The sequence below is a fragment of the Ursus arctos genome, unplaced genomic scaffold (genome assembly GCF_023065955.2).
Source record: "Ursus arctos isolate Adak ecotype North America unplaced genomic scaffold, UrsArc2.0 scaffold_22, whole genome shotgun sequence".
NCBI lineage: Eukaryota > Metazoa > Chordata > Mammalia > Carnivora > Ursidae > Ursus > Ursus arctos.
Genome location: NW_026622897.1, coordinates 45,998,951 through 46,287,308, shown reverse-complemented (window position 1 = coordinate 46,287,308; position 288,358 = coordinate 45,998,951). Strand labels below are relative to the sequence as shown.

General features: G+C 39.7%; 3 protein-coding genes and 1 long non-coding RNA gene across 8 annotated transcripts; 2 read left to right on the top strand and 2 right to left on the bottom strand.

The window, feature by feature from the left end:
• Nucleotides 1-62,194: 62,194 nt before the first annotated feature.
• Nucleotides 62,195-132,496, bottom strand: PRCP (prolylcarboxypeptidase). 3 transcript variants are annotated; one of them, XM_026518204.4, is made up of 10 exons: nt 132,461-132,496; nt 131,178-131,360; nt 95,248-95,388; nt 91,357-91,458; nt 85,922-86,103; nt 85,533-85,690; nt 84,791-84,963; nt 74,988-75,152; nt 74,047-74,234; nt 62,195-64,389 (listed from the first exon to the last, which is right to left on the bottom strand). In XM_026518204.4, the coding sequence occupies exons 2-10, from the start codon at nt 131,343-131,345 to the stop codon at nt 64,173-64,175; spliced, it is 1,494 nt and encodes a 497-aa protein (XP_026373989.1). In that variant the 5' UTR covers nt 131,346-131,360; nt 132,461-132,496; the 3' UTR covers nt 62,195-64,172. The 3 variants fall into 3 exon arrangements, with proteins under 3 accessions (XP_026373989.1, XP_048073299.1, XP_048073300.1); XM_048217342.2 differs by lacking the exon at nt 132,461-132,496 and adding an exon at nt 132,361-132,442; XM_048217343.2 differs by lacking the exon at nt 132,461-132,496 and adding an exon at nt 115,649-115,744 and having other exon boundaries at nt 131,178-131,229.
• Nucleotides 132,497-132,554: 58 nt separating this feature from the next.
• Nucleotides 132,555-150,967, top strand: DDIAS (DNA damage induced apoptosis suppressor). The gene is made up of 5 exons (XM_026518206.4): nt 132,555-132,651; nt 141,506-141,634; nt 145,994-146,155; nt 147,053-147,170; nt 148,263-150,967. Exons 2-5 carry the CDS (start codon nt 141,522-141,524, stop codon nt 150,669-150,671), a joined length of 2,802 nt encoding a protein of 933 aa, XP_026373991.2. The 5' UTR covers nt 132,555-132,651; nt 141,506-141,521; the 3' UTR covers nt 150,672-150,967.
• Nucleotides 150,968-169,940: 18,973 nt separating this feature from the next.
• RAB30 (RAB30, member RAS oncogene family) lies at nt 169,941-244,476 on the bottom strand. 2 transcript variants are annotated; one of them, XM_026518208.4, is made up of 6 exons: nt 244,248-244,476; nt 197,977-198,101; nt 185,313-185,413; nt 182,195-182,278; nt 176,137-176,320; nt 169,941-172,141 (listed from the first exon to the last, which is right to left on the bottom strand). In XM_026518208.4, exons 3-6 carry the CDS (start codon nt 185,403-185,405, stop codon nt 171,891-171,893), a joined length of 612 nt encoding a protein of 203 aa, XP_026373993.1. In that variant the 5' UTR covers nt 185,406-185,413; nt 197,977-198,101; nt 244,248-244,476; the 3' UTR covers nt 169,941-171,890. The 2 variants fall into 2 exon arrangements, with proteins under 2 accessions (XP_026373993.1, XP_026373992.1); XM_026518207.4 differs by lacking the exon at nt 197,977-198,101 and having other exon boundaries at nt 244,248-244,462.
• Nucleotides 244,477-244,641: 165 nt separating this feature from the next.
• On the top strand, nt 244,642-266,612 carry LOC113269381 (uncharacterized). Of its 2 annotated transcripts, none has more exons than XR_008960992.1 (2): nt 244,642-254,061; nt 266,369-266,612. It is a non-coding gene; the product is annotated as an uncharacterized LOC113269381 (long non-coding RNA). The 2 variants fall into 2 exon arrangements; XR_008960991.1 differs by lacking the exon at nt 266,369-266,612 and adding an exon at nt 259,646-259,795.
• The last annotated feature ends 21,746 nt before the right edge of the window (nt 266,613-288,358 follow it).

Here is a 288,358-nt window from a genome sequence, read left to right as displayed (position 1 = left end):
CAACCATGAGTGTAGAATAACAACATATTCAGACATATAATACCTTATAAAATTGTCTCTCAAGAAACTTCTCAGGGAACCACTGAATAACGTGCTTCATGAAAAAAAGAAGAAAAGAGTATTCAGAAAACAGGGGATCCATCATGAGATAGAATCAAATAGAATTCCCTGATTGATAACCAAGAGAAGTATCACAATAATAACCATAAAGCAGGTTGAATGATGACAATCTGTCCAAACTGAGACAGGAGAATGGAGAAGTCCAGGAGAAGGAGGGGATATCTCCAAGAAAAATAAATGGAAGTGATAGATATACTTAGGTATTTGACCATGATGGTGGGAGGTGGCAGATACCCTCACTGCTTTCATTTTTTTTATTAAAGATTTTATTTATTTATTTGACAGAGAGAGAGACAGCCAGTGAGAGAGGGAACATAGGCAGGGGGAGTGGGAGAGGAAGAAGCAGGCTCCCAGCGGAGATCCCAGGACTCCGGGATCACACCCTGAGCCAAAGGCAGACGCTTAACGACTGAGCCACCCAGGCGCCCCCCTCACTGCTTTCAATATCCCACACTTATTGACAGAGCCCACCTACTCCTGTGGAAACTGAATATGACATACAATTGCACCTCCCTTTTAACTACAGCATGGCTTGAGGTCCAATCTTGGCCAATAAGACATTAGGAGAAACTACTCTTGGAATTCTAGGAAAGCCCCCCTCTTACCTACATATCAAAAAGAGAGATAAACAGAGAGAAAGGCAAGAGAGAGGAAGAAATGTTCCCCTTCCTGCCTTTGTTCATATATAAGTGATACTTGGAGTTATGGCAGCCATCTTATAACCATGAGGGGGAAAGCCTAAAAACCAAAAATCAACATGCTGAGGTTGGCAGACCAGAAATGTGAAAAGCACCTGGATCCTCAATGACATTACAATGTCACTGAATTAACCAACCCTCAAACTCCCTAGCTACAGGCTTCTTTTTTTTATTTTAAGGTTTTATTTATTTATTTTTGCAAGAGAGAGAAAGAAAGAAAGAGAGCAAGCATGCGAGGTGGGGAGGGGCAGAGGGAGAGCAGACTCCCCAGTGAGTAGGGAGCCCGATGCAGGTCTTGATCCCAGGACCCTAGAATCATGACCTGGGCCGAAGGCAGACACTTAACTGACTGAGCCACCCAGGCACCACCCCCCCACTTTTTTTTTAAGATACAGACTTCTTTAAGAGTGAGATAATAGGGGGTGCCTGGATGGCTCAGTCACTTAAGCATCTGCCTTTGGTTCAGGTCATGATTAAATAAATAAATAAATAAAATGTTTTTTAAAAAGAGTGAGATAATAAACCTCTTTTGTTTAGGCTACTCTTAACCCGTCATAGAAAGTATTCTAGGGGCACCTGGGTGGCTCAGTTGTTAAGCATCTGCCTTCAGCTCAGGGCGTGATCCCAGACTCCTGGGATCGAGCCACGCATCAGGCTCCTTCACTGGGAGCCTGCTTCTTCCCCTCCCACTCCCCCTGCTTGTGTTCCCTCTCTCGCTGGCTGTCTCTCTCTCTCTCTGTCAAATAAATAAATAAAATCTTAAAAAAAAAAAAGCATTCTAAATTCTGTAAGAAGGTGTTACCCTTCTGTTAATGTGTTTAGGGAAGAAATAGCGAAATGTACATAGAAAACTAAGTCCCCCCTCCCCAAATAAGGCAGTCATTAACTTTGGGTAAAACAATAAACTGCACAAGAAATTTCAGTAAAATATAAATGAACTGTGAAGAATACTTACACAATAATAGAATAATCACTGAATATTAATTTAATCCAACTTCATGCTGGAACTACATGCGGAGGACTGGGAAAAGTCAGAGGGGCAGCACCCCACCGGTGGAAAAGGTGTAAGTGTTCTATAAGCAATAGTTTCAGGGAAGGCGGCCTTTTGAGGGGTAACACAAAAGATAAAAGGAAGAGAAGGCAGAGCTGGACAAGGAGAGCCTTCAGACTCCAATGCAGATCTGAGACCTCTGAAAAGAAAGGAAAGAGGAAGCCAAGTCCAGCAGGGAGGGCCTCAGACAGTTCGGTGGATCTAACAGAAGTCTCTGCAAGCCCACAGGAGATGTCTGCAGCTAAGACGACTCATTAAAGGAGCACTACTCTAGGCAGAAGTAGCTAGGCCTTTGCGTCACCACTTTGTGCGGCCATCATCTGAAGGGGTCATCTCAGTGAGAGTGTGATCTCAGCTTAGAAGAGGAGGAAGCCTGAGCAAGCTACCCCCGAACACTGTCTGCTCGCCATATAGGCATCAGCTAGGCAATGAGACCTTTCTTGAGGGGGGATCTGGGCAGTGCATCTCCATACGATTATTTCGAAATATGTAGGTAAAAGTAGAAAGAAGAAATAGTTTTTACATGTTTAAAGTGAGAGGGCACCTGGGTGGCTCAGTAGGTTAAGCATCCGCCTTCAGCTCAGGTCATGATTCTGGAGTCCCAGGATGGAGCCCCACATCGGGCTCCCTGCTCAGCAGAGAGCCTACTCCTCCCTCTGCCCTTCACCCTGCTCGTGCTCACTCTCTCTCTCTCTCTCTCAAATAAATATATAAAATCTTTAAAAAAAATGTTTAAAGTGAGAGTCAGAAGTAGAGATAATGCAGAAGAAAATCATAATACTTTTTTCCTTTATAAACCATGCACATATTCATTTTAATAACACATTAAAATCTAAATTTAAAAAGTAATTCTACAAGAGCTTTTTCATTTAGTTGTCAATTACTTTATTCCAAATAGAAATTATGATACTATAATGCTAATTTGTAACAATGTCAAGGATATTTCTCAAGTGCCTTATCTTAGCAACATACTCAGTATCCTGAATAGGAAATTATCAGTAATTTCGAGCTGAGATATCAAAAATATTTTATGTTGCGGATAAGATAACAGGATTTTTAGGAATAGGACTGTGGTTTAAAGCAGCCTGATTTTTTCCTTTTAAGTAATGATTTTCTTCACTTACCCAAGAAAGAAATTAAAGGTATATTATTGAGAAATATTTCAAAATATATCAACACACTGCAATGGAGTATTAAAAAATACTTTCTAGAACCAAATGCGGCTAAAATTAGAATTGGAAGTCCGTGCACCATTATTTCCCAAATTAAAATATTCAAGTATGTTATGCTTATAAAATTAACATCTGATGGGATGTTGAGTTAAAAATCTCTATTATTTCTAGGTCTTTACAATTGGGCTGATAATCATAGAAAACTAGGTAGGTAGATGATTGATAGAAAGAAAGAATGAAAGAAAAAAAGAAAGAAAGAAAAGAGAACGAGATCCTAATGTGAGCAAATTCCAGCATTGGTTCAGCTGTTGTTATCACTATGATCCCAGACTTATTTTTCTGCTCCATCTTCCTTAATGTGTTAGCTGTCATCCTTACATGGGTGCTGCATGGTTGCAAGACAGCTGATTCACTTTCAAACATCACACCGTTATTCCAAAAGGACAAAGGGCCTTTTCCTCGGGAGGCCTTATGATTTTATACATAAAGGGTCGCCCTTCCCAGAAAAATATCTCACTAGCCAAAACTAGATTACATGTTTACCCTTACACTACTCAATAACCAAGGAAAAGGATATTACCTCGCTTTGTTTAGACCAATTATAATCTACCCCTGGAGCTGCCTAGGCATCTACACTTACTGAGATGGAGGGATCTCCGCCCAACACCCAAACAGATCGCGTTCTGTTTGCAGGGAGGAAGGGGGAAGGACGGCTGATGGGTATATAGTGGATAAGATGCCTTGTTTGATCCCAATATCCAGAACTGTCTAACAGAACGGACATTTGCTTTTGTTCCCAACAAGCTATAATTGGGAGTTAGCATTTCTAATTTAGTATAAATACAGAATAAGAAAATTTACCTAATTATAGAATCTGACCTATAGCTGAAGCAATCTGTTATTGATCTGGATATAATCACTTCTGTGAATGTCTGCATATGATTTCATCCCTCAAACTCATATGAAGTATTTTTATTAGTTTTTTTAAAATTAACATAATGTATTATTGGTTTCAGAGGTAGAGGTCAGTGATTCATCAGTCTTATATAATACCCACTGCTTATTCTATCGCATGCCTTCTTAATGTCCATCACCCAGTTACCCCATCCCACCACCCTTTTTATTACTTTTTAAAGCTGTGTTTCTTGCTATAATCTATCATTCATTTTTTTAACTTTATTTCATTTACCTAAAATTGGTGACTTGTATTAATGGTCATGGGGTTTCTTTTTGGGATGATGAAAATGTTCTGGAATTAGATAGTGGTGATGGGTGCATAGCTTTGTTAATATACTAAAAACCACTGAATTGTACACTTTAAAAGGGTGTCTTTTTGTGGCATATGAATTATATCTTTAAAAAATTGGTGACATGCATGTGTGCTGAGTTCCCATTAAGAAGAAAATGGGGAAAATTACACAAGTCCCTGCATGTGGAATCCTCTTTTGTTCAGACTTCATTCAAATACCTGATAGCACGTACCCCTCTTACAGAATTAAACATTGGATCACTGTGGCACAATATCCATCAAGGCACGGCATAAGGCTGCTCTGAGCCCGCCGAAGTTTACACCAGAATGTGACAAGTGCGGAAATCAGAGACACTCAGGGTCTCAGCAAGCCTGGGTAACTTGAGCAGCCCTCAACCCAATATCCGGTATGCCAGACAGAAACGCTTAAAGACCTAGATCCTATTATACGAGGTTGAATTCATTCAATTAAACAGCTTAAGCAGCTCGGATCAGCCGCTGGAACCCTTCTCTGCGGAGTGCTAAAACAATGGCCTAAGGGGCAGCTGAAGTTTGTTTTCTCTTGTGTGAGGCCAGCTGGAGTTGCCTAGCACATGGCCAAGCTGGGGAGGGCCAACACAACATAATTGCATTAAACCTGCACGTTCTTTCCGGAAAGCATTTCCTGACAGCATCAGGGAGGAAATGAATTAAGGGGGAGATTTCAAGTCTTAGGATTCCACACCTATCTTTCAATCTGCCTCCCCCAACCCCTCAAAATGACTTTTACAAAAAGAGAACTTGAATTTAGATTCCCCTGCTTAAGGCTTGTTTTACTAAATTATGCTTGGTCTTTCCTCATCATTATTAAAGTGACTTTCATTGGGCATATCATTTGGGGTGGCTGAAAACATACTAGATAATTTTTCTATAGGGCAGAATCAGGGTATCACTAATTCCATTGCCCTTTCTGAAAATCCTATTCTGCTTTCAAATGTTAACCTTTTTCAAAACACCCTCCTAGGTCTCTGTTAGCACCAACTCCAGCTGCTCTAACTCCTTCCCTCCTGCTTTCCTGATACTTTACCTCCATCTCTTCAGTGACACTTCTTTCTTCATTCATCCATTCACTCAACGAGCATTTACTGAGCTTCCCCTGTACATCCGAAGCATACCAGGCACCTTCATTGTTCATTTAATCCTCACAATCATCCTTTCAGGTAGTTAATATCATCCCTGTTTTACTGAAGGCACCTAAAGCACAGAGCTTCGGCAGCTTGCCGATGGTCAAAGAGCTAGTATGGACAGCGTTTAGCTTCAAATCTAAATCCACTGTCCCCATGCCCAGTTTGCCGTAAATCAGCTATTTGTGTACTTGACTATCTCTGTCACTTAAGAAATATCTATTGGGGGGCGCCTGGGTGGCACAGCGGTTAAGCGTCTGCCTTCGGCTCAGGGCGCAATCCCGACGTTATGGGATCAAGCCCCACATCAGGCTCCTCCGCTATGAGCCTGCTTCCTCCTCTCCCACTCCCCCTGCTTGTGTTCCCTCTCTCGCTGGCTGTCTCTATTTCTGTCAAATAAATAAATAAAATCTTTAAAAAAAAAAAAAAGAAATATCTATTGGGGGCTACTATGTGCTAGGCACCATCATAAGCACCAGAACATACCTAAGTAAGTCCTGGTCCTCAGAAGACAGACATATTCCCAGTGATTTACCTGAGTCCGACTGTCATGTCAGTTTACTCATTCAGCAGACATTTGCCGAGCACCTGCAGCATCCTAGTGACACCATGCTATAGGCATGGAGAAATGCCATAGACATGCCTTCTGTTCTTAGGACAGTGTTTGAGTAGAGGCACAAGCAGGTTGTTACTGGAGCACAGAAGGGGAAGAAGGCTTCATAAAGAAGATGCCATTGAGTTGTGCCGTAAAGGATAAGGAGATTCGGTAACTATAATTCTTTAAGAAAGTGGGGGGATGGGCATCCTAAAAAGAGTCCTCATGGGACAGGACATGGAGATATAAAACTTCAGGGTAGCATCAGGGTTACTGTGGCAGTAGCATGAGGCTGGAATGTAGGGTGTGAGGCAGGGAGTAGAAGAGATAAGATCAGAAAGGGGGCCTCAAATGCTGGGCAGAGGAGCTTAGACTTGATCTAATGAAAACAGAGAGAACCACTGGAGATTTCTGAGCAGAGGAGCTTATTTATCTTTGTGTTCCATGGCATGTGGCACACTGCCTTGTCCATGGTAGCAGTTTTAGCATTTGTCACTTTCCTGGCACCAGAGAAGACTTTGGCCCCCAACCTGATGCCATGCTCTGTTTACAGGGGAAAAATAATGCCCATGCTCTTGCGTATAGCAGTTTTCTTGCCAGCCCCTCTGCCAAGTCATCCCAGGTCTCAGAGCAATCTTTCCCTTTTATCCAAAGCCAAATTGCTGCCTCCATGTTGTTGTCACTGCTACAGGCTCTGCTAATTTCTCCTTGGCGAACAGAAGCTGATCCAGTGGAAGAAGCTCTAGACTGGGAGATTTAAGAAACCAGTGTCCTGATCCCAGCTTTACAAGTACTTAGAGTGTACCTTGGCCTATCTCCCATCTCTAAAATGGATAGATGATCCCCACATCCCCTTCCAGACTTAAGAATATCTGATTTTAGGGGTGCCTGGGTTGCACAGTTTTTAAGCACCTGACTCTTGGTTTCGGCTCAGGTTATGATCTCAGAGTCGTGAGATTCAGCCCCACATCAGGCTCCGCACTCAGTACAGTATGCTTGAGATTCTCTCTCCCTATCCCTCTGCCTCCTCCTCTGCCCCTCCCGCACATGCTCTCCCTCTCTCTTTCTCTCTCTCTCAAATAAATAAATCTTTTTTTTTTTAGATTTTATTTACTTATTTGTCAGAGAGAGCACAAGTAGGAGAAATGGAAGGCAGAGGGAGAAGCAGGCTCCTCACTGAGCAAGGAGCCGGATGCAGGACTCGATTCCAGGACCCTGGGATCATAACCTGAGCCGAAGGCAGACACTTAACCAAGCCACCCAGGTGCCCCTAAATAAATAAATCTTAAAAAAAATTTTTTTTTAAAGAAAAACAATCTTTCATTTTAAATGCAGGGTCAACATGTCTTTAGCTGGGCCAGATGGTACCTACAAAGTTCTGCTTTACCATGTGGCAGAATAATTTTCTGTGGTTGTAATTTGTTTTATTCTCCCAGTACTTTGCCTTATATCTCCATCCTCCACCAACTCTTTGCCTATTCTAGAAAGGCTACTAGGATGTTTGCACCTATGCCTCAGGAGAGTTTTGTGTTGGTAAGCAAAAGCAGAAGTTGCTACAGAAAACCCTCTCTGCCAGTCTTTGAGAGTCTAAATGCACTGAAGGTACGAATCTATTTATCCCAAATAGGGTCCAGAGAGAAGGGAGCACTTTTCAGAAGAGAGAGGCAGGAATGGCAAGATTGAGAACTTCTTTCTTAGGATGACCATAACATTGATTTTCCAAGGGAGTACATTTTTGAGAATAAGAGTTAATATTACTTATTAATAGTTACACTGGAGCGTAATTGCCCCTTGAGTGGAAATCTTTTTATTACAGCTAACCTTGTAATAAAAATCATGATCCTCTGCCCAGATCCCCTCTGGGAGCTGAAGAACCCATCCCCTGGCTGCTGACTTTATTGCCTGCTGATGGCTGACAGCTGGAGCTCTCACCAAGCATTGCCCACAGCTAAGGGAAACTGCCTTGCCCAAGGTCATATCCTTCCCCAAGTGCACCAGAGACCAATGACTGGCTGATGCAGGGTTACAAATGCCAGAACCCACCCCCCCACCACCACCTTGCTTCAATTTGAATCAAGTGTGAAAGACCATCCTGGATCCAGGGCTTTCCACAACATCAGCTGAGGCTGATAGCAGGTCACCTTCTGCCCAATCTTGACTTCCTCTCTTCCCTAGGGATAGGGAAGAGAGTCCGCCTCAATCAACCTTCAGCACACGACTCCATTTCAAGGTCTGTTTCCAGGGATCCCCATCTGAGGAACTGAACTACCTCTGTGCTGTTAGTAAGATGTAAACCCCAAAATTAACTTCCTATTTGTATCTTAGTCAAATGGATCAATTAGCATTTATTTCTTGTTCCCATATTTAAATGCTGCCCTAGAAAATACATGCCTCTTCATTCTTTGCAATCAGAAAAATGCAAGTCCTCTCCTTCTCTGGTCTCTAGTGGAGGAGACAGGGTTGCTATGTGGTTCTCCAACAGTAAAGTGGAACAATACTTTTAGGGAGAGAGGAGACCTCGGTTTTAGTTCTGGCTTTGCCAATGAGTCATTACGATGTGGGAAAATTATTTCCTCTCTCTAGGTGAGTCCAAATTTACTTGTCTATAAAATATAAGTCTTATCAGAAAAGTTATAAAAAACTTAGAAATGAGGCTAAAAAGTGAGTCCCGCATACTTTCAATGTTACGCAGGCACAAAGACCACCCAGAGATTGTCTAGAGTAATGAATTTAATTTTTCTCACCATTTGCCAATAGGTGAAGATTCCAGATTTAATAAAATAACTTATTACCTGCTAGAGATTTGCCTAGTAGATATGCAAATAATTTCTATTCATGGAACCACAAAGATTTATAGCTCAGTTTTTATGTAATCCAGTAAACTCACCCTAATATTGCAATAGTATATACCTGGCTTTTTAAATGTTCTTTGAACCAATCATAACATCTTGATGGTTTCTTTGCTAAGAGTTAAATAGATTCTTTTACATGTCGTTCATTTATATTTGCCTGAGAGTCATGATTTTACCTTTTTAAAAATTATACTTCACCAGGCTTGATCTCCTCCATGATGCCAAAAGAAAGCCAATCCACATGGGGCTTCTGGGTGGCTCAGCGGGTTAAGCATCTGACTCTTGATCTCACCTCAGGTCTCAATCTCAGGGTTGTGGGATCAAGCCCTGTGTTTGGGCTCCATGCTGGGTTTGGAGCCTACATATAATAACAAATAAAAAGAATCCACACAGCCATTTGATAATTAGGGGATCTCAGGTTATCTACACAAAGGAATGCAAGACTCCTTTCTATAGAAATCATCTGGACAGTGTTACCCTTAGGAGAGTAGTCAGCAATACCAGAGTCACCAGAACCACCATCCCTTGACCATTGTGTTGCTGGGGTGGAGGCTGGGGGAAAGAGCAGCACAGCCAAGGCTTAGTGAGAGGGACTTTCCCAAGGTTTCCCAGGTCTGAAAGGTATGCAAGTTATGCATCATCAGAGCTAGGATTCAAACCCAGGCCTGTCTAGCACTCTAGAAAGCCCATAACTCCCACTCCTCATACTTTCATGCCGTGGCTCATCTGCCTATAATCCCAATGTGGGTTGCATATGCCTGGCACCTAGTAGGCAATCAATGTATATCCCATGAAATCAAAAACTTTTATCTATTCCTAGTGACTAGAACCTGGATATTTCCAAAGGACCAAATCTACTGATGAGCCTCACTTCAGAGCATTAGAAAAGACAGACACTCGGGAGCCAGACAGGCCTACATTCCATCTCCTCATTGCCATTTAGTGGCTAATTAGCAGTTTAACCTTGAACCAGAAATGAAATCCCTGTGAGCCTTTGTTTCCTCCCTTGCTACATGTAAATAATCCTCATAGGCTTCTTATGAGGAGTAAAGTAGAAAAAACAATGTGAAAGTTCTCAGCACAAGACCTAGCCCAAAGGTGCCCCCACCCACAATGGTCTTTTGGTCTTTCCTTCCCCTCTCAGAAGACCCTGGAAGGCTTTGAGGCCTCAGCTGCATTGCTGCCTCTACCAGCCCCCACTCCAGGCACACAGTGATCAAGGGATGGGAAAATCCCTCTGTTCAAACAGGTGTCACTGTTCTAAACCTACAGTCTCATTTCCTGATCGTGTCTTAATCTGCTCTTCGGTGGTGAAAGTTGATTTCTTGCACATTCTTATATCAGTGGGAATTTCTGCCCTTGGCTGACAGGCATTATGGGCTGGCTTTGACATACAGCCCTACAGGGCCTGAACAGCCCCTATTCTTTCCCAGTCCTGAAAGGGAGCTTTGTGCCAAGGATTCATTAAACTGCACTGCACAGCCCCTTCATAAATGGGGCTCAATAATGAACAGTCGATTTAACTGGAAAAGCTGCTGGAGCTGTTAAATTAAAGGGAAATAAAGTGCATTTTAGACTCAGTCTGCCAGAAGAAATGGTGACCTAAAAGGAAAATCTTCATTTTTATTGAATTGAAGTTTTTAAAAAGTGTAAAATGTCCAGGAAGCTTCCTTGTGACAGGCAATGAGACGTAAAAGCTCAGAAGGCAGGCTTGAGATAGTGGTGCTTTTTATTCACCATCACAGAGTGTGTCTCGAGCTCTTAAATAGTGCAAAGGAATGATCTCATTTTGAGAAGGAGATATGAGGAGACTGCAATATGTCACAAGAAGTGTTGTTTGTTTGTTTAAAATGTTTCAAGTATTTTAAGACCAGGATTTCTCCTTCAGTCTTGGAACATTCAAAGGACCAAGAACCATTCTTTTCAGTTTTTCTGCTCTGTTTCAGGGATAAGAAATTTCTCTGGGAGGAATCCAATTGTTTCTCCTCACACGACACCTCAGAGTTAGATATTTGATTTAAGTAGTGTGCTCTGACATCTGACTCAGTAGTCTCTCTTTTAAGTCTGCGATTTTCAGAAGTACATGTAAGTGCTCCAAAGAATTTTCTCTTCAACGTCTGTTTCTGAGTTATATAACTTCCTGGCATGGTGAGAGAGAACGTCTACTAACAGATGCTGGAATGCTGTAGTTTCCAGTAACTCTCAGGTGCAAGAAGCAATAGCCACTGTGCTTTGGCAAGCAGATTAACCATATGGTGATCTTAGCTTTTCTCCACTAAGCTGCTGTGAGCTGGGAATTCTTGTTAACATGCTTCCCTGTCCTTCGTGTTTTCAAATCTCAATATAGAATCTGCTCCTGGGTATGTTACAGGCTTCACTACCCTAGTCAAGGTCTTTTCTCATTTTCATCGTTAAGCATCGTTTGACTATCAAAAAACGACAGTCACTCATCACAGGGAATTTAAAAAGAAATCTGAAAGGCAATGTGAAATAAATAAAGGCCCACTTCCACCCTTATTGTTCAGGGTCACTGGAATCCAAACACAGATTTTCAGTTTGCAAAGCTGTATAGAAAAGGCAAAACTTCCTTTCTAAGAAGTTATATGCTCCCTTTCTGAAACCTACTTTTCCATTTGAATTCTAAGCCACCGATTTAATTTTTTAGGATTCTGCATTAGGCGATTCAAAGCCACCTTGAGAATATCCTGAAGTTGAAAAAAATAAATCTGTGCATGTATTCATTTTAAATAGTAACTATGGTGACCCAGTAAATAGTGTTGTTTTATTCTTCGTTCATCTACCATTAATGAGTCACGGTCAACCGATATAAATCATGGGCTCTCCACACCATGAAATTCTGGATTCATAATAAAACTGCTGCCTAGTTTAACAAATTCTAGGATGGACCTTGGCCACTGTGAGCCCTGATGTTGTTAGGGTCCACACCCGCATCAGAATAAACAAAGTTTCATTCACCTTCCATTAAAGATCTCCGGACTCCAAAATGGCTATGCCGTCCTGTGTGGATTGTGTGGCTTCATCATGTTTTGACATTTAGCAATGGAGTAAATATTCATTAGAAAATACATATCAGACCAGTCCAACTTTTACATGTGGCATCAGTCATTCAAACACACTCTCCCAGTCATGACTTAGTCCTACATAAGCAAACACTAAACTATTCAAAAGATTTTTAGCTTAAAGGTGGAGATAAGAGAATTTTCTGAATCTGCACAGATTTGACTACAGCCAGACTACAAGTTAAGGAGAATGTTACTATGTTACAGCTTATCTAAAGGAAAATGACTAGGAAAGCAATGGTGATCAAAACCAAAGCACAGGAGAAAGTATGCTCCTCTAGGATTCAGAACATTTATTAATTCTTCTATTCATTTTAATGAATAAAATCTAATGTGCTTTTTATTCTTACCAGTGCATAATTTTTCTGAGGAAAGGAAAAAGTTATCCTCAGTGCCTAAGAGAAAGTGTGATAGGTGGAGGTTTAATAACTATTTGACAAGGGAATAAAAGAAAGAGAAGGAGGGAAAGGAAGATAAGGAAAGAGAAAAAAGGGAATGTGAGACAAGGAAAGGAGGATGTTAGCCCAGGGAAAATTAGAAACAACATAATAGCTTTCTTCACATATTTAAAATACATCATTTGGGAAAAGGGTTAGATTTATTGTTTTTGAAACCAAATAATTTCACCGAAAGCTATACATAGAAAGCTAAGAGATTTCTGGGCCCTAACTATAAGGAATTGCTACCCCATTCGAATAAGTAAAACGCCGAAAAAATCTGAAAAATCAATAACTCTTTTTAGACCCATAAGAGAAGTAAGGTCACAGGGCAAATCCCCCAAATTGGAAGGACAGGCAAATACAAAGAATCACACTTACTGGAGCAGAAATGTCCATGGGATCAATGCTGGGGTAAGATAACCTGAACTGTAATTGCAAAATGGTGGGGGCTCAATGTAGAAAACCCTGAGCGATAAAAACTTCAGGGGGAGCCTGTCATCATGGGATTCCCCCCAAATTTTGTAAGTTTCAGTTCCTGGAGCTCAACCAGTTCTCACAGTAAATAAGGAAAAAAATCCTCTTGTGCTTCTAGCAGGGACAGGAGAAAAAGACCCACCTTGAAATATGCTAGAGCATTCTGTTCTGAACAAGTTCTGCCCTCAGGAAAAACTAACCAGAGCCTGACCTACCCGGAGAAAGGGAAATATCCAACTCCACCTGACATGAACTATCCTGTCCCCCTTGAGGGGAGGGGGGAAAAACCCTGAGAAGCACTTGTGAAGTTCATAGTCCACAAAAAGACTGAAACCTAATCATAGATCTATAAAATGCTTCCCCTCCCCCATACCTCACCACCTCATTACTAAAGTCCTATTTAGTTCCTCTTACCCAGTACATAATGTTCACCTATCAAGAAAAATTACAAGGCATACTAAAAAGCAAAAACATAGTTTGAAGTGACAGAGCAAGCATCAGAACCAGACTCATATATGGCAGGGATATTAGAATTATCAGACCAGGAATTTAACTATGATTAGTATGCTAACTAATGATCTCATGAATAAAGTAGATAGCACTCAAGAACAGATGGGTGATGTAAGCAGAGAAATGGAAATTCTAAGGACCACCCCCCACAAAAAAATGCTAGAGATTCAAAACACTGTAACAGAAATAAAGGATGCTTTTGATGGGCTTATTAACAGATGGGCAGGCCAAGGGAAGAGTCTCTAAGTTTGAGAATATCTCAATAGAAACAAACAAAACTAAGAGACAAAGAGAAAAAAGACTGGGGAAAAAACAGAACAGAATATCTAAGAGTTGTGGGACGATTACCAAAGGTATAACACAAGTATGGAAAATACCAGAAGGAGAAGAAAAAGGAACAGAAGAAATGTTTGAAATAATACCGACTGAAAAATTCTCCCAAATTAATGTTAGACGTCAAATCACAGGAAGATCAGGGAATAGCAAGCAGGATAAATGTCAAAACAAACAAACAAACCAAAAGCTCACTTGAGGATATCCTTTTCGAACTACAGAAAATCAAAGATAAAGAAAATATCCCACAAGAAGCCAGAGGGGAAAAAAACCTTACCTATATGGAAGCAAAGGTAAAAGTACATTCAACTTCTCACAAACCATGCAAGCAAGAAGATGGTAGAGGGAAATATTTAAAATGTTTAAGAAAAAAACACCAACCTAAAATTCCGTACCCTATAAACTTATCCTTCGAGTGAGGGAGAAATAAAGACTTCCCCATACAAACAAACATTGAGGGAATTTGTTGCTAGTAGATCTACCCTGAAAAAAATGTTAAAAGAAGTTCTTTAGGAAAAAGAAAATAATATAGGTCAGAATCTTGGATCTAGGGGCGCCTGGGTGGTGCAGCGGTTAAGCGTCTGCCTTCGGCTCAGGGCGTGATCCCGGTGTTCTGGGATCGAGCCCCACATCAGGCTCCTCCGCTATGAGCCTGCTTCTTCCTCTCCCGCTCCCCCTGCTTGTGTTCCCTCTCTCGCTGGCTGTCTCTATCTCTGTCGAATAAATAAATAAAATCTTAAAAAAAAAAAAGAATCTTGGATCTACATAAAGAGCAAAGGAGAAGGAATAAGTAAAGACTAAAAAAAAAACTTTCATTTTTGTTTTTAAATTTTTATTTTTCTTATTCTTAACTGGTGTAACAGACAACGGTTTGTTCAAAATAATAATAGCAATAATGTATTTGATTATGTATGCTATGTATATGTATGTGGATATATACATATATATATGCTTATGTATAAATGAAATGAATGACAGCAATGATACAAGGGATAGGAAGAAGAAGTTAGGATTAGTTTGTTTACTATAAGGTACTTGTGCTATGCATAAAGCAATATAGTATTATGAAAGTAGACTTAGATTAGTTGTAAATGTATCTTGCGAACTCTAGAGCAACCACTAAAAAAAGTAAAAAAAGAAGTATAACTGATGGGCTAAGAAAAGAAAGAAAATGGAATCATATAAAATACTCAGTTAAAAACCACAAAAAGGCAGAAAAAGAGCATACCACACACACACACACACACACACACACACACAAAGGAGCAAAGACTAGGGGCAACAAATAGTAAACAGCAATAAATATGGTAGATAATCCAACTCTACCAATAACCACTTTGAACAACAGTGGTCTAAATGCATCAATTTAAAGACAGAGGTTTTAGATTAAAAAATAAGACTCAACTATATTTTGTCTACAGGAAGCCCACTTTAAATATAAAGCACATATAGATTAAAAGTAAATGGATGGAGCCTTTTCAGATGGCACTGAAGGTGAAGAAGGAAGCCCCTGCCTCTCCCAAAGCTGAAGCCAAAGTTTTGAAGGCCAAGAAGGTGGTGCTGAAAAGCATCCACAGTCACACACACACACACACACACACACACACACACACACACACACAAAGGTCTTCACATCACCTACATTCTGATGGCCCAAGACATTGTGTCTCTAAAGTCAGCCCAGGGGCACCTGGGTAGCTCAGTCATTAAGCGTCTGCCTTCGGCTCAGGGCATGATCCCAGGGTTCTGGGATCGAGCTCCATGTTGGGCTCCGTGCTCTTCTGGGAGCCTGCTTCTTCCTCTCCCACTCCCCCTGCTTGTGTTCCCTCTCTCACTGGCTGTCTCTCTCTGTGTCAAATAAATAAATAAAATCTTTTAGAAAAAATAAAATAAAATAAAGGCAGCCCAAACATCCTCCGAAGAGAGGCCCTAGGAGAAACAAGTTCGATCACTGCCATCATCAAGTTCCCCCTGACTATCCAGTTAGCCATGGAGAAAATAGAAGACAACCACACACTTGTGTTGATTGTGGATGTCAAGGCCAACAAACACCAGATCAAACAGGCTGTGAAGACACTCTATGAGATTGACGTGGCCAAAGTCAACACTTTGATCAGGCCCAATGGAAAGAAGAAGGCATATGTTCAACTGGCTCCTTACTATGATGCTTTAGATGTTGCCAACAAAACTGGGTCATCTAAACTGGCTAAATCTAAATATACTGTTTTTCACTATAAAAAAAGTAAATAGAAAAAAATACACCATGGTTGCACTAATTTTTTTAAAAAGTGAAATTAGCTATATTAATTTTATACAGAGCAGACTGACAGGAAAATTATCAGAGATAAATAGGGACATTATATAATGATAAAGGGGTCAATGCTCCAAGAATGCATAACAGCCCTTAACACACATGCACCTAACAACAGAGTGTCAAAATATATGAGGCAAAAACTGATAGAAGTGCAAGAAATGGATAAATTTATTTTTAAGTTTGAGACTTCAATATCCCAGATCCAGCAGGCAGAAAATCAGTAAATACATAGTTAAACTCAACACCATCAATTGAATATAATGGACATCTATAGACTACTTCATCCAACAACAGCAGAATGTGCATTCTTCTCAAGTTCACACGAAGCATTTACCTAAATAGGTCACATTCTAGGCCATAAAACACACACCTTCAAAAATTTATAATAGAAATCATATAATGTCTTCTCTAGGACCACAATGGAATTAAACTAGAAATCAATAACAGAAAGAGAGCTGGAAAAGGTCCCTAAATCCCTGGAGATTAAACAATGCATTTCTAAATAACACATAGGCCAAAGAAGAAACCTCAAGAGAAATTAGAGAATATTTTGAACTGAAAATGAAAACATCTTTCAAAAGTTGTAGGATGCAGCAAAACCACTGCTACAAGGAAATTTATAGCATTGAATGCATTTATCAGAAAACAAGAAAGATCTAAAAAAATTTTTTTTACTTAAAGAATTTTTTTAAAAAGAAAACAAGGAAGATCTAAAAGCAATCACCTAAGCTTCCCTAGGAAACTAGGAAAAGAAGAAGAAATTAAATTCAAATTAAGCAGACTGCAGAGCAGAAAGAATGGGAATATCAGCAGGAAAAGCTGGAGAAATTCATCTACAACTTCACCATTACCAAGGGGCACCAGAGTGCAGGAGGTGTGCCAGGAGGAACGACAGCTCCCGTCGTGGTAGAGCTCCCCCATCTGATGGTGCTTCCTCTGGGCCAACCACTGAAGAGGTTGATTAAGCCAGCCTGAGCATAGGTGTAACATTGCTCCACATAGATCATCAAAAGACTCAAATTTCCAGTAAATTCCACAACAGTTTTAAAGTTGAGCTGCTATAGTAAATAATTGGGCATTCTTGATTCTTGAATATGGAATATGTGTACAGAGAAAGGAAATAACATTACACTTGCAGTACAGTATTGTACATGGAAAAGAAATGTTCTAAATAAAACTATATTTAAAATTGGCACCAAATAAAACAACCCACGATTCAACCACAAATTTTTACTATATTTAGATGTAGGTGTCTTTTGTTTTAAGGACACGAGACAAAAATATGAAGGTGTATTTCCCTGGGGCTTCAATGGTGTTAATTATGAGAGCAGACGTTTGAGGGTACAAGTACAAATGACCAAGTGACAGTGCTGTCTACACGATTTTTAATAAATGCATTTTTGTATGTGTTTGTGATATGTGAGGTCTCTGAAGGGTGGGACCCAGGCAAGGACCCATCTTTCCTAAATATTGTAGATATTATTACTATACCCACTTAACAACTGAGAAAACTGGACTTCAGTGTATCAGTCAGCATAAAATACTGTTTGAAATAGAAACATCTATAGATGGTTCAAGCAGAAATTTAACACATAAATTATGAGTCTGCAAAATGATAGGAAGGGGTAGGGTATGGAAATAGACGATTGCTTTCTCCATTTCAACAAAAAGGGGAAAACTAGAGACAGATGTAGTTGGGCTTTGTTTTGGGGAGAATAGGTATAGATGTGTAGATTTCATTCACAGAAGATGAAAAAGTCCCCAACCAATGGCTTCTTTTAGTCAATGAAACAAGGAGGCAGCTGTGAAGACAAGCAGAGTGAGGTAAGAGGTTTGAGGAGAGGGAAAAAGGTATGAAAAGCCGTTATGGAAAATGGCTAAAGAAGCACATTCCAGGAACCTAAAGCATTCCAGATTGCCAGACAGTGTTTCAGGTTCACCTGGGGTTGTTAATCATTAATTTATAGGAAATCTGTCTAATTACATGTTCTTTTATTTTCACAATCTTTGCCAAGTTCCTTCTCTGGTTTTTAGTTCCACATTCTAAAATAGTGACAATAAAAATGTTATCTAGTAATATCATTTTGTAGAACATAGGACTTGTTTCCACCCCGGATATACCACATATATAGTCCCAGCCCAAGGCCATAGCCCATCAGAAAATACTTCATTCTCCCAAAGTTCCTCTCCTTTCAGCACCTCTTGACATCCTTCTTCTAACCCAGACCCCCTTAGAGCTCCCAGCCCTGAGCTCTAACCAGAGCTATCCCTAGGCCATGAGACCCAGCCCCATGGCAGAGGCAAAGGTAAGTCTCTCCTGCAGCCCCACCCACAAAGGGGGTCCATCCCAAAGTTGGAGGAAGAGGAAGTTTGAAGAAAGGGCCTGAGTCAGTGTCACATGAAAGGTTCTACTGCACAGAGGAGGTATGGATGGAGAGAGCTTGCTTCTTGACGGGAAGTGGGATGAAAGAGGACAGAAGGAGGAAAGGGGGAGTAGAACACCAGAGGTTAAGGTAAAGGAATTACGGTCATTAAAAGCTTGGGAGGCCTGTTTGCCAGGATTCTGAGGTAAGAAGTGTCTTAGGCATTTCCCTTCTATTTAATCTGTGACCCTTACATCAGTGGTCCTCAAACCTGAGGACATAAAAAGACTCTTCAAAATACTTGGATAGGGGTAACGGTAACAAAATGAATGTCCATACCCTCAAATTTCATATGTACTCTTTCTTTTTTTTTTAAGATTTTATTTATTTATTTGACAGAGAAAGAGAGAGAGAGACAGAGAGCACAAGTAGGCAGAGAGGCAGGCTGAGGGAGAGGGAGAAGCAGGCTCCCGCAGGGCTCAATCCCAGGACTCCGGGATCATGACCCCAGCTGAAGGCAGACCCTTAACCCACTGAGCCACCCAGGTGCCCCTCATATGTACTCTTTCTTAAAATTATTGGAGAGGCTTATTTCCCATCCCTTCTCTCACAACTGTCTTTATTTTTAAAAGAGGAGGGAGAGTCACAGCCATTCCTTCCTCTCCCGTTCCTTTTTCCTTTTCCTTTCTTGCCTTACCTTTCTCTTCCTGAACAATATAGTCCTAAAGCATCCAGGAAAGGCAGAACAGAGTCAACATCTGTGCTGGCAGTGGGACAGCGTGTGTTGTAGAAGAACTGGAGTGGCCCACTATAAGGTGTCAGAGCCCAAGCAGCAAAGGGGTATCAACTTTTGTGTCGGCCTGACATGGGGAAGAGGGGGATCAATGGAAGAAAGCTCCCTGTTGAATGTCAGAGCCGGAGCACAGTGAGGAATGGGGTATGACACCTCAGAGCCCAAACAAGGGAAGGAGGCATCCATGTGGAGGAGAGGCCAAGTACAGAATATTGGAGAGGGTTGAGGAGGGCATTCATGTAGGACAAGGGGTCAAGACTGAGATGAGAAATTGGCTTTATATAGGGGGACTGATCAAAAATTAAATATATTAAGGATCAAGAGCCAGGATTCTTACTTTCAGAGAAGAGAGTTACAAATATTCAAAGGACAGGGAGACTAAAATAAGCCCTGTGGCATTCGATTAGAACTGGAGGCTTTGATGTGAACTTATGTTTTTTAATAAACGTAGATAAATGTAGAAATAAATATAGACATAAATGTGTGTTCCCTAGTCCCGTTTACTGGGAGGAACTGGGAGCAGTTATAGGCCAGTAGCAATAAGCATACTTTGCACTCAGATCTTGATTCCTTGGATAATTAGCTGATTCTAGTTCTGAGGAGGGAAAGTACAGGATGAGCCTGAAATATCTCTTTGTGCCAGGGAAAGGAAATGCTCCAAGAATGATGGAGATGTGTCAAAAGGACTCAGAAGCAAGCTTGAAGGGGTTCCCACTGACAAAATAGAAAACAATTTGAGCATCCAGATAAATAATGATCATAATGGATTATAAACCATTGAATAAAACTGAAAACCATGAGTCCAAACAGATATACTTAGATAAATGGATATATTAAAAGTTTGGTAAGAAATTGAATATTTACATAGCTTTAAAGTATCTCCCCACAAAATAGGTATTATATATAAAGTAGAAAAGAGTAATTTTACATAGTAAAAAAACCTGGAAGTTACCATATTAGCCAAATTATCAAAATAAACATTATCAGTAATGGTACAAATGGAAATCACACTCCACTGAGATAGAATACATCAAGAATACAGAATTATTTCTGAGACACTCCTGCTTAAAATACATAATCTAAATCTAACATGAGAAAATATCAGTCAAACCCAGGTTAGAGGTGCCACTGCCAAGGAGTATGACCATAAAAGCCCATTTTGGAGGGCACAGTGAGGGGAAAGAGAAAACTGACCTGTTATGGACAATTGTTTTCAGTACTGGGTTCCAGATAGAAAGTATTAGATTCTTCTGAGAAGGTTCCCTGAAGAAGCAGTGATATTGTTACGTGGAACAAAGCACTTTTGTTCTGGATGAGACTTGGACACAGCTGGAATTTTCCCTCCCTGCAAGTCTATCCACAGGACCTTTGGCTGAAGGAACGAGACTTCTGACTTGCACTCTAATTGGATTTCTCTGGACTTAGTGACCTCCACATGAAAGTGAGGATCTAGGCCAAGAACTGGGAAGAGAACGAGAGAGATGTAAGGTTCTAAACCCATTTTCCTGCACACATGTTCCTGCCCTCCACCTGAAAAATTATTGCTATGGGCTAGACCCCAAGGTATAAGGCTCTAAAGTCTTGGCAACAAAGGATAGGGATCTAGATTCCTGGGCTAGGTGGGAGCCCAACACAGTCCAAAACAAATAGTCCCTACCCATTTCTAAACCTCTACCATAAGTCTCTTTATTATCTATTATTTATCCCCAAATACTCCTCCATGGCTTCCTTAGGCTGGTCCCTTCCACCTTTGTACAGATACACTGCCTGGGAGGACAGGGAATGGAATCAACTTACCTGCATGTTGGTAGTGCTTTGAGTGGAAAAAAGGAAGCAGGACAGATCAGGGCAGAACCACCAGGTTCATAGGGCCCTTGGATTTGAAATGTTCCTGAAAAGAGAAAGAGAACAGAGATGCAGTCTGGGGGTACTGGAGGTAAGTTTGCGCAGATGGAGGAGGATTGATATACATATACGTGGTTGGCTATTTCCACCCTCCCAAAGTCCTGGGGAACAGGTCTGAAAAGGGATAGCTACTGGATCACGGGGGTCTCTTTTCTGACCAAACATTCACATAGAACTAGGAAGCAGCTGGAGATGGAGGTAGGAGGGGTAGGCCTGGACATGGGTGAGGCAAACAAGGTCCTCAGGGCACAAAATCGAAAGAGTTACTCATCTCAAGTCATGCAAGTACCCCTGAGAGTGAGAGAGTGAGTGCCTCTTTACATTTGTTGACACCATAATATTAACCATCACCAGCCACCGCTTGTCAACTTGGCACCCATACACATCTTCTTATACCATACTTAATCTCCGAATTAAGACAACAAGAAGCAGTTTTCTTTCAGCTGGCAAGACCAGCAATATACCTTCACTATCCTGCCTCAGGGGTATATCAACTCTCCAGCCCTGTATCATAATTCAGTTTGCAGGGACTCTGATCATCTTTCTCTTCCACAATACATCACACTGGGTCCATTATATTGAGATGACATTATGCTGATTGGACCTACTGAGCAAAGGAGTGACTACTTATTGGTCAGATATTTGTGTGTCAGAGAGTGGGAAATTAATCCAACAAAAATTCACTGAGGCTTCTACCTCAGTAGAAATTTCTAGAGGTCCAATGGTGTGGAAGATGTAGAGCTATTACTTCTAAGATTAAGGATAAAGTGCTGCATCTGATCACTCCTACAACAGAAATACAGGCTCGATGACTAGTGAGTCTTTTTTGATTTTGGAGTCAACCTATTTTTAATTTGGGTGTGCTACTCCAACCTGTTTACCAAGTAACCCAAAAAGCTACTAAATTTTTTGGTATGTATGGTAACTCTAAGGCTAATAGTTTGAGGAATTGCCAGACTGTTTTCCAAAGCAGCTAAACTCTTTAACATTCCCCCCAGATGTATATCAGAGCCCGAATTCTCCTACATCCTCACCAAAAATACTTATTTTCTGTCTTTTGGATTATGGCCATTCTGTGAGTGTGAAGTGGTGTCTCATTATAGTCTTGATTTGTATTTCTTTAATGGCTAATGATGTTTAGCATTGTTATATGATTATTGGCCATTTGTATATGTTCTTTGGAAAAATGTCTACTTAAATCCTTTGCTCATTAAAAAAAAATATAAAGCATTCCCATATACTCCCCCTCTCCCCAGCCTCCTCCAAAGTAGTACATTTGTTGCAATTGATGAATCTACATTTATACCTCATTATCACAAGTCCATGTATCAACTTGGCTAGGTTATAGTACCCGGTTGCTTGGTGAAAGTCTAAATGTTGCTCTGAAGGCATTTTAAGATGTGTTCAACATTTAAATCAGTAGACTTTGAGTAAAGCAGCTTACCCTCTATAATGTATGTGGGCCTCACCCAATCAACTGAAGTTCTTAAGAGAACACACTAAAGTCATTTACAAGGAAAGAACTCTGCCTCCAGATTGCCCCTGAACTCAAGACTGCAGCATTGACTCCCGCTGAAATTTTCAGTTTGCTGCTCATCCCAGCAGACTTCAGACTTGTGAGCCCTCAAAACTGTGTGAACCAATTTCTTAAAATACACACACACACAGAAACACAGAAACACCTACTCATTCTGTTTCCCTGGAGAACCCTGACTAATATAAGGGGTGAAGGCTAAGGCACGTGGGGTTTCTTTTTGAAGTAATAAAAAGGTTCAAAATTGATATGGCGCTATTCACTGAATATACTAAAAATCTTTGAATCACACATCTTAAATGGTTGAATTCTATGGTATGTGAATTATGTCTCAATAAATGTTAAAAATATCTCTAGTGCAAAATAAAAATATTTTAAGCATATTAATTAAAAATGTAAAGGTTGGGTCTTGATTCCATCAAACATTAACCAGTAATGGATATTTAACACACAATTAGAAATTTTAACCCTTACAAGGTGTTTCATGATATTAACAAATCTTTAGTTTTATTCTGCATTATGTTGACACTGTAGTCCTCTGGTTTTAATGCTGAATATGTATTGTTTCCTGCCTGCTTGCTCTGGATGCCGTGTGCCAAGCTTTAACAAGATCTTACTTTATTTGTAGATAGATGCTTGCTTTAAATTAGTAGATTCTGAAATTGCTTTTCTTTCATGTCTAAAATAAAAGTATTGCATGTAAAAAAAAATGTAAAGGTGTTGGGATGCCTGGGTGGCTCAGTTGGTTGGGCATCTGCCTTCGGCTCAGGTCATGATCCCAGAGTCCTGGGATCCCATACGGCTCTTTGCTCAGCTGGGAGCCTGCTTCTCCCTCTACCTGCTGTTCCCTTCTATCTGCTGCTCTTGCTGCTTATGCTCTCTCTCTCTGACAAATAAATAAATGAAATCTTTTTAAAAATGTAAAGGTGACATTGAGGGAGAAATAGCTATGAGTTGAAGGTAGTTAGCTTGATGAACCGTAATTAGAGGTAGAAATTTTTCTCTTTTTTTAAAGATTTTATTTATTTATTTGACAGACAGTCTTCCCACTGAGCAGGGAACCTCACACGGGGCTCGATCCCAGGACCCTGGGATCATGACCTGAGCCAAAGGCAGAGCCACCCAGGTGCCCCTAGAGGTAGAAATTTTTCAACCATTATCTCTAAATATTTCTTCTGTCTGATTTCCTTCTTTCTTTTCCTTGTTGGACTCTAATTACAAATGTGCTAGACTTATTTTTTATTGCCCCATATCTCCAGATGCTCTGTCTTATTTGTTTATTTCCTCTGTTTTCTTTGTATTTCACTGTAGATATCTATTGATGTATGTTCAAGTTCAAGGATTTTATACTCTGGTGATTCTGATGTACTATGAGCTAAATGTTTTTAAAAATCATTAAAAGGGGGGTGACTGAGTGGCTCAATCAGTCGAGAGGCCAACTCTTGGTTTCAGCTCAGGTTGTTCATGATTTCATGATCCTGGGTTAGAGCCCCGCGTTGTGCCCCATGATTAGTGGGGAGACTGCTCAAGGATTCTCTCCCTCTCCCTTTGTCCCTGCCCACTGCTTGTGCACTCTCTCTTAAATAAATAAATAAATCTTTTTAAAAAAAGCATTAAAATGATTAAAGGAATGGCAGTCAAGGAGCCAGTACTACACATTAAGGTCACATCACCAATAGGTTTCATAGTCAGGAAACCATTTCTGCTACCCAAAGTTCAGAAAACTAGGAAACCAATGCAGCTGCCACAAAGCTGTTGGCTGAGCAATAGAATGTGGAATCTGACCACTGTAAGAACTCTCACCCTCTGAAGTCCATACATTAGCTGCCACCACCCAATAAGAATGGCCTTGACCTTCCTTCCAGCTTCCAAATCTAACACAAATGTACGTCATTGGAAGAGCCTAAATTACATTCAGAATTCTAGTAACAAGTGAGTCAGTGAAATGAAGTTTTTACCTTTCCAAAGTCTGCAATGTAAGGAGAGGTTTAGAACATAGAAGAGGTAGAAACAACTGCTAAATGCCAGTAGACAATATCTAGTACATTTCACACCTTTGCTGACATAATGTTGATACACAATTTTCTACCATATTTAAATTTCAATAAAAAAATAGAACTATAATATAACATAATACAATATAGCTACCCCTCATATAAATGAAAATGCACTTACTCTCTATCCAAAAAAAGGGCTTACACCTAAAGCCCCATCACTCTCAGTATTCATCTATTAGTGATGTTCTTTTCTCTTCCACCTCAGCCACAATCCCATCTTGATAATCTAATGAACCAAATTATAAAATTAAGCACCACCAATATACCTTATATAAAATAGTAAGGGAAATGAAGAGTAGAATAAAGGAAATCGGCTAATAAATACAAGTATATTCATGACAAAGCAATATGCATAATGACAATTTTCATTTCTCTTAAGTTGGTCACAAGGCAACAGTTGGTATTTATAATGACCTTCTTCCACTACCAGTTCCATGATCCTTTTGCCTCAGTTAGCACCTCACCAAGTCAGTGTTATTTGGTAAAGTAACCCAAAACTTCATTTGTAAAAGGTCTGAGCCATTCATGGTTATCTCATGTTGGCTTGCTGTGATCTTCCACTTACCTTTCCTACTCGGTTCTTAATACTAGGAAACATTTCTCCCCATTGGATCCTTTTTACATCAGTCAGGGCCCCATTATGAAAAAATAAATCACCCTAGGAAATTTAAGCATAGGAATTTAATATAAGGAGTTGCTTATACTGATGTTGGAAGACTGAATGAAATAGCCAAAAGGGACATGTGAGGGAAGCCAAATATTAGTAACCTAAGGAAGCAGCAGGCCATCCTTGGGACTGAAGAAACCAAAGGGAAGAAACAGGATTACCAGAATTTAGGGATGTGGAGGAGTGGCCTTCACATAGCTGGTGCTCAAACTGAGGGGACATGGTACAGCTGGTACTAGGAGTGCCATAAGGAGTGGTCCCCTGATGCTGGAGGACACTAACGGGAGCTGAAAGCAGGAAAGAAGTCCTATACCCTCTCTTCTCTCTTTCCAATTTCCCACCAGTGTCTCCCATTGACACCACCTAACTTGAGAAAGCCAGCTAGCAAGGAAATCTAGGAAAAGTATTTTTGCAGAGTCCCAGCCCCAACATCTCAGAACAGAATATAGAATAGTGGGCTTAGGTCTATAAGACAAGAGATAAGTAAAAGAGATGCATGCTATATCCCTCAGCCTACTCAGTATCCAGTCACACCCCTTTACCCATAACTAAACTTCCACACAACAACAGTAACAACTTCATGCTACGTCCTAACGAGATGCAACTAACATTTATACAAAGGAAGTCACTGTCACCCAAAAAGAGGAGACAGAGCCCAACACCCACCATATCCATCTCTGGAGGAGGTTAACTTTTGCTTTAGTTGGTCAAATTCCACCTGCGTATTTTGTAACCTAAATGTCGATTTGTAAGGTTAATCCCAATGAACAATTCCCATGTAAAATAATAGAGAAAAAGAGTGAGGAAAATAGTTAATATATACTAAAATACACATAAAAGCAAGGGGTAGAATAATATCTGCTATAGTTCTCATTTCTATAAATGATCTCAATGCCATAGTTGAGTTTTACACTTCTTATTCCACTGACTTGTTCCTCTTTCCTTCAGCTATCGTCTCAATTGATCAAGGTTCACAAGCTTGTGAAATGACCCAAATCTTCATTTTTAAAGGGTCTGAAGCTTTAGCAGTCCTACCTTTATTGGGTCACTATAGTGCACCTAGAGAATACCCTGGTTTCCAGACAGTTCTCTTCGCCCCATTGTGCAGCAGCAATCCAATTTTCTCTTGGAAATTAGAATCAATCACCTCAGCCACTGCAGTCACACCCTTCTTTCTATGTTAGATCAATGACATGAGGAGCCCACCATTGCCAGGTGACAGTCTCAACTGCCAAATCAATGGAACTATTGCATGTCTCCTAACCAAAACATTCTTTCTTTATGCATTAAGCCCTCTAAAATCAGCAGTGACCAAATACATAAAGATGGAAAGAAAAAATGTTGCAGTTTTTTGGGTAGTAAAAGGAACAATTCCCACTTAACTCCTTAATTTCTAGCCCTGTGTATTCTAGCTATAAGGTAAGTAGAATTATACACTGGTTGCTAGATAAGCATATGTTCCACATTGTAGAATAGCATCCAACCTCCAGAAGTATTGTTTCCCAGCTAATGTAACTGGAGCATTCTACTAGCCTGCAAAGCCAGCTGTTTCTGAATAGTAGGCAACATGATTGCACAACAAAAACAGTGAATACTATGAGCTATAGCCCATAGCTTCACCCCCTCTGCTGTCAATAATTATTTCCTTGAATAAAAGTAATGAAATGTGAGATTCTGTGATCACAAATAAGGCATTCTGCAAGTCCATAGGTGATAGAGTTGGCAGAAGCATTTGGGAAGAAAAGCTAATCTATACCCAGAACGACTATTCTAGTGAGAAAATTTGTTCTGTCAGTAATTGAAAGGAGATTGAAATCAACTTGCTACCAGGTGGCTGGTTGGTACTGCCAGTGTATAGCACTCATCTTTGCTGTTGGCAAGCTGGGCTTCCAGATTTGATCACGGGGGAGGTGGGTCCCATGCACAACCTTGAGCAAGCATCAGAATGGCTAGGAAAAAAGACAGACTGACTTCTACAAAGCTGGGCTTTTTTGTTCCTACAGTACATTTCCACGAAAACATGTGGAAGCATACATAGATCCAGCTAGAAGTCTCTTCCTTCGTCAAATGGTCACAGAAAATTCCCCATGAGGTCATGGAATGGGCTTAGGGAAAGTTGGCAAAGCAACAGTAGATACGTGAACGTCTGAATCATACAACTTACTTGTGCCATCAAGTCCTATTCTACATCTAAGTCACTTTTAATTGATGGAATGCTTTTCCCAGTTTGCCTAGGGCATTCTCAGTTTTAGCACTGAAAATCCCAAATTTTAGTAACCTTCTCAGTCCGGGTAAACTGGGAAAGTTAGTCACCTTGGTTGCTGCACACACTCAACATCATGGCTTGGATTAAGTGATACCCAGTTTATAATGTGCATTTCCAGCAGTATATTCTCTTAGAATCCCGTGATCAGGAATTACGTTTCTACCCACCAAGGCCTGATAGCAATTCAGAAGTTTTCCCAAAAGGAAAAGAGTAATTTTCCAGAGAAAGTGTAGCTTTGTTCCAAAATCCTAAGAGCCTACAATGTGAGTTCCTTCAGGAGCATGCCATAGCATCTATAGTACCCAAATATGTCACATTGAATTTAAACATCATTAGCTTGGTTAGACCATAAAACTCAGCATAGTTACTTGCCTGCAGCCTAATTTTGCTCCAGAATCTTCTCTTTCTTTGGGCTCCACTGAAAACCAAGAGCTTCATTTGGAAATACCTCTTGGTAAATAGGTCCAAGCAGCACAATTAAATGCAGTATATGTCCCTTTCAAAATCCAAAGGAACACCAAATTGTTTCTATTTCTTCATGACACAGTGTGTAATGTAGCAACTTGTCTTTCATTTTGGAATGATAGATACAGATATAGAGATATATCCAGATAAATAGCTTTACAGGTGGCAAGGCTGTGTGGATTTGCCTGCAAAAAAAGACCATATCTGAAACAACAGCTACAATGTAGTCATCACCTAATTAAATTTGTGATAATCCATTGTTACTATCTAAAATCCATCCATCTTCTACACAGGCCAAACAGGAAGTTAAATGGGGATATGAGGCAAATCACCACCTCTATATCTTTCAAGGTATTGATGATGACACTAAACTCTGAATTTCCCCTATGAGACTATTTATTGTCATCAGTTCCATGGCTTTCATATGGCCTTTCCTACCATAATGACCTTCATTCCACAATTCAGAAAGGCAATGTGGAAATTCCATCAGTTGTTGAGTAGAAATTTTCCAAGACTGTATCCAGAAACCAAGGGAAAAAAAACACTCAATGAGTTCTTTTTTTTTTTCTTTTTTTTAATTTTAATAATATTTATTTTGTTATATTAGTCACCATGTAGTACATCCCCAGTTCTTGATGCAATGTTCCATGATTCATTACTTGCATATAACACCCAGTGCACCATGCAATATGTGCCCTCCTTAATACCCATCACCGGCCTATGAGTTCTTAAACCCACACTTTTTTAAAGTAGTCTCTATGCCCAGCATGGAGCCCAATGTGGGGCTTGAACTCACAACCCCAAGATCAAGACCTGAGCTGAGATCACCCAGGCACCCCAGCCCACACTTTAAATATCTGTATGTTATTTTTAATTATATTTTATAAATGTCCCTGGGGTTAATACATAGATAGATAGATGATAGATAGATGATAGATAGATAGATAGATAGATAGATAGATAATAGAAAGATATCCCTGAAGTTTGAATACTACCCTACAAAACTGTATGTGGTAGACCTGTCTCACGTGAAGATGATTGAGTTTGTGAATTTAAAGCTCAGAGAAAAGGTCAGGGTCAGAGGTAAAAATTCAGAAGCCATAAATATATAAATGTTATGTAAAGAAAGCCATGGTACTAGATGAGATCATCTGGGAAGGTAGGATACATAGAAAAGAAAGCAGGGAGGAAGATCGAGTCTGGTAGCACTCCAACATTTAGAAATCAGAATGAAAAGAAAAAGCCAGCAAAGGAAACTGATCATGAGTTGTCAATGAAGTAGGAGGAAATGAGAAGGTGCTATCACGAAGACCAAATCTTATTACATTCTATTGGGAGGTGATGAAAAAAAAGTGATAGCTGAAGTCAGGATTTTCTGTTTTGTGGGGTTTTTTGGCAATATGGTAGCAATTGTTATTTGGTAAACAAGATAAGCTTCATTACAATGACAGAGAATTAGGATAGACTACAAGATAAGAAAATGGGGAAAGTGAATGAAGCCAACATTTTCAAGGAATTTCATAGTAAAAAGAAGAAAAATGGGAAAAGAAAAAAAGAGTTGTTGCCTGATGGCTAAAGATAGATATTAATTATCACATTCAAAAGTTATTCTTTCATTGATAAAAACTAAGAACTTTTAACATGAATGATATTGAAATTTATCAAATAACTTTATTTTAATATACTAATTTTCTGGAGCACTTTTAGGTTTATAGAAAAACTACTAGAAAGTATAGGAAGCTCTGAAATATGGCTTCTCTCTTCCCCTGCACAGTTTCTCCGATTTTTAACATTTTGCATTTGTGTGGTACATTTGTTACAACTGATGGACCAAATTTATACAAAAGTTCAAAGTTTACATTAGGGCTCACTCTGTGTTATACAGTTCTGTGGGTTTGGACAAATGTGTAAAGTCCTACCTTCTGCCATCAGAATATCATACAGAATAGTTTCATCCTGGCTTTTTTGCCTTGAGAATTCCTTTATATATAAACTTGAGAATTCCTTTATCCACAATATAACTAACTGAGATTTTGATTGGGATTACATTGAATCTATAAATCAAGTTGGGAAGAACTGACATCTTAATAATAATAAGGCTTGCTATCTATGAACATGGAATATTTTTCCATTTATTTAGAACTTTTTTGATTTCTTTTATCACAGATTTACAGTTTTCCTCATATAGACATTTTACTTGCTAAACTTATAAACATAAACCTAATATTTCTATTTTTTTGGTGTTAATGTAAAGGCCATTACTTTTTTAATCTCAAATTCCAATTGTGCATTGCTGGCATGTAAGAAAGTGATTGACTTTTGTATGTTAACCTTTGTTATATTAACCTGTAATCACTTATTAGTTCCAGGAGTATTATTGTGGATTCTTTAGGGTTTTCTAAATAGACAATCTTATCATCTCAAAGAAAGATAGTTTTATTTCTTCCTTCTCAGCCTGTCTATTTTTTATTTCCTTTTCTTGTTTTATTGCATTAGCTAGGGACTTCCAGTACAATGTGGAATAAAAGTGGTGAGAGGAGACATTCTTGTCTTTTTCCCAAACTTGAAGTTTCCTCTATGTGTAGTTTGCTGAGCATTTTGTTGTTGTTGTTTTTTAAAGATTTTATTTATTTATTTGACAGAGAGAGAGACAGCCAGCAAGAGAGGGAACGCAAGCAGGGGGAGTGGGAGAGGGATCGCGCCCTGGGCCAAAGGCAGACGCTTAACGACTGAGCCACCCAGGCACCCCATGAGAGTTTTTATTATTATGCATGAGTGTTGGATTTTTTTGGAAATTTTTATTTCTGCATCTATGATATGATCATGCTTTTTCTTTAGCCTGTTGATGTGATGAATCATATTAATTGTTTTTGAATGTCAAACCAGCCTTGCACACCTAGAATAAATCCCATTTGGCCATGGTGTATAATTCTTTTTAAATGATGTCTTAACTTTTATCAAGATGATTTACAGGGGATAATACATTTATTTTATACTATTATTATAATATATTATATTATTACCTTTCCTAACTTTGGATGTGCTTAATACTTCTACAATTAAACTATATTTTGTGTGATGCATTCATCATTTAATATGGTCATAAATTAAACCTAGTTCTTTTATTAAAGACATTTCCATGCAGTGGCAGCCGTATGGAGACATCACAGTGTTTCATATTGAAAAAGAACATTGCCTTTGAAATCAGATCATCCTTGATCTGAATCCTAACTCCACAACTTAATGGCTATCTGAACTTCAACTACTTATTTAATTTCCCTAAGATGTTAATTCCTACCACGCAAGGATTAAATAAGATATAGGTCTCATGGCACATGGTGAGCACTCAATTAGATGCAAGTTTTTATTGATGTTAATATTTTAAGATGATAAAAATACATTTTTTATTCTTTTTTAAAAAATACTTTTTTATACTACTTTTGCCAGATTTTGGTATTAAAGTTTAACAGATAAGAATTTCAGCAGCAACAACAACAACAAAAAAATGAACAAAAAACAAAAACACATAAACCCTGTGTTTCTTTATTTTCTCTAAATAATTTTAACTTCAACACCAAGCTTCCCTCCATCTTTACAGACAGAAAATTTAACCTCAGTCGTCCCCAGGGATACCTTTTTGCCAGGTATTGCAAGATTCTGAGGTCTGAAAGAGCATTAAAATTTTAGGATAAATTCTCCAGTCAGCAGTCATAGCTCATTCTCATTGAGACAAAGTCTCTCAAAATCTGCAGGTCCATTCAGACCAGAGTCTCTGTTCTTTCCAGAAGTCAGAAAAATGGTTAGAAAAATGGACTCAGGAGATAGACTTCTCAGGTTCAAACCCTTCTCTATTCCTTTCAAGCTGAGCCTCAGTTTCCTCATCTATAAAATGAGGAGAATGATAATACTTAACCAATGAGTTTATGTGAGAAATAAATTCGAGTATGTAGCATTTTCAAAAGTACCTGACACATAGTGTGTAAGTGTTAGCTATTATTATTTTTAAATTAATTATAGCCTTGGAAGCTTGGGCAAGGCTAGGAACTCCACTAAAGTTTTAAGTCTATCCCCTGTCAGGAGTGGCAGGGAGAGAATGCCAAGGAGCAGAGAGCCATTGTTCAAGGGACCCACAAATCTTTATCGCTTTCTCAGTCTCCTGGAACCTCTCTTCTTTGCCTTGCTGCTTCTCAAAGGGTTTTCTGCCTCCCTCTACCTCTCACGGCACATAACAAGATCTCTTCAGAAAGCTTTTTGGACTTTTGGAAAACAAGAGCCAGGAAACGAGGATGTGAAAATCCCCTACTCTCTATCTTACCACGTATCTTGAAGCAAGAAACACAAAGATTGGCTACCTGCTTAAAAGGGGAAGAAAATGGGGGGGGGGATAAGACAACTAATATCTCAAATATCTATCCTGACCTAAGAATAAAGTTAGCTTCATAAATGACTCAGAAAAATTTCCCTCTTTTCCCCCCTTCCTTTTCTTTTTTTTTTTAATGATTTTTTATTATATTACGTTAGTCACCATACAGTACATCCCCGGTTTCCAATGTAAAGTTCGATGATTCATTAGTTGCATATAACACCCAGTGCACCATGCAATACGTGCCCTCCTTACTACCCATCACCGGTCTATCCCATTCCCCCACCCCCCTCCCCTCTGAGGCCCTCAGTTTGTTGCTCATAGTCCATAGTCTCTCATGTTTCATTCCCCCTTCTGATTACCCCCCTTTCTTTATCCCTTTCTTCCCCTACCGATCATCCTAGTTCTTATATTCCATAGATGAGAGAAATCATATGATAATTGTCTTTCTCTGCTTAGCATTATCTCCTCCAGTGCCGTCCATGTTGCAGCAAATGTTGAGAACTCGTTCTTTCTGATAGCTGAGTAATATTCCATTGTATATATGGACCACAACTTCTTAATCCAGTCATCTGTTGAAGGGCATCTCGGCTCCTTCCATGATTTAGCTATTGCGGACAATGCTGCTATGAACATTGGGGTGCATATGGTCCTTCTCTTCACTACGTCTGTATCTTTGGGGTAAACACCCAGTAGTGCAATGGCTGGGTCATAGGGTAGCTCAATTTTTAACTTTTTAAGGGACCTCCACACTGTTTTCCAGAGTGGCTGTACCAACTTGCATTCCCACCAACAATGTAGGAGGGATCCCCTTTCTCCACATCCTTTCCAACAATTGTTGTTTCTTGCCTTGTCTATTTTTGCCATTCTAAATGGCGTAAGGTGGTATCTCAGTGTGGTTTTGATTTGAATTTCCCTGATGGCTAATGATTTTGAACATTTTTTCATGTGTCTGTTAGCCATTTGTATGTCTTCATTGGAAAAGTGTCTGTTCATATCTTCTGCCCATTTTTTGATTTGTTTATTTGTTTCTCGTGTATTGAGTTTGAAAAGTTCTTTGTAGATCTTGGATACCAGTCCTTTATCTGTAGTGTCATTTGCAAATATATTCTCCCATTCCGTGGGCTGCCTCTTAGTTTTTTTGACTGTTTCCTTGGCTGTGCAGAAGCTTTTTATCTTGATGAAGTCCCATAAGTTCATTTTATCTTTTGTTTCTCTTGCCTTTGGAGATGTGTCATGGAAAAGGTTGCTTTGGCCAATGTCATAGAGGTTGCTGCCTATGTTCTCCTCTAGAATTTTGATGGATTCTTGTCTCACATCGAGGTCTTTCATCCATTTGGAGTTTATTTTTGTGTATGGTGTGAGAGAGTGGTCAAGTTTCATTCTTTTGCATGTAGCTGTCCAATTTTCCCAGCACCATTTATTGAAGAGACTGTCTTTTTTCCACTGGATGTTTCTTCCTGCTTTATCAAAGATTAGTTGCCCAAAGAGCCGAGGGTCCATTTCTGGGTTCTTTATTTTGTTCCATTGGTCTATGTGTCTGTTTTTGTGCCAGTACCATGCTGTCTTTGTGATCACAGCTTTGTAGTACAGCTCAAAATCCGGCATTGTGATGTCCCAGCTTTGTTTTTCCTTTTCAACAGTTCCTTGGAGATTCGGGGCCTTTTCTGTTTCCATACAAATTTAAGGACTATTTGTTCCAGTTCTTTGAAAAATGTCCTCGGTATTTTGATGGGGATAACATTGAAAGTGTAGATTGCTCTGGGTAACATGGACATTTTAACTATGTTAATTCTTCCGATCAATGAGCATGGAATATTTTTCCATCTTTTTATGTCTTCCGCAATGTCTTTCAAGGACTAGAAATCCTTGCAACAGCAATCAGACAACAAAAAGGGATCAAAGGTATCCAAATCGGCAAACAAGAAGTCAAAATGTCTCTCTTCGCAGATGACATGATACTCTATATGGAAAACCCAAAAGAATCCACTCCCAAACTATTAGAAGTTATAGAGCAATTCAGTAATGTGGCGGGATACAAAATCAATGCTCAGAAATCAGTTGCATTTCTATACACGAACAATGAGACTGAAGAAAGAGAAATCAGGAAATCCATCCCATTTACAATAGCACCAAAAACCATACGTTACCTTGGAATTAACTTAACCAGAGATGTAAAGGATCTATATTCTAGAAACTATAAATCACCCCCTTCCTTTTCTTAACACTGGAAAAGTAACCATCAAAAGAAATTGGCTATATCATGGATTTCACATGCTCTGGAAGCAGTTCATGTGTAAAAACTGTTGATCCAGGAAGTCTGGTGCAGAAATGATACCATTATCTCTTTATCAATTACTAAGGAATATAAGGAAAGGAAGAGGAAAGAAGAATGGAATTAACATTTAATGAGCAATGAATAGTGCTTCTTATCCTACTAGGCCTTTGCTATACAATTCACATCTTTATATATGACAATAATAGTAGCAGGGTAGATTTGTTACCCCCTTTATAGAATGAGAAAACAAGGTCATCAAGATTACACAATTAATACATGGTAAAGCTAATATTTAAATCTGATTCTGATTGACACCTAAATCAATCCTCTTTCTACTATATCTCCATTGCCTTACAACAAATTAATGACAAATATGTGAATCTTCCTCCCAAATTTCATCGTTTTAAACTGAGGTTTCTTTCAAGTCTAGCTCTTTGAAAAGCCCTAAGCTGAGGAAAGACCTACAGAAACATACATGTTTATGAACTTCAGAACAAATTTCACTACAGAATGTAAGTTTCCTAAAAGCTGCTCTTACACAGCTGCACCCCAATTAACCCCAGATGAAGATCTTCTCTATCACAAGGGGAAGATTTTGAAGGGTCAGTTGGGGAAGTGGAAGGCTTAGCTGAACATTTGGGTCTTGTAAGCCCCTTTAAACCTCACGTACATGCTGACTTGGTACTTTTTTCCAAAGCTGCTATATGTGATGAGTCCCCCAAATTATATCCCAGTAAGAAATTAAGCCTTGTTAATGGGAAAGGAGTATCACCCACTTTTATTTTCATGCAAATGGTCCCAGCAGAATGAAAAGGGGGACAGTGAAAGTGATGACACTGATCTAATTATCTGCAGGCCAGTATCACCAAGTTCTTGAAAGGAACCCACAGAATGGCCTGACACAGACACACAAAACACAGCCAGGAAACAATTGGGACCTTAGCAACAAGGCGAAAAATGGCTCCTCTGTGCATAAAGAGCTGTTTTATGAGCATTTCTTGTTACTTTCCATTAAGTCCCACTACCTCTTCCAAAGAAGGCTACAGTCTATTTTTAATCGATGCTCCATTGCCTGTAATCAGTGACATGTACCATTCCAACTTCTGCTTTCCGGCCTATTGTCCTCTCACACAGCTTCAAGCCCTGGTTTTATGGGAAATGTAACACATAAGAATAAGACTTCAGTGGATACAAAGCCTCAGCATCCAAACACAACCTATCCCTCGTATCATCCTATTAAGCACTAAGTGAAGCCAGGGTTAAAATAAGGAAAATGAAATCCAAGGAGATGAGGCCACTTGACAAAACATTCAAAGCTAGCAAGTAAAAAGAAAAGAGCCCCAAGTCTAAGACTCTTTTCACTGCACCATACCGCGGCTGTGTTAAGATATCAACAAAAGGAAGAATGAGAGGTAGACTCCAAAAAGCAACATTCAGTGCAATTCAGCAAACATTTTTCTGATTTATGCTTTAGTTTCCTCAATCCAGCCTGCTTTACCTGGGTTCCAAGGCCCTCCTGACCCCTACTGAGGAGCGTCTTCTCTAAAGGGAGCATCTTCTCACCATTACCTTCCAATCTGCGGCTAACTATAGTCCTATATCAAATCCTGGCTGCCATATCCCCTCCTTGTAATTATCTAAGTATTGTCACTACCTGGGACCAAATCCTGCCCTGCCTTGTTTCCAGATAAAAGCCTTTACCTCCTAATACCAGCTCAGATCAAATCAAGTTCATCAACATCCCTTAGGCTCTTGGCCATGCCCCTCAGGGATCAGATTTACAGAGAGTTTACTTCCCCTGGCCCTGCCTAAATCCAGCTCCATCCACTTCTCTAGGGTCTGCTGTTAAGGTCCCACACACTCTAGCAGAGGCAGTATCCCATATGCAATTACCATAGCCTTTGGAGTCAGGCATTCAGGCCTGGATTTGAATCCCATTGGTGAGCTAGGCAAATTATTTCAGCTCTATGAACTTCTATATTCTTATCTGTCTGTGGAGAATGATACATGTACTTTGTGAGGAATCAGCACACAGAGATAGTCTAGTAAAGGCTAGATGTGTCCAAAGTCATAATTCTCATTTATATTTAATCAAAATTCTTCCTACTTTTATTTAAGAATAACTTCACATTCAAATTAAATGGTGATCAATTGCCTTGCTACTTAAAAATAGCTAACAGTATTTACGAAGTAAATATTATTAAATGAATGATTAAATAATTGAATGAATCAAACCATTGGATATACATGGTATAAATGAATCAGTTCAGTTAACAAATATATATTAAATACTATCACGTCCCAGATACTATGCTGAGTTCTAGATGAAGAGCAGTGAGTAAGATAGACAGGATCTTTGCTCTCATAGAGCTTACAGTCTGACACTCTCTCCTTCCTTTGGATTTTGATACAAAATCTATGATAACATTCAACAAAAAGTATTGGAATTATTTGCTTTGGAAGCTGTTTCTTCCATTGGCTTGTGGACACCATGAAAGTAAGAGCTGGGTCTTTAAAATACCATATGATTTCATCCATATGTGGAATTTAAGAAACAGATGAACATAGGGGAAGGGAGAAAAAATAAAATAAGACGAAATCAGAGAGAGAAGCAAACCAGAAGAGACTCTTAACTGTAGGAAACAAACTGAGGGTTGCTGGAGGGGAGGGAAGAGGGGGATGGGGTAACTGGGTGATGGGCATCAAAGGCACGTGATGTAATGAGCACCTGCTGTTCTATGCAACTGATGAATCACTAAATTCTACCCCTGAAACTATTAATATACTATATATTAATTTCATTGAATTTAAATTATTTTTTTTTTTAAAAAGCTGGGTCTTCATTAGCTGCCCCAGGGCCTGGTAATGATTCATGACTTTATGTACTAGCCCAATTTCCCATTCCTAACAGAGATTTTGCTCTCTCTCTTCTGGACTTTCCTTGAGTGTGCACATTCCTGTTTCTCTTCCCTGACAAAAATTCAGGCAGGAGACTTCCCTAGAATTTATCCCCCAAGATCTGGTGGGAGTGGGGGTTTGGGCAGGGAAACACTAATGTGCCCAGTTGCAATTTATGGATCCAGAGGGTGACTTTTAATTGTATACATCTTAAAGGAAAATGCTGATGTTGTAACAGAAAAATGAGTCCAAGATAGTATGTCAACTGAATAGAGCGAAGGGGTCGATGAGAGTCAAACCGGGCACCGAGGAATAGGCCCATGGTGATACCCAAATTAATTCTGGAGACCAGGATTTCCGGCTGCTCCCTTGCTGCTCCTGCCATGCACTGGAGTCAGTGGCCCTGGTTAGTTGAAGGAACAGAACTATGTGTACACTGTCAACCTGTGGAGCGCCAAACCCACTCCAGGACCAAACAAAATTTGGACCAAGACTAAGTTAACTTCAGAGTGGTCACTCATTTCCTTGCCAGGAATATCAGCTCTGCCTTCAGGGGCTAGGGCCTGACTAAAAAAACGAATTTGATCAGCAATTGGACACTTGTACAAACAAGATATGCCGGAGTTTCTTCACCTGCTTTCTGGTGCCACAGATGGGGGAGGACAGTTAACACACACTAACAATAATATGCTCTTACTTATTATGGAGAATGGGAAGCCTACATGCAATTTTCTTGCAGTGGTCATCATAAGCCTCTGAGAGCATGTGGTTTTCAACTATTTCCCAGAGAAACATTTTGGAGTACATGATGCCCAGTAAGTAATTTCATAAGGCAGATAGTAGCAGAGCTGCTGGGGTTGGAGTGAGGAACAGAGGTCTGGAAGGCCTGCTCAGCCCCCTCCTTGTCCCTCGCAGTTGGTAGGAGTGGGGGGAAGGGAGCAGGAAGGGAGAGCAAGCTGGGGAAAGGATGAGGACGTTGTGGTTCATAAAGAGAAACCACAATGCTGCAGAGCATTGGGATTTCATATTCTTTCAGGGTATTATATGCCAAAACAATGGTGAATGAGAATGGTCAGGAATGAGTAACAACTGGCTGCCAGGATCCTTGTTAACCATGGTGATTATCTCCCAGCCAAAGTCAACAGGCAGCAGACTGATAAGAGACACATCAGTTCTTCTGTTCACAATTCATTTAGAGCTTTAAAAAAAAAAAACATGGAAGCCAATTTATTCAGTCAAGCTAGGCCTCTAGTCAGCAGGAAGGCATTTGTTCCTTATCCCTCATCTTCCCCGACTCTTCAAAACCAGAGAAGAAAAGGTACCAAACCAGATGGTCAGAAAGATCTGCATTCATGCTGGACCTTCTTTCAAAGGCTCTGGAAACAGAAGGATGCATAACTGTATCCACCTATGGCCAAACACCTTGAGGGTCCCCCTGTCCCACCACACCCGGCTCTGGGCAGCTGCTTCCCAGCTGCAGGGGTTGCAGCCCTCAGACTGCAGAAAGGGAAAGAAACTGTTGCCACTTACCACCTGTCAAAAATTCAGACTCCGCTTGTCCTGAACAGCAGTCAGACACAAAAAGGCAACCATCAGTCAGAGGATAAGAAGAACATGAGGCGGGCCAAGGGGCCTGTATCCCACTTGCAGGGAGAAGAAAGGAAGGTAACAATGTTTGCCACTGTCTTTCTGTCTAAATAGGAAGGTAAAGTCTTATGATGTGTGTCTCTCTAGGAATAAAAAGATCAGGCTGAAGGTCTCCATTCCACCTCTTCACTGTGTGCCTTCCATAAACTTACCTGAATGAAGACCTGTTTCCTCCATCTTGTAGAAGGAGGATAATATGAACACCTGCTTCCAGGTTTTTGTGGAGGTCAGCTAAGAAATGTGATAAAACTTGTGAAGTGTAAAGTACTGTATACGTGATTATCAAGAGTATCTTAAGACTCTCTGGAGATGATGTGTTTCTGAGTGTGTTTATCATCTTACCATCCCCTTGTTTCTGTTCTTCCCTGTGTATAACCATGTTTCCCAGTGGGACTGAAGGAATCAGCAACTTCAGCACTGCCTGGGACGACAGCCTGATTAGATCACCACAGCAGCTGTGAGGTAACACAAGGCTTTGATCATTGACAGGCTGGGGGTCCTGTGTTGCCTCTTACCAGTTATGTGACGTGTGACACACTATTATTCTCTAAGTTTTTGTGTAACGTAGGGCTAATAGCATATACTTTTGAGGTTAAGTTTAAGTGACATACCGCCTAAAGTGCCCAGCTTGGGGCACCTGGGAGGCTCAGTCAGTTAAGCAGCTGCCTTCTGCTCAGGTCACAATCGCAGGGTCCTGGGATCAGTATCGCACTGGGCTCCCCGCTCAGCCAGCAGCCTGATTCTCCCTCTCCCCTGGCCTCATGCTTTCTCTCTCTCTCAAATGAATAAATAAAATCTTTCTTTAAAAAAAAAAAAGAATTTTAAAAAATAAAATTAAAAAAAGTGCCCAGCTTATAGATCTTGCTTGTCCAGACCACTAAGACAAAACATCTGGAAACCGGTACTCCAGTTAATGGGGATGTAGATTTGACAAACTACCATTTCATGTTTTCTTTAATTGCTCCAGTCTTCCTTAAAAGTTGAAGGAGCAAGAGGATTTAAAAATTTCAATTAAATGGTATCTCTTTCTCTTCTGGTTTAAGTCTCTTTTGTGTATCCTGGTGTCTTTGGGGTAAATGCTGAGGCTTTCCGTTTTCTCCTCCTTCCTCTGATCCACCCCAGGAATGGCATTAGGGTGTGTGAGGAGGGGTGACTTGGGTTGGGGGCAGCTGGGGAGGAGGGCCCTCATATCTCTTCAGGAAGTTCCTTATGTCTGGCCCCTAGACTGGTGCACAGAGGTGTTACTGATCCTACCAGATCTCTGGGGGTATCATACCCCCAATCTCAGCACATCTGAGCCCCATCACCAACATGAGCAGAAACTTCCAAATAGCGTGTATTCAGGCTGGGGGCTGGGGGAACCAGCAGTGGTATCTTATGCCATCTAGCTAGACGACTTCTCAGCCACAGCTCCTGACTCTGCTTAGACTCAGTGTTAACCTGAATGCACAACTTCTACCAGAGGCTTGTGGCATCCCTGGACCCTGGTCCCAGGCCACTAGTTCCAAAGCTTTCAGTTCCCTCACACTTACCTGAAGACTTCTATGGTACATGCACACACACACACACACACACACACACACACACTCCCTACACACATACCTCAAGATCATACCCTGAAAAGGGGTCAGGGGGATGAGGACTCTGGTGTATATCTTCTCCTATCTCTTCCATGCTCTTTCTTCTTCCAACATTAACAATGCTAGGAGAGGTGGAATGTCTGCCCTGAAGGGCAAAACTATTTCCTGAAATTTTTGTTTCAATTTTACATGAATATATTCATGTCTCTGTGTGTGTTTGTGTGTGCTAGGTGATGATAAAAAATGTATTTATTACCATGAATTGTGGTCAAAAAGTCTGACAATCCCTGGCTAAAATTAAGTTCTTGTTAAGAAATTTAAGCTTTGCTTTTGATATATAAGAATAGCTTAAGATTGCTAGAAATCAAGCTTTTCTTTCAAAAATGCCTGACTCTCAAAACCATTGTCTGTCTAAGGATTCAGCAAAGAATTCAGGTCTGAAACTAAAAGCTGAATGATGGGCACTTGACTTTAGGTGGTATCTGGCCTTCCAATGAAAGATAACAACATTGAGTCATTGAGTAAGAAGCCACAAGACAATAAAATTTATATTAAAATTCATCGAATGGTCTAAAAAGTATGATCCTCGATATACCCTGCAGAAAAGCATGTACATCACTGGCAGCCCTGGCCCAAGGACATCACCAGGATTCCATGACTTGTTAATCCCTGATGTCTTGACAGACATCTCAGAATCAAAGGTGTTCTGAGTGACGTCTATCCTATCACAAATGGTCTATTAATAATCCAGTGATCATCTTCAGCCAAACTGAGTTATTCATTATTCCTAGAGCCAAATTTAGGGATAGGGCAGCCAGGCCATTTCCCAAGACCCCAATTTATAAAGAGAGTGAAGGCAAGTCTGGATTATATAATGTCAACACAAACAGTTTTAAACACATAGACAGCTGCCCAGTTTTGCCAGAAAAAAACATTCACTAATAGAGTCAGGAGCAAGCCTCTGAGCACCTTGTGCTGTATGGGAAGAGTGCCTTGGAGTCTGGGTTAATCCAGGTAAAACCACCTCTCTCAGAATTCTGTGCTCCTGATGGGGCCCTCACCTCTCTCTCCTCCCCTGGCTCAACACCCATAGCCTCATACTACCATCTGCCTTGAGACCATCAGAGTTAATCTCCTATGCCCTTTATACCTGCTAAAGTCAGACATCAAAAGGAGTCTGGACATCCTCATCCTCTGGGCTCTCATCTGCACTTGGTTCTCTATATCTTCTTTTCTGATGCCACTGACCTCAGGAGGTACCTAAGGAAGCCCTTCCACTGTATCCCCCTGGAAATCAAAGCCAGTTATCAGCAAAACCCTTGCATCCTCAATCTTGTACTTTGCCTTTGCTTTCTTGTTTTAACAGAAGCCTGACCCTTCTGGGAAGACATTGCTTCCCCAGCAACCCTCTCAAGTAGTTGGTTTTTTTTATCTCCAAATTCCCTGGACTATGGAGCTCAGGTGGAGAAAATGTTCTCCTTGCCCGTTATAATGCCTCTGCATCTCCATAAAACTCCTAGTTTTAAATCATGTCACCAGACCATACTGCCCACTACCCACTCTTGGTTGCATCATCTACTAACCTCTAAGTCATGCCTCCTCATTTCTTGGTGAGTATACTTCACTTTTATTCTTACTTAGTTATAATTCAATCATTTCAATAATTATAGATGTTCCCCCCCGATATTCTGGTTTCAGTGTTCCCTGACCTCATCTCCTCCAATGATATTATTCTACAGTTCAACCTCGCCACTCATTCCCGTAGTCTTACCCTACACCTTACTATTATCAATAATAGCATTTATCTAGTCTCAGTTTCAAACATGCCACCTTCTGATCACCACTGCCTCTTATCCTTCCAGTCATAGTATTCCATGTCCAAGAAATCTTTGACCACACAGTAACCTGCAATCTACAGATTTCACTCCTTTTCACTACCCCCCACTAGAGCACCCTTCTGTGGCTTCACTCCTCACTTTACCCAGCTCAGAGTCTATACTCTGTCATAATAATTGCTCCTTACGTGCACCTTCAACTCTCTTTCCCCTTTCTTGCTTCATTGTACTCCTCTTGAAAACTCCAATCTCAGTGAAAGCCACCTCTTCACTTCTCCCAGACTGCTTCTGACCAGCTGAACCTGGTTGGAGGTAAACACACAGCTGTGCTGACCAGTCTGCCTTTCTGTTCATGACTCCTAAACTGGGGCAGAACCTTGGAACTGCTCGGGAATCATCTCCCTGATCTAGGCACTCTCCGGCTTTCTTAAGGAAGTATCTCACATGTTTTCCTCTCTTTAAACCGCCACCCCTTCTTCCATCATTGTTTCCTCTCTCTCAGAGGAAGTAGAAACAGTCAATAGAACTTCCCAAAGCTGCATCAGCCCATTTGCCCTCATGCGTATGTCTGTGCCTACATTCTCCACCTTCTCTCCTGTTACTGTGAATAGTCTTTGCTCCTTCCTAGAGCCAATTCTGCTGGCTGTATTTTGAAAGCATCTAAAATCCAACCTCTTCTCCATACCCACATCATTACCTCTTTAGTCCAAGATACTAAACCTGGTTTATTGCAATAAACCTCCTAACCAATGTCCCTATTTCCTCCCTTGACTCCTAATTCTAATCTCCAAATTTTTACAAACATGTCAGATTGAGTCACTCCTCTGCTCAAAACTGTTTAGTGGTTCCCATCTCCTTCAGAATAAGAGCGAAGGAACTTCATAGAGTAAACCATTCTCTCTTCTCTGAATCCTGTATGTACCACTGTGATAACACTTCTCACACTGAATACTAATGAGTTTGTTTACCGGTCCATTGTTGCCCACTCTGTTAATTCCTTGAGGACCTGGGTTGGGGGCATTTTCTTTTTCTTTTTGATTTTTGGTATTCCCAGCTCCTAGCCCAATGCCTAATACCTAGAAGGAGATCCATAAATATTCACTTAATTTTAATTGCACATAACCACAGTGAGTCTGCCTAATCCTAATTTTCCTTGAAGGAAAGTCCCAGGTATATTGCCAACTAGACTATAAACTCCATGAGGATAAAGAGTGCATCTGCTTTTTTCACAGCACCTACCATGACACCTACTACATACTGGGTGCCAGGTAAATGGCTACTGAATGAGTGAATGATGAATAAGTAGTGAAATAAAGGTCCTACACCTCAGGCTGACTACCCCCTCCCCTCAAATGCCACTGTCATCTCCAGAACAGCTCCTTGTACTTTTCTGAGAGAAGGCTTAGAGTTGTTAACTTCTTTCAGCAGTGCCGAGTTGGCAAAGGGGAACTGCGAGCCTCATTTCCCGGGCTTAGCTGGCTGGGCTCCGAGCTCCATGGCTGGCCCTGGGGTAGGGGGAGAAAGGGAAGGGCAACTATAGATCACTGCTTCAGTGAAGTGAGCAACACTTGCTTCCGCAAAGAAAATATCTTCTCTATTTACCTTTACCTCAACTCAGAAGAGCTCCTGACCAGCCAGCTTTGTCTCCAGACTCTTTCTCCTCAATCTCAGGAAGCCAGGAGCCAGAGCCCACTCCCTCTGTTCTGGTGTGTGGTCTGAGTTTCAATTCTGTCTGGCAGACAGTATGGAGGACCCCAGGTCAGCGGGGTCATCAGAATGCTAAGAGGAAATCTGATTGATGAGCAAGTGTCAGCAGGAATGAATGGGAGCCTTAATTAATGACTTCTGCCCTGTTTCAAAGAAAGGTTCCCTTACACCCAGTTCTCTCTTTTCTCTGAAAAAAAAAATTGGGGTGGGTGAGGAACTGAGGAAGAAAAGGAGGAAAAAACACCCCTATAATCCAAAGTTTTCTAAACGACATAAAGGAGACTTCAAAGACAGACATGGTCAGTTTTTTATGTGCAAGACTGGTTCAGTGATTCTCTCCTCTCTTTGTTTCCATGGACAGCTAGGCTCCATTCCAAAGCTAAAAAATAAAAGGCCACATTGTTCTGAGGGGAGCTAGCTTTTACAAGAAATTTCCTCCTCACCACTGGGGCAAATTAACTGCCTCGGCCCTGAGTGCTCCGGGAGCATTTCTTCCAGAGCTGGCTCAGCAGGCCAGCCCCCCATTCCTGCCCTGCTCACTCTCACCAGAGGAGAAGCGTAATCTACCCAGTCCACTCAACAGACTTTGAAAACTGACTGGCCTGGTGAAAGATCACAAGTCGGAGTGGTAAGTGTGGTAACAGAGGCCTGACCATGTGCAACAGAGGCATCATTAGCTTACAGAAAGATTCTAAGAATGGGCGGTGTCTAAATTGAGGCTTAATTCAGGAACTTTAGTTTATAACTCAGCATTGAACATCTGCCACATGCCTAGTCAAGGAGCTGAATGATGGCACAGAATGTAAAGAGGAAAGTTTCAAATCACAGCTCAGCCAGTCACTTAAACTCTCTGCTCCTAGAATCTCACCTCTAACATGGATTTCATAATATCTGTTTCCAGGAGTTGTTGAGGAAGTAATGAAATGAGACAATATAGGCAAAATTCTTATATATAGTACGGGCTTGGCACATAAAAGTTAATCAATAAATGATAGTTTAGAAAGGGGAAGGGCAGTTAGTCCCTGTCGGGAGCCCTGTCAGTCTAGGGAAAACAACAAATATGAAAAACAAATAGTCCTATTGTGTGTCTAAGTCAGTTGTGGCTGCTGTAACAAATTAGCATAGACTGGTGGCTTATAAACAACAGAAATTTATTTCTCACAGCTCCGCAGGCTGGAAGTCCAAAGTCAGGGTGTCAGCACCGTCAGATTCTGGTGAGAGCCCTCTTCCGGGTTGCAGGCCGCCACCTCCTTGCTGTGTTCCCATTTACGAGGGTTTCACTCTCATGACCTAATTACCTCCCAAAGGCCCCACCCTCCTAATAGCATCACATTGGGGGTAGGATTTCATGAATTTGAGGGTAGAGGAATACAAGCATCCGGCCCATTGCATTCTGTGATATTACAAAGGCTACAAAAGGTGTGCACAAAATATAAGTATGAAGTAGAGTGTGTAACCCTCAAGGGAAAGTTTCCGCACAGATCTAACAAGGAGCCAAATTCGATCTGAGTGTTGAAAATGGAGTAACAATTCACCAAGTAAAGGAAGCTGGGAGGACCATCTGTGGGGGAGGACTAGTGAAAGGATATCAAGCAGCTACTACGGGCTGTATGAGTGGAGATTCCATAGCAGATGGGATATTGGAGATGACAGAAGCCACAGAACTGGTCAATGGATTGGACATGGGTTGAGGGCAATGAAAGAAGTCAAAGACGGCTGAGGGTGGGCTTGGTGGCAGGAAGATGGTGATGCTCCAGATTAATCTTACAAGAAACAAGGCAGAGCTGCTCACTCAGGGTAAAGAGGAAAGAGCAGATTGAGTAGATCCACAAATCCCAAACAATGGGGTAATTTAGATGCCTTTATGCTTCTGGAAGTGATGATCCAGAGGGAGGAAACCTGGCCAACTTTGCTCAACATCTTTAAATTGTAACAGACCCCACACTTCTGCAATTCCATCACCTGTATGAATTACTGTTGAAACCCTCATCTGAGAGCAACCCTGTCAACCAGGTGAGTACACCTGCTTTCGTTTAAAGAGATGAGACAGCTGGATTGTGTTTGAGTTAAAATTCAGGGATTCAGTTTGCTGAATTTTGCAAAAAACTCCTGAAACTAGAAAGTCAAAATCAGGTCTATGTAAAGTTAATCTACAAAAATTACTCTTTACAGATAGTTTTTTTTGACCACTTGTACATTTTTTTGCTAGAAAATACATGCACATGGTAAAGAAATTCTCAAGGTATGAAACATTACAATGGAAAGGAAATCTACCTGTCCGCCAGTGATTCCCATTTATCCCTTCCAGAGGTTAACTACCAATTTCCTGTGTATCTTTAAAAAGAATATATTACCTGGCAAAATATATTCTACACTAATAAAAGCTTGTTTGCATACTTTTTATTTATACAAATGTTATTATACTATACTCACAGTTCTGTACCTGTATTTTTCCACTTAGCAATTTATCTTAGATATTGTTCCATATCATTATAGATAGAGTTGTTCTTTCTTTTTCACCATCTTAGCATTACCAAAAAAAAATCTTTATCAAATATTCTGGTGTATTTTTATATAAATATTCTGGTACTTTGCAGTACCAGAATAAAGCCCAAGAAGCGGATTGTTCCTTATTTATAAATTGTATATCCTGATTGTTGAGATTTGTCTTAGTGAGTTATAGATGTTTTTTATACACTTATCATGTGTCAGGCACTGTTCTAAGCATGTTACATAAATGAATTCTTTTGGTTCTCATAATAACACCATAAGGTAAGTTCTATCATAGCATCCCAATTTTCTTCAATGAGGAACAGAAGCTCAGAGAGGCTTAATAGTTTGCCCAATGTCACACAACCACAAAGTGGTAGAGTTTATATTTGAACACAAGCATTCTGCCTCCAGAACCCAAGGTTAGCTGTTATGCAATACACCTTCTCAGCACTGTACCCCTCTTTTTCATCTTATGTCCTCCATGTACTGTATGGCATTGGATGAAGGAGGGCACACATGAATACTTGACCCAGTAGGGAGACCAAAAGTGGAGGAATAAGGCAACTCAGAACAACAACAACATAAAAAGTGCTGCCCCTCTGTGCTCTGTCAAAAAGGGATAGAAAGTAGCAAACTAGTTTAGAGGAGATCAACTTGTGGCCAATTCACAACTAGTGAGTCCTTAGGCCCAGGGTAATCTGCATGAGTCTTAGAGCCCCTTGAAGAACGCTAATAAGAAGAGCTTCATTCACCAAGGTATTTCATTAGGAGTCTGGAGGCAATTGGAACTGCTGTCTTTCAGAGACTGTGCTCCAGTAGGCTGTTCTTGCTCTGGGTTTTACCCCCTTCCCCACTCTCCCCAAACCACTACCACAAATGCATTTCATAAGAAAAAGAATTGAGAGCTTTTATATCCATAAGACATAGAATTTGAAGAAATCCTTGAATCCCAATCAAAAACAACCCTCCACTTGCTCATCAAGATGGGGAAACCAAGGCCCCAAAGAGGAAGTGACTCATAACAGCTCTTTCTATAGCAGCCAGACCTCAAACTTTGACTCTGGTTCCCACCTCAGCACTTTTTATACTGCTGGGGAAATATAATTAAAAACAAACTCTCTTCCCAACCCAGAAAACTTCTCCACAAATGTTGAAGAGAAAGAAAACAATTTTATTATTGAATAAGCATTAAACCAGAATATGATGCATATAGGGGCAATCAATCCACAAAGAGATTATAAAGACAGAAAAAATCTTACCCTCTTATATAGTTTTCTATGAGCGGAATTTTTTCCCTTAAAAATTCATAGGTTGACACCATAAACCCAGCACCTCAGAATATGACTGCATTTGGAGATAGAGCCTTCAAAGAGGACGTTAAGGGGCACCTGTGGCTCAGTCGGTAGGGTATGTGACTCTCAGTCTCAGGGTCGTGAGGTCAAGCCCCATTTTGGACATGGAGCCTACTTAAAAATAATAATAATAATAAACAAAATAAAAAAATAAAGAGGTAGCTAAAGGGAACACCCTAATCCAATCTGACTGATAGCCTTCTAAGAAGAGGAAATTTGGCACACAAAAAGCTACCAGGGATGTGCACACAGTGGAAAAGTCATGTAAGGACACAGTGAGAAGGCAGCCTTGTGCAAGCCAAGGAGATGCCTCAGAACAAACCAAACCTGCCGACACCTTCAGCCTCCAGAAATGTGAGAAACTCTATTTCTGTTCTTTAAGCCACCCAGTCATAGTATTTTGTTATAGCAGCCCTAGCAAACCAAGAGCCAAGCAGATGCAATCCATTTCATGCATGTTCTCAAGATAAACAAAAACTAGTCCTCAGGTAAGAGGACTTGACAGCACCATCTCCCACACACATAATTCATCTTAGATTCACCTGGTAACTGAGGTGGCCATCTATGTTGGCTAAATGGCTTTATAAAAAAATTAAAATATAATTTTCATATCCTTATGAAAAGAGGTAGTTTTACAATTTGGAGCTAGGCACCCACTGAAGTTAGGTTCCTACCTTTCCCATAGAACTGGGATGTAGGGGTGCTATCTTATTCCCTTGATGATTAGGTTTCAAAGGGAGGGTTCACAAGATCAATGGTGGTATCATTGCACGGCAATGTGAACCGTACTTAACGCCACTGAACCATTCACTTTAAAATGGTCAACATGATCAATTTTACATTATTTATATTTTACCACAAAAAAAAAAAAAAAAAGAAGTCCTTGAGAAAGACATTCCTGGGTTGTAAAACTGGCAGGATGCTTTTTAAAAGATCTATATACATCTGAAAGTGTCTGAGAAAGCTGAGAAAGAATTTATAAGTTTTCTAAAGAAAATGCTGTAAGAAAAAAAAGAAGGAAAGCCTTTCCTCTAACTCTCAACAGGGAGAATTAAGTCTCTTGTTTTTAATTTGTATTTGCCCTTAAAATCTGAATCTTATTCCCTAATTTCACACTTAAGGAAACTGAGACCCAGAATGATGAAAGAGCTTGCCCAAGGTCACCACTTGGTGAATGGCAAAGCTTGGCCTTGAATTCAGGTGTCCTGACACCCAGGCTAGTGCTCACTTTTGAGATCCCTCCAGAGACAATAAAGCCCCTATACCTGCGTCTGGAGAGGCAGCATCTTATCTTGCAGCTCACTGCCTGGCTACCACGCATCTTCAGTAGGCAATATCCTTTGGCAGCCTCTGTGTGGTTAGAGCCAACATGACGTCTCATCTCAGTTTGGGCCAAATACAAACTACCAAGAAGCCTCCTTAGGGTCCTCACTCCCTGCTGCAAGGGAAGGAGAATGAGACCGTGAATCGTACCTCTGCCCCAGCATCTAGGGAAGTTCTTCTGCTTCCCTCCCTAATCTGCCTTGACTTGGACAGGTGGTATAATTTCTGTACACCCCATCTGCGTCTAAGCCAAGAAAAGTCCTGCGAACATAGTACAGAGGAAACAAAGCTTGAAGGGGTCAGAGGAGACAATCCTGGTGCTTGGTTCAATGTGATTCCACCTCCAAGAGCCTGGATTATATTGTTACAAGTACTAACACTAACAGCGACTACATTTCAACAACACTTAACAGTTTCCAAAGTATGGTAAAACCATTATTATCGTCACAACAACTCCCTGAGTAAAAAAAGGAAGACTTTTATACATACTCACCCACCTACCTTCCTCTTCCCCTACCACACACACACACACACACACACACCCCACTTCACCTTCCAGTCAAAATACACACATACATGTTTCCCCTCACATCACACCCATTTTTTTTTAAACTTTCAAGACATTCAGGAGGTTGACCAAGATGGCAACAGAGGGGCTTTTGACCTCCCCTCCTCCCATGGACACACTGAATATACAGCTAGTCAGGGCAATTTCCTCTGAAAGAAATCCAGAAACCAGCCAAGCAACTCTTACACATCAGGCAGATGAAAAAATGCCCACATTGAAATGGGTAGGAAAGGCTGAGACACAGTCTCATTGTAGACTTTACCCTCAGGGCAGTGCCATGCATTTGGGAGGGAAATCCTAAGTCCTGGCTTCTCCCTCAAGTGCACAGAGTTTGGATCCCATTTTTAGTGCTCTAACTCTTAAGACTCCTGAGTGATGGGTCCCAAAAACAGCTGGCTCTGAAAGCCAACAGGGATGGCATTCACAAGTCCCACAGAACTATAGTAAACAAAGAAGCAGTTCTTAATGGGTGCACCATTACTCACTACAGCTATACCCCCTGGCATCAGGGCAGAAGGAGCAGGCAAAAATGCCCATTTTCCAGTCTTTCCCTGAAAGGAGTCCATCTATATACTTTTGAAAGCTGCTGCCTAAGGGTCAGGCTTCTAATTTACCACAGTGAACACCTTCCCCACTTTCTCCCTCTCGCCTGCTCCAAGTCACCAGTATCAACCTGGAAGGGGGTATACACATGTCTGTGCCCAGTTTTTGCAGCTACCACCCAAGAGATGGGTTCCCTTATCATCTGCCTTTGATAGCCGATAAGGCTTGCATTCACAAGTCTCACAGGAGTGTAGCAAACCAAGACAGAGTTCTCAGTGAGGGCAGGAGTATATGCCTGTGGCTACACACTTGGGCCAAGCACAGAGGAAGCAAGGAGAAACTTGCAGAGATGTATGTCTGCAATCTCACACAGTGTCTGCCACAGAACAGAACTCCATACATACTGAGTGAGTAATTAGGAATGCGTTTATGATGGCTAAACCATTTGGGACTTTTGAAGCAAGAGAGTGACTTAAGATCTGTGTTGGAAAGGATTACCCCGACTATAATGCGTAGAATCTCCTAAAGCAGTTTTTCTTAACCTTGGCACTTACTGATATTTGAACTGGTTAATTCTTTGCTGTGGGCTGTCCGGTACACTGCAAGATGTTTAACAACATCCCTAGCCTCTAGCTACTAAATACAGTAGAATTCAGTTATGAAAGCCAAAAACGTCTCTCCAGAAACTGGCAATGTTCTTTGGGAAGCAAAACTGCCCCTTGATGAGAACCACTTTCCTAAAGGGAAAAGAAGATGAAAGATCATTCTGGTGGCCATTCACCAGATAATGTTATAGGAGGAAGTGCACTCAACGTTGGTTAAAAACATCTACAAAGTCCTGGGCACTACAAATATTACCATATTTTAAAGAGGAATATGGGATAAGAGAGCCCTACCCGCACACCACCTGCCCCCAGAAATCCCTTCAAGATTACCTGAGGTCAAGCTCCCAAATGATTAAACCCTAGGACAGACACCACCATTTTCCCTGGCCCTTGAGTACAGTGAAGTCTAATTCCCACGCCATGTCAAAGAGGAGTATTTGACATTACTCCATGGATATTAATTTAAGTTATTCAGGGGAGGCCTCAAAATCACTTTTCAGTCACTTCCAAGGGGAGACAGAGCAGAATTTTCCTTGGCACAAGCTGGTCAAACTTCAGGACTCGGTTGTCTTCTTCCTTTGCCCAAGCCCTCATCCATCCTTGGGGACCCTCTCCAGGACCACACAACAGCTGGGCTAAGGGCTAAGACCTAAATGCTGGAGCTGGCCAGCATTTCTGGGGAGGTCCAGCTCAGAGGGCCCCGGCAGGTGACTCTGCGTTCACTCAGCAGCCTGGGGGCTCGGTTGACTCCTCTCTGCTCCCACCAACACCCGCTGGTTGCTGCTGGTATTAATAACCTGAGCAGCAGGAGACTTCGCACCAGAATCGGGGCTGTCTGGATAATTATCTAGTGGCCTAGGACCAGTCAGTAAATTACTCTGTGACCTGGGAATTCAGCAGGTTACCACCATCACTCAGGCCTGCTCACTTTATTGCTCTCCCCTCCTGCTGCCCTGGCATTTATTTGTCTAGTTTACATTCAGAGCATTGATTTCATGCCTTTTGTTTTCCATCTTGGAGGTAAGAAGTAGCGCCTTTGAGAAGACTAGTTCTCAGGTCAGTGTAGTGACATGGGGAGGGGGAATATTGGAGGCTTTGTTTTGTGCAGTCTTTTAGTATGTCCCCAGCACATCAGCACCTGCTCTCTGTAGCACTCCCAAGTGTTTTCCAATCTTTTTTGTCAGAGTTGTGACACATTCCACTAAGCTACCTGTTTATGTAATCTTGCTTATTGGGGAAAGGAAAGTCAGAGAAAGAGAATCTCTGTCACTCCCACCTCACACACTACATGTCAGCTATAACAAATGGGAATAGTACATTCAAGCTAGTGCTCCCCAGTGCAGTAGTCTTTCTCCTCAGAGCATTTGCTCCCTTTATCTAGAGCACTCTTTGCCCTCCCCTTCACCACACTCTCACTCATCTTTCAGGTCTTAAGTGTCACTCCCTCACCCAGAAAGCTTTTTCTCACCCATCCGTTACACTGTCCAGTAACTCATGCCCCTTTAGGAATACCATAGCCATCCTAAGGGTTTTGCATTATTATAGGACCTGTTTTCTTGTTTGTCCTGTCTTTCAGATTATGAGCTCTGTAAGAACAAGAACCAACCCACATCTCTGCAAGGCCCCCATTTAAAGTAGCCAACAAAAATTAATAAATAGACACAGGAAGGTATCTCCTAACTCTATCCTCCAGAAAAACTTGATTCCCAGCTTCAGTTCAGCGAAGATACTCACTTACATATCCAACACCATTCTCCAAAGATGGCTGTTACGAAGTTTCCCAGTGGGGAAACTATAGCTTTAGCTAAGGACTTTATTTTACCCGTTTCCTAGAATTATCTACTACACATCTCCCCTCTTTTTGATTTACCAATTTTTTTTTTATCAGAGAGAGAGTGACCACAAGCAGGGGAGTGGCAGGCAGAGGGAGAGGCAGACTCCCCGCTGAGCCAGGAGCCTTAGGTGGTACTCCATCCCAGGACCTTACGATCACCACCTGAGCCGAAAGCAGCGGCTTAACCGGCTGAGCCACCCAGGCGCCCCGTCAATTTACCAGTTTTTATAAATGTACCTGAAGATAATCCTGTATTTTTTTGTAACTCTCATTAAATGTTTACTTTCACTTTATAATCCATCTAAAAAACACAGATATTCCTGGATTAGCTCATTAAACTGCTTCATAACCTTTCTGAAGACATTTGTATGCAGTCAGCCTTGATTTCTTCTTACACTGAATGAATTCATGATCTCTTATGTGCCCTCTAGTCTGAAAGTTTTCTCATTCTAAAATTTGAAGTATATTTTGTACTTCTGCACCATAAAGGTGGCAACAATTCCCACTTTGCTGCAAAACCCTTTTGACAAACATAATATACATCAAGAAATTAATTAAAATAAATAATTTACCTACTTTTTTCACACAGGTACAGTGATAGATCATAATCTGGCTCCTATGTACTCCTCCAACCTGCCCCACTCCACTACTAATCACAAACTTCTTTCAGTTCTAGTTCAAACTACACAAATGCTTTTCTAGCCAAAGTACATTTACCTATGCTATCCCATCTGCTTGGAATGCCCTTTCTCCTCTGTATACCTAGAACATTCCTAAATCTGTTTTGAAACCCAGCTACAGTTAACTCCTCTGGGAAGTCTTTCTTGATTTGATGCATAGTCCAGCATAATGAGTAAGGCTTTAAACTATCAAGTCAGACAGATCTGGGGACTCTAATTTGGCTCACCACTTATCACAGTGGAAATGTGATTTAGCTGATCTAACCAAGCCTCAGCCTCCTCATCTGTGAAATGGGCATGACAGTTCCTACTTCACAGGGCTATAAGGACTGAATGAAGTAACTTAAGCATTTGGCTAAGCTCCTGGCAAATAAAAAGCACTGTATAAGAGTTAGCTATTATTATTGACCCTGAGTTAGAAATAATCAATTCTGATGCACATTTATCAACTGAATTTTACATGTCTGCCTCCCCTACAAGACTGTGACTTCCGTAAGGGTTAGACACCTGTTCATATATGTATTCTCAGAATTAGGCATCATGCCCAGCATATAGTAAGTAGCCAACAAATGATTTGTTGAGTTAAAATGAATTATACATTTAGAAGAGAATTCTTAAAGCAACAATTAAAAATAATACTTTAAATAAAGTAAGATAAAATTTTTTAAAAGTGTACAGTGTTATTTGACAATATGCTAGATTGACTCTGGCACTTCCATACTTATGTTCACATTTTCAGTATGGTTCTCACAGTGACTTTAAGCGGCAGGAATTATTATCCCGAGTTCACAAATTAAAGAAATAGACTTAGATGGATCTAATTTTGGCCCAAAGTCAACAGAGCAATTTGCAGAATCCAAACCTGTATCACTTTTCTCCCCTCTTACGCTTCCTTTTCCCCACCCATCTCCCTACCCCCACGCCGGCCCCAAAAAGGAACAGCTAAGCCACTCTTTAATTCAGGTGTAAGATGTTAAGCTACTACAAGTGATCCTTCACCCAGCACTCCATGAAAGCAGGCGCTAAAACCTGGGCCCTTCTCAGAGGTACCATTCCCGCTGATGACCACAGCCTCAGCTTTTCCACACACTGTGGAGAAAGTAGGCATATGTTGTATGTTTTGCCCTCAGCGTTCAAAGGAAAACACTTGTTTTCTGCCAGTCCTTTGGGTTCCTCTAGACTTTCCCTGTGCTTTTGTGCAGCTGAGAAGGTGAAGCGTAAGGGTATCAAAAGTGGCAAACAGTCCCTACCTCAGGAGACAGGCATTTACTAGAAGAAAGAACCGACCAATGGCTTCCCAGAGCATTGTTCAGCCACATTAGAGAAGGGATTAAGCAGATACATTCAGCTATTCTAACAGATTTTCTTTAAGCCTTGAATACGCCTCTCACACTCACTCAGATAATCACATTAGTTTTGTCATTAAAAGCTCCCTTTTATACAAAGTACCTAAACCGCTTAAACCACCCAGAGAGGTTGCATATATTATCAAACACCAAGACAAACAAAAGGGATTTTCTGTTCCACATCTCAGTCTTCCTTAGTCCTCAAAAAATTTGGGAAATAGAGGAAGAGATGATTTTTGAAACAGACAGTGGCAGGACAGCAATTCTCACTGCTCCCTTCCCTTGGCAATGGAACTGGGAAGACCGGAAAACTCCTTCAGCACTGAGGCCAGCAGAAAACAAAAGTTAAGACAGAGATGAAGACAGTAGGGCAAGGAGGGGGTAGAAAGAAGCGTGCTTGCATCTCTGCACAGGAAATTGCATTTGGAACCAAAGAAGAGTAGAAAAGCACAAGATTTGGGATCAGACAACTGTTGCTTACTAGAACTGGGGCCATGGTTCGGGGTGGGAGAGAGTCACATCATTTCTCTTGGCTTCATGATCCTCCCCTATAAAATGGAGGTAATATCTGCCTTGCCTCCCAGAGCCCCAGGGATGTTGAGGGGCTCAAATGAGAAAAGCAGGCAGCAGAGTTCTGAGATCTGTAAAGTATGATACCAGAATTAGAGGGGAGGTTTCCCTTGGTTTTTGGTGCGTGGTACATAATGTATACTGATTTTTTTGGTGATGGGTAGTGAGGAGGGCATGTGCTGCATGGTGCACTGGGTGTTATACGCAACTAATGAAGCATTGAGCTTTATATCGGAAACCAGGGATGTACTGTATGGTGACTAACATAATATAATAAAAAAACATTTAAAAAAAAAAAAAACACTGGGCCTCTTGAAAACAACCGGCCTTGCCTTTGAATTCTTACTATCTAACACTATAATGCATAGAATTGCCATTCAGTAAATGTTTCAATGAACAAATGATAAATGAACAAACAATCTAAAGAATTACAGTTATTTGGCCCAGGAAAGGTAAATTCAGGGAGTAACTTAAGAATCAGTCTCTACAATAAAGGTTATTACATTTTAGAGAGGAGTGTGTCTGTACTAAACATTCTGCTATTGTATTATTTACAATGTAAGACTAATGGGTAAATTGAATTAACGATGTTTTTCATCTCCTTTGTAGGGTAAAACTTGAGGAAAGGGCCTTAAATTACAACAGAGATTAAAGTTTAGACTAGAGTTTCTCAACATCAACATTATTGCCATTTTGAGTCTAATAACTCTTTCCTTTGGAGGCTATCCTCTGCATAGTAGGATGTATACTCACTGGATACCAGCCTACCCCCAAGTTGTGACAACCAATAATACCCTCAGACATTGCCAAATGTCCCCTGGTGGCAGGGGGGCGGGGAGGGGGCAAAATTGATACCAGTTGAAAACCATTTGCTTATAGTATACTAAAGTCTAAATTCCTGCTGGTGAGGGTTTTTGTGGCATCAGAAAAAGAGATGGTGGAACTCTGACCGTAAGTTCCTTAAAGAGAAAGCCCATGGTTTATTTTACTGATTTATATTGTACCTTCCATTCTGAAGGTAGGAAGTTTGATCAAATGAACTGACATCATGGTAACATAAAAAACATCTTCTGTCAATTGCAAGGGAAATTTCTTTTTAAGGTTTTATTTATATATTTGAAAGAGAGCGAGAGAGCATGAGCAGGGGGAGTGGCAGAGGGAGAGGGAGAAGCAGACGCCCCGCTGAGCGGTGAGAACATGGGGCTCGATCCCAGGACCCTGGGCTGAAGGCAGACGCTTAACCAATTGAGCCACCCAGGCACCCTCTTTAAAAAAAAAATTATTTATTTGAGAGAGAGAGCATGCATGCAGGTGTGGGGGAAGGACAGAGGGAGAGGATCTAAAGGAGACTTCCCACTGAGCATGGAGCTGGACGTGGGGCTCAATCACAACCCTGAGATCATGACCTGAGCTAAAATCCAGAGTCAGATGCTTAGCGAACTGAGCTATCCAGGTGCCCCACAAGAGAGATTTCTGAAACAGGAATCTGATAGATAGCCTTTGATGATGAGAGAAGGAAGCCTTTTACTTATCATCTAACTACTTCATATAAGTGCCCATATTCAAGGGCACTTATTGTACAACCTTAGTGTCATAGCACTTTACATAGCATCTGAGCAAAAAGTTTCATTTAGAGTTTAATTTTCTTGAAGTTATTGACTTGATGGTTTTCTGTAAATCTTTTTTTTGGCTATTTATCTCTAGATTTCAGGAGCTACAAAACAAAGAAAAATACTCATTAAAATCATCCCCCGAAGCTACAGAGGAAGTTTGATAACAGATGCAAACAGCTCTGCAGTGGAAGAAGCATCTGATTCCTTATCTCAGCTCTGCCTCCACCTGGCTGGTGAGCTACCGTTGGTCCCACAGTAAGTTAACAGTATATTCAGGTGTCTGAGCTTGTTTTTTTCAAAATACTTCATTTGTGTTATAAAACATCATTCCTTCACCTTCTTCAACTGTCTACTAAGGCATTAGAAACTGGCCAAGAAACATCTATTTGGCAAAATTTGGGCTGAGAGTGTTCCTCCAAACACTGTAACATCTATTTCTAGATTAAGCCAGATCAGCAAAAAATATATATTCCAAGAGTGTGTGTCATTACCTCATTATAGAATAATTGTTGTATTACGGTGTTAAAACTTCCTCTAGGGGCACCTGGGTGGCTCAGTCAGTTAAGCATCTGCCTTCAGCTCAGGTCATGATCCCAGGGTCTTGGGATCGAGCCCAGGCAGGGCTCTCTGCTCAGCGGGGAGCCTGCTTCTCCCTCTCCCTCTGCCCCTCCCCCTGCTTGTACTCTCTCTCTCTGCCAAATAAATAAATAAAATCTTTAAAAAAAAAAAAGACTTTCCTCTACACTAAAGGATTGTGTATGGACGAAAACAATGAAATTTAGCAATATGTATAAAGACGATGAAGATCTCATCACATTTTTCCCCTCTCTGAGGCTCCATCAGGAAATTCCTGCCTGGGCTTCTCCAGATTGATTGGTCTGGTTTATTTTTATGCAGAGTATGAACTGCTTAACTGATTTTGTCTTCTTCTTTGCAGATGGCTGCTAGAAAACTTAGCCAAATTTTCTTGGCCCGTCTTTAAAAAATATATAGAATTCCATGGCAGTATTTCTCAAGGAGTGTTTGGCAAAGCACTAGTTCCTCAAATGTTGTTGAAAAAGGGGTTCTGGATCAAATAAGTTAGGAAAATGTTGCATTCTTCACAATGCACATGGTGTATCAAAGCTTGAGAGATTCTGTAGTAAAGATAATCTGTTTAAATTTACTTTAAACATTTTCAAACATTTGAAAATGTTCAAACATTTTCATCATGTATACCTTCTTGATGAAATACCCACTAACATCTGGCCTTATAGCATTCTGTGGAACCTATTTGATAAATGCTGCTTTACGATTTGCATTCCTAGATCCACTTTACATCTCTAACCCTTTTAAATCTCTTCTGTCCCACTCTTGGTGTGTTTAATGTATATCTTTAGGACACCTTTAGAACCAGATGTGACAAAAATTTAAAAATTAATATTAAATAAACATGTTAGCTATATGACCTTGGGCAGGTAACTTCTACACTCCAGGCCTGAGCTTCCTATTAAAGGTGTCAGCCACATTAAACATACATGTAGAACTAAATGATCCAAGACTGCGTTGACACTCTGCAACTGGAAGCTTCCATCCTCCCATCTTCATTAGAAGGTAACAAAATCTATTGGAACCAGCCCTTTCTTTGACCCTTTGCACTGAAAAATGGCTTCAGATATATCTACCCATTCGCATGTCTCTGTTTCTAATGGACTAGTTCCCGCCTAACCTCAAGACAGAGTTACATTCAGCCCCCTTGACAAAGGGTGCCAGGTTCACAGAGTGGAAAAGGGAGCCAGGAGCATACTCAGTTGAAGAGAGAGTAAATCAGGAAGTCCAAGTTCTAGCGGTATTGAGTACTAAGACATCCCCTTTCCAAAATCTAGGAAAGCCTCGGACAGGAGGTCACATGGGCACATCAGAGCTGTGAAAGGAGCTTGGCTACAGAGACCGTGAGAAAGCTTGGCCTTTCCACACTGAAATGTATCTACTCATATAAATTTACAGAGGGCCTACTGAGACCTGGCTGCCAGACCCCATCCTAGATGCTGATTACTAGAAAAAATAAGTCACAGTTCCTGCTTTCAAAGAGTTTGGTCTTCCTAAAAAGAGGGTGAGAACATTTAGCAAAGTATCACAATTTGGGATATGTATACTAAATTAGAGGTAGTTGGGCACCCTTTAAGGTACTAGAGTTGCAAAGATGAATAAAACAGACAATCCTTACCTTGGTGGAGCTTACATTGTCACTGAAATACTAAGTATGAACTTTGTTCTTTGAGAGCATAAAGAAGGAAACCATTCATTCCCTTTAGGAAAACTGAGAAAGACTTCACAGTGGAAGTAATCAAGTTGACCTGGGCTTTGAAAGATGCACACAAGTTTGTCAGTGAAAACATATTGGAGGGTAATGCTAGGAAAGGAATTTCAGAGGAAATTTGGAGTGACTGAATGGTAGGGCATAAGGAAAGTAATAGGTGACAAGCAAGAACAGGAACTGAGTGCAGAGAAGTAGATCTCAATTTAAGCCATGGTTGTGCCACAGCACAAGTGGTAGATTGGCTAAGTGGTGCCATATGTACATATGTTTAGGGTTTAATTAATGTATCATGGTAGGTACAATACAGTAGTGGCTCCTGAAGTTTCCTGAACACTAGTTCCTTGAACATCCTATGCTTTGATTACCATCTATTCACCAAGGCTTTTTAGCCCAGACTGGATTCCAGATCTTTACATCCAACAGCCCTACTTGACAGCTAGCTCTAAATGTGGTTATTTCAAATTGCATAAAACTTAGCCTGACAAAACTGAACTGAACCCATAGTCTTCCTGCCAAACCTGGTCACCTTCTACCCTCTGGTGCTTTTTGCCAATGCACAGCACTACATCTATCCAAGTGCATAAGACAAAAATCATCCTTGACACCTGCCCAACTCATATGTCAGAGAACACATCACCAAATCCCATTGACATTCCTTACTAAATCTCTCCCAAATTCATTTACTTCTCATTGCCAACTCTACCACCCTAGTCAAAGCTACCCTCTTCTCTAACGTGGACAAATGCAAAAATGATGTGGTCCCCACATCACATGCTTGCCCCCTACAATGCATATTCCAGCATGACCTTTTTAAATGAAAATGTGTTGTCACCCCCAACCTAGAATCATCATTGATTTCTCATTCCTTATAATGACTCCTAATCATGGTCTACTTGAATGAGCTTTCTCCCTGCCCAAATATGCAGATTCATCTTATGTCACTTTCCCTGTGGGCTGCTATCCTACAACAGTGGCCTTATTTCAGGTCCTGGAATATGCTACACTCTGGGCTTTCGCACATGCCATTTTCGCCACCCCTCTTCCTATATAGCTTCCATTCACACTTAGATCACAGCTAAAACATCACATCTCTAAATAGCATTCTCTTCTTCCTTCAGACTAGATCAGATTCCCTGCTAATAACCCCCACTCTTCAGGGCACTTATACCAACTCGTATAACTTGCCATTTCATGTCTTTCTACCACTAGAACATAAACCGTATTAGAACAGATACTGTGTTTGCTTTTTCACCATTGTTTTCTCCAGGTCCCAGAATGTCTTATGCCTTGTAGATGCTGAGAACAGGAAAAGCTTCATTCTCCATTACCATTTTGGAGAGTCACAATGCATATTTATAGACTAAAAACAAAAAAGAACAAGTATTTAACTTTGTTTAACCCATCATTTTCCAAACTAGCTTAACTGTGGATATTTTTACTACATAAGTATTGGCATTTTGTTGGATACTTATGTTCTGGAAAGCACTGTGAGGTAAATATATATATATTTGCCTGAACTGCTTCCTCTCCGTCCTAAACAGTGTATCTCTGAAGCCGTAGCTTTATAACCCCATCCCTCCCTAAACACCTAAGAGTTGTAGCTTGTGAGGTGGTGCAGCCACAGGGGCCTGAGGACATCATGCTGTGAAGTCATCATGGGCCTTGTACCAGCAGAGAAGCTGGTCTGCAGAAAAGAATGAAGCAACCATGGGAAGAGACGCTTAAGGCAAGGATCCCACACTCAGATGGAATCAGGCAGGATAACAGCAGTGAGGTGAATTGATGGAGCATTTCCTGTCTCGAGATATTCAAATTCAGAATTCTTTCAACTGGTGGTTCTTAAAGTATGATCACCCAGTATCACCTAGGAACTTATAAGAAAGGCAACTTCCCTGGGTCCACCCCCACAACATACTACAAACTCCGGGGTGAGGCTCAGCAATCAATGTTTTAACAAGCCCTTTGGGTAACTGTGATGCTCATATACATTTTATACTGCTGGCAAATTATAAAAATCTGAGGAACAAATCTCATCCACAGGCTGGTGACCTCTGCTGAAAGTGAGATGAAACAGAAAGTAGCAATCTTGACTTTTCATGACTTTCTAGACCCTGGTTCCACTCCCTCATAATTCCTAGTTTTATTCAAATCCTGGAGCTATTCCTGCATAGTTTCAATAAATTCCCTCTTTTGCTTAAGCTGGTTTGGTGAGGTTTTGTTGCTTATCCAAACAGACATTTCATTATATCAATTTAAAAAACAACAGCAAAACAAAACAAAACCTGGATTCAAGTTCTGGTTCTACCAGAAATGAGCTGTGACAAGTCCTGTCTCTCTGGGCCACAATGCCATCACCTACAAATGTGAGTCTGGACTGGATGATAGCTGAGGTGCCCTCACCTTCTAATATACTAGACTAGACGTTGATTCCTCTGGGTAATCTCTTGATCTTACAGATCCCTTAAGAAAAATTCCTATTTCTTTAGTTATATCTATTGACTCCAGGTAGTTAAAGTAACAAAAATAGAAATAAAAACACCCCAATTCTTAAGGTCTCTCTTTCCTTGTCTTTCAAAAGCATCATTTATTAATGAGAGAAATGCTTTAAATAAGGTTTATTTCATGTTCCAATTCTTTTTCAATTTAAAATTAAATTCTAGCATATTATAATTAGGCTAACTTAAGGTTGCTGTCTGTAATGAAACATACATTGAAAAACACGTACATAAGACCAAATTATACTTGCATAAAAATATAGCAATTTTTGGCAATACGTCTCTTCACAAAAATGTAACTCATCCAAACAACCAATATTAAATCAAATGGCGAAATATTTTAAAGATCCTAAACAAGTATAAGGTTTCAAGGAAAATATCACAAAATCAATAGTACCTAAAATAAACAGTAAGCATCTCCTCTATTAAGCCCTTAAACCCTGCATTATATAACTTCTTAGGTGATACAGAATAAAAACTAGTATTGTTTCAACCCTTAAATTCTCACTTCAGCAGACTTTTCTCTGATGCTGAAACTAAAATAGTGACCAAATGCTTTGATGGACAACTCATTACAATGAGAACTGAAGGCTTCCGAAACCAGACAAAGATTTTTTTCTGTATCTCCCAGATGCCAGGAAAGTAAGGGAAATATTTCAGTTTCCCACCCAAGAATGCACTCTATATCTGCAATTTAAAAAAATAAGTGCTTTAGAAATGACTGAGCTCAAGGTACAGTTTTTGAAAAGCAGAAAATGTTCCCAAGGCAGGGTGAAGAAAAAAAAATTACTGAGAGAAAATAAAAAGAAACAAGGGGGAAGAAATCTTTCAACAGAGTAGAAACTGTTAGTCTCTCTCTGTGTCCCTGAAAGGTTTTGATCCAACCCTATTTGTTATCCTAGAAAAGCTCTTCTGAAGAAAGGTCTCAGTGTAAGAACTGCTTGAAAGAAGCCAACCCCTTGGAAATAGGAATGGCTCGGCCATTTATTAATGTCAAATATGCTGCCTGCATGAATTAGTCCGCTTGTCTTTTGGAAGCCATACAGAAAAGTTCTCGTGCACCTGCCTCTTAGGACCCTGACACTTCTGACTTCAATGACAGCAGTAACAACCACCAGAAAATAAAATTTAAAAAACAAAATGCTGAATATAACTACATTCTATCTTCTAAATAGTTGATTCATCAATTTTTAAAGGCTTCTCACTGAAGTATCGTCAGTGACTGCAGTATATAAAAGCTTGCTCGGATGTAAAAGCAAAAGCAAACAGAGTCATTCTCCTAAACTGGCAAAATGTAACCAAATTACCACAAAACTGACCTTAGGAACAAAGAGAAATGGAGCAAAAAAAGGCCAGATTTCTTACTGGCAGTACCACAGTGGCAAATATCCCAGAATGGAGAAAAGCTGCCAAATAGAAGAGAGAAAATTAAAGGACTTTCCAAAAGCAGCCAAGCCCAGTGCACACAGCATTCCCAACAGCTGGAGTGAGCTTCAGAAGCAACACACAGGTATAAGGTCCAGCCTTATTCTTTATTTACAGCACAGTTCAAAGTCATTAAATCAAGTACAAAAGAAATGGCTTCCATTTCCTGGATTGGCATCAGAATCCTTCCTACCAGCTGCAATTACATCATTTTTATCTATTTTCTGCTTTTCTTTTTTTCGGGGGGAGGCATGGTGAGTGACAAATGGACCAAAGAGACTTTAACCTCAAAACCAAAAGAAAGCCCTGCTTGCGGAGAAACAAAGGAAGTGACTCTCCCTCTTGGAAAAGGCAGTCAGGACCTCTGCTCCAGTTATGAGGGCCACTGATGGTGTAGGAAAGCTGTCACAAAGAGATTCTTCCTGGAAGTGGCGTGAAGATGGCGAGGACCCGGGATGGGACGGCTGCTGTCCCCACCATCACCCTCTCTTCTATCTCAACCTTCGCCCCACCAAATCTAATGACAAACAAGGAAAAGTAATTACATGTAGAAAACCAAAATGAATGGGAACATGGGTAGAATGAACATAAAAGAAACTGAAAATGATCAAAATTGCTCAGTGCTTCTTTCTCAGACTGGCATAGAAATCTCTGATCCACTGCTTCATGTGTCTAACTTCCATGGAGCGGGCTAATAGCACGGTCGTGGGATCAAAGGCATTTCTGGCTCGGAGATCTAGATGATGGGCCCCTTCTGGGATGGTGATTGCAACCAAGGTGTCTGTGATATCCTTGGTTACTCCACCTCCTGACCAGGGGTCTAGTTCACCATTGCTAAGTGAGGGAAAGAAGAAAAAATAAGATTGTTAGTTTTTCATAACTATACCCGGATAAGATAGGAGAAACCTATTATATGCATAACATCTAAAATTACAAGTTCATAACCTGGGGGATTTGATCTGAGAATCTAATCTGTCATATAAAAAGCTGCTTCGTGCTGGAGTTTTGTAATATTTCTGCAAGCAGATGCAAGAAACAGAATTAGAGAAGGCTAAAGGTGGTTCTCCATGAATCAACCCAGATTATACTAGGACTCGGAATTCAAAAGGCTGAATTTCAATCCCAGCTTCACCCCTCAAAAGCCAGATGACACACAAGCTACCCGACTCAGTTTCCTCATCTGTAAAATAGAGATAATAAGGCCAACATCTTAAGGTTGTTATAAAGGTTAAAACAGATGGTAGGTATGGATGTACTGAATAAGCACAAGTGTCAGGCACAGAGGAGTCCTTCAATTTATACTGGTTTCCCTCGTTTCTAGGACCCAACTACCAGAGTGATTAAAAAAAAAAAAAACTCTCATATTTAAAAATGCTACCTATCTCAGAGGTAAAAACAAACTAACGAAAAACTGCTTTTTTTTTCTTTTTCATTTTTTTTAAAGATTTTATTTATGAGAGAGAGAGAGCGGGAGAGAGAGTGAACAGGAGAGAGGAGCAGAGCAAGAGGGAGAAGCAGGCTCAATGCTGAGCAGGGAGCCTGACTCGGGGCTCAATCCCAATGACCTGAGCCTACAGGCAGATGCTTAACCAACTGAGCCACCCAGGCACCTCTTTTTTTCTTTTTAAATAATACTTTCATCTTATTACAGTACTGTGGGAAATAGGATGGTAGAACTGAAAAAATTCCCCTGGATATGGAATCAGGGACTTCGGGCATTACTCAAAGATCTTCAGTTTATATTAGCTTTTAAGTTAAAGAAATGGTATTTTATTAGTCTTGGCTGGTTCACACAACATTTCAGAATGATGTAAACAGATCAGTCATTAAAACTGGCTATTTAGTTTAGCTGAGTAAAAACCCAATATTCCACTGGTAGCATTCTTAACAATATTGCTAACATTTACATTTCATATAAATGGAATTATACAATATGTAGTCTTTCGTGATCAACTTATTTCACTTTGGCATGATGTTTTCAAGTTTCATTTATGTTGTAGCATGTATCAGTACATTATTCCTTTTTATTGCCAAATCATATTCCATTGTATGGATATATCACATTTTATTTATCCACTCATCAGATGCACATTTGTATTGTTTCCACTTTTTGAGTATTACGAAAAACACTGCTCCCATGAACATCTCCATACAAGTTTTTGCATGGGTGCAAGCTTTCATTTCTCTTGGATATATACCTAAAAATGGAATTTCTGGGATATATGGTGACTTAACCTTTTAATGTACTGTCAAACTGTTCCCAAAGTGGCTACACTATTTTACAATCCCACTAGCAACATATTGTTTCAGGATTTCTTTTCCTTTAGTGCCCGTGGCTCTTGGTCGCACCACTTCAAAGAATGAAGAGGTAGACCAGATGAACAGTGGTGGGCAGCAAAGCAAAGTTTATTAATAGTACAAAGCTCCCAAAGAGGGAGGGCACCTGAGAGGGTTGCCCTCAGAGTTTCTAAGTCCAGGCATTTTTATGAGATTTCTGGCAGGTTGTTTTAATCTGATTAACCCTCCATGCACCTGTCACCCAATTAGGTTTTTGTCCATGCACTCATCTACCTATTAGGTAGTTGTTCACGTGAGGAAGGGTGGAGGGCTCCTTCCAGAGTGGTGTTTCGAAGACTTGGGGATCAAGAGGTCTGCAGCTGCCACTGCCCTAAGGCATGCTGGCCAGCCACAGGCTACCAGATCAAGCTCTTTGCTTAAATACCCCACAGGCTGTTGAGCTGTACCTGGGGCCAGGTTAGGACCCGAAGGCCATTTCCTTCTTTTCTGCCATATACAAGTTCTAAGTCCTCCCAGTAGGAAGACTTAAAGCTGGGGCACTGAGTAAAGCCTAGAATAACAGGATGGGGTCTTTTTCCTTTTAAAGGTAGTTTCTTTGTTTTTTTTGTTTTGTTTTGTTTTTGTTTTGTTTTTGAGAACGAGAGATAAGAGTCTGAGTGGGGCAGGGGACACAGGGACAGGGAAAAGCAGGCTCCCCACTGAGTAGGGAGCCCAACGTGGGGCTCTGATCCCAGAACCCTGAGATCATGACCTGAGCCAAAGGTAGACGCTTAACTGACTGAGCTACCCAGACGCCTCAAAAAATGTTTTGGCAGCGGCCAGATTCAAACCCACGTCCCCAAAGAGACTGGAGCCTTAATCCAGCTCCTTAGAACTCTCAGCCACACTACCACCTGAGCATCCTGAATCAAGGCTAGTTTCCTCTTAAACGCCCCCCCCCCTTTACCCTGCCTGCCTTTCTTCCAACTATCCTCCATTAATATAAGGGTTTCAATTTCTCTATATCCTTGCCAGTACTTATTATCTTTTTGGTTATAGCCATCCTACATAGTTGTGAAATGGAATCTCACTGTGGTTTTGATTTGAATTTCCCAAATGACTTACGGTATCGAGCATTTTTTTCATGTGCTGAATGGCCGGGTGTATATCTTCTTTGAAAAAATATCTATTCAGATCCTTGACTGTTTTTAAATTGAGTTATCAATTAAAATTATTTGATCCATTTTGAGTTAATTTTTTTATATGGCTATGAAATAGGTATCCAACTTCTTTCTTTGGCTTGTGAATATCCTTTCTCCCAGTATCATTTCTAGAAAAAAACTATTCTTTCCCCAATAAATTGTTTTGGTCCTTGTCGAAAAATCAATTGACCATACACATAACAAGGGTTGATTTCCTGATTATCAATTCTCTTCGAAAGATCTGCATGTCTTTCTTTATGACAGTATAATAATGTATTGATTATGGTAGCTTTATAATAAGTTTAAAATAACGAAGTATGAGTTCTTCTTCAAATTTGTTCTTCCTTTTAAAGATTGTTTTGGCTATTCTGGGTCCACTATATTTTTATATGAATTTTAAAATCAGCCTGTCAATTTATGCAGAAAAAAAGCTGAGATTTTGATAGAGATTACACTGAATTTATAGATCAATTTGTGGAAAATTAACACCTTACCAATATTTCTTCTTCCACAAGAACATGAGATGCCTTTCCTTTATTTAGATCTTTAATTTCTTCCAACAATGTTTTGTAGTTTTCAGTGTATAGGTCTTATACTTCTTTTGTTAAACTTATTCCTAAGTATTTTATTCTTGATGCTATTGTAAATCAAATTGCTCCCTAGCATTATTAACTCCACACCTGCATAAGGTGGTTTAGAGTTTACAAAGCCTTTCACATTTGATTGTTACAACAACTCTGTGAGATTGGTTTAATTACAACTCTTTTATAAATGAGAAAACTAGTATCCAGAGAAATTAAATGACTTGCCCAAATCATTCGGCTAGAAATGGCAAATCTGAGATACAAAATCAGGTCTTGTAACCCCAGTCCAATGCTCAGTCTTATACTACATTGCATTTCATGGACATGGGTTGGAAATGAACAGCACATACCCTCTTGACTTGTGTGGTGCAGAGTAAGAAGAGCATGAGCTTCGGGATTAGACACACCTGGGTTCCAGTTCCAGGTCTGCTTCTCAGCTTCCTAATCTCATGGAAGTTTAGATTCCTCAAAATGAAATAAAGACTGAAATACCTAGATTTAAGAATCTGGCAACTATTAGATCACTTTCCCCTGATACTGCACCTCTTGGTATATCTTTATCTACATATCACTTGATTTCACTTACAGAACATTTTTATGTGCATTCTGACATTTGTTTCATGTACATTCCAATTTGCTGATACTGTTACAAAGCCTGAAATAATAAATCTTTAGGGTCACGTTATCAGATATACGAAATGGTTCCCATAATCTACATAATCACTTTTAAAAGTCTCATCTTTAAGTACAATCTATACACAGACTACTATCAAATAATGCCTTTAACGAGGACCTTTCCCCTAAACTTCAAAGGCAAAATTCAACTGCCTACTTGACATTTTTACATGGAAATCTAATTAGACATCTCAAACCTACCAGGTCCAAAACAGAGCTCTTAATACTCCCCAGCTCCCAACCAGCCCTCTCACTATCTTCCCAATCTTTGTTAAAGGCAACCCTATCCTTCTAGTCAGGCCAAAAAGTTTGATGTCACTCTTTAACCTTCTCTTTCTTTCACGTCCAATCGGTCAACAATTCCTGTCAGTTATATCTTCAAAAATATATCCAGAATTTCAACACTTCTCACCACCTCCACTGCCACTGACCCAAATCACCATTATCTCTAGCCTAAATAATGTTTTAACTGACCCTCCAGCTTTTACTCTTATCTCCCTGCTTAGAGCAGCCAATTTGATCTGGTTAAAACCTGAATTAGATTATGTCACTTCTTTGCTCAAAACACTGAGTTTTCCCATTTCACTCAGACCAAAAACCAAAATCTTTACTAGGATCTACAAGTCTCTACATGATCTGGGCCCTCTGTAGCTTCTGATTTTCTCTCCTGCTACTCTCTCCCTCATTAGTTCCACTCCAGCCACACTGACCTCCTTACTAGACCTGGAAGAGAACATGATAAGACATGTACCTCTCAAGGCCTTTGCCCTTGCTTACTCCTTGGTTTATAGTGTTCTTACCCCACCAACCCCATAGCTACCTTCTTCCACTAGATCATTTTTCAAAAGTTCCCCTTTGGTGAGGTGTTCCTTGGTAACTCTCATCTAAAATTGCAAACCTCGGGGTGCCTGGCTGGCTGAGTTGGAAAAGCATATGACTCTTGATCTCAGGGCCATAGTTTCAAGCCCCACATTCACTGTAGAGATTACTTAAGTAAATAAAAGAAATAAAATAAAATAAAATTGCAAACATTTTCCCTTCTCCCGACATTTCACGGCCTCTCCCCTGGTTTATTTTTCCTCCTTAGCACTTAGCTCCTTCTATCATATTTATAGGTACAACCTTTACCTATTTCTCCAACCAGAACACCATGAGGGTAGGGATTTTGTCTCTTTTGTTTATTACTCTATCCACAGTGCCTAGAACCAGGCTTGGCACATGGTAGGAGCCAAATATTTATTGAATGAATGAAAAAAAATGTAAGTGTCTAGCTGTCTGTGGCCTTGTACTAAATGCCCTACAAAGGGATCTATAAATATATGTATGCAAGTTCAGGAACATGAAATCACCTCAGTACTTTTTACAAGGGAAACCAGAGTTAATATAAGTGATTAATATAAATATAGAGAGACTGAACTTCACCTGTGTATACTAGTGGCAAGAACAACAAATTAAGAAGATCTAAGTTGTATACCCTTACCAACCCATGACCTTGGGTAAGTCATCAAACCTCTGTGAACCTTAATTCCCACATGTATTATAAAAAAAAAAATTATTTTTTAAGGTTTTTTTTAATTTTAGAAATAGAAAGAGAGAGAGAGAGAGAGAAAGCAGCAGGGAGGGCCAGAGGGAGAGAGAAGATCTCCGCTGACTAACCCCTCAGCCTGGAGCCCCTAACAGGGCTCAATCCCTTGACCCATGAGATCATGACCTGAGTCGAAACCAAGAGTTAGACAGCTTAACTGACTGAGCCACCTAGGCAACCCCCCAAAAAAATTTTTTAAAGAAAAGATAATGCCCCTCCCTCACAGAGATACTGTGAGGTTCAAGTTAAATAATAATGTGACAGTAAGGTATAAACTATAAAATAATACACAAATGTGCAGTATTATTATAATTATTATGATCATATTCCGTAAGCATGAGAAGTGTTAATACTTCTGAGAGGTAAATGAATCATGAAAAAGGATGTGAAAGCATATCTCACAAAAATTTGGCCAGAAAAGTAATGTGATCAACTTTTTCCAGGTAAATGTACAAACTAAATGAGAAAATAAGCACTTAGGTACATTATATATATGTGTGTGTGTGTGTATATTTGAAATACAATTTTAGTCTACGACCAGATCACCCTCGTCTGATCTCAGAAGCTAAGCAGGGTCAGGCTTGGTTAGTACTTGGATGGGAAATACAATTTTAAACTCCCTGTTCTAGGGGCACCTGGGTGGCTCAGTCGGTTTAGCATCCTACTCTTGGTTTCAGCTCAGGTCATGATCTCAGGGGTCGTGGGATCCAGCCCACCATGGGCTCCCTGCTCAGAAGTAAGTATGCTTGAAGATTCTCTCCCTCTGCCCCTCCCCCAACTCATACGCTCACCCTGTCTCTCAAATAAATCTTTAAAAAAGTCCCTGTTCTAGTCTCACCACACCTCTCTTTACAAACCAAATTAATTCAACTGCACCTTAATAACATCGTTCTTGGGGGGGAAAAAAAACCACTTCAAAAATGTAGATTTTTGATTTTGTGAAAAACAAAAAAGGTAACTCACATGCAAAACAGCAGCCTTAGTTTTCAACTACCAGATAAATTCTTAAAGTAAACTATACAAGGGGTTAGATTCTCTTAAGTGAACAAATAGCCTTTATCATTATTCCAATTTGACAGGACCAACCCAGATAGGAAACTCTCCATTATTTGCAAAACAAAAAGCCATCCCAACAGCCACATAATAAGCAAACTGCATTTGATTTAAAAGGTCATCTGAATCAGCCCAGTGGCTTAGCAACAGTGTTTGGAGTTGCCGAGAGACCTAAGATGCACATGGACTTGAATTTCTTGGTCCTAGACACGTGAAAGCCAAACCAGCCACTGGGACATTTACCAAAAAAAAAAAAAAAATACTGGCTTTCATGAGAGAGTCTAGATGCCTGGATAAAATTCCCAACAGCAAGCTTCTAATCACTGGCAACAATTAATTTGCCTGAGAAATGATATTAAACTAACCAGCTCCTCAGGGACTTCCTTTTGGATTTATATTTAAATAACTAAGCATGACCATTGGTAAGATAATTTCTTACCAGTTGGAGTTGGGGGGAAAATAAATCCTTCTAACAAAACAACTGTGGAATAAAAAAAAATTACTGAAATAGAACGATTAATGGCTACTATTTATTAAGTCCTCATTCATTCAACAAATGTTTACTGAGTATGTACCATGCATTCAACAGTGAGCAAACAAAATCTCTGCCCTCATGGTGCTTACTTCCACGATAATCTATTTACTCATTAAAGTAACCCTGTTTCGTAGTCATTATTTCTAACTTATACAAATTGGCAATTTGCCTAAGGCTTTCCAGCTAACTTGGTCTCCCTGACTTCAAAACCCAGCCTTTTAACTTAACTGACAAACCTCCTATCTGATAAATAGACTGAACTTTCCATTCAGAAAAGCAGTCACAACTGGATTTGTGTGAGATGACCTAAGGAGAGAGGCATGGACATAAAGATACTTTCCACCTGGTTCCTCAGACATTTTCTTACTCATCAACCAAAACCTTTTTCTAGCTAGTAGCCACTAAGTAGCCAGAACAGAGACACCTAAGGCTGTTTCTTTACTTTAGCAATGTGTTTTCTTCAGAAAAGCAGGAAATTTTTGATTTTTTAATAACTTTAAAATTTTTACATTGGATTTCTCACACCTAGCAGCATAAATATTTCTTTTTAAAAGTAGACTTGCCATTGCAAAAAGATAAACCAGTATCTTCACATAGTCCTGCCTTTAAACTTTCATATGCCTCTGAAGACTTTCTAAGCTTTGTATTTTGTTCCTTGTTTTTATCAACACACACATTTCTTGGGCATCCAATATGTGCCAGTCACTGGAGTAGGCGTAAAAGGCACAGATACGATTAAGACAAAGTCTCTGCATTGAGAAGTTTACAAACTCATGGGGCAGAAAGAAACACAAATAGATAATTTCCACACAGAGTGGTAAGTGATATTTACAGGCCTAGCGAAGCTAAGGGGTTGGGGGAAATCTAAACTCCCTGGGATTAGGGAAGGTTTCTTGGAGGATGCCTGAGTCTTAAGAAAAGGAGAAAAAGAGGAAGGGAAAGGACATGCAAAGACAAACAGTTCCCTGTGGCTAGGACATAAACTCAAGGCAGAGAGTGTATTTCCATTTACTCATTCAACAAATATTTTTTGAGCATACATATTTGTCAAATCTGGGCCAAATACTTCCTTGGGTTAACTCTTAAGTATCACACAACACTGTGTGGTGAGTGGTATTATTATTATTAGCATTTTACAGAAAAGAAGACTGAGGATCCAAGAGCTTAAGTAATTGTATTTAAAACAGCTCATCTGACCTTTGCACAGTTCTGTTAGAAAGTCTCACCTTAATATGGAGTTAAAAGTTTAAATACCATGCGGAGATAAATTACCAAAGGAAAACAAGAAATTGACAAAGTACTTCCTCTTCTGAGGAACAAAAATGAACTTGGACACCCAAAGTTGTGTTTAAGCCTTTTACAGTCCTTTAGGTCCCTTCATGTTTTCCTGATTTCACACACCCTACTTTGGCACAGTTTCCTTAAATAATCTATATTTAGATTTATTTGCTCAACCATCACTTTATAAGGTTGAGCTAAAGAGTATAGTTTTGAAGAATCCTACTGAGAACAAGAAAGACAATTTAAAGAAATTAAACGAAAGAATCTTTAAGTTTTCCATTTAAGTGTTTCACCTTTTATTTGGGGCAGGTACCCTGCTGGGTGAGCAAAACAGCTTGAATCTAATAAGACGGAGGCTCTTTTGCAAAGTGGGCAGTGCCACCAGCCTAAATCCAGAGAACAATCCTTCAGCTATTGGCCATGTCCAGAAGACCAAATTTAACACTCGTTTTAAAGAGCTTGTAAAAGAATGACATTTACAGTTTAAACAATGGCTCTAGGTTAAGAAGTATATATACTATCTCGACTATTTCCATGTAGATTTGGGGAAATTTTTTGAATAATTGGTTGTTATCTTAAGAGCTGACAGCCTTGTGTTCAAACCAAAATATGGAAATTTTAAAGTCACAATCAGATACACACAGGAGTCTACTCAATTAAGTCTGACATGAGCCAATACCAAATACACCCCTTCTAAAGAAGCAGTGTAACATAGAAGAAAAAACACAGGTTTTGTAGTCAGACAGCCCAAGGTTGAAATGTGGCTTTACCACTCAGTAACTATAACAAAGCTAGATGAGGTTTGGCAACTGACTGAACACAGTGACCTTCACTTTCCTCCTCAGTGAAAAGGGGACTGTAACAACTACTTCACGGAACTGTTGTAAGGATTTAATACGGCAATTTATTTAAGGTGCTTCACATAGTGCCTGAAACAGAACAGAGTAGGCACCTAAAAAGTTTATTTATTAAATAAATATTAAAAAACCTTTATTAACAATTAACAATAGCAACAACAGCAACACAAATTGAGAGCAGCAGATGATGCTTCATTTTGTGCTAGCGTTTTTTTTTATAAAATATTCAAATTTTGTTGCTATTATCCTTTAAGCACGTTGGTAATAGAGTATAAAATCGTATTTCTTACGCAGCATCCTCTGTCTTTCAAGAAAGACATGACGGATACCACTACTGCATTCTGTATTGTTTATTGTCAGCATTTTTCTTGTTCTATCTTCTCAGCTATTCTACAAATATCTCCATCAACCGAAGTTTTTCTTTGCATCAGTAAAAACTCACCTAAAAATGATGTTCGTGTGTGAACTGATGTTTTTGCCTCCATACATAGTAATGATCCAGGCAGGCCTTGGCCTTACACCCCACTGTTTGAAACAGTCATCAGAAAATTCCCTCAAGTTCCATAAGTGAGGTTCAAACATATCATCAATACCATTAGTACAGAAAGGCATGACCATTTCTGTGCAGGCCTAAAAAAGGAAACCGAAAGAGAATCCAATAAGAAAATGAGGAACAGAGTTAAATAAATTATCCGAAGTCATACAGCTAGTAGCAGCAAAGCTAGGGTTTGAACTCAGGCAGTCTGGCTTCAGAGCACCTGCTCTTTACCTCTGTCATACCACCTCTCATTATTCCTGGAAAGGCTCAGCTGAGAAGTTACAGAAGTTAAGGCTATATATTCTTCTTTTGTAAACTGCTTTCCTTCACATCTATTATCATAATTAATCATCAAAACAACTCTGGACGGAAAGTATTATTAATAGTCTCATACAGATGAAGGAATGGAGGCTCAGAGAGAGTCAAGTTAGACTGCCCCTCTTTTCTGTATCCATAAAATGCTTCATTTATAGGACTTACCAAGATCTATTGTAACATAAGTATCTTTTTCACTGAGCTATATTTGAAGGAGAGATCGTGTCCTATTTACCTTTGTATCTTCGCAGCCTAGAATGTTGTCTGACATGCAGTAAGTACCCAGAATATCTTTGGTGATGACTAAACACAGGAAGGAAAGAAGGAAGTAAAGTAGGAAGGAAGGAAGGAAGGAAGGAAGGAAGGAAGGAAGGAAGGAAGGAAGGAAGGAACTTATCCACAGTCTCACATTGTAAGATAATGGCGCCCCGATTTGGATCCAGGTTAGTGACAAAATCTTGTGAACTCTGTTACAGTACAACCATATCAGTGAAAAGTAAGTTTCACTTGAGGAAATGATACACACTTACCTGATAGCTCCAACCCTGGGTTCCCAGACTGCTAGTTGTTGTCTCTGATATATTCAGGCAGCTTGCCTGGCCTGAATAATTGTAATAGACATTCAGAGCTTGGAAAATATTCTGCAGAAGCTGTGCATCAGATACACTAGGATTTTTCAAATACTGGCACACTACCTGTCATTTTAAAGAGACGTAAAGGAAGAAGAATAAGAATATATTTATAAAATCATAATTTTTAATGAAAAAAAGAAGTATGATTTTGATTTGCCTATAAAACAATCTTAAACATCTAACAGCACTGCTTGACAATTTTTATCTCTTGAGTATAATCTTGTTCATAAATGAATAAATCATTACTCTACAAGTATAAAATTTAAATTACTCTCTTAGCTATAGAAATAAACCAAAGACATTTGCATGGCATGCAAAGTCCTCCACATCTACCACTGTGGCCTCATCGTTTGTTCCAGTCCAGCAAAACCATTCCCACCACACCAGGCTCTTTCTCTCCTCTTTGTCTGAAATACCTTTTTCCCACTCTCCTACTCCATTAATGTCTGGCAAACACCAATTCATTTTCTATGATACTTAGCTCAAATATCACCTCCTCTATAAGGCCATCATTAGCTATGCCCTCAAGTTGGAAAGAACTAAATCACTCGCTTTGTGCTTCTACTTATGCCCTGTACTTGTTTCTAGCACAGCCCCTATAGCACTGCACTGTACTCATTTGATTCCATAACCTCTCACTCAGCACTCAGCAAAGTAACTGACAACTAAATGCTAGCTGAATGAATAAATACATTTTTATGAAACTGTAAAATTTATAATATTTCTTATGGAGAAACTATACGAAGCTCCAATGTCCATGGTGTGATAAGAAGCATACCAAGTACCAACCCAGCTTCCAAATGTTCTGATCACTAGACTATAATCAGCGCCCGAAATTCTAGTATTAAAAATCATAGACAATACTCAAGGTTAGGAGTGAAGGCATAAGTGACTAGACAGGGGCATGGGGAACTTTCAGGGGTAAGGAAATATTCCATATCTTCACAGAGGTCTGGGTTATACAACAAACAGTTCACTTGCAATTTGTGCAATTCACTGTATATAAATTTTATCTAAAAAAATCATAAATACTGAACTCTAGTTAATGATGATAAAGGTGAAGTGTTCAAGAGAAGTGTACTGAGAAATGAACCACGAGAGACTATGGACTCCAGGAAACAAACGGAGGGTTTTAGAGGGGAGGGGGATGGGGGGATGGGCTAGCTCGGTGATGGGTATTAAGGAGGGCACATATTGCATGAAGCACTGGGTGTTATACCAAAACAATGAATCATGGAACACTACATCAAAAACTAATGATGTACTGTATGCTGACTAACATATCATAATAATAATAAATAAATAAATAAATAAATACCTGAAAACGTGGAAAAAAAAGTGTATTGATATCTGCAACTTACTTTGAAATGCATTTAAAAAATAAAATGGAATGAAGGATAGAAGGATGGCTAGGCAAATATATACATGCTAAATCAAATACAGCAAAATACTTTTCTAGAATTTAGGTGGTATTTTTATGGGTGCTCACTGTCCAATTATTTTAATGTTTTCATATTTGAAATTTTACACAATAAAATGTTGGGGGAAAATCACAGGCAATGGAATCACAGCGGAAAAACAACAATAACTACTAATTACTGAGTTCTGGGTTTATAACCATTATATCATATAGTCTTCAAACAATCTTATCAGATATATTATTGTCCACTATTTTGCACAGAGAAACTGAATCTTAGGTTAAACCACTTTATTTGAAGTCACTCAACTGGTAAATGTTAAGATCTAGATACAACCCCAGATCTCTCTAGTTACGAAATACACATCTTATTCATCATGCTACACAGCTTAGAAAGCTTCTCTTGTAAAACTGCAAATAGCCACAATGGCAAGGAAAACACATTCATTAAGCTTGCATCCTCTATTAACATCCTGACATGAAGTCAGTGATTTGGCCCTTTCTCATTTCATATGGAAAAAATGTATACAGCAGGCAAGTTCTGATTAAAAGAGAGAGAGACGTCCAGAGAAGAAAGAGCCAAGAAAGAAAGAGTCTAGTTACTCTACTTCAGGGAGAGACTCTGGGCAGCAGAAGCCACAGGGCCTGGGCTGGGGATGTGCTCCCACTCAGGAAAGGAGGACACTGAGAAAGGAAGTGAACAGCAGAAAGCAAACCCAGTCTCTCATCACAGTTTTGCTTAGGACCAGTTTCCAGCAACACCTTTCTGATAAAAAAAAAGAAACACGAAAAGGCAGAAGAAATGAATCAGGGAAAATTCAATGTCTCTCCCCAAATGTATTCAGCACAAAAACATTTTTGTGAAATGTTAAAAAGCTTTCATAGTCAAGTAATTTTAAGAAATGTTATACTGGCAAATGTGAACAGTTTACTTGACTGCAGGATTCCTCGGGGACTTTAATATGCTCAACTGCAATGTGTCTTTCCAAAAGGGAGATAGAGCATGCACTATTCCCAGTAAGTTTTGGAAATAACAAGTGAAAGAAAAGTCAGAAATTAAGATGTCCAAATAACTTGGATATACCTTAAAAAAGTAACAGCAATTAAGGAGGGCACGTGTTGTGATGAGCACTGGGTGTTATACACAACTAATGAATCACTGAACACTACATCAAAAATTAATGATGTACTCTATATTGGCTAACTGAACATAATAAAAAAATTAAAAAATTAAAAATAAATTTTTAAAAAGTAACAGCAAGGTCAATAAGAATAAGATACACCTAAAAAGGTGTACATAAAGAAACAGAATTGAGCAAACCTATCAAGCCTAAAGGAATACGAAAATGCAAGCTGAAGAAAAAAAACCAGTGTTTTACTGTTCTGACAACTTTCAATTATTAATGGTAGGTCAAAAAATGCCTAACATTTGAATAGCACTTTTCTCAGAACATGTTCCTAAGAAATATGCCAATCAGAAATAAGAAAATATGGAAATCAAGAACCAGTCACAGAATTTGTTGAATTACTTATTGCCAGCAGTTGATCAGCATTCCTTCTTGACTGTGGACACTAACAGTGGACTCAGCTCTTTGCAAATGCAGCATAAAACTATGGAATGGACCCATGGAATGCATAGAAGAGCATTAAGTTCGAGCATAGCTCAATAGAAGAGGCAGGGTAACCAATGTAAGCTGGGCAGGAGGAAAAGGGAGTGCTGATGGGCAACAACAAACAAGTAGCCTAACGCTTTGGAAAAGAACAGTAGCAAGTTAAGTGTGACTCACATGCTGGCATCAGATCCCCTCTCAGAGCTAGAACACTGGCCCTCTGTCAGGCAAAGAAAAGGAGTCCCCATGAATAGCCATCTCTGCAAACAGCAGTTACTGTCACTTCTTAAAAGACACAAGCATGGCTGGGGACTGGCACCAGCTGACAATACTTGGGTTTCGGCAGCCCCAGTTACACAGAGAGAACATCATGGTCAGAAACTTGGCATCTCATAGAATTCCATGTCCAGATTAAGGCCACCCCTGGGTCCACTGTCCTCTGTGAGGTCAGGGCTCCTTTGGAGTACTGGGTCCAGCTCTGAGCACCACACTTTAAGAAGGACAATGACCAGGATGGGAAGTTGAGGAAAAGTTGAAGCAATCCTACAATTGCTCATTTGTATCATTCCCAATCTTTCACACTACAAAGGCTATAATATAAATAACCCTGGGGCTAAAGCTTTACATTATAACCTTAATTGTTTTATTGAGATAATTGACTCAAAGGAAATAAACATTTTTAAAAAGATTTTATTTATTTATTTATTTATTTATTTATTTATTTATTTATTTAAAAAAGAGAGAGAGAGAGAGAGAGCAGGAGCAGTGGGGAGGGGCAGAGGGAGAGGGAGAAGCAGGCTCCCTGCTGAGCAGGACCCTGGAATCATGACCTAAGCTGAAGGCAGGCGCTTAACCAACTGAGCCACCCAGGTGCCCCAGGAAATAAACACTTTTAAGGCCTTTGCTACACCCTGTCAAGCGGCCTTACAGAAAGAAAGTACCAATTTATAATTCCACTGGTACACTAGATAATAGAAGGCCTAAAAAATATCACTTAAAATTTTTTGTAAAATATTTACAAATTTACTAAGGGAATTTTATTATTTTAGTGCTCCTAAAGTTCCTTTCTAGTTCAAAACCTCTGTGAGTCCAGGCATCATCCTCTAGCATAAAGAACACAATCTCTACATATCTTTATGTACTTTCTTAACAATTATGGTAGTAAACAATGAATGAAGCTTTAAAAAAAATACTGAATTTATACTAGCAAAACCTCAGCACTATTTCCATGCTTATTCAAAAGGAGATAATCATGGGGCGCCTGGGTGGCTCAGTCAGTTAAGTGTCCGACTCTTGATTTCAGCTCAGGTCATGATCTTGGAGTTGTGGGACCGAGCCCGCACTGGGCTCCATACTCAGCGCAGAGTCGGCTTGTCTCTCTCCCTTCGCTTCTCTCCCCAAACCTGCTCACACAACCACTCTTTCTCTGTCTCTCTCTTCCCCATTTCTAAAATAAATAAATAAATAAATAAATAAATAAATAAATAACTTTAAAAACAAAACACCAACAAAAAAAGAATAAAAGGAAATAATCATGTGCTTTTATTAAAGATCCACAGAATGCACAAAACACTTATATAAATGTTAAGTTGGAACCACATGAAATTGCCATGTTTATAAGTCAAACACAGTCAGATATCAGCTTCTTTGGTTCAACCTCATCTAATACTCACTTCACCTTAAGCCTGATAATTTGCAGTTACTAGCCAGTTGATGAGTACAAGCACTTGGCCTACTGATTGTTTATTTAGGGGCTATGATTTACTCAGACAACAAGGAAAGAGTCCCTGCCAACCACTTCCATTCAGAATACTCACCACCCATGTAGCCTCTGTACTATATTTTCTATTTATTTTGTGGACACTATCAAATTAGCTTCTTCCAAACAATTTCTACATAAGGTATAGCATCTCTACTTATGCTGTAAATTCACTGATATGAGGGCATCTGGGACTGAGGCTGCTAGTACAACTAACGAATATTCCTTGAGGTCAGGTACCTTCTCTACAATGAGCCAGGGAAAAACATAAGGCCATCTGCATATCACAGAGGAGAAAACAAGCTCGGAGAGGTCTGGCTACAGATATACAATCTTAAAACTATGAATACAAGTTCTGAACCCAGACTTTGGCCACAAAGTCCTGGCATAACACTGTCCCTCTTTTTTATATAACAACAATAATAGCTATTGTTATCATTATATAACTAATATCAATTTAGTGTTTACTATACACGGGGTCCTATTAAATTCTCATAATAACCCTAATAAGCATTACAAGTACTATATCCCCACTTTGCTGATGAGGAAACTAAGGCACAGAGGGGTTAAGAAACTTGCCCAAAGTCATACAGCCAGGAAGTAGCAGAGCTGGGATTCAAATGCAAGACTCAGTCTGGAGCTTCCATTTGTAAAAACCAACACTACACATATTCAACTTCAAAGTTGTAGTATAAGAGAAAAATAACACAAACAGTGCCTAAATATACCTATAGTCTCCTGCTTAATTTTTTAAGCAAATTTTTTATTCTTAGATTATATTTTTCTAAGTTTGTCTTAGGTAACAATTTTAATAAAAGGGATTCTGTGGCAATATAAAAATCATACAACTTTTTTACTATGCAACAAAAAAGAAAACTGTAAAATAGTAATTAATATGAGGCTCAACAATCAACATATGAAATAACTTAATTTACTTTCTATTTCCTAGAACATAGGTGAACATTCAGGAAAAAAAACTTAAAAAGAGCATTACACATCCATTTTAATAATTCTGGTTTTAAAGAGTACAGAAATAGATAGAACGTTCCAATCTTAGTACCAAACTAATTAGCTCTGCACCCAAATATTCAAATTCTGCCCTTTGACCCCACATACACTAGAGAAAGTAAAGATAATGATTTGTTTAAAAGCTTTATGTGTCCCCTTACCTATAAGGATATGCATTTGAATAAGAGAAAGAAAAGGGGGCAAAGAAATTTGTTTTAAAAGAAGGAAAGAAGATAGGTTAAAAAAAAAAAAAAAGACCAACCTCCTCTCAGAAAGTTCGGTCCATCCACATTAGAGAAAGGATTAAGCAGATACATTCAGCTTTTCTAACAGATTTTCTTTCTCTAAGGTTTCAATACCCCTCTCACACTCACAGATAATCACATTAGTTTTGTCATTAAAAGCTCTCTTTTCATAGAATGCACCTAAACCGCTTAAACCACCCAGAGAGGTCGCATACATTATCAAACACCAAGACAAACGGAAGAGATTTTCCATCTTATGTCTTATTATTTCACTATATCTATCTGCACGCTCAGAAAGCTAAGCCAAAAGATTTGGTGAATTATCAGCTACAAATTTAACTCAAAATAAACAACTTCTATAGTATCCTTAAAAACTGCTCTTTAGTGAGAAGAAACCTAGCAGTTTTTATGCTGACAGAGCAGTCAAATGACAGAGAGGTTTTCTATTTCCCTTTTCTCTTCTTCCTTGTGTTCCTTCAGCCAAGTCCATGATTATTTCTGCATGAATGTTGCAGCTTCTGTTAACAGTAAACAAAAGCAAATGGAGTCTGAGTGCGCAAAGCCCACAAACAAATTAAAAAGAACGATACTTGACACGGAAAAGGCATTCAATCACTGCCTATGGATCCTTCAGAACCATACAAGGTCGAGGCAGAACTGGAAATCACCTACTTTTTTTCATAACTCAACTGTTACATATTATCTTACTATCCTAAGCCTGAGTTACAGACTTAGAAAAGGACGGCTGTTTGTCAGCCCTTTAAAAAGGAGGAAGTGTATCAGAGGGAGGAGGAGTCCTGGTTAAATGGAACTATCCAAGTGAAAGAGCGGTCCCCAACCGGGTAGTGTTCCTGGGATTAGTGGGTTGGGAGAACAGAGAACGAGGTCAAGAAAGGAGAAACAGAATGAACAGTGAAAGAAAGTGATCTGAAGCTAAAAGTCTGGGAGGGAGACATGTAGGAGAAATATTCTGAAATCATATAGGATGGAAATGGAAATAGAGGCAATGGAAATTTCTCAAGCAGAGGGCAGAGAGATTTCTTTTGGTGGGGGTGCAGGCAAGAAACAGAGTCATAAATATATTATAAGCAATCAAGAATTCCTTAATATGCCAAAAGAAAGGATAAAACCAGTAAGAAATAACTGAAGAGAATGACAAGAAGTAGTCTTGAAGAAAAGTAAAAGGTGACTGTCGGGCAAAGACACAAGTTACCTTGTCTTAAACTTTTATAATGTATATATACAAAGGATAAAAGAAGGATTGTGCTAAATCAAAAACAGATGACAAAATATTTGAGATATACTCCACTAACTTTGAGTGAATATTTAGGAGAGAAAGGATAGAATATTTATTTACATTTAAGATGCAACAGCAAAATATCTCAAAAGGAACATTAAAGAAATGGGGAGAAAAGCAAAGTTAGTGTTCCTTGTTCCAAATCATAAACAAATGAACACTAAAAAGCGGTATTCCTCTGGCTTTTTTCTAAATCAGGGGTCGGCTCCCAGGCCAAATCCAGGCTACTGCCGGTTTTATAAATAAAGTATTATTGTGACATAGTGCTTCTTATTGATTTATATTTGTCTGTGGCTACTTTCTTGCTACAGCTGTAGAACTAAGTAATTGTGGCAGAAACCGAACGGCCCACAAAACTATCTACTTCTTTAAAAATAAAGTTTGCCAAGGCCCACAAAACTATCTACTTCTTTAAAAATAAAGTTTGCCAACCTTCATTCTAAATAACAAAGGAATTCCCCATATGTTTTTATCACCTGACAACTCATTTGTTCTTCAAGTGGGCATAAAAATGCAAACGTAATTCTCACTTTGTACAGAGAATACAGTTAAATCTGATAGTTGTCTAAATGCGGCTGGTGATCCACCCAAAACTTCAGCCAAATCCTCTCCTAATCCAGTGCAATATGGTGGAAGATCAGAGGTTCTGAACAATGGTAGACCCAAGTTCAAATCCCACTTTCACCATCTCTTCACTGAGCTTAAATTTCCTCTCCATAAAACTCCATAAGTTTCCTCCACTGTACCTCTTTTTCCTATATTATAGGGATTAAATGGAATAGCATATATGTAAGTGTTGTGAAAATAGTAAAATAATACAGATAAGGCATTATTAGCACAAAGACATATATGGAGGCTAACTGACTCAAATTTAGTTTTTTCTCATTATTTGATCCAGTTTTTCTTACCATGAGAGAGATCAGTTCTTTTAAATAATTCTGTATTGTCTAAAATCAATTTAATTCAATACACATTTACTTCCGGCCTGCTATGTGCAAGACATCCACTTGGCATTCTACTTTTTAGATGAAGAAAAGTATCTCTAATAGCAAATGACCTTGTTCCATTTGGGTTACAAAGTTTTAAGCAAAATGTTCATTTAATATTAAGTTCAAAAGGACTGTTTTAAACTAAAAGTGGTTTTGAAAACTGGTTCTCATATTATCAAGTTTATTTACATTTTCAGCACTCATTCTAGCTATAGTTTCAGTTATATTCTCTAAACTTAACCACCAAGTTGGCTAAACTTTGATTTTAAAACTAAGAAGAATGTTTTTCACAAAGAAATGCTTCAAAGGGGATACACAATAAAGAATTTTGGCGTGTAAAGAACATAAAAATTTATGATGTAATGTGTCTTCACACTTCCCAGAGCATTTTCACATCTAATATTTTATTTGATCCTGAGCACAAACCTACGGAGAATGTAAGTATAATTATCTCACTTTGCAGAGGAAGACGTGGAGGTTGGGAAGAAGACAGCCTCGCCCAAGATCACACAGCTGGTAAATGGTAGTTCTAGATCAAGGATCCAGAGTCAGTACTGTTTCCACTTCACCCTGCTGCATGGAGATCACTCCTTTATCATAAGTGTAGAACTTAGAACACATTAGCAGTTGACTGAATCATGCACTGTGATAGCAGTTGCCATTTATTAAGCACTAACCATATATGACATAAGTCTACGTGTCTCACATACATCACAAAGCTGTAATAAAGTAAATTGTCCATGCAAAGTGGACAAGACTTGGCATATAGTAATCATTAGCAGCAACTCCTGGTCTTACTTCTAATTCATACAACTCTATAGTCTATACATTTTTGTCTCCTTTATTCAAATGAGAGGGAACTGATGTTTAGAAAAGATAAGGGATGCCTGGGTGGTGCAGTTGGTTAAGGCGCCAACTCTTGGTTTGGGCTCAGGTGGTGATCTCAGTCAGGATCATGAGATGAGCCCCACATCAGGCTCTGCACTCAGTATGGAGTCTGCTTAAGACGCTCTCTCCCTCTCCCTGTTCCCCCTGTACTCTCTCTCTAAAAAAAAATGATAAATAAATCTTAAAACAAGAAAAAAAGAAAAGTTAGGTAAGATGTCCAAAGTGAGTAACCAGAAAGTGACAGAAGCCAGGCTTTCTGCCCAGGTTAGTCAAACCCAGAGCCCTTTGTCACTGGAGATTCCTTTGATGCTAAAAGTCACAGAAAGCACCAGTTTAAAAAATAAAACAAAATTCTGAAACTAATAATATACTATATGATAACTAACTTGAATTTAAATTAAAAAAAAAAAAGATGCTTTCTAAAAACAAAAATAGAGAGAGAGAGAGAAGTTCATATTAAAAGCGATGAAAGGACATTTTCCTGTTACCTTGATAGGCCAAGCAGGCAAAGGCTGTAAAAAGTCAGACTCATAAGGGTAGTCCACCATTGCCAGATTTATCCAGGTTTCAGAGATCCAGGCTTTCAAACGCTGGACATCCTCAGTATTTGTTAATGCAGTACATAAGTCAAGGGCTTCAGAAAGCCAACGCAAGCCAGCACCTGAGAACAGAATCACATTGTTGGGAATCTAAAAAGCACTACTTGACAGAAGACTTTACTTGGTATTTTAGAAAATTCAATCTTCTATACCATTTCTCCAAGAATGCTCTTTCAACATTCAATAAAATACTTTTAGAGCCTCTGGATAATCCCATGATAAATAAGTTGTCTATCCTCATGGAGTTTGCCAGAAATTACATGAATTATTCCCTGCTTCAAAGATACTGTTGAAATAAGTAAATAAACAAATGGAACACTAGAGAGCAATCAGAATGTGTAAACCACAACTAAATAAAACAAATCGATGTTTCTAACATAGTGTCGAGCAAAAGACAGCAGACACAACACATACACGCCGTGTTCCTGATTACACTGGATGATGAATATACTATTATACCATACTGATTATGTTTTCCCTTGTGAAAATTCATCAAGTGATGTATTTTGATTTGTGTACTTTTTTGTATGCTTTACTTAAATAAAAAGGTCACTGAAAAACTGCGAAGTGTTGAAATTAACAAGTGAAAGGTAAAAAACTCTGTGATTTCATTCTATTAATTAAAGCTTACCTGTTCTTGCAAATCGATTAATAGCATCCCAGGAGCTGCGGATGGTTTCTGAACAATTTGGACCACTTCTCTTAAAATCTTTAGTTACAATCTCCATAAATACACCACAAGGTACCAGATTACCAAAATGCCAGATGGGGGCAGAGGCTGCTAGAGCTCTAAATGGTGAGAAAAATAAGAAAGGAGAAAAGAAAAAAAATGTAACTCACTGAATTCAAGTTTTAAAATTGAAACTGATATTGAACAAAAATGGTGAGAAAAATTATAGTTGTTAATGAGATAGAAAGTAGAAATATCAGTACAACAGAACATGTTTTACCCAAAACAAATCTCTAAGTATGCCTTGACAATCATTAAGAAGTGCTCATGTCCAACATAAATGCATTTACCCAACCACCATATGAGGATATTTCATCCTGAACCAGGCTGCAAGCATGCCACCGTAAGAGCCCCCTATGGCAATGACAGGTTGATTTTTAGCTCCTGGGATTGTTCTTTTCAAGTGTTTGATTAACACTGCAAAATCAGCCAGAGCTTGTTCTGATGTCAGAAAATTCAAGTGTCTGGAATCCTAAAGAAAAGTAACAAAGAACACGTATAAATGTGCACATAATAGCAGCTTAGGCATAGCATAGATCCAGGAAAAAAGCCAGTCAGATAAGCTTTTCTCCAAATAGAATTTCTAGGCAATTGAGTTAAAATGCCCAGTCAACATAATAGCAATGCTGATTTAAACAAATCATTAAAAAAACAATTTTAAGTTTGTGGGATGAACATAATGTATTTTGCATTCAAATGTAATTTCTATTAAATGTTATTTACCAAAGATCTCGTTGAGGTTGTTGAAACAACAGAAATAATCCGTAACTTACATTTAATAGCAAATGTGAAAGAATACAATTCTCAGCTTAACAGACAATTGCTGTATTATAATTTTTCTTTTAGAACTTGAAACATTTAAAATGGCTACCATACAGGCAAAGGCAGACCAAATCCTGTGAAAAATTGAAGAATCATCAATAAATCTCATCCTCCCTAATCGGAAAGATAATTCTTATGTCTGATATACAGACAACTGGAAATTACCCTGTTGTTTACAATATAAAAATATAAAATATAAAAACCAATAGAGCAACTATATTCAGGCATTAGAAAACAGGCAACACAAGACATTGATCCCTGAGAGAAGGATACTCATAAAGTATGTTCCACGATCATCTAATTCTCTGCCTAGAGACAACTGCCTCACTTCAACATAAGGAGGTAGAGTCCTGCTAAGCTGAGGAGGCTAATAAAGTATCTACCTTTAAAAGATAAGGCCTAAGTCCTCTGTCTTTGAGCTTGGACTGGACTTAGTGACTTGGTTCTAATCAATAAAATGTGTCAGAAGCGGTATGTGACTTCCAATGTTAAGTCATAATAAGCACTGGAGTTTCTATCTTGCTCTGTTGGATTATCGACTTTGAGGGAAGCCAGCTGCCTTGTCACAAGGCCACCCAAATAAGCCTTTGGAGAAACCCTGGAAGAGACAAATTGCAGCCTCTTGCTAACACCCAGCAACATTTTGTCACTCATGTGGATTCTCCATATTGTGGAGAGGGTTCTCTGGCACCAGTCAAGCCTTCAGATAACTGTTAGCACCAGCTGATACCTCAACCTCATGAGATACCTTGAAAAAGAACCTCCTAGCTGAGCCACTTTTAATTCCTTACCCACAGGAACTATGTGACAATAAATGTTTATTGCTGTTTTAAGTCACTAAGGTTTGAGGTAAATTGTTACATAGCAATAGCTAACTAGTACAGCTATATACCTATTAGACTGTCCTATTTGATCTTCACGCTTTGGTCTCACCACCCTGTTTGACTTCTGCCATCATTTGGCACAATCTGAAATCACATAGTTCCCATCTTTCCTCTTTCCTATGTATGTCACCTACTCCTTTAGCCTTCCCCCTTATCCAAGATGTATACCTTCTGACCTCTTATCTCCTTTCTTATTGTCTGTGACTAGTCTTTTACTACCAGTTTTCACGGCACTATGTATAGTTGAGTGCGATTTTCTTCTAATCCTCGCATAATATTTGTAATATTATCTCCCAAGCTACTGACAAATTCTGTAAGCACATGAAGAGAAAGAAGCATATCAAAGAGAGCCCTCTCCATTTTGCTAACAAAGTATGAACCAAAGGGATCTAGGAGAGGATATTATGTTTCTGTCTGCAACAAGCTGACTACTTCCCAATGATTTCAGAACCTATCAACTCTCCTAATCAGATAATTATGCAGAATAAGAAGCTAAAGAATAGAATTTCCCATGCAGCCCAACAAATATCAGCAAATTGTTCTGCTTTTCATTTACAACACAAGGACTTTTTCTTATTTATTTATAATATGAGCCAATAAAACCCCTGAGAACAAAAACTAAAACTTTCAAAAACAGGCAGCCTAGAAAATTACTGTCCCCAAGTTCTTCTAACTCAGAATTCCCCAAAAGGATGGTATGTGTATACTGGTAGTATGCATGATGGTCTTAGATAAGGCTCAATCTTTTTAAAATTCATACTTGTTTTAATGTCATTTAGAAAAACATAACTAGTACATAAAGCCCTTGTTAAGACAATGAAAAGTTGGAAAAGTGAGTTGCTTAAAGAAAAATATTACATAAATAATAGTGCAGATGGCAAATTCATACACCCAAAATCACAAAGGTAGTACATGAGTGACTTAGTTGTGGGAAAAGTATCCTTTTTATTAGATATAGAGTCTGTAGTCAAGGCCAAAGCTCCTTGTGAGATCAGGAAAGGCCAGAAGGGAATCCAGGTGGCCTGCTGGACTCACTGAAACAGGGATAATTTGTCCTCATTTTATTGAAAAATACCTTATTAAACATTTGAGTCCTCATTCTATTTTTCCAGTGGTAGACCCAGTAATATAAGTGTATAATTTAGAGAGAATTATTTACTGACATTTTTTTTTAAAGATTTTATTTATTTATTTGACAGAGAGAGACAGCCAGCGAGAGAGGGAACACAAGCAGGGGGAGTGTCCTCCTAGCAGAGGAGCCTGATGTGGGGCTCGATCCCAGAATGCTGGGATCACGCCCTGAGCCGAAGGCAGACACTTAACGACTGTGCCACCCAGGTGCCCCTATTTACTGACATTTTTGAAACAATGAGAAGCTCCCTTCACAGTCTCTGCAGCCATAACTTAAGATTTCGCTGGTGAGAGTTAACCACATCACACTGAGTTAAAGACAGACCAACATTATAAATGATAATATTATGGTTTTAAAAAGGCTTAATCTGTCTGCATATAAAAAGGAAAGATTAAATACAAATTTTTGAAATTTCAAGCTGATCAAATTAAAGCTATCATTTCTTTCTTAGAGTGGGACATGTTATTAGAACATGTAATATCCTAAACTTAAAAAAAAAAAAACTTTTAAACTTAAAAATAAAAAGTATGCAGGCACACCTCAGAGATATTGCAGGTTCAGTTCCAGACCACTGCAATAAAGTGGATATCGCAATAAAGCAAGTCAAATGACTATTTTGGTTTCCTAGTGCACATAAAAGTTATGTTTACACTATACTGTAGTCTATTAAGTGTGCATTAGTATTATTTCTAAAAAGATGTACATACCTTAATTTAAAAATACTTCATTGATAAAAAATGCTAACCATCATCTGAGCTTTCAGTGAGTTTTCTGAACTTTCATCTTTTTACCAGTGGATGATCATGCCTAAAGGATGATGGCTGCTGACTGGTCAGGGTTGTGGTTGCTGAAGGCCAGGGTGGCTGTGGCAATGTCTTAAAATAAAACAACAATGAAGTCTGCCACATTGATTGATATTTCCTTTCATGAATGCTTTCTCTGTAGCATGTGATGCTGTTTAATAGCATTTTACCCACAGTAGAACTTCAAAATTGGAATCAATCCTCTCAAACCCTATAGCTGTTTTACCAACTAGGTTTATATAATTTTCTACATTCACTGTCATTTCAACAGTCTTCACAGCATCTTCACCAGCAGTAGATTCCATCTCCAGAAACCACCTTCTTTGCTCATCCATGAGAAGCAACTCTTCATCTATTCAAGTTTTATCATGAGATTGGAGCAATTCAGTCACATCTTCAGGCTCCACTTCTCATTCTAATTCTCTTGCTCTTTCCACCACATCTGCACTTACATCCTCCACTGAAGTCTTCAGCTCCTCACAGTCATACATGAGGGTTGGAATCCACTTCTTTCAAACTCCTGTTCATGTTGCTATTTTGACCTCTTCCCACAAATCCTGAATGTCCTTCATGGCATCTAGAATGGTGAATCCTTTCCAGGTTTTCAATTGACTTTGCCCATATCTGTCAGAGGATTTACTCTCTGTGGCAGCTATAGCCTTACGAAATGCATTTCTTAAATAAGATTTGAAAGTCAAAATGATTCCTTGATCCAAGGGCTGCAGAATGGATGCTGTATTAGGAGACATGAAAACAACATTCATCTCCTTGTACATCTCCATCAGAGCTCTTGGGTGACCAGGTGCATTGTCAATGAACAATAATATTTTGAAAGGAACTTTTTTCTTCCTGAGCAGTAGGTCTCAACAGTGGTTTTAAAGCACTCAGTAAACCATGTTGCGAACAGATGTGCAGGCACCAAGGCTTGTTTTTCCAGTTACAGCGCACAAACAAAGTAGATTTAGCATTGTTCTTTAAGGCCCTAGGATATTCAGAATGGTAAATGTGCTACATTAACCCCTAACAAGAGAGTCAGGCTGTCCTTTCGAAGATATGAGGCCAAACATTGACTTCTCCTCTCTAGCAATGAAAGTCCTAGATGGCATCCTCTTTCAACAAAAAGCTGTTTTGTCTATAATGAAAATCTATTGTTTAATGTAGCCACCTTCACTAATTATCTCAGCTAGATCTTCTATATAACTTACTGCAGCTTCTAAATCAGCACTTACTGCTTCATCTTGCACTTTTATGTTACGGAGATGGCTTCTTTCTTAAATCTCATGAACCGAACTCTGCTAGCTTCAGACTTTTCTTCTGCAACTTCGTCACCTCCCTCGGCCTTCATCAAATTGAAAAGAGTTAGGCCCTTGCTCTGGGTTAGGCTTTGGCTTGAGGGAATGTTGCGGCTCGTTTGATCTTCTATCCAGACCACTCAAACTTTTTCCATATCAACAATAATGCTGTCTCACTTTTTTGTCATTTGTATGTTCACTGGAATAGCACTTTAAGTTTCCTTCTAGAACTCTTCCTTTGCATTCACAACCTGGCTGAATGACTGGCACAAGAGGCCTAGCTTTTGGCCTCTCTCAGCTTTCAACACGCCTTCATCACTAAGCTTAATCATTTCTAGCTCTCTACTTAAAGTGAGAGACATGCAACTCTTCATTTCATTGGAACACCTACAGGCCATTGTAGGATTATTAATTGGCCTCATTTCAATGTTTTTGTGTCTCAGGGAATAAGCAGGCCTGAGGAGACGGAAAGAGATGGGGGAATAGCCAGTCGGTGGAGCAGTCAGAACAGATACATTATTTATTAATTAAGTTTGTCATCTTATGTCAGCATCTTAGATGACTGATCACAGATCACCATAACCAATATAATAATAATGAAAAAGTGTGACATATTACAAGAATTGCCAAAATGTGACACAGAGACACAAAGGAAGCAAATGCTGTTAGAAAAATGGCACTGATACACTTGCTCAACACAGAGTTGCTACAAACCTTCAATTTGCAAATAACACATAATCTGTGAAGTACAGAGAAGTGAAGTGCGATAAAACAAGGTATGCCTATACTTACCTTGAATGATTTGTTACCAAAAGGTAGGGACTCCCCATAGTATCGATGTTCTGCAAACACCAACATAGCCTTCAGTTGATCAGCCACATCCCACATGAACCCCTGGGAAGAATTTACAAATCCACAGGATAAAAATCAAGATATGAAAAAAGTCATCGAACCTTTTGGCAACTCATATGAAATGAATGTTAAACCAGACCAAAGAGAGATCTGAGAAGCTGCACAATTTATATTTGTTCTATAGATTAAAAAATTGCTCTTTCATTGTTACACATCAATCTCACACTATATCAGAGTGAAACAATTAAAAATAAGCCCAAGTCACTCAAACACTAGTCATTCCAACTCTCCTTATTCTAACACTCTAACTAATCATTAATTAATCTAACTAATCAATATTACATAAAAAATTGTCTTTAGGGGCGCCTGGGTGGCTCAGTCGTTAAGCGTCTGCCTTCGGCTCAGGGCGTGATCCCGGGGTCCTGGGATCGAGCCCCACATCAGGCTCCTACACTGGGAGCCTGCTTCTTCCTCTCCCACTTCCCCTGCTTGTGTTCCCTCTCTCGCTGGCTATGTCTCTCTCTGTCAAATAAATAAATAAAATCTTTAAAAAAAAAATTGTCTTTAAATTGCACTGCGTACCAAATAGTCTAGGAAAGAACTGAGGATATCTAAGTTAGCTGCCTACTCATAAACATTTACAACAGCAAAGAAAAAAAAAATACAAATAAGCATACTGGACTCCCTTAGGTTCCATATTAATTTTATTTACTTGAAAATAAGCATACCTGGCAATAGCTAATAATAATCGACTGCTTACAATGTGTCAGGCACTGCTCTAAATACTTCATATATATTAATTCACTTAATTATCACAACAATCTAGGAGATAGGCACTTTTATTATCCCCCATTTTAGAGACAAGGACGCTGAGACACAGTAGTTTAAATATTCTGTGACAGTCACACAGCATAGAGCCAACATTCAAGCACTGGCTGTCTGGCTTCACAGAACAATCATCAAGTACTGTTCGACCTCCTATGTCCACACTTAATGCTGGTGATTAATCAATCACTACTGCATTTTTTTCACTTACCTCAAATGGTGCCCTCAGAATCCTCCTTGACAAAGCACTCTAGGCAGCCAACATCAATCGATTAGATTTAGATTTAGCACAGATTAAAACTGTTTGTCATTCCTAGGGCACACTGTTGTTTTTTAATGAACTGCTGCTCCCTAACAACAACTAAGAACCTCTAAAAGGTTCTGCTCATTTTGATCAATAAATGAACAATGAAAAGATCTGTATGCATGTGATGATGGAGAATTTAACCTGTTATCTGTGATGATTTCAATAACCCCACTTTCTCTCTTAACACCTTGCCCATTCCCTGACATTTACCTGCAGATCCTAGAACAACCAGCTCAAGCATGCCCTCCTCTGCCTGCCCCATTTTGGCACTGCCCATCATTCCCACCTCTCAACACCACTGTGCTAGGCATAGCTCTCTATTGCTTGTTGCAATATTTGCTTATATGAGTGTCTTACCCTACCAGACTATGAGCTTCTTACGGGTAAGGATCATCTATCAAAATAGCCCCACCTCTGGGGAGCTGAACTCAGGCTTTGAAAGGAAGCCATTTAATTGAACCGATTCACATTATAATAAGTGATTATTTACCTGCATCTATTTCAGGCTCTTTTTATTTTTCAGAAGAGGTCTATGTAATATATTAACATTTAATAATATATAGCATTGTCCCAAGTCCCTCTTATTTAGCCCTCACAGCAACTCTATGAACCAGATTATTAATATACCCATTTAGCAGATAAGAAAACTGAGGCACAAAGTAAGAAACTGCCCAAAGTCACACAGCATAATGGCAAAACCAGAATTCAATCCTTATCAGTCCTTATCAGTCTATCACTCCTGACCATTCTGCTACAGTGTCTTTTAATAGATGAATGTCCAGAATATGTGAATATGCAACCAGAACATTTTAGTATGTACAGGGACATGTCTAAGGCTGGAAAAAAACCAGGACTCTCCTAAGGGTCTACCTCTAGCCACTTCCTGGAACTGCTCCTACACTGTATTGCTCTTTCTCTCTACCACTTCTGAGGCAAGCCTTAAATTATGGTGCAGTGTCTGTCAAAGCAGTGGAGGCAGGAACAGCTGCCTATCTATAATAAAGAAAAAAAGGAGGGGGCACCTGGGTGGCTCAGTTAAGTGTCCAACTCTTTTTTTTTAATGTTTTTTTTTTAATTTTTCATTTATTTTTATCTTTTAATTTTTTTTAAGTGTCTGACTCTTGATTTCAGCTGAGGTCATGATCTCAGGGTCATGAGACTGAGCCCCAAGTTGGGCTCCACACTGAATGTGGAGCCTGCTTAAAATTCTCTCTTTCCCACTCCCTTTGCCCCTTCTCTCTCTCTCTCTCTCTCGAAGAAGAAGAAGAAGAAGAAGAAGAAGAAGAAGAAGAAGAGGAGGAGGAGGAGGAGAAGGAGGAGGAGGAGGAAGAGGAGGAGCTGGAAAAATAACTGGACAGGAGACGCTGCCCCATGGCCTTGGCATAAATGGGAAGTCACACAAGAGAAAGAAAAAATCTAAAGCAGCCTCAGTTGTTCCATAGAAAAAGTAAGCAGGAATCTGATGGAAAATAAATCTTAACTTCATTTGTCACTGATCTAAGGGAAATAGACACCCTAGGATCTCATTTCTCAGAGAATTACTTTATTTTCAACTAACAAGACTCAACATTCCTAAGAAAATAATCAGAAATGGGAAATGCAATAACAGTATAACTGGGTTCATATCTTTGCTTTCAATTCAGTTTAGTTCAACAAACATTTACTGAGACCTCCTGAATACCAGGCACTATGCCAGACATTGGCAGTGGAAAAAATATAATTCAGTCTTCACTTTAAGGTAACCCACAGACTAGCTTTTTGGTAGAAAGTTGACATTTTCTAGTCATAGCTTTGGAACATAAAAAAGGAAAATTTTTTCAAGTGTCCTTCTAAAATAAATGTTTGTTAATGGATTTAAGTGTTATTATAAAAGATGATAGAATGTATAGTCAGGGAAGCAAGCTAACATCTATACAATTTTTTAACCCTCACAAATATAAGAAAAATAGAATAGGAAAGCTAAATTAAAAATCCTATTTGACAATCAAACTTGCATTTTTTTTCTCTTATTTGCCCTGGCTTTGTTTAGGTTTTATCCATTTATTCATTTAACAAATATTTATTGGGTAGCAACTATATGCCTAGCACAGTTTTAGACTGAATATACAACACCAAACAAAAATTCATGCCCTTGTGTTTACATTCTAGAGACCATAATCAAAATGGTCTACGTGCAATAACATTTTTTTTTTTTAAGATTTTATTTATTTATTTGACAGAGAGAGAGAGAGAGCACAAGCAGGGGGAGCAGCAGGCAGAGGGAGAGGGAGACTCCTGGCTGAGCAAGAAGCACAATGTGGGGCTCGATCCGAGCCAAAGGCAGACACTTAACTGAGCCACCCAGGCGCCTCTGCAATAACATTCTTATTCCATGTCCCTCATATCATTATTCATTCTAGAAATAAGATGGGATTTTTAAAAAATCTAAGATTCAATTGTCCAAAAATAATATTTCATTCTTTCACGTATAATTCTTTAAGGCAGAACACATAGGCTTATTGGATATCTGTATCCATTCTTTTGTGATCTGCCCATTCCTATGCTTCTGCCATTTTTCTATTATTAGTGAGTTTTATCTGTTATTTTCTAAAAAGCTTCACAATTAATTACAGTAATACTTGGTCATATATACTGCAAAACATTTTTTTTTCCAGTTTGCCTCAACGAAAGGCAAATTGAGCATAGGAATTTGTACATACCGTATTATTGCAAAACCAGGTAATGTCCCCTTCATTACCAGTGTAGAAAAGTATTGATCCACCGTTTTTCTTCCAGTGTTCATCAGCTATTAGGTACCGCTGTTTAAAAGTTTTATCAGCAGTAAATCCAAAATGATCAACCTATTACAAAAACAAAAGTAGACAAATTTCAGAGGAAAGTAATTAAATGAGTTCAACAAAAAAGTAATTAAATTTATTCTTCCATTAAAATCAACCTATGTTACAAAAATAATCACAAAACTTTTTAAACTTCACTTTAGTTGAAACAATAATATTGGCACTGTTATTTTGAAATTACTTTCTTTATACTGCAAAATAAAACAACGTTAGGGTCACTGGCTGGCTCAATTGGTACAGCATGTGACTTTTTTTTTTTTTTTTAAGATTTTATTTATTTGACAGAGAGAGAGACAGCCAGCAAGAGAGGGAACATAGGCAAGGGGGGTGGGAGAGGAAGAAGCAGGCTCCCAGCGGAGGAGCCTGATGTGGGGCTCGATCCCAGGACTCCGGGATCACGCCCTGAGCCGAAGGCAGACGCTTAATGACTGAGCCATCAAGGCGCACCAGCATGTGACTCTTGATCTCAGGGTCATGCGTTCAAGTTCCACGTTGGGTGTGAAACTTACTTAAAAACAACAACAACAACAACAAAAACAAAAACAGGAGCGCCTGGGTGGCTCAGTCAATTAAGCATCTGCCTTCAGCTCAAGGCTCAGGTCATGATCAGTCCTAGAATTGAGCCCCATGTTGGCTCCTGCTCAGTGGGGAGTCTGCTTCTCCCTCTCCTACCCTACCCTCCTCCCCCGGCTTGTGTGTGCATGCACACTCTCTCTCTCTCTCTCAAATATATAAATAAAATCTTAAAAAAAAACAACAACAATAAAAAAAACGTTATCAGTATTCAAGATTCTCAGTGTAAGAAAAAAGATAACAATTATAAAATGAAGGAGCTATTTAAAAACACAGTAACTTTAAAACTGAATTGGAATCAGAGATATGAATCCATTAACTTTTAAAAATACATATATCCCTGGGGCTCCTTGGTGGCTCAGTTGAGCCTCTGCCTTCAGCTCAGGTCATGATCCTCAGGACCTGGGATCACCCCTGCTCAGTGGGCTCCCTGCTCAGTGGGGAGTCTGCTCAGTGGGAGCCTGCTCAGTGGGCTCCCTGCTCAGTGGGGAGTCTGCTTATCCCTTTCCCTTTGCCCCTCCCCCTGCTTGTGTACTCTCTCTCTCTCAAATAAATAAAATCTTTAAAAAAAATAAAGATATCCCTTATGATCTGTATTTTCATTAGCTGATTGAAACACTGAATTCACAAAAATCTACTAGTTCAGAAGGATATCAAAAAAGAAAAAGCAAAATATACAGCCATTTGCCACCATTTAAGGTGTCAATTAAACCAACTCCTAACTTAGAAATTGGGAATACAAAAGTAAAGAACTCAACATTTAATCTGCCTTTCCGGTAGAACTGTGTTTCAAGGTACCAAACAGTCCCAGTTAATGAAAAAGAGCTCTTTTCAATCAAATGTTAGCTAAAGCAGAAGGAATGACAAAATCAGACAAATGATAGTTTTGCAAACCCTTATGAAGTTACTGATTTGAGCAAGAATTACCACATTGTGTTAAAAGCATTAGGAGAATGAATGATAGGAAAATGAAGATTCATATTTGTACCAAAGTAACACCCTCTTGTCACATGGGCGAAATGTAATTTTATAGTGGAAGGATCATCACCTCAATCTAGTGATCAAAATTAGCATTGCTAACAGTGGGGCAGGCATGGATTATGCACCTCCTCAGGTCGTATGACAAAAGCAAATTTCACCTATGATAAAATCATGCCAAAAATGTTCAACTTGTATCTTTTTCCAGCCTTCAGATCTAATTTCTTTTAGATCTAATTTCCTGTTTCCAGGAAATACACAAGCTAAAGACACTCTGAATAAGCAATCAGACAAATCCAAATGTGTGGTAAGACAGTGGTAAGGCAATGTCATGATAAATAAATAAACTTTAAGGAAAAAAATAACCAGATGCAATGCATGATTCCAGGTTGTATTCTGGTTGGAACAAATGATACAAATGATAATTTAGGGACAATTAGGTTAATTTGAATATGGACTAGGTATTAGACAATACTAATGACATTAATTTTGTTAGGAGTGATCATATTGTGGCTGCGTAAGTAAATGTTTTTATTTTTTACAGCTGTACATTGAAGAATTTAGAGATAGAAATGTCATGCTGTCTGCAATTTACCTGAAAATATTTCAGCATAAAAAAGTAAGATGAATTTAAAGGAAGAAAATTTAATCTATACTGAAAGAGACAAAACACAGGATACTGAGACTTTGCAAGACTTAATATAAAACATGTCCAAAATGATAAAAATGACACACTAATTTTAAGCTTAAAACAAACTTTAAATTTAAATTTTTGAGATTTTTGAGATTTTGAGATTTTTTTTTTACCCTTCCCTTAATAAACTCATTCAAAATATAATGATCAAATCCTACATCATGGTAAGATTCATGTGCAACTACCTGAATTTACCATAGTGTTATGCCATAGTGCAGAGCCCCACTGAGCCTTTAGGATCATGTGCCTGAATTTCCCCAGTACTTTGGAGACAGAAGTGAAAATGCTGCATCTGGTCTGGGGCAGACCAGGATCCCAGTGCTGCTCCAGTGCTGCTCCAGACTGTCTGGTTCAGACCTAAACCAGGCTCTGCAAGACTTCCCTAGGCCGTTCTAAAACAGATGGGACTCCTCATACCCAGCTCCATCTACACACACATATCTATTTCACATTATTCCAGAGGTCCCAAAATGCAAGTTTCTCAAAACTGCACTAATTGCATACTTTCTCATGTCCATGATCATCATTATATATAGTCCTAAAATATAAGCTATTCTAATCTAAAGACTGCCTACCTAGGGATAATAAACAGTTTGTATTGAACAGGCATATGATAATGATGTCCATGTGCTAAAAATCCCTCCCATTGTATATGTTAATTCAACATATATAATCAATCACTCATTCAACAAGCATCTATTGAATCGTCAAGTTCCTGTTCTGGGCCAAGAAGTAAGCTAAGCAATGGGATAGTGTTGGCTGAGCCACAACACCTACATTTAAATGAATCCAACTATACCCATTCACCTAAAAATAATGGAGAGCAAGAGAGACAGTGGAGGGAAGAAAGACAAGTGATTCCACTTGCCTCCATTCAGTTAGTATAGTGGTCCTGCATGCGAGGTCCCCAGAAGTCAGAATCAGCATCACCTGTGAATCTCTCAAAAATGCAAATGCTCTAGCTGAATCCCAGACCTACTGAGTCAGAAACTGTGGAGAGTAGAATGCAGTAGTCTGTGATTCTGTTGTACAGCTGAAGTTTTGAGTTAGCCTAGGCCCTCAAATAGGAGATGAATCTGCTATTCTTTCTTTTGATCTAGGTTTCAGAATACCTCTAATACTATAAGCATCTCACCATGCCGAATGAGAGTCTGGTGTTTAAGGATGTGCATTACCACCCAACATGGCCCCCAAATACAAGCCAACCTCATCATTTAAGCTCAACAGGAAAAACCATGATCTGTTTCACCAAAGAAGGAAAGACTGGCTGTGCTGGACTTAAAGAAAGAAGGTTTATGGCTCTCTAACAAGACGCCTTACTGTGGGATTCTCAAAGATTATTCCACTGTAGTGATTTTCACCTTACCTACTGACTTTAGAACCCAGGCTTCTTGTAAAATGAGATATTGCTGTACCCTTAAAAAGTAGCCCACAAAAAAACATATTTCAATAATCCAATCTAAAGGTTTCAAATTTGAAAACATGGGTATGTGTTTATATATAGTATGTTAAACATAAATGGTAAAAAAAAATTCTTGTCAGAGGAAAAGCTTCCATCTAGAATTATAAGGGTCACCAAAACTTTAGAACCAGAGAAAGTCAAACTTCCATGTGTGACCACTGTCTGGCCACGCCTGCTCCTAGTAATTCATCCCTAATTGTTTAAATTGGGAGAAAAAGGGAAGAACTCTGGTATGGTAGAAAGAAAACAGGTTTGTGAATTAACAGACCTGAACTTGAATCTCTACCGTGAGGCCTCAGGCAAGTCACTTCACCTGACCCAGTATCTTCCTATATAAAATAAGGATAACACACAATTTAAAGGATTGCTGTGAGGATTAGAGAAAATGTACCTGAAGTATCAGGTATAGTTTCTAATATATAGTTCTCCTCTCCATCCCATTTGCAAACCAATCCTAAGCATGGAGTACTTAGATAGGGTAAATAAGGTAGAGGGCGATGATAGAGCTCTTGACAAAAGAAAAAAAAAGTTCTTCATATAATTTTAATTAGTACCTTTGGAATGTCGAAGTCTCCTATTTTTTTTTTTTTAGTGTTTCACCTAAATATTAAGTATTTACAAAACAGGCTGTTGAAATCTCCTTTGCAAAACATTAATGTACGGAATTTTCCTGGCTCCTTCCTTGAGGCTATATAATGCAGATAGTTTGCAATACCTAAGGGTCCAGCACACTAGGGACAGTGTGCCCTCTGCTGTTGAGAACTGAGACCCACATGCCACTTTCAGCTCTGTGCTCCTGAATAAAGAGATTTTTATAAATCACAACAGGAAAGGGGACAAGGGCTTTATAAACCATTTGATCTGTGTTGTTCAACTGAAGACACTGGGCTCAAAGAGGTCAAGTGACTTTGCCAAGGTCACAAGTTAGAGGCAGAGCTGGAACTTTTAATTAATTATTTTTGCAATTTGATTTATTGAAGTAATTAAAATAAATAATAGTTGCTGTAAAAGCAACAAAACATGACCTCAAAAAAGAAACACACCTCTAGTCACATACAGTAGTTCTTTCTAAAATATAGTCCAAGAAATTTCAAGAAATACTTCTCTCCTTCCCCTTATAGAGAAGAAAGAGATCCATAAGAATGTGTAGGCAAAAAGGAACAAAGAAAACATCCTTTAAATAAAATATATTGCAGCAAAAATAAATATTTGGACTTCAAAACTGTTCAAGAATAAAGTTCATATTCAGAAAAGCCCATTAGAACATTACATGTTTGACATAATTTGGGTGGCAACTTGGGGGTGCAGGGGAGAAGGGAAGGCAAATAACATAGAGCACCAGCTACATGCCTGGCACCATGCTGGTGCTTTATACAGATCACATCATCTTCCCAGCTACCCTCTGGGGCACTTTCATTACACTAGTTTTACAAAAAGGCTGCTGACACTCAGAAAGGTCAGACAACTTGCCCGAGATAACATAACTAATAAATAAAAATCAAATACAGTTTTTCCTTTTTAAAAAAAAGATTTTATTTATTTATTTGACAGAGAGAGAGGGGGAGAGCATAAGCAAGGGGAGCCGCAGGCAGAGGGAGAGGCAGGCTCCCCGATCAGCAGGGAGCCCAATGCGGGGCTGGATTGCAGGACCCTGGGACCATGACCTGAGCCGAAGGCAGAGGCTTACCTAACTGAGCCATCCATGCGCCCCTCATATACAATTTTTTCAAACACTTTTATCCCCTACTCAATCCTACCTCCAACAAAATCCAGCCTGATTTTTCACTGTAACACACTATTGCAGAGAGAGCGGACTACCAACTAACCTTAAATAGGAGACACTAGAGTATCTTTCTTCAAATTTGTAAAATGAAGGACATATTCCCTAGACATTTCCTAACAGTTAAACTGAAGAATATGTGGAATATTGGTCTTTTCACTGGCCTAACTCAATAATTGTTACTATACAACTATTTTTAACTCATTTAATTAGGCACTTATAAAAAACAAAATCACCCTAACTCTTACTCAGTAGTTTTTCATTTTAGAAAACTCAGTATTACAGTTAGTTTTATTTACGCACCCAGATATATGATCATAGCTACCTGAAATTTTACTAAAGATAGGAAAAGTATACTTGGAAATATATAGAACAACAACAAAAAATGGAGTCACACCTCCAATAAATCAAAGAACCCTGAAAGACGGCTCTCTGGTCCCCAATTCTAATCCAAAGATGTTAAAATGAAATAAGACCCACTTTCTTCTACTTGATATGTATGTCCTGTATTAATTTTGGAAGTGTGGCATTACATTCTGTTAGAGTTCCTAAATGGAGACACATTGTTTCTAGGGAAGGTTGATCTCCCCTGGAGGGGAGACACCCTCATGTTAGAAGGATACAAGTTTTCAAAGAAGGAATCAAAACCTGGAAGGAAGGTAAGGTTTAGGCAAGCCATAGGTCCATAGTTGAAGGACGAATATCTACAAGTGGAGTACTACTAAGTTAAGTTATCCCTCATACAGGAGTAGCCCAAAGCTAAAACAAGAAGGGAGAGCAAACTGTATCTTATGAGAATGATATTTCCACTTTATTATGTCAGGGCCACGTAAAAATCCTGCATAAATGTTCTATATTTGCTTATTTGTATTATGAAAAGAGAAAGGACTGGAGAGTAAATGTGACTTCAAGAATTAAAAGGGCAACAATATCCTCGAGGATAGTATGATAGTGACAAAGGAAATGACCCAAATCCCTCCAAGAAGGAGGTGAGTCTAAGAGACAGGATTGTCCTTCTCTTCCCAAAGGGATGTTTCCTTCATTGCCAACCTTAGCAGGTATAGTTTCCATTTTAACAAGGAAGGGCGAAGTTTCCTCAGATACACCCTTCAAATGAAATCATCATTCTGTGTAGTAAGACACTGTTTTGCACACACCCTTCTGTCCATATCAACCAGGAGAGAGAACTGTATTCCCTCCTTCTATACTTTTTTCTGTACTCCACCTTAAAAAGGAGACTATAAGAAATAATTTATTTAAAAAGAAAATGACAAGGGGGCAGAGAAAAGAAGTGATATGGGAGAGTCCACTGTAGAAAAAAGTTAGACTATCCAGCCTCCTATATTTATAAAAGGATAATTAAAAAGGCAAGAACACAACAGCTACCACAGCATACCTGTATAAGACAGATACTTTATAATTATTAAATGAAGGCAGTTCAATTCTTCTAATCAGTGGTTCCTCACATTTTTATGTATGAAGTCCTCTTATTAATGTTAGAATTTACATACATGTTCTATTTTAATAGTCTGTGCTTGAGAAAATACACACAAGAGAAGCTAATATAAATTTAATACTGGTATAAATGAATATACAACAGCATCTAATTACATTTGAAAAAATAGTAACGCTGGGCAAGAAAATGGACTCATGTACCCTCTCCATTAACTGTACAGTGCTGGGTAATTCCCTTTTGTTCTGACCAAAGACCATTAGCCCCAGAGGGGAAACACACTCTAAATCACCAAAACTCTACAAACACAAAATACTCTCTGCTCTACTGATAAACCAGAGGTAGAGATATCCTGCCCTCAAAACATCTAAAACATTGCAGTAAGTCAAGAAATAACATGTTTTGTCAAACAACAGTTAAGTGTTGCATCAGACGAAGATTCTGGCATCCTCTGTTGGGTTTCACAAAGCACCACATGATCAATAAATCACATGTTCAACTCCCAGTGGCTTTAGGAAGCTTTGTACCACTAGAATTACCTGGCCACAGTTTAAGTTCTCAAATTAGAAAGTCCTGTAGTGATTACTAAACATATAAATTTTAAGAAATGTTACACCGTCAGAGGGCGCTGTTGTATAAGAAGTAAAGGGGGAGAGGCCATTAAGTTTTAAATACTAGATTCATGAAATTTCAGATTAGATCTGAAGTTCGCTCTTTAAGTGGAAAAAAACTAAAATACAGAGATACCAATTATTTTAAATCTCTCTTTTTAAAAAAATAAATATTCATATAATTTAAATATGGCATTCATCATTCTTTGTTTTAAAGTAAGGTTTCAAAAATTCATGCTTTTAGAATAGTGGTTACTCTTGTAGGGGGAAAATGACTCTAAAAGACAATGGCGGGATTCTAGAATTAGGATGGAGCATTTTTCAGTATGTATAAGATAATCAACAAAATAGACTTATAAACCTTTAAGATTTCTTTTAAGGTATATGTATTATTTTCTAATGTATATATGTTTACATTTCTATTTCACTCTAATCATATGTAAATCATACTGCACTAAAACACATCTATAGTAGATTTTTCTTTCATTTAAAAATATGCGTATTGAGTGCTCATTAAATGACAGGCATTAAGAGAACTAAGATAGAAGTCCATCTCTCAAGTTTTGAATTTAACATAAGCGGTGAACATGCTAATAAACAATCACAGGATGGTGTGGTTACATTCTACAAAGTGCTGTGGGAGCTCAAAAGAGGAAGTTACCATCCTGCCTGAGGCAATCCTGCAAGGCTTCACCAAGGAGGGAATATCTGAGCTGAACCCTAAAGAGTGACAATTTTTTTTTCAGGTACAGAAGAAACTGAAGAGCATTTCAAGCAAAGGGAGCAAGATAAGCTGTGCAAGACAAGCATATTAAGGAATGTTGTTCTTTTATGGCAGGAGGTATATCATTTATGAGGGGAAGAAATGGGAGATAAGATTATATTCATCGGGCTGCCTCCAGATATAGATATGAAAATCTTCCTATCAAGAGAAACCTAACGGAAATTTGAGCTTGCCTCTCTAAACCAACATTGAATGAAACTGGTTCACTAGAAATAGACCCTTAATGAGGCAAAGACTTTTACCTGGTTTGTCCACTAAATCCCCAGTGACTAGTATAATGTCTGGCACATAATAGAAGATCAGTGAATACACAGAGAATGAATGATTGTATGCATACATCCTAGCTTTGCTACTGGTATAAAAAAAGACCCAACATTGCTTCAGAGACCAGCATGATTCAAAGCAATGAGAATGGAGATCAAGGTGCCCAAGAGCAAGTTTGTGCAGGTTCATTTATTGCATGGGTCTGTTACTGACTTTGGAAGACTTGCAGAACACTGTAGCTGGCTGTGCCTTTTGCCCAGTGACAAATCACATGCCCAAGGGGGAACTGAAGCATAAAATCTAAAGCCAACTCACAACAGTTTAGTCTTATATAGGCTGCTGAGGACACAGGAATTGCATGCCCTTTGCTGGGAGTAGAAACAGGAAGATAAATAACTATGAAATTAATATAGACCAAAGGCCAGCATCTGGATAGAGGGGCAGGAAAAAAACTAATCAGCATTTTTCTGAAGTATACATCCTAAAATATACTAGTCTAGTCACAGTTTTTAGGGCTGGAAAGGATCTAAAGGTGTGGTTCTCAGCTAGTGCACAGTATCTAAGTTGAATGACCGCTTTCTGTCAAATGTACATCATAAGGGCTCATTTAGCAGCATACTGGTGTTTGGTAAACCTGAATATGCTACAAAATGTTGATTTGATCAATGTGTAAGATACATTTTCTCAACAACAGAGTTTTATAAAGAAGGAAGAAACACATAAGAGGTATGTCCAAGAGCAAAAAGTGGTTAGAGGGAATAGTTGAAACTATAGATAAGGAGGCATTTCGTGATGCAGGGGGATTCTGAGGAGGCAAGACAGAATGGGGTCAACAGCAAAGATGGAGGGATTTGACTTGGACAGGCAGAGGAACCTCTCCTCCACTGGATAACAGACGGGTACAGGAGGAGTTCCATTTCTAGGTGGAAAGGGAAGAAACCGAAGGGGTTCCAGCTAAAATGCCTTACACAACACCTTTACTTTTTTAACCAGTCAAGTAGGGGGCAGGGCTGTCTATCGAAAGACCATAGTGTTGCAACGATTTGAAGACAGAAGTAAAAGTATGACACAGAAGAAGGAACTGATGCTTAGGCCTCCAGAGGGTCCCTGAGGTGGGGGCTGAATTTGCAGGCACAACCTGCCTAGTTATAGGTTTGCTTCAGCAGAGGTTCACAACCCACCGGTAGGAGTACACACATTTAACGGCTGGATAAAACTAGAATGTGAATTCCATAAAGAGCATGACAGTAGGACCAGGGTAAAGGGAACTAAGGTCATTCCTGATCTCCATGCAAACATGAATACCTAGAACCACAAGGTCCTCTACACCACAGACAAATGTTGCTAAAATCCACTTGCTGACTTGCAAGACTATAATATTTACTCCATTTTATGGAGTAAAAAAAACCTTGACAGAACTCATATATACAATATATAAGTATTTCAACGGTAATCTTATAAAAGTTATATAGTGCTGTGTATTACCAAACACAGTTTTACATGTTTATATTCTCCTGCTTTGTTAAATATAATATGATGTAGTACTAGTATTTTTCTTCCTTTATACTCTATTGTTCTGAATGCTTCTGGACATGCAAAATATTCTTCTGGTAGCATTGTTATAATTGTATACCATGCCAGATCTTCTGAGCTGGCATTGGAAATAAAGCCTAAAGGAGCCAGCCAGAGGAAGAATTGCAGAAAGAAGAAATGGAAAATACAAAGGCCCAGAGGACAGAATGGAATCTGGTACAGTATAAAAAAATAGATTCCACCCTTACCCCTAAAAAGGCAAAACCATGCTTTCCACATATAGGGTTATAGTCCTGTGGAGTATGTAACACCACCCAATATTCTGTAGTTCCCCTCCTCTGAAGGGACAATCTTCCTGCAGAGGGCTGTGAGGACTTCTCAGATCTTACCAACAGAGCAACCCTCGTTCTAACCCATATAACATCATTTCTGAAATGTTCATATCATTCATATCCCATCATTCATGGATGGCATGCCCAGAATCGAGTGCAATGCATGAAATGTGATCTAATGAAGTATCTTGCTCACCACTGGCTAGAAGGAAATAATCCGTTAGTATGTTTATAGATCTAGCTCCACTAATGCAGCCTACTTTAAGAGTTCAGGAAAGGTGTATTGGGTTGAATAGTGTCTTCCCCAACCCCTCAAAAATTCATGTCCTTCCTGGAAACTCAGAATATGACTTTACTTGGAAATAGGGTTATTGTAGATGTAATAAGTTGAGGTCATACTGGAGTAGGATACTTAATCCAATATAACTGGTGTCCTTATGAGAAGAGACAGAGAGACAAATACAGAGAGGAGAGGGCCATGTAAAGACACCGATGGGGGCAACTGGGTAGCTCAGCTGGTTAAGCATCTGCCTTCAGCTCAGGTCATGATCCCGTAGTCCTGGGACTGAGTCCTACATCAGGCTCCCTGCTCAGCGGGAAGTCTGCTTCTCCCTCTGCCCTTCACCCCACTCGTGCTCTCTCTCTCTCTCTCTCTCTCTCAAGTAAAATAAATAAAATCTTAAAAAAAAAAAAAGATACCGATGAACAAAAGAAAGATAGCCATGTGACAACAGAAGGAGACACAGAAATCAGGTAGCTGAAAGCCAAGGAACGCCAAAAATCGTCAGCAACCACCAGGAACTAGGTAAGGCATGGAACAGATTCTCCCTTTGGGCCCCCAAAACAAACCAAATCTGCCGAAACCTTGATTTTGAACTCCTGGCCTCCAGAACTGTGAGAAAACAAATTTCTGCCCCCCAGTTTGTAGTACTGTTACAACAACCCTAAGAAACTAACACAGAAGTACTCTCCATGGAGTGGCATTGGAAGTAAAGCCTAAAGGAACCAGCCAGGGGAAGAATTCCAGAAAGAAGAAATAGAAAATACAAAGGCCCAGAGGACAGAAAGGGCTTACCGTGTTAGAGAAACAGAAAGGAGACAAGAGGGTCTGGTGCATGATGAAAAAGAAGGGAGAATAGTATGGGATGAGGCTTAGGGTAGGGAGTTTAAATTTAACATTAAGAAAATGGGAAGCCTTAAAAGTTTTAAGGCTTATTCTGATCAAGGGGTGCCTGGGTGGCTCAGTTGGTTAAGCATCCAACTCTTGATTTCACCTCTGAAATCAGAGGTGAAATCAAGATCACTATCTCTGGGGTCGTTGAGATTGAGCCATGCATCCCAAGATCATGAGATTGAGCCCTGCCTGCTTCAGGCTTATGATGGGCATGGGGCTCATACTGGGTATGGAGCCTAGGTAAGATTCTCTCTCTCTCTCTCTTTCTCTCTCTCTCTCTCTCCCCCTCTGCCTGTCCCTCTCCCCCACCCCACGTCTCTCCCCTTCTCTAGAAAAAAAAAAAAAAGATTTGTTCTGATTCATGTTTTAAAGAGATCACTCTGTTTATTCTGTGGAGGTTGGCCTGGAGAAGGAGATGATGTTTTAAAAAGGGAGAAAGATTAAACAGAAGGTTACTGAAAGGTCCAGGTGAGAGATCATGGCAAGACTGATAAATAACCTCAGTTTCAACCCAAGTCACTTAAATTGCTACTTATAAAACATGTATAACAATGTTCACTTTCCAAAATCATAATACACCCAATTAAGATAACAATCAAAAAGGGCCCAGTGTATAGTATCAGCAGTATAGGCACAACAGCAATTGGTAAAAGGAAGTCTTTTGAACAACTGTAACCACCACTGCTGCTCCTCAATAATGGATTCTGCACTGACCCTGACTGTGGGCATTCTAAATAGTAAGAGCCCTACGAAACTGCTGCAAGAGTTCCAAGGCCATCAGGCTCCTCCTGGCACTTAACGGAAGTTGATAAAGTCAATCCTATTTCCACCTTTTTCCTCCAAAAACTACTTTAAAAAATTGTACAAAGTGAGACTCCAAAGTTCTCAAAGTTATAGTCTCTGTTCCCCTTTGATGAGACAAAAGACATAAGGGACCACAACCGTTACCTCTGTTAAATTAACAAACTACTTTTTTTTAAGTGGTACCTATGAACAAGATACTACAACACAGTGCTAAAATGCATCTCCTCCTCCCCCATGGAAGATCTTCTGTGAATCACATTGTGAGAATCACTGCAACAAAAATCTACAGCGTTCTTTTTTAGAGATTGCTTTATAACTATTTTTATTACATTGAATAATACAAGATTTTTAAAGTTTTAGTACTTCAAAATATTAAACTTTATGAAATCATCACATGAAAATCACGCACAAACAGAAGCAACTGAAGAAAAGTAGCTGCCTAAGCTTTTTCCTGCTGGGGAACTCCAAGCTCAAAATTTGCAGTACTGATTTCACCATAAAATGGCCTCTCGAGACCTTTAATCATCAACTTAAAAATACACGCTATAGTCTACTCATTGTTTTCAGCATTCATCCGGTCTGAGTGATAAGGACACTGTAAAAAAGATAAAGGAAAGGAAAAGGATATCCTCAACTGAAACCAAAAAACTCAGAACAATGACAAGTTCAAACATGACCAAGTTGCTTCTTTGATTACTTTCAGGTTCTTTTGCCTTTGTGTCACCATCTTGTATAGTAACTGCCCAGAGTTAATAGGATGTACAGAGAAGTGACAGTGAATAGTTATAGTCATTCATTCATTTAACAAACATTTCTTGAGTGCCTACCATAGATAAGTGCTAGAGAGACAACAGTGGACAAGCCAGATGTGGTCAATGCCCTCACAGGTCTTACAGTCTAATGAAACAGATAACAAACAAGCAAATACACACACACTTGGAGACCACAATTGTGCAGGCTTAATTCCAACAGAGAATACAAAGGTAGATCTGATTTTAATATAGTGGTCAGAGAAGGGGTCTCAGAGCAGACAATAGTTAATTAAGCCTTTAATCTCCACAGCCTTCAGGGGCGCCTAGGTGGCTCAGTGGGTTAAGCTTCTGACTCTTGATTTTGGCTCATGTCGTGATGTCAGAGTCATGAGATCAAGGTCCACGTGGAGCTCCATGCTCAGCGGGAGTCTGCTTAAGATTCTCTGTCTCCCTCTGCCCCTCCCCCCTCTGCTCATACACTCTCTCTCTAAATTAATTAATTAATTAATTAATTAATTAAATCTTTTTTAAAAAGTCTCCACAGCCTTCTATCAGGTATGCCACTGTGTGAAAAGGTCCAAGGGGCCATTTCCAATGTCATTTCCTACACTAAGCGGCCCTTGGCCTTCCTGCCTTCTTTGTCTTCCATGTTAATTTTAGTTCTATTATAGCATTTTTCTAGTATATTCTTTCACTATAGTTATTTATATACACATACTCTACACCTGCTATACTGTTATTAACCAAGACTAAAGTAACCCTATATAAGATGTCAGTATCTGTTGATCAAATCATGTGTATTAGTCCCACTTGCCCCTATGAATAATGCAAGGGCCACACCTAAAGCCTAAAGATACATCCTTTCATCTGTTCTTCACAGAAACTCTATGAAGTGTAGAGGGTGACTTTTCCCACCACATCATACCACCTCCCCTCTCTTGTTCACATCTGAACCCCCACAGCACAAAGCACAGTGGGCACAGGACTGTTTCATCAATGACTGTTGAACTGAATTGAGTAGAAAAAGTGAGAAGTGTACTGCGACACTAGCTGAACTTGGGTTAACCAGTTAACTCTGTTCTCATCCCTTGTCTTACCAGTGACACTCTGTTATCTTATCAGGTGTGTTAGTCACAGGAAATATGAACAGATCCAAAAACTGTCAAGTTAAAATCCAACTCAGCTTTGAAAGGGTAGAAGAGTGTTAAACACAGAGGTGACTCTGATTAATATTGATTCTTCTCAACAACTACAAGGCCCTTTCATCCTCCCACTACTTCCTGAGTGCCTATTGTGCGCTCCTGGCTATACTGCACACAAGGATAAAAGACAGAGTCTTCGCTCTCGAAGAGGTCATAGTCTAGGTAAGACAAGGAAGCAAAGAAACTATTTCTACACAAGGGATGCACAGTATGAATGCAGGTAAGCAAAGGATGTTTGTTATAGCAGCAAAGAGGAGATACAATACAATGAAGGCAAACTCAAAGGATATGATAATGCCTATACTGGGACCCTGCCCACCTCTTTTCCAATCTCATCTTCTACCACTTGCCCTCTCCCGCTTCATAATTCAGAAACCCTCTGGACATAATATGGTTTCTCAAGTCTCCAGGCTGCTGCACATGAAACTTCCCCAACTGGAATATTCCCCTACATTACATGACATTACATGTCATTACAGAAAACTCCCAATTCATCCTCCATCCATCCATGTGTTCACTCAAGCACTGTCCCCTCCTTAAGGCTTTCCAGGACAACCCTAGGCCCAGAGGAGAATGCTGCTTCTCCAGTGGAAAGAGCCCAGCTTTGTAGCCTGACAGTTCTGAGATGAAATGGTGATTGTGCCACTTTCAAGCTAGGTGAATTTCAGCACATTTTTTCACATCTCTGAACCTCAGTAACCTCATCTGTAAAAGGGGTACTAATATCTTCCCTAGAAGGTTGCAGGGATTCAAGGTAGTATTTGTATAAATCCCTGACCACAGGGGCACCTGGGTGGCTCTGTCGTTAAGCATCTGCCTTTGGCTCAGGGCGTGATCCCAGAGTTCTGGGATCGAGCCCCAAATTGGGCTCCTTTGCTGGAAGCCTGCTTCTTCCTCTCCCACTCCCCCTGCTTGTGTTCCCTCTCTCACTGGCTGTCTCTATCTCTGTCAAAAAAAAAAAAAAAAAAAATTCCTGACCACAGTAAAGGCCCCCAATTTACTGAATTATAGCAAATACTCCCTGATGATTGATAGCTATCAGTAATTACACCTTGTGGTATTCAAACACACACACACACACACACACACACACACACACACACACTACAACCATATGAATATTCTGACATGTGACCCCTGGGAAACCTAAACCTAAAAACTAGTCTGATGATACGTTTTCTCCAGGAACAATTCTGTCCTCATTAAGGCAGAAAAAATAATGTAAGATGGCATTTACATAACGGATCTTCTATAAGAGAAAAGAGCTGCCACAAAGAATATAACCAAGAGAAGATTCACCTCAAAAGCTCATTTCATTTAAAAAGAAAAATCATTAGGAAATTAAAAAAAAACCCAGCACATTCTAAAGGAAATTACTCAGGAGTAATTATATTACTCAGGAGTAGTAATTATAACCTCCCAACACTACTTACTATAGGACATTGTCTCCCTTTAAAACTATAATCCAAGCAGCTTACAATGAGAAGGTAAACTATTCACCAGCAATATTTTTATCCCATAGTCTAGTACCTCTTAGAGCTCCCCATTTTAAAAACAGTCATTTTTGTTTGTCCCCAAAATGCATGACTATTAAAAAAGAAATCTTCTCCCTTATGGTATCCTGCTTTGCTCATTAATGTTCAGAAATACAGTACAAGTCAGGAAACCTCAATTATAAGCTCTGCTCTCATGCAAGCACAAAACACTGAGAAGGAAAACAAGATGGTGAATAAAGAGGAAATGAATGTAAAGTCCAGGATCAGATGGCTTCACAGGGGAATTCTACCAAGCATTTAAAGAAGAGTTAATACCTATTGTTCTCAAACTATTTCAAAAAACAGAAGAGGAAGGAAAGCTTCCACATGCTATAAGGTCAGCATTACCCTGATACCAAAACCAAATAAAGACACTACAAATAAACAGAACTAAAGGCCAATATCTCTGATAAACATGGATGTAAAAATCCTCAACAAAGTATTAGCAAACTGAATCCAACAATACATTAAAAAAATCATTCACCACAATCAAGTGGAATTTATTCCTGGGATGCAAGGATGGTTCAATATAAGCAAATCAATGTGATACATCACATCAACAAGAGAAAGGATAAAAACCATATGATCATTTCAATAGATGCAGAAAAAGCATTTGACAAAGCACAACAGCCATTCTTGATAAAAATCCTCAATAAAGTAGGTTTAGAGGGAACACACCTCAACAGAATAAAGGCCATATATAAAAAACCCACAGCTAACATACTCAATGGGGAAAAACTGAGAGCTTTGCCCTTAAGGTCAGGAACAAGACAAGGATGTCCACTCTCACCATTTTTAGTCAACATAGTACTGGAAGTCCTAGCCACAGCAATCAGACAACAAAAAAAAAATAAATAAAAGGCATCCAAATTGGCAAGGAAGAAGTAAAACTTTCACTATTTGCAAATGACATGATACTATATAGAGAAAACCCTAAAGACTCTACCAAACCAACTACTAAAACTGATAAATGAATTCAGTAAGGTCACAGGATACAAAATCAATATACAGAAACCCACTGCATTTCTATACAGTAATAATGAAGTCACAGAAAAAGAAATTAAGAAAACAGTCCCATTTAAAATTGCATAAAAGTAATTTTTAAAAACTAGGAATAAACTTAACCAAGGAAGTGAAAGACCTATACTCTGAAAACCATAAAACACAGATGAAAGAAATAGAAGAGTATACAAACTAATGGAAAGATATTCCATGCTCATGAATTAGAACAAATATTGTTAAAATGTCCATGGTACCTAAAGCAATCTACCAACGGCATTTTTCACAGAAGTAGAATAAATAATCCTAAAATTCATATGGAACTACAAAAGATTCTGAATAGCCAAAGCAATCTTGAAAAAGAAAAAACTGGGGGTACCACAATCCCAAATTTTAAGATATACTACAAAACTATAATAATCAAACCAGTATGGTACTAGCACAAAAAACAGACACATAGATCAATGGGACAGAATAGAGAGCCCACAATTATATGGTCAATTAATCCTCGACAAAGGAGGAAAGAATATCCAATGGAAAAAAGTCAGTCTTTTCAACAAATGGTGATGGGAAAACTGGACAGCTACATGCAAAAGAATGAAACTGGACCACTTTCTTAGACCACACACAAAAATAAACTCAAAATGAATTAAAGATGTAAATGTGAGACCTAAAACCACAAAAATCCTAGAAGAAGGCATAGGCAGTAATTTCTCTGTCATAGGTCATAGCAACATCCTTCTAGATTTGTCTCCTATGGCAAGGGAAACAAAGGCAAAAATAAACTACTGGAACTACATAAAAATAAAAAGCTTCTGTACAGCAAAGGAAACAATCAACAAAACTAAAAGGCAACCTACTGAATGGAAGAAGATATCTGCAAATGGCATACCCAATAAAGGGTTAGTATCCAAAGTATACAACTCAACACCCGAAAAACGAATAATACAATTTAAAAATAGGCAGAAGACTTGAACAGACATTTCTCCAAAAAAGACATCCTGATGGCCAAAAGACACATGAAAAGATGCTCAATATCACTCATCATCAGGGAAATGAAAATCAAGACCACAATGAGATATCAACTCACACCTGTCAGAATGGCTAAAATCAAAAACACAAGAAACAAGGGATGGTGAGCATGTAGAGAAAAAGAAACCCTCGTGCACTGTTGGTGGGAATACAAACTGGTGTGGCCACTGTGAAAACAGGATGAAGGTTCCTCAAAAAATTAACAATAGAATTACCACATGATCCAGTATTTCCATTACTGAGTACCCAAAGAATACGAAAACACTAATTCAAAAAGATGTATACACCCCGATGTTTATAGCAGCATTATTTACTATAGCCAAATTATGGTGGCAACCCCAGTGTCCATGGATAAATAAATGGATAAAGAAAGAGGTGGTGTATGTATATATATATATACATACAATGGAATATCAGCCATAAAAAGACTGAAATCTTGCCATTTGCAACAATATGGATGGATCTAGAAAATATAATGCTAAGTGAAATAAGTCAGAGAAAAACCAATGCCATATAATTTCACTCACGTGCAGAATTTAAAAAACACAACAAATGAACAAAGAAGAAAAGAGGCAATCAAGAAAACAGACTCTTGTAGAGAACTGATGGTTGCCAGAGAGGAGGTGGGGGGGGGATGGGTGAAACAGGTGAAGGGAATTAAGAGTACATTTATTGTGATGAGCACTGAGTAATTTATAGAATTGTTGAATCACCTGAAATCTAAAATGTACACCTGAAACTAATATAACACTGTATGCTAATTACACTAGAATTGAAATGAAAGGAAATGAATGTATATTATTCCTATGTGCTTTTGCAAAAAAAAAAAAAAAAGTAATAATAAAGCACAAAAAGACAAAAACCAAAAAATTCTGAATGATTTAACTATGAAGGGAAAATTTCTAAGACTGTTAAGAGATACCAACTGCCTTCTCCCCCAAACAGAATCATCTTCTTACAACAGGAAGTAGTTTTCACCATGCAATTCTCACTCTTTTGAAATCTTATGCTGTATATATAGATATCTATGTATATATCTTATAATACTTTTTGTTCACCCTATAGTAAAGGTTTTTGCTTGCAGGCCTTACCTCTCCATTACATGAGAAATATTCATCTTTATAGGATCCATATAGTCTAGATTAGTGTTTCATAAGAAGGAGGTCGTGATCCGTTCATGGTTGTAAACTCAAGTTAGTAGGTGCTACTCAGCAGCTTGGCTACAGAATCTTAAATTATGTCAATCAGGAAATTTTAAAACTCTAAATGTCCTGAACCATTGTGACCCTGTGAGGATATTAATTCTAGAGCATGTATGCTTTCTACTTGAGAGATAACTAAATCACATTCTAAGATGTAATTACAGTTCAGGCAACAAGAGCCATGTCACAAAGTTAACGTATAGTTAACGAATGTTACAGACAACAAGTATTAGCGGAGCCCAGGGAAGGATAGCTCACACTAGGCTGGGTCAACTGGGGAAGGTTTCCCTGAGGAGGTGGGGTTTAAGCGGAGCCCAGTAAAGGTCTGAATTGGAAACGAGGAGGGGAGAAAAAAAACCATAGTGCCAGCTGGCTTGAACTGAGGCTGACAGAATAAAGGGACTGAAGAGGTTATTGTAATAGCTTAGCTTGGAATTGTGTGGGTTTATAAAAGCTAGTAACCCTGGAAATACAAAGGAAGGGGCATAAAGTAGGAAGGAATCATGGAAAGGTCTTGGTGGTTAATTGGACTTTGGCATAAGAGGTGAAAGTGAAGGAATCAGATGATTCCAAAATACTCTAATCCTGGGTGACCAGAAGGAGATTAGTGCCACGAACAGTAATGTGAAAAAAAAAATCAAAGGAATTTTAGAAGGGAGTGTTATGTAATGACATTAATATTTTTTATAAAAGTTTAACTTGTTTTGAACACCCATACTTCTCAGTTGCACCTAACTATCCATATGAGGGATACTAACCAGTTTAAGCAGCATTCTATTCTTAAGGCACTCGCTACTTACAAGAACCAAGGCTGAGACTCAGCCAGTTATTAAAATATTGAAATCTTTCTATACCAGTTAGCAAATAATTATCTCAGCACCTTGAGTGGTGCCCACCCTCACTCTATGCCCACCTGTCCCACTGTCCCAGTTCCTTCTCCAGACCTGAGGCCTAAAGAACTGACCCATGGCTCTGTAAGAGGCCTCAGCTCTATGAGCAGCTTCTGTTCTAACTGGGCAGTGTGTATGCCATATTGGTAGTACTAGGCAAAATATAATAAAAGCAAATGTTAACAGCATTCAGAAAAGGGAATAATCACCTCAGCTTGGGCCAGTTATTCATTTAAACAACTGTTGCGGGTGTACACTGTGGATATGCTGATAGGTGTGGTCCCAGCAGTCAGGCTGCTCACATCCTAATACAGAGACCAATATATAAACATATCATTGCAATCCAGAGTAGCAGCACAAAAGAAGTATTTATAAAGTGCAGTGGAAGAAACGAAGGGGATATTAGTCAATACACAGCCTGGGAAGAGAAACAAAGCAGTCCCATAAAGCTTCACAGAGGTGATATAAGACCTGAGCTATGAAGGATGGACAGGAAGGAGTGCCAGGCAGAGAAAAGAGGAAGATAAACCATTCCAAGCAGAGAGATACCAGTACTGTATGGGCCACATCCCAGCATAGTGTGTATAAAACAATGAAATGACCAATATGTAATGCCTAGCACACAGTGTAAGAAATAACAATATACATAAATATTAGAGATTCTTTTCTAGCAGAGTTATTTCTCTGATTTTGTTTTTAAAGGCTGATTCTAAAATTCATTTGTTTTGTCTAAGCCTATACGAGTTGAACAAGGGATAGGGCAATCAAAATATCCTAGGAGGTATGGGGTGAGGTAGTTTGGAATTTTAAAATGAAGCACATGGAATTCACAAATCAACTAGAGTTGTCTGCACATCTTAGATGTGTTTAAGCAAAGATGAAACAAGGACAGTGAATTAACTGGGAGTGTGAAGTAGGAGCAAAAAAACAACAGGCAACCTCACTACTTTTCCAATTAACAAAGAAGAGCTTCCTGGAGGGAAATATTTTTTAACAGAAGGGAACAAGAAAGTGCTAAACAGTCCAGATGCCTTGAAGATTCAAGAAGTATTTAAAGAATAAATCTTCAGAGGAAGACCAACAGGCAAGAGTAAAATGCATGTATATGCTTATCTCTGGAGTGTGAAATGGAGAAAGGTCATCTAGAGAACAGAGATTACAGATAAATGACTACAAATTCAAACTAATAAAAGGGTTTGGCAATGTTACACAATTAACTACAAAAAGCCCTTCTGGAAATCTTTAAAAATCATGATCCATATTTTTTGGAGAGTCACTTCCCTAGCATCTTAGCCAACATTCATTTCACCATGTTACACTCAAATTCTTCAGAGATGAACCAAAACACTGGGGGTATGTAAGTAACAGCAACAGGCTCTTTTATACCTTGCCTAACGCTGGATATTTGCATTTAATGTTTTCAATAACACAGAACATGACATGCAGTGTCATTCTATCAGCACATCTGCACATGTACGAAGCTTGGTACTGCAGCCTCCCAGATCCACAGATGAATAAGACCCAATGTTTCTGCCCTGAAGAGATCACGGAGAGGTGGTCAGCAAATAGTTATTACCTTCTCTTTTAAACTATGGTCATTTTCTAGAAATTAAACTACATAAAAATGCAGACAGAAAGCCTGTTTTGGTGTGCACTAGCCACACCATTCATTGCCATTTAATGCCAATTGTTTAAGAGAAAGGAAGCATCCTAGGCCAAGGTGAAGCGAGTCATCACCACTGCTTTCCGAAATTGTTGTATAAGCTGCTCCCTCGAAGGAAGAGGCCATCAGTGCTCAGGAAGTGACAGAGGTTTCCGGCAGTTTTAAAGGATAGTGTCTGCAGTGTGACCCATGGTTCAAACTGCATAAAAATAAGAATTCACTGACAAATGATAACAAGTACTTCCTCACTTTCCTATCGGCTGAATCAGAGCCATTGTTTGGGTTGTAGTTCCTTGTTTAAATTAGGTTATTAAATCACAATGATGCTGGCCAAACATGCTAGTCATAAGCCATCAGGAAAACTTATCAAAAATACCAGTGTCAAGGTTTAAGCACACGCGCGTGCGCACACACATACAAGCACACACATACACACACACACACACACACACACACTTCTGCACTAATAAAATCTGATCATTACCAAGGGTATCTTTCAAAAGCTTTGTTTTTTTTCTCTCCTGAAAACCAAAAATTAATGTACTGTAAGGTAGCAAAAAGAGAAAGGAACTTGCAGACAGATATGAGTTTGAATGCCAATTCTGCCCTCTATTAGAGCTATTGGAATTTGAACAAGTTACTTCATGTCTGTGGGCTTGTTTTCTTATATGTAAAATGAAAAAAAAAATAGTACCTATCTCAGAGAGGTCTTTTTCTTTTCTTTCTTTCTTTTTTTTTTTTTAAGTGGTCTCCACACTGAAGTCACAGAGCCCAACACGGGGTCTGAATTCACCACCCTGAGTGGTGCTCTCAGACCTGAGCTGAGATCAAGATTCAGATGTTTAACTGATTGAGCCACCCAGGGCACCCCCCAGAGACGTCTTATGATGATTAAGTTGGATAATACATGCATGCAAGTATCTAGCAAGGACCTGAAGGAACTGAGAGCTTGATGTATTACTAGTATATTTTGTAGAGCATGTTTCATTAGCATGCACGTCCCAAATCTGAAACCACTGCCAAATATACTCACAAACATATACAACGGTATATGTTTAATATTGCTACTTATGAGGAAGAAATTGTCCCATAAAACTTTTTTTTAAAGATTTCATTTATTTATTTGAGAGAGAGAGAGCACATACACATGTGCGCAAAAGCACACACACACACACACACACACGCACACGAGTGCATGTGGGGGGAGGGGAAGAGGGAGAAAGAGACTCTCAAGAGGACTCTGGGCTAAGCGCAGAGCCAGAAGCGGGGATGCATCTCATAACCCTGAGATCAGGATCTGAGCCAAATCAAGAGTTGGACACTTAACCAACTGAGCCACCCAGGTACCCCAGTGATTTAAAACTTTAGCAAAAAAACCCATAAAAAATGAAAAAACTTCAACAATTTGTTCCAACTTTTCACTTAAAACAATATAACCTTGCAAAGCAAAATTTTTTTAAAAAATTTGCAGTTATCATGGAACTGAAAACAGCAACAAGGCAATGACTTGGTGACAGTGAAAGTCTCTAAAACACTAAATATCATATGGCCTGGTATGTGATACGTTTTTGTTTCTGACTTTCTATTCAGTGCTGTGACGGTGCAATATACCTTTAGTTACACATTCCTCACTATATGAATTATGTAGCTCTGAGGAAAGGTACATATCACAGAAATAAAAGGTGACTGAATATCTTATTTCTAAAGAATTTTAAAATAATCTGTACCATCACTTTCATCAACCCATATGCTGAAGATTATAAATCCACATCTCAAAGGACTACTTATTTCCTCTTGGGGGTCAGAATAATACAATTACAATCATGGTTCAAATAGCCAGGTTTTTCATAAAAGTAGTTAAAGAGATTAGCTTAAATTTTCAGTTTAAAATGATAATACTTTATTTGGGGCGCCTGGGTGGCACAGCGGTTAAGCGCCTGCCTTCGGCTCAGGGCGTGATCTCGGCGTTATGGGATCGAGCCCCACATCAGGCTCTTCAGCTATGAGCCTGCTTCTTCCTCTCCCACTCCCCCTGCTTGTGTTCCCTCTCTCGCTGGCTGTCTCTATCTCTGTCAAATAAATAAATAAAATCTTAAAAAAAAAATGATAATACTTTATTAAACAGAAGAATAACACTATCATTCTAAGCATGATGTTTAAAGATGAGACTAGGGGCACCCGGGTGGCTCAGTTCGCTGAGTGTCCAACTCTTGATTTCGGCTCAGGTCATGATCTCAGGGTCCTGGGATCAAGCCTCACCTGGGGAGCCTACTTCTCCCTCTCCCTCTGTCCCTCCCTCCACTCATTCTCTCTCACTCACACACACACACACTCTCTCTCTCTCTCTCTCTCTCTCGCCCTCTCTCACTCCCTTTCTCTCTCTCTCTAAAATAAAATCTTAAAAAAAAAAAAAAAAGATGAGACCACTATCCTGGCTTTTAGAGAAAACAAAATAAGTAGGTATGGTTACCTGCACTTGACTTTCTGATCAAGGTAGACTTTCAAAAGCAAAGTGCCAAATGGTGACCTCTGTTCCTTTGAGTTAGTGGACAAAAGAGGAACATTCAAATGGAATAGAAGATGAACATACAGCAGTGACTAAGTCATGCAGCACAGATAAGCAACATTTACATGAACTTTAATTAACTTATTCCAAGCCAAATTTTGTATACAGACTGTTGGGAAAGCTTAAAAAGGAGGATTCCCTAATGGAACTAGGGTAAACTGTACTGAGCACCAAACTTAAGGGGACAATTTCTAAAGTAGTGACCTCACTCCTGCCCCACCAGTTTAGTCTCCTCCTCCTTTATTTCTTGGAGAATACTTTATTGTGATCATCACTGGAGGTCTCTTAACATCCTTTACTCTAGAATGTATACAGTCCTCCAAAAATATCTCATAGTCTGTATCTTAGAAGGTTTCATAGTCCCCTTCTGCTGTTAACATGGTTCATTTATTTAAAGTGCATTCATTTAAAAGTCTTCTTTTTGTAACACAAAAGCCAAGTCAGAAGAAGTTCTGTATTGTTAAAACCTCCATTATGATTTTTTTTTCTCTCCAAAATTATCCAGCCTGCTGCTAGAGAATTGAGATTCCTCTTGATTTAACTTTATTACGTCTAATCTGGATTTCCTTAACAAATGTGACCTCCACACTATCTCTAATTTAGGCCATGAATTACACCATCTTCTGTCTATTCCAGAAATACAGCTAGGACAGAAGCAACATAGATCAAGGGTTCTGATGTCAACAGAGCTCAGTTTAAATCCTGGCACTATCACTTATCATCTATGTGATCATGGATATATCACTTTACCTCTGAGCCCTTTATTTCTCTATAAAAAAGATGTAGTACCTCCTTGCAGGGCGGAAGATAAATATATTAAGAGCACTTAGGCTGTACCTGTCACAAGGTGATGCATTTATTCTGGTCAGCAGAGCAATTCTTTGCCCCTTACCACTTCAACACCAAGTTACATTCTTAAAGTTAATGAAAGATTCAGAGAAGGAATACCTGCACCATGCGTGAGCCAATGGAAATAGTAATAATATCGACCTCACACTGTTGAGGGCCCACCTCTTGCCTCATAGAGGCTGACCCCCTGTCCCAGTATTACTGACCTTTCAGTTCCTCCAACATGGACGGCTCTTTCCTACCTTAGGATACACCCTCTACCTGGGAAGAAATCTCAATCATCTCCCTTCTCCTGGCTAACTCCTATTTAGCTTCCCAGTGTCTGCTTTGACACCATCACTGCCTATAGGATTCTCTAATACACAAGACTCAGGACTCCATTGTAGATCCCACAACAAGCTACTCCCTTAAAGCATACATTGTCACACTTGTAATTACTTATCACTATGTTCTTTCCCACTAAACTGTAAACTTCATGAGGTCTGTCTTTGCATTCCATGTGGGCATCCCCAAACATGAGCAACAAGAAAAAGAACATCATGAGCTTGACAGAGACAGGACAGCTGATCCTCTCCAGGTGCAGCACTGTGTGGCAACTTGGAACCGACACATATGTAATAGAAAGTAAGGATTTACAAATATACATACTTAATTGGCTTCTTTTTGCAAATGAATGATAAAAAGTACTGCTTTTACCTTAGCTCTTTAATAAATATGGGCAGTACACAATTGCCACAGAAGTAGGCTTTAAGGGGACACTCTTCCTAATGTCTTCATTCTTTATCGTTTCCCTGGCCCTCACCCAGACACAAAACAAAGAGCAAACTTGGCTGCACTCCCTCCCATGATTCTTTCTCTGTACATATGTGGGGAGAAGGGTCAGTACAGACAACTAGCTACAGGTTCCAGATCATCAAAATAAGAGAATGTGAATAAGTGGGCCTGTTTTTATTTGCCTGGCATTCTACATTGTTTCCCAAAAAGGGTTTTAGACAGTTGAGAATCAAGTTTCCATACCATTTCCCTCCCTAGACACACACACACACACACACACACACACACACACACACACATGCACACCTTCCTTATCTCAATGTATGGGGAAGCAGGAAAGGAGAGAGGGGGAAAGATACAGATTCAACAAACATTTATAATGATGATATTCTAAAACTATAAAAACTATGGGCAGTATGCTGTGGAATATGGATACTTACAAGATAGAGTTCCTGCTTTAGAAAGGGAGTAAGACAAGGGTACAAAAGATTTTAACACAAGGTTAGAACAAAACATGTGCCGTGAGAGAAGTACAAAGATAGATCTGACTGATCACACACTTTCCAGGAGATTAAGAAATACCTCACGGAGGAGGTAGGCAGTGTCTGAGAAGGGGCTTAAAAAAAGGATAGGATTGATAAAGGGGGGAAGGGCATTGGGAGGGGTATTCCAGGCAAAAAGAACAATGTGGGCTAAAGCATAGAAACAGGAAAAGAATGAGCATGTGTGAAGAATAAATTAGCACACTGGAAAGGTGGGTTGGGGTCACGGGGTGGAGGGCCTTGAATGCTACAGGATTTTGTTCTAAATAAAGCAAACAATCAGCTGGGGCACCTGGGTGGCTCAGTCGGTTAAGCATCCGCCTTCGGCTCAGGTCATGATTTCAGGGTCCTGGGATTGAGTCCCGCATTGGGCTCCCTGCTCAGTGGGGAGTCTGCTTGACCCTCACCCTCTCCTTCTGTCCCTCCCCACACTTGCTCTCTCGCGCTCTCTCTCTCAAATAAATAAAACCTAAAAAAAAAAAAAAGCAAACAATTAGAATCATTGCAGGCTCTAAGGAGAAGACTGCTTGATGGGAGAAGAGGTGATTAATGTGACCCACGAGGACTGCAGTAAAGGACTAACTACAGGAAGCAAGGAGGACCTTCAACCTCACATAATCCACCTTTCACTGTCCCTCACCCCATCCTCGCTCCCTTCCTTACTTGGCTTAAATTTCATGGTCAATGAATAAATTACTCCCTTGGATATGCCCCTCAATCCCCATGTCTCTCTGTCTTTCTCACTTTCTTTTACTGATTTGGCAAAAGGATAATCATGGTTAAAAAGAACTCTCCACCAACTTTCCATTCATACCCAAGAAAGTAAATGTAGCTAAAGAAACATACAGCCTATCAAATGGTCTTACTAACATGCATGAGACTTCAAAGCTGCCTATTAATCAAACTGTAATTCCGTAGTCCATTTACTTTCCTTCCCTGCTAGAGGAGTTTCTCTGTTCTCTTTGCTCCTCACTGTCTTCATCCCCTGCTACCCTCTCCTTGGGTATGTCCTTCCAGCCATATTGGCCTCCTTGTATTGTTCCTGCCAGGCACACATCTGTCTTACGGTTTTGTACTTGCTTTCCTCTATGCCTTGAATGCTCTTCCTCCTGCGCCTAGAAGAGTGCCTTGCAAATAGGAAGAACTTAATAAAAACAGCGTAAATGAATTTGGAAACACATCGTATATTCAAGTTTCTATTTTGCTTTTTTCATTTATCATTAATTCGTGAACATTTCCCACATTACCAGATATACTTCAAGACCATCATTTTAAGGCATAATAATGTTTCATTTTATGGATGTACCACAAATTATTTACAATTTGGGACTGAGAAACCAGGAGATTTATAAGTGGGATATTTTGGATGTTTCTTCCTTCAATCTTTCTGAAGCTTGATAGTTTCACCTCTAAAAATGAACATAATATCTACCTCACAGGATTGTTTTAAAGACTGAATGTGGAATATAAATAGATACAGAGACGTCAGTTTTGAAAACAGAGGCATCATGATGTCAATTGAATGAAAGATCATAGATCTTGGAAGCAAAAGATTAAAATATATTGTCCTTCAATAGCTTGATCAAGTCACTTAACCTCTATGAACCTCAATTAAACCATCTATTTTTTTTAAAGTGATTGTAGTAATTAAAAGCAGGCATGTAAAAGAGTTTGAAATAATACCTGCCCCAGATGAGACAACCAATAAATGTTTACTTATTCACTGCTCATATACAACAATGAGGACTTTTCTTAAATTGTGAACCAGAATAAAAAAGATATAAAAAAAGATTTTTATAACTCCTCAATAACATACACATTGTCAATGCAAAAGTTTCCTTTTGATGGACACTTACAAAGCATACTTCAGATTTTTTACATAAATCTCTAGATCAATTTTGTTTCCTTTATTATGAAAAAGACAGGCAAAACAATTATTTTAAATACTGAGTGACAGTATGAATAAATAAATTCCTTTATCGCATGCTTCAATGTATATACACATCAGGTCAGTCAACTATCATGATAATGATAAATTGAGCAAGAAAATGTTAAGTAGACCACTCTCACTTCAGGGAATTTTTTGCTTTTTTTAAGACTTATTTATTCATTTATTTATTTGACAGAGAGAGAGAGAGACAGAAAGAGAGCACAAGCAGAGAGAGCAGCAGAGGGAGAGGAAGAAGCAGGCTCTCTGCTGAGCAGGGAGCCCGATGTGGGACTTGATCCCAGGACCCCAGGATCACAACCCAAGCCGAAGGCAGATGCTTAACCATTGAGCCACCCAGGCATGCCAACTTCAGGGATTTTTTGGAAGCAATCTGTAAACTGCAGCCACATAATGCCAAGACAATACACGTGTGTCAGTCCTCTTCCATATTTTTCAGATGCAAGCCTGAGTATGTGTGACTGGAATGGCCAACAAGTATGTGAAGTCCTCTAGGATATAATCATCTCTGCCTTCCTGGGACCTACCCCAGTGCCTGACATATAAAAGGAACTGGATGAACATTGAGTAGGTGGATGGGTGGTTGAGTAAGAGACTAATTGAGTATGGTAGTCATTTGTGTTGTTTCTCCTTCTAGGATCGCCAAAGTCAATATTTTTGGTCTCCCCACCCTGTCCTTAGATGCAGCAATATAATCAGTTTGGGCCAAGGAATTATGAAAGGAAGTGACATGTGCAATTTCCAGACTGGAGCATTTATTATTTTTCTATGTTCTTTTTTCACTGCTAGGGTGATCATGAAAGCGTATGTTGAGAGGAGGCCTCCAAAAGCCCCTTAGTCTCTAAGTGAATGTAATGAGGGAACCCTCTGCTCACCCCAATGGAAATAGTTTGAGTCATACATTTTGGGGGGTTTAAGTCACTAAAATTTTGGAGTTGTGCTACAGCTGCATAACCTAGCCTATCCTGACTAGTACAAAAAGCAAGGTAATGACATTTGCTTTAGAACTAGAAACTCTTTAGAGTTTATTTTCAGAAAAACAAAATGAGACAGATGAGCAATACATCTTGAACATGTAATTCAACCTCTCTGTATGATCGTTCTCTCACCTATAAAGTGGAACAATAATAGCATCTACCTCATCTACCCTCAGCTATAGGGATTAAATAAATGAATGTCTATTAAATACTTAGAACCTAGGGCATATAAAGCTTTCAATAAATAGTAGCAGATTATTAGTATCACTAGTGCATTCAATAATTTATACACTACATATTTCATTTTATTCTCCCTCCTCTTACTCCTTATTAATTTTAATTTATAGCCAATTTTTTCCATTCAAAAAATCTTTATTAAGAACTACTATGTAGGGGTGCTTGGGTGGCTCAGTCGGTTAAGTGTCTGCCTTCAGCTTAGGTCATGATCCTGGAGTCCCGGGATAGAGCCCTAGGTCCTCGTAGTCCAGCACTCAGCGGGGAGGGGAGTCTGCTTCTCCTTCTCCCTCTGCTTCTCCCCCCTGCTCTTGTGCTCTCTCGCTTGCTCACTCTCTCAAATAAATAAATAAAAACTTAAAAAAAAAAAAAGAATTACTATGTAGAGGGCACTGTACAATGCTCTTGGAATATGATGATAAATAAGATAAGCCATACCATCAAGGTCTTTTCCTTCCCTATGATTCTTTTTTCTCCAAGCCACCCATAACCAAGCAAACTTTAAAATCATAAATATAAATACAGTGGTCTATGTTATAAATACTTCGTTAATGGTAAAGCTGAGTAATTTTAATTTTAAAAAACCCTTTACATGATATGAATCTGTGTCTAATGTAAAGTTCAGATGGAAAAACTGTTTAGGCCACTGTACCAAAGGCAATTAATGGCAAGGGGAAAAACAGAACTTGTACTCAAATCCCCACCGCTCCTAATACAGGGCCATATACACAGGAAGCACTCAGTGAACAGAATCACAGATGGATCACAGGTCATCAGATCCCATCCTCTTATCATACATAAGAGATCTTACACTGAGATCTAGAGGTAAGCAACTTGCCCAAGGTCAATCCATGAGTTAGTGACAAGTCTAATACTAGAACCCAAACTCTGAAAATGTTTTAAGTGCTTTAAAGTCCTTGCAATATGTTATAGAGGGATATAAATATGACAGTGCAAAACCTTAAAATTAATTTTTACTGAAATTACATTTTAGTATTAACTAATAAAACATCAAAAGTTATGAGAAAGATAGTGTTAGATTTAGTATTATGATAAAATAGAGAAGATACTTGCAAAAATCTAAAAGGATACATTCATTACCATATTGTCCCCACCACAATTTACCAAAATGCAAAATAGCATAGAAAAAAAATAGAAATAGCTTCCTATGCTTTTTGTTACATATCAGTCTTGTGTGAAAGAAAATTATTTCAAACAAGGAAAAAGTTAATTTCTTTGCCTTATTTACAAGTATATTAAATTATATCCCACTGATAAAAAGGAATATATATACTATTTATGTAACTGAAGAGAGTTCATACAGATTTTCAAATTTTGCAGAATAACTATTTTAGGTATGATAAGTGATGATTTGAATATTTTATTCTGTGTGGAGAGGGTTAAGTTAAAGCCATGTATATTAAGAAACCACAAGATAAAATAAAAATATTTACCATTTATTGAGTAAAGTGATATATAAACTGTGCTATTAAGTCCTTTACACATACTACTCATCTCACAACAAATATGTGAGATGAACAGTACAATTATCCCCATCTTGCTGATTATAAAAACAGATGTTCAGAGTAACCTGTCTGAAGTTACTCAGCTAATGGGAGAAACAATTTGTTCTCAAACTTGTATGATAATTAATCTCTACCAAGTTCCTGACTCTTCATAATTTAGATCAAAGTTATTTCATCATATCTAAGGGGTAGACTACATGATCTCTAAGACCCCTTCTGGCAATGATTCTAGGTGTGAAAACAGAAATCAATTTACAAGTCACATAATATTTGTGACATATACTCTGGGCCTAAGGAGAAAGCCATCAATAGATGAACCAATAATAAAAAGTAGAGAAGAGGGGAAAAAATAAAAAGGAGAGGAGGAGGAGAAAGATCAATACTTTACTAGACATTAGGGCCACTGTGGCATGAGTGGAAAAGGGGAACCCGGAGTAGGAACTAAAAGAACCGTAAGGGATGTACACAAATAGAAAGAGCTCAGCCCACTGATGTGACTACCACACAGCAGACAGGAAGGAGCTGTGGGAAGGCTTTACAGAAGTCAGTGGCCATGAGCTTAATGTTAGGTCAAGATGCAGAGTTCTAACATAAACACTGGTCAGTAGTTAAACAGGAATAGTTGAGTATAGATTACTGACCACTAAGTTCCTAGAAGAGGCATTACCACAACTGTCATGCATTTGGATCAATGTGAAATGCTAACACTATGGGGAGTGTGGTTTTAGGACAGAATGGGGAAGAAACCAGCATTTACTCAATTACGTTCCTTAAGTTCCTACCATGTCCCAGGCATTATGCATGTGCTTCATGTGTTACCATATTTAAAACTCACAACAATCTTGGTAGAAGTGATGGTTAATTTTACATGTCAACTTGGCTGGGCTACATATTTGGTCAAACATTCTGGATGTTTCTATAAAGGTGTTTTTTTAGATAGGATTAATATGTAAATCAGTGGACTTTGACTAAAGCAGATTTACCCTCTATAATGTGAACGGGTCTCATCCAACCAGATGAAAGCCTGAATAGCCAAAAAGACTGACCTCTCCTGAGCAAGAAGGAATTATACAAGCAGGCTCTCTTTGGACTCAAACTGCAACTCTTCTCTGGGTCTCCAGCCTGCCAGTTTACCCTGTAGATTTTGAACTTACCAAGCTTCCATAATCATATGAACTAATTCCTTAAAATAAATCAATCTCTATGAAAAGAGGGATACACACACAGAGAGACACATTCTATTGGTTCTGTTTCTCTAGAGAACTCTGACTAATACAGTAAATATTGTTTCCTAATGACAATGAGGAAAATGAGACCCTCAAAGGACCCATTCTTTTTTCCCACTACATCACACAGTAAAATGCCCTCAGGACTCACATTCTACTCTGAGGGGCTAGGGTGGGAGATGGAGGGTAATGAGAAGAAGGAAAACCTTGTAACCACAAGCCATAGATTCCAAGGAGCCGCTTACAACTCTGACATCACACATGTACCCAAAGCCTGGATATGACCAAGTGATGTACTATCCTTTGTCTGGTTTCCTGATTCGGTTACTTTGGATAACCCCGCCCAAAACAAAAAAAAATTCCTACTAAATCAACAACATCTGAAGACTTTGAAAGAAGGTAAAAAATAATTAGTGAAGAATAGAAGTAAAAAATGAAAAGAAAAATAAAAAATAACTTGTGTCAATTAAATGATGGTAGACTTTGCTTTATTTAGGCTTTTTTTTTGGATAGTAATTCATTCGCTCCCTCAACAAATATTTATTTTGTACTTTATATTTTTTATGGGCTCTTCTGGGTACTGGAGAGTACTATCTAGCTATGGGGGACACATACAAAGTCGTAAGTGTGCAGAGCGAAAAAAGACCAACTAAGTTCCCCTAAAGTCAAGAAGGCTTCACAGAAGAGGTCACATTTCACCTTGGATACAGGTATGAGTTTAACTTGAGGAGAAGAGAGACAGTATTCCACACTTTCCGACACTGTTAAATTCAATTGAGCCTATGTTCTATGTTGCTAAAAGTATATATGTGTGTTCAGGAGTGAAGGGGAGGGAAAAGACCAGGGACTAAACCTTTATACCCAGACCATTCATGGAACTTATGTGTACATTAGGACAGCTAGGAATGGCCTGGTCAACTGGACAGATATAACTACACATAAAGAAAATCATTACAAAGGTTGATAAAAATTCAAACTTGAATAAAAACCGAGCCTTACAATTCTAATAATGATATCTATTATCAAAGGGCACAAAAGTATTTCATGTCCTCTAACGAAAAAAAAATTGAAGTTGAGTTTATACAGACATAGTCAGTCCCAACTAAAAATCTATGGTCCAGAATTGGCAACTACTATAATCATTATTATGTAATAAATACATATGTGGAAGTTTCCTCAAAAAATGAAATAAAACTCAACTGGAGTTGATGTAAGGAAAACTATTATAATGGTAATAAACATGTATGTGTCCTAAAATATAAACTAAGCCAGAGGGCAAAAGGTGGCTGAGTAAAGTCAAACAGATTTAGCAAATGACCAAAAATAGAAAAAGAACTGATCTTAAATTATACTTCTAAATCGTTAGGTGGTCAAGAAAGGAATGTGTAATGAAGGAATATAAATTAAGGGCTCACAGATCATTTGGTCTCTTCCCCCCTTTCGTTTCCCTTTTTCCTGCTGATAGTTCTCTTTTTCATCGGTGTGTTTTTTTGTTTTTTTGGGTTTTTTTTTTTTTGAGAGAGAGCACAAGCACGTGTGCACAAGTGTGGATAGGGAACGGAGGGGGAGAGAGAGAGAGAGAGAGAGAGAGAATCTTAAGCAGGCTCCACGCTCAGCTGGGAGCCCAACATGGAGCTCAATCTTACCACCCTAAGATCAAGATCTGAGCTGAAATCAAGAGTGGGACACTTAACCGACTAAGCCACCCAGATGCCCCCCTTTCATCACTTTTAAAGAGATTTCAGAGATCCTCATTCCAATAGTTCCCCTTCAATCTTACTTTACCAATAAAACTCTGCAAATAATCATATACAAAATCCCAATATATGAAACAGACCAAAGCATAAAGCTCAGGCTCAAAGAGTTCAGGGAGAGAGGGGTTACGGGAGCACCTTAACTTGGCCTCCATTTGGGCTTTCACCCACCAACCCTCTGAGACAGCTCCCCAAAAAGCCCTTAATTTTCCTCAGTAGAGTGTGTAATATGCTGTTCTTTATTCAACCCTCTCAATTTACAAATGAAGAAATTGTAGCCTAGAGTTAATTTAAGTAAGTTGTCTGAGAAAAAGTCCCCTGTTTCCTGGTACCGCTGCTGAAATAAAATGTTTTCTCTTCCTCATAAACTGTAACTTAAATTTCTGGGTTAAAAATAATTTCTTATAAATTACAAATTCATGCAATCCATCTATCGAATTCAAAATTCAGGGCCAAATAGTTTGCTGGGGACTTGTTATCTATTTTCATTTAACCATCACCAAATCCCCAGATCAAGAAACTGGGTTCATTTTTTTTTTTAAGAGATTTTATTTATTTACTTGAGAGAAAGAGAACATGCAAGCCAGAGAGAGCATAGGCGGAAGAGAAGGAGAAGAAGAAGCTGACTCCACGCTGAGGAGGGAGCCCTACACAATCCTAGGACCCCAGCATCATGACCTGAGCCTAAGGCAGACGCTTAACCAACTGAGCCACCCAGGCGCCCCAAGAAACCGGGTTCAGAGAAGTACTGTAACTTTCCCAAGGTCACAGAGCTAGCAGAGTGGAATGCTGTTCTATTCGACTCTAAAAGCCAAACCTCAGACTTGGCATTCTTTCCAATCCACACCTTTCCCTGATCTTTGCCTATCTTTACACAGGCTCCCAGAAATACAAAACCCTAAGAGATCTGTCATTTTACACAGGATGTACTTTTCTATGCAGGCTTGTAAGAGAGTGCCTCGTGCTTCAGCCAAGCACAAAGGCATCAAGCCTATTTTAAACTTCTAAACTCAAGCTTCAGAACCCTAAAGATGCTAACCCCCCTTCTCAAATCTTGACTTTCCTCTACAACCTCCTCTACAAGCATGGGCTACACATATGTTCAGTCTTATGGAGACTAGAAATGGTTAAAAACTCTTAATCAAAGGACTACAAAATCAACTTTGAGCTAAGCAAGAGATGACAGGCTGGTGTTTTAGGTTTAATGCTAAATATTATCTATTAAGATATTGGAAATATCTATTAAGATATTGGAAATATTTAGAGGCTGCTTAGGGATACAGGATCAGACTGTCACCACGGAGTAGGAGGCAGAGTTGGCATTAAACAATTTTAATTTGATGGGAGATCAGGGGAATTTGAATTAGGGCATCCTCTGGGAGCAGAAGTTGAAGCGACTGTCATAGCCAATTACAGAAAAGAGCATGGAGCCAGAATTGATATTAAATTATTGGTAACGGGAGGAGAGACTTTAAACAGAACTGAGACTTGGTGCCACCCTCTGGAAGCTGTGAGCCAAAGATCGGAAAAGTCCTAGGTATTAGGGGTCTGAAATTCCGGGTGGGCTACTGTGCCTAGGCTCGGGTCTATTAGGCCGGACACTTCGAAACCCCAGTCTTCCCCCACGCCCACCCTCCACCCAACACGCCCACCCTCCCCCCAACACACCCCCGCCTCACCTTCTGTTGGATGTAGTGAATCGAGTACTTCTTGGCAACAGTATGGCGGGTTGTGAAACTGGTTGACCAGCGCAGGCTGCTGAGGGCCTTCATGGCCGGCGGTACACGGATGGCAACCCCAGGCGTCAGGAAAGCCAAGAGCAGGAGTAGGACGGTGGGACACCCCATGGCTGAGGCTGGCGGCTGCAGTGCGGGTGGGAGCGAGACCGGCAGATGCCGGGAGCTAGAGCCGAGCCCAGCGGGCAGCTCCGCCCACCGCAGATAAGCTCCTCCCCGGTGAAACCCAAAGCCATTCCGCCCAGCAGCAACTCCGCCTAAACCTGGTCACCCAAACCACACCGCCCCCGACACCGAGGGCGCCGCAACTTTTCATGTTCCTCTCGTGCAGTCCCCTCTTTAGAGTCCAGCTTCATTGCGGTCACAGTCCAAGTCGACCCTTACCATCCCAGGACCCCCTCCTACCTGACCGCCGGCATCCCATCCTTTCCTAGAGCGCTCCACAAGCCCACCTTTCCTGCCATTCCCTGTCTGCCTCAATTCCATTGCCACACCCCTTGCCCTCCGCAAACCCCATATAATGATGATAATAATAATAGCTACCATGACAATTTCTTGAGCGTTCTCTACATGTCACTTTATCGCTAGGCATAATGGCACACACATCAACTCATCTAACTTAAGCATCACAGCAATCTGTGTGTCGTGTATGATTGCTACTCCCATTTACAGATGAGGAAACTGAGGCCCCGAGAGAGGTATACGGATTTGCACTGGGTCACTTAGGAGGCAGGGGTGCACGGCTCCGCAGACCGCTCGGTCGGTCTGGCTCCTTGCACCCCACTTCCATTTAGTCAGCCAACCACCTCCTGTGGTATTCTGTCCATGGATCACCCCAAATCTCCGTGTTGCCCACATAACCCATCCCTTAACTGGAGTCGCCGGAGGCCAGATAGCCCCCGAATCCCGCTAAGTCCTGGTCCCTTCTTCCAGGATACGCCCCCTTTCTTCTCCCAGCTCGGGGTAGCCCGCTTCAGGCCCAGCTTCCACAGCCCCTTCCGTCTTAACCACGCCACCAACCCCCTTTGCCCAGCTTCCACTCCTCCTTCCAGTCACCCTAATGAACCCCAATTGGAGGGGCGCTACCACCCCTTCCTGGGATCCCTACGCTACCCCCAAAACCAACTTTGTAGACTGTGCCACTACTCCACCAGTCAGAGAAGAACATTCGCCAAACCCTGTCTCTACCCACAGTTTGACGAAAATGGTCGTTCCCAAAAACTCACAGAATGCAGTATTCAATCTCCACCCTCGGCGGCGCCTTCTTCTGATTGGCTGTGAGGAACCACCGCCAAAGCGTCACTTCCGGCGGAAAAGGACGCGGGAGATTCGATTGGAAGGCCCCTGGCTCGTCGCTAAGTCCCAAGAGTCTGCACTAACGAGCGCTTCCCGGGCAGGCCTCGGTCTTCTGCCTCAGGTGAGGAGCTGTGGGAAGAGATTCTCGTGGCGCGCAAAGGGCGAGACTCCTAACGAGGTCCTCAGTATCGTTACAAATGAGAACTAGAGCATTCTGTGTTGTTTTTTTCAGGAGTTAGGCTTTTCTGTAAAAGGATCCTGAGTAAAGAGGAAAAAGTTGAGTCATTTAAATTTTAGGCGGTGCTGTTGATAGAGTTCAGCGAGCGTTTACTCAGCATTTACTAAGCTATCGAGCTAGATGTGGGTGAGCGTGTGGAACCGGTAACACAAAGAGGAAAAGTACTACTCCAGCTTTTGAGGTGCTCAGAGATAGGGATTTTAGCAGGCTATGCCGAGTACGGCGTGCCGAAAAGGGGTCTTTTCCAAACTGCTTTGATGGCCTAGAGGGAGAAGTGCTTATCAGTGTGCTCAAACCGAAAACTTCAAAGCTTTCTTGATTCCTTCCTTATCTCATATTCAGCTAGTCATCACCAGCCTCTTGAATATCTCGAATCCATACAATTCTCGCCACTTTTTACACCAAGACTGCTACATAGGTAGGTGACCAGCCTCCCAGCTGGCTCTCATTTCGATCCTGTTACTTTCCAATCTAGTCTCCACATTGCCAGGCTACATGATAAGTCGCAGATCTGATCAGGGCACGCCCCGTTTAAAACCTTTCCTTGCCTCCTGTTTGCCCTCAGGTTTAAGTCTAAACTCCTTCACATATTTTAACAGGGCCCTTCTTGTCTAGGCTTTTCCTACCTCTCCAGCTTTGTTTTTCACCACTCTAGCCCTAGGCTCCAGCCCTAGGAAATGTTGAGTTCCTCAAGTGCACTAACCCACCTCACCTCCATACCTCTTCTAACCCCATCCCCACTTTGGCCAATTCTTACTGCTTCCTTAACTTTCACTTTATTAAGACTTTTAAGTCAGAAAGCCTTTCCTGACTTGCAAGACTGGGTCACAAAGTACCCAGTAGTCATTGCAAATAGTTTTAAGTGCCTCCCTTTGCCAAGAATTACCAGGTACTGGGATTACAATGGTGAACAAGTTAGATTCCTCACCAAATAGAACTTAAACCTTTGCCTTGCTCTTTGATGGATGGAGTTAAGGATAACAGGTTAGGTTGGTCTGGGATGGCCTCTCTGAGGTCTTAAAACACAAAATTCAGCCAAGTAAATTTAAAAATCTAATTAGCTTTATTAAATGATCCAGGTAGCATGCTACCTAGCAAGTAGAAGGAAGCTCAGAAGAGTTGTACAAAATAGAAGGTTTTTATAGGAAAGAGGGTGGGGTGAGAAAGTTATTAGCAAAAGAAAGGATTGTTCCAAGCAAGGTCACTTTCCCTCTGGGGGAAGAGTGGTGAGTCTTATGCTGATTACGTTTGATAAGATGGAGAGAGCTCTTGGTGGCCTTGATCCAGAAAATCCCTTAGTGACCAGTTAAGACAATATTTCTGAGGGAGGTTGAAAACTGCAATTAGATTAGGTATTAAGCGCCAGTTTGGGGACTCTGCATAAATGACTCCATTTGGGGTCTGTGGTTTTCTTTTTAACAGAGGAGTTGACAGCGTAAGGCCTAAAAGATGAGAATGATCCAGCCATGCAATAGAGAAAAGGAGGAACATTCCAGAATGAATAGGTTGTACAAAGGCCCTAAGGCAGGAAAGAGCTTGGCATCTGAGTGTTCAAGAACTTAAGGAAAGACTAGTGCTGCTTGGAACATATTCAGAAAGGATAGGTCGTGAGATGGGCCTTGAGAGATGAGCCGGGACAAGATCACACAGTTAAGAGGCTAAAGCAGCTGCAGAAGCAACAGGTGATTAAGATGGTGGCAAAATATATGGGTGGAAGTGGATGTTGGTTTTAAGATACAGAAATAGATCCAAGGACATACAGATGGGAATAATGTGGGACTTGAGGGGAAAAAGAATTAAAGATGATTCCTAGGTATCTGACCTGACTTAACTGGTTGAAGAGTAGTACCATCGCCGAGATGGAGAAAACTGTAAGAAAAGAAAGTGATATTTGTCTGATTGGACCAGGGGCCCCCAGATGTGGGGCAATGATCAGGTAGAAACCAGTGTCACAGGCAGTGAAAGGATTCACCCAAAGCGGCACGAAGGAGATAAAAGTTTATTGAATACACCACAAGGGAGCGGCAGGCAGGACAGCAAAGGAGAGACCCTCTGCCGAGAGAGTGAGTGGGTCTGTATTTAAAGGGGGGAAGGTGGGACACCTGGGTGGCTCAGTGGGTTAAGTGTCTGGTTTCAGTTCAGGTCATGATCCCAGCGTCCTGGGATCAAGTTCCACGTTGGGCTCCTTGCTCAGCAGGGAGCCTGCTTCTCCCTCTGCTTCTGCTGTTCCCCTTGTTTGTGCTGTCTCTCTCTGACAGATAAATAAATAAAATCTTTTAAAAAATGAATAAAGGGGGAAGATGAGGAGATGTGGCAATGTATGGAATTTTCCCTTTTTGGTAACTGTTCCTGGTTCTAAGTAGCCCGTTGGTCTGTTAGGGCCTATGGATATTTTGAGGTAGGTGGCCTGATGGGCATGTCTGTATTCAGCCGGTTGGTCACTGCAGGCCCTTTTGCCTTGCTCTTCATTCAGCTGCTCAAGCCTGTTCTAAAAGCAGTCTCTACAAAGAAGTTTAAGAGGAAACTAAGAATTCAAGTTTTTTACCTATTACAACTTGAGATGTCTATGAGACATCAAAATAGTTGGCTGTCCATAACTGTCCCCTCCATGTGGAAGTCTGGAGCTTGCAGATATTTTATGTACCTTTGTGTCACTTCCTAGTAGTTACACATTGTCTTAGACAACAGTTTATAAATGCCCTGAACACAAGAGCCTGTGTTTTCTATCTCTAACTCTATCCTCCCCATCCCTAAAATAGTACGTCATCTACCACAAATTCAGTGGACAAACTGTGTTGTACTAAGAGTTTCTTTGGTGATTCTTGGGGTTTTTGTGGTTGTTGTTAGGGTTTATTTTATTTTAAATAGGCTCCACACCCAACATGGGGTTTGAACTCATGACCCTGAGATGAGGGTCATGTGCTCTACAGACTGAGCCAGCCAGCTGCCCCTTCTTGGGTAGTGTTTTAAATGTATTTTTCACCAATATTTCTCCAAATAAAAGAGGGGGGTTTTTTTGTTTAATTTTCTGTTTCCTGCCTTCTCATCCCTTTCTAGAATTTTCTGTTAATGTCAGTAAGTCATTTCTCAAGGAGTTGTTATAACTACTTTTAGAAAAATTAGAAAAAGTATGCACCCTTGAGAGTGACCATTAGGTCGTTTTATTGAACAACTCAAAATAGTTGAGGCCTCTTGGCCTGTATAATATGAAACAGGAATCTGAGAGCAACAAGGTGACAGATTTTCTTGCACAGCAAGAACAGTTTTGGGAGTATAGAGGCTGCCCCGAGATGGCATGAAGACTATTTTAAAAAGCAATCGAAACCCAGCAGATTCAGGAAAAGCTCTTTACTTCCCCTCCCACCCCCATAACTGCCTAAAAAGAATTTAGATAGAAGACCTCATCCAAGAAGAGAGCTATCACCACACATATCTACATTGTGATATATAGTAAAATACAATAGAAAGGAGAAGCCTAGCAAGGCTGGTTCAGTCAAAGTCCTCTCTTATTCCCATTGTTTCTTAATGGCCCAGCAATCATTTGTTTACCAAACATTTACCCTTTTTTACTTTTTTCTGAGGATTGCATGCCTTCCCTTGGAAGTCCTGGACCCCTACCCACTTCTACTTAGTTTAGGATGACATATGTACCTTAATTTGCCTGACTGTCTTTGGATTTTTCAGGTCTGTGTGGATTCCCTGTTAGGTACACATGCTATTATATTTGATTTTCTTGTTAACTGTCTCATATTTTGATTCTTAGTGGAGCTAAAAGAACCTTGAAGAGGACAGGAATTCTTGTCCTCAGCAATGTTGAACAGTTAAGTTTTTCTCCATGATCGAACATTTAATAAGAATCATTCTAGATTTTCTAGTCTAGCCCAGAGGAGAAAAAAATTACATCAGTGTATATACATATAGGGGCATGGTTTTTCATATTAAGGCGCCTTTTAGGAAATTGGTAGTGAAGGAGTTTAGCTAAAAGGTCCCCAGATAATAGAGCAAAGATTTACAAAGTTATCTGAAAGGGACTGTAATGCTCTCAGGCTTTATGATTTAACTGTAACCATATTAATCTCAAGTGTTGTTCACCATCACACAGCCTCAGTGGCTAGGCCAGTGATTTTCAAGTGTGGGCAACATAAGCACAAATTTCCATGCAAATTCTCAGGCCCTCGTCCCAGATTTACTGAATCAAACTCAAGTTGGGGCCCAGAAGTCTGTTTTATCAGGCCCTCTAGGTGATTTTGATGCACACTAAAGTTTGAGAACCACTTGGCGAGTATGAAAATGGATGGTAATTAATGAGTTATGTATCTGGGCCCATTGACAAAACCGTCTCTAGAGAGAAAAGGACGCATCAGCTGTATTAGCCTGATTCCATTAAAATATTTGATTCACCTAACGCCCCTTCTTAAAGCAACTTTCTCTTTATAATTTGGCTTAACATATCGTTATACCCAAAAGAAAATGTGGGTTTAAGATGTGTCCCTTCCTTGTGACTGGAATTTTTCATGGTAAATTAGTAAAGCATCTTTGGATATGGTTTAGATCCCCATATAACTTGATTAGAAAGAAAGCAAGTATTCCATGTTAAATACTGGACCCCAAGTATTTTAATAAATCTAAGTCAGAGTCTTCTTCATTCTTGGACATTCCTGGGAAATCTTCTGGGACTTCAAAACCTCCCTGAGGCCCTAATTAGTTCCCATCAACCTATCCAAATATGCACATTTCTCCCCCTCTATCTCGATCTTCTTGTTTCTATTTTTATGTGTGAGACATTGAGAGGACCCAAGATTTTCTTTGTATTTCTGAGTTGTCTACCTTGTATTTTTATTATATTTATTGATTTTTTAAAGTATAAAAGTAATACATTTTCAAAGTACTTTAAACATATAAAGAAAATAAATATCACCTTCAATCTGACAACCCTGTGAAAATAGTTTTCAAAAAAAGATTGTGTATTTGCCTAACTATTCTCCCTCCTCCAAGCTAAGACTAGATTAGTCCCCTTATTATATTTTCTCATGGGATTATGTACATTTATAGAATTTGCCACATTGTCAGTTAAATTTTTTATGTGATTATTGTCCATTTTGCCCATCACTTATCCCCAATACCTGGTAATTAGCAGCTGCACAATAAATAACTGATAAATTGAATTGGAATATGATTTACTGGCTGTGATGGAGCTGAAAAAATTAAATGTTTTATCACCATCCTTCCCAATAAAATCAAGAAGAAAAATAAATTGCAAGAGATACTCTACAGGAAATTGTTCCCAAGTCCATTGTAAGGTTTTCGTAACTTTGGTATTTACTTGTTCCTGATGCTTCATTCAGTTCTCCATCAAACATGAATTCACCATGCTGCAAGTCAAGCAGTAGAGAGAGAGAGATAAACTACAATGACAAGTATCGTAAACAAAATACTATGAAAACAGCAAAAAGAATAACAGTGACTGCCTGAAAGGATCTTACTGGATTTGTATCCACCAGAAAATTAATAAGAAGCCTTTTTCCATCTTCTGGGGCTTACCAGGTGAAACACAAATAGTAAAAATAGTTTACTGACCTTTTTCATTTTAGTTCTCAAATTGGCCATTAAGTTGTAAATACTGTAGTTTTTTAAGACATACTTATTTGATCCACTAGAGGGCAATAGACCCTTAAAGACAATTTAACCAACTTTACTTTAAAAATACAGCAATTAGTACTTGCACAATTAATTTAGAAATTAATCCCAAATATTTCCGCTTGTGTTTTTCATTTGTTGGTGAGCTGTCTGCCCAACTGGACAGTAAGCATCTTATTTTTCATTGTTTCCCCTACAACATTTAGCACAGTATTCTAGTTATCTTTAAGGTTTAATCCATTTCGTTAAGTTTGAATTTTGCAAAAGTTCTGTAATGAGTATGATTTGATAAATGCCCATATAGTTGTGGTACAAAATAAAATTTTATTTTAGAGCCCTAAAGAAGATAGTCTCTGCTCATTATATGACCTCAATTAAGGGGGGGAAATGAAAATGAGGATATAATGCAAATGATTAAGTTTTAAATAAGGTACTATATATGAAACTACTCTGTGCCCTGTGATGTATATACAAATATAAGATTATTTTGTGATTTGGTAAAATTGTGTTTTATATTTAATGGTATATGGTAAAACCAGCTTGGGAAGAAGAAAGCTGAAGATCAGGATGGAAGTTAACAGCTGAAGTTCAGATCAACAGTTTTTGAGCTCGGCCTTGGGAATATAATGAGGTGGTCCTTCTAAGATCTTACCTTGTTCCAGGAGAAAACATTAAACAGCTAAGTTTATTATGATGTGATAAGTGGCAAGTTAAAAAGTAGGGTTCTTTACCGGGGAAAGCTTCCTGGAGAAGGCGGCCCCTAAGAAGACTTCTTAAAGAAGAATAAGCATTAGCCAGGAAAGTAAAGTAACATTTTAGACAGAGGAAGAAGGAAAAGAAGCAAAGGCAGAGAAATGTAAAACATATTGTAGTAGGGAAGAGAACAAGGGATACAACTCCGATTATTTTTTTGTGTTCTCTTAAGCATAAATTACTAACACGTGAAGAATGAGAGAGAACCAAGAAAAAAGGCATTAAGGAGAATAAAATCAAATGGAGATGACTAGACAAAACAAATGGTCAGATCTCTTTGTTAATAGTGGAAGACTTTTTAAATGGTCTTTAAATTAAAAAGGAAGGAAATCCTATTATGTTGCATATACCTACTCTTATAAAATTTTTTCTTAAATTGCAAAATTCTGCTTATAGTTTTTTATTCGGTGAATATTGATTAAGAACATACTTTGTGCTATGCACTGGGGTATATAGTAGAACACAAGATAGACCACATCCCTTTCTTCAAGGAACTTTCAGACTAGTAGGGGTAGAACAAACAAAAATAAGATGATATGTGCATTTTCATGGTTGGATATATCACAAGCAGGATTAGTACTATGAAGGAATAAAATGGGTGATGTCAAAAACTAAGAGGAAAGGTGTGTCTACTTAAGATAAAGTGGGGTTCTCTAAGGGGTTATATTAGAGTTATGGATAGAAGGATGAGAATGAGCCAACTATTTGAAGAATACTCTAGGCAAAGAGAAAAGCACAAAATCCTGAGAAGAGAAATTAGTGTGTTAGAGGAGCAGAAAGAAGGCTAGCATGCATTGAATTGCAGAGATTAAGCAGGAGAGTGTTAAAAGGTGACGTAAGGAGGTGGGGCTAGATGACCAAGAGCCTCATAGGCCATTGTAAGGAACTGAGGCTTCATTCTAAATAGCAAAATTTTAAGCAGATGAGAAACGACATTTTTCAGGTAGGGAGCTTTGCCCAACTCTATCTCCCAAAGCTCATAGGTAAGTGTACTGCCATGTTGTACCCTTCCCCAAACTGGATTTTAGAGGAGATATAGAGGGAGGAAGATGCCTTTGCTGACCTACATTCCATCATTTGTTGTGTTGGAAATAAACAAGCTTAGACGCACTAGAGCAGTATTTTGTGGCCTTCCTGTCTTCCCCTTGTATTCCATTCACCTACTCTACTTTGTCCTTAGAGATTGCCATGTGACCTAGATGACAACAAAATTTGGGAATACGTATCTTCCTACAGTAGAACCTTACTAGTCATGTATCCTAAGGGTCCCAAAACAAAGATGACAACAAAGAATTAGGATTAGTTTTTTTTATTTTTTCTATGTTCTCTTTAATAACATAGGTTAGTGATTTATATAAATCCCTTTATGTTTCTTCTTTGCAAGTTTTCATCTTACTGCCTAGGTGGTAAGATTTTATTTTCACAGAAATGTTTTGATTGATAGAATTGGTATCGTTTTAGATTTCCCTTCCATAGTCACCACATTTCTACATTTATGTCTTCCTTAGGAAGAGCTATATTTAAGATTCTATTGTGATTTTTAGACTAACTTCCACTTTGTTTGATTTTGCCAGTCACAGGAACAGTCGCACCCATTTTCAGAAATTGAAACCTTTGCCATGTGTTTACAAATGAAAAATTTATTGATATAGGTCTGTCTTAAACATGTACAGAGACTTTTATTTCAGAGCATTTATATTATGCTATACATAAGCTAATCAATTTTTTAAATTTTGATGAACCAACATTTGACTTTTTAAAAAGAAGTTTAAAAAGAAGAGAACATTGCTGTTGTTCTACTTCTATTAGTGTTTTATACAAGGATCTGAAAGCACTTTGTACTCTCTTTTGACCATGTAACATTTTTAGTTTTCTGTTTGCAGAATCAGAATTGTCTTTTTTTTCTTCAAGTTGTCTAAAAATATATACACTGAAATCTAATAAAGTGATTTTTTTTCCAGCCTAAAAGAACCATTACCCAATTTAGGTTCTTTAAAAGAATCACGTAAGTTTATTTAAGTTCCTTCCTGTTAATGGAAGAAAAAAGTTCTTAGAGCTCTTCTAAAGATGTGAAAAGGGCTAAATGATATCATTCCTGAAATACAGGGATGCAGCATTTATTCAAAAACAGAATATTTGTTTGAGCTACCTGTTTTAAATCTTATTTTGTTACTATTAATACTTCCAATTAGGCAGAAAAATAAAATGAGTTTTCCAATATCTTGACACTTATCACAAAAAACATCTATTCACTTTACAGTGGAGGCTAAGTTGTTTTCCTAAGAAATGAGTTATGTACATACAGTTGAAGATTTGCCATTCATCCCGTGGCTATTTTGTTTTGCAGGCCACAGTGAGAACATATGAATAGAGGAAGAAAATTTCTTCTGGCCTCAGTTCTTGCTCTCCAGAATTCCAGTTTTATATATCCTTCATGTCAGAAGTGCTTGTCTCGGATAATCCTGGTCTCCAAAAGGTAAAAGTAAAGTCTGTAAGCATGAGAGAGGAAATACATGTGTACACTGTAGATTTCCTACAGCTCAGGGGCAGATAAGGATTAAATTCACCGGGGCACCTGGGTGGCTCAGTCAGTTAAGCATCTGACTTTGGTTCAGGTCATGATCTCAGGGTCCTGAGATGGAGCCCTCCTACAGGCTTCGTGCTCAATGGGGATTTTTGCTTGTCCCTCTGCCCCTCCCCCCACTTGTGCTCACGTGCATTCTCTCTTTCTCTCTCAAATAAATAAATAAATAAAAATACTTGGGGCACCTTGGTGGCTCAGTAGGTTAAATGTCCAACTATTGGTTTCAGCTCAGGTCATGCAGGGAGTCTGAGTTTCTCTCTCCTCCTCTGCCCCTCCCCCCACTTGCAGGCACGCAGGCGCGCTCTCTCTCGCAAATAAATAAATAAATCTTTCCTTAAAAATACTTTCTCTCTACCTAGAGGAGAGAATATATAGTTATAGTAAGTACTTGGTAGTATATAAGTAAGAATAGCCTGCCAGCAATATTCTTAGTCAAGTTCACATTTAATAGAGAGGGATTAGCAGTTCCAGCCCCTGTCTAGACTAAGGGATCCTTCTAGTAGTTATCACTGTTCTTTTATTGAGCCATTCTCTCAAGCATTCATTTGTAAACTCAAAAACACCCTGTTTGTGTTATTCATCATTAAATCTGTGTTATTCATCATTAAATCCTTAGCATCCAGTCCAAAGGTCTAGTTCATAGAAAACACACAGAAAATGTTTAAGTAAGTGAATAAATGACAATATGATAGTGTTTATAAGTATACTTAACTGCAGTATATCATGGTGATTAAAAAGCATAATTCCCTGGCGCCAAACTCCCAACCCTGTCACTTGAATTATCTGGGCTTCAAAATGGGGAAGGTAATATCTGCCTCATAGGGTTGTTATAAGGATCTAATGAATTAATGTACACAAAATGCTTAGAACATTGTGTGGTACATAATCAGTAGTCTATACGTGTGAAATATTTTTTAAATTGTTTTGTTTTTGTTTTTTACCAAGTCATTTCTTATCAAGATAATCTGCAACAAAAATTTAGGTTGAACAATATTGCCATTGTTGCCTCTTTAGCCTGGTAATAACAATAGATAACATTAATGAATGTTTACCATATGCTAAGCACTATGCTGGGAGCTTTATATCTTTTAATACAATAGCTCCATGAGTGATGCTTTTGTTAATGCCAGCCTTCAAAGGAGAAAAATAAAGCTTAGAAACTTAAGTAACATGCCCCAAATCACACAGCTAGCTAGTTAGTGGCAGGAACATTCAAGCCTAAACAATTTGGCTGCTGTCTACATTCATAATCACTATATTACCTTCAAATTAGCAGTGGAATTTGTATCCAGAATGACATCACTGCCCCCTCTCTTTCCCAGAGTTTAAGATTCCCTGGATAAGGGAGCTCTGATTGAACAATTTAGGTATACAACAGATTGAGCAAAGAAGGAATTATGAGGATCCAGCTGTACTTAAGTCAGACTTTAAAGAAATTTGCAAACTATAAAACAATGCCACTCTCTTGACACTAATTTTTTTTATTTCATAACACATAATTATTTTTCATAAAAGTAAGGTTTTTTTGGTTAACCATGCAATGAATCTATTATATGAGTGAATTAATAAATATTTTTTATATTTCTCAATTTCTTATTTTCATTTAATTTCTCATATTTAGTTAAAAATATAGGTAGGTATTAGCCACATAGACAAAAGCTCTCTGGTATTCTCAGTGATTTTTAAGAATATAAAGGGTCCTGAGGACAAAAAATTTGAAAACTGCTGTTCCATAACAAATGACATTTTGGAAAATAGGGGTGCCTCTAGAAATTAAATCAGAGGACTGTGATTTGAATGTTTTCTCTACCCTGACTTCTCGAAACGTGGTCTGAGAACAGCTATATGTATCAGCATCATTGGGGAGCTTATTTGAAATGTAGAATCTTGGGCCTTGTCCCAAACTTAATGAATCAGAATCTTTATTTTAACAAAGTAAACAAGATATTTACCCCCATTTACAAATGGAGCATTTGAGGTGAATTTTATGATCCCAATCTAAGGATTTCAATTCTTATCCTGCAGTTTTTTCCTCAGTGATGTCTTATGAGAACTATAAGAACTATAAGGCTAATAATGAACTATCTTGCAAGTAGAGAGTACCAGTGATAATCTAACAAAAACTAGGTTTGTTAGTGCATATACCACTAAATTATATATTTTTTAATATGTATATATTATTATAATATTTAACATACTATGTATAATCCAAGAGGAATAAAGTTAGATTAAAATAAATAAATGTTGGGGCGCCTGGGTGGCACAGCGGTTAAGCATCTGCCTTTGGCTCAGGGCGTGATCCCGGCGTTATGGGATCAAGCCCCACATCAGGCTCCTCTGCTAGGAGCCTGCTTCTTCCTCTCCCACTCCCCCTACTTGTGTTCCCTCTCTCGCTGGCTGTCTCTATCCTGTCGAATAAATAAATAAAATCTTTAAAAAAATAAAAAAAAATAAATGTTAGTACGGAGTAATTAGTCTAGAGCTTTTTAAACTTTAATACGTGTACAAATCACCTGAGTTGCTTAAAAACATTTGTAAACTGCAAAATGCTGATACGTATTTTTCTAAGATTTGCTAAGAGCTTTACATTAGACCTGAATGTCTTCTTAATACATAAGGGTAAGGTTAGATGAATGGATTGGCATGGAGCCATTTTCACTGTGGCAAAAAATAATAATAATTAGCACAGATTTAGCGATGGTGAATCAGTAACTTATACAAAGGATTAACTCTTTGTTCGGAGTAGTCACCTTGTGAGCTATGGATTTTAGGCTCCCCCTAGTGGCTTTCTGCAGTAATCAAAATTATACAACTATCTCTAACATTTTCTATTTGCATTTTGCCACTCATTTTTAAGCCAGATCATTAGGGACATGAAGGAAGAATTAAGTCCTGGGATTAACCATTATCCTAAGATGTATTAAGAGGTCAGTTTGCTAAATTAAGAACATGAAAAATGGCTATCAGAGTTATAAGACATTGCAGACAACTAGAAAGGAGGGAAACACTAAGTAGAAGTGACAGTAATCATCACAGTATTTAATATAATTACAAGGAAGAAGCAGACTGACACATTAATTTGGCAAGATCTGCACTAGATCCTTCCTGACTTTTTTCTGTTCTTTTTTTTTTAAGAGTTTATTGAGAGAGAGTGTGTGTGTGTGAATGCATGTGCATGCACATAGTGGTGGGAGGGAGGGACAAAGGGAGAGGGAAAGAGAAAATCTCAGACTCCCTGCTGATCCCAGAGCCTGACCTGGGGGTGGATCTCACCACCCAGAGATCATAACTTGAGCTGAAATCAAGAGTCTCACGCTCAGTTGACTGAGCCACCCAGGTGCCCCTCTTTATTTCTTTCTTATACTTTGTCACATTTAATTCTTCAACCTTGTTTGTTTGTTTGTTTTACAAATTAGAAAATCAAGGTTTAAGTAATTTGTAACCATTCCAAGACCAGACCACTAGTACGGAACAGTAGAGTTACAGTTGACCACAGTAGTTTTTGACAAGAAAGCCTTTGGCCATAATTATATATCCCTTTAAAAAGATGTTTCACACCTAATTTCAGTAACCTAATAAATTCTCAGCATATTCCAAAGAATTAAAGAAAGTACAGGTTATTCTTATATGGTGAGAAAAAGAAAACTAGGTACTTTGTATATAAATATTTATTGAATGTTTCAAGATTATTCATTATTCTCTTAACAGATACTGTTCTCTTAACAAAAGATAGACACTAAACATCAGGTCTTCTGTTGGTGTGGTCCTCATTTCGTTGTTTACTTTGCCCCCCAATTCCAGACTATAATAAGCCTCAATTTGTTAATTGTAATTTAGCTACCTAAAGAATATCTTTCTTCCTCCCTTCCCTCTCTCTCTCTCCCTCTCTCATGTGCAGTTTTTCTTTGTTATTTTTTTCCTTTTTTTAAGTAGGCTCCATGCCCATTGTGGGGATCAGACTCACTACCCTGAGATCTAGAGTTGCATGCTCTACTGGCTGAGCCAGCCAGGCGCTCTTTCTTCAGTTTTCTATCAATTTGGTGCTATTTCATTTAAGTCAGTAAAAGTAGTTGTTATGAATAGAGAAGATGAAAAGATGCTGACCTGAAATCATTTAAGAATATGTTATATAAGTAAATTCGTACACAAAATGTAATTTTTAATCTTTACTTTTCCAGATTTATTTTCCATAGTATAAAAAAAATTAGTAAACATCTCTATAGTTTTTTTTTTTTTCCTCCACTCTTCCAGGTCTCGTTGTCCAAAATGTGGCTCTACTGGTAAAGCTGAAAATGCCAGTTACAGATACAAACTTTCCTTAAAAGTTGCAGAATCAAACAAATTGTTTGGCATTACTGTATTTGGAAGCTGCTTAGATGCATTTTTTGGTCTTACAGCCACTGGTTTGCACAGGTAAAAATATTTAAAGCATTTTTTTTCCTAGCTACTCCTTTAGTATATCAGTAGAATTTGAAGATATGTGTTTCTAAGGTAATATGCATTTAGTTGAAAGATAATCACTTGACCTCAAATCATTGGTTCCTTTAAAAGATAATCAAATAAATAGAAAGGTATTTATTTCCTGATTACCTATTGTGATGATATTAAACCAAACTCCTTTTATTCAGGGCAACTAAGCTGTCCTAAAAATATTAGTTTACAATAATCCAGATTAGAGGAATATAAGATAAGAAAGTTAAATTGTTTCAAACTAAAGGATTATCCAAACCAAGGTTAGCTTTCAAGTAGCCAAAGCCCCTTAAGATGGAAGAAGCATTGAGGGAATATTTGCATGTCGGAGGTTGAAAATTTGTCATTTCTCTCACTTGCATTGCAACTTCCTCTGCATAGTTTGACCTATGAAGGTGTCCTGAGATGTAAGAATGATACAAGCAATTAAAACTTTTTCTTCCCTTCCATCTTCTACTCTCCTCCCCTAATCACTTGACAGAAGAAATCTCTGTCTGTTTCCTTGTAGTTGAGAGCCAACAGGATTATCAAAGGAGGAAAGACTTCCTTCTGCTTTGAGGGCTAAAGATCCCACTGCTATTCCTATTGCCACTTTTGGAATAAATGCTGGGTCTGATTACTAGAGAGGCATCTACTTTATACACACTTGATCATTTTTTACTTTCTAAGCTATGGGAAACTAGAGGGAGCAAAATGCCTACCTTTTTAAGTCCTTTTTTTTTTTTCTATATATAACTCCAAAGGTTTATGCTGCATTTTCAAACTAATTGTATTTTTTTTGTGGCAAGTTAAAATTTCAAAGCTTTTGTCTTCACATTTTTAATTTTCTTTCCAATCAAGGTACATTCAGGATCCTAATGAAATTTCAGAAACACTGGACAGTGATGCAATTCGGAGCCTATTAACTAAAGCAGTTGAAATTTGCTTTGTTGGACAAAGCTTTATTTTTGGAGTGACGGTAATTGAGACTAGCTTTCTTTTTAGTATTTTGTTAACATTTCCATTGTAATAAAATAATTTGAATTTTCTGAATAGTCTTTAGGAGTCATAAATGTGAGGGTCTGTAGAAGCACTTTAAACTATGTAAAAATAGGCTAAATGTGATCTGTTAAAACAACATGTGTGACAGCTTCCTCTTTCAAAAGTGAGAAGAGCCCAGTTCAAATTCTTTCAGAGCTTTACAAATCTAAATTTATTTTAAAGTCAGAATAATTAGATATTTTGTTTTGATATTTGGTGTTTATTTCACTCTCCAAATTTTGTTTCAATTCTGTAGTAAAACTTGTTATCAACTCTTTATTAGTTTGAGTTTATCATCTGTAAAAGGAGGAGAGAACTAACATGGAAAGCAAAGTATCTGAGTATTGGTTACTCTAAGAACAGGTGGGAAGGATGGTCTTAAATAATTACAGAAGTGATTGTAGAAGTTATAAGAATATACTGACTCTGGAGGAATAATCGTTTTCTGTCTCACCTATGCTAAAGGGAACAAATGGAAATTTTGCCCACACTTGAGTCAAGGTTTCATGGAATAGAGCATTCCACAGCTGAACATTGAGAAAAACTCAAAGTAACAGTGAAATCAGGAGCTACAGAGCTTTTTGTTCTTGTTGCTGCTGCTGCTGCTGCTATTAAAATCTTAGCTGGTTTATGTTCTTTTTTTAGTGAGTGTGAACTTTTCCTTAAACATTCTATTGAGAAATATAATAGTAGGTACTATTGAGCAACTACTGTTTGCTTAGCACTGCAGTTTTTCTTGTGTTATTGATAATAAAATAGTCCTGCATATTTATCCTTATTTTATACATGAGAGAACTGAGGTTCAGAGAAGTTAAATAATTTGTCCAAAGCCCCAACACTAGTAAATGTTAGAACCAATCTCTTTACTCCAACGTTTATTTCTATTACTTATGCTACTCTACCTATAACACTATAGGAATTGAAATTATAGGGGTAGGAGTTATAACTGTGTCTCTTTTAACCCTGTTTCACCTTTGAGTCAAAGGAAGAAATTTTTGTTCTCATTTAAATTCATTTACTTCTTTCACAGAATTTTGGAAACCGACATGGACAAGGTTCAGATTCCAATAACTTCTTAAAGCAATGCTCTGACCACAAGAGAGAAGTTACAGCATTAGTAGCTTGCCAGATTGTTCTACCAGACCCAGGTGTTTCAGGCTTCTCTGTCATTGACTATTTCCATCAGCTCTTGCAGCTTTCTGATTTCAGGAAACTTGATAGTGGCTCCCAGGCATCAAATAGCCACTTACTTGGTTCAGAACACACAAATAGTGATCTCAGCAACATCTGTGGCCCTGACAGCAGTTCTTGTTTTTTCAAGTCCCATAGCAGAGATAATTTTTCAAGATTCTGGCAGGCATCACTTGAACTCACTTCCATTCTTTCAAACCTAACAAATGATGATATTTCAGCTTCAGAACAAAGGAAGGCCATTGGTACTCTTCACCAGAACAGAAAGTACATCTCTTTTGTGGAGGCGCCAGGTTCCAGTAGCTGCCGTGATGCCTTTCAGGGTTCTTGGAGCCTTGTTTCATACATGGATAAAAAGAGTACAGCACAGAAGTTGGGTGAAGAACTTGGCTTACAAGCTTATCAGCCCATTGCAGTCCGTACCAATCATGAAATCGGAGTTACTGACTCTAATTTTTTCCCTTTGAAAATGCAAGAGCCCCTGGAGTCAAATAATAAAGCTAGCCTTCAGGAGAGATCTACGTGTTGTCCACCTTCATCACTCAGACTTAAAGAGATAGCTAGTAGTTCCCAGGACTGTGACCCTGAGATTTGGGATGATCTGCCATTCTCTGAAAGCCTGAATGAGTTTCTGGCAGTTGTCGAAAGTGAAATTGCTATAACCCAGACAGATGCCAGTAGTAGGAAATGTCATCTAGATCATGACATCAATAGATTACATGCAGACCACAGCAGGTTATCTATGACTTCCCAGAGAACTACTGGAGCCATGCACACCTCGCCTGTAGCTTTAAGATCATCTCAAGCAACCGTCAAAGCAAGCTGTAGCAAAGATAACTTCCTTTCCCACTGTGAAGCAAATCCAAGTCCTAGTGTTCAGGAGTCACAGTCAAATAACGCAGCAGAGTCTGTCTCTATAAGTAGTAATGGAAGTGATATTTCTGAATATTTTCCGCCAAATACTTATCTGTCAGCTCTATTTCCATCTTCAAAAGGTTCAGGAACAACAGGTACTCTTAAGTCTACCAGAATTCCACCACGTAGGGCTAAAATTTCATTTAGGAGCAATACTTCAGAAAGTGACCATTCTCATCTCAATAGCAAATATTTCAAAAGATGTGGGGAAAAATCACTTTCAGAAATGAGTGAAAAGTTGGTAACTTTGTGTTCAAGGAGCTATAATAATATTTCTGACCTTTGCAACTTAGAAAATAAACATTATAGGTGGCCAAAGAACCAAGGTGACAGTTTTAGAATCTGCAGGAAACTTACATATCCTTTAGAAGCACTTTGCAGTAGTCCAAATAGAAGTACAAATACACTGAAAGAAATGCCTTGTGGACATATCAACAATAACTTAACACAGAACTATTCTGGTCATGAAGGTAGCTACAATGCTTCTGCCGATCTCTTTGACGATAGTGCTAAAGAAATGGACATTACAACAGAAATTACCAAAAAGTCACAGGATATTTTGTTACAGTGGGGAAACTCTTTGGCAGAAAGTCTTCATACAGAATCAGATTTCTCACTGAGATCACTTCCTGAGAATTCCAGCCACTTTTCACAAAAGTTATCTTTGCAAAGCATATCTGCCTCTGTGTATCCAAGAACATGTTCTTCTCCACCTCATTTTCAGGCAGATTCAGAATATGATTTGGGAGATAGCCAAGACTTTGTTCCATGTTCACAGTCAACTCCAGTTGCAGGATTCCACCAAACAAGAACTCATGGGATGGAAGGAGCTTTCAAAAACTTACTTGCCTTTTATTCGGATCTTGATGTTAACTGTAAAAAAAGAAGGCTTTCCTCTGAAACTGATGTACAACAAGCCACCCCTAGCTGTCCAAACAGTGTGAAGACACCCAGCCAGAAATTCAGGAGCCCTGTTAAACCTGGTATTCCACAACCAGGGGTTTTCAACAATAGTCCTATTGCTGAGTGTTCTGAAACTGATAATGAATGGGTCCCTCCTACTACAAAAAAAGTTTTTCCTTCAGAAATGCTTGGATTCCAAGCCGGGGGTCTAAGGAAATGCTCCGCTGCCTGTGATTCTCCTGATCAAAAAGAGTTACCAAGAAAGAAACTGAAATGTGTCAAACGAAGAAGTTCAGGCTGGCTTTCCAAAGAGTCAGTTTTGGGACTTGGTTCTTGTTCAGAAGTCCAGTGTTGCTTTCCATTTTCAGAAAAGTGGCCACCTTCCGTGCCTGAGTCTAAAAGTGGTTGGTCTCCTGAATTATTTTCATAAAAAGTCAACCTGAACCCAGTTGCTAAGCTTTTAAATGTAGGTCTGTTTGGAAATCTTCGCCTCCTGTGGTATGGAAAGCAATCTTGATTTTTGAAAACTTGAACAGAAGCAGATAGAAAACAGGCATGTAAATCCGTTGTTTTTTCCCCAGTGTTTTGTCCAGAATGCACTCGTTCAAATACTTTGGCACTTTATCTTATTGTTGATTGTCCTTGAGTAATATTGTTAATTTTGCTTGTTAAAAGTATTTGTTAAGATCACATGTACATTCAGAAATAAAGCTTTTGCAAACCAAACTTAAGGTCTAAATTGTTATGCCCAGCTCAGAAAATGCCTGCTATGTATTAGGGCCAACTGCTGTGCTGAATTTGTGATACAAAGCTACGAGATCAGTAATCAAAAGATTTTAGTCTGCTGGGTAAGACAGACATATAATAGACAATTTCAGTACAATGCAGTAAATGCAATGATAGAGTTTTTTAATGGGTACTAAAACATTTATGATGCTATGGGAGCATGGTAGAGAATCAATTAACCCAGCGATATCTATGGGCTGGGGATAAGAAAGGTAAATAAAACCTTAACTGTTTAGAGTTAAATGTGACACTGTCGATTATTTTATTTAGTATTTATTGAATGGTTACTGCATACCAGGCACTGGGCTAGGTGCTAAGAACTCAAAAATGAAAATCAAGCCGTTCCGTCAAGAAACTCATGGCCTAGTGTAAACAACTAGCAAGCATCTCTTAAGTTCTATGATAGGAGATAAGCTTGAAGAGCTTAGAGGAGCAAAAATGGATAGTTTATAGACTCCTTAACAGCATCTAAGCTGCACCCTGTGAAATCTTTTACATATGTAAAATATGAAATCTTTTATGTCTTTTGCCGTTTACCACCGCAGCTATTCCAAATCTTCACTCTTCATACCTCCAACCTACACTACTCCTTTCTACATGCATCATGGAGAAGATTGAGATCACTTGGTATTCCCTCAGCTACCCACTTGTCTGTACTCGTCCACAGCTTCTTTATTCTCAGAAAGTGATGCACACCTTCTATTTAGTGCTAATCTTTCTTTTGGGCTGTTATTACACCCATCTTTGCTTTCTTACTACTGACTTTTGGCTCTCCCCCCCCCAACTTTTTATTTTGAAAATTTACAAATACAGAAAATTTGGAAGAATAGTAAAATGATATAACATCTACACATACCACTTAGATTGAATCATTTTTAACACTTTGCCTTTTGTGTATGTGTGTATTTGCTTTTACTGTATCTGTATAGATATATAGTTGTTTTTGATGAACTGTTTGAAGATAAGCTACAGATATGACATTTCACTCCCAAATACTTTACCCTGAGTTTCTTTAAAGTGAGGACTTTTTCTTCTACGTAACTGCAATATCATTATAATACCAAAGAAAAATAACAGTAATTGTCCAATGTCATCTAATATTCAGTCCATATTCAAGTTTTTCTACTTGCCCTAGATCATCTAATAATTGATGATGTTTAACCAGGATTTCTGTAAGTTTCATCCATGGTGTTTCATTGTGTTTCTTGGTTGTTGTTTTTTTCCCTAGAACTTTACCTTTTATTTTTCACCACATTGACTTTTTTTAAGAAATCAGACCATTATTTTATAGAATGTCCCACTTCTTAGATTTGTATGTTTTCTTCTTTATAGTATCAGTATCTTGACTCTGTCCCCCAGTATTTCCTATAAGAAAAGCCTGAAGACTTGATTAGTTTCCGGGTTTCGGCAGAGATATTTCCTGAGTTATGTTGTGTATTTCATATCAAATCATATTAGGAGACAGGGTCACTGTATGTTAGTGATACTACATTAGATTGCTTGGTTCATTTGTTGCCTACCAGATCTCACTATTGTAAAAGTACTTTTTTTTTATTCAGTTGCACTCATTCTTTTTAATACTCTGTATAATACTCCTTGCTACATCCCTGCTAGTTACTCTTGTTCACAGCCAGTCTCCTTTAAAAAATAGTAGCTGTCAACTTATACAGCATTCACCGTTCAACCTGCTGCAATCTGTCTTTCCCACCTCCGGTGTATATAATGTCAGTGGTTTTCTAACCCTGAAATCCAATGGATTTGTCATTTCTTATGTTACTTGATCTCTTTGCACTTCTTCCTTTTCCAAGTTATTATTCTCCTAGTTTCCGGTTTTGCCTAGTTTCTGCTCCTCTTTGATCAGTGCTGCCTACAGGGCAGATATTTTTTTGCAAGGCATTTGTCTATATAACAATTTGATTTTAAACTGGATTACAAAATTCATGAGCCCACGTAAGATAGAGTGTTTTGTCAATAAAGATTTAGAATACTGGATAGAGAAAGAGTACAAGTTTATTGCTCAGTCAGTGCGTGTGAAGATTCTTCATAGTATATAGGCCCCATCTTTTCATCATCCTTATTGTCAGGAGCCATTCCTGGCTAATTTCATATCTCCCACTGCAATAAAAGAATAGTAATGCAGTTATTCACAGTGCTGACTCTTAAGAACGTGTTTGTATTGAACTGTATGGATCTTGCCTCTACAGTTCCCTAATACCATCTATTTAATGCTGATTATGTCATTACTTAATGATGTTGCATCCATTGTGTCACTGAATACTGGCTTTTAGTGACTCTATCAAAGGTCGTTACCATGCCTCATTGATGATTACCAAAAATGCACATCTCACCCAGAATATGCAGTATTCATTTTCTGGTCATATTTACCATTTGGACTTATATAGCATAAACATAGAACACATATTCCAACCATGTCTTCTCTTGAACTTTTTAGGCTGTAATTACTGCATTCCTAGACCGTGATCTCTTGGTCACACCCAGGAATAATAGGCAAGAGGCCCAAGGGTGGAGCAAGAGTTGGTTTCATTTGTGCAAGGAACACCCATTCCTTCATCAGCATGGCTTAAATCCAAACCTGGAGAGCAGTGTCATTATCAATTGAAACAGGAGAGGACACTGATTAGAAGGGACAATTGCCATTGTGGAGCAACAGTCTTAAAAAGCCTCAGATGAGATGGGCCTGGCCTGACAAGGTGCAGAACCTGCAAAGGGATAAGGTGATCTCCCTAGGTCCAATGGCAGGAAGTGAACAGGGTAAAGAACAACTGCCACCACCCTCACAAGCTTGGGGTTTACAGACCAGAGACAGCACCATAGTTGGAACAGGCCAGACCGGTGAGAGCCAGTGCATGGGCCCACACACACACAGCTCAATCCTAAGGGTCAGTGGTGACATTTGGTAGTCCAGAACCTGGAATTCATTTGTCCAATAGGAGAATCACTTAAAGCACCATTCTTGCAGCTCAATTACATACTGTCATGGGAAAGAAATACTGCTTCAGTCAGCAGGAATGGCCTACTGTTCAGACCCAGGGTAGTTCCATAGGTGCAAGACCCAGAGCTCAGGGCATGTGCTCCACACCCAGCACGAGTTAGAGGGTTAGAGAATACCTCAAAGGGGAGAAATGGTGCCTATGCCAGGCACCAAAGTGAAACTTAGAGAATTTTAAGAGGTACTTCCAGCAACAAGATCCCATGTGGGACCAGATCTGGGTTTAGGTTGCCTTGCTTAGTCCCAGGAACTGGAGAACTTAGAAAATCTTGGAAGGCACTCTAAAGCACCAGTCCTCTGAAGCATGGGTACTTTGGCAGGAACCCTGTACACTTGGGTCTCAAAAGTATTGTCTGATCATCTCCCCTTATTGTCTTTGCCTTTTTATTTGCCTACACTTTAAAAGATGGTGCCTGTCAGTGTTCTATTATTGGCCCTTCTACATGTACTCTGTGGTTGAATTCATCCACTTAATCTACAGTTACCACCCATAGCCTGTTTAATCCAAAGTCTCTCTATCTAGACTTTCCCCTGAGATCACACTTGTATGTTAGTATTTTTGTTATCATTCAGTTCAAAATGTTTAATAATTTCCATGTGGTTTCTTTGACCCATGAGTTTTTTTACAAATGTGTGTTTTAGTTTTCAAGCATAAGGTTCTTTTTCTAGTTATCTCTTTATGAATGACTTCTACCTAAATTACATTGTGGTCAGAAAACTTACTCTATATTATTTCAGTCCTTTGAAATTTGTTGAGAGTTGTTTTGTGGCCCCATCTATAGTCAGTTTTTGTGAAGTTTCCATGTATGCTTGAGAACATGCATTCTGCAGTTACTGGACACAGTATTTTTTATGTATATATTAGATATGTTAATCGTGTTCAGATTATTTGTACTGATTTTTCCCCCATTCTAGCAATTATCAAAGGAGGTATTTTTAAATCTCCCTCTATGTGAATGTGTTTTGCATTTTAGTGGGTTTTTTTTTTTTGAGATTGCATTATTAGGCACAAATTCAATTTTGTATCTTCCCGATAGACTGAAAAGTCCATCTTGAAAAGCTCATCTCATCACCATGAATGCTTTTTTTTTTTTTAAGTAATCTCTACACCCAATATGGGACTTGAACCCATGACCCCTAGATCATCATTGCATACTCTATGGATAGCCACCCAGGTGCCCCACCATGAATGCTTTAATGTGCTAATATCCACTTGTTATTACAATACTACATTAGCTTTGTTTTGGTTAGTATTTGCAAAAGGTTTTGGGGTTTTGTTTGTTTTCCATTTCTTTTTGATCTTTCAGTATCTTTACGGCTTAGATGTGTTTCCTATAAAACTCTTAGCTGGGTTTTCTGTTGTCCAGTTTGAGAATCTTTGTCCTCTAACAGAACATTTAGTCCATTAGCAATGTAACCAAAATATATTTGGGTTTGTCTTCTTTCATACTTCCTATTTATCGTGCCTTCATTGTTTCTTTCCTTCTCCTTTCTTTTCTGATTGGTTTTTGTTGTTTTGTTTTGTTTTTTATAATTCCTGTTTTTCTTTCTCCTAGGTTTGGAAATTAAATACTGTTTGTTTTTGTTTTTACCTAGGAATTACACCATGCACCCTTAGTTTATCAAAGTATAAAGCTAATCAATGCTTATAATCCTTTCCCAAAGACCTTAAGTCATTTTCAATCCATTTACCCTTCTCTTATATTTATCATGAATTTGAATTCTTTGTTTTTTACCCTATCAGATACTAGTTTCTACAGTTCTTTATTTGTGTTTTGTTTTTGGATTTACCTATATATCTACCTTTCTCTTTGCTCTTTAATTTATCTTACATCTTGCACCATCACTCTCCTTTGGTCTGAAACCTATCCCTCAGAATTTCTTTAGTTGAAATTCTCTTGGTGGGAAACTCAGTTTTTGTTTATTTGCGTGCTTGCTAAAGGCCACATTCACATAAGGTTGAGGTTAATGATATCCAAGATGGCTAAAACAGAAACCTAAAAATGAGTGGCTGGAGAAGCATTTTCCCACTCTGGAGATCTAAACTTAAGGTACGTGTGTTTGGCAAAATACTCCAATTTTTGTAGGTCTTAACCAGGTTATTTATCTCAGGGCTTGCAGTTTGGCTGGTACCAGATGAAGAGATTGATTGAAAGTATTTGAACAGATATTAATTTGAATAAGCTGGATAGATATGATAAAGTTAACTGGAGTCAACAAATGCCTTTGACGGTGTGTTCCAACTCTCCTTGAAGTTGATACAGTTCCTCTAACATTAAACCTGTAACTGAGCAGCCAATCAACCTGAACTCTACAGTATCTGCTATAGATTGAATTAGGTTCCTTTTTTTTTAATTTATGTGATATTTTTATTTCTTTTTTTTAATTATGTTGTTAGCCAGCATATAGTACATCTTTAGTTTTTGATGTAGTGTTCAGTGATTCATTAGTTGCATGTGACGCCCCGTGCTCATTACAACAGGTGCCCTCCTTAATATTCAATTCATATGTTGAAACCTAATCCCCAACGTGATGGTATTTGGAGGTGGCGCTTTGGGGAAGTGATGAGGTCAGGAGAGTAGAGATCTCATGAATGGGAGAGTGAGAGAGCTCCCTCACTCCTGTCATGCCACAGTAAAAAGACAGCCATTTATGAACCAGGAAACAGGGCCCCACCAGACATGGAATCTACAGGCACCTTGACCTTGGATTTCCCAGCCTCCAGAACTGTGACAAATAAATTTCTGGTGTTGCAGCACCTGGCTGTCCTGGTTGATGGAGCATGCGATTCTTTTGGGTTTGAGCCCCATGTTAGCTGCAGAGATAACTTAAAAATAAAATTCTTAGTTTTTGGTGTTTATACACCACTTAATCTATGGTATTTTGTTAAAGTGGCCTGAAAAGATTAAGACCATATCTCTTAGTGGCCTCCTAGTTGACTAATTTTTTTATTTCATGGTAGTATCATTTATTATGTGCCTATAATATGCCACCCACTATGGCACATTACTTGTATTATTCATTTAATCCTCAGAATAATATGTGGTAGGTGGTATTGGCTTAGTTTTAGAGAAGAGAAAAATGAGGCACAGGGATAAAATAACTTGTTCAAGGTCATAATCAGTATATGGTAGAACTAGAGTTCAAACAGGAGTTTTATCTATAAAACCATGCTCTTTCCACAAGTGCTAAGGTCTACCCTGATATCAATTCTCTTCTTCCTCCCTTGTAATAAAACCTGTATTTTACTAAGGGAGCAATATGCTCTGTTGAAGACTCTTTCTTTCTTAGCCTTCCTTGCAGTCCAAGTTCTGGCCAGAGACCTATAAATAGAAGTGTTGCATCGAACTTCCAAGAAGTCTCCATGGAATGAAGGGATCAAGCCCTTCTCCCTCCTTCCTTTTCATTGCTGGGACAGCGACATGAAGGCTAGGGCTCTAGCAGGCATCTCGGACATAAATTATCTTGAAATTAGAGGCCAGATTTGAGAGATACCCCACTGACAACACCATGAAACCATAGTATTAGTACCACGTGGCCAACCTCTAGATTTCTTTCACATGAGAAAAAGAAAACCTGTCTTGTTTTTTCTCTCTTTTTTAAATTATATATAGCCAAGTAATCCTAACCAATATGCCACATGTATCAGTATTCCACCTACATTTTGCCTTTCACAGTTTCCTAAAGCTACCTAATTCTGTTCCCCATGACCCATTAATTAGTAAAACCAGCTGTCTGTGGCTCTAGGTTGTTAGCATTAACTCTTTAAAAAAAAAGAAAAAAGAAAAAAAAAAGAGCCACCAGGGGTGCCTGGGTGGCTGGGTGAATTAAGCATCTGCCTTCAGTTTAGGTCATGATCTCAGGGTCGTGGGATCAAGTCCCACGTTGGGCTCCCTGCTCAGTGGGGAGTCTGCTCCCTCTCCCTCTGCCGCTCCCCCTGCTTGTGCACACTCTCTCTCTCTGTCAAATAAAATCTTTAAAAAAAAAAAAGTGAAGAGAACTAACATCTGTATGCTTCCTATGTGTTAGGTACGCATGTATATTATATTAGCTCGCATTCTCACTGTCTCACTCATACACCTGGGTGCTCAAAGACCCTGCTTCCCTCCTGCTCATTTATATGACGTGTGTTGTGATAACTCAAAGTCATTTCTTCCCCTTGTGCACTCAGGGACACCACTCCAGGTATTGTCTTCCTTTCCTGTATCATGAATCATTCCATGATCATTCCCATCAGCACTAATATATCCTGCTTTAAAAACAAAACTATTTGGCCTCACATTCCTCAATGCCCCTTATCAGCAAAAACTTAAAAGAGTTTATTCCATAGTCACTGTCCTTTTCCTGTCTTCTATTTCTCCTGAATTCATGCAAGGCATTCTTTCATCCCTATTACTCCACTAAAATAATAGTGTCACCAGTGAATTTCATGTTACTAAATCCATGGTCATCTCTTACTCTTCATCTTTTTCTTAATTGATCAGCAGCACTTGACACAGTTGATCACAGCTCCCTGGAATATTTTCAGAACACTGCTCCTCATTTTCTTCCTATTTTACCTCCCTTGTTGGTTCTTTCCTATGCCTAACTAAATGTTGAAGTGCCCCAGGGTTCAGTCCTCAGGTTTCTTCACTTACACTAACTTTTTTGATGATGTCAGTTTAAGGCTTTCAATACTATCTCCATATTGACTCCCAAATTTCTATCTCCAGCCTAATCTCTCCCCAAATCTACAACTACCAACTTAATATCTCTTATTGGGATATCTAATAGACATCTCAAACTCAACACATCCTGAACCAAAATCCTCATTCACCCTACCCACCCAAACTGCTCCTCCTGCAGTGTTTTCCATGTGAGCAAATGTCAATGAAACACTACCAGCTGCTTAAGCCAAAAACTCTACAGTCATGCTTGACTCTTCTTTATTTACATTTAAACCGTGAGCAAGACCTGTAAGCTCAATTTTTAAAATACATACAGCATCCATGTTTAAGTACTTTTAAAAACTAAAACTTTTTAGATATTGGGGCGCCTGGGTGGCACAGTTTGTTGAGCCTCCGACTCTTGGTTTCAGCTCAGGTCATGATCTCAGGGTTGTGAGGTTAAGCCCCACATTGGGCTCTGAACTTAAGTGTGGAATCTGCTTGGATTCTTTCTCCCTCTGCCCCCCCGCCCATGCTTGCTCGCTCACTCTGCTCTCTCTGTCTAAAATAAATAAATCTTAAAAACCTTTTAGATATGATTATGATGTTGTGATTGTTTCTGAAACACATATTTTAATGATACATATGGAAATATTTCTAGATGAAATTATATAATGTATAGGCCCTGCCTCAAAATAATATAGACTGGAGAAAATGAGTGGGAATATAGAAGAAACAAGATTAACTATGAGCTGATGATTGTTGAAGGCAGGTGATGTGTATGTACATGGATGTTCATTATACTCTTCTACTTTATGTTTGATATTTTCTACAATAAAAAATTACATAGTTCTCATCATGACCAAAAAAATTATTAACTATGTGTGTTTAGGATGTTAACTATACTTATTGTGGTGTTCATTTTACCACAATACACCTGAAACGAATGTTATATGTCAGTTATACCCCAATTGAAGAAAACAGTTAACTAGAATATAGCGAGCACTTCCCACAATCTCCACGCCTACTCCTATGGCCCAAGTCACCTTCTTTTACCTGAGTTATACCAATCGTCTTCCAAGTGGTTTCCTTGCTTCTACCTTTGCCCTTTTATAATCTGCTCAAAACACAGCAGCAGTGTGATCCTGTTAAAGTATAACTCAAATCACTATTCTACTCAAAACCTTCCAAAGGCTGCTATAATCCATATCACCACTCCCCTCAAACTTCATTTCCCCTTGGCCCTCACTCATTCATTATGTTTTAGCCATACTAGAATTCTCTCACCGTGAGGCCTTTATGCATTCTGTTCCCTCTGCCTAGAACACTTTCACCAAAATAGACACACCATTCCCTTTTTTCCTTCAGCTCTATTTTCAAATGACGTTATCGATGAGGCCTCTCCTTAACTACCTTGTAAAAAAGAGTGACACGCCACCATCACTGCTTCTCTCCCTTGCCCTGGTTTATTTTCTTCACAGTAATCATCACCATTTGATATTACTATGTATTTCTTTATTTTCTATTCTTCCCATGCTGTAATTTCCGTTAAAGTAAGTTTTTATATTTTGTTCACTGCTGTAGTTTCAGTGACTAGAACACTTCTTGGCACATTGAAGGCCAGCATTGAGATCTTCATTTTCTAATGAGGAAAGCAAAATAAAAAGAGGCTCAGTAACTTGCCCCAAGTAATACAGATACTTTGACCTAAAGCTTTTGTACTCTTCATTCCTTTTGTTTGGAATGCTTCCCATGTTCAAACCAGGGTCTTAACCTTTGTCTTCCATCAAAACTTGCATACTTTCTACTCCAGCTGCAGAAAGCACTTCACAAGGTTGCCATGAGGTTAAATGTGAATATGAGCATCACTAAACTTTGTAGAATGTCAGGCCACATAATAGTTGTTAGTTCTTGTGGTTTCATCTCGAAGATCAAAGTCAGACTAGCCCGTTTCTTCAAGCTTATTTTTATCTAGATGTGAAAATATAACTATTTTCTAGGAAACCTGAATAAATTCCAAATATGAAAATTTAGATAGGATGTCTTATGTTAATAACATGTGGTTTCCTGCAAGTAAGTAATGGAAATAAGATATTTCAGTTATTGAAATATTCAGAGGTGAGCACCTGGCCAAAAGCACAAGCACATGACTGTGGTTTAAACATAGCTCCCAGTTTCATCTCTCAGCTGCAGATGTGTTTTGGGGTATATAGATAGCTTATAGTCTGCCTGTTAGCAGATGCGGAATAATTGAGTCAACTAAGGATAGTTATCCTCAAGATTTTTCAAAACACCACTTTCTAATTTGCCAAGGAATTCTGTACCTGAAGCATCACACTCCCCAAGCGAGAAGCACAATGATCTAAACATTTAGATATTTGGAGAATAAACCTCATTCATACTTCCAATGGTCTGATTATTTGTATATGCATACGTATTTTAAAATCCTATTCAAGTTTGCAATTTATCCCATTTAATTAATGGAAAAAAAAAACAATGTTCAAGGTGAAATAACTTGTCTAAATTTCCTTAGTGGGAAAAAACAAAATAGAATGCGAACACATAAGAGTCAAAGTTTCTCCTCTAGCTAGTAGTATTTGCCTCTCAAGCTTTGCAGCTTATGGCATACTAGGTCATATCAGAATGATAGGAAATTGTCATATCTGACTGGTTTTAACCTACAAAAACAAATCTCATGTGGTTCAAATTAATATTAATAATAGAACACTTAAAACCACGGCATGTATATTCAGGAGAGAAATTCAACAACAAAACATCTTTTTAATGAAGGTGCAAAAATAGCAAAAATAAAAGTCTCATACCAACTGTACAAAAGCTGTAATTAAACAATAACAGAAAATTATAGTAAGTGATTTTGTAAAGCCTGATACTTTATAAACACTAAATGATAATGTCAAGTAAGATTACAGATTGCCTATGCTCAGAACACTTGTCAGGGAGCCCAAAATCAGGTTTGATTCTTTCATCATCCTCTTAACTCTACCATGTTCCATGACCCACTGTACTCACTCTTAATCCAAGACATTCATTTTTCAAGTACGTGTCCCAACAAGGGGGTTAAGAGGAAAGGATTGGAGAAGGGATGAATTCCAAGAAAAAGAACAAATCCATGACTCCTGCAATACAGGTGGGGGAGACATGCCTGCACCTGCCCTATAGCATATGCTAGTAAATTGTGAATAAATAAACGGGTGAATGAACGAATGCCTTATCAGTGATGAGTAAGTAGTTTCCTTCCTAATTGTGAAATATAAGATCTTAAGTGATATCTCTAAAGAATATAGAACCATATAATGTGTTTTAGATGAAGGGACCTTAAAGATATCTAATCTAGTGTGTATTTTGTACTTGAGAAAATTATGGCTTGAAATTAAATGATTAACCCAAAGTCACACAGCTTGTCAGTGTCAGAACTCGGACTAGAACGTATGTCCCCTGCTTCTCAGTGTAATACTCCTTCCACTATATCTTCAGATAAAGCATCTTTCTCGCCATTAGAAATAATTAGCATGTAACTTTCACGTCCTGAATATAGCAGAGTAGTCTTACTTAGTATTATAATCAGAAGGTCTTAAAATTATTTAATCTAGTCCCTTATTTTACAGAGGAGAAATCTATGATGCAAAATGTTAAACGACTTGTCCAAGGTTAGCATAAACAAACTCAGGTGCCCAAATTCAGAGCACATCCCACCTCATGCTGAGGGCACTCGTGTACTTAACGCTTATTTGCTTTTACATACTTTGATGGCATATGATACTCCACATGTGGGCAACAGGAAATGTTTATTTATATACAAGTACATGAGAAAGCAATTTCCATTCATCTTTTTAAGAAATTTTTACAAATAAGAAGTTTTTAATACATTCATCCTTTGCACACAAAATACATTCTTTTTACTTTTACTCTCAGTAGGAATTATTTCTTAATAAAAACTTAAGCTACAATGGACATCAGGTGGTTTGGTGATTTGACAATCTTTTTTCAAGATGGAAAACCCAAACTTTAAAGACAGTCAATATGTAAAGGAAAGTATATATTAAAAGTGCTCCTTCATTGAATCCTAGAAGATTGAATGAGTGCTCCTTTCTAACATGGTTTGTAGCTATCCCTTGAAACAATGCAGAAGACAAGAAATTCTCTAAGCGATGACAACTCAATTTCTACAAGACTGAAACAGTCTTCATGAAATTGATTATCACATATAAATGGTAGGCTCATAGAAAGATTCCTATGGATATATTTGGAAGTTAGCCATTATTCAGGGGTCTCCTGATCCAGCAATTGACCTAAGATTGTAAGTTGCATTCTCCAAGTGGGATTTTAAGAGGTTCTGTTTAAGTGAACACAAATGATTTTTAGACCAATCGCTTTTAAGAGAGATGTGAAAATATATACCCACACGGCAAACTTGTACACAAATGTCCATAGCAGCATTATTTATAACAATCCCCAAAGGGAAACAACCCAAATGTTCCTCAGCTGATGAATGGACAAGTAAATTGTGGAATATACATACAATGGAATATTATTTAGCCATAAAAAGAATATTAATTCATGGTACAACATGAAACTTGGAAACATGCTAAGTGAAAGAAGTCAGACACAAAAAAACACATATTGTGTAATTATAGGAAATGTCCAAGATAGCCAAATCCACAGAAAGAGAAAGTAGGTTAGTGGTTACCAGATGCTGGGGGAGGTGGGTGGAGAAGTAATTGTTAATGAGTGCAGAGTTTCTTTTTGGGATACTGAAAATGATCTAGAGTTAGTGGTGAGTGTTGTACAACTTTGTGAAAATACTAAAAACACCAAATCGAACACTTCAAAGGGGTGAATTGTGTGTGAATTATATCTTAATTCCAAAAAGAAGGATGCAACTTCATTAAAGAATTTTTTGTTCACGTTCCTGTTCCCAATCCCCCCTTTTTAATGTTGATTGAAGTTTTCATACAATCAACTTTCTATAGAATGTTTTCAGCTAAGTGCATTCAGGTCATTATGGGCTTATATTTCTAACAGGCTTTTTATTAAACAAACAAAATACATGAACACATAGGACAATACAGTGTACTGCATATTAACATTGAAAACCAAGTATTATACCTGTATTGAAGCAGATGGTTAGATTTTATATACTGGTGTATTCAGATATTACTGAGAGCCTGCCTATGCTTAAAACCAGCCAAATATTAATAACTGAGTTCATAAGATTTGATGATTAACATGTTTGTTAAAACTATGTGTATGTTAGAGGTCCATGTTTTAAAGGAAAGAGATAGGAAAGGGGGGGAAATCAGGGGTTCTCTAAGTCTTCACAAAACAGCTTCTCTAAATATTTTAACTAGCTGCTGAGAAGACCTCCAGAATGATCTATTTTGCATTTTATTTCACCCCTACACTAAAAGTCATGCATTAAAGTATAGTAATAATATATGTGGGGCACAACTTTTTCCCTTTAGATGATCAAAAATCTCTTCTTAATCCTTTATTATTTGAAACGTTAAGCAGAGTTTTTTTGGAAGTGTGTGTGTGTGCGTGTGTGTGTGTTGCTGAAAACAGCAACTTTACTCACACACTTACATTTATGTAAGTGTATTTACATAAATACATTTATGTAGCTCCCTTACATATCATCAAAGGAGCTCCAACCATCTGGTATGTCTAGAGGACACTTCAGTGAGCAGAAATTAGAAGCCAGCATTCCAGTCATTTGAAATTTTCCGCAAAGGGACATGAAAGACCCAACACGCCTTAAAGGGATAAGAGGATTAAAAAAAATTTTAAATCAATTGACATTCATTGTCAAATAGCCTACAAGAAATTTCCACTGACATTCTGCAATTGTATAGGATGAGAGAATACTTCTAATGATTACATTCCAGAAAGCAATATGTTTAGCAGCTGTTTTTCAGAGGGCTTATCAAGTTTTGCTATTGTTATTTAATCCAGGCATAACTGTATAACCTTAAACAAAGCTGTGGACCATTCAACTAACTAGTGATAAATTATCCTAACAGACCAGATTCTTTTGTTATTCTGTACATGAGTTTTTGCTTTATTAGGCATTTGGTACTCCAATTTTTATTTTGGAATACAGTGCACATGTAGAAAGGAAAAAAAACCCTGCTAAATTTGGGTGTTGGTAATTACGTCCATCAAATATACGTCATCTGTGAAGTGAAATTCTAAAAGCAGCTGACAAAACTAGGATTCATGACTCTATTTTTATCAAGAGGAGAAAACAAGAACCACACAACCAGAATAATTCTTCAGAAGCACACGTTGTTATCAAGTATATAAGGGGAAAAAATACATGGATAATTGAAGAGTTAGTCAACAGTAAGATTATGATCTAAATCTGATACTAATAAGAAACGAAGAGTTTATAAATACCTAGCCTGACATTCCCCAAGAGAATAATGATTATCACCTTAATGAGCTTTTTCTGACTGTTGTTAAAGGAAAAAAAGTGAGGCAAAGGGCAATAATAAATGGCAAACGTGGTCCCTTAAAAAGAAGATAGGATCAACCCATTTTTCTTCCTATGGAGAATGGGCTCAAGAAGAAAGAGGTTCAAATTGCACTGTGAGGTATTTCAGTAATAAAGTTTCCTGATAATGAGGAGTTTGCAACGCTGGAATTGCCTATTGGGAAAGAGTGCAAGAATACCTTTCCTGAAATATGTAAAGAAATAAAGAGACTCTCAGGTGACAATGCCCAAAGGCAGAAAGATGGATCAAATAAGTGACTTCCTTTCAAGGCCCTTTCAGAAATGGTGCTCTTTTCTTTGAAGTTGAGAGGGGTTCTTTGTTTTGTCCTAGGGATCTATACTTGTATCAGACCATCCAAAGTCTGCCCTTAATTAAGGAGAAAAGAACTGATATTTGACTGCATACTGTTTACTGAGCACTGTCCTAACTTTCAATTTATCTTATCTAATTTTCACAAGAATCCTGACAGGTATTATGAGTCTATCTCATACATGGGGAAACTGATGCTCAAGAGATTTGTGCTCTGCATAAAGATACAGCTAATTGGACTCCTCACATCTAACCTGGTGTTCCCCCTTCCCACACCTCCCTACATTACTCCTTGAAGTGTTAGAGTTATAACCCAGCAAGGATTCCATTAGGAACTAGAACACAACATCTCCAAAAAGTCTGCTCTCATTCAGTGGGAAAGTAAGAATTTGTCTCATGTACCTAAGTCAATTAAAGAGGTGCCTAGCTTTTGTGCTCTAACCTCTTACGTAAAGAAGTCAAAGAAAGTCTTACCCAAACTCAAGTGTTTCTCACCATACTGATCAAGACCACTGACTTATTATAAAGACTAATGAAAAGCCATCTATCAGCCTAACAGGGATGTGAGTTGTTTTGCAGGTGGATTCATTTGGTCATGGGCTTTATTAGTAAGTGTTGCTTATACTTATCTCCAATTTCTGAAAACCCATGTTTTGTTACTTTTTCTACATGAAGAAATTTGGCCTTGGTTCTATTAAAATAATTTGCAGAATATGTTTTTTCAAGAGAATCAAACCAACAAACCAAATGTCATTTGAGATTCTGCCAACATAGATCTTAGCGTCTGCTTTGTGCCATTAATGCACCAGCCCATCTCTAATGGAAGCTGCAAAACTTCATGTTGGTCCATTTACGGGATCTTTAACTGAAGATTCTGTTCCACTAAAAAGGCCTGGTCTGAAGTCCTGGATACCAGTTATTCACTCGACTGAGCATGGCCTATCAAAAACATAATTTCCATGATTTCACATAACTTCTATTAAAACGATACTTTTCTTCTTTTTAACTTAATAGCCAGTTTGTGATTTCAACTGGACATTAGTGAATGGACTGAAAAAGCAATCCCAGCCTAGGGCACAATGACAAGCCAGTCTCTTAGCCAAATAACATGTAACCGACCTCCTTCCAGGAGGGTTGGCAGAATAGCAAAGCCTTTAAAAAAAAAAAATCATTAGCTGTAGGTTAACAGATATTGAACTGAACATGTTATGAGAGGCAAAGTGCTACAACATAGGTTAATAGGTCATCTAGTTGAACCTCCAGCCAGTGCTGAGATCCTTCCCTCATCATCTAGCGTCCGCCTGACAAACACTATTACCTAAGGCAGCTCCTTCCATGGTGACCCACCTTTTTGAGAAAGTTCTCCCAAATCCGTAGCCCTATAGCCTTAAATCAGTGGACTTCATTCCACCCCTTTGAACCAGAGTCTTGCCCTAATTCACTAATTGTGTTCCTCTTTCCCAGGCTGAATCTCCCCAAATCCTTCAAATATTCTTCAAATGTCATAAATTTTAAATTCCTTCACCATCTTTGTTGTGCTTCAATTTGTTTTTAATGCCAAAGTATAGCTCCCAAAGATGACTGTAACATTCCAACATCATAGGCTTAGGAAAGAAGATGAAGTGTCATCTCTCTTGTTCAGGATTACTATATTAATTAGCTGTTTGAAGGGATGATAATTTCTTAATTCAGTATGCTTTTTACCTAGTGTGATGAATGTAAGAGAAGGTAGCTTTCCTTTTAAACACAAATACACTCATGGGACAGAAACGAAATTTGAAAAGAAGAAAGAAAAGAGAGCACAGCCGCCTCTTATCCCAAAATTAGTGCTCAACCAGATTGCTTGTGTGGAGTACTGTTTGTCTGAATGATGACATACATGCCTTTTTGCTCTTTTTGAATTTCTAGTTAAGTCTCAAAAGTATTATAGTTGCTTTAAAATGCATCTGTCAGGACCTTGGTTGAGGAATGTAAGTAACCAGTTGCAGTTAAAAAAGAATCTAGAAAAAATAAAGGGCAAACCCTAAAAGAGCTCTTCCAGAGGCTATAGGGGCAGTATTCCCTAAAGTATGGATGGCTATGAAATGTACAGAGTTGTGCAGGCTTAAGAAATTGAAAACGTCTGCACTGGAGGAGATAATGCTAAGTGAAATAAGTCAAGCAGAGAAAGACAACTATCACATGATTTCTCTCATCTATGGAACATAAGAACTAGGATGATCGGTAGGGGAAGAAAGGGATAAAGAAAGGGGGGGGTAATCAGAAGGGGGAATGAAACATGAGAGACTATGGACTATGAGAAACAAACTGAGGGCCTCAGAGGGGAGGGGGTGGGGGAATGGGATAGACCGGTGATGGGTAGTAAGGAGGGCACGTATTGCATGGTGCACTGGGTGTTATACGCAACTAATGAATCATCGAGCCTTACATCGGAAACCGGGGATGTACTGTATGGTGACTAACATAATATAATAAAACATCATTAAAAAAAAAAGAAATTGAAAACGTCTATCTTCAGAACTTTGGTTTGATATGTGGGGGAAAAAATGAAAGTTTTTTTCTGGTTATAAGATGATATCTTATGTGGCTTGGTTTATTAAAATAGATGTTTTCACTTTAGTCAGAAGAGCAATTCAGAATCACTTGCAACTGTTATCTATTCAGAATGACTAATTAACTGAAATTTGGTGCTGAATCTGGAAGAATTATGGAATAGCTGAGAAGATAAATGAGGCAAATCATTGACCTGACACTGGAAGTCACCAGTGTCCTCCAAAGGTTCATGAATAGAATCCAGTCCTCTGTTAAATTCTGCCTCCTCTCTCCAACAAATCTAAATTGCTTAAAATAAATAACCCTAACCCAAATATATTATTTTGGCCATTGGTTTTAACCCTTCTTTCAGAAATTGACACATTGCCAAATCAATCCATTTGACTTTCATTTCTAGTTACACTCTTGCCACTTTACTAAGGAAGAGATGGTAACATGAAATGAGTAGAAAGAATAGTAAAAAAGAAAGGCCAGGAACACTAATGGCCTAATTTAATCTGCTGAAAGGACAATTGGATCTGCATAATCAAAATTAAATGTTAATACAATAGAAATAAAAGCATATAAAGAAATAAAAAAAGCCCTGTATAGGTAAAGGAAAAAGCACAAAATCCTTTGAGGATACGGTCTACACAAAGCCATAATAAAATATCATTAATGTCAGTGAGCTATATGATTTCACGATTCTCCCAAACCTGACTCTATGACATGCGTTTTCATTGGAAATTGAAAAGTTTTCCATATATTTAGTAACTTTATTAAAAGAAGATTACACCAAAAATGGAAGCAGACACGGACTCTGATAGTGTGAGGCAGATCAAGCCAAATTGAATTATGAGAAAGCAACTTTCTTTTTCATCCACTATGAAGTAAAAATTCATTTTTATTTAAGAAGGCTCACCTTAGCAAACGTTGCCATGGCAATAACCACCAGTAAGCAAACCAGCAAGTTTATTTCCTGGTCTAGGTTAAGATGCCCACATTTACTTAGTATCCTTTCTCAAGTTCTATTTGAGAAGTTTCTAGGTAACTGGCAAAGCTCCACTTGGCACTAAGTCACTTATTCAACTAATATTTATTGAGCACCTACAATATGGTCAGGGATTGTTCTGAAACTAGAGATGTATCCATGAAAAAGTGTCCATAAGGCCTAATCTGGAATTCACACAGCTAAGGCAGGGAGAAAAGCTCTACATTCCATGTATTTCTGCTTACGGGCCATGGATGGGTGACTGCACGCTATGGAAAGGCTGGGAGGAGTAACAGGGAAGGAAGGGGCCAAGAGCAGAACTTTCTAATCCCCTTATGAGTATGGCCAAGGGTAAACAAAAGCAGCTGAGCCCCAGGGAATAAGAATTTCAGAATGCAAGAGCGATCCTAGAAGCTGTTGTTCTATGACCAAATCTGTCCAATCTAACAGTCTATCTACATTCACAAAGCAGTTTTAATTTCAACACACTTGCTGCTGTGGAGACAGAGCTGGGTCATGATGTAGGATATTGGATTTTTTGCCCTAAATAAAAGACAATAAATCTAAGCCTATGGACATGTCCTCACAGTTTAAAAAGAGAAGTTCTGGGGCACCTGAGTGGCTCAGTCGTTAAGCGTCTGCCTTCGGCTCAGGGCGTGATCCCAGTGCTCTGGGATGGAGCCCCACATCAGGCTCCTCCCCTGGGAGCCTGCTTCTTTCTCTCCCACTCCCCCTGCTTGTGTTCCCTCTCTCGCTGGCTGTCTCTCTCTCTCTCTCTGTTAATAAATAAATAAAATCTTAAAAAAAAAAAAAGAGAGAAGTTCTGCCCACCTTGATCAACTTGTTTTCTGAATACTTTTATAGTTGCTGGCTTAATGGAGAAATGGGGAGGGAAAAGCAACAATTATTATAATTGATTTTGGTTGGTATTTATTAAAATGATTTTTCTTTCCTGTAGAAACACATTCAAAATAAAAGCAATTCAAACTTCTGGGATCTCTTTCCCTCACCCATAGGATCAGAACACACACAGTGAAGCCAACCAAAAGTATCAATTCCCTTATACAATATGTATAATCTGTATACAACAGACGAGTCACTCTGAAATCTGCTAGAGGAACACTGGAAATGCTTTAACGATATTGTGTCTCTATGAGCCTCATTTCTTTAAAATTAAATAGCTTTCAAACATCAACATATCAGAACCGAGATTGCCACCATCTACAACAACACAATTGCATATCCTGCCCTCATTCCATTATTCATCCCTCAGGGATGCCAAGCGGCAAGCTACAGAAACATCTGACAGCATCGACAGCATACAAGTTTAATTATTTTCCCAATTTGCATTTATATCAGTGAACAAATTGGAAGGCATCAAAGTATGGCACTAAAGAAATTAGTAACATGTATTCAGCAGCACATCTTCCATTTCGAGTCTTGTTTTAAAATTGGCTAAGTAAAGGCATATACACCTCCATTTGAACTGGAGATTTGCAGTAACACATGCTAAAGGGAGGGAGGAAAAGAGGAAAGAATGGGGAGGCCAGGAGAGAAAGGAAAAGAAAAAGAAATAGGAAAGCGTGTATGGTCGTGAGTCTGAGAGTAACATTAGCACAGGAAGGAGGTGACAAATGACCGCTCCACCTGCTTCCACAAGCGGAATTTTTCTAAGGTTACTGAAGATACAAAAATGGTTCATGAGACTTTTCAACTGTTGCTATTGTCAACTTATCATACTAAAAACATGTACAAAATTCTAAGCCTTGGTCTGTCCAAGATGGATAGTACCAGGAAGTAAAAGATGTCACCTGCTATCAAGGACTGTGCTCTGCTTGGAACTCTGCATCGCAGTCCATTAATCCACAGTATTTTGGTCAGATCAGGTCTGTTTTCTCATACTACTCATGATGTCTCAGAGCTAGTCTTTTACATTAGAATATCAGCAGCCATTTTTTTTTCATTTTTTTAAAGTTTCCATTTACTTAAAGGGCTGGAAAGATGAGAGAATAGAAGAAAATGGTAAAGATAGAGGGGAAAGAACATGAAAGGAAAAGTATTTTATTTTCCAACAAATCCACCCTAGAAAAGGTAGTCATGAGACTTTGAGAAAGAGTGCTGATTCATGGACTTCCCTTATTTTTTTTTTATTTCAATGTAATACATTTAAGGACATCAATGTACTAAAATGTTTGGTCTATGAAAGAGCGGATTCATTAGCACCAAAAGGAGTCATGGAGCTTATATATATATATATATATATATATTATTAAACCAATGATTGTTACTGTTGGTCATGGGAAAAGGTTTCATATCATTTTTACATCCCGAAGTTCTTGAAAGTGCCTGTGGACCAGAGGAATAACACTTTTCAAAGTCTCCATGGAGTCATCAACACGCACCATAGAGGCAGGACTTAGCCTTCCCAGTTTTGGTTTATCTGGTAGACAAGAAAACCAGGGCCCCCAGAAGCCCTAAAGCACAGCCCCCACATGCACCCACTGGCGTGCAGGAGGGATCTCCCTACAGTACATTTCCCCCTGGACTGTGTTCAGGAATGCGCTTTTACTTGCTTTTTTTAAAAAAAGAACAAAAGCCACATGCTCTGCAGATCATGGAGCGCCTAGTGCAATTTTCTCCTTGCTCCAACTCCTGACTGCAAAAGGGTGAAACCATTATATGTTCTGCTAATGCTGGCCTGTGGACAAAGCCTTTGGCCTGCCATGCTTTGTAAGCTCTGGATCCCACAGGAGTCAGAAGGTCTGAGAGCGGGAGCCACAGTCATCCCCAGATCTCCCCCAGCAATTTGGGGCCCATCGGGGCAGCTGCTGATTCCTTTTGCTTCTCCTTGCCTCAGCCTTTAGTTGAAATTACAACAAGTCAAATAGCTGATGCTTTTCCCTTCTCCAGGTAAGGGCGAGGATACATTGTTCACAAGTGTGTTCTGCCTGGCTTCACTGATGAGGCGACATGCTAAGTCAAGGAATAGTTTCTCCACGTTATCTGACTCCTTGGCTGAGGTCTCCAGGTAATACATGTCCTGAGCTTCTGAGAATTCTTCAGCTCTCTGCTGGGAGACCTCTCTCCTTTCAGCCAGATCAATCTTGTTGCCTAGAACAGGGATAAATCAAAGAAGGAAACATCACTGGACTTTTTACAGGCTCGGAAGCATCAACATTCAATTTCATATCTGAAGTGAAATCGGAGAGATGGGCAAGGAAAGCAAAGCAAATGTGGCTGTGATTACTGGAATGTTTATTTTAAAATACCAATGCCATTTGTAATGGCAAAGAATGGGGCACAACCCAAATGCCCCTCAGTTGGCCACTGGCTTGAATGAAGGATGGTACATCTGCATGATGCAGCTATGTGCCTCTGTAAAAAGCAATGAGGAATGTCTCCACATACCGCCATGGAATGAGACGCAAAGATGTTAAGCAAATAAAGCAAAGTAGATAAAAGATGTAGAACATACAACTGTCTAAGAAAAAGGGATAAAAAAATACATACATGCACACCCACAAACTTTATTTTTTTAATGCGAGAATAAGCCAACATTTTAATTTTAAAAATAATGGTTACCCATGAAAGGAACAAGGTTGAGGAGATAGGGAGGGACAGAAACTCGACCTCTCTAAATATACCTTGTCCCAATAGATTTGACTTCAGAATCTTAGACCTATGTTTCACCTAAGTATACAATTATAACTATATAATACAAAATTAAATTAAAAAAACAATCTCTACCAATGGAAAGCAAAATGAAACAAATGAACCTGTTTATCATGAAATGGCATAACTACACAGAGAGGGGTCTATTCCAAGTGAGTTGAAGATCTCCTATTTTAACCATGCGTCCTCAGTGGTATATACTCTAAGTACAAGAAGAACTGAAGGAAAACGTCTTGAACTTTAGAGTAATCATCCTGTCAGTGGTAGTGTGAGTATTGTTATTCCAAGGCTGCTTCTGTGGGTTTTAGGGGATAAGGCAAATGAGTAATTGTGCTAGGGTCATTGCGTCAGAGATTTCGGGCATGGGAAAAAGGAAATAGAGAACGATTAATGAGGTTAAGTAAAATTTTTACAGTCCTGAATTATAAGTGGAAGTATCCGTGTGAATAATTCATGGTGGATTTCATCTTTAAAAATTTTTCTACCTCTGTTCTCCTGGAAACCTGACAAAAGTGACACGTCAACTGTGTTACCCGGCAGCACAGCTTATGGCAAAAGTGACCCCTGACTGATAAATTCCATCTGGCCTGGGAATTCTATGCATGAATTCTAAATTTCTAGTGGAAAGCCACAACTTTGGGCTTCCCTGAGTGTGGGGACTCTTCACTTGAAGAGACCTTGAAAGTTAGGTCCATGGAGTTGTTATAAGAGAGACTGGCCTCTGTTAAGGCTTCTAGGCCAGGGCAGGTCCATTACGTGTCTGACAGGAGCCTTTTTCCTTATACCTCAACTGTCCTGGAAGGTCCTGGGCCACTACATGGATGGCTATGGAGGATTACTTCCACTGAAGAGGAATGTCTGATGCTGACCTGCTATGAAGCCGTATTTCCTGTCCTGTATCCATCTAAGAGAGAGTCATGCCAAGTGTGGCCTATCGTAGTCTGGTGAGTCAAAGTGTTTGGTGGAGCCTAATAGACAAACCCCAGGTGGGCACTACAGAATTCACCACACACACACACACACACACACACACACACTAGTTCTGTCCACTGAAATGCCTAAAAGCAATGACCACCCACTAATAGAGAAGATTCCTATCACCTTGGTTGTGGCCTCTAAATATAACTTTGCATTAATAATAAGCAGTGCTACTTGAAGGAATGGCTAATTCCTGGTCTGGGGCAGGAAATGCACAAGTTGTGCCTGGAACGCTTACACCAGAAAGCAAGCGATGGTCATTGCCAAAAGGTCATATCTAAAGGACTCAGGAGACCATTTGAAGCAGCTCCACTCTCAGAGTTGGAACAATTGGACCATCAATAATAATATTTGCAAGGGCCTAGAATATACTGAATATATTTAAATCTATAATAATATTCAAAATATAAACAAATTTTAGTAGTTACTTCTGGAAGATACTGGGGAAACAACTCATTATTTTACGAAGTGGGAAATTAAAAAAAAAAGGGAATCAAGCATTTTTCTTGGCTGTTCTATGAGAACTGTACCTCAGAATATCAACTAGGAAGTATATTTGCTAAAAAGAAAAACAAAAAAACTGAATCTGAGCAGGCCTCTAAATTTACCTACAAACCTGCAGGGAATACAGGTGATGGAGCAACATGTCAACGTATTCTACGGTGTGAGGTAACAAAATTCAGACTTGAAAACACGGAAGGATAAACGTATGCTTTAACAAATAAATTCCAAGGGAGAAAAAATGGAGGGATAACCTACAGGCAAAAGGAGAATTAAAAGACACAAAAGTCAATGAGAACATATGAGCCTTATTTGGATCTCTGACTTGAACAAATTTTTTAAAAATGTCTGAGTCAATCAAGGAACTCTGAACATTGTCTAAATTTTGGGTGCTATTAAAGAATTTATTTTTTTTAGGTGTGAAAATGGATTTGTGGTTAGCTTTTCTTTCTTTAAAAATCCTCTTTTGAAGTTATACATTGAACTACTGAAAGATAAATTAATACAACCTCTGGGATTTGCTTCAAAATAATCTGAAGGCAAGTGGAGACAACATAGAGGGGAACAGGTAAAATAAGACTGACCATGAGTTGATAATCGTCGAAGCTGAGAGATGTGTACATGGGGGTTCATGATACCATTTTTTCTACTTTAGCTTGTGTTTGAAATTTTCTATAGTGAACAGGTGTTTTTTTAAAGCCAGTGACTCTTTCATACTGAAGGGACTAATTATCTCCCATCAAATCTCCATTTAACTTCCTTAGACAGAATCCCAAGGAATAATGCTTTGACTCAAGTTCTCAAAGGCTTTCTGTGGAATAGAAAGAAAGCCCAAGTCCTAAGATGGGTGCTTTCAAGTGCTTCATGACAAACATTCTCCAGTATGCCAGAGGGTTTTCAGGAGTGGGCAAGAGTACTAGCTCATAGAGAGGCAGATACTTAGCCCAGCAGCCCAAAAGAAAAGTCCAACAATTTGTTACAAAGCAGCACATTACAATTGGACAAATACAAGGTTTGGAGTTGATCTTACATGCTGTGCAACCCTGGGCAAAGAACTTCACCTCTCTGAGCCATGGTTTCCTCATATGTAAATTAGGAATCATTACACATAAATTTCCTGATATGATTCCTGGCACATGGGTGCTAGCTATAATGCTTACTGTAAGTGTTTACTTAGCTTACTGTTAACCATAATTCGTGACTTAACAATGTTTCTGAGATTCTCTACCTGGATTTCCAAAATTCAAGTCTTGCTAGAATATACAGCAATGTTCCTTTTTAGGAAGAAAACATTTTAAAAGCCATATATTATTAACATTTTACATCACCACAAGAGGAGTTTTTAACAATCCATTCCACGTCACTGCAATTCCATTGTTAATGGGCCTATCTGTCACCACAGAAAATCACGGGTTGTTTTCTGCTTTTCCCCCTTACTAAACAGAGGTTCTACCCTCCTGCAAGATGAAACAAACTGAAGAATTTCCCTTGGTGGATTCTTTCTGAAGTGAGAATTTCTCAAGTCAGCATGAATGTAAGAAGAGAAAAAAAGTTCGTTTTTTTTAGGCCATAAGCAATTGCTTTAAGACTAAATTCTTTATTCACTTAAGAGATATGCTTTACTTCTAGACCGGCAGTTTCCATGATTTTTTAACTAGATTTTTTGGATAAGTTTAGCAGCCCACATAACTTTCACAGCAGTCCACCTTCTTCCCTAGAGCCTTCATTGACAGAAAAATCAATCAGCAATATTTTCCACTTTATTTTTCTAAACCATCGCCTTGGGAGATGACCTATTTCATTTTCTCTTCAATTTCAGAAGAACTGAATGTTGATTGCATGAATTATATAGCTGTGGACTATATTATTGGAAGGTACCAAGGCATAGGCATTATGTGATTATAAATTCTCTGATGGCCACAAATCAATTTCCCACCTCATTAGTCCTTACTTACCCACTAGCACAGTGATGACCTTGTTGCTGGCATATTGTTCTATCTCCCGCAGCCACTCAGGAAGGCAACGGAAGGATTCCTCACAGGTTATGTCATAGGTGAGGATCAAGGCATTGGCGCTTCGGTAGTAACTCTGGGTAATGGACCGAAATCTCTCTTGACCTGCTGTGTCCCAGATCTGAAGCTGTAAAGGCATAAGAGAAAGATCAGGTTGGAGAAGCAGAAAAGAAAGTATTGCCTTGCTTTAGTTGAGAAATGGAAACACCTCACTCAATTTCATGGTAATTTTCTGCCCTAAAAAACAAACAAAAATACACTTTTTTTTAAAAGATTTTATTTATTTATTTGACAGAGAGAGAGACAGCCAGCGAGAGAGGGAACATAAGCAGGGGGAGGGGGAGAGGAAGAAGCAGGCTCCCAGCAGAGGAGCCCGATGCGGGGCTCGATTCCAGGATGCCGGGATCACGCCCTGAGCTGAAGGCAGACGCTTAACGACTGCGCCACCCAGGTGCCCCCTGCGCCACCCGGGCACCCCAACACTTTTTTTTTTTAATGTGGTAGGTATATCTGGTTAAGGAGAGGAGCTTGCTTTGTTTTGGGTTTTTTTTTTTTATATTACCTAAAAATTTCTTTTATTCTTAAAAAAAAAACACAACTTATTGTGGGGTGCCTGGGTGGCTCTGTTGGTTAAGCGTCTGCCTTTGGCTCAGGTCATGATCTTGGGGTCCTGGGATCGAGCCCCATGTCGGGCTCCCGGCTTAGCCTGGAGCCTGTTTCTCCCTCTCCGTCTCCCCTCCTCCCTGGCTCGTGCTCTCTCTCTCTCTCTTCCACTCTCTCTCTCTCAAATAAATAAATAAAATCTTTTTTAAAAACTTACTGAGCATTTATTATGTGTCAAGCTCTAAGCATTTTACATGTAATATACTCAGTGAAGTAGGTACTATTACTATACCCATTTCTCACATGAGGAAACTGAGGCACAGAGAGATTAATTGAGTTGCTCAGTGTCTCACAGCCTGTGTGTCCCCAGAGCCAATTGAACCAGGCATTGTGGTCCCAGAGTTCCTGCTCATAACCACAATGACATATTACAAACGTCGGGATAGAGAGCAAGCTGTCATTCTGTGATTGCTGGCATTTCGGTCAGCAACTGGAGCACGAGTCCATCCCACCTCAACCACCTTTTCCAGTTCAAAACTCAAATGCATCTATTAAGAGATGTCCCTGTTAATGAAAACAGGAACAATGCCATGGTAGATAAAATAATATCCCTCCATCACTTTTAAGCTCTGAGACCACGGGCAAGTCACTTGATCTCTGGGTTTCAGTGGTTTCTTTATAAAAAGACATTAGTAATATGCAAGCCTACTGAAAGTTCACATTTTTTGAAGTTGTCTACCAGCTCCAAGACCTAATAACTGATGGTTCTAATAATAAAGAAGAAGATAAAAAACACTTCTCCCCAGATTTCCCTGCACAGAGCTGAAGACTGCAAAGACAGCATTGTCCAGAGACTCGTGAGTGCAGGACAATCCAGAAGGCCTTGAGCAATAGCACCAACAAGAGTAAGAAAGTCCCTTCCAAACTGCATAAACTTCATGTCACAAAGTGCATTCACCCCCATTAAAAGAACATCATTTTCTCAAGGAAAACCTTCCGGAATGTTCTGATTAGACCAGGTTCCCCATGCCCACATATTCTCTTCTGCAACCCACCCTGTAATTCTCCCTCATGGCACCTGACACACTCGAAATCATTTATTTGTCATAATATGTTTGATAACTGTCTTTTTCACTAGACTGAAAGCTTCACGAAGGGGAAGTGGTCCATTTTATTCACAGAATCCCCTGCACCAAATAAAGTGGCTGCCTGGCACATAGTAAATGTTCACATATTTATTGCGGGTCTCATTTAATCTTTACAACAACCCAGGGAGGTAGGCGAGTTTATGCCTCCCCTCCATCTCCTAACTGGCTACGCACAAGGCTGGGACTCAGTCTCCAGGCCTTCTATTCCCAGTGAAGGACGCATCCCACCACCATGCTGCCTTAGCCCCCAGAGACTGATTTTAATATACATCTGCATCCAAGGAGGATGAGTTAGTTGGTGTCACCCTCTGTTCCTACCAGTTTAGCTGAGAAGACTAATGAGGGACCGGTGGTCCCTGTCCCCGAACAGTGGCACAAGGCTCTCCTTTGATCTTAAGTCGCAGCTGCTCTTTATGATGTACACGAAAGTCTGTGTGTGCTGAAGGCGACCATACAGATGTTACGGCTTTTGCTGGGACAAAAGCTATTTTTCTGCTCTGCTCCAAACCTAGGGACATGGTTCTCCTCTGCCAGGATGTGTCTTAGAACAACAGACTATTGTTTTCATACCACAATGAGCCTTGAAAAACACTTGTCATTGAATTTAATACTGTCAATCATTAGAAATCACTATGTTCTCATGATTGGCACATCTTGAGAACAGCTCTGAGAGTTAAAACCACTGAAATATTTTCTAGAAGGGTGATTGTATGGCCTTGCCAAGAGGTAGGCTGCTTTCTCATAGGGGGTTGCCTGTTTCTAGCCTTGTAGTTGAGTCTTAAGAACATCCATACTCCACTGCCTTTATCATTCAAGTTGGTTTCACTATTGTCTTTGCAACTCATTCGCTCCTTTTCAGCATTTATATGCTACTAATATATGCAGAGTGCTGTGCTAGGCACAGGGAGGATACCAAGATGAATACAATATAATTTCTGATCTCACGGGGAGGACAAACATAGCAAACCGACCATAATAAAAAAGGAGATGTTCTTGTATTAAAGAGGTGCCAGCAGGAGAGAGTGTCTCCCAGGTTTTAATCTCATGCTGGTCAATATGTTCTCAATACTGCAGCCCTGGGCTTTCTAACCATCCTCATCTCCAGCAAGGGGCTACACTGTTCGCCTACACTCTTTGCATCTCTCTTGTCTGGCTGCTGCAAGCATGCGTTGCAGTCACAGGTGCACTGGAGTGCCTCTGCACGAGACTGAGAACTTTGAGGGCAAGGGCTGCTTCTTATTGAGCCTTAGTGTCCAGTGCCTTCCTAGCAGAATACACGGCACATGGTGGACACGTGTGAATGATGGCTAGCTGAATGTAAAAAGGATGATGGAATCACAAAGAAAGGGCTGATTAGTTCTGCTTAAATGATTAGTAGGATATTAAAGAAGGTTTCACAGATAAAATGTTTGAGCTAGGTGACAATGAGTTCCTAGAGGGCAAAAATTCTTTACCTAACACAGTGCTTGGCACACCTCGTCTACCATACCACAGGGTGGATACAGGGATGAATGCATGGACAGATGGTCAAATGAGTAAATACATGTGCATATGTTCAAGACATTCTTATCAAGGCAATATATACTGGATCACAAAGACAGCCAGCAAATCTTCTGTTTATAAATAATCTCCTAAGGTTACAATGTTGTAGCCTGAGCTTAAAGTTTTACTTGTTTCTCATTTATTCATGATAGACTTAAAAAAAATGGATAGGAAAAAATTCTACACTGTTTTAATCACATTTGCTACTCAAGTTCATTTCAAAATGCAGACCGCGTTAAGAGAAGGGCCTCGACTTTGCCTTTACTGACTTAGCACTAAGAATGCTTCTAATACGTTTGATTCCCTGCCTTCAATCCTGGAAGCCATCCTAGAAGGAACGAGACTGAAGAGGGGAGGCCGAGGTGGGGCAACGAGAAGTCAGGAGAGAGGCCTGGGGTGTGGCGCTGCCTTGGCATTCTCCAGGCAGGTGACCCTGCACAAACCACCAGTAGCTTCTCTCTCCCACTGACTCTAGGGGACTCTGAGAAAGCCCACAAACTACTCGCAAAAAGACACTTAAGCATCACCGAGAAGAGGGATTCAGTAAACATGAAAGAACAAGGACAACAGTAAGACAACTTCTGTGTCCCTAGTGAAGCTTGGGCAGCTCTGCCCTCTTCCATGGAAACACTAAAGACGTTGCTCCTCACGTGTCCACGTGTTAATGAGACCCTTAGATTAATGGGGTTGAAGGGGGTCATTCTAGATCTTGGTTCCACATACACGGCTAGAAAGAAACTCAAGCAAATTAATTAGGACTCATTAATTTAGGAGATTAATCAACTCTTACTTTTTAAAGATGAAGGTCCGGAGGCCTAAAGAGGTGAGAGGACGGGCTCTGTGCTGTGAATAGGGAGAGGAGGAAGACACAAACCGTGTTCCTGAGGAGCATGTGGTCTCATGGTAGCGTTGGCGGTTATGAAAAGATGGATTTTAGCGGAATGTAATAAGTGCTTAACAATGAGCTTATGGTTTGCAGAAAATGGAATAAATGTAATCCCTGAACTTGGAGATTCAGAAAAGAAAAATAAGCCCGTTCTTTAATAGTGGGGACCACTTCTTACTCACGCCTTTCATTCCCAGGGCCTGGCACAGAGGACGCACTAACATTTGTGGTCATAGGAAGGAGCTCACACAGATATGTGTACATGACTAGGAAATCCAAATTTCTGGAATTAAAATGCCTGCAACACTAGTTATCTTTACTCAACTTCTAGGGGGCGGCGGTCACCTCCACCCTGCTGGAAGGATGGTTACAAGTGGCTCTTCCTGCCACTGCTTCCTGGATGCCTCCTTCCTCCTCCCACTCCCAACTCCTTCTCCCCACCTCAGCGCACTGTTTTTTCTGAGCTTTCTGGTTGGCATTGACGTGGATTTCATACCCTGCTTTGTTTTCCAGTGCCCCTAGCTCTCCATTCACTATTGTATTCAGTGTGGATGTCTCTGCAGAAGGAACCACCTGGAGGAGTCAGGGCTGAAAGAGATGCTGGGAGTGCTTCTATTCCACACTCAGGAGCCTTGCCCTACACACTTCTCTGTGTATCTCTGAAATGTTGCAAGAGCACACTGGAGCCTCTCTGCCCTTCCCGAGGCATCTGAAGGCAGGGCTGCAGGTACCACAGGAGAAGGATGCAAAAGACATGGGTTTAAATGTGGGGTGCTCAGGCTGGGTCCAGCTGGAAATCCGATGCCCCAGTTTTCATTGTGCTGCAGATGCCAGGGTCACTGCTCCTTCCCATGGGACTCAGCTCCGACAGTGGAATTTCACTAACTCCGAGAGGCAGGTAGAGCACAGAGCCAAAGATCAGCCTCTTTCCCCTCCTACCATGTCATTCCATCCTGTTCCATATCTCTTCCCATCACCTTCCTCCTGTCCTTGCTTCAAAGTGACAGGCCTACTGTGCCTTCACCCCCTCTTCTCTCCAGGCAGGGCAGACCCCAGGGAGGAAGTGGATGCACTAGCTCACAAAACTGGTTCAGATCCTGCCTCCCTCCCTTCCTAACTGTGTAGCCATGGATAGATAAGTGGCTCAATCTCTCTGAAACCTCTAAAAGGAAGGTAGCTTACCATTTACCTCACAGGGGTTACAGTGAGGACTACATTAAATACAACAGGTCATCTAAAAGCACCTAGCAGTGAGACTGACATATTAGGTGCTCAATAAACACTATCTCCCTTCTCCCCTTACCAGACATACCATGCTTCTTACAGGTACCGAACTGTCCAGAGGGCACAGACGGGAAGAGGGAAATCATGGATCCTTCCTGGACCCCTCATTTAGAATCTCTTCCTTGTTACAAATAGGGGATATGGTGGGAGACACAGTAATTCCAATAAATGATTCATATGACCAAATGACCCATAACAAATGTGGGAATCAGTAGGGTCTTTCATGGGGCTACTGTTCTTAAAAGGTAGCACTGCTTATTGGCCCAGCTCAGGAGTTCTCAAAAAGAAATTTCTGCTTTGTTTTTACAACACCTCTGACATGACAGGAGATAGGACCAACTTGCCTTAGACCCTCTCTCTGTCTTCCTATCTATAAATGCAACATTACAAAGGGAATAGAACTCTGTTCAGAAATAAGTCGCCATGGCTGAATATATTATTTGCAATGTGGGTTTCAATGAGGAGATTTAATAAGTGTTATGAAAACACTACTTCCTCTCAGTACAATGAAAGCCTTATTGAACATTGAGCATCTTACCTTGACTTTTTCACCATTAATCTCCACTGTCTTAATCATAAAATCAACTCCAATCGTGGCTCCTTGTCCTGGGGGGAAAAGACCCTAAAGAGGACATAAAGGAAAACAATTAAGCGAATCTTTCAATTAAATGAAATTCTCTCCCCTCTTCCCCCTCACCATGCATCGCCAGCCCCTTCCTTTGGCTGAGTTAAGAACTCTGGTTCATGTCATGGGAGCCTTGTTGAATTTAATTTTGTATGTATGCTTTGAGGGGTTAAGGAAAGAGGGAGAAAGTAGGAGAGAGGAATGCTAAAAGAAGAAAGAGAGTGAAAGGGGGATGTGAAAGGGGGAGGAAGACAGAGAGGGGGAAGGGAGAGAACTAGGAAGGGGCGGGAGACTGGGTTTCAAAGACTGAAACAGAACTCAGACACAAGGATAAGATTGAGGAGCATAAAGCCATAGGGATGAGATCAGGATTGTTAGAAGAGGAGCAAAACAGATAGGTGCTCCCAGAGAGGTAAAATCCGGGAAGATTAAAACTGGTTATCAGCCTAGGGTGTGGACAACCATGGGAGTGGACCGCTGACAGGGACGAACAAACAAGAACACGCTACAGGAAACACGAACGAGACAGTGAAGCTTTTGAATTTCCCTCTGCTCTGAGGGTGAGAACTATTTCCCTCAGTGCAATGTACCACACATATGTAATTACATGAAATCAGGGCCCTGGACCCTGGGAAGATCATGGAAACAAATAAAATCATTCAGTGAGAAAATGAAGTCGGAACAGCACTAAACCAGGAGGATTTCTGTGTGGCCTCAGGCAAATCAGTCCCCCTCTCTGGGCCTCAAATTCCATGAGCATTTCAAAACAAAACAAAACAAAGTTGTACCTCAAACTGAAAGCTGAACTAGAAAGATAGGATTTTAGCAAAACTACATGTACTGGTCTATAGTATTTCCTGCAGGTTTGGGGGGGACTTGGAGGTGGGAAGGAATTCTAATAAGGAAGAGTTCTTCACCTAGTTTCGATTCCCTCTTCACTTATACTCCAGAATTGTCAGAAATTAAAGTAAAATGGACTTCATTAGCTCTGGCAGCTAAGATTGGGGCATCTTTAATTAAGTCTATTCCCTAACAAGAGAGTTCTTTAATTAAAGTTTGAACTTAAAAGACTGAGCTTCAAACCCACAGAAAATATTCCATTGCATGTCTGCAAAAGATGTAAATATAAACATTCATAACTGTACTTACAAATATTGAATCAATTTTCCTCTGTTTTGGTTTGACTCAAACACAAGGCTGCCAAGCTTCGAGTTTATCGCTCCAGCTGTTTTGCAGTCTAATAAATGCCAAAAAATCAAACAAAACCTTCCCAATGTCTCCCCCATCATTTTGTTCCCCAACTCCCCATGCCTCAAAAACAGCTGAATCCAATTCATTTGAACTGCCTGCTACATAACAACACCAAACATAATACTGTCTAGGGAGTGTTACTTTGGGGGGCAGTTAAGGGGCTGGGAGGGGTAAAGAGTAGAAAAGAAAGGGGTGGTGTGCTTATTGGTAAAAATTCGCATTCAAAAATGGACACATTTTTACCTTTCATGACAAAGTTTATGCTTTTAAAGAGAAAAGCCAGATTCTTATGGTCTCAGAGGTTAGGACACTAAAAGTAAAAGTGATCAGGCTAAGAACCAGGAGACATGGGTTCTAATCCTAGCTTCGCCACTAACAGGATGTACAACGCTAAGAAGTCACATCATCCCTGTAGACCTCAATTTCGCATCTGTATAATGAGAGGAGTAGACTGAATAATCTCTAAGGGATCTTTCCTTAGATAATAAGACAAGGTCAAGGGAACTTCTGATAAAGAGACACTCTTCCACGTCTCTGCAGGCTTGCCTTCCTGCCAAAAGCAGAAAAGAGTACTGTTGGGTGGAAGTAAAACCAGCTGGAGTTTCCGGTATCACGCCACGGTGGCTGACTGAGTGCAGACGGCTGGTAGCTTCTTACTTTTGATTTTGCCAGGCCCCGGCTTAGTAAAAAAGCACAAGTTCTCTTCTGGGTTCTTTTACCCTGGGAAAAACCCTGGCATTTCCCAAGATGACTCTCTGCCCTAAAGCTGTCTGTGTGATCCCATCCAGTTTTGCACAGAACCACAGACTGTCTGCGCTGGAAGGAGCCTTGGAGGTCCCCAGGCCCCTCCTGTGTGATAGGGAGGGAGGGAGTCCGGACAGGAGGGAACTTCTCTAGGCTCACAGGATGAGCCAGGGCAGAGCTGGGACCAGGACCCGAGTCTCCACACTCCAGCTGGCGCTCTTTCCACAGCACCTGGCAATCCTATGCCTTAGCAGAGCTAGTCTCAGGGTTCCCAACTAGCACCATAAGAAAATGCAAGACGCATGCATGATAATCCTGAAAAGGATGCCATTCATATTTTTCCAGGGAAAACACAAAAGAAGGTCAACTTCAGAATGATTTCTCACTCATTTCTGTATAAAAACAGGCATATAGTCTCTGGCAGTAATTCTTCAAAGGGCAGCCCCAAAGAGAACTTGTACTTAGATCATATAAGGACTCAATCCAGAGGGAACATTTAATTTTGTTCATCTAGTCCTTCACTGTTATTGTTTCATTCCCATTTAATAGACTTAAAAACATCAGCATATTTGGTTCTAAACCAGAATGACTCACTCGGTTGCCTAGGAGGATGTGAGAGGGCATAGGCAGGGAGTTTGATTGGTTCAATTTGTACTTGAGTTTGTAACAAAAATAGTATTTAGGTTTAGTCTGAAGTTCAGATTCATTTGTTAACACCTTTAGGTTATTGACTGATAATCTATTTTAATCTAATAATCTGTTTTTGATACTATACACTGAAAGCAAAACAATTGGTTCCTTTCATAAAGGAAGCACACAAAATGGGGGAGGCTTGGTGGTGACCCCCAGAGCCAGACTCCCTTGAGATGGCTGGAAAAACTCCAGCCTAGGCTATAAAGCCTGTGCACTTTCAAAGGGCACATTAAGAACCAGCAGCCAAGAGGCCCGCGCTGGGACCAGTCATCCATTCTCTTACGCTCACCTAACCAACAGGTTAGTCTGAGAAACCCAACCCTGGACTTCCAAGTTCTCTTACCTGAGTGAATCGTCGGACTAGGCACGTCTTCCCCACACCAGCATTGCCAATTAAAACAATTTTAAACAGGAAATCATAATCTTCCATACTCATTTACACAGCTGCAAGGCAAACACAGGCAAGAGTGAGATGGGGCCTGGTCAGACTTGCCCACAGAGCTCAAGCTGCGCCAGCCTTGTCTCCTCAGGAACAACAGATCTGACTCATGTGAAGAGCAATATAATGCTTCCCTCTGGTGACCTCGCCACCGAGAGAGGAACACAGGTGTTTGGTCACAGACGAACTTTACTCCTTCCCAGTCACCTCATGCCACACAGAGTGTATGACACAAATGTCCTTTCACCTGGTAACCTTTATTCTTCCAAGTCGTCAGGTCACAGGTCACCCCTGTGGTAAGAGCTGTTTTCTTTCAGCATGGAAAGGAGATTACAAGCCTTTGTGCAGACAAGCTGGGGGTGCCAGCAGGCAGGAACAAAGGAGAGCCCATCCAAAGCTTCAAGGCAGTTTATTCTCGTACAGTGTATGCCTATGGGAAGAATGCCAAGGGACTGGGAGACTGAATGAAGGGGAAGGAACTGGGAAGAAACCTTTCAGTCCCCTGCAAGTCCTGGGCGTCTTGAGGTCTTAACGGTGGGAGTTATCGCCATCCCGCTACCACCACCCCGCGGCTGTGCACCTTCCACCAGCCAGCCCGACGCTCCAGCACCTCCCAAGTGCCTGTCCACTCATTCCTACGGGCCGTGGCATGTGTCACGTCCTCTGCCCAGGATGCCCTCCCTCCCACCCTTCTGTGCCACCAAATCAATCCTGTAAAGCCCAATGCAAGCATCTTTTTCTCTCTGACTTTTTCACTGCTCTTCCCCAAATAAAGTTAAACACTTTCATCATTCCTCTGTCCTGAAATTTCAAAGGTCTGCCTCATCCCTGAGGCAAGGCATTATATCTCTCGGCTCTATTTTCCTAGCCCACGCGTGGGACAGTTATATTTAGTACACGTGTACTCTGTAGAATTAAAAGTTAATGAATAGACCTAGTGCTTAAGTGTAGGCCTTAGTTTCTCCAACTGTGCTGAAAAGAATACTACATGCTCTGTCTACCTCAGAGGACAGTTGTAAAGATTTTTTAAAAAGTGTAAAAAGAGCCTTGGTACCCACAAAGCTCTATCCTGGTGAAAACCATTATTATCTCCTGTGTACCTACTATAGTACTGTAATCGTGGTAGGAAATATAGAGATGAGCCAGTCTCTGCCCTGGAGACTAATGTGAGAAAAGTTAAACAACCACGACAAAGTTAAATACAATTCAAACCAGCAGTGGAGCTCATTTCATAAGGTGCAGGCAGGACAAGCCTGCAGACTCTGGAGGAAGAGGAGAAGGACAACCAGCAAGCCCATGAGGGAAAGGGTGCTTGGGAGAGCTGGAAGAAGCCCCCAGGGTCACTCCTACCAGCAGAGCTGAAGCTCAAGTGACTGCAAGGTCGCAGAGTCGAGAGAGAGCCCAGTGCCCGGAGACCAGTCAGGTAGCTAGGGGAGCAGATCCCTGTGTGCACAGATGATTTCTGTGTGGGTTTTAACTCATCTTGGAAAGATGACTGACAACCAAGCCAACACGCATGTGGCAGCTCATGGGGTTTTCTCTCAGTTCAGTGGGACTATGAAGGAAAAAGAGTTCTCTGTCAAGAGTCTGGGGCCATAAGCAGTGTTGAGTTCACTAATATGCCAGGCACTATACTTGGCACATCAGGGATATTTCCATTTGTTTTTACAAGTCTCTGAGGCTGGCATTTATTACTATGCTACTTAGTTTACAGGTGAGTAAACTGAGGGGAGCCTGAAGTCATAAAGCAGATAGCCAGAGTTCAAGTTCAGAAGACATACGGTGCCACCAAAAGAACTCTAGCCTTGGAGTTGGAGAAACCTAGATTCAAATCCTGACTCTACTATCTTTGGAGTCTATGTCTCTGGGAAAGCGAAAATTTTTTGGAGCCTCAACTTCCCCATCAACAAAATGGTGCTAATAACACCTTTATCACAGAGTTGTGATGCTTGAAGGGATTACTGTCCCCCAAGGACAGTACCTGGTTCTTAGTCAGCCAAATTCTCAATATGACAGCAGTTTTCCATGGTCTGGCTTCTGCCTCCACCGCCAGCCCCTACCTCTCACCACTCTGCTCACACTCCATGCTCTAGGCTCACTGGATTTCTTCAGTTCCTTAAATGCCATAGGGCTGCTTTCCCCTTTGGACTTTCACAAATACTGTTCCTTCCGTTTAGAACATAGGACACAACCTCCCCTCACCACCCCCAGCTCAGCTAACTCTGAGTTCTCCTTTCGATTTCACTTAAACACTACTCTGAAGTATACTTCTTTGACCTGGGAGGAGGCCGACACCCTGCTGTAAGCTCTCATGATACCCTTCCCCATCTTTCTTTTTTTTTTAAAAGATTTTATTTATTTATTTGACAGAGAGAAAGACACCGTAGAGAGAACACAAGCAGGGGGGAGTGGGAGAGTGAGCAGCAGGCTTCCTGCTGAGCAGGGGACCCAGTGCGGGACTCAATCTCAGGACCCTGGGATCATGACCCGAGCTGAAGGCAGACTCAGCTACTGAGCCACCCAGGTGCCCCATATCATTCCCCATCGTATAGTCATATTCACCATGCTTTACTGTACTTATTTCTTTATATCTGTCTTATGCTCCAAGTCCACCCCTCAGCACCTTCACCCCACACCACACAGGCACACACACATGTGCATGACTGTGAGCAGCATGGATGCAATGATATGTCTATTTGGTTGAGTCCCCATCCTAACCCCTCCCCATCATAGTCACTGTCATCCTTCCCACTACCATCATCATCATCATCATCATCATCTCATTCTATATTATTAACTCATTCAATCCTCATAACACTCCTAACAGGTGGACACTATTAGCATCCTAACTTGATATATAGGGATACTGAGGCACAGAAGTTAAATAAGATGTCATTAAGGTCCTACTTAACCGGTGGAGCTGAAATTCAAATGCACTTAGCCTAGGTCCAGCCCCTATGGACGTCCTGACACACTACCTGTAGTGCCTTTCCCAATGCCGGGCTTGCGGCCAGAGCTTAAAGAAGGTCTGATGAATTGAATGATAGAGGACAAGCACTCAATAAATTGTGATTTCCTTTTCCGCTTCTCCTCTGGCTTCACATCCAAAACTCTTTCCACTACACTGTAGTGGTTTAAATAAGAATCAAGGACAGACTCCAGATAAAAACTCAGGGATGTGGTATGTTAATTAAAATTCAAGAAAGGTGTTAAAAGTGTAAAGAAAATAAAACTCAGGGAAAGGGACAAGGATAGCAGGAGGGCGTGAGGCTCTGTGGGCCCCACATGGACCACAGCTCACGGCTTTCATCAGCCAGTGAACAGGGAGCAGAGGCCTGGACAGAATCCTTCTGCGCTTAGGTTGCTTGCCACACATTTACTCCTCCATCTTTGGCAGAAGTCAAAGACATAAAGCAGAGCAGTCAGAGGAGAATGTCCAAAAAGAAAGGCCTGAGAAACAGGGCTCCTAAGAGGTTTACAGTGCCCAAATTCTGCACCTTCAGGAAAAGAAGGGGAAGAGTTACTTGGTCTCAGTCAATGCTCACAGTCAGGTCTCATGTGGCTACCACCTGGAGAGAGAGAGAGAGCCACAGAAGACAAGTCAAGGCCCTCCTCCTTTCTATAAGAAATTAATGCCCTGTTGAATGGTTTGGGGGTTTTTGTTTATTTGTGTGTGCATGTGTGTTTTCAATAAACCTTGGGTGGTGTTGGTCTCTTTAAAATGCAGGCCATCTGTGACTAAGGCTGGACTGTAAATTCTGGGTTACCTGCGGTGGTTACTGTTCCGTTTCTAATAGGAAACACATGGTTCAATGAAACGTGCACAAGATTCTCTGAAAACTATGCTCTGATGAAGCCCTTCTGATCAGGAAGTAAGGTAACAGCTCAGGCATCACCTGGCTCCTCCTGAAATACGATGCTGCTGTCCCCTGCCCTACGATAGACAGCACTGCTGTACCTGTCCTAAGAGCTGCAGGCACAGCTGAAGGGAAACCCAACCCCTGTGAGCTGCAATATTCTAGAATCTCCCTCCTCGTGAAGCAGCACACCCACACTCATAGGGCCACACACTGATTCCAGATCATACAAGCACTGCTCCTCATTGTGCCTTCTAAGCCCAGGTAGGTTTCTTTTAGGAGCTGGATGCTGACCTTCCCCCAAACACCACTCCCACAATTCATTCATCCATGTGACAAAGTACTGGGCAACAGGGGCAATAAACAGGAACACCACTCAGATGAACCAGCAAAACCCCAAACATCAGAATCACCACAATGGGGCACCTGGTTGGCTCAGTTGGTTGAGTGTCCACCTCTTGGTTTCGGCTCAGGTTATGATCTCAGGGTCTGGAGATCAAGCCCCACGTTGGGCTCTGCACTGGGCATGGAGCCTGCTTGTGATTCTCTCTCTCCCTCTTCCTCAGCCCCTCCTTCCTCCCCTTCCCAAAAAAAGAAATGAAAAAAAAAATGAGTTTAGAAAAGATATAGGAGGCACGCCTGGGTGGCACAGCGGTTAAGCGTCTGCCTTCGGCTCAGGGCGTGATCCCAGTGTTATGGGATCGAGCCCCACATCAGGCTCCTTCGCTATGAGCCTGCTTCTTCCTCTCCCACTCCCCCTGCTTGTGTTCCCTCTCTCGCTGGCTGTCTCTATCTCTGTCAAATAAATAAATAAAATCTTAAAAAAAAAAAGAAAGAAAAGAAAAGATATAGGAAACAAGATGTACTATGAAAAGAAAAAAAATTCTAAAAATGTGATTTTGGCAACATAAACCATTTATGAAAGTGACCTTTAAAAAAAAAAAAAAAGACACTGTAGTCACTGTTGCACATCAGTACATTTTCCCCCTCATCCTTCAGGGCTCAGTATAGCAGATAAAGTCAAGGATTCTGGTGAACAGAGGCCTGATCCCCTCCCCCAGCCCTGCTCCAGAAAATGATATTTTGGGGATTTGTCCTTGTTCAAAAACCATGTGTCTCACTAAATCCTTTTCCCTTTCAGTGTCTCAACCTTGAACAGTAAACTAAAGGGGTTGGGTGAATAGGCACCATGGTCCTTCTGGACAGCGTGTGCTGCCATTCTCTCATACCAAAGAGGCAGCATGGGTACTGACATCAAGAGACCTGGGTCGGGGGTGCCTGGGTGGCTCAGTAGGTTGAGGGTCCAACACTTGGTTTGGGCTCAGGTCATGGTCTCATGGGTCGTGGGATGAAGCCCCACGTTGAGCCTCACACTGGGCTCTGTGCTCAGCAGAGAACCTGCTTGAAGATTCTCTACCTCTTCCCTCCCCCCATTCTCTCTCTCTCTCTCTCTCAAATAAATCTTTAAGGAAAAAAGAGAGAGAGACCTGGGTTTCCTGAAGAGCTGTATAAAGTTTCCTCATCCATAAAATGGGGATAATAGAATCTACTATCACTGAGCTGCTTGTGGGGCAAATAAGATAATACATGGAAAGTGATATTTAAAGAAATATAATAATCAAATGTCATATTTGACAAGAGTCATATATCAGAAGAGTTATATATACTGGTTGCAGAAAATGCAGTCAAACAAAAAGAAAGAGAAAATCATTTATAATCTCTTTCCCTAAGCAAATCGCCTCCTAGGGGTAATTATAGTTAACATTTTGGTATACATCTTTCTAGGTTTTTTTGGTTATATACACTCACCTGTATGTGTGTAGATTTTTAAGTGTATGGATTTAAAAAACAAAAACAACTATAACATTATATAAAATTTTTTGTTTTCCATAGAGTGGTATTTTCCCCAAACCCAAAAATCAGAACTCACGATCTACCAATAGAACTAATTACCAAAGACCCTCAGCATTCATTCAACATTTGCTCCTATGACCCTAAATACTCACAAAAGGGGTGGCAAGAGGATAGCTTCACAGTGATATAATTTTCAGAAATACTAAATATTATAACCCAACCTTAAAGACTTAAAAGTTCAAAAAAGTCGCATAATGAAGAAAACTGAATTTATTTAACCCAGGATTTACCAAATGTGATTTTAGCTGAGAATTCTTTTCTTATATCACACCTTTTAACAAAAAAATCTCTGGCTTCTAGGGCTCTACGACACATCAGTGGAGTAAATGTTATTTTATAGCACTTGAAATGAGGTTGCCACCCAGGTAGGGTTGCTACATGAAAGAAAACAAAATAAAGAAAGAGAGGGAAAAGGAAGGAAAAGAAGGGAAAAGGAGAAAGAGACACCCAGATAAATTTCAATTTCAGATAGCAACAAACATATTTTAAAATGATAAGTTTGTTCCAAATATTGCATGGGGCATATGAATAATTTTTTAGTATGTAAGTATAACCCCAATATTGCATGGGACATACTTATACTAAAAAGTTATTAGTTGTTTATCTGAAATTCAAATTTACTGGGCAATCCTACCCAGAGAAAATCTGAGTAGTCAGATCTACTAGAAACAGAGGCCCTAAACACAGTATCAAGCCTACCCAGAAGCTGTGGAAGGAGATCAGCAGGGCATGAGAAACAAGATATGCCTGATGAATCCCAAACCGCAAACGGAGGAATAAAAAAGGGCAACAAGTAACATTTGAAGAAGGCATTACTGAGCTTGGGTACTTGAGAATCTAGGCCAGACTCCAGGGACCAGGTTCAGACTGGCATAGAACGCGCTCTGCAGGGGAGTCTCTCCCTTCTGGGCTGTCTCAGAGCACTGTGGCCTTTCCTGTATATCCATCTCCACGTGAGCACCTGCTTGCTGGAGGGGGGTGTGCCCTACACATCTGCTGCCCTGACCGTCCTTTAGGACAGGACCATGCTTCGACAAGACACTCATGTCAGCATATTCCAGGGCCACGTTCAAGTAGACACTGAATTCAAAGTGTCTGATCTTTCACTCTAACAAGGTTCTGTCTCAGGAAGCTCATTAGTGCTTAATTACTAGACGGCAATTACTAAACATTACCATAATCAACTGCTGCAAGCTCACTTGCTTTACATAAGCTGCTAATTTCATGTTATTGCAAGTTAATTATTCTCCTTGGCCAGGGATGTCAAACACCCACCTGTGCCATGGCTGCTCCTCAGTCAGCAGGCCATAATCTCCAGCACTCTGACCCGGCCCTTTACCGTTCACAAAATATGGTCGCAGACATGATCTCATCTGCACCTGCCAACAATCTCACGAGCTGCTTCTTATCAGTTATTATGCAAGTGAGGAAACTGAGAGTTGCGGTAATGAAGTGTCACTCTAAGTCCCACACTAGTGAGTTGCAACGTGGCCTCCCCATCCTCGCCACCGAGGACATAAGGAGTTTACATTCTATCATTGTTAATACCAATAATCATAGCTGACACGTATTCAATGCTTATTATGTGCCAGGCGCTGTACTCATGTCTGTACTCATTCAAGCTTCACAACAATCCTGGGAGATGGGTACTGTTATTATTATCCTCAGCTTACAGAAAAGGACACTGTAAGCTTCCATCAAAATTACACAGCTAATGAGTAAAACCGCCAGGATTCAAAACCCACGTCTTTCTGGGAAAAAATTAAGTTGGAACTCTATCTCACTCCTTATACTAAAATAAATTCCAGATGGATTAAAGATCTGGATTTTGAAAAATGAAAACATAAGAGTACTAGAAGAAAGCATGGTCTATATAAAATCTTAAAGTGGGGAAGGCTTTCTAAGAATTACTCAAAATCAAGGCCATAAAATAAAGAGATTGACCAATTTGACTAAATAAATTTTTAAAAACCCTGCATGGCAGAACAAGAAAAGATGAACTCCTTAAAATATCTGAAACACATATAACTAAAGGCTAATTTCCTTAAATGCTGAAAGGGTTCCTACAAATCAATAAAAGAAATTGAATAAGTCAGTAGAAAAAAAATGGACAAAGGACACAAGCAGATAGTTTATAAGGAAGGGAATAAAAATGGCACTTACATATTTTTTAAAATGATCAGCTTTACTCCTGAGAGTAAATTCAAGCTCTAATGTATAATTTATACTTATAAATGATACTTTTAAACAATTAAGATTATAATTATAAATTATCATTTTAAACAATTAAGATGATAATTATAATAAAACTATAATGAATTCAAAATCAGAAGCCATTTTTCATTTCAGACTGGCAGAGTTCACTCCGTGAAGGAGAGGGTATGGAGAAATGGGGGGCCGTCACCACTGGTAGGAGGTAAATCAATGCACCCTCTATGGAGGGCACTATCGATTTAAAACTAAAAAGGCTATTACAAACCCTCTGACCCAGCAATTCCACTTCTCGGAATCTATCCTACACTTACATAATACACGTGTACAAAGACACATGTAGTAGGATATTCATTACAACAACGTCTGTACTAACAAATAGGAAAAACAACCGAATAGTCCATCAACAGGAAAACGGTTGTAATATTATGAAAACTACACGTCAATGTACCATGCTGTGGACATCTGCAAGATGCATTAAGTGAAAGAAGCAAGGTGGAAAATGGCGTGCATAGTATGAAAAGGGGGGCATTTAATTATTTCTCTGCATAAGCATAAAATATCTCCAGAAAGAGACACAAGAAAACTAGCAACAGTGTTTGCTTCTGGGGAGGCTGTCATATCTAGCTGTAGAAAGGAGGGTAGCCTCCAACTCTTAAATTGTATTCCGACCTTCCACTCAGTCTGCTTGCAAGGCAAGACGGTTTCCTTCCTCAGTGAGAGAAGTCCTTTAAAAAAAAAAATCTGTTCGGGGCGCTCTGTTTCTATCTTTCAGTCTTTCTCTGTCTGCTCTGCTGCACACCCTTTGCTAGATGGGGAAGGAATGTCCCACCCAGCTTGTGGGGTTGCCCTTCCCAGCTCACTGTGTGCCACAGCTTTCTCTATTAAACCTTGTCCCAGCCCAGTAAGTTCCTACATGATGGGCTCATTCTTTCATACCAACTTCCCTCAAAACCGAGCAACCATCGCATGGCAGCCAAAACCACCGGAGAGAACCACAGTCTGTTTATTTCACCAGTAAAAACAAAACTCTCCGACATTTGTCTCATGAATCATGGCTCAGAAATTACTCACTGCCCTCTGACACAGAATCCTCCTGAGGAAGGAGGAGCCTCTTTTTCTCCCCATTTTACAGAGATGGGATTTGAAATCGGAAAAAGTGACTTGCCTCAGGCCACGCAGCATGTGAAACAGAGCCAGAAGAGCACACACCCGGGTCCCCTGACTCTGAGCTGCCGCCCCGCACAGACAAGGTCTGCAAGTATAAATCCCTCCTGGGCAAGGCCACAGGCATAGCACAGAGGAGGCTGCCATGGACCCACAGAGGGGAGCTCGCTCAAAAGCAGCCCTTGGGAATATTTTTTCAGACATGTAAAAAAATAAAAATAAAAAATAAAGTAGGCCTGAGATCTCTACAATATAATTTTCAAAAAGCAAGACAATAAAACATTTTATTTTATTCTTTGTATATATCACCTTTTATATCTTCCTATTTCCCAGAAACACACAATAGATTTGGGATACCAGGCAAGAAAGGAAAATGAAAGTTAACCCATGAAGCAGCATTTCATTGGCACTCCCCACAGCCAACGTCGGAATTCTCTTGTTGGAGTAATAGTGCTCTTTCACCTTCCCTAGTGAGACAGCGTCCCTGCCCTGAGCACAGGTCTGATCTTCCGCAGAGGTGAGAGAGGAGGAGAGAGGGCCACTGCGCCGAAGACACCTGGGCCCCCATTTGGTTAGCGCCCCAGGCAGAACTAGCTTGTTTGCACCACAGCCCTCGGGTGCAGGTTCTTGCCAAAGAGTCTTGGATGCGCCAGGAAATACGGGCACCTTGTTTCCTGGGGGAAAAGAAAGATACTTTTCCCGCTCATTAATGCCTTTCCAAGATGGGGAGCTTCTGTATGCAAAACATGTTTGTGGAACTGCTCTAAAAAAGGTCTTTCCAGACCCAACTTGCTGTTTCCGTCTTCTGCGCAAGCAGGCCGGGCTCCCTCCGCTGTCCTTCTCCAACAATAAACAACATCGCCCTCAAAGTGCTCCGGAGGTTCATTCCAATGTCCGTCCCATTGTGTTCTCTAAGCTGGGGACTGCGTCTAATCTCTCCTCTGCAGAAGCTTTCCTGCGCCTGTTTGGCTGGACCGGAAGGGCCTCCTTATCAGCATCTTCAGTCTCCTCCCCCAGGCCGAGCACACAAAGCAGCCTTGCCGGGCAGCCAGGGGGCAGGGCTGCAGCCCACAAGTGGGATCAAGCACTTCCCTAGTCTTAGGGACCCACAGCCCTTCGAGGACAGAGGTGTCTCCTTCCCTGCCAGAAGACTGTCACTCCAGGCTGGACCCTTCCTTCAGCTGTTGAAACAGATTCCCTCCTCACTGGAAGCATGAGAAAAAGTGAAAGGGAAGCAAGTGTCCACATGGCCTGGGACTCATATGGACGAGAATAAAATACAGGAATTCTCCCAAGATTCGTCTCAAGTTTGTCCCAGTTCCTGTGTCATTCAAGAGAATGACTACTTGTGTAGGGCCTATGTATTTTACACACACCAGCCATTCCATCCTTGAAACAGCCCTGTGGGGCAAGAGCAGATTTCTTAGTTACTATTACTATCAGTAAGCTTTTACAGCTATAGAGCACCTCAGGTTTGCTAAGTACTTCCCTATAAATTATCTTACCTGCATCCTGGCAAATTCCTGTATGAAACTCTTCCTCAACATGGCCCCCAACACACACACACACACACACACACACACACACAAGCACACACACACACACACACACACAGCATGCCATAAGCCATCTGTCACCGAGGCCTGCAGATGTTCAGTCAGAAATGTAGCTTGAATTCCTCCTTGGCACCACCTTGGTCCCTCCGGCACCAAGCTGGATCAGGCCCAGCCCAAAGCTCTGCTGTCACCCAGCCAGGCTACCATGGACTTCTAAACAGGTGAAGTATATCAAATGGCATAACGTTCCTCAACAGCAAGTTTTCAATATTCATCAAAAGCCTTAACAATGTCCGTACTCTTTCATCCAACAATTCTGCTTCTGGGAATTTTCCTAAGGAATGATGCCAAGATGTGTACAAAGGTTTATTCACAGGAAAGTTCATTCCAGCATTACTTAGAATTGCCCCAAGAACAGAGAGAGGAGTAAAACCTCTATACAACAGAGAAGAGGGTTATATTTTTGTTTTGGTTTTCCTTTGAGCCACATGATGTAACATTATGAAATACATACTTGGAAGGAAATACATTTTTTAAATGCTTACCTTACCTCTGAGTAGTGGGATTATGGATAGTTTATGTTCTTCTTTATATAATTTATATCTTTTCTAAATTTTCTTGAATAAACATGACATTTAGAGACAATACACCTTATTAAAATATCATTGAGGCTTAATACCAGCGAGGGAAACATGGGGCAGACACACATGCACACAGCTAGTGACCATCCACATTCAATTTGCTCTTCTAGGAAACAGGCTCTTACTGGGTACAAAGCAAAAGCCATAACAGAGTTCAAACCTTTTGTGCAGTGAGCTCACCGCTGCGAATTCACTTTAAGGAAAGAATTGAACAAACTCAAAATGCTAAATGAACAAAAATGTTCATTACGTCTTATCTAAAAGAACTGGAAACGCTCCAAATGTCCAACAAGGGATCGTTCAGTATGGAACATCAACACCATGGAATGCAGGGCAGCCATTAGAAATGCCAATTATGAAAACTATGTGGAAATATGAAATAATGTTGACAACAGGCTATAAAATAAAAATATACAAAACTGCAGCTATGAAGAATCAGCATGTATGTGAACAAGGACATTTCAAAAGGAAGAATGGGTTATGTTAGAATTATGGGACTACAGGGAGCTTTTTTATTTTTTAAGTTTTGTCCTTTTTTGGTTCTTTTTTTTTTTACAAGTTTTTGACATTTTGCGTGTACCACAGGCACATTTTTTAAAATATAGGAAACACAGAAAAGGGGAAAATAAATTACCACAAGGAACACAATCACTGTCCGCATGTTGATGTGTTCCTCCCTGTCTCTTTTTCCTATGCACTGGGTGGTTCAGTTTGGTTTTTATCACTGTGATCATGTCAGTGTTTTTAAAGCAGTTACAAAATCATTTCAGTTTTTTAAAAAAAATCAGTGAACTTCCCATTAGACCATCAAGAGAACACAGTAGTGGGTTTTCTCAAGCGCTATCAGGAGAATGTACCTAACACAGTGCCTATTTGTAAACAAAAACGGGGCATATTGCGCTGTTGTCACAACGGATGGATTGATCAAAGTTCCTCAACACTTGCAGAGACTCCCAGGCCTATTTCAGTAGCCATAAGTCAGGAGCAGGGAGAATACTGTGCTACCAAAGCTGACATTGTTGGAAACTGGAAGCAATTTGACCAGACTTTGAAAACAAAAAAAAATACAACAGCGTACCAAGTTTTCACATCAGAAAAAAAGTGTGAAGGGAACAAATCCAGTTGGCCATTAGGTCCAGAATATTAAACCTCCTTTATATCTCTCACATCCTTACTCTCCTGCCCATCTGTCCTGACCTTCCCTGGGGCCAACCTCTCCTACCTTGGCAGCAGCTGCCCCTGTTCCACATCCAGGCCACGTGGACTCCTTCCACGAAGAGACACAGAGACAGGGAAAAATCACCAAGCAGCGCATGAGCTCTGCTGCCCGCTGAGTGAGTGTGGGCCCTGGAAAGAGGGAGAGGGGAGGCTGAGTCGGCTGTCGCTATGGAGGGGCTCAGTTTCTGCAGGAGTGTGACGCTTTTGTGCTTTTCGAACAACAGGGCCCCTCCACACAAACCGACTATTCATCTCGTACATGCATCTACCAAAGACTGCCCTCTGTTCCAAGGCTAGGGGAAAAGCTGCTGCCTTGAGCTGAGAGAGACATGAGATGCTACCGCTCGCACAGCAAGCCTCACTCAAATACGCCTCACTTCAAGGACAAAGGTAACTGCATTTTTTGCCTTAGAGGCTCTTAGAAACTAACCCAGGTCCAAGAGGCAATGCAACTCCACTGTAACCTTTCCACAGAACTAATCTGACCATGTCATTCCCACACTGAAATCTCCTCAGGGGCTCCGGGCTGCCCACACAAAGCCGTGAGAGGAAGTCCATTCCCCAGGTGAAGAGGGCAAACTTTGGAGCCGAACTGCCTGACTGAGTCCTGCCTCTGCCCTTTATGAATTGAATGGCCTTGGGCAAGTTCCCTATCCTCTTGGTGCCTGTGTTTCTTTATTTGTCAACAGGGATAATAACAGTACTTACCTCATAGGGTCGTGGTGCAGATTAAAGGAATCAATAAAGAACAAAGAAAGAGTCTGGCATATAGGAAGCACTCAGTAAGAGTTACCTGCTGTTCCTATTCCTGCTATTGTTGGAGAAAGTTCAAATTCTCTAGCAGCACATACACAGCCATCCATGACTCACACTCTGCCCCCATCTCTCTAGCTTTGTTTCTCGTGACCTTTGAGTTACCACTGCCACTGTGATCATGCAGACAGGCCAGGGTCCCAGAGTGCAGACCCCAAGGCAGGTTCATTCCTCCACACCTTTACTCACATGGCCATTCTCTCCTTGTTGGCTGGTGAGCAACCACAGATCTCTGAAACCTTCCTTCCCCCTCTAAGTGGATTAGCCACTCCCTTCTTTGTGCCTCCGCTATGTTCTATTAAGACTCTCTTCAAAGACACTTTATTTTCCTCATTGATTCATGTATCCTACTTCCCCTACTAGACCTTCAACACAGAGGCCCCTATGAATTCTTAACTGTAACTCCATTGTCTGGCACTTAGTCAACCCTAAATATTTATTAAATAAATGCAAAAGAAATATTGATCAGAACACACAAAGCTGGCAATACTTTTCACAGAACCTAAACACCAGGATTTAGAAATCAAATCCCAAAACACTTCGACTCTAAGGACAGTTAATTGGAAAAGATCATATAACCAAAGAGAAGAAAATTATAATTTCCCAGGAGAAAGCCAAACCTTGTTACAATGCAGTGTCTGTGTATATTAGGGGATGGAGACAGAAGTGACATTAATAATGGTTCTAAACTAGCTGATGCTGACTATTCATTGAACAGTACTTTTTAAACTGTTTCTTCAGAAAAATGTAGTGTCATAGCTGATTGGGGAGTACCTTTCACCTCGCTGAGAATGCAGGCTACCTCAATATAAAATACTACAGGAGACCCAGACTGTAAGAAAGAAAGAGGATTAATCTTTGTTGGGTGTCTATGATAAGGCAGATACTTAAAAAATAATATATTTTCTATTTATTAAATATGCTGGATGCAGAACTATTCACTTCAAGTGCATTTTCAGGTTTGATAGTGTAAGTCCTAAACAACTCTGAGACATAAGTATTAGCCTCTCCATTCTACAGATGAGAAAAACATATTCCCCCAACCCACATATTTCTAAGTGAGCATCTACTGTGAGCAACTACTGATCTAGGAGCAGAGCATACAGCAATAAACAAATAGAAAAACTTCCCGGGGGGGCGCCTGGGTGGCACAGCGGTTAAGCGTCTGCCTTCGGCTCAGGGCGTGATCCCGGCGTTATGGAATCGAGCCCCACATCAGGCCCCTCCGCTATGAGCCTGCTTCTTCCTCTCCCACTCCCCCTGCTTGTGTTCCCTCTCTAGCTGGCTGTCTCTATCCTGTCGAATAAATAAATAAAATCTTTAAAAAAAAAAAGTTCCCACACTTCAGAGAGTATACATTCCAGCTGGGCAACAAACAGAGCAATGAATGAATGGGGAAATGAACATATACATTAATGAACAAGAAAAATATCAGATAGCGCCAAGTTCTCACTTGTAGAGAACTAGTAAAAATAGGAAGGGAACAGAGTGACTAGACAGAGTGGGATGTCAGAGAAGGTCTCTCTGAGGTGGCTATATTTAAGATGAGATTTGCACAAGAAAGATCAAGCACATGCAGATTGGAAGAAGAGTATTTCACGCTGAAAAAAGAACTAGGGCAAAGGCCCTAAAATGAGAATAGGCTTTGGCAAGTTCAAGGAACCCAAGCCAGCACAGTGAGGCTGATGCACTGTCAGTGAGAAGCAGGCTGAGTGAGTGACACGGGGCAGGTCACAGAGACCTTGGTCCGCCAGGGTAAGGAGTGTGGATTTCATTCTGAGTATAATGGGAGGCCACCTGTGGGGGGCAGATGGCAGGGGAGGGAGTGTAGCACAAACTGAAAAACAGTGTTAACGATTTCTGTGGTCTCTGTAATGGAGGGTATTATGGTATGGCTACGGGTAGAAGCAAGAAGTCTAGTTAGGAGATCATTGCAAGTGGTTTAGGTCGCGGATGATATGGCTTGGACTAGGGCGCAGGTGGTGGGGATGGTGGGAAAGGATACATTTGGGAATGTTTCTGAAGACAGAAAACATAGAACTCACTGAAGGAATGGATAATGTTAGGGAAGAAAGAAACAAATCAAAAGCAATGCCTGGATATTTTGGCTTGAGCACTTGGGGGGATATTAGCACCACTTACTGAAGTGGGGAAGATTGAAGAACAACATGTTTTGGGTGGAGACAAAGTCAAGAGTTCTCTTACAGCCATATGAAATGTGCAGTGCCTCTTAGGCATCTAACTGGACATAAGCCTGGAGTTCCAGAGAATGGTTGAGGATAAAGATACATATTTGAAGGTCATTAGCAAATGGATGCTGTTGAAAGTCATTGCATTAGACTAGGATATCTGTATCTCAGAGAAGAGAAGGGGGCCATTTCAGAACATGGAGCACATCACCATGTAGAGGGGGAGAAGAGAAGGAGGAGATCCAAGAGAGGTAGGAACTGACCCAGGAAAGCAGAGTGTCCAAGAAAACAGCGATCAACTTTGTCAAATGCTGCTGAGAAAAGGAGTAAGATTAAAAGAAAGCAATGGCCTTCGACCTGGTCACATGAAGGTCATTCATTGATTAACATTGACAAGAATAGTCCTGGTGGAACAATGGGAAGAGATTAGAGCAAGGGAAAGGCGTCAAAGCCCAAACTAGGGACAACCTGTATGTTTTACTGAGAAAAGGAACTTGAAGACAGCTAGAGGGGGGATATAATGTCAACAGAGGTATAAACTAATTAACAAATTTATTTTGGAATAGTTAAGGGACAAATTAGAACATTTTGGGTTTTCAGATGGTGGGGGAGGGGTTGTCTATTTTCAAATAAGAAATACAGGGGCATGTTTATTTGCCACTAAGAATTATCCAGTGATGAGGGTAAATCTGATGATGGCAGAGAGAAGGGGCATAATTACAAGATCAAAAATCTACAAGACTTAATCTTAACAAAACTAATAATGTACCCAGGGTAAAAGAATTGGTAGTCTGTGGAGCTGGGATACTAATCCAGATCTGTGTTTTTTGTTGTTTTTTTTTAAAGATTTTATTTATTTCTTTGACAGAGATAGAGACAGCCAGCGAGAGAGGGAACACAAGCACGGGGAATGGGAAAGGAAGAAGCAGGCTTCCAGAGGTGGAGCCTGATGTGGGGCTTGATCCCAGAACACCAGGATCACGCCCTGAGCCAAAGGCAGACGCTTAACGACTGAGCCACCCAGGCACCCCCAGATCTGTTTTGACTCTTAAGTGCATCCTTTTTTTTTGCCACACCATTGACTGTAATATAATACAATAGCATTTACAAAAGATCCCAATTCCAGGCTCTGAAGATAATCAGAACAGAGTTAGAAGGAATCTTAAGAGGAGTTTGGAGCACCAACACAAACATACACCCCGTTCTATATAAGCAAGCTCTGTTCATCCCACAGACCGGCAAATGTCATTTCTATTTGCACACCTGGTTGTGGTTCTATTAGCTGTACGACTTTCCGTTGTTTCCCTTATATATTCAGAGTGGGTTTGAGGAAAGGACAGGGACACTGAGATAAATCACAGTGCAGTATAAAGGCACACTGTTGAATAAACTCTCTAGTGACTGTAATAAGGAAGTAAAAATATGTTTTTAATGCCAGTTGTGTGTTTACATTCAGCAAAAGCAAAGATGGGAATTGAGGTACAATGTCATTTGTTTCTCTCTTCTTTACGCAGCTATCTCAGCAAGCGAATGACTGTGATGATGCCAAGAAGTGGCCTCTTGTCATCTGTTTCCCAGATGTTTTGCCTCTCTGTTTTGCTTTTCTCACACCTGGCTCCACATCACCTGGTCTAGTTTACCTCTTCTTTCAGGGCAATATAGATGCCATCTCCCCCATGAATTGCTCCCTGATCTCTCCTTCTCTGAACTTTTATAGCACTAAGAATTAGTACCACATAAATTTGGCTCTTGATCATATGAAGTCTTAAAACTATTCTCTGATTCAAGTATCAGAGTGACAGTAAGAGTACTTTTCAGTCAGAAATTCAGTACAGTTGCTGGCCATTGTTACTCTGAGAGGTAGTTTAGTTGAACAAAGATCAAGGTGCATCTGGCTTGAGACTGTGGCTCTGCTCCAACTCTAACATGCTAAGTAATCTTAGGCAAGTCACTTTCCGAAACTCAGCTCCCCTACCTAGAAATGGGAATAATATGACCTCCTCCCACCACCAGGGTATGTATCTAAAACATGCTGGACAGTTTGCTCTTTGGCTAAAAACTCTACAAACCCATGGCTTTTAAAACCAGGTCTGAAATGCTTCAACCTGTTCACAATATCCTGTCAGCTTCTCCTCACTCCTAGCCTACCTCACATTTCCTATGCTGGTGACAATGAAGTCATCAAGCTATCTCTCACCACATGCTTTGTCTTTTGGTCCCTTCGGTTCCCGCACCCTAATTCCACCTTGCTCAGGTAGGTTCTCCCATATTACCCCAACCATAGCTTCATCACTGCACTCACCCCATTGCTTATTTATTTACAGGACTATCTACTCCGTAAAACAAGGGCTCCTGAAAGGAAAAGACTGAATTTTATTCATCTTTGTATCCCCAGTAGCACAGTGCCTGGTGCATATAGGTACTTTCTTCTTCTTCTTCTCCTTCTTCTTCTTCTTCTTCTTCTTCTTCTTCTTCTTCTTTTTAAGATTGTATTTATTTATTTGAGAGAGAGAACATGCACGAGCACGGGGGAGGGGCAGAGGGAGATGGAGAAGCAGACTCCCTGCTAAGCAGGAGCCAGACATGGGTCTTGATCCCAAGACTATGAGATCATGACCTGACCCGAAGGCAGACGCTAACTGGCTGAGCCACCCAGGCGCCCCAGTACTTACTTCTACTTCATCATTCTGATGTCCATTTCTTCATCTATGAAATAGGAAGAATATCACTTACTTGAAGGGATGGAATTAAGTTTAAATATCCAAAGTTGACCACAGGTGTCTGGCATATAACCAGCCATCAGTACTTTTGATTTATATTCTCAGCATCTCCTGGTTTTGCTTTCCTAGTCTGTCCTTTAGGACCAGGCTCTTACACTGGCCCTGTGTCCTTGCTGTGAGCCCTCTCCTCCAACCATATCAGTGATCAGTGAGGGTCCCAAGTCCAGAGCTGTCTTGAGTTCGCACCTGTGACAGTGTCCTCTGAACTCCGAGGATGACGTAGCTAAGACACCAGTGCAGGACCGCATACGTTTCTTAAGTATCTTTGTGCAAGGTAATGTCCCAGATGCAGAAGTGACCCAACATGCACAGGGAATTTATGATCTACTGGGGGATAAGCGAAGAGGTAGGGAGACAGACAGATGAAGGCAAGATAATTCAAAGAAGAAAAAGGTTATATACCTCTGGGGAAATTCAGGAAAGCCTTAGAGGAAGTGGCATTTCAAATGGACCTCAGAGAGCTGAGGGGCTATTTCCAGAAATGTGTGTTTTCCACAAAACCTAGCACCAAAATGCTCCTGCTCCTCTGATAAAAAGTAAGGTAAATTGAGGAACCACAGCCTACTGCAGGCCCCTCTAGGAGATTCACACTGCACAGCAGGGAGGCTCTGACAAGTCCTGAAGTATGGAACCCTATTTAAGTGTGTTGAATCCAGCATCCCAAATTTGTCTGCCCAGTAGTTCTCTGTTTCTTTCCCCCTGGAGGCTATATGTAGCGTTGTGAGGAAGGTACTTGAAGAAACAGAGAGGTTACTGTTACCCTTTTAAAGTTGTATGTTTGCATTTGAACAGGGCCTCTCTTAGATAATATTTTAACATCAGATTTTTTTAAACAATGTAATCAGCAATTTAAAAAATTCTCCTGGCACTTGGTCCAAAAGGATAAAGCAAGGGGAGACTTTGCAGAACTAAGTAGCTGTTGAGACAGAACAAATTGACTCCTTTTTAGTGTGAAGCAGTGTGTAGACCACAAGCCTTTCTCTCCAGGGAGGGAGGGAAAGAACGCATCTCTGCGGACTCCATTCCTTCTATGGTAGGATGTTTACACTCATATATGGCCCCCCTCCCTCTCCAACATGCTGACTGGGTAAAAAAACACCAGACTTAAAAGCGAAGGAAACGGCATTGCATAACAAGCCGTCTAGGCATGTTTCCCTCCTTAATATTTACCAAACACTACTGGCTGCAAGGGGCGAGTAGTAAGGGGGCATTGTATGCTTGTCTGTCCCCACCCTGGAGGCGCAGTGCTCAATTATGCAGTCTGTGAGTTAACAAATGTTTACTGGGAGTGAGGCACTGGTGCTCAGGATACAGAGAGAAACAAGACAGAGTCCTGCTCCCAAGTTCGGCCTCACAGGCCAGCAAGGAAGACAGGCAGGTAAACAAACTGCAGTGCAGCAAAGTGCAAGCAAACAATTCTGTAACAAGAAATGAGTGCAAAATGCCAGCGAGGCACAAAGGCAGGCGCTCCTTAACTCTGCCTGGGCTTCAGGTCGGAAGAGAGGCGTGTTAAAATAAGATTCCTCCTAGCTCTCAGAAGATTGGAAAGGAGCTTTCCTGGCAAATCTATCATCTATCTATCTATCTATCTATCTATCTATCTATCTATCTATCTATCTATCCATCCATCTAACTATCTGTAAATAGGATTCCAGGTTTGAGTAGAATCAGGTAGGATAGAGCAAAACTGGGGGGAGAAAAAGGAGCAGCTGATCTTCCTGAGAAAGTAGCATACTGAACAGCTGCATCTAATTTCAGTTACTCCCGAAACCCTACAAAAATCCAGTGAAGACTTTTTGTCTTAATAACAAAACCGTTCAAGTTCAGGGAAAGAAAAGATAATGGTGTTAAATGTTGGAAGCTTGGGAAGCAGACAAACAAGTAGTAACTGACAGCAGATGCAAGAAATCTGAATCCTAACCCAGAGGCAGGAAATGCTGAGTGTGCAGCTGATGAGAACCACAGAGCCCTCACCAGGCCTAGGGCTGCCAGTAATCGCAAGCTCCTGGAACAGTGGGGCAGGATGTGAAAATGAAGAAAACTGGGAAAGCTGCTTGAAAAGAAGTTAAACCCTTAGATCCTTCTCCTCACCGACAGAATTCTGGAGGCTTAGATGCTAGAGAGCATAAAACAGAAATGTCCAGTTTTTGTTTTAAAATAATCTGGGGAGAGGGGGTGGGGGGACACGGATGAAACAAAAATGTCCACTAAGTGATCTCTAGAGAACCTGGGTGATAGAAGGATTCCATGCACTATCCTCTCTACTTTGTAGTCTTTGGAATTTTCCATAATAAAAAGTAAGAGTGGCTCTGGTCCAGGAGTACCCAGTATGGTTAATGGGGAACATAAAAAAGACAGCTTTTTTGGGTTTTCTTGACAGCTTCATAAAGGTATAACTCACATACTCAATTCAGCCTTTTAAAGTGTACAATTCAGTGGCTTTTAGTATATTCACAGAGCTGTACAACCATCACCACTGGGATGGTTTATTAAGATATAATATTAAACTTTATTAAGATATAACTCACTCAATTCACTCTTTTAAAGTGTACAATTCCATGGTATTTAGTATAGTCACAGAGTTCTACAACTACCACCATGATCAATTTTAGAACATTTTCATCACCCCAAAGAAAGCATCACACATTAGCAGTCACTCCATCCATATCCCCCCCACTCTCCAGCCCCAGGCAACCACTAATCTATTTTCTGTCTTTACAGATTTGCCTATTCTGGAAATTTCATATAAATGAAATCATATACTCTGTGGTCTTTCGTGAATGGCCTCCTTCACTTACCATGTCAAGGTCTTAACAGTTGTTTTTGTTTTTTGTTTTTTAACCCACCCTCTCCCTATCCCCACCCTTAATTAGACCACACAGCCAAGGATGACATTCAGAGACATCTTGGGAAAGCTCTAATGAAGATACAGACCACAATACACACACACACACACACGCGCGCACATACACACACACACACACACACACACACACACCAGCTTGAAGGAAATAGATAGTATATGAGGCAGGGAGCAGGGTGGGAGGGTAATACCATTAATATTCTCACAAAAATGAAATAAAATTACAGCCATGAAATGAAAATAGGATGCTATATAAAGGAAACACCAAGAGGACCAAAAAAAAAAAAAAAAAAAGAGCTCTTGGAAATTGACAACTTAGCAGAAATTTGAAAACAAAAACTAAACAGAAACAAAAACAAAAAAACCTCAATACAAGGATTGAAAGATGAAGTTGAGAAAATCTTCTGGAGAGTAAAATCACAAAACAAAGATATGGAAAACAGTAGAAGTTAAAAATATTCTAGAGGACCAGCACAGAAAGTCCAATACCAAAATAAAAGAAATCCCCAAGGGGGCACCTGGGTGGCTCAGTCAGTTAAGTGGCAACTCTTGGTTTGGCTCAGGTCATGAGACGAGCCCTGCCTGCATTCGGCTCCCTGCTCAGTGGGGAGTCTGCTTGAAGATTCTCTCCCTTTGTCCCACCCCCTACTTTCACATGTGCATGCACTCTCTCTCCAAAGATAAATAGATCTTTTAAAAAATAAAAGAAATTCCCAAGAAAGAACAGAAAAAAAGAAAAATTATAATATACTTTGATAAAAACTTCAAAGAACTAAGTTGTGCAGGTTGCCAGATTCAAAGGGTCCCACACACAAAACACAGTGTGAAATTTCTGTGAAATTTCAGAAAACCACAAAGAAAAGATCACATAAGCTGCCAGAAAGGAGAAAATTAAACAAACAGGCTATACACAAAGAATCAGAAATTAAAACGTTTCCAACTTCTCAACAGCATCAATAAAAACAAGACAATGAAGCAATACCTTCAAAATTCTGAAGGAAAATGATTTCTAACCAAACAATGTATCAAGTGTGAGACCAGAACAAAAATATTTTCAGATATACAAAATCTCAGAAATTCACTTTCCATTCACCTAAGAAGTTCCTGAAGGATATCCTTCATCAAGCGGTATTATACAAGAAACAGAGCACTGAGTAGAGACAGTCAGCGGAGGACCCCCAAATAACTACCACACGAAGAAACCAGCCAGACTGGAGAAGTAGAGCTCCAGGGACAGACATACTGAAGACAGTCATCACCAAAAACCCTACTGCCATTAAGCCCTCTTTGGTGTTGTTGATCTAAATATTTTAAATATATGATTATAAAATTTTCAAACATACTGAAAAGTATGCCCATGATACTCATCACCAATTCAATATATGAACATTTTGGACTCTTCACTTAATCTACCCCCTTTTTACTATTTTTTCTTTGTTTAAAGGTTTTACAACAAATTCTATATCATATCATTTCATTTCAATGTACTTCAGAACCCACCTCTATATCACCCATTCTCTAACATCACAATACTATTATCATACCTAGAAAAATTAACAGTAACCCCTTGATATCAGTCCATAATAAAATTTCCCCAACACCTCAAAGATGATTTTTTATAATTAGACTGTTATGGGCGAATTGTGCCTCCCCGACCCCCAAATTTATATGTTGAAGCCCTAAGCCACAGTACCTCGGAATGTGACTATAGTTGGAGATAGGGCCTTTAAAGAAGTAACTAAGTTAAAATGAGGCCTTCAGGGTGGTCCCTAATCCCACATGACTGATATCCTTATAAGAAGAAGACAGATTAGGACAAAGAGAGACACTGGGGCCACTTGTGTACAGAGGGACAACCATGTGAAGAGGGAGGAAGAAGGCGACCATCTCTAAGCCAAAGAGAGAGACCTCAGGGAAAATTTACCTGCCAGCACCTTGATCTTGGACTTCCAGCCTCCAGCACAGTGAGAAAATTAATTTCTGGGGCACCTGGGCAGTTCAGTTGGTTAAATGTTCAACTCTTGACTTCAGCTCAGGTCATGATCTCAGGATCATGGGATTGAGCCCTAAGTCGGCCTATGTGCTGAGCGTGGAACCTGCTTAAGATTCTCTCTCTCCCTCTCCTTCTGCCCTCTCCCCAGCTCATGCTCTCTCTCTCTCTAATCTGTCCCTAAAAAAAAAAAAATTTAAATTTAAAAAATTTAAAATAAATTTCTGTTGTCTAATCTATCCAGTATGTGGTATTTTGTTATGGCTGCCTTAGCAAACTAATACATAAACTATCTGAACCAAAAAAATATTCATACATTACACTGATTGTAATTTTTAAGTTACATTATTTTTTTCACGCTACTGACTTGTTGCAAAAGCCAAATCAGTTGTCAAACAACCTGCATTTATCTGTCTGCTTCCCTAGAGTGTAGTTTAATTCCTTCCACTTTCCAATAAATCAAAGTTAGCTTTAGGGGCTTGATTAGATTTAGGGGTCAATTTTTAGATAAGAAAATTCCATAGACAGTAACTGCATACTCTCTTTTTAACCTGTCAAAGAATGATAGGTAAACCTGGTCCAGACTCTTCTCTGACTCTATTTGTCTTGACCTAGTGCTAATGAAGCACCTGGTCATCCCCGCCATGCTGGCTGCGTGGCTTAGCTGATGGCATTCACTTCATCCCACAGAGGAGTTTTTGCTCTGACCTACTCCCTGACAGCTGGAAAATGAGAGGTAGAGAAGACAGAATAGTCCATTATCTGTGACTATACCCTATCAGATGTTCAGTGCCTGATCCACACTGTAGCCCCCCCAGATGCCCTAATAATGGCGGCTTTAAATTTCCTAGGATCCACTTACAACTCTGTCCACTGACTTCCCCATTACAACCTTTTCTAACCTCTAGGAAAGCTAAAGCCAGACTACGAACCCAAATCAGCTTATTTTTAAACCTAATAGTGGCACTATTGCCCTCTTATTACAAAGCTTGCTAGATTTATACTTGCTCCTTGTTTTAAAAAACTAACCAATATACTGTTTGGTAATACAAACGTGTGGTTAAACCATAAAAAAAGTAAGGAAATGATCAACACAAAAGTCAGGATAATCACTGACTCTGGTGAGGAGAGAAGGAGACATGATTTGGGGGTGGAAGATACAAAAGCAGCCAATAACTTCCAATTTTATAAGCTGAATGGTGGATGCACAATTTTCATCTTATTGCTCTTCTTCAAGCTATAAATCCATTTTAGACTACGTGATAGTAATTATTTTTTTGTGAGTTGTCCAGTCTGGCTAGAACACAGGGTTTGAAGAGTAGAGTAAAAGGATAAAAGATTGGAAATGGAATTTACGCTGAAGGCAAATGGCAGCCTCAGTGATGCTCTCTTGGGGGTCAAGGGACATTTATATCCAAGATCAATTAAAATGGCCTTCTCACAATCTATCCATCAAGAATGGCAGAAAAAAATCTTTTTTTTTTCTCCCTACTAAGTTACCTAGAGATGACATATCCAACGTTTTAAGTATCTCACTGGGAAACATAATAATATGGTTTTGATGTATTTTTCCAGTGAAAGAAGAGTCAGCTTGCCCTAGGGAACACATTTGCCTCAAATTCTTAAATGACACAAAGCTGGGGGGGATGTAGAACAAATGTTTTAGATGACAGAATTGGGATATATCTCGGTGAGCTGGAGTGACAGGTCAAATCTAGCGTACTTTATAACAACATCTACCGCTTACTGAGAACATACGATATGCCACAAGCTTTACATAATTTATCCCACGGAAGTAAGTTGCCCGAGATCACAAAGCAAGTCAATAGCAGAGTCATCATTTGAAACCAGATTTTCAGACTCAAATTCTAATCTCAAGTGAGATTTCAACTATCAGAAATTAACTCTCAAAAAACAGAACCTTCTTTACTTCAGTCTGTCACCCTTAGAGAACTGCCATTCAACCCCCAACCCCTTGGGCATAAGCACCTCAGGAAAAATGATTAGATCAGACTGATTTCAGTCATTGATGTCATATTTGGGGACCCTCTGACAGCTGCCAGGAAACTTCTATCTCCCCTGAAGAGCAAGTCTGTCATCAAGAGTATGCTGTAAGAAGATTCTTTCCGCAACCCATTCCCAGCTTGGCAATGTCTGCTTTCCCATCTATATTGAAGAGTTTGTAGAACCCATGATATGCAGTTGCAGACAGGGGGCCCTTATCACAAAGACTGCTGAGCAAGACCCCTTAGCCAGCCAGATCTCCACCTTCAATTTTCTCTCGTCCTCAGGGCCACTGCGATTTGCTGGGTGTGTGTAGCCAAGAGAACAGCACAACCACCTCCAGTGCACAGTCATATCCAATGAGCAATCCCGAAAGACAGCCAGAGAATTTTAATGAAAACCAGAAAGCTCTTGGCCACTAAGTCCAACTGCAGTCCAGGCCTGACAGCCCCTCCCCCCTTTGCCTAGAATCCCTGAGCCAGTTTCACCCCAAAGAGCAGGGAGGAAAGTCCATTCTGCATTCAGCAACATCTTCCAATGCAGCCACTTTCCAGGGTCATTTAGGTGAGAGGCAAGGTACATGCTGATTGCAGAAGGACCCAGGGACCCTGAGAAGCACACGGTGCAGCAGCAACAGATCTGAGCCAACAGATTATGAAACAGTCTATTTAAAAAAAAAAAAAAAAAAAGCCTTTCCTTCTGCCAAAGCTGTCTGAACACAGCTGCATACAAGGCTAGTGAGGAATCTTAACAAGCTTAAAGGGACCGTATTTCAGATATTCAATAACCAAAGGTGGAAGAAATGAGTATTTTGAGCACTAACTATGTGTCAGGCACTCTGATCTCATTTAACCTTCGGTATGAGGTGGGAATTATAAAGTGCATGTAACAGATAAAAACACTGACGCAGAAAGGTTAGATAAGTTGTCTCAGGGACCTAGCTGGCAAACAGAAAATCAAGGCCTAAAGTTCAATATGGGTGAGGCTCATCAGGCATAAACTCAAAATTCCAGCCTGTCCTGCCTAATAAAGAGAACGATCATTTCTGAGCCTGGAACTCAACTAAGATTTCTGCATGTACTGTATCATCTAATCCTCACAGTGACCAGATAATATAGAAGTCCTTATAATGCCCATTTTAGACAAGGAAGCTGAGGCAAGAGGTCAAGTAACTCAGCCAAGGTCATGACATTGCCAGGATTTGAACCTGGTCTACCTAATTCTAGAGCCACATGTTAGACTACTCACTCCTAACAACCAACAGGAGAATCACGTAGGTCATCGTACTGACCAGACAAGTTGCATGAAGACTTCAGTCCCCCTTCCCAGCAGGCTATCCACATTCCAGAGTTACCTTTCAAGTTGTCAGAGCACTCCTCAGTGGGGGCACAGTGTCACAGGCTCTGGGAAGGCTAATAGTGACATTTGCACCTTCCTGTGGACTGGGGGCTCTGTTGACACTGCATGGGTGAAGGAGAAGGCTCCCAGCAATGATTCTGAGATGCCTGTGCATACAGAAGCTGACAGCTCCTTTTTGCAGGCTCTGCTGCACCGGTCCACCCACCTCACGGCAACTCCTCCCCTCCCCAACAGCTCCCAGGCCTATTTTGTATTCTTAACAGTAGACCATGTGCCTCCTCTTAGAGCAACCGTGATTTCCCAAAGGAGACGACTGTCTAGACAGAGCATCCCAATCCATCTTGACAAGAAATGGGCCATACCATGTCAGGTTTGATCATTTACGTTTTTGGGGTCTGTGTTCAGCACCCCAGTGAAGGCTCTAGGCCTGGCACCTCTGGGTTATCAGACCGAGCATCACGCAGCACAACAGCTGATATCCAGGGTTAGAACTGTCTTCCCAGCCAGGCAAGCGTTACCCGAGAGAAGTTGCAGGCATGTTACACCCAGGCTTGTGGGTCATGCAGTCCCAGGCACACCACAGAAACTGTTCCATTAATCAGGTTCAAACTTGACAGAACTCTTCTACACACGTTCAGAAAGAAGCACCAGGCTTTGAGGTAGACGGAACACCTCAGATGTGCCAGGTACTGCAGCAGGTATAGTCACAGCCAATACCTTAATTCACATTCACAACATCCAAAGAAAATATTCACAACATTTTATGGTAGATAGGACTGCTTTTTTTTGGGGGGGGGGGGACAGGATTGCTTTTATACAAATAAGGCAACTGAAGCCCAGAGAGGTAACATAATTTGCCCGAAATCACACAGGAAATGGCAACTTCAATATCAAATCCATTTTTAATATGACTCCAACACCCTTATGCCCAATTATGAGCTATGTGTTTATTCTGCAGATATTTACTGAGCATCTTCTATGGGCAGCTACTATGCCATTTATAGAAAATAAGGTTGCTAACGTGATAGCCGGTGTCCAGTCACCAAAGAACTTATATTCTCAAGAAAGGCAATGTAGATCTGAAAGGCAGCTACAAAGTAATGAGATTAGGGCCTTTGATGACTGATCAGAGCAGGCTTCTCTGAGGAAGTGGTATTTGAGCTGAGACCTGAAAGATGAGAATGAACCAGCCATTTGCAAAGCTATGCAAAGAGTGCAGGCAGAAGTTACAAGAAGTGTGAGGGCTGGTTGCAGGAAAAAGCTTGTCATGTCTAGAGAACATAAGGGCCACCAGGGACCAAGGCTGAATGAATAACGGGGAAGAAAGAATATTTGAGATGACGCAGGGCCTTGTTGACCACAGAAAAGAGTTTAGATTTTGTTGTAAGGGCAATGAGAAATCAGAGTTTTAATTATGGGACTGGCATGATCTGATTTGTGCTTTTGATTTTGTTTTTGTTTTTAAGTAGGCTCCATGCCCAATGTGGAGCCCAAGGCAGGGCTTGAACTCACAACCCTGAGATCAAGACCTGAGCTGAGATCAAGACTCGGACACTTAACCCATGGAGCCACCCAGACGCCCTGAATTTGGGCTTTAAAGAGATAATTCTGTTTGCTGTGTGCAAGGAGGGGGCCAGAGTTAGGAATGAGGGGAGAGATGATGGTGGCTTAGACCAGGATGATGGTAGAAGAGATGGATTTTATATTTGGAGATAGGACCGAAAAGAGAAGCTGATGGACTGTATGTGAATAGTAAGGGAACAAACTCCTAGGTTCCTAGCTTGGCCAACTGGGTGGATGGTGGTGCCATGTATAATGAGAAAGAATGAAGGAAAAGCAAAATGCTCATAAGATAGTCATGGATTTTATTCTCTTTTACACCAAGAAGAAGAAAGAGTAGACCCAGTTGTGTATTTTCTGGGGAAGCCATAAATTAAATGCTTGAAGCTGCTTAACCTGGTGAAGACCTGCTAGGAATGAAAATGGAGAATAAACAGCAAGAACCTGAAAGGTTGACCTAAGAAACAGGGGTTCCACGTACTTCATGTGGCCATCCACTAACAAGCTGGGACCCATGGGCGGAAGGCAGACATAGGAGAAGTCAGATGGATGTTGGATGGAGAAAGATAATCTTGTGGTCAGAGCTGTGGAAAGGGGAATGAGCTGCCTCGAGGTGACCATGACTTCCCCGTCACTGGAAGTGTTAAAGAATAAACCAAATGACCCGTTGGCCGGACGGTTAAAAAGAAAATTCAATAATCGGGTGGGCAAATCCTTCTAAGCCTAAAATCCTTCTACCCCTAGGATCCTGTGGTTTTAAGATACAATCTTTGTTAATCTGACCATTAGGGCTGGAGTTTTCCCAATCAGGCAGAACTTCCTTGGTTTGTCCTACCTTTTAGAAGGCAGACGAGAACAACATTAGCTTATTTCAGCCCCTATAAAGTGACTTCTAGTTTACTTCTAAGTGTCCTACAAGATACTGAAAGTATAGTATGTACTGGCATACTTTTGTATAGTTTTGTAAAAGGCACAAGCTATGAATCAGATAGCCCAGATCTGCAATTTATTAGCTCTGTGACCTATGGCAAGTTATTTAAATCCTCTTGAGTCTCTGTTACTCTCTTTGAAAAATGGGAAGACTAATGCCTAATTCAGGATGTTTGCTATGAGGACCAGAGTCCACTACTGACCCATTACAGAAAGAATAATGATAACTAACATTTATCAAGTCATTGCTATATCCTAGTATGTGCTATGTGCTCTCCGTGCATTTTTTTTTCACTTAATCTTTACAAAAACCCAGAAGGCAGATACCATCATTATTCCTGTCTTAAAGAGTAAAGATTTCTAGAGGTTAAATAACTTGCCTAAGAGTCATATAGTTAGTAATTGCTCAAACTGGGAAAAAAACCAGCAAACATCAACAAAAATGAAAAGAAAAAAAAAGGCAAAGAATACATATTTAGATAGATGTTCAGATATTTAAAAAACATAACCTACTGTGGAACTTAACAATCAATTCACTGACTAGACATTTAGTAAATATTTACGGAACATATAAATGAATAACTGAATGATTAAATGATTCCAACAAACACATACTGAGTTCTTACTAGGCACAGCATCGAGAAACTAGGGTTACACAGAATTTACATTAATTTCATTGAGACGTTGCCATTAAAACCATTATCTTCCAATCATAGATAAACTCAGATATTGATCCATAATCCATGAAAGGTCCTAAGAAATGTCATTCTCGGACATATCAACAGAAGCCAGAATTACTGTTGTTCTTTCTTTGGGAAGTCCAATGTTAGAGGGGTGCTCAGAGTAGTAGCTGAAAACTAAGAGCACAAAAATAGAAGCCAAGGGAGGAGATAGTCTCATAGAAAAAGATCTCATAGAAAAGTCTCGTAGAAAAAGACTTCAATAGGAAGCAGAAATCTAAGAGAACAAAGGCTTTAAGAAAGGCTGACTTAACACCTATGAGTTTGCTTAGGAACTTCACCAGAATTGTGGGAAAAGAAACCAAGTCTCAAAGGGCATTTGGATGAATGGGTTAAAGAGGAAGAGGAGGTTGTCTTTTAAGAAGTTTGGTGATAAAAAAGAAAGAGAATGGCAGCCTGGTGAGGAGCAGAAGGACTACTACTAAGGAACCAAAAGGGAAGGAGAAACCAAAGACTGATGATACATGGAAGAGACACAAGGAAGAAAAAGAAGGACCAGACCCAGGGAAGTCAAGAGGGGCAGGATGGAAAGCACAGGGGAGGGGCTACCCTTGGGAAAGGAGAGGTCATCTTCTGTTCTGACAGGAATGAAGGAGGAGAGACTATCATGGATGGACACTGTGAAAGTTACTCAGAATCATGCCAGATGGATCTCCAAACCAATCAAATTAGGGAACACCATTTTAAGCTTAAAATGATATTGATTTCCTTGGGCCACTCATAAATAAATTGGTATGAAAAAAGTCAACCATCATTTGGATATAAGTTCTACACAGTTAAAAATCAGACTTATTGGTGGGCACCTGGGTGGCTCAGTTGGTTAAACGTCTGCCTTCGGCTCAGGTCATGATCCCAGGGTCCTGGGATAGAGTCCCAAATAGGGCTCCCTGCTCAACAGGGAGTCTGCTTCTCCCTCTTCCTCTCCCCTCTGCTCATGCTCACTCTCTCCCCCCCTCAATATCAATAAAAATCTTTTTTAAAAATCAGACTTATGGAGATGTGCTTATATTCCATTTCTTTGGGGGAGGGAGGACAAAGGGGGAGGGAGACAGAGAATCTTAAGCAAACTCCATGCCCAGTGTGGAGCCCGACATGGGACTTGATCTTAAGACCCTGAGATCATGACCTGAGCCAAAATCAAGGTTGTACGCTTAACCGACTGAGCCACCCAGGCGTGTCTATATTCAGTTTCTTAATCTGGGTGCTGGGTACACTGGTGTGTTCAGTTTGAAAACATCATCAAGCTATTACACTTACAAGTGCACTTTTCTCTATGTATATTATATGTCAATAAAAAGTTTTTATAAACTAGTTATTAACTTAGAATCACCACTCCTATACTTTTTGTCAGTTTTTAAAAGAGTAACTTAACCTCAAGAAAATATTCCTTCAGACAGGCAACATTCTTTGAGATTCTTTTAGATTCATCACAGTACTAAATGCAAGACTAGATGCACAGTAGGTTTCTAATAAGTAAATGTTGATGGGGCGCCTGGGTAGCTCAGTTGGTTGAGCACAGGCTCTTGGTTTCAGCTCAGGTCATGATCTCATGGTTGTGAGATCAAGCCCCCCATCGGGCTCTGTGCTAGGCATGGAGTCTGCTTGGGATTCTCTCTCTCTCCCTCTGTCCCTCCTCCCTCCCCTACATGTGCACCGATGCACTCTCTCTCGCTTTCTCAAATAAATAAATAAAATCTTCTAAAAAAAAAAAATAAATATATGTTAACACATTTTAGAGAACTTTAGCACCAGACTTAATGCAAATCTATCTCCAGGAAATGGCACCTTTATGATTGCAAAATGTGGCAGACCCCACGTTAGCCAGGTGATTGCACTGAGCATCGCCAATAATGGGATAAACTAACATTATGTGCTTCCCCTCGCACAGCAATGGCAAATATACAAAATCAGCTATTTAGCATTATTGCCAAAAACATTTAGCCTGTGTATAATCATGGAGAAATAACTAGACAAATTAGGTTGTGAGATATTCTTAAGAATCTTAAAAAATATCAATTTCATAAAATACAAAAAAGAAGGAGAATCATAGATTAAAAGACTAAAAAACAGAGAGAGAGAGAGAGAGAGAGAGAGAAACTAAAGATTACATAACAACTGAATTTAATGCGTAATCCTTGATTGGATCTTTGAAGACAGATTAACAACTATATTATTAGCATTATCAAATTAACATTATTATTAATATTATTTGGACAACAGGGGGATGACAGATCGCCAAAGTGCCTGCAATTTTTCACCCCCCTGTATTCATGCCCCTGAGTAATACGACTCTGCAGTTCCTCCCATGAAGAACTTGTGATTTGTTTCAGCCAAAAGACTGACGCAAAAGTTATGCTGTGCTAGCTCCAAGTCTAGGCCTCAAAACATTTTGCACACTTCTACTCTCTCTTGGAATCTGCCTCTGTGCCATGGAAACTAGTGTGGGCTATCTGCTGGAGGCTGAGAGATCCTCTAGGGAAGAGACAAGCCATCCAAACTGAAGCCAACTTAGACCAGCCAGCCCCTAGTGGATCCAGCAGCTGACTGCAGACCTTGAAGAGACCCAGTCAAAGATCAGCTGAGTCTGATCCCTTAGAAGAACCACCCACTTGACCCACAGAATTATGAGCATTAATAAATGGTGGTTGTTTTAAACCACAAAGTTTTGGCATAGTTTGTTACACAGCAAAAAGGCAACTGATTGAAGGTGAGATTTAAATATAGACTGTGTACAATATTATAGAATCAATGTTAAGTTTCCAGGGCATGATAATGCGGTTATGGAGAAGAATGTCCTTATACTTTGGAGAGAAATACAAATATATTTAGAAACGAAGTATCGGGGGCGCCTGGGTAGCACAGCGGTTAAGTGTCTGCCTTCGGCTCAGGGCGTGATCCCGGCATTATGGGATCGAGCCCCACATCAGGCTCCTCTGCTATGAGCCTGCTTCTTCCTCTCCCACTCCCCCTGCTTGTGTTCCCTCTCTCGCTGGCTGTCTCTATCTCTGTCGAATAAATAAATAAAATCTTTAAAAAAAAAAAAAAAAGAAAAGAAACGAAGTATCGTGAGGTCTGCCCCCCTGCCCCCCGAAATGTAAATCTGCATACAAAGAGGAAAATAAAGCGTATGTGGCAAAATGTTAACAACTGATAGATCTAAGAGTTTTTAAAGGTTCTTTTTACTAATCTACTTGTTTGAAATTTTTCAAAATAAAAAGTTAGAATAAAAAAATGCACACCTATCTCCAGAACACGGTGACACTGAATATTTATCTGGTAACACAGCACAGTACCATGTAGTGAACAAATCCTTCTCATTCTTTTAGCCATCCTCTACCTCCTACTCCTTTTTCTGAAGGTGATCCCTGCTGCTCAAGGGGGAAGTGGCGTAGATAGAAGCTGCAATAAACCAGGGATATGCCCTGGAAGAGTTAAAAGAAACAAGCATTAATAGATAAAAAAAAACATTTTAAGGTAGGTATTAACAGGGGTACCTGGGTGGCTCAGTCAGTTAAGCATCTGACTTCACCTCAGGTCACGATCTCAGGATCCTGGGATCAAGTCCCGCATCAGGCTCCTTGCTCCAAGGGGAGCCTGCTTCTCCCTCTCCCTCTGCTCCTCCCCCACCACCCCCGCTTATGTGTTCTCTCTCTCTCAAATAAATAAAATCTTTAAGAAAAACAAAGTAGGTATTAACACTATGCAATCACTAAGTAAGATTTCTCCCTGATATAATCAGAAAAAAAATTTCTGGCAGGTTGGCTGAAGCTTGAAAAGAAAAAAATCTTTGGCAAGACACATGGGCAGGTCTCTGAATTATTTTCTGTTAGAAAACAAATATTCATGTGTTTCTCTATTTTAAGGGATTTCTCAAACGCCTACAAATGAGAAGACTATCTTGCATTACATCTCTTCCCTCTGCAAAATCCCTCAAGATTCTTACCAAGAGAGCCTAAATCTGTTTTTCACAACCTAATGAAACCTTTATTTAATTTGGATCTTCCTCCAAGTGATATGTAGCAATTATTAATGCTGTGCATTGACTTATACAGACCAACCCAGGGGGCCTAGGTTCAAAGGATATAGCTTTCTGAACTGAAATCTAAGAATCTTGGCTTTCCTATGCCATATAGAGAAACTCTGCTTACAACGAATGAATGGCAAACAAAGCCCACAATGTTCCTTATATTAAAAAAAACAGTAATCTAGGTAGAGAGGGTTTTCTTACAATAACCTATACAAATCTGTAAAAATGTCTTTGACTTAAAAAAAAAAAAAAAAACTCCAAGCAAATCCTTTTATTACCATTGTCAGGTGAGAAAAACATTCAACTTCCGTAAGAAGGGAAAGAAAACATCACAAGCATCGCAAGCTACTGTACATCTAATGAGTCGGTTGTTCTCATCCGTCAGAACTAAAAAATTAATACAGCAAGATATTTGTTTTAGACATCATTTGGATCAAAGTCAAATCCATGCCCAATTTTTCCTACAGAATCCCTCAGTTCTTTAGCCCACAAACCCCAGGATGCCTCTGACTACAGTTTGAAACTACAATTTTAAATCTAAATGCTTGTGCAAAAAGAAGAAGGTAACACATGCAGAGAATCTTCCAGTTCCCTCCACAAACTTCATCAGATTCAGGGAAACCAACCAGGCTCTCGCGTCTTCAAGGGAACTTTGATGTTCAAACAGAATTCTACTGTGCACATTAATTCTCAGAACTGTGCTGTGGCGCTGTAAAGACAGCTGCAGAACTGGCCCACATCTGCATATTAGCATATACATCTGGTGAAAGGATAAGACATCCGCAGACCTGGCATGGGTCTCCTCAGCCGCTGAGTTCCCATTCAGTTGTCACAGGTAAGTGGGAGTAAAGGGCTCTGAGCAGGTTAAGAACTTGAGCTTGGTACTTGAATCTTGGCTCTACTACTTAACAACTGGGGGAATTCAGACAAATTTTACTTAATCTCTTCAAGCTTAGTTGTAAAATGGGGATGGTAATCTTACCTATTACATTGAGTTATCGTCAGAATTAAATGAGGTAATATGTATTACTATAATGTCAAAAAATTTTCAAGAATGTTGGCTCTGATTATTATTCTTTATTACTATTTGGGTAGCGATCCTAAATCTGTTACGGGCCTTTATAACTTTGAGAGTCTATGAATTAACTGTGTGACCCACAGTAAGAAATTTGGCATCTCTGGGCCTCATGCTCATTATCTGTTAAATGAAAGGGTAGAGCCAAGTGACCTGTAAAATCCCTTCCAGCTCAGAAATATTAAGAGGCTCTATGATTGCTCTTATATGTTTTCATCTGTGTCTCAGTGCCGCTGCCTAGAGACCCTGGTGCAACAAAGCAAGTGCCAGATAAACTCTCTTTATCCTTTTTCACCTTAGTTCCTTTAATCTCATAACCCACCCCTGCAAACATAGGACGTACATAAGGGATCGGTCCCCACAAAAAAAAATACACAAGTATGGAGGAAGCCAAGCCTCTGTCCCCTTCCTTCAGGCTGCGTAGTGGCTTCCCAAACACAAGTGTGGGAGGTGCCATGAATGAGTGGATTCATTTATATACCCACAGAAGCATCCCACATACTGAGAGAGGAGTGCCTTCCTGTGCTCCAAAGACACCCACTCCTGGTCTCCACATGCGACCTTCTGTTAGTCTGGCCATCTTACCCGCCTGAACTGATGGAGGGCTGGGATTTTGTCATGCTAATTTTACATCCTCAGTTCCAAACACAGTGCCTGGAATGTGGTAGGCACCTAATGACTTACTGAATAATTAAAATAATACTTCCCTCAGGACCAAAGCTGTATATTTGCAAAGTAAGTAGGCAATTTGAGTTGTTGGCCTGAACATCTGGGGATCCTTTATTAAGGGTCAACAACCCAGCAGTGTCAAGAACTAGCTGTGTTCTTGCTGGTGGTGGTGGGAAGTGTTGTACAAAGAGGGATTATTTCACCTCCTGGCTCTCAGTTTCCTCTTTGATTAAAAAAGGGGAGGGAAGATGGGTTAAACCCAGGGTGGGAAAACTACGGCTCATGGGCCAAATCCAGCTTATGTCTCCCACCTCCAGTTTAGAATGATCTTTACATTTTTGAATGGTAGCAAAAAAAGAATAATATGCATCAGAAACCATATATGACCCCCTGGACGGAATACATTAACTTTCTGGTCCTTTACAGAAAAAGCTTGCTGACCCTGGATCAGATTATCTCTAAAGTCCCTTCAAAGCCAGAAATCTTAGCATTCTCACTCTACTGGGTATCCTTGAACAGTCTGATTCTGTCTCCTCGCACAGAGAATTTCCAAGACTGAAATAATACCCAAGGAACAGCAGGACCTCGATTGTTATTTGTTTAATTGAGTAAATGGATCTGTAGCAGCAACCTTAGGAACTGAATCCCACACCAGGAGGGTAAGTTGGGTCAATGTGTATCAAATGGCTGCCGAACAAATGCCCCCAGGGTCAACTCGCTACAAGGAGAACACACAGTTCTACTGGCCCTTTGGATAACAGTGACGCCTGTGATGGCCCAGAGCTCAGATAACCTGGATTAAAACTCACCTTGTTCCACCAAATAAAAAATACAATTAGCCATCCCCTGAACAAACCACTTCAAACAAACAGGTTATAAAGCTGTCTAGATGTAGCTATTAGAAACACAGATCATCTGATCAGATAATCTTAATGGTGGCAGACCCAAGAGAATAAATCCCATCCACAGTAAGGCATATAGAATAATTTAGTTTTCAACATTCTGTTTCTCCTTCCCTTTTGCTGTTCATATATAATACCAAAACAAGGAATTCAAACATTTATGTGAGGGCAGCAAGCCAAGTAAAGTCTAGAATATATGATCCTATTAACACTAATGGAAGTTGGAGGAAGGTAAAAGAGAAAATAAAGCTCCCTGGTTCTGCTCTTAGTACACATACTTTTCCAAAATAAACAGCCAACAATTATTCTTTTAATGTTCCTTCTCTGTGCACCCATAAATCACTCCTGGGCATATACCTTGTGCTGATTTCAAAGGATGGGTTTCTGGTTTTGTGCTGTTGTTGTCGTTTTTTTTAAGTAAGTTTCCATGCCCAGTACGGAGCCCAGCGCAGGGCCCTAATTCATGACTCTGAGATCAAGACCCAAGCTGAGATCAAGTGTTGGACACCTAACGGACTGAGCCACCCAGGCACCCCTTGTGGGGGGGTTTTAAACCTTCCCTTTGCTCTTCCTCCTTCTGTATACCTACAAGGAGTTCTCCTGAAAGGGGCTGGGGGTGCTTTTCTGCCATCCCTCAATCAAGCACCTCTAGGATAAGCAGAATAACCCCCAACCATGTATTTCATTGTCAGACTATTCCTCAGGAATTACATAGTTGATGGAGAGATTCCACCCTCTCTACTTTCCTCTAAAGAAGCTACCTGGAGCTATTTTCTCAGCTGACCAGAGAAGTCTGAAGTCCCCCCCACCCCACACCCCAGAATGAGGTGGATTCACACATCTCACTCCCACCCTCACCCCCAGGCACTATGCTCCAGACATACTGGCCTGGAAAGTTACAAAAAAAAAAACAAACAAACCCACAAACCTCTTTATATCTCAATGCTCATTTCCAGGCTCTTCATAAACCAGAGGAGTGAAGGAAGAATAGTTTAAATTTGGATTCTCTTCCTGTGTGTGTGTTTTTTTTTTTTAAGATATAAGTAATCTCTACACCCAATGCTTGAACTCACAACCCAGAGATCAAGAGTCACATGCTCCACCGACTGAGCCAGCCAGGTGCCCCCTTTTCCTGACTCATTAAGCTCTTTCTAGCCAGAACAGTCAAACAAACACTAACCCTCTGCTGACCTCTGTGTGAACCTCAAAAACAAAAACAAAAACTCTTCACTTACCAGAGTCATCTTGTTTTCATGTTTTCAACCAATAGAATTGGGTTTAACTTTAACTGGCATCCTTGTTCCAGAGACAAGGATCCAGCACTCAGGTTACATTGTCAGAGCTCTGGGACCCTCTAAAGAAAAGTCCTGCAATGGCTGTTCTCTGTTCCCAGGCCCAAACAGCCTCATCACCGTTTTCTCCATACCCCATCACTGTAAACCTGTTGTGGGGACCCAGCACTGCTCCAAGTGCTTGCATCAGCCCTTGGCTGTTCCTGCTCTTCTTCCCCTGGATGTAATCCACAGCATCTACTAGGGACTGAAAAATCATCACACCGTTAAAAAGAATCCCTGGAAGTTTAGGTAATTAAAGTACAGAAAAGCAGGCTACCTCCACCATAGTGTAAATCTGGTATTTATTCACTTTGTCTCTAAAAGAGCCTTTGCAGACTATTCATTAATGTTTGCACAAAGAAAAGAGACCCACATGTGCCTTTTGATTGTGAAGCTTAATAGGAAGTTTGAGGTGATTCAAATAGGCATTGGAAAACATGTTGGCCTACTTCGTTACTATCAGGTATATACGGAAAAATTGCATATTAGTGCTCAAAATAGACTTGCTTCCTCTTTCGACAGCGCACAATCATCTTAATAAACAAGGTACAACCATTCTCACTCCTCAAAGCAGAATTGACCATCCCCTCTACTTTGGGGGCCCAATGTACCCTGTAATGGCCTTAATAATGGGACCTGTGATCCTTTATTTACTCTTTTGTTTGTATGCCTGTCTTCCTACACCCCACTGTTCCTATTTCTCTAGGCTATAAGACTCTAAGGACAAAGACTTCTTCATCTTCCTTCTTGAGCCCTCAATGCTCAATAGACTGCCTAGCATACGGCAGGTGCTTCATAGCAACAGGATGGAAAAGGAGGTAAGGCAGTAAGCATTAAGAAGGCTGAGACTAAATGTTTTATTCCTTGTTGCCTGGCCTATAAGTATTTTTGGAATTAATGGATGGACTGAAGAAATAAAAGAACAGTGGTACTAAGGTATGAAAGTATAGGGGCACCTGGGTGGCACAGAGGTTAAGCGTCTGCCTTCGGCTCAGGGCGTGATCCCGGCATTATGGGATCGAGCCCCACATCAGGCTCCTCCACTAGGAGCCTGCTTCTTCCTCTCCCACTCCCCCTGCTTGTGTTCCCTCTCTCGCTGCTGTCTCTATCTCTGTCGAATAAAATAAAATAAAAATCTTAAAAAAAAAAAAAAAACTAAGGTATGAAAGTATAGAGCTTGGCTGTAGAGTAATGAATGTCAACTTTCATCAATTCCAAAAGATTTTTTCTTACATTTTGACAAGGAAATTAGGGTGCATTTTACAATGGATGACATCTTGGCATGGTGTCATAGTTTATTTGGAGCCTTATTTTTTCTTTTTTTCTCAGTGGTGCATAGAATAGTCATACATACTAGAAACGATGGTGTCTGGGGCACCTGGCTGGCTCAGTCAGAAGAGCATGTGACTCTTGATCTTGGGGTTGTGAGTGCGAGCCCCATGTTGGGTGTAGAGATTACTTAAAAATAAAATCATAAAAAAAAAGAAGAAAGAAAAAGAAATGATGGTTGTTACCAAAATCATATGATGTAGCTGTAGTAAGAAGGGCTGGAAAGATGCTATAAAATTGTACTGAATTTTCCACGAGAGTAGAAACAAAAAAAGAGGATGGGCCTTTTTAGTGGCTGGGTCAATAGGGTGGTTACATGTCTCACAAAGACTCCCCCTTCTCTAGGAGCAGCCCTAGTGGGGCTCCCAGTGGCCACATCCATGCTAAATGACCCTGCCCTTCTGCCCACCACTGATTGGTTCAGGGATGGTCACATGATCCAAACTCTGAATTTTTTTGCTTAGAGCCAGTAGGAATATAGGTCACATCTCTGCTTTAACAACAGTGAGATTTTTGTTGTTGTTGTTGTTGTTGTTGTTGTTGTTGTTGTTTTCTTTCTACAATGGTGAGATTTAAAGTTCAGGAGCTTTCCTTGGCCATGCTCCCTGCCATGTAGGAGGGAAGCAAAGCCAAAGACAGAATTTTGACATTATTTGACTGCCTGTGTGGTTCAAACTAGCTACATACTCACCAAAAGAAAATTTCCTTTCTTTCCCAGGCAAACAGGCCATATTCCTCAGCCTCCTTTACCATTAGGTGGAATCACGTACTGAGTAGTAATTGGTGGAATGAGGACAGAAGTAATATATAAGCCACTTCCAGATGCGGCCCATGAGAACCTCCCATATGAGATCCTTGAATTTCCCTTTCCAGCTGCACGTTAAAAGGACAGAATTCTGACACACCTAGAGAAGAATGGAGCCACGAGATGGAAGGAGCCTGCATTCCCAAAACACAGGAAGTGGCTTAACCAGGAAAAACTATGTTGAACTGCTGTATGAACAAGAAACAAACTTCATTTGTGTTAAGCAACAAAATTTGGGGATTGTTAGGGCAGTTACCTGCTCTAATACATCCTGGATCCAGCTGCACCCATGCTTTCTATGGTTATATGAAATACCCAGCATTCTTCCCATCAATTCCCTCTTTGCCCAGGCCAGTTTGAGTTGGGATTCTTTCATTTACCAACTCAGAGTTCTGAGAAACATAGCCAAGAAGAATGAATTACAACCATTTGAAGTGCCAAGAATATAGTGGTAAGCAACAATCCCCAAGTGTCTGAGGAATACCTAGAAAATTTCTCAGAACAGAGTAATAATCCAAACAAATTTATGACAATACACAAAAAACTCATCAGTTTCCAAGGGCTTCTAGCTCTAAACTCATAAACCACTTATAGTAGGATACTCTCTTCCCATTCTCATTTCATTACCAGAAACATATACGAAGTTGTAATAGTCCTGCCTTGGGGTTTACCTACCATCAAATACCCTCTGGAGTTCTCAACCATCCAGAATCCTAGGAAGTAAGACAAACCTCATTTATCATACACAGCCAGCTCTGCTGTCCCAGGATTTCTTGGGAAATGGATCCACGTACAGCTCTAAGAATCCAAATAATTACTCTGGGGCGACTAGCTCCGGGTATGAGGATACAACCCTGACCAGAATTTTCAAAGATAAATAGTCAAGAATCACCAAAGCTTCTAGGAGTATTTATGACTATAAATGAAAAGATGACAAAAATAAACATGAGCATGATACCATGCATGCCTACTTGAGCAATGAAGAGATTTGCCAGGAACTGGGGCCAGAGACGACAGAGCATGCATCCTGCTCAGTTTCCAGAAATGTCTCTCATTGAGCCAAATTTGTTTTATAACAACAAGCACTGACATCTGTTATACATTCTATGGGCTTGTTACACAGCACTTCAGTGCTATACATCGAGGCATCTGCCTCTCACAACAACAGTATGAAGCTACGATTGTCATCAGTCCTTCATTCAGAGCTGAGAACACAGGCTCAGACAGGTCAAGTCTCACAGCCCCAGGATTTGTGTGTGGAGCCAAGACTTGAGCTCCAATCTCTTTACCCCACATCCTCTGTCTGTTTCACTGTAGCCCAAACTGTGGAATACCAGGGCCGAGAAATGGCCTGCTGGAGACTTTTCCCCACTGCCATAATTCATCAACCCATTTGGAGGACAGTTTGCTATTTGTGCAGCCACATGGGAACTTTCTAGGGGGTTAAAGGCCCAGGGTCAAATGCCTGGCCTGCCTCCAAAATAAGCTGGGGAAATATTCCCTGAGAAGACACGATAGCTTGTGCCCACAGGGAAACCTTGAGAGAGAGGAAAAAGGAGCCTGAAACATAAGGGGTTAATAGTGGAGACCTCTGGGGCGCCTGGGTGGCACAGCGGTTAAGCGTCTGCCTTCGGCTCAGGGCGTGATCGAGCCCCACATCAGGCTCTTCCGCTAGGAGCCTGCTTCTTCCTCTCCCACTCCCCCTGCTTGTGTTCCCTCTCTTGCTGGCTGTCTCTATCTCTGTCAAATAAATAAATAAAAAAATCTTAAAAAAAAAAATAGTGGAGACCTCTATGGGATCCTGTCAGAAACTCAAGAGTTGCAGGCCTCTGTGAGCTTAGCAACAAGCTCTCTCAGACCCCAAAGACAGAATCTGGGGCAAATGACCTGAGGTTACCCTTTTGGGGGGAAAGAGAAGGGATCAAATACATAGACTGAGCTGGCCTCAATCAGTGTTCTCTCAGATGACTTTTATGAGCCATTTCTAAGAGACAAATTGCCAAGATCAAATACTCATATGCTACCTGGGAAAGGCAAAAAAAGGAGTGTGTGTTGGGGGGGGAATTAGTATTTTAGTAAGAGCAATTTATCTCTGGGACCTGGTGACCCACCACTTCAGAAGGAAGACATAGGAAATTGGGGGAGCTGTCCTTTGGCATGTTGGAAAATTTTAAGAGCTGGCCACCCCTAAATATCACTACTTTCTAGGCTCCAAGGATGAGAGGGAAGCCCTGTACCCTGGTGCGGTTTCTCCAGAAGTAGAAAATCCAGAAATCTGAAGAAGCATGGGGTAGAAAAGGCAAAGTTTGATTTTAACAAATGGGCTTGAGTCCCTGCTCAGTCTCCTGTTAGCTATGACAAGCAAGTCAAACCTCCTTGAGCCTCAGTTTCCATATCTGTGAAGGGTAAGAACACCTCCCTTGCAAGACTGTGGGGAGAATAAAACAAAATTATAAATGTAAAGGGCATAGCACAATGCCTATACATATTAGCTGCGCAATAAATGTTAGCTCTTTTCACCCCCCTACCTCAACCCTCATTTCAATTCCTTGGCATTGAAATTCTAATACTTAGCCATTCTAATTCTTAGCAATTCACTGGTCCTTAGTAGTTTTGAAAGAATCACATATATTATCCAATATGTTGGCCATTTAACTCCTTGAAATATAATCATCTGTGATTTTAGTTGTGAACACCTCAAATAACCCTGGGCCCTTGGGCCTCTTATGAGTCTACCCCATGCTTCCTAAATTCCCTTTAAAAAAAAATTAACTCCTAGGTCTCTCTTCAACTTTATAATCTTTCTCCAATCGGAAAGAGAATCCAAACTATACCAATATTTGGCTGCACTTAACTATTAAATTCAACTAAACTTTCCACAAGGCTTAAAATCAAAAGGACCTCTAACATCAACAAATTTAACTGAATTTAATAAATATGTACTATGCTTATAACCACTGAAACAGCAGGAAGGATAAGATTCTTACAGTCTCCTCATTACCTTCCTGGTCTTTGGGATGATTTACTCTCCTCTTAACATCCTCTTATCCAAGACAGGAACAGGTACCCCTTCTATATGCTCCAGTCTTCTGTATACACCACTACCAGTGCTATGGTCATACTGTACCATAACCATCCATTTCATCTCCTTCACTAGCCTACAATCTCCTTTCAGGCAAGAACAGTGTTTTGCCAAATCTCGATTACCAGTCCCAGCACCCACCAGCTTGTACCTGGTATATAATAGAAACCAAATTAGTGTTGGATAGATGGATAGATGAATGGATAAATAGGGTTTTTTGACCTGGGAGAAGACTTGGAAACAGTCAGTCCAATAGAAGGTCTTCATTTCACAGATAAGGAAGCAGAGTCTCAGAGCTGCTGGTAACTAAGCCAAGGTAGTCTCAAAAGCAGCAAGAAGATGACAAGTGGTAGCAGTCACATGCCGTTTTTACTGTGAGTTCAAAGGCAGACATCACTTCACATTCATCCCCCAGAGGAGATATTGTAGCTTGGTGGACACAGACAGCATGGGCTCCACAGGCAAAGTCTTGCTTCAGCTACCTATCAGTCATGTGACTTTGGGAAAGTTACCTCATCTCTCTGAGTCATAATTTCTGCATCTGTTAATTAGGTCTATTAATAACTTCAGAGTTGTTGGGAGTATCACATCTGCCAACATACATAAAGTGACTAGCATAGCATGGGCACTATGTGCTAAATATTTGTTGACTGAATGAATCATGAATGAGTCCCTGTCCAGCATACCACAACTTCATGAACCTGGTTTAGACTTTGCATTTAAGTCTCTGCCCACATGGAAGCTGGCTGGGACACCCATAATTACAGAGCCATTTGGAGATTTGTTCCTTGCTAGAATTGGATCTTTAAGCAGCACCAAACCTCTATAACTGCTCACTGTTCCCTTCACCTGGGTTGCTCTTTCCACCTTCCTCATTGCCACATAAGTCTGACCCATCTTCCATTGCCTAGTCAGATCTACCCTGTCTAGAAAGCCTCTCTAACTCCTATGATTTCATCAGTCCTTCTTGTCTCACTAATTACTTTCTACCACATAGTAGGGGGGTATATCTGTTTGCGTTTTTTAAATTGTGATAAAATATACATAATATAAAATTTACAGTCTTAACCATTTTTAAGTGTACAGTTCAGTAGTATTAAGTATATTCACAGTGCTGTGCAACCAATCTTCAGGAACTTTTTCATTTTTCAAAACTGAAACTCTATACACATTAAATGACAACTTCCCAATTTCTCCCTCCCTCTAGTCCCTAGTAACCACCCTTCTAATTTCTGTCTTTAAAAGTTTGACTATTTCAGGAAACTCATATAAGTGTAATAATAAAATATTCATCCATTCATGTCCGCTCTATTTCTCTTAGGATCTTGTCCTCGAGATTCATCCATGTTGTAACATGTGTTAGAATTTTCTTCCTTTTCAAGGCTGAATACTATTCTACTGTATGTACATACCACATTTGGCTTATCCATGCATCTGTCAATGGACATTTGGGTTCCTTCTACCCTTTGGCTATGGTGAGTAATGCTGTTATGAACATGGATATGTAGGGATGAACCTGTTTTATCTCCTCTACTTGAATGTGAACTTCTTAGTGACAAAGCCTGAGTTTCAGTCTTCTGTAGGTGGCTAACATGTGATGGGCACTCAATAAATACCCATCAAGTAAGAAAGACAGGATTCTGCTCTGCAGATGAAGCAAAAAGTAATCATCTTCCACACAAATCTGCAAAATGGCACATCACACAGCAGAAAAGCACAGGCTTTGCAGTAAGACAGCCCTGGCTGCTGGCCCTGGATCTGCTTCTTACTAGTCATATAATCTTAGGCATGTTACTTGGGCTGTCAGAGCTTCGGATTCCTCATGTGGTTTTGCCACAGCTAAATGCTATAACTTATGGAAAGCAGTTAGCACAGCACTTGGCACATCATAAAAAATGTCTGCCATTATTATTATTATTAAGTTCTATAATAAAAGTAACTTGGGGGCACCTGGCTGGCTCAGTCAGTAGAACATGCAACCCTTGATCTCCAGATCCTGAGTTCGAGTCCCACATTGGGCATAGAGATTACTTAAATAAATAATAATAATTTGTTGCACATACAAACATGCCATTTAGCTTCCTGGCTGTGGTGACTTTAAAAGCAAAGAACATGAAAAATTCTGAGACCAAACAATTTACAGCAGGTAACAGTCAATGCAGAAAGACACCACCACAGCAGCAACAAGGAATCTGGATTGGTAGCCCTGAATGTGGAATCTTGAACTACACTGTTGCAGCTCATGAGCTGGAAATTTTGTCACATCAAAGGGGCAGACTTAAACATTATACTAAGGATCATCTCATTCAGCAAAGCAGGCTGTCCGAGTTCTCATAAATGTTTTTTAATCAGGATTACTTGAGGTTTTTTTGGTGCCTGGGCTAAATCTATTTTGAATTTAACCATAATTCATGTTTTGAAGCTTTTAGTAAAAAGATGAAAGAAATAAATAGATCTTTATTACTATTTCAGACAGAAGTATTTATTTCAATCTGTCTCAAAGGAAATTGAGCTCCCCACCCCACTCCCAGTTCCTCTAGGACATGAATTCCTTTTGAGGTTGCTATCCGAATTTTCCAGACCACAAACATTCCTTCCAAAGTTAGCTCTTAGAAAGGCAAGTTTTTGAGTCTTAGAAAGAAAAGCTTATCCAAGCTCCTTTTTCTCTGCCAAAACAATTAACATTTGACATGGCTAATTCAAATGGCTCTCCCAGACAAAATCAGAAACTTGATTGTGAAGTTGGGGGGGAGGGAAGAGAAAAAAGAGAAGGTAAGAGGAAGTTGACCAAATGCTAATATTGGCCCCAAAATAGCCCCAAGGGACCATAACCCCTAACTTTCCTAGGATAATCATGACCTCTTGTAAATTTAACACTATACTGAGATAATGTATTAAAAATGGGTAACTAAATATGATTTTATTTCTCTCTCTCTCTCTAAATATATATACATATGTATTGTTTTTCGGGAACATTTTGCAATTAAATAAATAAATTCTTTCTCAGACCATGAATCCCAATTTTGGATTCGAAACAATACTGTCACCATATGCCACATGTCAATTTTAATTTGGCTCCCCAATTATAGCTAAGAGCTACTGGCTACCTCGCCCATCCCAGGATGATAGCATACACTTGAAGACTGCCAGGTGACAAGCACCATACTGAGCCTTGACATACAGGGCCTTGTTTAATCCTCGCGGCAACGCTGTGCTCTAAGTACTGGCATCTTCCTTCCCTCCTTTTTTACCTCTTTATTTTTAATTAATTTCAGACTCAAACTAAAAGAAAAAAAAACTTCAAAAAAATTACTAAGAATTAATATATATCCTTCACACCCAGATTACCCAAATGTTAATTTTTTTTACCACTTTGCTTTATCATTCTCTCTGATATAAATATTACTTTATCCCTAAACATAGTATCTCCCTAAAAATAGGGACATACTCTTTTATCTTCACAATATGATGATCAAAATCAGAAAATTAATATTACTACCTACATAATCTAATCTCAACCCTTCTTCAAATTTCACCAATTGACCAAATAAAATAATGTCCTTTTTGGCAAAAGAAAAAAATTTGGGGGGCATCTGGGTGGCTCAGTCAGTTAAGCAGCTGCCTTTGGCTCAGTTCATGATCCTGGGGTCCTGGAATAGAGCCCAGCCCCACATCAGGCTCCCTGTTCAGCGGGGAGTCTGCTTCTCCCTCTCTCTCTCCTCCACCTCCTGCTTGTGTGCTCGCTCTCTCTCACACACAAATAAATAAATAAAACCTTTAAAAAAAAAAGGGAAAAAGAAAAAACTTTTTGATCCAATCTATCCAGGATCATATGCTGTATATCGTTTCTATGTGACTTTAGTCTCTTTTAATCTAGAACTATTCCTCAGTCTTTGTCTTTCATGACCTTGACATTTTAAAAAAATACAGTCCATTTGATTTGTAGAATGTTTCTCAATTTATATTTATCTGATATTTCCTTGTGATTAGATTCAAGTTATGCATTTTTGGCAGGAATGCCACACAGGTGATGTGTCCTTCTCAGATGATGATTTGTCCCATCACTGGTATTAACTTTAATCATTTAGTAAAAGTAGTGTCTGCCATGTATCTCCACTGTAAAGTCACTCTTGCCTCCTTTATAACCAATAAGTATCTTTAGACTAGATACTTTTTCATCTATTGATGAGAAAACTGAGGCTCAGAGAAGTTATTAGTTGTCCAAGATCACACAGCTTAAACGTGCCAGAGCACAAATTCAAACTCCATTTTGTAGGCTCCCACACTTGAGTTCTTCAAAAGCATCCCACTGCTTCCTAGACCAGTCACCAGTAGCTCAAGTATCTTAGTCTAATGCCCTTACCATGAGCACTGGGGAAAACAATATGAGGACATCATGGCCCACAGAATCCTGGTACTTCTCTGGTCTTAAGAACTAGCACAGTCCTAGCCGCTGAGTCTCTAGAGCTGCTTCTAAAGTGCTAGAAATCCTGGGGCACCTGGGTGGCTCAGTCATTAAGCATCTGCCTTCGGCCTACGGCGTGATCCCAGGACCCTGGGATCGAGCCCCACATCGGCCTCCCTGCTCTGCTGGGAGCCTGCTTCTTCCTCTCCCACTCCCCCTGATTGTGCTCCCTCTCTCACTGCTGTCTCTCTTGTCAAATAAATAAATAAAATCTTAAAAAAAAAATTAAAATAAAGTGCTAGAAATCCTGAGGGCACTACTTTATACCCAAGCTCCCTACTCTCTGGACAATGAATCTGGGAGAGAGCACTGGAGAAGTCAGCAGAAGATGGAAATGTATATGCATCAGAACACCAGGCTGAACAAGGAGAACCTAAAATCACCCCTTCCCTAAGTCCATCTCCATCACAGCCTGACCCTCTGTCTGGCCACCTGAAACTTTTCTTTTTGAGCTGCTATTTCTTTCTAAATTTTTTGTTTTAATTTTACTTTTGAAATACATTGTTATTCCAATCCCTATGGTTCAAAACTCAGTGTGGCACACCCACTAAAAGGGCCATAATGAAAAAGACAAATAATAACAAGTGTTTGCATGGATGTGGAAAAATGGAACCCTAATATATTGCTGGAGGGAATGTAAAATGGTATAGCTGCTTTGGAAAACAATCTGTCAGTTCCTCAAAAGTTCACACATAGAGTTAGCATTTAATCCACTACTGGTACAGATGCAAATTAAATAAAACAAACGTACATTTAAAACCTTGTATGTACATGTTGATAACATTATTCATAATAGTCAAAAAGTAGAAATAAGCCACGGTACCTGGCTGGCTCAGTCAGATGAGCGTGTGACTTTTGATCTTGGGGTTGTGAGTTCAAGCTCCTCGTTGGGTGTAGAGATTACTTAAATAATTTTTTTTTTAAGTGGAGGGGCACCTGTCTGGCTCAGTTGGTTAAGCGTTCAACTCTTGATTTCAGCTCACATCATGATCTCAGAGTTGTGAGATCAAGTCCTACATCAGGCTCCATGCTAGGTGTGGAGCCTGCTTAAGATTCTCTCTCTCTCTCTCCCTCTCCCTCTTCCTCTCCCCTCCTCTCTGAATAAAATAAAATAAAATAAAATAAAATAAAATAAAATAAAATAAAATAAAGGGAAACAACCCAAATGTCCACCAATTGGTGTGGTATACCCATACAATGGAATATTATTTGGTAACAAAACAAGAACTGATCCATGCTACAACACAGATAAACCTTGAAAAGATCTTGCTGATGAAAGAAACCAGTCACAAAAGACCACATATTACCTGATGCCATTTATATGAAATGTCCAGAATAGGCAAATCTATAAAGACAGAAAGTAAAAACAGAAAAAGGTTGCCTGGGGTGGTTTGGGAGGGCAGGGTACAGGAGTGGGGGAGATGACAAATGAATGCTAATGAGTAAAAGTTTTCCTTTTAGAATAATTAAAATGCTCTAAATTGATTGTGGTGATGGTTGCACAACTCTATGAATATACTAAAAACCACTGAATTGTACAGTTTAAATGGGTGGATTGTGTGATGTGTGAATTATAGCTCAATAAAGCTATTTTATAAGTTAATGTTATAAAATAGTAAATCCTAAGAAATCTCACAACACACACCCCACTCATTTTTACAGCCCTGTTCCAGTAAGTAACTACTTTGTTATTTTACATAGGGTTTCTCTGTGCAAATTTGAATATACTTTCTTATCCCTACTTCTTTCACAAAATATGCACTCTTCTGCATCTTCCTTCTTTCATTTAATATATCCTTTGAGATCTTTCCGTATCAGCACTTAGAGAATACCCTAATTCTTGTTTGTGGTTTAATATTTTTCCCTTGTGTGAACATACCCATTTATTTAACTTGTTTCCCCTGACACACTTAGGGTTTGTTTCCAATCATTTGCTATAAGCAACAATGATGCAATGCTTGTTCTTTCTTTTTAACTTGATTTCATCAGGTCTCCTTTTGTTCCTGGACTGCAGTGAGGCAAAAAGGAACAGAAACTACTTCAGAGTTAATCAAAACTGGGTCTGCGTCTGGCCTCCTCTGCTAACTAGTTGTGACTCTCAGAAAGTTACTTGTATTTTCTGAGTCTTAATTTCCTCGCTTGTGAAATGGGCAAAATCCCTGGGGGAAAAGGCAGAAGGTCGATAATGGATTATAACACCTTGAGGGTAAACAATAATCCAGGAGTCCAGATAATGCTTAAAAAAAGGAGGAGGAAGAGAAGGAGCTGATAGCTGATCTATCTAAAAAACACCTGGTAATAAATATAGAAGGAAAGAGAGAATCAGAAAATCATCCTTTTATAGATACCAATTGACCTAGGCCATGATTATCAGTAGATGTTAAACCCAGTGGATAAAAACTGTTGAGGAACAGGATATTCAAACAATCTCAAAGTATCACCCCACAGACTGTTTATTAATTACAAAGGGAAACAGGTACCTTTACAATGAAGCAATCAGGCAATACCACTTCATCCAAAAGACCAAATCTTACATCACCAGTGATGTTACAAACTGACACTATGTGTCACCTAAGGTGATACAAAGAAAAGGATGGAACACTGTCTATATGGAATTCCTACTACAAGTGTTTAACCTGAGTCTGATAAAGAAAAAACAATCAGACCAATCCAATTTACCAAGGCAACAGACTTGGAATCTTCAAAATTTCAATGTTTCAATGTAGCGGTATTATGGTTACATGGGAGAACTTTCTATCTCTTAAGCGATACATGCTCCATTAGGCAGAGGTAAAGTGTTGTAATGTCTGCAACTCACTTTCAAGTGATTAATTGGGAAAAAGTGTGCGTGTGTGTGTGTGTGCTCGTGCACGTGTGCACAGATGCAGAAAGAGAAAGCAAAGGGTATATGAAATGTTCACTGTAAGATTTTTGCAATTTTTCTACATATCTGAAAGTTTTTAAAATGAGTTGGGGGAAGAAATAAAATAAAACATGTAACCCATTTGGCACCCAGTAGATGCTATGATAATTCACATCATGGTTTCAACTAACTCAACAGATGGAAGAAAAGCTCCTCCCTGTGTGCCTGAAGGTAAATGAGCCATATCAAACTAAATGCCACCAGCCAGTCCTGCCTTCATGAAGTTTATACTTTTGGTCAGAAGGCAAGGCAAAAATAGGAAGCAGCTGGAGATGCTTTTGGTTTTGGTTCCAGAAAATCTACCTAGGGCCATCTGCAACTTTTTTTTTTTAATTAGGTAACTTAAAAAAAAAAAAGTTACTTAACCTCACTAAGAATTATTTCCTCATTTATATGGAAAAAAGTGGAACAAAAATCTACCACCTAAATTTGAGATTATAAAACGGCATACATAATACACCTTTGTAAAACATCTTTTATTGAGGACTCTCATTAAAAGACAGTAGTCTCCTAGAATAAAAGTGGGGAAGAAGGAAGGCTCCTGATGGTTTCATCTTTATTTACTTACCAGAAAACCCAGCACAGAATCTTGCATTTAGTTTAAGCTCACAAATACTGAAGAAGTGACAATAAGACATTATGAGACAGAAAGCCTTAAAAAGTCTTTTGGAATACAAATGCCACTGGAATTAAAGAAAAAATGACATGAGGAGGCCCAGTCAGACACAGCAGCACCTTAACAACAACACGTATTTATGTACATAGAAATTTGCCAAAGTCCTTTTATACACATTATCTCATTTTGGTCTCACAATAACCCCCATTTTATAGAAGAAGAAACTGAGACTTGAAAAGATAAATTTCACATGCTGCAGAGCTCAAATCTGTATTTGCTCCACCCGGCCACATAAGAATAGAAATAACTCATAGCTTGTGATCCTCACAGTCTTTTCCCCAGGGTCTCTGCTGGGGCACAGTGAGTTACTGATGGCCACTCCTAAATTCATACCTTTTCTACAGAAAAATGTCAAAAATCTGCCCTGGGATTGCTTCTATCAATATTCAGAAAGATGAACAGTCAGACCTTTTACCCACCTGATTCAGATATTTAAAAAGTGGAGCTTAAATTCCTCTTTCTGGTGTGGTGGTGAGACTGAGATGGAGAGGAAGTGAGCAGAAGGGGTTATTTTCATCTCAAGGATCATGCTGTCCACATTTTAGTGAAGCTAACCATAACTCAAAAATAAAAATTTTCTGCAGAATTTTCTGGGGAAAACTCTTGGCTGCTTGTTTCAGTTCACTTTTTAAATATCATGCTGTGTTGTAGGCAGAGATGATTTATTTTATTTCTTCCTTCCAGAGGTTTCCATATTATTTTACATACTAACCTTTATTATTATAGCCTTCACAAAAACTAGCAGGAACTCTGTGATTCCATTTTCGCCCACTTTCCATTCACCCATCACAACTTCCTTCCTTTAGTAAGAGTTTAGCTCAAGGAGCTAATGGACTTGGCAAAGGTATGTAGAAATGGCACTGTCAAAGACCATTGATAAGAATTTAAATCAGGGGGCAATTAAAGAGAAACTGTTCATGCCCTCTGACCCAGCATTTCTACCCCCAGGAATGTATCCTACAGAAATATTCCCACAAGTTCATCACAAAAGGATGTGTTCTCAAATGCTCACTGCAGTGGTGCCTACCGGCCATGAAAACAGGTAAGTTAGAGCAACATGCAAATATGTGGGACAACTGCTCAAAATATATTGAGAGACAGCAAGCAGAATTATATATAATAATATCCTTAGTATATGTGTGGGGGGGAAATGACAGAAGAATATACGTCAAAATCTCAAAGTTGATTAACTTTGTGAGGTGGAATTAAGGGGAATTTCCCCTATCCACTTCATTGTGTATTTCTATAATAAATTTTGATTAACCTTATGTTATGTCTAGACTAAAAAAAAAATTAAGATATATATTTATGTGCCCCTTGCCATCCTTTCCTCTTCACTTTGGAAGGAGCTAGTGCTCCACCTGTATTACTACCTCAAGTAACATCAAAGGTAGAGTACCAGCTCTAGAAGTTCACATTCTTACAGAATGACAGGATAGTGTTTAGAAAGGACACTTTTTAAAAAAGATTTATTTATTTATTTATTTATTTATTTATTTATTTATTTGAGAGAGTGCAGGTGGCTCTACACTGAGCATGGAGCCCAGTGTGGGGCTTGATCTCAGGATCCCAAGACCATGACCTGAGCTGAAATCGAGAGTCGAACGCTTAAGCAACTGAGCCATCCAGGCACCCCTAGAAAGGACATTTAAAAATCACTTACAATATCCCCAATAATCGATATTACAGCCTGTAGGCTGATTAAATACTTTCAGTGACCAAGAAAATCACTACCTTTCTGAAGCAGCCCTTGATGTCTTCTAGCTTTGGTGTGACATTCCTAATGATGACATTCAGGAATGGCAACTGATCTAGACACCAATATCCATAGCATGTCAGGCTAAGCAAATGGAATCATTATCACATCCAAGAAAACTAACATTGTTACTGATTATCTAATATGCAACTTCCATTCAAAATTCCCCGTTTGTCCCCAAAATGTCTTTTATAGCTTTCTTTTTAACTCCAGAATCCAATGAAGGGTTACATGTTGCACTGGGTTGTCGTAGCCCTGGTCTCCTTTAATCTAGATCAGTCCCCTATATATTTTGTTTTATTTTGTCTTTCACGACATTGACATTTTCGAAGATCGCAGGCCAGCTGTTTTACAGTATGTCCCACAATCTGGATTTGCCTGATTATTTCCTCATGATTAGATTTAGGTTAAAATTTCTGGCAAGAATTCTGCATCAGTGATGTTGTGTACTTCTCATTGCCTCAGGTTGTCTAGTTATACTGCTATTTTTTTCTTTGTGTTACCACTATGGGTACTAAGCAAGGATCAGCTGATAAATAAACTATTTAAACCAAGAAATAAATACAATGTTAAAAACAGTTACTATGAGCATCAGCTATACCAGGCATAGTGCCAGGCATTTAAAACATATTATCATTTAAACCTCATAACAATCTTGCAAAAAAACTGAGGTTCAAAAAGGTTAAATAACTTGCCCAAAGACACATAAAGTGATTAAAAATATATATGTGTGTGTGCACGTGAACTCTCTGTCTCTCTCTTTCTTACACACACTTTATCATATGTCTCAGGGATCATGGTCTTCGTGAGGATCCTCCAGGGACAAGTGAAGAACTGTGACCTTAGACACATCTTGAGGAGACCTATCTAGTTTTCAGCCATTGGATTACTATAGAGAAGGAACTGAAAATAAATTATCTGCAGTTTATACAAAATTCTTCCACACTTGGAAGTGCTCTTATTTGGAGATGGGCCACATTTCCACCATAGCCAAGAAAATAGGGCAATGGTTCCATAAATTATTATAACATTCTGGTGTTTTGTTCTTTTTTTTTTTTTTTTTTTTTACTATTCTGCAACAAAATGAGAAAAATAAAGACAATGTAGAGAATTACATAATGTTACATATGTTAGTACATAACACCTCAAAGGGTCCAGGTTTCAGGAATACCTTTTAATGGATTTGTTAAAAGCGTTTCACATTTGACACTTGCATTACTAAATACCCTCTTCCAATGCACTGATATTTCCTTTGAATGGACCCTCAGTGACTTAAGTTAATATACTCAATCAACAAACATTCGGAGTCCCTAATCTTTGCAAGACACTCTATTAGGTGCCTGGGAACAGTCTGGAGAGCTCTTTCTTGCTTCATGTCCCAGGTCAAAGGTCTCCTGCCCCTCTCAACAATAAGAAAGGATGAAAGCCTTTCTTGGGGCTGTGCTCTCCTAGCATGGCCTATGTAACTCTTTTCATGTGGCTACTTATGTTGGTCTCCCTCACCTGAGTGAATTCTTTCAAAGGAAACACTATCTTATTCAATACTGTATTCTTAGCACCATACATTTACAGCTGGGGGAAAATCAGTATAAATTAGCAGAATAAATACATTTCACCGATGAGGAAACTAAAGTTCAGAAAAAGAAGATAACATGTCCAACACCATACAGCTAATAAAAAAGTAGCAAGCCTCACCAGAGCTCCCTTCAAGTCCACTATGCCACATCTATACTTGGGTGAAGGAAAGAAATATCTTAGATGTCTGTCTGGAACTTCAAACTCAACATGGCTAAAAGTCCCTCCTTCTTGAACAAACAAACAAAAATCTGGTCTCTGTCCAGTTCTCCCTTTTTCTGAAAATGGCGTTCCTAGTTGCTCAAGGGAAAACTCAAATCATCTTTACTCCCCTTTCTCCCTACCCCCACATCCAATCAATCCGTAATCTTATCAATTATATTCCTTAAATTTAGCATCTCTCTAATCTCTTTCCTTCTCTCCAAGCCCTCTGCCACCACCCTAGATCCAAGCCATCATTATCCCTCTCATAGACTACAAGAATGACTTGCTACTTGTCCCCCATACATTGACTTTGCCCAATCCTCTCCTCCAATCTCTTCTTCACTTAACAGCCAAGGTGATGTTTTAATATCATTCTACATATATAATTCACCTAGCTATTCAAAGTCCTTTATTAGGTTCCTATTGCTCTTAGGATACAGACCAAAATTCATGTGAGGCTCAGAAAATTACCCACTTTCTAGACTCTGACCACCTCTCCAGCCTGGTCTGGTCTCTCTCCCCTTGCTCTGCTCCCATGTACAGATGGACCTCCTTTCAAATCCTCATTATTTACCAATCTTCCCTTCATACTTTGAACATGCAGTTTCCCTTGTCAGAAATCCTGTTTGTCTGCCTGTAAGCACCTCTCATTGACAACCTAAATTACTCCCACTCACTCTTCAAGTTTCTTGAAGTGTCATCTCCTACAGGAACCCTTCCGTGATTTCCCTAGACAAGGTGAAAGCACCAGTGAGGCACTCTTATTCCACCATATAGTACATTCCCTTTTGGCAGTAACAATCATCACACTGTGATTACTTGTCCAATGATTGTCTCCCTATTAGAACAGAAACTTCATGAGGGTAGGGGAAGCTTCTCTTTCTCTCTCCTTTTTAAAAAAGATTTTATTTATTTACTCATTTAGAGAGAAAGCATGCACATCCATGAGCAAGTGGGGGTGAGGGTGGCAGAGGGAAAGGGAGAAAGAATCTTAAGCAGGCTCCACACTGAGTGCAGAGCCCAATGAAGGGCTCTACCTCACAACTCTGAGATCATGACCTGAGCCAAAATCAAGAGTCAGACATTTAACCGACTGGGCTACCCAGGCACCCCAGGAAGCTTCTCTTTCCACCGATATATCCATAGTCCTTAAAACATAGTAGCTGCTCAATTAATATTTGTCATCAGAATTATGGGCTGGATGCAAACTGTAGCAGGCTATGCCATGAGGCCAAGTATACCAAAGGGCAAGGATCATTATCCATTTGCAAATATGTAAACAGAGGCAGAAAGAGATGCATAGTTATTCAAGGTCACAGACATAGTGATGGGGACAAATCTAACCATCATACAGCTCATTTGTCCCCTCAAAACACTAAACAGCATGGGTAGGAGATGGAGCATCTCAGCATAAGAAAATTAGGAACGAGGAGGTAGTAAGAGAGAGGTGTAGGAAGACAACTTCTTTTTTTTTTTTTTTTAAGATTTTATTTATTTATCTGACAGAGAGAGAGCCAGCAAGAGAGGGAACACAAGCAGGGAGAGTGGGGGAGGAAGAGGCAGGCTCCCAGCAGAGCAGGGAGCCAGATGCGGGACTCGATCCCAGGACCCTGGGATCAGGCCCTGGGCCAAAGGCAGATGCTTAACGACTGAGCCACCCAGGCACCTGGTAGGAAAACAGCTCCTGAATCTGCCTGTTACATTAGTTGCCTCCATACCAACAGTTAGACTCTCTATGCCTGGAAAAGCACTAATGCTAAACAAACAAACATAACCATCACCACACCCTTTTACTTAAGAGAACAAATTTAAAAAAATTTTTTTCATCCACAAAGAAGACACCACAGGAGGGAACACTGTTGCCACTCCAAGTGTCTTCAAAAAAAACAAATGGGCAGTTTGGCCACTTGGATTGCTCCACCAGAATCAACAGAAAAGATGGCCTTCCCACCACTTACTGGAGCAGGAATCAGGGGGAAAAAAACCAAAAAAAAAAAAAAAAAAAACTATTAAATGAGGAAGACGCTCTTTGAAGTCTTCTTTTTCTTTGGGAATTAAGAGAAATTTCATGTAAAGCATTTGGGTTTTGGTTTTTAAGTTTTTATTTATTTAAGTAATCTCTACACACACAACTTGGGGCTCAAACTTACAGCCCCAAGATCAAGAGTCACATGCTCTTTCTCCTGAGCCAGCCAGGCACCCCCATATAAAGCATTTTAAAGCCTTGCTGGCAGTTCTTAATACAGGTACCAATGAAAACTACAGTAACATGGGCTCAACTGCAACATCCACGAGCTGCTGAGGCCAAATTATGTCTGTCACAGAAGCCACAAACAAGGCCAAAGGGTCAGGCTCATTGCTGCTCATCCTGCCTAGCACCCACTGCAAGAAAAGGAAAAGTCAAAGCTTCCAAGCGGACTCTGTAGAATAAATACTTACAAGTCTACCTCTACGCTGGAGGTTCTGGGTGAGGTAGGGAAGGGGTGGGGAGGGTATTCAGAGATTTGAAAAGACTTAGAGACTTGATATATTGGTGTAGAGGGAAATTTTGAAACAGAGAGGAAAAGTGAGAATTGTAAATGGGGAAACAGGGAAACTGGAAGAGACAGAGGGGTGGGGCAAGGAAGGCACAGGCAAAAGGGGTAAGGTGCCCAGGAGAATAGACAGTAAGCATCAGGGAAAGGTAGAGAGAAGCAAAGCCAGGCAATCTTTCCCCAAATCCCAAAGCTGCTCATTGCATCTCAATAAATCACTCTACTACAAAGCCCATACAGTGGAACGTCCTTTGCATTCCGTAACAAGCAGCATTTAATGAAGCATCACCCAGCTGCAACTTTGGAGACCTAAGGGTCTGAATTGAAAATGAAGAAAATTTGTTCAGCAGCAAAAGACAACCAGGAATGACTTTCACCCAATGCCTGACCTGGCTATAAAAAGGTTTGGCATTTTAAAGTTAAGCATAAAATGCTTTGGCATTTCTCCTTCTTTTGACATCCCAGGAGGGGGTGTGGTTGACCCCAAATCCATTCATTTCCAAGGTTGTAGATCTCTCAGCTAAGACCGGCCCCATCTGTTCTGGAGTCAGCCAGCTGTTTATCCCAAAGTAACATTTATTGCACTAATCATCTTAATAACTCTTACAAGAGCCAAAATCATACAAGCCAGAATGCTTTCTATCCTATTAAATGTGTCAGTTCGCTTAAAACCCCCCCAAAACAAACAAATAAAAACCCCACTTCTATGTTCCTTGGTTTCCCTGGCCAGGATCACTCCTCCTTTCAGAAGATACCTTCTGGGTACCTTTCAGTAATGGCAAATGAAGGTTAACAGTGTTTCTAACTTTCCCTTTCCCTTTCCCTAATGCGTTAAAATGAACCAGGGTTTCCCTAATGATCCGTTCTCCAAACCGTTAGTTGTGACTGGTGACTGTGCCTCACGAAAAGGCAGCTCGTTATGGTACCATTGTCAGTGGCAAGGAGCCTACTGAAACATAATTTAAAACACTCATACGAGCACAAATCTGTCGGCTCCACTTCCAAACAATCCTGCAGTGGGAAGAAGAAAAACACTTAACAAAAATGCTGCTTCCAGCAGCCTAAGAGAAGCTTCCCCCAGACACGTGAAATGTTTCTGACTGGCAGGGAGTGCACCATTAAAGGACACTGTCACCTCAAATCAGCAAAAAAAGGCGAGACAAACGACACAGACACACACGCATAAAATAGAGCCTCACAAAACTTAACCTACTCAGAAGCACGCTCATCTTAAAAATAAATAGCGTGTGCTTGCCCAAGCGACATAAAAATGTTCTAAAGTAGTGCAACCACATTAAATCACTGTCTCCATTTCTCCCCACGCATCACCCCTTCCCACTCAAACCTCAGCACTCGGGGCCGTATGTGACAGGACTGCAGTCCCCCACCTCTGCCTTCTGATTTTTCAAGAGCACTTCCCAACATCCTCCCCAGCCCAGCCCCCCCTCTCCAATCCTCAAAAAGGTTGAGGGGAGTTGCGACTAGGGAATTGGCAGGAATCGGTCCTCCGGCGGGGGAAGGTTGCTAGAGTTGTTCTTTGCAGTGACCCAAATTGCACAGAGCTTTTCACTTAGCAGCACTTCAGAACACCTCTCCAATCCTCCCGCCCCCATCTTCCCAAAAGAAAGCCTTGAGAATTAAGCGGGAGGAATAACTTGGTAGAACCATTTGAATAAATCACTTCAACTCACCTGGTTTGGGATATTTCTCCCCACCCCAGGCATAAACAGAAATGATGTGCGAATGAGTCACGCAGGCAAGGAAACGTGTTGCGATGTCCTAAGTCCAAGGGCTGGAGTCAGTCCCTGCCCTGGTGCTGCTGCTACTCTTAGCTCAGCTGGAGCAAGCGGCAATCGCAAGCCCAGCAGCAGCAGGGGGGTGGATAGACCGTAGCACAATGAATGCAGTGGGGTTTTTGCAATGACATCATCCCTCTGTCCGAAAGGCCCCAATAGCCATGCTCAGGAGCGGTGCATTCTGGGAATCGTAGTCTTCTAAAGCCCTGGCAGGACACCGAGGCTATCGCGGGAACTACAATGCCCAAAATGCGCCAAGGTCGGACGCGCCCAGAGCGGGCCAAAGGAGTGCAGGGGACTCGGCCGCCATGTTAGGAGTGCCGGGAACAGTCCGCGGATCCTGGCTGAGGTTTTAGGCAGCGCGCGAGCCGAATGGTGGTGCGGTGGGGACGGTGAGGTGGAGGATAAACCGGTTGGAGAGCCTAGGACCCAAACCTGGGGACACGGGTGTGGACGCGGCAACTGGGGACAGATTGTAGGGCGGATCCGGCTGGAGGCAGTTATCAGGAGGCCGACTGGGCCTGGGCCTTACGGTCCAGTGGGTTGTATAGGCACCCTACCGGTCCTGGTCCTTTTTCTTATTAAGGGATTGAGGGAGTCAGTTTACTTCTGGGCCCAGAGCATCACTTAGGCCCGCTAACAGGAACCTCGGAGCGGTTGGCGTCTTTGTTGGGCTGCGCGGACCCCGGACGGCCATCCTTCTCACTTAGGTCGGAGAAGCCCCTTCCACCCACGGAGTTGGGTTATTCCTCCGGATTTATAGTTATCTTTTTGTCACTTATATTCCAGCCTTCCTTATTCCTCCGCAAGGTTCCGGACCGTCATTGGTTTTTCATACAGGAATGACTTGCCAGAAGGGTCCAAGAAATCGATGTTGGCTCTAATAACCAAGCTGTAAAGGGACGGTGCTTTGGCGCCCCAATTAAGACTAACGTCCAAAGGTGTAACACCCGGTTTAAAATGCCAGGGATTTTATTGATGATAGCCCTATTGACAGCTGGCGGTCGGTTTCGAAGTAACGTGGGTTCTTGGATAAACTTAGAGTGTAGGCTAAAATACTGCGAAGACAGGATGTTCATTAGAAGCATGGATCACCAACTTATTTTAAAAATACAGTTAGTGTTTCATTTGTGGTACTCCATATATACGATTACCTTAAGAATTAATTTTTTTTAACTAGCTGAAACCAAAGTTACTGGTATTTAAGTTATCTTGCTCAGTATCTCAAATGAACTGTATTTTTTTTTCAATTGTGTTACTAAAACAATGCTGTGTATTTGTTCTTTTTCAGAGTGTCTACACTATGAAAGATGGAAAATTTCTTTTTCTCCTGAGGGTATCTGAAGGGTTAAAAATGCCATATATATTTATGTTTTTCTCCCTCCCTTTTGCACAGTTATTCTGAAAACAAAATTACTTGTTACTTTGGGTCATTAACGGTATGCATTTCACCTCTCTGTTAGTAGTTAGTAATATCACAGCTGATGGATGGATTCTCCTATCGGAAAAGCTAAAGAGAGTGATTAAAAATAATAAAACATGGTAGAAACAGTCTTTCAGATGTATACACATGATAACTACAAAAACATAGAAGAATCATCATCTGTCATGTTTCTGGGAACAGGTCACAAGATGAAAGGCTTTGTTTCATTTTTAACAAAGGTAATATGTGTTCGTCTCATTTATCCATGCAGTACAACAATGGGAAAGGCTCATACAAATATTTCTGGTATTCAGAAACACCTTTGCAAGTAATTGTGGTAAGTATAGGAAAGGGAACAAAATGTTTGCTGTTTTCTTTCTGACCTTCAGTATAACTATGGACGTGTTTTACATTTAACAGAGAGAAAAGAGTGGACAGCTTTGCATTTAGGCTTAGTTTCAAACTCTTAAATCATTTTTCGGGGTTGGTGGTTCACTGGTGTGTCTTATTTTACAAATCTATAGTGAATCTTGTTCGTGGTATAAAATATTTCTTTATATAAGCAATAACCTCAATCTGAGTTATTATGGAAGACAGATTTTCGGGGGTGGGGCAGATTGCTTAGAAATCTCATGAGTGAGAAACTAGACCTGTATAATGCAGTGATTTCTATAATTTATAATTTGTCATATGTTTGGGTAGTTTGAAGTTTTTACAGGCTTACATCCAGTAGACATCTAACCATAATGAAAAAATATCTGTTTAATATCTAGGGGGGAAAAAAAGAGTCCATGATTTAACCTTTAACTTTTAGGGGAAAATTCTGCATTCTTCCTTAGAAATTTTATTTACAAAGCTAATATTTGAGGAGTTGGTGACACCAGCTTCTGAAAGAATAACCTCAGTGTCCCAGAGAAAGCATTGGGTTAGGAGAACTGAAAAGTGGGATTAAGAATGCCTTAGGTGGAATAAGCAATTTACATTCTTTTCATCTCAGAAAAGTATTAGGGTTTTGGTTTGTATTATAATTATAGGTAGCTCATTAAAGAGTATTGAGTCATTTGCTCATATGGCAAGAGTTTTTCAACAGTTTTAAGTGTCAGGATCACCTGTAGAACTCTAAAAATATATAGCTATCATCCACTCATCACTGTTGAATTATTCTACCAGGTTGGAACCAGTTATTCTATATTTTTAAAACTATGAGGGAGTGTATAGGAGTAGGGTACAGGTGTCCTCTACATCCTGTATTTGTGTTTATTGTGGTACATTACGTTAGTAATAACAAAAGTTTAGGCAAAGATTTTAGTCTTATTACTAATTATACCCATAAATGAATTCTGAAAATGTGTAGATGAGGAAATGATCTGGAGATCAATTTATACATTGGTGAGGGAGTGGGTTAGGGGAGAAGATTTCAGTTTAGCCTTATGAGTACTGTGATATCCTGACTTACCTAAATATTTCTTAGAGTGAGAATTTAGCATAATATCGAGAAAGTAATGATAAGAGACACTTACCCAAGTAAGAGCTCATACTATCACAAGATTATGGTAAAGCTATTCAGATATTTAGAAGAATCAAGAATCTAGAAAAAGGCGGGGCTCCTGGGTGGCTCAGACATTAAGCGTCCGCTTTCAGCTCAGGGCTTGATCCCGGCATTCTGGAACCAAGCCTGCCTCTTCCTCTCCCATTCCCCCTGCTTGTGTTCCCTCTCTCACTGGCTGTCTCTCTCTCTCTGTCAAATAAATAAAATCTTAAAAAAAAAAAAAAAAAGAATCTAGAAAGAGGCAATAAGATACTAGGATATTCTGAAAATAATTTTTCTTTTTTTCAGTAACTCCTTTCCTTTCCCTGAATCCTAAATTCATTAAATTATTGATGTTATCTTAGTATTCTTGATATTTAGGTAAATGATATACAATAGAGTATCTTTTTAGCTCCAGATCATTTGATTCAGTACTGAATTTGTCTGGGATCTTTACACTGAAAATCCTATAACATTATGTCATTAAAGAATAAATGCAAGATCCAAGAGGACAAACATTTGAAGTGATTAAAGCAGCCCTAGGATTCAAGCACTTAATGGATCCATCTTTAGAGGAGGGAAGCCCTCTTGGATATGGAATATGACGACTGACTTTTGTATTTTGAGGAATGTTGGCCTGGATTCTGCTGCTTCAGTTTGAAATCTATCTTTAATGGCTTGCTCAGTATCACAGACATTAGTAACATTCTAAGCCTCATTGATAATAGCAGGCTCTGTAGGGATGTTGATAAAGATTAAAATAATCTATGTAAAGTGTTTAGCAAAGGACTTCGGAACACTTAAATTTGTGGTGGATTGTTTGTTTGTTTTTTTAACAGTTGGGTAAACTAATTTTTTATTGGCTATTTTTAAAAATTAGCCACAGAGTAATTAGAGCACCGAGGACAGGGATTAACTAAGATACAGTCTTCCTACAATTTGTTAAGTCAAATTTGTATGACCAAATTCCTAGCAAAATACAGTTCCATTTCTTCCTTTCATGTAGTGATACAGGGCAACAATCTTCTTCAGCGCATACTACTAAAAGGAATGTAAAATGCCTGTTACTGAGTTATGTTCCTAAAAGATGATAATTGTGCCTGAGTGACTAAAGTTAAAAAAATTACATAACAATTTTAGCTTGTGTACTTATGTAGCTTGAAGAAGCCCCAAGTTGATTTTGAAAATCATGTTCTGTCTTTGTTGAGAATCACTGTATTATTCCCTTAAATTAGAAAATCATGTGCTAAATTATGAAAAATGTTAGAATTGTTTCATATCTTACGAAGTTCTAAAGTAATGCTTCTATAATCTAAGCTATGAAATTTGAGAGAACAGCTCTGTTGTCTGCCTTTCTGTATCTCTTTTCCAAAATAGAATTTTCTTACCTATCAGAAATGGAATGTCAGTAACCAAAGGTGCTGAAGACCCAGTAGTTACATTAGAAATTATTCTAACCTGATCAGAGTTGAGACAAGCAAATTTAAAAGGGAAAGAAAATTTTACCAAAAGGTATCTTTTAAGACCTCACCTTAGATTAAGTTAGATGTTTTCTAGTGTACATTCTTAGGAGTGAACACAAATAAGCATGACACACACAGTTTAGCAGTTGGACTTTCTCTACGGTAGATCTTAACTCATTCTGAAAACTTTAATATTTCATATTTTAAACACTTTGACTTAATATTCAGGAAACTAAAATGAATTTTTTCTGGTCTTACTTAGTTGACCCATTGTGTTTGTAACAAATGGGCATAATTTTAGCTGCTGGATTTTATAGGCCACTGAAGGTAAATGCAGTAAATATCCCCGGGTCAAGATTTAAAATCCGAATGTCCATAATTAATGATTAGCCAGAAAAGCAAGCCCTGTTTATTCTATGATTCTATTTTTTCATTTTTTAATAGGTTTGGGTAATTGTTGGACTAGAAAATATTTCTTTGCAACAGTAAGTATGTGAAGATGAATTTCATCAAATATAAATGTTAATGAATATAAAGCCTTTTAAGGAAACTATGGAGATGTGTAGTTGTAAGCAATTATGCAAGTGGGCACATACTTAATATTCTTGATCTAGAGTCTTTGAGGGTCCTGTATGGATTTGAACTTGCAGTAAAGGTTAATCCTCAATAGGTTGTATCTTAAAACCTTTTAGGAAATGTTCATCAGTTACCCTCTTAACACCTAACTCCTGATTTGATGAATTTAGCATATAGGTGTTTATCAAATTGAATAGTCTGAGGACTTGTTTGAGCTACTCCACCACCAGAAGATAAAAATTAGGGGCGCCTGGGTGGCACAGCGGTTAGGCGTCTGCCTTCGGCTCAGGGCGTGATCCCGGCGTTATGGGATTGAGCCCCACGTCAGGCTCCTCCGCTATGAGCCTGCTTCTTCCTCTCCCGCTCCCCCTGCTTGTGTTCCCTCTCGCTGGCTGTCTCTATCTCTGTCGAATAAATAAATAAAATCTTAAAAAAAAAAAAAGATAAAAATTAGTAACTATAATCTTTGATATAACCTAAGTGACATTTTTTTTTAACACTTTGAGCCAAAGAAACCCTCAGCTTTCTTCCTTCCCTATCCTCTCCCTGCAGACTTTTAGTCATTACTATGGTATCAAGTGGGATCTTAGAGTTTCTTAGTAATCGTCCCCATCGAACTGGATGATGTTTATTCTATTAGTTCATTGTCGGTATATTGGAGCCACTTCCTTGTATTTCATAGTATTTTATATACAAGACGAAAATGGAGAAAAGCTTACATTTTAAGAGTTTTGACACGTGGTGAAATAAAGTAATTGCAGAAGTGGTAACCTAAAACAAACTGCAAATAACATTGACATACTAGAGCGCTTACATTGCAGTTGCTATTGAAACTAAATAGCATCTTACATAAGTGTAGTAATAAATGACCTTTACCAGTTTCCTGCTATTTCAATGGAATACTTCAGTAACAATAGTATGGTTCATTTACTCTGTCTCAACAATTGTGAATGTGGTGAAAAGTTAAGTGTTACTTTTGGTGATGAATTTTACATTTATTACCTTCTTTTATGTTTGACAGTCTCAATGCAAGTATGTTTATGTCAAGTCTGCTTTGTTTACTCTTTGTATGTTTAATGCTGGGCATTACGCTTGTTTCGAGTTTCAGTCCCATGACCCATTTTCAGTATTCATGTTTGTGTGTCTTTCCAAAATTGTTTGCTTCTTTGTTTCCTGCTGATCCCGAGAGAATTTATGAGCAATTTTTGTTGCTTTTCGTGTTGCTGTGTATTCGCCTGAGATGGGTTGCTGGATTTTCTCATTTTCCAGATAAACTCTGCTCTTCCCTTCCACATTCCTGTAACCTGTTTGGCATTTGTTGGAATTCTGGGTTACTTGTAATGGAAAAGTTGAAGAATCGAGTACTAAGATGCCAGATTTCAGGGGCTTGGGGAGTGAATGAATGGGAGTAGGGAAAGAAGTAGGTATTTCTTTTAAAAACTTTGTATTTTTATGAAGTTTGGCCCTGGAAGAGGCAAGAAATAATGGGAAATAACAAGAGAGTATGTGGGAATGAAAGAGGGTTTTTACTTAAATCTTCCTATTTAGAGGCCAAAATCACATTCCACTTCAGGGCAGTTTGATCATTTCCCAAAGGAATCAGGACTTAGAATTCTGTGCTGTCCCAAATTGGGCCAGGGGAAAGGTGGAAGAACTCTTAAGTACTTATGTAATTTTTTCTATGAATACTCCATACTTTTCTTTTGATTATTTTTCCTTTCCATTCCCTTCCTGTTCGTGTTCCTTCAAGGCTTTCGTACTGCCTATTTAACCAAACTTCTGGAAGAATAGTGCATTTTTTTAGTGCATTTTTTTGACCATTCCAAAAAAGCGTAGCAATGACCAAGAGCCTAGGTTTCTTTTGAGAAAGCAACTGGTCCTAAACAGGCATTTGCCCTTTATACCAATATCATTATACTTACCAACCAAACCTGACTGGGATCCTCACCACCACTATTAGAGAAAACTGCTCATTTGACCAGAAGATTAAACTTGAACAAAACCTGTCTGTTCTTGCCTAGCTGTTATTACCAAGACACATTACCTGGAGGAGGAGAAGTCTGAGATAGATTCTTTTAATTATTTATGTGAGAAAGGTATGATTGTAAAAACAAAAATGCATGAGAGAAAAGCGGCTAACATCTTAAAGCAACAGAACCCTCAACAAAAAGTGGAAAATCCAGTTCTAACAGTTATGAATAAAGTTTTCCATTGCTTGAATTCACTGTCATTACCTAATAAATAAGCTGCTGTTTCCCTTCAGAGGTTTAACTGGCAAAATAAATGGAAAGATGGCAGCAAAAGAAGGGAATCGCTAAGACTGGTAAGGATTCAGTATAATCAGAAATAGCAAAGGAAATTGGTTATTACTGGATCCTGACACTAACTCACTGTCCAAATGTGATTTCATTTCCTTTAATGAGATAGGCACCGGAAGAAATAACTTGAGGGATTTCTAAGAAAAGACACTTGTGGCTACCAATTGAATTGCTCTCTGTTACAAGTTACATTTTAAATTACAATGCATAGTGCAAGGCTCCATACATCCTCCAACATGACTCCCCAAGTTAGCTAACACTTTATATCCAAGCTAATACCTATTTCTGGTGAATTTAAGTTTATGCAGCACTCTTCTACCACTTCCAACTGGAAGGAGGAAAAGACATGAAAACAAATGTTAACTGTGTAATTGTTTATTGTCATGGGACCAGAGTTATACCCAGATTCAGAAATCTATTTGATACTCCTGCTTACTACTAAGTTAATGCAAGTAATTATTAATAGTTAATATTAACCGTTAATACCTACCTGCTCAGTAGTCTAAGATAAGAGATAGACTTTACATAGGCTGTTAATTTATGTGCTTGAGCCCACTTTGGTTTTCAGTAATCTAAGTAGAAACTTGAAGTTACATATGACCCCATTGTATAACTTGAGATAACCCTAAATTTCTGTAATGTATTTTGGTACTATGTTGAATTCACTTAAAAATCCACCTAATAGAGCACCTGGGTGGCTCAGTTGGTTAAACGTCCGCCTTTGGCTTGGGCCATGATCCCAGGGTCCTGGGTTTGAGTCCTGCGTCAGGTTCCCTGCTCAGCGGGGAGCCTGCTCCCTCTCCTCCCTGCACGTGTGCTCTCGCTGTTGCTCTCTCTCAAATAAAATCTTTAAAAAAAAAATGCACTTAATAGTTCACAGATAACTGGAAAGTAATTTTTCCAGTAGTACTGGCAGGAACATGCTGTTAAAATATTTGTGAACTAGTTGAGGTCTAAATAGAACTACAGCGTATTTGTGTATGTAAAAAATGCATAATGTTTATACCATTTTATATACACACACACACACACACTACAGCATAAGCTCTAGTTCTGTTTTGACCTCAACTAGTTCACAAATATTTTAACAGCATGTTCTCACCAATACATATATTTATATATATAAAAGTGTGTATCATATATAATGTTTATACCATCATTTACAAGTAACTGAAGAACTATATCATACTGACAGTTTAAAGATTGACAAGATAGGGTGCCTGGGTGGCTCAGTTGGTTAAGCGTCTGCCTTCTGCTCAGGTCCTGATCCCGGAGTCCTGGGATCAAGTCCCGCATCAGGCTTCCTGCTTGTCGGGGAGTCTGCTGCTCCCTCTACCCCTCCCCCCTACTTATGATCTGTCTCAAATAAATAAATAAAATCTTAAATAAAAAAAAAAGATTGACAAGATAAGGAAGTACTGTCTAAAACCATTTTTAGCGTTTGGTCTGCCAATACCTGGAGTGACTTCAGGCTTTATGGCCCACTTCAATGTTAATCTGTAAAAAATTCCAAAGGCATAGTTTGAAATACTGGTGAGTCAGGCCTGAGTTCTGGATTCCTGGTCTGATAATCAGTAACTAAGGTGTCAGCCTAGGCAAATCAACTTTGAATCTGGTTGGTTTTTTTTTTTTTTTCTAATTTTCTTAAGATTTTATTTACATGAGAGCATGAGTGGGCTGAGGGAGAGAGAAAAGCAAGAGTCCCCGCTGAGCAGGGAACCCCGCTGCAGGGCTGGATCCTAAGACCCCAGCCAGGGTCATGGCCTGAGCCGAAGGCAGATGCTTAACCATCTGAGCCACCCAAGTGCCCCTGAATCTGTTTCTTTATGTTTAATAATCTGGTAGCATTTAACATCAAATACATGGTTTTTGGTGATGTTCCAGCATGATAATCTGGGATACATGCTAAAAATGCAGATTCTGGTGTCCCACCTAGATATACTGCTTAAAAGTCTGAAGGTGAGATTGGGATCTGCATTTTTTTAAAAGATGATTTATTTTAGAGAACACATGTGCGGTGCATGAGCATATGGGGGAAGGGGCAGAGGGAGAAGGAGAGAGTCTTAAGCAGACTCCTGAGATCAAAACCTGAGCTGGAACCAAGAGTTGGATGCTTAACTGAGGGCGCCACCCAGGTGTCCCCTGAGATCTTAAATAAATTCACCAGATGATTTCTTTCTACCTAATCTTAAAAGCACCAAGGTGAAATAACTTGCCAAAGTTACTTCCAAAGTTAGGCCCCCTCTTTTTTGTGTTCCTAACTCTTCTTTCCTTCATGCTCAATAACTTATTCCTGCTGTTATTCCAGGACACAGATGCCAAAATTTAAAAAGTACTTCTGCATACGTATATTCAGTGAAAAATCAAACTCTACCACATGGACAAGCATTGCTTAATTAAGGTGTGTAATACAGTTTTGGGGGGTTTTTTTTTAGGGAAATGAACAAATTATATCTTCATCTAAAGCATTTGATTAAAGAAATTAAGCCCTACAGTACTCTATTATAGACATCCAAAGTATCAATATTTGGGGGCACAGTTTCAATCCTAAATCCATTTCTTAGATTCTGTAAGTACATATTGAGTAATTACCAACTTAAATACCCTGGAGATACAAAGATGACTATGACCCTCTACACATGAGAGCCTAAACGTTTTCAGTGTCATGGACCCCTTTATCAATCTAGTGAAGTCCGTGGATCACTTTTCAAAAAAAAAAAAAATGTTTTTAAGTATATACAGTATGTTGGATTACAGAGGGAGCCAGAGATAATGAAATAGTTACCAAAATTTTTATATAGAAATATATATGCTTTTTTAACTTACTAAGATCTAGCAGTAGCTCTAATCTGCAATTTCAACAGTGGTGAGCATAAATGATATTTCAAGTTGTTTGCAACAGTTGTAATATATGAAAATATAGTTCAACTGTGAACTATGAAAAATTATCCTTTACTGCCAGCACTACTGTGATCTGTTGCCTATGTTCAAATTTTATTAGAAGTTATTGAAAATTTAGATGCAGTTTTTCCCCATCCAAATTCATGGACCCACTGAATCCTATTAAGAACTCTGGTTAAACTGTAGGAACTTTCACGTTGTAGCCAAGGCCTAAGTAAGATCTTTAAGTACCTAGACACTGAAAAACTTGTGATGCCTTGCCTCAGGTAATTCAAAATCAAAATATTTACACCATGAAGTAGATTTAAGGAAGTTCTGTTTCTCCTGGTGAAGACTCTGATGCTTTTTAGAAAGCACTAAGTTATCTCTGAGAAAGTACTAAAGTACTCCATTTGTTTCATCATGGATGAACAGGAGGAGTGGCTGCAGTTGTGTGAAAGTATGGGTTTATTATCTTAAGATTGTATCTGCTACACTTGGTATATAGTAAAGGCTCAATAACAGTAAAATAAACGATCTTTTCCATAAGGGGTTCACAATTTTAGAGAACATTAAGGTACAACACCAAGTGTGGACTACTATAATAGGCACCAGATGCTCATTGCTCTTTAAATGAACAGATTGGAGGGGTTGTTTGTAACCCAAGTGATGTCACTTGCAGATAAATCGAGTAGGACTACCATCCTCAAGTGATCCTACTAGTGTGTAAGCTCCATGAGGGTAGGATTTTTGTCTGTTTTGTTCATTGTATTTGATGTATTCCAGAAATTTAGTAAAGTGCCTGCCATACTCAGCTAATCTGTACTCACCTGATTAGCCTCAGATCTGTGTACCTCCATTTCTGTAGATGCTGCTGAAACATTTTAGCATTAACCTACCAGAAACTAGTAATTAAAAATAGCTCTTCTTCCTTAGACATTCAGTAAGTGAATAAAGAGGAATATTTTATTTTCTCCTCTGCAGAAAGCTAATAAATGCTATCCTAAGTGTAAGTTTAGCTACCATTTTTATTCAACAGTCCTTGAGGATAGGAATTGCCATTATTTTAAAATTAAGGCACAAACCTGCCCAGAGTCATCACCCGTGAGCTAGCTAGTAGAGGAACTGGAAAACAATACAAAGTGAATGTCCCAGACCTAGGTATCTTATCTCCCATTTAACCAAGACACAAACGTGGTCTTTCCCTCACATTTCACAAAGAGGTACAATCATGTGAAACAGACTCGGTAACAAAACAAGTTCCATAGCTATTTAAGCACATCTTCATGAGTTCTTATGTAGAAATATGTTTTTTAAACTTCAAATATAGATCAGTTATAGTCTATTTCTCTGCTTTGTGGTCACAACGTACTTGTTATCTTTTCATCTTTTATATTCTACCCTTCAAGAAAAGCATTTGAAGGTTTCAGGGGTTTGTGTTGGTAATTTACAGCTAATAGGGTTTTTTAAATGCTCATTCTTCCCACCCACCATGGATGGGTATGTTTTCACATAGCTTGTTTAGAAGGCAATAAAGCAGTTTAGACAAAAGCATCATTGTTTGAACTAAGAAAATGTTAATGAAAGTGAAGAGTGATTTCAAAGTCCTGAGTCACACAGGGAGAACCAGACCAATATCTAAATTAGTGTGTGATACAGAAGCAGTCATGTTGGTCAATCCATAACTTGAAGAAGTTAAACAGGACTTCATGTTATAGGTGAAGAAATTGAATAGCTGGGAAATAAAACCTGGCCTGACCTGTACTAATGTGAAGCCATTTATAGGTTTTACCTATGTTACTAGGAATAAAATTCATTGACTTCACTGCAGAAATACTGATCACAATGTGCTGCCCTGGATCCCGCCGGGGATGTTTCATAACACATGGTGTATGGACCTTATTGCCGTTCTACTTTTTTTTTTAAGATTTTTTTTTCTTTTTTTTTTTAATGTTTTTTTATTGTATTATGTTAGTCACCATACAGTACATCCCCGGTTTCCGATGTAAAGTTCGATGATTCATTAGTTGCGTATAACACTCAGTGCACCATGCAATACGTGCCCTCCTTACTACCCATCACCGGTCTATCCCATTCCCCCACCTCCCTCCCCTCTGAGGCCCCCAGTTTGTTTCTCATAGTCCATAGTCTCTCATGTTTCATTCCCCCTTCTGATTACCCCCCCTTTCTTTATCCCTTTCTTCCCCTACCGATCTTCCTAGTTCTTATGTTCCATAGATAAGAGAAATCATATAATTGTCTTTCTCTGCTTGACTTATTTCACTTAGCATTATTTCCTCCACTGCCGTCCATGTTGCAGCAAATGTTGAGAATTCATTCTTTCTGATAGCTGAGTAATATTCCATTGTATATATGGACCACAACTTCTTAATCCAGTCATCTGTTGAAGGGCATCTCGGCTCCTTCCACGATTTAGCTTTGTGGACAATGCTGCTATGAACATTGGGGTGCATATGGCCCTTCTCTTCACTACGTCTGTATCTTTGGGGTAAACACCCAATAGTGCAATGGCTGGGTCATAGGGTAGCTCAATTTTTAACTTTTTAAGGAACCTCCACACTGTTTTCCAGAGTGGCTGTACCAACTTGCATTCCCACCAACAATGTAGGAGGGATCCCCTTTCTCCACATCCTCTCAAACAATTGTTGTTTCTTGCCTTGTCTATTTTTGCCATTCTAACTGGCGTAAGGTGGTATCTCAGTGTGGTTTTGATTTGAATTTCCCTGATGGCTAATGATTTTGAACATTTTTTCATGTGTCTGTTAGCCATTTGTATGTCTTCATTGGAAAAGTGTCTGTTATATCTTCTGCCCATTTTTTGATTTATTTGTGTCTCGTGTATTGAGTTTGAGAAGTTCTTTGTAGATCTATTTGACAGCACAAGTAGGCAGAGCAGCAGGCAGAGGGAGAGGGAGGATCAGGCTCCCTGCTGAGCCGACGGGGCCCTGGGATCATGACCTGAGCCAAAGGCAGATGTTTAACCAACTGAGTCACCCAGGCACCCTCATTCTTTTAACTTGTAGTTCTTGTACAGGTCACACGACAGTTTTATATTTTGAAAATAATTATAAATAACTGCATCATTTATTGACTTGGAAAGGTAGAACCAGTGACTAATTGTAGGCCAACAGGGGGTTAGAAAATCACCTTTTAATACTCACAGTGCTCCTGATTACAATGTCTAGAAACAACTTGATTGTATCTTCTAACTCTCCTTCCCTTTTATTTATTTTTTAGCAACTTCAACAACCTAAATTCCATTCATGCAAATAAGCATTATCTCCTTTCCTTTTAGCACAGAGCTGCATAATGACTAGCTCATAAAGCAGCCAGATGTTATTGCTATCAGTAGGTAACATGCTATTTTGCCTGGTAACTACACAGTTGGCATGCAACAATTGTTTAATGGATAAGTCAGTTAAAATTTTGATGGATTGCTTAGTCCCGTAAATAAGCATTGACTTACATCACCCCTTATCACCTGATGCTTTTGTGACAGATTTTCTACTAGTGGACTGTTTCAGACACTGAAGAAAATAGAACGTTCATTAATTGATGAACCTCTCCCCCCACCTGCCACTGGCCTGGACAGGAGACTGAATTGTAGTCCTTGATTCCCAGTATACCATAACTAGTCTGAAAGGGAGAGGTAGAGAGGGCCATGATATTTGAGGATAAAATCTTGTTTATTTATAGCTGAACTTTATGTCATTGTGTTTAATACCATGACCATTAAGCCATTCCTATAATATTTAAGTTTATCTTCTGAAGGAAACTTGTGAAATGTCCTCAGAATGACTTGGGTTTTTTTTGTTTGTTTAAGTAAGCTCTAGGCCCAATGTGGGGCTTTAACTTAGAACCCTGAGATCAAGAGTTGCACACTCTACTAACAAAGCCAGCCAGATACCCCAGAATGACTTGGTTTTTAGTGGCATTAATTATTGTTTTCTTTTGGGACCTGATTCTTTCTAGTAACAGATTCCAAAATGTTGCAGTTTGTCAAAGACTGTTTCATGTTCAGTATCTTTTTTTTTTTGCCTTTCCATGTAAATTTTATTTATTTTTATTTTTTATAATATTTTTATTATGTTATGTTAGTCACCACACAGTATATCCTTAGTTTTTGATGTAGTGTTCCATGATTCATTATTTGCGTATAACACCCAGTGCACCATGCAGTATGTGCCCTCCTTCATACCTTACAACCAGCCTATCCCATTCCCCCACCCCCCTCCCCTCTGAAGCCCTCAGTTTGTTTCCCAGAGTCCACAGTCTCAGTATCTTTTTAAAAATACAATTAGGTAAAGCATTTTTAGGTAGACTGCATCTATCTCGTCTATTTTCCTGATACTCGGTAATGTTTTTCATCATCAGCCACAGCTCTGAAAGGACATTAAAGGGTCTCATGTTACACACTATAGCACTAATGTTCATAATAAAACATTAAGATAGGTTGAAGGCTTCCATGATTAGCCTACACTCAATTTTTTCCTATCTTCTGGCCTCTTTTATTTCATACTTATATTTTTGTAGTAACTATGTTGAGGGTACATGACCACTAAATTGTATGTTTCTTTGAGAGCAGGAGCTATAGCATGTTATATAGCATGTTTATTTTCACATTTCTGTATGCGCTAAAACGGAACTTTTATTTCTTCAGCAAATATTCACTGAGTATCCACTAGGTGTCAGATATACTAGGTAGATTCTAGGGAAACCAAGATAACTAAACCCTTGGGAATCTGTCTTGTGGGGGAGAGGTGGGAAAAGATATTTGTAAGCCAAAAAAACAAAACCAAAAAACCCTGCAGTATCATATGATGTTATAGTGGAATAGGATATTTCCTGGTTTAAGAAGACTAAAAAATCATTTCCAAAAATATCTCCCCAATAAGCTTGCCTCAGTGACTAAATTTCCATCATTAGGATGTCATTTTTTTATAAGACCATTACTGCATTGTGATTGCTTCTGGCAGGAGAACTAAGGGGCATGAATGGGCTGTAGAATTACTTTTTCCCTCTCTTTAAAACCTTTTTGTTAATTTTACATATAGTAAGATTCACTTTTTGGTATATAATTTCAGGAGTTTTGACAAATGCATGAAAGTCCTGTAATCACCACCACAATCAAGATACAGAACAGTTCCATCACCTCAAAAAGTTATTTTGTACTGCCCCTTTTATAATTTTATAATATATATTTCATAATATTTGGTAAAATAATTTTTCAAAAAGTAAGGTTTGAGTGTTTCATGTACATCTTTTCCTTATCAAAAAAAGTATGGGGGCGCCTGGGTGGCATAGCGGTTAAGTGTCTGCCTTCGGCTCAGGGCATGATCCCGGCGTTACGGGATCAAGCCCCACATCAGGCTCTTCCGCTATGAGCCTGCTTCTTCCTCTCCTACTCCCCCTGCTTGTGTTCCCTCTCTCGATGGCTGTCTCTCTCTGTCGAATAAATAAATAAAATCTTTAAAAAAAAAAAAAAAAAGTATGTCTTTGGGTTAAGAGAGTACCTTTTCTAATAAGCCTCTGGAGAAATATAGGTATCCAAGGAAGGGCTAAATTATTACACCATTGTAAGTCATCTACACTTCAGTTGGCAGATCAAGCTGCTGAAAAGAATTAGGACTCAGAAAATGTAAGGGCTGTATGTGGTGTATATATGTTAGGTTAGAGAATAGGAGTTGGGGTAGAAGAGGAGATTACAGCCTGACAGTGGAACAACATGCATTGAAGGATAAGGGTAGCATGTTTTGAATAGTATAAGGTCCTTGGGTTCCCAAAGATACAGGGGGCGCCAAAGAAGAGATGAGTCCTGAAGAGGGGTGGCCTTCATGTAAAAATTGGTCAGTCTGTTATCTAGAACTACAGTCCTGGGATTCTAGAACTGGTTCTGCCAGTAACTCATTCTTGAAAAGTCACTTTCCTTTTCTGGGCCTCAATTTCATCATCTATTAAAAAAAAAAAAAAAGTTGGATTAAGTATATTCTAAAATCTATTTGAGTATTCTCCAACTAGAGGGTATGTGTGTCAGGGGGCGGGATGGTTCTGAATTTCTGTCCCATTTTAACTGGAGAGGAACATCTGTGGATAACAATAACCCAACTCTAACAAGTATTTTAAGATCTCTTAAAGTGTCATGTAGTTTGATGTCAAGCTGGAAAGCACAGTTAATGCTGATCTCATCTGGGCTCCAATGATCTAGCTCTCTTGCCCTCAGTGTTCTCATTTGTAGAATGACTAGATATACTTTAAGGTTCCTCAAAGTTTCACATTTTTTGAATGTGAAACCTCTTAAAACTTTCCAGTGTTATTTTTATTCTCATTTCCTCTGGGTCTGTACCTATTCTGATTTTGCTTTTTTAAGTTATTAGTCGCTATTCATTCAGTACTTATGTTGCCAGAATTTTTAATGTAGGGTATTTGACCTATGTTATTTAAGAAATTTTACAGTGCTGCTGTTCTTTATAGGTGTACAAGTATGGGAAAATTACACCATGCCTCCCACCCCCATCCTGGATAACATATTCCTACAACAAGATCTCATTTCAGTAAATATTAAAAGTAGCATTAGAGAGGGGAAGAAGGGAAGGAAGATGTGTGTGGCTTTCAGTTGGTAAGTGAAGGGAAAAGAACTAACAGTTGAGGACCTACTATGAGCTAGATACCTTATATGTGCCTCCCTTTTTAGGTCATTGATAAAAGCAGGCAGGAAGGGAGCCTATTTATCTTGATATCAAAAAGGGAAAAAAACTTTCTTCCCACAAATCATTGAAATTATTCAGAATATATTTTTTCATGTCATTTTTCCCTGTGAAGGCACAAACAGCACGATGCTTCTACATAGTGTTTGGCGAATGTTTGTAAGTGAGTAGGGATTTTTCTCCTGTCCTTAGAGTAGTGGTTCTTTGGGTCCATGGACCTCTAAGAATTTTATAAAGCTATGGACCCACCTAGGAATTCTCCTCTCCCACTGCACAAACACAACAAAATAAAAACAACCATCTTCCTCTCCTTGCCCTAAGTACCTCCACATCTGTATTTGTGCAAAATCCATAATTTTGGGATGTTTTCCTCCTTTCTGCAATTTATTCATGTGTCCCAGGTTAAGAACTCAGCCCTGGAAACATCTCTGGATATCTAGGCAGCCTAGGAGCTTAATTCCATTACCTTGTAATGCTTATAGAGCTGTCATCCTTTATTGGTCCTTTATAGGTTTGAGAAAATTACACCATGCGTCCAGACTGTTCAGTTTGTTTTTTATGAGGAGAAATTATATCCAGCTTGCTTTTCAGTTCATTAATATGTGCTACAACCAAAGATTAGCATTTTTAAGGTTTTTGAAGTAGGAATTGTTTAATTTACAGATGAAGAAATTAAGGTTTGTCCCAAACTTTATTTTTTGCGAGTATCATATCTCTGGGCTTTCTAAATGGAATGATTCCCCTCCCTTCCTTCCTTCCTCCCTTCCTTCCTCCCTCCCTCCCTCCCTCCCTCCCTCCCTCCCTCCCTCCCTTCCTTCTTTCCTTCCTTCCTCCCTCCCTCCCTCCCTCTCTCTCTCTCCCTCCCTCTCTGCTTTCTTTCCTTTTTCCTTTCCTTTCCTTTCCTCATTCAGAAACCCACTTAAAACATTGTCAGGCCAGTATCCTCATCTGTGAAATTGTATCTGGGTAGAGAAGGATAGTGAAAAAAAATGACCTTGTCTCATAATGGAAGACAAGGACCTGTAACAAATATTCTAAGTAATTCCAAATACGGTATGAGAATTCCCCCATAAGGTTGTGAGGATCACATTGGTTGAAGGGAAACTGAATGTTGTGTAAACTACAGTTTTCTAATCATGAATGGCCCTTAGCTTGATATAAAATCCAGGGCCTAGTACAGAGAAGTTATTTGGATGCCTATCATCTCCAGTATCTCCCGTATGCCTACTTGACAAGACTGCATCTCATCCAGGCTTGTGATGGAGGAAAATTGAATTGTTTATTATTAAAGTGAAAAAATAGGGAGTTCACTGATCAAATGGGTTAATATTTTGAGCACTTACTGTGTGCCTGGAGCTTTTTAATTTCTGGGTGAAGAGTAACAGTCTCCATTGTACACTTACCCCAGGCTACATACATAGTTATAGCTAACATTTGAGTGCTTACTGGAAGCAAAAGCATTGTTCCAGGTGCATTTGCATTTATTTCATTAACATGTTTCTCAATCTTTGTAATAACTCAGGAAAATACTGTTAAGGTTGTAATCACTAACAATAACAAAACTGGAATTTAAAGAGATTGGACTATTTGCCCAACAATGTTGCGAAGCTGAGACTTTGAACCCTAGCTGATTTGACTCTGAAGTCTGTACTCCATTCCAGTACGCTACCAAAGCCTCTGACTTATAACCATTAATGTTTGCTGTCATTTGCGAGGTCAGGATGGCTGTCCATAGTGGGGGACACCATAAAGGTGGGACTAAGGGGGAGTTACTGGGCCTTTTCTGAGAGAAGTGGTGCCTTGCCCCGCAAACAAGTTTCTTGTGTTGAAATCAGGTTGGAAAGATAAAAAAGGTTGAAGAAGGTGGAGGTGGCGTGGTTGAACCTGTTCAGGAACTGATTACATCTGAGCCTCTGGCCCTTTTGCCTGCCAGCTGACTCAGAGCTGGCCGATGGGCCAAAGCCCAGGCAGGTTAATTTCATGGGCTGTATACTTCAAAGGATCTGATTCCTGGCACTGCTATGCACATTGCTTTTCAGAGGGCAGAGTCTTGTGGGGGAAGGAACAGGATGGCCTCCAGGAAGTGTTTGCAAAAGACCAAGGCAGTGTTTGCTCTAAATCCAAATATATACAGCTTGTTCTAGGTTTGGCAATAAAAACCACAAGATCAGCCCTAAGCATGGCTTAAAATTGGGTATTTAAATCATAAGTATTCCTCTTCAGTAAATACAATAGTTAAGAATATGAATCCCAGAGTTAGACATGGATTCCGATATTGGCTCTACCACTCAACTGTGAATGAATTGATTACTAGGCCTCAGTTTTCTCATGTGCGAAATGGGGATTAAGTACCTACTTAATATACTTGTTGTGAAGGTTAAAGTGAGGATAAAGTATTAAGCGAGTATAAAGCATAAATCACAGTACCTGAGACATAGTAAATTCTCTTGCAAAACTCATTCAGAGAAAACTCATATTTTATAAGAGAATCTCTGGGCTTAATTGATTCATTTTTCTTTTACTTAACATACATTCAAAAAGCATTTGTATTCGGTGGCAGGGATGGTGAAAACAATAACAACTTTTGTTGAACATGTAGAATGAGCCAAATATTTTTTAAAATATATTGTCTCATTTAATGTTCACAGCAGCCCTACAAAGTATTTTCCTACCTTATTAATGAGACCCTAGGTTGAGAGAAGTTCCGTAGCATGACTAAGATTGTATAGTCAGCACTCCATTAACTCTAAAACCTATGAATGAAATAGCCTTTATCCCCACTGGAACATATTCAGCAAGCAGTCAGACACATAAATATCTACATTCAAAGTGCTGTTACTGAGGTTTATACTATGTGATTGGGAGCAGAGAGCAGGGAGGGTGAACTGGGCAGGGGTGTGCCTGGGTGGAGTAAAGTCCATCTTCTCCACAAGAATAAATGCTAATAGTGGGGCTTTTACTAGTAGAGAGGAGTTAAGAGACCTCTTTCTCAAGTCACATTAAAAGAGGGATTAGCATCATGACAAGCATTATAATCACAGCAAATGTTATAATTGCAGGCATAAGAACTGTCTCCAGAAAGACCAGATTATGTTGTTTACTTGAAGTGGAATGGTGGGGGTTATATACAAATAATAGCTATTTGCATCAGGAGTATCTGTACCTCCTTGGGCTTTGTAATTGAACTAACAATAATAGCAGCTAACTCCTATTGCATGATCATTAGGTAATAGTCACTACAGTGTTCACAGGCCAGAACTCTTATTTTTAGAGAGGGAGAGAGAATGAGAGGAGAGAGAAGGGGCAGAGGGAGAGAGACTCTTAAGCAGTCTCTACGTGCAGCATGGAGCCCAACTCAATCTCACAACCCTGAGATCATGACCTGAGCCAAAAATCGAGTTGGGTGCTTACCTGACTGAGCCACACAGGTGTCCCTCACAGACCAGAACTCAACTAGACAAAGGTGGAAAGGCTTTGTCTAAACCAAAAATCTCAAATTAAGTACACTTAATTTGGGCAAATACCCCCAATATATGTATATTACTTCCTAGTATAAGTTATCCACTATGAAATGCAGATATACAATTAAAAAATTGTAAGGGACGAAATGATGTTGAAATAAACTATTTTTATCTCAAGGCAAAATATTCTTGGGATTCTACATGTTATTAATAGTGGATATAAATTAGTGTTTCAAATAGGCTACTTAATAGTTTTGGATTTTTTTGGTCAATTTGTCAGTTTTGATTAAATGATCATTGCATTTAACATAATATGACTGATACTAAGTAGAAATGTCAGTTCTGCCAATTTTTTTGGTCCTCTTATGTATCATCTTCAATTCAGAGTTTGTTTTGTTTTGTTTTTTAAAGATTTTATTTATTTGACAGAGGTAGAGACAGCCAGCGAGAGAGGGAACACAAGCAGGGGGAGTGGGAGAGGAAGAAGCAGGCTCATAGCAGAGGAGGCTCATAACGCCGGGATCACGCCCTGAGCCGAAGGCAGATGCTTAACTGCTGTGCCACCCAGACGCCCCACAGAGTTTGTTATTTTTTTAAGCAATCTTTTTAAATCAATTGTTTATTTTGTGAGATTTAATTTAGCAAAAATTAGATTAGAAAAAAATCCATAAATCCTCTTTTTAAAAGATTACTTATTTTAGAGAGAGAGTGTGTGTGTGCACAGGGGCGAGGGGCAGAGGGAGAGGAAAGAGAATCTCAAGCAGACTCCCCACTGAGCGCAGAGCCTGACTCGGGACTCCATCCCACAACCCTGAGATCATGACCTGAGCCAAAATCAAATAGTGGGATGCTTAACCAACTGAACCAGTTAGGTGCCCCTAAATCCTCTTTGGAACTGCAATATGTCACTAAATTCTGAAAGTGAAAGAACTCCCATTCACACTTCATGTGATATGTCAGCATCAAATATAGGGACAGTGTAGAGATGCCAAACTCTATATTAATAGAGCTTAATTTTTTTATGAATAAGAAACATGTATAAGAAAAACTTGTCACACCTCAGATTGCCTTGCATACCTCTAGAGTGAATACACTCCATTTTGTAGATCAGTGGTCTAAGCAACAGGACCTGTGGCCATGAATTCAGTGGGAATGTCCAATCTTATCTTTAGCAATGACTGGTTCAAATTCACTTATGGACGACAAATGAGAACAGCACAATATGACTTCTCAGGAAATCAGAAGAGCTGAGCAGAGCTGGACCTTAGAGAATGTGGCCTGTCTGTACAAAGGGAGAGTCTACCTTTGTTAAATGCCTCAAAGAAATACATTCTAGTTTTGAAGAAAATGAACTTTGTCAGACCTACCTAGACTTAATCCCAGTTCTGCTACTTACTAGCCGTGCAATCTGGGGAAAGCAACAACCTCTTGTAGTTTGTTTCTCATCTCTGAAATAAGAATGATTAATGTCAGTACTTACCTCACCAAGAAGTTAAATGTGAGCCTATTAAACCCTCACTATGTGCAGAGATGCTGAGCTAAACTATTTACAAGAATTCTTTTAATCATGATATACTAGGGTGGTAGAAGTTAACTAATTTTTCACTAAAACATTTTCCTTTTCCTCCTGGGCACACAAAAGGACTACATTTCCTGGCCTTCCTTGCAGCCACATTTTGTTCTGGCCAATGAAAAATGAGCAGAGGCGATCAACGTTACCTTCAGGCCTGACCCATGAAACTTGCCCTTTTAATTCTTCAGGCTCTCTTCCCTCATCTGGGAGAGGATCCAGCAAAACCAGTAGTGCAAGGGCCTCTCTTTTCATCCCCCCACCTCCAATCTTTACTGGATTGTGATATGAACCAGAAATAAAACTCTTAATATATTAAGTCATTGAGATGTGGGGGTTGTTTGTTATAACAATTCGTGTATCCTGACTAATACAACAAGATTGACAAGAACCTAGAGAAGGGAGAGATAAATTGTTTACGGTGTCTGGCACATGGTGTACAATAAAAAGTGAGTAACCTCATTAATTTAAGAAAGATGAAGGTTACTTTTATGAGAGAGCTTATGAGCAACTACCTAAAAGTCCTCTGGGTAAAGTGTGAGAAAATGTCAGGAATCACTGACATAAACTCTGGTTTCTAAAGTTTTTCATAGATACCACTGGGCATACCTCAAGGAATGGAGATATCACCCCTTCGGTACCTCATACTCTAGCCTGCTAAATCAGTTCAGCACATTTCTCTAAGTTTTATAAAAATATGTAACAAGTACAAACACATCTTTTATCCTGTACTGGGAATCCTTCATCTTTTTTTTTTTTTAAGATTTTATGCGAGAGAGAGAGAGAGAGGACAGGGTGGGCAGAGGGGAAGGGCAGAGGGAGAGGGACAAGCAGACTCCATGCTAAGCCTGGAACCTGATGGGGGCTTCATCTCAGAACCCTGAGATCATGACCTGAACCAAAATCAAGAGTCAGCTGCTTAAACAACTGAGCCACCCAAGCACCCCTCCTTCCTCCATCTTGATGAGATTTTCTTCATTTATTCAAATCCAAGAGCTAAAATGTGTGTTTTAGATTTTTCTCTCAAGTTACTCTCAAGTTGTTTCACTCGAAGTAGTTTCCTTTAACACATTTTCTGGACATTATAGTACTTAGCTGGAGGTGTATTTTTAATCGTGAGAAATTGAATTCCTATAAATTTGGCCTTAGTTTCTGAATGATCTCATATCATAGTTTTGATGTAGTAACTACTGTATTTTCCTCTTCCTCCTTCATACTTATTTGCAAAGTTGATTCCTATGGAATTGCATGGATAACTACTTAGTTTCATGGCTTCACATTTTCTCCTCAAATGCAGATAAATTATTTCTTCTTGATTTTGGTGAATCAGAGTATTAGCACAGCCTACCAAGACATTTTGTTGCTATTACCCTTATCAAGTTCCTCCCCTCAATCTTTTATTTTCAAAACATTCTGGAGGTAGGCAATTGGTTTTGAAGCCTTGAAAATGGTCACAGAAGCTATGTGGCTTAGAGGAAGCAAATAGGCTTTGTGTGGAGACAGACTTGATTTCCAGCCCTGGCATAGCCACCAACTAGTTATATATGACATTGGTCAGTTATTCAACTTTTTAAGAGTCACAACTAAAACGGAGACGGTAAAACTCACTTTGCAAAGGTAAGTGGGATATATAGGCTAATTTTACTTTTGAATATGGATACAAAAATCTTAAATACTAGCAAACCAGATCCAAAATATACCTCATAACCATTTATTTATATCAATAATATGTTTGGTTTAATATTTGTAAAAAATCAAAATGTAATTTATACCTTAACTGATTGATGGGATAAACACAAATGGTCATTACAATAGATGCAGAAAAATTTTTGCTAAAATTTAACATCCATTCATAAAAACAAAACTCTTGCCAATGTGGGATTAGAAAAGAACCTCCTAAATTGACAAAGGATACCTATTTTAAAAATTATGCTTAAAGAAGCAAAAGCTTTCTTAAGTTGATAAAGGATAACTTTTAAAAAGTATATCATACTTAATGGTTAAAAGATTAATAATTGGGGCCCCTGTGTGTCTCTGTTGGTTAAGCATCCGACTTGTGATTTCAGCTCAGGTCATGATCTCATAGGTTATGAGATCTAGCCCTGCATCAGGCTCCATGTCTGCTTGAGATTCTCTCTCTCCCTCTTCTTTGCCTCTCCCCCCACACTCTCTTTCAAATAAATCAATCTTAAAAAAAAAAAAAGATGAAAAATTTCCCTCGGAGGTCAAGAATAAGAGACTTCTTGGATGCCTGGCTGGCTTAGTTGGTAAGGCATGTGACCCTTCATCTTGGAGTTGTGAGTCGAGTCCCATGTTGGAAGTGGAGATCACTTTTTTTTTAATTATTCATTTATTTTAATTTTATTTTATTTGAGAGAAAGTGAGCGAGCATGAGCAGGAGTGAGGAGCAGAAGGAGAGGGAGAAGCAGACTCTCTGCTAAGCAGGAAGTCCCACACAGGGCTCGACCCCAGGACCCTGAGATCACAACCCGAGCTGAAGGCAGATGCCTAACCAACTGAGCCACCCAGGTGCCCCCATTTTTTAATTTTTTTTAAAGATTTTAATTTTAAGTAATCTCTACACCCAATGTGGGGCTCAAACTCACAAACCCGAGATCAAGAGTCACATACTCTACCAATTGAGCCAGCCAGGCACCCCAGAGATTACTTTTAAATAAATAAATAAACAAATAAATAAAATAATATAATTTTTTAAAAAAAGAAAAAGAGACTTCTTTTATTTATCATTGTCCTAGAGGTCCTACCCAGCTAAGGGGAAAAAAATTTAGATGATAGATAGGTAGGTAGGTAGATAGATAGATAGATAAATAGATAGATAGATAGTAGATACTCAGAAAATCCAAAAGCAACTACATATAAATTGTTAAGACTTAAAAAGAGCTTGGAAAGTTTATTGGATACAAGACTAATATATAAAAATCAAATTGCGTTTTTATATAAGACAAATAGTTTTTAAAAGTATCTGAAATAGACAACTTACAGTTAAGCACTAAAAATACCAAGAGCCTAGGAATAACCTAACAAAAGATGTGTCTATCTCTAAAGAGAAGACTAAAACTGTTCAGAGACATTAGAGAAGACAAAAAGAAATGGAGAACTGTACCATTTTCAGACTGTTTTCTTCACCCTGCTTTTTAAATAAATGTATGCTTTTTATTTATTTGTTTAATGTAAGCTCTGTGCCCAACGTGGGGCTTGTACTCACAACCTCGAGATCAGGAGTCACATTCTTTACCAACTAAGCCAGCCAAGCACCACTTTACTTTGCTTCTTAATGCTCTGAATATAGTACCTTGATTGGAACCCAAGTCCTGGTGCCTCAGAGACCTTTCTGCCTTCATTTCCTTGTTGCTATAGACAAATACTTGTATTAGAAAGAAAAAATAAAGAGCTCCTGATAGTCTTTGCACTGTTGTGTCCAGTCCTGGACCCAAGGTCACTGTCACCAGGTCTAGCAAGGACTCTATTGCGGCTGCATGGTAGACTCTGAATTTTGAAAGTTCTGGGAAAGCCCAGCTCATCTCCAAACAGAAGAATAGTCAACATTTATAGATGGGTTCACTCCATCCAAATCACATTCCTTCTTTTGACCTTTAGTACAAGCCCAAGAGGAAAGGATTTGTATTATCCCATTTCCTATATGAGAATACCAAGGCAACCAAAGACCCACAGTCAGTCATGAAGCTGGAACTCAAATCCAGGGCCTTTGATATGAAATTTGATGGATTATCTTCTATAAAAACAATGCATTTTTTAGAGCAGACCTGTCCTATCACATTCATCAGGGCAAATGCAAGGTCTTGAGTCTTTTGACTGAACAAATCTTTTCCTGATGCCTCTATTCTCAAACAATTGAGTTTCTGTAGACATTGTACTTTAACACCTTAAGAAGGGAAGAGAGGGAGAGAAAGGAGAGAGAAAAGTAGGGACTTTACAGTATTTGCCTCACAAATTGGCAATTTTTAGAGTCAAGCCAAAACCACCTTCTTCTTACCTGTGAAGTGAGGTGATAAGTTTTTCTCTTTCTTGGGCTTTTTAGGATTGAAGTAAAACATGAAAAGAGCTTAGCACAATGCCTAACACATAGTTTATGCTCAATAAATGCTAACTATTGCTATTGGCAGCTAACTACGCCACTAGAAGATAATCCTACAGGTTTTACAACCAAACAGAGTATTTCCCAGATCAGAATAGAGGAAGCACAATGCCAAACTGACTGCAGTCTTTTTTTTTTTTTTTTTTTTTTTTTTTTTTGCTAGGGCTTTTGTACTGTAGTTCAAGAGACATCCTTTGTCTGGAGAGCTGTAGTGGGGAAGAAGACCCCCCACAAACTAAGCGTTTTTAGTTCTTAGTATGTGATTTACAAAGGAAGCCATATTGTTTAAGACATCTCCTTTGTTCATTTGTTTGTTTGTTTATTGCAATAGATCTTTATTGAGGAGCCAGCAATATACTAGGTAGTATGTTAGTCATTGAGAATGGAGAGTATCATAAGTTAGCACTACAAAAGGAACCCTGGGGCAGTCTTCTCAGGCATCACAGTTCTGGGGGTCCAGGACTGTTCATTTGAAGGAAGAAGAGGTACCCAACCAAGTATGGTAAGAAATGTATAAGCTTGGCATCAGAAGGATGGATGTTTAAATCAAGGTGCTGCTTACTTAATGTATAAACTCGAACAAATCCTTCATATCTGTAGAGCTCCATTTCTTCAACTGTTAAATGGGAATTATACACTTACCATGAAGAATTATAATGAGGATTCAATGGTGTCAGTTAAGTGGCCTTTAGTGGCTCCTCCTCATGAAATTGGTAGGCTGTCCCTCTAACTTCTCCACTCCAAGTTGCATTTTTCTTTGTGGTTTCTTTTTCCCTTTAAGCCTGATCTTAATTTGCTGTAAAACCTGCTCTCAAACATATAATAATAATAAAATTAATAGAGAAGTGGGTGGGACACGCAGTGTACTTTGCCCCCCCCACCAGGAAGCCACCCTCCCACTCCTCTTCCCACACAGCCATCATTGTTCCCAGCACAAACTACTGGGCCTCAAAGGCCAGTCATTCCTTAATTGTCCATAACCAAGCATTTCAAGCCATCTCTGCTTGGTACATCAAAAGGAGCCCTTTTGGTGCAGGTCGATTGTTTTTACATTTGCTTTTTATCCTTCAGTAACTGGTCAGACTATTCAGAGGGGAAAAGGATCTTGTAGGGAAGTTGACTCTAAAGGAACGCTGAGTATGTCCTTCTTGGGCTCTTGATGCATCAGGACAAATGTCCTTTGTCCTCTGAATAGTGATGGCCCAGCTTTTTTGTGTCTATTTGAACCCTGCTTTAAACACTGAGAAAGTTGTTTTCTTCGTTTATTTACTTAATTGTTCATTCATTTATTCAATAGACATTTATTGACCACCAACCATGTACCAAGCCTGTGCTACATCTGGGGGAATATATCAATGAAAAAGAGACAGACTGGACCCCTACCCTCATGAAGCTTACATTCTACCAGGGTGGACAAACAACAACAGAAAGGTCATCAGATAAATTAACAAGAAAATTGTGATAGATGAGTACTACTAAGGAACTAAACAGGGAAATGTATAAAAGAGTAATTGGATAGAATGTGAGGTGATGAGTGGCCACAGTGGCCTTTCTAAGGAGGGAGTATTTAAATTGAGCCCTGAGGTACCAGTTTTGTGAGTAGCCTGGAAAAAGCTTTCTCAGCAGAGGGAACAGTAAATGCAAAATCTCTGAGTGCAGGTAGGGCTTGGTATGTATAGAGAAGTTAGAGGGGAAAGGGGGAGAGGCTGGCAGATAACAAATTAAGCAGGATTTTATAAGCTAGAACTATGGACTTTACTTTAAGTTCAATTCATTAAATATTCAGCAAATGGTGATTGAATGCCTAATGTTTACCAGGCACTGGACATGCAGCAATAACTTTGAAAGTAACTTGAAGTATAGTTGACAGACAATGTTGCATTAGTTTCACCTGTACTGAAAGTAACTTTTGAAAATCACATTACAGCACAGAAGGCAAGCAGTAAATAAACAAGTAAAATAGCATTCTTCCATAGTGCTGGGGAGAACATTTTAATTTAAAGATCTTATTCTTTTTTAAAAAATTTATTTATTTAATTTGAGGGAGAGAGAGAGTGCTTGCACATGTGAGTGTGGGGAGAAGGGACAGAGGGAGGGAAGAGAGAGAATCTTAAGCAGGTTCCATGCCCAGCAAGAAGCCTGATGCTGGGCTCAATCTCAACCCTGAGATCATGACCCAAGCTGAATCCCAAAGTTAGATGCCTAACTGACTGAGCCACTCAGGCACTCCTTAAAGATTTTATTTAAGTAATCTCTACACCCAACATGGGGCTTGAACTCATAACCCCAAGATCAAGAGTCTCATGCTCTACAGACCGAGCCAGCCTGGCACTCCAGGGAGAATATTTTAACAAACTAAGAAAAAGAGTTAAGAAGTATAGTGTTGTAACTTTACTATTTTTTATTTTTTAAGATTTTATTTATTTATTTGACAGAGAGACAGCAAGAGAGGGAACATAAGCAGGGGGAGTGGGAGAGGGAAAAGCAGGCTTCCCGCCAAGCAGGGAGCCGGATCAGGGGCTCAATCCCAAGACACTGGGATCATGAGTCCCAGGTTCATGAGTCCTGGGATCATGACCTGAGCCAAAGGCAGACATTTAATGACTGAGCCACCCAGGCTCCCCTAGGGTTGTAATTTTAGATAAAAGTGGCCAGACAAGTCCTTGCTGAAAAAAAATTACGTTTTTTAAAAGATTTTATTTATTTATATGAGAGAGAGCATGCATCTGTGAGCAGGCGGTGGGGGGATGGGGGAGTATGGAGGAGCAGAGGGAGGACAAGCAGGCTCCCTGCCCAGCACTGAGCTCAATCCCAGGACTCCAAGATCATTACTTAAGCTGAAGTCACTTAACTGAGCCACGCAGGCACCCCTGAAAAAAATTACACTTAACTAAAGATTTAAAGTGTTTCTATGCTGTCCGTGGGCAAAGCACTCCAATATTTAGAGGTCAGGGAAGATGAAGAGGAAAAGAAAGGAGAATGAAAAGAAGCATGTGGAATAGTAAAAGAAAAGTCAAGCAAGTGTCCTGGAAGCTGGAAAATGTTTCAGGGAGGTGAGACACTAACGGTTTAAAATGCTGAAGACAGTATATAAAGATGAGGACTGAGACGTGATCGTTGGATTTAGCGATAGGGAGTTTATTGGTAACCTCTGGAAGAGCAGTTTCGCTGCTGTAGTGGCAGCAAAACCCTGTAGGAGTATGTTCAGGAGACGGTTGGAGGAAGGGGACTGGAGATGCTGACTCTAGATACTTCCTGGAGTTTTGCCATAATGTAAGGGAATGAAATGGGGCAGTGGCCACTGGGGACCTTAGATCAAAAGACATTTTCCTCCACCTGTTTTTACTTTTATTTTTTCCCCTCCACCTGTTTTTAAATGTTCAAACCTACAGAAAGTTGGAAGAATAGTGCAATACCCATACACCCTTCCCTAGTTGCAGCAATTGTTGACATTTTGCCACATTTGCTTTCTCTCTAGAGAAGGGTTTTTTAAAACTTTCTTTCAAATTGTGAAATACAAACATGTACAGAATAATCCACAAAACAAAATGTATAACTCAGGGAATGATCACAAAGCAAAAATCCATGTAATCGCCACCAGTATCAAGAAAATAGAACACTGCTAGCATCCCCAAAGCCTCCTTATGCTCCTTCCCACCCATCAAGATGTAACCGCAGTCCTGGATTTTCGTAGTGATAACTTCTTGCTTTTCTTTATAGTTTGTATATTGCCTTTCCTTTTTTTTTTTTTAGCATATAGATATCTAATGACCCAACACCATTTATTGAAAAACTGTCCTTTCCCCACTGTTTTGAAGTGCCACCTTTGCTATAAATGAGGTGTTCATTTGGCAGTTCCTTTCTGGGCTTTGTGTTCTATTCTATTGGTCTATTTTCTTTCCTTGCACCTTTAACATACTGGCTTAATTATTATAGCTTTATAATAAGTCTTGATGTCTGCCAGAGCAATTACTTCCATCTTGTTCTTTTTCAAAAATGTCTTGGCTTATTATTGGTCCTTTTCATGTCTCTATACATTTTAGGGTCAGCGTATAGAGTTTATGTAAATAAAACAAAAGCCTTCTTGGGATTTGAATAGGAATTGCGTTGAATCTACAGATAATAAGGGGCAAATTCACATCTTTAAAATAATTGAGTCTTCCAATCCATGAACATAGTAAAGTCTTCCCTTTCTTTAGTTCTTCAATTTCTCTCAATAAAGTTTATGGCTTTCTTTGTAGAGATCTTGCAGATTTGTGTGTGTGTGAATTTATTCCTAAGTATTTGCAATTTCTAAATGTTATCTTTTTAAAAAATTTCATTCCTGTTGTTGTTGGCATATAGAAAATACAGTTGATTTGTTCATTGGCTCTTTATCCAGCAGCCTTCTTAAATTCACTTTTTAATTCTAGTAATTTATCTGTAGATTATTTTGGATTTTCTATGTATATAACCATATTGTGTATGAATAATGGTAACTTATTGCTTTTCTTCACTCTGAAATTATAAAATACTTTCTCTTTCTTAGTATTTTTAGAATAATGATAAATCTTTAATTTATCTATAAATTATTATTGGTATACAGTATGAGGTATGCCTTAAGCTAATTTTTTTCCCAGATGGATATCCTGATTTCTATGCAAGAGTTATTGAATAAGCCATCTTTCTCTGATAATTTGAAATGAGACCTCTCCATATTAAATTCTCATGTATATTTGATTGTATTTTTTTATTTGATTTATCTTTAATAGTTTTTCTTCTGGTCACTGATTTTTGTTTTAGTTATTGTAACTTTAAAATGTTTTAATATCTGGTAGTACTTTAAATTTATTTTTAGAATATGTATTGCTATTCTTATTTATTTTATTCATATGAATTTGAGATCAGCTTATCTATTTCCGAAAGAAAATTCTGTTAGAATTTTTATCAGGTGAGCTTTATTTATTTTTTTTTAAATAATCTCTAGTCCCAACATGGGACTCAAACTCATGACCCTGAGATCAAGAGTCACATGGCCTACCCACTGAGCCAGCCAGGCAAACCAGGTGAGCTTTAAATTATAGATTCTTTTTCTGATCTTGAGGCTTCCTATGGATGAACAGGGGCTGCTTTTCTAATTGTTCAAATCTTTTGTGTTCCTTAGCATTTTAATACAGATGTTGTGCATTTCTTAACAGTTTCTCCCTAGACATCTGTCCTTTTTGTTGATATTGCTAATGAAAATATTTACTCCATTATATTTTCAAACTGGTCATAATTTGTTTGCTTAAAGTTTGCATATTAATTTTTCAGTGGGTTAATTTTACAACCTGACCACCAAACTAAATTCTCTTGTCTATAATAGTTACTCAGTTGATTCTCTTGTTTTTCCCTGGTTAAGCAGTTAAATCATCTACAAAGAACATACAATTTACTTCCTCTTTTCTACTATCTCTTTTAGTTTTTTTCCCTTTAGGAGTTTTAAGCAGGAGGGCTGTCTAATCAGATTGCAATAATAAAGACTACATTGGCTGCAAAAGTGGAGCTAACAAACCGTTTTAGGAGTCCAGTACAGTAGTCCAGATACCAAAAAATGGTGGCCCAGCTAAGAGAGTGGCCACAGAGATGGACAGAAATGGGTAGACTGGAAATATATTTTGAAGCATGGCAGAGAACAGGCTGATTATATTAAGCTAATAATTTGCAAACTTCTTTGGAACCTTAGAACATGAGAATCGTAGTTAGAGCAGACCATAGATATAATCAAGTGTATCCCCTAACCCTATGTTTTCTTGGGTTCACCCCAAATTGTTAACCACCTCCAGTGATGGAGAACTCACTATCTCCCATGGCGCCCATTCCATTTGTTCATTTCACTCCACAAACCCTGCTCTTCATCAGGTACTGTACGGGGCTCTAGGGACATGAATAAGCTTTCCCTGGGAAAGCTCAGAGAAAGGAACAACTCTCTTCGAAGGTCTCTTTCTTGGCAGACCCTGCCCTCTAGTTTCCTGTCTGAATCCTCTTTCAGAACAAGGCTGACCTCTCTCCACAGGCGGCTTACCCCTCAGCTGTTTGCAAAGGTGATCATTGCTTTTTGGGGTTTCTCATCTTCTCTTCCTTTTCTTTTCTTTTTTTTTTTTTTAAAGATTTTATTTATTTATTTGAGAGAGAGAAAGAACAAGTGGAGGGCAGGGCCTAAGGGAGAGGCAAAACCAGACTCCCCATGGAGCATGGAGCCCGACAGAAGGGTGGGGGGGGGGCTTGATTCCAGGACCTTGAGATAATAACCTGAGCTGAAGGCAGATGCTTAACTGACTGAGCCACCCAGGCACCACCCCCCCCCTTTTTTTAGCTTGACCTGTCATCAGATTCCCTCTTTATCTTGATCCAAATTTGGGAAACTTTGAAACTTCTGGTTTAGTGTTATTTTTCTTAAGCACTATTATGTCATTTCTTTACCTTTACTTTATAATTCAGTACCTGGAAGTTAATGTTCATTTGTTAGACCTCTTTGTTCATATTTTTGGTTTTGGCTTAGTGTTTATCTTTTTTAAAAGACTGTCTTCATTACGGATTTAGTGTATGAAGTGTATAAAATTAGCTTTGGGAACAAAAAACTAAATAGCCATGCACTCAGTTATGTTGCTAGGCTCAGCAAACACTAGTGGTCACAAGGCTGAAGGCATTTTTTTCAGTGAAAAGACTGAGAATAAAATAATAATGCACATGGAAGGAAGCTAGCAAGCTGATTAGCGTTAAGAGTAAAATATAAATATATGAGTTCTTCAAGATAGGATATAATATAGAATCTACTTTTACACATACTACATAACATCCAGTTCCAAATCATCAGGCTTTTTTTTTTCCCCAACAGCCCATTACTCTTCCAAAGTAGTTATGTTAATTATGTGTTCACAATCCCCATCCAATTTAACGGTCAATATATTTAATGAATATGTTACCCTCTTGGTGAGGCATTCTTGTGTAGTATTTGAATATGACTATATTTACAGTGTCAAAAGACATAATACAACTTGACAGGTTTTCCCAAAAGAGTTGCAGAGAAATGACAGTGGGGAAAGGAAGAGGTTTTTTTTTCTGTAAAGAGGGTGACCCTGGTCAATCCAGAATGGAGACAGCTGTGAATTATAATAGGTTCCTCTGAGAATTGTCAGATTTAAACTGAACTGATGATACAGTAGCTCAGGGAATAATTCCTGGTGCTTTGCAAGTGTTGTGGGCAGTTTTCTTCCCTGCATGATGTAAGCTAATTTTCTCTCCTTCAATCTTTTCTTTAAGCATAGGTAACTTGGACTAGCATAAAGAGCATTTGTGTTGCAGTCAGGTATGTCTGACTTTGAATTCTGATGTGAATCAGGACAATCCAACAGTTCTTTTTTTTTTTTATTTTGCGTGTTACTTAACTTTTCTAATTTGGTTTTTTAAATAGTTAAATGGATTAGAATGTTTTCTCTAATAAGGTTACTGTGAAATTGAATAAATGCAATGTGTGAGTATTCTTTTTAAAGATTTCATTTTTAGCAATCCCTACACTCAATGGGCGCTCGAACCTACAACCCTGAGATCAAGAGTCACATTCTCTACTGACTGAGCCAGTCAGGTGCCCCACTTTGTTCTATTTTCATGTATATATAAATGTGCATATACTTAACAAAATCCTTATTTAGTGTTTAGTAATACTAGAGGCCAACTGCTTTACTGTGTACTCCCTTTCTTTTTAATCCATTCATTCACCTAAATTACTTCTTTCTTTCATATCTGACATTTATTGGGACATTCTGTTTCCAAAAGCCTTCTCAAATTGGTTTGATCATCTCCATTCTTTCTGGCAATGCCTTAGCTCAGGATATTATTTTCTCTTGCTTAGATTATTGCAACAACTTTTTTAAAAAAGATTTTATTTATTTATTTGACAGAGAGAGAGGCAGCCAGTGAGAGAAGGAACACAAGCAGGGGGAGTGGGAGAGGAAGAAGCAGGCTCCCAGTGGAGGAGCCTGATGTGGGACTCGATCCAAGGACTCTGGGATCACGCCCTGGGCCAAAGGCAGACGCTTAACGACTGAGCCACCCAGGCACCCTATTGCAACAACTTTTTAATTTATACCCTTCTCTCCAGTCATACTACTTCTTTTTTTTTTTTTAAGATTTTATTTATTTCTTTGAGAGAGAGTGAGAGAGAGACAGAGAGAAACAGCATGGGGGGAGGGTCGGAGAGAGAAGCAGACTCCCTGCTCAGCAGGGAGCCCAATGTGGGACTCAATCCTAGGACTCCAGGATCATGACCTGAGCTGAAGGCAGATGCTTAACCAACTGAGCCACCCAGGTGCCCGCCAGTCATGCTACATCTAATCCATCTTCTACACTGTGGAGAGCTTCTCAAAACACAGTTCTGATTATGAGTCAACTTTTCTTGCCTAAATACTTTTGTTTTTTAGAGAAACATTTTTTTTAAATTTTATTTATTTCTTTGAGAGAGAGAGTTCGAGAGCCTGAGTAGTGGGGAGAAGGAGAAGCAGGCTCCTCACAGAGCAGGGAGCCCAACATGGGGCTTGGCCCCAGAACCCTGGGATCATGATCCAAGCTGAAGGCAGATGCTTCACCGACTGAGCCACCCAGACACCCCAAGAAACATTTTTTTAAGATCTTATTTTTTAAGTAATCTTTACCCTTAACATGGAGCTCGAACTCAGGAGCCTGAGATCAAGAGTAGCATGCTCCACCAACTAAGCCAGCTAGGCGCCCCTGGCCTAAATACTTTTAACATCCAAACTTCACTGCACAGATCTTGTCTCCTTCAACTCTTTTCTTTGATATCAAACAGGGCTCAATGTTTTGTTTTTGTTTGGTTTGGTTTGGTTTGTGTTTTTTTAGATTTATTTATTTGAGAGAGAAAGTGAGAGGGCATGAGTGGGAGGGGCAGAAGGAGAGGAAGAGAGAATCTCAAGCAGACTCTGTACTGAGAGCCTGATGCAGGGCTTGATCCCATGACCCTAAGACCACACCTGAGCCAAAACCAAGAGCTGGACACAACCGACTGCACCACCCAGGCGCCCCAAACAGGGTTCTGTGTTAACCACTGTCTTCTATTAGCTTCTTCAATTATCTGTTATTGGATTAGGTTATGGCAAACTTTCTGAACAAAAAGATCTATAGGTGGCTTTTAAACCTATGATTAAAAAATATGATTAAAATGTACCAGTGCCTGAATGTCTCAGTTGAGCGACTGACTCTTGATTTCCGCTCAGGTCATGATATCAGGGTCCCGGGATCCAGCCCTGTGTCGGGCTCTGTGCTCAGCCCAGAGTCTGCTTGTCCCTTCCCTCCCCCTCTGCTCCTCCCCCTGCTCACTCTCGCTCTCTCTCAAATAAAAAAATATGATAAAAATATTCAACTTTACTTAAGAGATCTGAAAATTAAAACTAAGTAGGATATTATTTTTCATCAGTTTGACAAAGATCAAAAAGTTTAACAATACATTATTTTGACTAGGGTGTGGGGAAATATTCGAATACATTATTGATAGGAGCATAAAGGAGTACAGTCTTTTTAAACAATTTGACAATATCTTTCAAAAATGACCATAACTCTGACCCAACATCCCATTTATCCTACAGAAATATACACGCAAAGATACATGTGAAGAATATTCATTGCACCATTGTAACAGCAAAAGATGGACAATAACGAAAGGTCTATCAACAGGGTGATGGTTATGTAAGTTGCAGTATGGCCTTAAAATGTAATTCTACTGAGCCACTTAACAGAAATGATGCAATCTATGTGTACTCATGTACAAAGATCTCAAAAATAAATTAAAAAGCGAAGTTCAGAGCAGTATGTATAGGATGCTATCATCTGTATGAAATTTTAGAAGATACATATGTGATAGATATTTTAAGTATTAAACCCCAGAGAGGTTTGGAGAGAGAGGTTGCCTCTGAGGGGGTGAATTAGGGAGCAGGAGTAGAGAGCTTACACCTCATCCTCGTCAGTACTGTTCGCGTTTTTTTCACCAGGCACGTGTATTATTTTTCAAAAATAAAAACAGAGCAGTGATTAAGCAAATCATGGCAGATCACCTTGATAATTTCGGAGTCTGGTCCTATGCTGCCTCTCAACACAGTCGTGTGAGATGGTATTGTTTATCTCTTGTGCAGGGGGAAACTGATGATTGATGAGAGTATCTGACTGAAGTCTGAGTCATTAGGAAGCAGGAGCGATAGCAGCCTAGGTTTACCTGGCACTAGCAACCCGCAGCCTTTCCTGAGAATACCGCAGCTGTGAAAAGTACTGTATTCTGAGTATTGCTCTGCATATCTAGGCTCTTCCCCACTAGACTGGAGGCTTCTTGAAAGCAGGAACCATTCACCACTTTATCATCAGCCACTATGCCAAAGCCTGACGCCTGTGAAGAACTCAGTCCAAGTTTATTGACACCAATGATTTTCTTTCAGCAAACAGAGATTATGGAGATGTAAATTCTTTTCTGAGAGGTAGACTATTTTGATTTGTGTCTTCATCTTACCAAGCAATTTAAGAAGGAAAAAATGAGATGGAGATGGGCAACGCTGCAGGCACAGAATTAAAGAGCAAGCCAGATTTTTTTGATGTTTGTTTTCCAGTACGTAAGAGAATAAATCAAAACATTCTAAAAACATGTGCTTCTCCACATAGCTGACAGGGGCAAGCATAAGACTGACCCTGTGGTTTATCCTGCAAAACATTTTACTCAGTGCCCTGTGTTTCTAGCTCCATTCGGACTGCTCAGAGCAGAGGTTGGCCCCCAGCCTCTTTGTGCCTGGAGGACTCTGTCACATGTCCGTGAAGAAGCCTGAGTCCCCACCAGCCATAGTGACCTGCCTCTGAGATGTGCACACACTACACTCACTGCAGTATTTCCAGCCTCTGAGAAACTGTGGTGTTTACAGACTTTCCAGAGCAATCAGCAATGCCTAAAATGCATTTATTTCTTCAAAGCCAAACTCAAAGTTACAGAAAATTTTACAAAATGGTGCTTAAAGCAACAGTTAGTTTCCTGAATCGACAAAAAAGATTTCTTACAGAGATCTTTTATTGGTCTCCCTTAATTTTCCACCCTCTCTGGAAGTATCAGTCAACCAATGCAGAACAAGGGACAGGTCTATCAGACCTAAACATGGGCTTGTCAGGGCGCCTGGGTGGTTCAGTCAGTTAAATGTGTGCCTTCGGCTCAGGTTATAATCTCAGGGTCCTGGGATCAAGCCCCAAGTCAGGGCTGTGCTCTCAGCAGGGAGCCTGCTTTTCCCGCTCCCTCTGCGCCCCCGCCCCGCCGCTTGTGCTCTGCTCTCTCTCTCTCTCCCCCTCAAATAAACAACTAAAATCTTTAAAATAAATAAATAAAGTATATAAAGAAAAATATCTACCTGAGTGCACATTGTGAAATACATCTGGAGCAAAGAAATCTTCCAAATCAAGTAATAAAATACATGTCAATTTAAGAAAACAAACAAAAACCCATGGGCTTGTCAACTTAGAATCTCAGAGAATCCTTTCCCAGTATCACCTGGGCAAAGCAGAAAGGTATAATGAAAATAGCACAGACTGGGGCGCCTCGGGGGCTCAGTCGGTTAAGCCTCCAACTCTTGATTTCAGCTCAGATCATGATCTCAGGGTCCTTTGACTGAGCCCCACATCAGGCTTGTCCCTCTCCGTCTGCTCCTCCCTGCTCCTCCTGTCTCTTTCTCTCTCACTCCCTCTCTCCCTCTGGAATAAATAAATAAAGTCTTAAAAAAAAAGAGAAAAAGAAGGAAAGAAAGAAAGAAAGAAAGAAAAGAAAGAAAGAAAGAAAGAAAAGAAAGAAAGAGAAAGAAAGAAAGAAAGAAAGAAAGAAAGAAAGAAAGAAAGAAAGAAAGAAAAAGAAAGAAAATAGCACAGACTGAAAATAGGCTGACCAGAATCTGAAACTAGGTTCTGTCAACAACAGATCATGTGACTTTGGGCAAATTACTTAACTTCTTTCAGGTTCTGCACCCTCATTTTGCAATGTTGTGGTGAGAACTTGATAGATCATCATCAGCACAGTTCCAAGCACACAGTAGGTGCTCAATAAATCTGTTGAACAAAGTGAGTGAATAACATACTTAAGATGACCAGCATATAGAAGAATTTAATAAATATTAATTCCCTTCCCCTTCTCCACCTTCTCACTTTAGTTGAGCCTATTTGTTGCCCTTTGGTGAATTTTTCCTCTTCAAGATTGCTCCTAAAGGTCACCAGAGCCTATTTTTAACCAGAAAAAAATGAATTAAGAAGAAAGGGAGCACGCGGTGGAAATGTATTCACTTTAGCTTCCAAGCTCCCAAGGGATGGCCTTGTTTTCTTTTTGTTTGATCAAAACTAAGCCTGTCTTATGTGGTTTAATAGAGAAAAATTTAGATTCTAATTTTCAAAACTATCTGTAGTGTTGCAGAATGAATTAGAGACAACCAACAGAGAGCAGCCATTGCTATACCATGCATTACAATCTTCTTTTTTTTTAAATTAATTTATTTATTTGACAGAGATAGAGACAGCCAGCGAGAGAGGGAACACAAGCAGGGGGAGTGAGAGAGGAAGAAGCAGGCTCAGAGCAGAGGAGCCTGATGTGGGGCTCGATCCCATAACGCCGGGATCACGCCCTGAGCCGAAGGCAGACGCTTAACCGCTGTGCCACCCAGGCGCCCCGCGTTACAATCTTCTTGTACTTTACTATGTGAACACACCATGGATCAGTAACTGAGCACATAGCTTTAACCTCTGACCAACCTATATTAGAGTCCAAACTCTTGCCTCTCATTTTTTTGTGTGAATTTGGGCAATTTATTTAACCAGTCTGAGCCTCAGTGTGCTTATCCATGAAATGTGGTCAAAAAACAGTACCCACCTCATGAGTTTGGCAAGGGTTGAATGAAATAATTACCACACTTACCATGGTGCCTGGCACAGGGTTCACTCTCAATAGATTGTAGCAATTACTGTCATCTCATTTAATGAAACCCTGAAAGGTGCCTAGCTTTATTGCCTCTGTTTTACAGACAAGGAGACAGAGTCTTGGATGAAGAATCTAAAACTATTTAGCACATCACCAGGCAAATACTAAAAGCTCAAAGTATGTGACCTTAAAAAAAAGAGACAAATCAATGGTCTCCAACCAGTAGATCAGGATCTGTGATTAGGATGTAAAGCCAGGCACTGACCCTTTATTATACTCTGCATGCATTTTGTGCAGGAAGAGGAAACTTGGAATGACCTATTAACTTTTCTGCCTACTGCTATGTGCTGGGAGGGTATGGCCAGAGCCCTCTACAGCCAGCACTTGGCATCGTAGGTGCTCAGTAAATATTTGTTTAGTCAAGTAAGTGTAAGGGGTGTGCACACAGGGACTCTGTTCTGGATCTTCCTTGTCAGGAGCTGTACCAGCTCGCATTCCTACCCCAAACTTCCTCTCTTCCTTGTGACTTCCTCCCTCATCTTGAAGCTTCAGGAAAATCAACACGGGGCGCTCCTCACTGAAAGGTGAGAAGATATAGGCCTTAAACAAAAAACTTGAGCCTTCCTTGATATGCCAACCTTGCAAATTTCTCCTGAAGTTTAAAACTTGGGCCATGCACGGGGGTGCATGGATGGCTCAGTTAAGCATCTGATTCTTGATTTCAGTTCAGGTCATGATCTCAGGGTCATGAGACTGAGCCCCTCACTGGGCCTGCAGCCTGCTTAAGATTCTCTCTCTGCTCTCCCCCACCCCGCTCGTGCACGCACTCTCTTAAAAAAAAAAAGTGAGCCATTCACATATAATTGAGAAATTGCAGTGGAGTCTTTGTTAAAGGTAGGTTCTTGAAAGACTGTAACATTTTTGGAGATAGGAGCACTCTTGTTTTGGAAAAGAACATGTTCATACCTAAATAAATCAATAGCTAAGCTTTGGAGACCTTAAACAATATTTTGACTTATAGCAGAAATATAAACATGATCCTAAAACTGTATTCACAAATGACTGTTCTTCATCAACTAGTAAAATAAAGTCCAAATTTGAGAGTCGTTTTGGGGGGTATAGTTTGTTCTTTTTGTATATCTGTGACAGAACAAACATGTAGGAAAGAAAATCTGAAAATTTAAAATTGAAAGCATGTTTGTCGCTTTACGCATTTCAGAGATGAGAACAATGGTCTAGAAACAGGAATGTGAAAGTATACAATATAAAGTACATATAATAATAGTGAAGTGTAGAATGCTAGAATTCTGGCCCAATCAATTAGTAGTATGTGAGGTTGAGCAAGTCACACACACACACACACACACACACACACACTCGCACAAGCCATATATATACACATACATGATGGTAGTGAAGATTAAATAGAGGGAGCCTGTAAACTAGTTAGCACAACAATGCATGCTACACAGAATGTTCTCAGTAAATCGTAGTTTTTATTGCCAGAGAAAGAAGGGTGAGAGTTGGAGGCAAATCCCTTGTAGTAAGTTTTCATATCAAGGGTTCAGGTCTTCAGAAGAGGGGTCCCAGGAACAGAGTTTTATTGGTAGGTTTACAAGGAACTGCTGGGAAGACAGGCAGCTGTGATATGAGCAAAGCGTGAGATTTAGGATTAGAAGAACCTATACCCCAAGTCCCAACCCTAACTCACATTTCTAAGCAGTGCGCACTTGGAGTAATCACCTATTATCTCTGAGATCTGGGTTGTCCATCTGAAAACAATTCCCAAGATTTTTCTAAGTAACAAGAGAAATACGTGGATTATAGCCCTTCATAAATCATGAAGTACTCTCAACGCAAGTCCCTTTGTCACTGGTTCTATACTAGTCATGCCCTAAGGATACAGAGCTGTAAGTGAGGCGCCAGGTTTCCCAGCAAATGGGCTGTGGATGTCTCATAACCTCCCAGCCACTCAGTGTCAGAGGTTGAGCCACCAATATTTCAGGGTAGAGGAGGACATGAAGGAGAGCTCCGGCACAAGGGAGGGCTAGGTCAGCTTGCCCAGGTCGGTCAAGCAAGGGCCCCTTCACCAACTTTCATCCTCAGCAGGAAAACTCACCTACACTCTCAACTGTCTCACAGAAGAAATTCCTCTCCCAAAGAATCCAGGGTCTTGGGAGGAAGGAGGAGGCTGGTGGAGGAATACCCTTGCTCAGCACTTTCTCCTCAGAAGATACTCCTGTGAGGAGAACAGCCTTTTTCATCTTCATATCAGGGCAAACAATTGGCATGTTTCCTGAGCTCTTCCTTATAGCAGCAGTGTGGTGTCATGGAAAGAGCTTCAGAGTGACTCAAGGCTTGCTTCAAAGCCCCTGTCCTTTAATTAATGTGTGACCTTCAACCGATCGCTACCTCCTTTGAACTATGGCCTAACTAAGCTAACTAAGGAAAACCCTGAACATAGAGGAGAAAGCACTTCTTAGCTCACCCTGCTGCTCTTAGAAACCATGCTTTCAGTTCCCAGTTAGATTCCGTCTTGAATTGGTCTCCAACTGTTTTTTCCTGAGTTATTCTAGTCTCTCCTATTGTTTTAAGCTCCAACACTATCTTCTTCGTCTGAGAAGTTAGTGCCAAGGCCTGAATCCAGCACATAGGTTCTCAATACATGCTTGTTAAGTGACTGACTCTAGGAATTAATTTAAAATTCATTGTAAGCTCCTGAGTGAAGCCCCCAAAGTACCCAAGTGCTTTGTACCCAAGTGAGAGTTGGAGGCAAATCCGTTGTACTAAGTTTTCATATCAAGGGCTCTGGTCTTCAGAAGAGGGGTCCCAGGAACAGACTTTTATTGGTAGGTTTACAAGGTGCTCAAGAAACAAAAATTGATTAATTCACCAATTCAGCATTTATCATCTGGTCCTTCCACTTGATTTGCATCTTCTTTGTTTTGGGAAGTTGAAATTTCCTGCCATGTTTTCCATTTCCCAACTGTCACCAACCTCTAGTACAAATTGCCATATTCTTGGAGGCTTCTGGAATCTCTCCTTATGGCTAGGGTTTCCAGATTTAGCAAATAAAAATACAGGACACCAAGGTAAATGTGAATTTCAGATAAACAATAAATACTTTTTTAGCTATAACTATCTCCCATATAAGCCTTTGGTCATACTTGTACCAAAATTTTATTCACTGTTTCTCTGAAATTCAAATGTAACTGAGATCTGTATCTTATCTGGTAACCCTTCTTAGAGGGTCTTACCATAAGCAACAATACCAACATGGATGTTGTCATTTCTCAAAATTACACCTTTGAGGTTCTGTGCTCATTAATTAGTCGCTTTCCAAACATCCCTAAGGACATAGAAAGCTGCTTTATCTTCCTTTAAGCACAGGCCTTGCTCATAGTCACGTGCTGGGGAAGAGAGAAACAAGCCCCTTGGTTTCCTGCTTGATATCAGGCTTCCTCCATTCCACCAGTGCTCTCTCTCATCCCAGCCACTGGAGAGGTGCTTGTGGATATGTCACCAGCACCCAGAAATTACAGCCTCTATCTTTTGTATGTCTCCTACTGCACTAAATCACTGAGTCCTGAGTTTGTTCTTAATGCTGTTATTTATTTTTTGTTGCTTTCCCTACAGAAACATTTCCTGGACCTGCCTCTTCATTCCACTTCTCTAGCCACCTATGCTAATTTAGTATGTCATCACCTGGGGCCTGGATTACAGCCACAGTGTCCCAGCTCTTCTGGCTCCCTGCATCTGTGCAACTTCCTGCAAATTCATGCTTATTTACCGTCCTTTTCTCACCTGGGATTCCCTTTTGGGAGAAGCTGGCATGAGTCTCTATTTTCTGTTTACCAAATCAATACCGGGCTCCACAACCTGGCCTTCAGGGCCCAAACCCTCTATAGTTTCCTCTCCTTGTCTGCCTTCCATAGACTGATGCAACCCAATTTCTATTGGCCAATCCCTGGGCCTCATCCCTGCTCCTGGCTGCGTCAGCCCCAACCTTGCATTTGCCCTGAGTCCCTAAATCCCTTCCTCCTCCTCTGGGTCAATCCAGGTCCCTTGCCTCCTTGAAAACCCAGCCCATTAGAAGATAACACAGCCAACTGTGGGGTGGAGAAGGCTGTTCCAAGGGGAAGAAAGCAAAAGAGGGAAACACAAATTATTCAATAGATTTGATTACACAAGAATGAAAAGCTTCTATATGTCAAAATGTCCTATAAACGAAACAAGAAAAACTAGGAAAAATGTTAGCTACATATAATGAAGTTAATATTCTTAATATAATTTTACAAATCAGTATGAAACAGACATTCCAAAAGCAAACTAAGAAGAGATACTAGTGTGTCACACATGGACACAAAGTGGAAGAGGCCAGAAGCATAGAAAGCCATAAAACCTCAGTAGTATTAAAGAAATGCTAATTAAAATAACAAGCTTCCTTTCCCTTTATCAAATGGCCATTTTTAAAAAAGACCACAGTCAATGTGGATATGAGTGCAAGAACAGGATCTTTCACACATGCTTTAGCAGGATTCTTTTATACTTTTTAAAATAGCATAGGTTTGAAAAATCTTATTACCTGTTTACCGTATAAACAGTGTTTTCCAGTTTTTCTACAAAAAAAATAGGTCCTTTTTACAATTAACAATATACACAAATGCATTTTAAAAAATCCTGTAAAAATTAAAGATAGATGAGGAGAGAGGAGAAGAAGAATACCTTATCTTACTTCAAATGCTTAGCGGGGAGTGTGTTTCTCCCTCTCCTTCTGCTCCTCCCCTGATCATGCTCTCTCTCTCTCTTTCTCAAATAAATAAATAAAATCTTAAAACAAAAAACAAACCAAAGAGACCTGGTTTACGAATCCATGATTGCCACTAACTAGCTGTGATTAACCTCTCAAGCCTAGAGACTTCATCTTACAGGGCTGTGAAGATTAAAACAGAAGAAAAGGGTGTAACTTGTTACCATAGTACCTGATAGTTTT

Coding starts and splice junctions, on each gene's coding strand:
- DDIAS (XM_026518206.4), top strand. CDS start 141,522: ATGAATAGAGGAAGAAAATTTCTTCTGGCCTCAGTTCTTGCTCTCCAG. Junction 141,635..145,993: donor ATAATCCTGGTCTCCAAAAG/GTAAAAGTAAAG, acceptor CCACTCTTCCAG/GTCTCGTTGTCCAAAATGTG. Junction 146,156..147,052: donor ACAGCCACTGGTTTGCACAG/GTAAAAATATTT, acceptor TTTCCAATCAAG/GTACATTCAGGATCCTAATG.
- PRCP (XM_048217342.2), bottom strand. CDS start 132,402: ATGTTCTTCTCTGACTGGTGGAGTAGTGGCACAGTCTACAAA. Junction 91,459..95,247: donor CCTGGTTTTGCAATAATACG/GTATGTACAAAT, acceptor AATTCTTCCCAG/GGGTTCATGTGGGATGTGGC. Junction 85,691..85,921: donor TATCCTCATATGGTGGTTGG/GTAAATGCATTT, acceptor CTCACCATTTAG/AGCTCTAGCAGCCTCTGCCC.
- RAB30 (XM_026518208.4), bottom strand. CDS start 185,405: ATGAGTATGGAAGATTATGATTTCCTGTTTAAAATTGTTTTAATTGGC. Junction 176,321..182,194: donor TTAATGGTGAAAAAGTCAAG/GTAAGATGCTCA, acceptor ATGCCTTTACAG/CTTCAGATCTGGGACACAGC. Junction 172,142..176,136: donor GGTCATCACTGTGCTAGTGG/GTAAGTAAGGAC, acceptor TCCCTGTTCTAG/GCAACAAGATTGATCTGGCT.